General features: G+C 41.0%; 1 protein-coding gene across 1 annotated transcript; it reads left to right on the forward strand.

Annotated features, from left to right (window-relative positions):
- Positions 1–29,628: 29,628 nt before the first annotated feature.
- CRADD (CARD and death domain containing adaptor protein) lies at positions 29,629–221,368 on the forward strand. The gene is made up of 3 exons (XM_082665639.1): positions 29,629–29,748; positions 31,306–31,609; positions 220,605–221,368. The coding sequence occupies exons 2-3, from the start codon at positions 31,312–31,314 to the stop codon at positions 220,904–220,906; spliced, it is 600 nt and encodes a 199-aa protein (XP_082521765.1). The 5' UTR covers positions 29,629–29,748; positions 31,306–31,311; the 3' UTR covers positions 220,907–221,368.
- Positions 221,369–288,358: the final 66,990 nt, after the last annotated feature.

Below are 288,358 nucleotides of genomic sequence, written 5' to 3' on the forward strand. Positions count from 1 at the left end.
TTCACGTAAGGGTATATTACCTCAATTAAGGTAGGGGAGCTCCAGGGTTCATACAGTGCCACAAAAATGTTGTCAAGGACTGCTGCCCCCACCACTGATGTTTTCCACCTTTCCCCCGACATCTTCAGTAAGTCAGCTGTGATGTTCCCCTCCTTTCTACCAATACCTCCAAAAGGCACACATGTCACATGCAGACACATATCCAGAAGAGGAAAGCATGTCCTCCCATTGGTTTCTCTTTCTTGTAAAGGTAAAACTTAAAAAAAAAGTCCCTAACTGACTTCCCCCTGAGCTCACAAGTGACCAAGACTGGCTCATATGCCAACATCCTAGCTGCAAGGGAGCCTAGGAAAGCATGTCTCACACTTCCTGCTGCTCTAAGTGGGAAGGCAGGAGCTGCCTACAGAAGAGGCAAGGTTAGTGATTCAGCCACCAAGAATGCCAGGTATATCTCACTTAATAATTGCTCAAGTGTTTACACCTAACTCCCTCTGCTTAGCTACCTGTGGGCAACTGAATTTGTGATTCCAGTGTTTTTCCCATTTTACAGATGAACTGAAGCTCACAGAGGATACATGATTTACCCAAAGTGATACAACATAAATGCTTAGAAGGATGCCTGCCACAGAGGAAGCATTCAGCAAATGATAGCTACTAATTGTCTTCTGGGAGGTTTGAGGCATAACTAATTTAGAAAGATTTTCAAAAATCAATTTGAGTTCTTTAGAAAGGAGGCCCACATAAGTTCAAAGTGGCATGATGACTTTGCTGTTTAGAGTTTGAAATTCAATTGGGATATTGACTCCTGCCTGGATAATTAACAGTACCAAGCAGTATTTATGGTGTCTCCAGGTGAGCATGTAAGATGACATGTAAGATGCTATACAGGGAGGGACTTCCCAGGTGGTCCAGTGGGTAAGACTGTGCTCCCAACACAGGGGGCCCGGGTTCGATCCCTGGTCAGAGAACTAGATCCCACATGCACGCCACAACTAAGAGTCCACATGCCTCAACTAAGAAGCCTGCATGCTGCAACTAAAAGATCCCACATGCCACAACTAAAGATCCCACGTGCCGTAATTAAGACCCGGAGCAGGGGACTTCCCTGGTGGTGCAGTGGCTAAGACTCTGGGCTCCCCACGCAGGGGGCCCGGGTTCAATCCCTGGTCAGGGAACTAGATCCCACATGCATGCTGCAACTAAGGAGCCCACATGCCGCAGCTAAGGAGCTGGCGAGCTGCAACTAAGGAGCCCACCTGCTGCAACTAAGACCCAGTGCAACCGCATAAAAAAAAAAAAAAGACCCGGAGCAGCCTAAATAAATAAGTAAATATATAGAAAAAGAGCAAACGTCAATTCTCTAAAAAATAAACCAACAAAAAAAGATGCTCTACAGGGATGTGGTCACCAGTGTCTAGGTACTCATCACCAAACAACTCTGGAGGGTGTTGTTTTATAAAAGAACAGTGTGGAGCATGTGAATATTGCAAGCATCAGAGATTGTTGGAGATTCTTGACAGGACTCTCAAGCCATTCTGTCATCAAGGGGAAGGGGAAAGATTTAGTAGAAACTAAGTATGTAAAGTTGTTTTTGATTCCATATGAAAAATAGAACCTGAAACAGGTCCAGCAAGAGGTTTGTTGCCGAAAGGATCTCCTTGGCTTAGCAATCATAATGGCTGATGCTTCTCACAGTTCTTTTCATCTGTACCTTACGAGCTGCCTTTAGAGCAAGCAGGTTGGAGCCCAACCCTTCACTAATCCCCTGAGGTAACCTTTTTAAGAATCTCAAGCGGAAGGTCCCACTTTTTCCCCCACCTCTGATGTTTCTTTCAGATCCCTTCACCAATCACGCTTGCTCTTACTGGCTATTTCCCATGCTAAATCATTCACCGACGATCTGGCCATCTCCTAGGGGAGCCAAATGGTTTTAAGCATTTTCTGTGATTCATGTATGCTTACCAGTTCTCTATTTATTTTTTGTTGATGTCTCACACACACACACATGCAAGATCGGTTGCTAAAAAAAGAGTATCAGTCACAGAAAACCAAATCTCTACTTTCTTAGTGCGTCTTCACTTGTATTTTAGTTTTGGGTTTATACAATTGAAATAAAAGTTTGCTTATTTAATCTTTAACCAAGTCCCAAGTTTAGCCAAGAGTGTCAAATTCAGGATTCAGCCCTATGAAGCTTAAGGATTTCTTGATGAAAAATAATGCCGTATCATTACTATTTGGCCCATGGGTGATCAGTTGCTCTGCTGCCTTCAACTGCACTGGCACCAAACCCTGCATCTGAAATCACTCAGTGATGAGACTAACAGAGCCAGTGGTGCAATCTTATTTTATTATTTTTAAAAAGCCCTTAAAATATAGGGTGTTGAGTATCTAAGAGAGGAACGCCTGATGAAAGTGACAGTAGAAATGAGAGGGATGCAAAATAGACACCACAGTGGATACTTAACCTGGCTCTTCGACCGTTCTGAGGCTTGGCTCGTTCCAGCTTGAGATCATTGCTTAGGTCTTCCTAGGGAGTATTTAAACTAAAGCGAACCTCTTTTTGTTTATCCCACAGCTGCCATTTTGTCTTAACAATATACTCCTTGAAGGCTTCTAAAGGTAATGCTGATCTCTGTTGAATGCAGACATACCATTGCAGGCTAGATAAGTCCTGCCATCCCTAGGCAACCGCTTATCTATGCGTTGCCTCTGTAGATTTGCCTCTTCTGGGCATTTCATGTAAATGGAATCATACAGTATCCAGTTCTACAGCTCTTTGTGTCTGGCTTCTTTCACTTAGAATATTTTCAAGATTCATCCATGTTATAGGATATATCAATACTTCATTCCTTTTTATTGCTGAATAATATTCCATTGTATGAATATACTACATTTTATTTATCCATTCATCAGTTAATGGACATTTGGGTTGTCTCTGCTTTTGGCTATATAAGATATATGAGTTGCAAATATTTTCTCTCCTTCTCTGTGTTGTCTTTCCACTTTCTTGATAGTGTCCTATGAAGCACAATAGTTGTAAATTCTGATGAAGTTCAATTTATTTTTACTTTTGTTGCTGTGCTTTGGTGTCATATCTAAGAAATCATTGCTTAATCCAAGATCATGAAGATTTCCACATACATTTTCTTCTAAAGGTTCTACAGTTTTAGCTCTTACATTTAAGAGGTTTTTGATCCATTTTCAGTTAATTTTTGTAAATGGTATGAGACAGAGGTCTTACTTTGTCCATGTAGATATCTAGTTGTCCCAGTACCATTTGTTGAAAAGATTATTCTTCTTCCATCCAATTGCTTGGGCACCCTTGCTGAAAATCAATTGACTATAAATGTGAGGATTTATTTCTGACTCTCAGTTCTATTCTGTTGATCTGTATGTCTGTCCTTGTGCCAATAGCACACTATCCTGCTTACTGTAGTTTTGTACTAAGTTTTATAGTTGGGAATTGTGAGTTACTCTTCTATTTCAAGATTGTTTTGGCTATTCTGGATCTCTTGAATTTTCATATGAATTTTAGGGTCGGCTTGTCAATTTCTACAAAGAAACCAGCTAGGGTTTTGAGAGGGATTGCATTGAATCTGTGGACCTATTGAAAGAGTACCGCCATCGTAACAATATTGTCTTTCCATCAGCGAACATGGAGTGTCTTTCCATTTGTTTAGGTCTTCTTTAGTTTCTTTCAGTAATATTTTGTAATTTTCAGGGTATATACTTTGCACTTCTTTTCTTAAATTTATTCCTGAGTATTTTATTCCTTTTGATGCTATTGTAAATGGAATTGTTTATTTAATTTCATTTTCACATTGCTTATTGCAAGTGTATAGAAATACAGTTGGTCTTACATACTGATTTTGTATCTTACAATCTTGCCAAACTCGTTTTTTAGCTCTAGCAGTATTTTTTTAGTGGTTTCCTTAGGATTTTCTATATACAAGTTCACGTCATCTGCAAATAGAGACAGTTTTACTTCTTTCCCATCTTAGTGCCTTTTATTTTTTTCTTGCCTAACTGCCTAATTCACTGCAGTACGGTATTGAATACAAGTGGTAAAGGTGAACATCCTTGTCTTGTTCCTAGTCTTAGGGAGAAAGCATTCAGTCTTTCACCATTAAGTATGATGTTACCTGTGGGTTTTTCATATATCCCCTTTATCAGATTGAGAAAGTTTCTTTCTATTCCTAGTTTGTGGAGATTTCTTTTTTTTAATTTATTAAAGGGTGTTGGATTTTGTCAAATACTTTCCTGCACTTTTGCATCTATAATCATAAGGAATATTGGTCTGTAGTTTTCTTTTGTTGTAATCTCCTTTTTAAAATCTCAAATTGCAACTTTATTTTTCAAATACTCAAGAACCTAGAAATCAACTTATTTATTAACTTCTAAGGTACTTGTGTTAGGAAGAGTTCTATATTACCACATTTATTCTGTACCTTCAATACTTCAAATCCAATAAAATGCTGTTTTAGTATTCCTGAAAGCAATTGTATTTGTGTAATGCTCGCACAGGAAAACGAATTGTATGATGGCATTTGAAGAATGAAAAAGCAAAATGACATTGTCACAACCATTTCTGCCTTCACTGTACATGCCTTTTCCTTTCATTAATAGAATCTATAATAATGGCAAGGAGAGATATAGGAAAATTTATCATAGACACAGTAGCTTTTATAGAAATTTGGAATTTAGCAGATGTTTTATGTAAGTCAAAACATCCACCTATATAACAGAAGTATTTGCAGAGTTTTCTGGTTTTAGTTGCAGGGTCATATTGGCCTCATAGAATGAATTGGGAAGTTCTCCCTCTTTTTCTGTTTTTTGGGGAAGAGTTTGTGAAGAATTGGTATTATTTCTTCTTTAAATATCTGTAGAATTCACCAGTGATGCAATCTGTGCCTGAGGTTTTTCTGTGGATAGTTTTAAAATTATTAATTGTTTTAAAACATAGGTTTTATCAGGACTTCCCTGGCGGCACAGTGGTTAAGAATCCACCTGCCAATGCAGGGGACACAGGTTCGATCCCTGGTCTGGGAAGATCCCACATGCTGCGGAGCAACTAAGCCCATGCACCACAACTACTGAGCCTGCACTCTACAGCCCATGAGTCACAACTACTGAGCCCATGTGCCACAACTACTGAAGCCCACGCGCCTAGAGCCCGTGCTCTGCAACAAGAAAAGCCACCGCAATGAGAAGCCCATGCACCACAACAAAGAGTAGCCCCCGCTCATTGCAATTAGAGAAAGCCCGCACAGCAACAAAGACCCAACGCAGCCAAAAATAAATAAGTAAATTAAAAAAAAAATAGGTTTTATTACTATTCAGGTATGGTGAGGCCATTTGATCAGGAGATGATTGCCGTTGAAAAGATAGTTTGTTACTCATAGTTCTCAAGTTCCCACACATATGGGGGCGATAACAGGGTCAGTCAGGAGGCAAAAGGAACAAGGGGAAAACATTGGCATGAACCCTTTTGTTTTTCCCTTGGAAGCCAGTGCAAGCAGGTTTAGGGTTAGCTATTTTGAATAATTTCAGCAGGTTCTGGGGCCTGGACCTGGGGTGATTAGGGCAGATAACATATGAGAGAAGAAAAGAGAGCAAGTATATATTTACAGAGTTTGTTATATTTTCCTTCTTGTTTACCTTTCCAGTCCTCTTCATTTGATCCTGTGGCTTTGGTGTCGTTTCCTTACTCTAATATAGCTTTTCTCCCACCCACTTTGTGCTCTTATTGTTAAATACACTATGTTTCTATATGCTGAATGCCCATCAGTACAATTACATACATATTGTTTTATACAATTGCTTTTCAAATAGGAGAAGAAATATGCATTTATCCTTTCTTATCATTACTGACATAATTATCTCTCCTGGCGCTCTTTGCTTTTTGTGTGTGGAATCAAATTATTCTCTATGGTCACTTGCTTTCAGCTTGAAGAACTCTCTCTAGTGTTTCTTGTAAGATGAGCCTATATATTTTTTATTAAATCTTTGTTGTTTTTCACTTAATAATGTACCATGCCATTTCCCATTAACTCTTCTTCAAAAACACAGCTTATTACACCTACATGATGTTTCATGGCCAACATATATCTATTATCCTAAGGGGTTATTTTCAACTTTTCATTATTACAAATGATGCTATCATAAACATCTTTGTATATGCATCCTTTAGGAAACATTCTTTTTTAAAGTAGGTAATTAATCTGAGAATACAATTATATCTAAAACCATTCAGACTCCCTTCAGAGGTGTTCTCCCTGCCCATCCCCATCTCCTTCTCAAATGTAATGATTCTTATAGTCTTGGTGTGTGTACATTTTCATGTACTTCCCTATGCATTGAGAGAGAGAAGAAAGGAAGGAGGGAAGGAGGGAGGGAGGGAGGGAGAGAGAGAAAAAGAGAGAGAGAGAAAGGGGAAGAGAGAGAAAGAGAGATGCGTTTTGTTTGTTTGCGTCTTGTCCTTTCACTCCGCTTTCACACTTTTGGAAAACAGCTGCTGTTGTTAGCTCTTCTAGGTACCCTTGTGAACACTGGGAATCGTCCTATTGTCAAAATCTTTGCAGCTGGCTCGTGGCTAGTATTTCGTAATCCATTCTGAAAATTTTAATAGCCCTTAGTTTTTCATGTCAGTTGTGTTTCCTGTCTTACAGATAATTGTGAGTCATGGTCAAGGCTTGGTTGGCCCAACTCTTCCCTTTTTCACGTGACTTTAAGACATGCTGGGAATTCAGATTCCTAAGGCTGATAGAAACTGATTCTTTTCTGTTTGGTGTTACAACTTTCCTCAAAGTCATTATTATTTATTCCACTTCTACGCATTGATTTGTCCTTGACATCTGTGTGATTTATCCTTCTGACATGCGTGGCTGTTTTCTAAATTTTCTTCTTTTTTTATTTCTTTGTGAATGATTCTTAAAGAGCTTTGGACTTTTGAGTGGGTACCAGACTTTTCAATTTCACGGACCAATGAGAAAGAAAACAAAAAAGTTGAGGACTGAAATCGTGTTGCCAACATTTTATTTTGCCAAGAGTATATATTTGAAAAATACAACCCACCGCTTTCTACCATTGTCATTTCATAAAAGAACATTTTAACATCGAAGCAAGTAAGGAAGGAATCCTGCAATAAATGACAGTCTTTTAAATGGAATGCATTTAAAAAAAAACGTGCTACATTGTCCTTTTTCTCTTTTTGCCTGGATCCAGTGAAAGTCTCTACAAAGACATGTGAGAACTGCTACCTTCAGAGCCTGATCTATATCCTCTCACATGCTGGCTTGGAACATTTTCTGTTACCTTCATTGTGTCAAAGTTTTTCCTACCTGGCATTTTCCCCTCACGCTCCAGCAGTATTCAAAGACCTCTCCCTCTGGCACAGGCTTCAGTGCCACACTGGAGAGCCTTGATTGTCAATGCTGTGAGGCTAGACGTCAAAGGAGCTGGTGGTAGAGAAAGCCCAGCAGAGGCGGCAGCTGTTAGCTCTGAGGACACAGAGAAGCTGTTTGCTGTCGTTCCAGAGCTATCTCATCATTTGTTGTGCACAAAGGTGGCTTTACAATTCTCAATCCTTGTTCTTCTCCCTCAGGCCAGGAGAACCCAATGTCTTTCATGGTGCCATGACTCAAGATCTTTGCCATTTGTCTTCCTTTCCTTCAGGGCTTTCAATAGTTTTTTTGTGTCATAGACTGTTTCAGTGTCAAATACAAAATGCAGGCCTCCATAGAGCAAGGATCCCTACCCTTTTGGCTTTGATTAGATTTTCTTTCTGAATTCCAAATAACAGCCTCTGCAAAATTGGGAAGAAGTGTCAGGTGTGGCTGGAGTTTCCTCTCCTCATTCTCCATTTCAGTTCCATCCACCTTTCCTCCTGAGAGCTGGTGACTTTGTGCTGTCATTTGCTCTTCCTCCAGAGGACAAGTAATCTGATCAAACCACTCATAGTAAGGAGCTAGAAGCGTAATTTCCCCCCTGCCGGATGTTCTTACACACTGTGAAGCAGAAAGAGAGCTCACCTTTGGAGTCTGAAGGAGTTAATTCCAGCCCTGGCTGTAGTTGTTGCTATGGGACTTGGGCAATTGATATAGTTTCTCTGAGATTGTTTCTTCATCAACAAAATGAGAATGATAATCATATCTGTCTCACAGGCTTGATGTCAAAATTAAACGCAATTGCGAGTAGTCAAAATACTTTATAATCTGAAAAGTGTTTTGATTATTTGTTAGTCTTTTCCTTGGGTTGTAAACAGTAGAAACCTACTTGAGCTAGCTTGAGTAAGGATACTGGGTTTGACCAAGTCTCATATAAGGCAAGATTGAGGGCCTGTGGGAAATCAAGAGGTTCTCTTCCTCTTGGAGATCCTTCTAGTGTTCAACAGTATCTCCTGCTCTCCTTCATAGACGCCCAGTTAAGTTGAATTTCCTAGCCCTCCTTACTTCTAGGTGGAGCTATGTGACCTGTGGGAAGAAGTGATATAGGCCTCTTCTAGGCCTGGTTACAAAATGTCCCATGTGATTTTCTATGTTCCCTCCCTTCAATATTGGGATGGGGTAGAATGATGCCCAGGGGATCTTGAAATCACAAGGCTGTGGAGACATGAGATGAGATGAGAACATCCTGGGTCCCTGAGTCACCGCTTGGAGAGAGCTGCACGGGAGAGCCACCCAACCAAAAACATTAGTGTTGGACTTTGTGTGAACAAGAAATAAACTTGTATTGTGTGCAGTCACTGAGATTTGGGATGGTTTCTTACAGTAGTTAGTCTACCCTAATACACCGTATCTTGAGTCTGCTTCCCCCTATCCCCTGGCATCATTTATTTCCCTTGCTGCACACCAGCCTTCTCTGCCTTCTTATTCATCACAGTGGAAAATGGCCACCAGCAAAAGCAACCAAGTTGACCCCTCTTCTGTTCAAGAGAAAGGCTTGATCGCAACTAAGACACATTTCATATTTCAAATTCCTTTGAGAGAACTGAGTTAAGTCCAGCTGGTTTTGGATGCTATCTGTGAGGTTAAGGAAGAGGGGCAGTTTCCAGAAAGGCAGTGCTGGGGAGCCAGCTCCAAACATACTTACCACAGTGCTCTATACTTGGGATAACATTTTAAAAGAGGAACATGGGAGGAGTGGAGACATACTTTTCTTCTTACATACCCCCCAAAATAATGAGTCTCTAAGGAAGGCTTGGCTTTTCAGTCATCAGGTAATGGTTTACTTCTTGGGGCAGGATAGCCTTTCCCGATTGCCCTCAAACAATATTGGTTTAATGTAACAATATTGCCCATCCAGTGTCATGAGGCACTGGGTTAGGGGCTGCATGTTCTGCACCACACCAGGCATGATGGCCATGCTAATATCTGCAGTAGGTAAGGGGCAGGAATCATTGTCGGGTACATTGGTACTTCAAGTGGGATGCAGCAAAGCCCATAAAGTGACCTTAGGATGGTGTCGTCCGAGATGGCAGACAAGAATAGGAGTTTGATTCCTTCCAAAGCACGGAATAAATATCACGAAACAAAAAAGTAGCTCACAGAAATGTCTGCTTTTCTGTGTAAACAACTCGCCATATCAACGTCACCTCCCACCACCTAAAAGGCAGAAGTCAAGTTTCTGAGGCGGCGCACAAGGCCCTTGGTGAGTGGCTCTTTCCAGCCTGACCTCCCAGTGGGTCCTCACACACTCCGTCCACTAGCCTCTAACCAGACTGAACCGGGAGCATTTCCCTGAGAGGATCATGTGCTCTAAAGCCTCAGTTTTCAGTGTATGCTTTCCCCTCTGCCTGAACTATCCCTTTACCCTAACCTACAAAGAATCCTGCCTGATGTCAGGACTCAGCTCCAGCACACCTTCCAGGACTAGCAACCCATAGTTAGTGTTAAGCCATCTCTCTTTCCTGCTCCACTGTAATAGCTAAATATGCCTTGTTTTTCTTTTTTTTTTTTCTTTTTTTTTTTTTTTTGCGGTACGCGGGCCTCTCACTGCTGTGGTCTCTCCCGCTGCGGAGCACAAGCTCCAGACGCGCAGGCTCAGCGGCCATGGCTCATGGGCGCAGCCGCTCCGCCGCATATGGGATCTTCCCGGAACGGGGCACGAACCCGTGTCCCCTGCATCGGCAGGCGGACTCCCAACAACTGTGCCACCAGAGAAGCCCCCTTGTTTTTCTTAAACGACATTTTTTCTAAGTGCAAAATCAAAAAAGGTTAATGCTACCAACTTTGAAAAGTTCAAATAAGTCCAAAAAACAAAATAAAAATCTCCCATCATCCCACCCTTCAGGGGGAATATATGTGCAGTACACACACACACACACAGAGCACACAACACATGTACATATACATATAATTTCCAAAAATATTTTGCTTTTGTACTTGCTTTTCCCTCTTAACAAATGTATCATGAAGTTCCTATTTATCTACAAAACAATTTTTAATGAATATGTAATAACTTGTGGATATCCCGTAATTTATTTGAGCAAACTTATTGTTGGATGTTTATGATTGTTTCTAATTTTTCATTGTAGTAAATAATTCTGGGATGAATAACCTTGGATGTAAATCTTTGCATATCTCTCTGGTTATTTCTTTAGGATAAAAACCTAGAAAGAGAGTTACTGGGTCAAAGGGTATGCAAAAAAGATCCAAAGGCAAGAAAGCAAAGAAAGTTACTGTCTTGGGTCCCTTTCTCAGAAAGAGGAAAACTTTCCGAGGAACCCTCCTCCCCAGAAGATTACTCTTTTGTCTCAGGGACAGAATTGCATCATGTGTATATGCAGAAACCAGGTACTGGCAAGGGAAGGGAGACTACCTTTGGCTTAGACCACCCAGATGTATCCTATCACACCCAATATCTCAAAAAAATGGCCTTTTGTTATTAAGGAAGAGTTGAGAGTAGCTGTTTTATTTCACATATTGTACAAATATTCCTATCCTTTCAAAAGTGACTGTGTTTTACTTTCTGAACCCTTCAGAGCCCAAGGCTGTGTCTGCCATATAGTCAACCCCAAATAAAGGCTTGTCAGATGAATGAAGCCTACATATACATGTACCTATATACAGTTTGGTGTGTGTTTTGTAATAATAAGTAAGAACAGGTGGGAGAGTGGTTCACCATACAATTGAACTCTAGAGACTGGATAGTTGTGGCATATAGACTCAAGGCAGCCTGGAAACAGAATAAGAGATTTTCCCAGGACATATCAGGCAGTTACATATCCAAAACTCAGCCTACTTTTCTATTAGTTCAATGTATTTTCCATTGGTCAGCTTTTGAATCAGTTTTACAATGACCATTACGATTCCATCCTTATTTAAGCCAAAAGAGCTTTGATGGGCTATGGAGAAAAATATCCATCATCTGGAGAAATAAAGCAACCCAGATATTAATTATAGAATTGTTCACCTTGACAGAGATCCTTATGTGAATGAGTCCTTGTATAATTATTATTAGAATAAATTTGCAGTTAGAAGAAGCCGTCATGGTCTCTTAAGGCTAGAGTTACAGAATTCCGGGGAGCAATAAAAAGAAATATCAGTCTATTTGTTGAAGAATTAATATGGTAAGTCATCAGTTTGAATCCTGAGGTTTATGGCAACTGAGTAAGTGTTTGTGTGTAGGGGGCACTGCTGTAAGCTTCTTTTGACAATGGAAGGCTTGGAAGTTTGTCTTACAAACCCAGGACCTTGGGTGAGAAAAGTGCAAGTTTTTAAATTTCTTGATTAAAAATAAAAAATGAAAATTTTTTTGGATTAGGGACAGAAGTTAAGAACAGCCTTCTAATGGAGCCTTAAATAAATGAACCAGGCTTCCTTTTTTATGTGGTTAATGATGTACATCAGCACAGTCATATATTAGCATCATCCTCCAAGATGATGAATAATTATGCACCCTTTGGTCCATCAATAACTGACTACCTCTGTGTCTCTATTCCTGCCCTACAAATAAGTTCATCTGTACCATTTTCTAGATTCCGCATATGTGCCTTAATATAAGATATTTGTTTTTCTCTTTCTGACTTCTCTCTGCATGACAGACTCTAGGTCCATCCACATCTCTACAAATGAGACTTGTGGACACAGGCAGGGAAGGGGAGGGTGGGATGAACTGGGAGATTAGCAATGACATATATACACTACCATGTGTAAAATAGATAGCTAGTGGGAACCTGCTACATAGCACAGGGAGCTCAGCTCAGCTCTCTGTGATAACCTAGATGGGTGGGATTGGGTAGGTGGGAGGGAGGTCCAAGAGGGAGGGGATACATGCATACATATAGCTGATTCACTTCATTGTACAGCAGAAACGAACACAATATTGTAAAGAAATTATACTCCAATAAAAAAAAATAACCGACTACCTAGTTAACGTTAACATAACCAACCTTCCTGTGAAAACAGTTATTTAGATGTGTAATTATTGATAATGCAATTGAATTGATTTTTACAATAATTTATCTAAATCTAACAGTTTTTATGGTCTGCTTTTTAAAAAAATAAACCATAGGGAATGAATGCATCAAATCGCTCTTTCTTAGCTTTACTGGGATTTTTCAATAATTAAACATTGAAATGACTTTTGTTTGAAGGAGATGTGGACTGTTCAAGGCTGTGTAATTGATTATGAAATTCAATAATTGACTGCAAAATTCTATAATCCTCCATCATCCTGACATGAGAGCAATCAATGACAAGCTGATGAGAATTAACGAGTGAATTACAAAGTGTTAAGTGTTAAAATTCATTGGCACTTAGGTGTGTGAAGAGATTACAGAAATGCGCTGGTAAGAAAAGAGCCATATGATTCTGCCACCACTGTCCTCTCCTTGCCTCACCCAGACAGAGTCTCTGAGCATGGGTAGTCGTCCCCAGAGCCCAAGCCTTGCCTGCTCACTTTTTTTTTTTTTTTTTTTTTTGTGGTACGCGGGCCTCTCACTGTTGTGGCCTCTCCCGTTGCGGAGCACAGGCTCCGGACGCGCAGGCTCAGCGGCCATGGCTCACGGGCCCAGCCGCTCCGCAGCACGTGGGATCTTCCCGGACCGGGGCGCGAACCCGTGTCGCCTGCATCAGCAGGCGGACTCTCAACCACTGCGCCACCAGGGAAGCCCTGCCTGCTCACTTTGATATGATGTTCAGAGGTGGAGGGTTAAGTTTGGACTGATGTTATGGACTGAATGTTTGTGTGTTCCTCCTCCTCCACCCCGTACTCCCAAATTCATATGATGAAGCCCTAACCTTCAATGTCATGGTATTTGGAGAAGGGGTCTTTGGGTTAGGTTAGATCATGAAGGTGGGTCCTCATGATGGGATTAGTGCCCTTATAAGAAGAGAAAGAGACAGCAGAGCGCTCTGTTATGTGAGGACGCAATGAAAAGGTGGCCAGAAAGAGAGCTCTCACTGGGAATCAAATTGGCCAGCACCTTAATCTTGGACTTCTCAGCCTCCAGAACTGTGAGAAATAAATGTCATAGGTTTAAGGCACACAGTCTATGGTATTTTGTTATGGCAGCCTGGGCTAAGACAGACTGAGATCTAGGCTTCTGAGGATTTGATGAACAAACTGGACTTCTCAGGTGTATTGTCCCATGACTATACCTTTCTTTGTATTAATATCTTTCCTCATTTTTATTAGCAACCTTATCATACTTCATCAGCACTTATAGAATATGCAATTTGGCTTCATTACTTTATTGCCTAAGTATTTATTAAACATATACTAATGTAGCCACTCTGGCCTTCAGCTTTGAATAAGATATGAAGGTGACTAAGCATCAGTCATTGCAATTGATAATTTACACCTCAGTTTACACCTGAGTCGTAAAAAAATAACTGACAATAGAGGACTGTGAACTAGGTGCTATGGGAACCCAGGGAGTGCGACTTCCAGTGCATTCCAGGAAGGCTTTCAAGAGGGGTGACTTTTGAATTTTACTAAATAACAAAAATGCGTATGAAAATTAATATTAACACTCTAAATTATGAAACATATTAAACATACAGAAGACACAGAAAATACTATAACTGACATCCGTATATCCACTATTCAAATGAAATACAAGTAAGCTTTGTTTTAGATAGCTCCCCCTTACTCTTTATTTTTAATTTTTAGAAATAAAATGCAATAGTTACAGGTTAAGTTCCATCCTTCATCCCTTTATTTTTTCCTCATCCAGAAGTAATATCTATCCTGAAATTGATGAGTGTCATCATATATATTTTGCAATGCTTACGACATAGGTGAGTGTGTATACATAGAATTGTTATATGTATGTTTTAAATGCACTTCATAGTGTTCTAAAATTTACAATCTTGTTGTTAGCACATGTTTTTGAGATTTAGTCACATGTAGATAGGCTATTCCTCTACTTTTTCTAGGGGTGCTGTGAATCACGAATGAAATAAACCTTCTTATCAATATCTCACGTGCATTTGAAAGAGTATTCTCTAGTTTAGATGCCTGCAAATGGAGCTTTTAAAAACCATTTTAAAGAAATTCTCAGACTACATTTTAATCATTTCAAGAAAGTGTTGTTCTAACCCATGGAACTGCTTCATCACTTGAACACAAACTGCAGTATGAATCTTGCTGGTAACAAAACAACACAATCATTATTTATTCAGGCTTCCTATATGCCAGGCACGGTTATATGTGGTATACATGAATTACTTCTTTCATATATAACTTCACTTGCTCTTTTTTAAAATTTCAACTTTATTTGTATAATAAAAAGCTTTCATTTTAATGAAGTCCAACTTATTTTTTTTTTCATGGATCATGCTTTTTAAAATTATCACTGTAGGGGCTTCCCTGGTGGTGCAGTGGTTGAGAGTCCGCCTGCCGATGCAGGGGACACGGGTTCGTGCCCCGGTCCGGGAAGATCCCACATGCCGCGGAGCGGCTGGGCCCGTGAGCCATGGCCGCTGAGCCTGCGCGTCCGGAGCCTGTGCTCCGCAACGGGAGAGGCCACAACAGTGAGAGGCCCGCGTACCGCAAAAAAAATAAAAATAAATTATCACTGTAGCATAAAATTTCCTACCTTAAGCATTTTAAAGCATTGGTCCCCAACCCCTCTGGCACCAGGGACTGGTTTTGTGGAAGACGATTTTTCCATGGATTGGGGGTAGGGGGTGGGAGGGTTGGGGGTGGAGGATGGTTCAGGCGGTAATGTTAGTGATGGGGAGCGATGGGGAGCGGCAGATGAAGCTTCGCTCGCTCGACCGCCTCTCACCTCCTGCTGTGCCATCCTGTTCCTAACAGGCTGTGGACTGGTACTGGTCTGCGGCCTGAGGGTTGGGGACCCCTGTTTTAAAGTATACAGTGCAGTAGTGTTAATTATAAGCACATTGTTGTGCAACAGATCTCTAGAACGTTTTCACCTTGCAAGACTAAAACTCTGTACCCATTGAACCAATAGCTCCCCATTTCTCCTTCTCCAGCAGCCCTTCGTAACGACAGTCAACTTTCTGTTTCTATGCATTTGACTACTTTCGTACATCAGGTAAGTACAGTATTCTGTTCTGTGGTTGGCTTATGTCACTTCGCACAATGTCTTCAAAGTTTACCTATGTTGTAGTGTGTGACAGGATTTCCATCTTTTTTAAGGCTGAATAATATGGTATTGTATGCAGATATCACATTTTGTTAATCCATCCGTCTGCCATTGACATTTGGGTTGCTTCCACCTCTTGGCTATTTCGACTAATGCTGCAATGAACATGGATGTGGACATATCTCTTTGAGATCCTGTTTTCACTTCTTTTGGATGTATACCCAGAAGTGGCATTGCTGGTCATATGGTAGTTCTATTTTTAATTTTTTGAGGAACCTCCATGCTGTTTTCCGTAGAGGCTGAACTATTTTACATTCCCACCAACAGTGCACAATGATTCCAATTTCTCCACATTCTCACCAGGACTTGTATTTTCTGTGTTTTGGAGAGTTGCCATCCCTTGAATGTGAGGTGGTATCTCATTGTGGTTTTGATTTGCATTTTTCTCATGGTTAGTGACCTTGAGCATCTTTTCATATGCCTGTTGGACATTTGTACACCTTCTATGGAGAAATGTCTGTTCAAGTCCTTTGCCAATTTTTTCTTTTTATTCTGATTTTAATTTTTTAAAAATAATTTTTATACAATTTTAAAGATTATACTCCATTAACACTTATTAATATTTGCTATATACCCCTGTTGTACAATACATCCTTGTAGCCTATCTTACACCCAGTAGTTTGTACCCCCGCCCTTATATTGACCCCCTCCTCTCCCCACTGGTAAACACTAGTTTGTTCTCTATATCTGTGAGTCTGCTTCTTTTTTGTTATATTCACTAGTTTGTTGTATTTTTTAGATTCTATATATGTGATATCATACACTGTTTGTCTTCTCTATCTGATTTATTTCACTTAGCATAATGCCCTCCAAGTCCATCCATGTTGCTGCAAATGGCAAAATGTCATTCTTTATGGCTGAGTAGTATTCCACTGTGTGCGTGCGTGTGTGTGTGTGTGTGTGTGTGTGTGTGTGTGTATACATATACACATATATGTATGTGTATATATTGTATTCCATTGTATATATATATATATATATATATATATATATATATATATATCTCACATCTTCTTTATCCATTCATCTGTTGATGGACACTTCCATATCTTACCAATTGTAAATCATGCTGCTATGAACATTGGGTTGCATGTATCTTTTCGAATTGGACATTTGTATATTTTCTTTGGAGATTTGTCTGTTCAAGTGCTTTGCCCATTAAAAAAAAACCGGGCTATTTGTTTATTTTGTTACTGACTTTCAGGGGTTCTTTGTATATTCTGGATATTGACCATCTATCAGATATATGGTGTGCAGGTATTTTCTCCCATTCCGTAGGTTGCCTTTTCACTCTGTTGATTGTTTCTCGTGCTGCGTAGAGGTCTTTAAATCTGAGGTAGTCTCACTTGTCCATTTTTGCTTTTGTTGCTTGTGCTTTTGGTGTCATATGAGGCAGATCTTGAGATGATTATAACACCGTGACTAGAATTAAAATCAAGCTTTCCAGAAGTTAGCGCTCACAGAAAACCATGTTGGGGAGATGGGATCTGTGCTCCAATTTGAGATGGCAGTTTTATTTCCTTACTGGGGTCTCCCTTTTCTTCCATCCTTACCTTCAGGGCCTGCTACCACCTGTTAATCAAGACTTTCACGGCTTGAGGTTCCATTAAATTGGGTCTTGAGGACAGAAATTTAGTTTAGGGACGAGTTAAGAAACGTGCCTGAACCATGATGAGCCACCTGCAGAACTGGACTTGAACTTAATCTGGCTACATTGCTCCTGCTCTAAACTACCTCATGCACCACCTTCAGTCACTGAAGACCCAAGTAAGAAGAGGGGCCTTGGGATGCTTATCATGGCTAACAGTTATTGAAGGCTTCCTACATATCAGGCACAGCTCCTTAAATCCTCACAACAACCCTATTCAATTATTAGCCCATTTTACAGATGAAGAAACTGAGGCACCAAGGAATTAATTTACTTGCCCAAAACCACATGGTTTTTAAGTGGTGAGGAGGGATTTCAATCTAGGCAGGCTCCAGAGTCTGGTCTCTTAACCACTATCTTCCCCTGGATGAAGGCAGGTGCCTCACCCACATTTCTGAAATGATTCGGAAGCCTTATTTGTCTGGGAGTGAGGGCCACCTGGGTTAAGAGCCACCTCTACAAAGTTATCAGTCAATCCTGGGCTCCTGGGAACACAGAGAACAGGCTGTGTTGAGATTTGAGCTCCAGACAGTCCCTGGCTTTGCTGCAGGAACTGTCCAGGCAACAACCCAGTTGCTTGATGACAATTTCTCTCAGGCATATCGTATGTTCAAGCCAGAAAGCAGGGCTGGCTCCATGATTTACAGGGCTCAGGGCAAAATCAAAATGCAGGTCCCTTTGTTCAAAAAGCCAGAAAAGAAGTGCCAGTAAATTTGTTAAAATATGAAGCCTTTTCCTTCTTTCACAATCTCTCTCAACATGTCATGATATTTTCGGTGTGCTATTTAATGTCTTTCTAAGTAAAGAAAATTTTAAATTATTAGCATAAATCTTACTATTCATCTTTACATCATGCAATGCCAGTTTTAAATGCAAATATCGGAGCATTTAATTCATGTGTGGAATCACAGAAATCACACAACTTATATTTTGTATCTCCTACATGCCTATGTGTTTTGTTCTTATCATAACCGTGGAAATGCTGCACAAAACTAAACTAACTCAATTGTTTTAATTTCACTTCTTAATATGCACACTTTCTATCAACACTCTATGGAAGCTGGCAACTTTCGTAATATTATATTTGCTTTGAGTCTCACTAAGTTTCCACACATCGTGGGTCTGAAATTTTGTGTGAATGGGACAGCAAGGAACTATGAGCATGCATACTGTGCATGTCTTATCTGTTCATATGCACACTCTATTGTGCCATTAGATTTCACTTATAAAACACAAGTTCAAAGGTGAAATATTATGAATTTCAAGACAGTGACATTAGAGCATTAAACTAAGCGTGGGGTCCTTCTGATCAGAGCATGAGGTGGTGTGTGACTATACACGTCTCATGCTCAGGAAGACCACCTTGCTAGAAGGGACTTCAGGGCTTCACTGAAGCTCACCCATTTGCTTCAGTGGGAATACATAGACCGGAGCAAGTTTACTTCCGGCACCTCCTACATCAACCAGAATTAGGTCCATCTTGAGCCTCTAATGGAAACGCATGACATTCCTAATTATCCAACTCTAAAATTCAGAGCTGGAAAGGGCAGCTCTTAGCTCTTTGTCTCTCTTTTTTTAATGAAGCCTGTGTTTTTAAATACAGGAAAACAGAATACTGTAACGAACTTCAATTAATTTCAGAACAAATCATTGTTAATATTTTGTTTTTTCGAAGCCTTTTTTAAAAATTTTTTTTATTTAAAGAACTGGGACATTTTAGGCAAGAATGAGGTACTCTTTATCCTCCACCCCCAATCAAATTCCACACTCTCTTTACAGGCAGCCATTACTGTGAATTTGGTGTATATCCTTCCAAGCCATTTAAAAATATTTTTACTTATATATAGTAACCATAAACAAGACAGATTTTTCTGTATACGTGTTTGGTTATTTCCTTAAGATTTATACAGTGGTATCTTATAATACATATTATTCTGCAACTTGCTTTTATCCTCATGCAACGTTGTATTTTTGAGATCTATTTTAATATATAGTACTAGTTTACTCCTATTAAATGCTATAGTGCATTTTATGAAAGTGCCGCGTTTTAGTTATTTACTACCCTGGTGGATGGTATAGTTGTTTCCAGAAGTTCACCGTTGTAAACAATTCTGCAACGAACATGTTTTTTGCACACGTGAGAGAGTTTCTCTAGGATGGGATGCGCCGTGTGCCAAAGTGCTCTCCAGAGAGGTTGTACTAACGTACTCTCACATTGGCAGTGTATGAGAGTTTGCACTTCACCGCACCCTGGACAGTGCTGAAGAGTGTTAGAGTTTTTTCATTCTTTTCCCCACATTTTATGGACTCTAAAAACCTCAGGACTTGGGCAGAAATAGTTCTAGAGCCCAGGACTCCTCATTCCCAACGCAGGGCTTAGGAATCAGTTTAAATATTCACCGTGTATGCTCTTTTTCCTCTACTTTGAACAACACTTTCAGAGACATTTTAAGTTAATTGACAAAGTTCTGGGCCTGGAGTTTGGCTTTTGCCCTGACACTCCCCCTCACCCCAAGTCTGGTGGTGAGGGGATGCAGCCAGTCTATCCTCCATTTCAAAAGCCTCCTGAAAACACGACTGCTTGTCCTGCTGTGTTTTTCTGAGTGTGTGTGGTGAATGGGGGAGAAGTGTCAGGGGAGAAATTATATATTGTTATTTGAAGAGTCTGGGGCACTTTAAGACAGGGCTGGAGATAAAATTCAAGGAACAGTTGAATTTTAAAAGTTTCATCAGAATAGGCTCAGGCGTTATTAATGCAATTGAGGAGAAAGGTTGTTTGGATAGAGGTGCTGAACAATTCAAATCTGGAAGGTTGATGTGACTTTGCTAGTATGAAAACAGCCTGTGTTTTTACATATCAACATAGTTACTTCTATACAAATCATGTATCACGCTACAGAACTCATTGTTCAAAGACAATATACATGAAAAGAAATCCTCCTTCCTTTACCCTGTTCAGGGGACTTTCTGTTGGCTGAAAGGGCGGAAAGGATAGGTATTCATCCACAAAGTTTTATAGACATGAATTAAAGCTTAAGTCTTCTCCCAGAGGAACACTGGCCTGGAATTAAGCCCTGCATTTATGAATAATGCAGAGAGACACCAGGGAAAAGGGCAGCATGATGGGTGGGTCTCTGTGTAGCCACACTCCACGAAGCTCTCCTTTACTTAACCCAGACCTGGGTTTGTTTACTTACGAGCTAATTAACCTTTAAGCCTTAGTGTTCTCATCTGAAAATGAGGATAATAATAATTCTGACTTCACAGGACTGTTGTGACAATTAAAAGAGATAATGCATTTGAAGTGCCAAGCATATAGGAAGCACCTGATAAATGCCAGCTCTCCTTATTATTAGTTTCTACCCTCTCTGAATTCTTAAAAGGCTTTTGGTGGAGTGCCTCATCATTTAGTTTGCTACAGTTTCTTCTAAGTTAATTGTACCTCTCTTATGCATCATTGATCTTATGAAGGAGATAACTGTGTTAATATCTAAACCTGCACCTTTACAATGTACAAAATGTGTCTAAAGATATTCTTTTACATGTCTTTTGAATCTCCCACTTGCCCAGCCCACAGCTGAACACAGATGAGGCACTCTACAATATGTACTGATGGATTGATAGTTCTTTGTCGGAGAGATAACCCCTCTAGAAGTTACTGCAATGATTGTGAATCAAAGAGCTTCACTTTTTTTTTTCAAAGAGCTTCACTTTGAAGAAAGCACAGTGCATTTTAAAACATACTAAAAGAAAGCTTCTCATCTTGACAATTTTTGTCTGCTAGATTAAATACAAAATGATTTTTAATCCTTTTTTTTTTATGGGAGCACTCTGGTGAGGTTAAAAAGTACCTGTGGCACACTGTCCCTTTTTGAAGAGGAAAACACAATACTGTAAAGGTTCGTGGAGCACATTGCTAAGCAACAGAACCAGGTCTGGACTGCACAGGAGTAAAAATTCTTTGTTCAGTATGATGAAGAATTATGAAATGGAAAATCCTTAATAGAATCTTACCTGCAACAATAACACTCATTATTTTTCAAAGCACTAATCAGCAGTTGATAACTAATTTTCATGGGAGTCTCCAAAAATAACTCACAGTTCTGTTCTCTGAGTAAAAGAGTTCAGCAAGAAGGTTTTGAATATTCATTTTTATGGAAGACATGGATCTGCCATCTGGATTTCAACTCACCATTCCCTGTGTTCTAGGATTAATCCAGGATTATAAAAATGCATCTCAAGTAATTTCAATACTGCTTAATCTTGATGGAAATGTGTTTATCACATAATTTAAAACAGTGGCCTCCAGACAGCATCACCTGGGAACATGTTAGAAATGCAAAATCTTGAGCCCCATCCATCCCGGGTCTACTGGATCAGAGAATCTGGGATCAGGACCCAGCGCTCTGCTTTCCTCCTGGTGATTCTCATGTTGTATAAAGTTTGAGAACTTAGAGAATCAGGATAACTGTGTGAAACACATAAAAGTAGACAGTGAAGAGATAAATTCAGTTTGGCACTAGTGGATCATCTTGAACCACTGATGAACTGTTGGACCATTTTGAACTGGGAATAAAATTATAGTTGTAATTCAGAAAGTAACTGCAGAGGAAAAAAGCACATGTAAGGGAGGAGAGTCTTCAAGGTAGCTTTCAATTACTTCCTGCTGAAATTGGAGCCAACTATAAATGCCTTCCACCAGTTGCATCTGTGACAATCAATGTTTGAAGAGTTTATTTACCAAGAATATATAATAATTTTTCTCTTATTTTTCCCCAGAGACATGAAGGAGAAATGATGTCCATTGCTTATTACATGAGAGATTGGTAACCTGAAATGTTTTAAATAAAATATAAAGTCTAGAAAAAATATGTGCACATCAATATCATAAACTTGGCATAATCCTGAAAGTTTGAAGTCGTGAGTATTAACTCAGGAAAAATGACTGAAAGGGTTATTGCTCAGTTACATATTGAGAACTAAATATGATGTAATTTCATTCTATCAGCTACTAGCCCTGCAGCCACAAGTCACTTTACCTCTCTGTGCCTCCTTTTATACTTGTGTGAAATAAGAGGTCATTTCTTAGTTCCTTTCCATTTCCAGAATTTTGTGATTGTATAAATAATGGACACTCTGTGAAATACCTCACATTTTTTTTCAAAGAGAGATATGCACTAGCTCACTTGACCTTTACGAGAACCAGGTCCTTCTGTACAATAAAAGAAATGTTTAACTTTGTAGACCTGAATATTAGAAAGCATGTAACAATCATTATAAGTTCTGCAGAAGGTTCAGACATTTAATAATTAACTAACTTGGAAAATGCTGTTTTGGATAGCGTCTTGCTGTGCTTGCAGGATGTGTATCCTAGGAAGAATGTTCTTGTGTAGCCAAGACTTGATCTCCATGTGCTCGCCAAGTGAACACTATCTCTGTTACCTTCCAGGAGAGGGATATGAGCTCTAAGTTGAGGCTAAGCTGCCCTGACCTTACTCTCCTGGGTGAATGTTCCCAGGGAACCTGGCCCATCTGAAGGGAGCATAGTATCAGTAGGCAACCTAACCTTGGTTGGGACTTAGGTCTCTGGGATAAGACTGATTTGTATTTGAATTCTGGCTCTGCCACTTGGCTAGTTGTACCTACTTCATAAGGCTGTGCAAGGATTGAACAAAACTAGATGAGATGGTGTGTGTAAAGAATGTCCATAGTTCCTGGCGTATGTAAATGTTCAATAATTATTAGCTTTAAAAGTTAAGGTTAAAACTGTTGAGGGAAACTGGAAAATTTAAATTGGGTCTCAATGAATATATTACTTTACTTAAAAACCTGTGTTGTTTTGCATTCTGCTTATTTTTCATGTTCAAATGCATTTTAGGCTTATTAGCTAATTGATTCATTGACTTCTTATTTAAAGAACTATTTATTGAGCACCTATATGTATCACATTCTCTTGTAGACAGTGGAAGTATGACAGCAAACAAGAGAGCAAAAATCTCTTTTTTAATGGGGAGAGATGAAAATACTCCCCTTCCCAATAAACAAACAAATAAATAAAAAATTAACTGGTAGTGATAAATGCTAAGAAAAAAAATAAAACAAGGTGATGTGCTTGAGTCTGGGAGCAATTTTAGATCAGGTGTTCAGAGAAGGCTTCTCTAAGAAGGTGATATTTAAGATGTCACCTGAATAACAAGATAGAGCAAAGTTCTGGAGTCTGAGCAAGACATGGTAGTGATTTATATGAGGGTAGTGGTGGTTAGAATGGAGAGATGTGATTGGATTAGGAGATGTTACAGTGATAGAATCAGTAGGACTTAATAATGGATTGGATGGGAGGCGTGAGGGAATGAGAGGAATCAAGGATGTCTTTGAATCAAGGATGTCTTTGAATAAAGGTTGTCTCCAGTCTTTGGCTTGATGGGATGGTGGTACCATTTACAGAAGTGGAGCAGGTTGGGGAGAGGTGGGTTGAGGGTAAGAAGAGTTCGGAGCCTAGATTTGGGAAGATTAAATTTGAGTTGCCTATTGAACTCCAAGTGGAGATGTCAAGTAGACAACTGGATACATGAGGACAGGACTAAACATTTGGGAGATTTTTTTGCCTTTGCATAATATTTAATGGAGTGGGTTGGTTGAGAATACTTAGGGAAAAGAGTACTGTTAGGAAAGAGGAGAAATTCTAGGAGCATTCTTAAAATTTCAGATACTTACGACTCATAACAAAATCTTATAGTAATAACATATAGCCCTTGTAAAGTTTGCTACATAAAAATGTACTGAGAGGAATTTTTGACTTTCTTACGTTCTTTAGTATACATAAGTGGGGACCAAAAAGAAGTCTGGTTGTGATACATTGGTCTTATATACATTCATTTGATCCATATTTTTGAGTGCCTACTGCAAGGTACCATATTATGTACTAGTGTAAAATGAAACCAATAGAACAGTCACATTGTTAGTCAAACATATTTACTGAGCATATGCTGTGTACATACTACTAGATGATTTGAGAAGAAACCACAAAAATGGAAAATCAATTCTCTGTCCCTAAGAGAAGACAGTCTAAAACTGCCACTCAAAAGGAGAACAGCGGGCTTCCCTGGTGGCACAGTGGTTGAGAATCTGCCTGCCAATGCAGGGGACACGGGTTCGAGCCCTGGTCTGGGAAGATCCCACATGCCGCGGAGCAACTAGGCCTGTGAACCACAATTGCTGAGCCTGCGTGTCTGGAGCCTGTGCTCCGCAACAAGAGAGGCCGCGATAGTGAGAGGCCTGTGCACCGCGATGAAGAGTGGCCCCCACTTGCCGCAACTAGAGAAAGCCCTCGCACAGAAATGAAGACCCAACACAGCCATAAATAAATAAATAAACTTTAAAAAAAGGAGAACAAACCACTCAAAAGTCATAAGGAGAGGATGTTTCCTTTTCCTTTTGCGTATCTGATGCTCTTAGGCCATTAGGAGAAATCTATGTAGGCCAAATGAACTTGGTGAAGTAGGCCACAGTTCATAATCCATTTTGTCTTTTCCCCTCGCTTCTACTTCTGGTCAATGGAGAGCTTCCCTGGGTGGAGAGAAACTTATTTTAGCCCATGTCATACTTCTAGTTGACTGGTCCTCCAAGCATCCCAGCATTCATATTCTCATTATCTGGGAAGAAGAGACATAAAGAATCCATCAGCACTTGTAATGGCTAATTTCTTTGCCCTATTAACTCAAACACAGTTTCCCTGAAGAACAGTTCTAATTTGTTCAAAATTCTATACTTCCTGTATAGCTAGTGGATGGAGTGGATGGATTGGATGCATGCCCACTTATCAGTGCAGATGGGAAGGAAGGGAAGCACCCTCTTCTGGGCTAATGGTTGTATTTGCTTTATTAAGACCCAGCCTAACCTTTTGGAGGCTTGTTACCAGAAAGAACAGTCTAGCATCAATTATGCTGAAACAAAAATCATTGTATTTAGTAGTCATTGTCTAATTTCTAAGTGGACTTTATTAAATAAATCCAGATAAAAGCTTAGTTCATTCAACTACATGGTGCATTTGCTGATAAATCATCCAGGCAGACTCATGATGATGTAGTTCTTCTTGGAAAGAAATTCTCAGTACAGTAAAGTCCATGTGAAGTTTTTTTTTGTCGTCAGTGTGGCCAACTGGTAATAGAAATACTTAGGGTTTTTTTTGGTGGGAGGCAAAATAATTTCTTTGTGTTTTATGATGTCAAATTCTGTGGTCTCAGCCAAATACTTGGCCATACGCTTAAACAGGTTCAAACATTTTGTTGTTCATTGAGAAACATTTTGACCCTTTTCCCTGATACCAGCATAGCTTGCTTCTGTGTCATTTTGCTTGAACAAGAATGGAAGGTTAGCTACTAAATTGTTCATCACAAAATGTTGAAAATCCCTTTATATATTCTATCTGAAGTGTATGGATTTCTCTTCAATCAGTGATACATGATGTCATCCCAGTAGATATTTAGCAGAAAGAAAATTCAGCTATTAAATTTTACCATTCAGAATACTTAGGTTCGGTTGTTAGCGGGTACTTGGGAGGGTCTAAATGGCATCCATTTACTGGTCTCTTTCAGTCACTGCATTTGGTTATATCACCAGAAAGTCGGTACCTAGACTGTATTATCTTGTGCTTTATGGTGGGTCAATACCGAGAATGTACATTTGAAGAACATTTTGGTATCTTCTACAAAAGAACACAGGAAAATCATAGTTTATTAGTTTATTTGATGTTCCTTATATAAAGAATCATATGATAAATTCCTTCTTGAAACTAGTGTCGACATATTAGTCTTTTTGGATGACTCAGTATGTTTTCTTTCTTTGAGAGATAGGAACTATACAACACAAATGGTTTTCTTTTTTTATTGTGAGTGCCAGGAAACTAAGAACTTATTTTAGCAAGTCCTAATATCTTTAGGTATCCTAATATTTTAAATTCTCAACTGGTTTCTTATCCATCTTTTAAATGTGTGTAGTACAGTTTTATACCTACTGCAATATTTTGGGGGAAGAAAAATAGGAGAGGTCACTTCCTCAAAGAGGCTTTTCTCTGAAGACTCCATTGAAATCAGCTCCCCTCCTCCAGCCCCCTGGACTGGTTTTTCTTATCAAAGCACTCTTCCTTTATTGCATTTACAATAATTTGTAATTATCAATTTTATTTTTTTCCTTATTTATTTTTTTGCGGTACAGGGGCCTCTCACTGTTGTGGCCTCTCCTGTTGCGGAGCACAGGCTCCGGACGCGCAGGCTCCGTGGCCGTGGCTCACGGGCCCAGCCTCTCCGCGGCATGTGGGATCTTTCCGGACCAGGGCACGAACCCGTGTCCCCTGCATCGGCAGGCGGACTCTCAACCACTGCGCCACCAGGGAAGCCCCGGCCATTCTAATAGATGTGATTTCCATCTTTTTTAAGGCTGAATTATATATATACAATATATATATTATGTATTATATATATAAATTTATATTACATTTCTTTATGCTGAATGATATTTATATCTATCTATGTATATATGTATCACATTTTCTTTTTCCATTCATCTGTCATGAATATTTAGGTTGATTCCATATCTTGGCTCTTGTGTGTAATGCTGCAATGAACATGGGAGTGCAGACATCTCTTTGAGACACTGATTTCATTTCCTTTGTATCTATAACCAGAAGTGGAATTGCTGGATCACATGATAGTCCTATTTTTAATTTTTGAGGGCTCTCCATACTGTTTTCCATATGGCTATACCATTAGAAATGTGTGACTTTTTTTTAAACTCAAGAGTTTAAGGGTATTTTATTTAGTCTCCAAACTTATGGGATTTAAGGAAGCTATTCTTTTGTTAAAATTTCCAATTTTACTGTAAAATGATAGAGTACATAGTTTGTAGGCTATTGATTTTTTGAATTTATTGAAGTTTCTTTGTGAATTAATTCATGACCTATTTCTGTAACTGTTTCACATATGCTTGAAAAGAATCTGTTTTTCTCCATGGCATAATTTCCACATCTATGAAACAAGAAGAACCAAAAATATCCAACTCCTTTGATTTTTGTTTTGGAGGTTGCCAAACCAAAGACCAAAATGAAAGAAAATACAACACTTGTTCTTTTTGACTCTTTCTTTGGCAAACTCACAATGGGTATATCTTGACACAAGAAAGCATGTAGGGGACAGAGAAAAAGGAAAATATCTGTCCTTCCTGAAAACAGATTTGTTACCACTGAGTAACAGGTGCTTAATCCTCTGTGGGGGCATAATTCCAGCCTATAGAGAGGAACTAGATGGAGTGAAGGAGCAACCACCTGTGTTAGTGATCCTGATCTGTGTTTGATTCCTTCAGGACCTGCTGGCCTTGGATATTTATAAAAGTGAAGCTGAGCCTTTGGCGTGCTACTCAGACTATCATTATATGCTAGGGTGGGGTGGTGGTCCTCCAACAGGCTGATTGATAGCAGCTGGCTAGCCAATCAGAGAGCCAGCCTAGTCATTTAGGGGGCAGCATGGATGCTTAGCTCAATTTTCCAAAAGGGGAATTTGATGGCCAAGGGCTTCACCTTATGGTTTTAGGTGAGATCCTTAATAGCCAACCTCTCAAGTTCTTCACCGTAAGAACTCCATGTGCCTCAGCTCCTGCACTGTCTCTGCTCATGCCATCTCTCACTCTCTTCTCTTCTGTGAGCTCTCATGGAACCCACTGTTGGCTTACCACCTCCCCCTGTACGTCATCAGCAATGTCTCCTTCTCTTTCCTAGGAGATCTCAAGCCTTTCCAAATACAATGAGTCATTAAGAAGCATTTTTAAAATATGTAGTTTTATATGGGTGTTTTTGGTGTTATTTGTTTCAACTTTGCTATTTGTTTGAAAGTTATCAAAGTTTACAGTTGGAAAAAATCCTTTTTTTTTCCTTCCCCCAAAGTCAGTAACCTCAGCTATTGACACTATCGCAAGAGGTTTGTACTTTATCTGGATGAAGACAGAATATTGCTAACACCTGTCCACCAACAGGAGGAAAATCTTGCCCAGGAAAGGATGGCAGTTCCAGAGTGAAAGAAGACGGTGAGAGTGAAGAGAGTACCTGGAACTCAAGAGTATCAAGAATAGGAGGTGGCACCAGAATGATTTACTAATATTTTGGCTGTCATTAGAATAGTAGACACTTCACCATACAGGGGTGTGTCATGTACTGTGTACTGGAAAGGGCATGAAATCAGAGGGACCTGGTTATAATTCAGGTTTTGCTATATATTAGCTTTGAGATTTTGGCTAAGACACTTGACCACTTTGATTCCATGGTCCTCACATGTGGAACGTGTAAAATGCTAATGATAATAATAATACTTGCCACCCAATGTAAAAATATTGTCACTGGCATAGTAAAATGGCATATTGGTATAGTAACCCTTTAAACTTGTTACAAAAGTTAGAATGTTTTGAGGAGGGAGGTTTAGAAGTGCTTTCCATTGATTTGCTTACAAAGATATTTTCATCTTCCACTAGAAGTGTTGGCTATGAAAAACCTCTATAGAAATAATGATTTTTGAGGTTTTCTTCTGTTACTGTCAACCACTTTTAGCAGGTGTACAACTTTCTGTGTATGTCACCCAATTGACTTAAAAGTGATTTAATGAATGTATTTACTGATTGCCTCATTTCATAAAGGAATCTGAGTAAGGACCCTCAATTTAACATTCTTTTCTCTTTATATATTTGGAGCAGGCATTTATCTTGCCTTCCAACTCCAAACTACATGCCCCAGACACACTTACTGCTAATGTCCCTAATTCCTCATGACAAATCCCTATCTGTGCAGAATAACTGGTTGATTGCTGTAACTGAATCCTGACTGATTGATTTGTACACTTTTTTTGGGCAGGACCCCTGTGATATAGAGGAATGAACTTGCATTTTAGTGGGGGGAAAACAGATGATAAACAAATAATTAAGTAAAAGTTTTAGTAACTGATATGTCCTTCAGGTAAAAATAAAGCTGGAAAAGGGGATGTGGAGCGCAGGAGGTGAATGTTGTGAGTTTAAATACCGTGGTGGTGGGTACTGCAGTTTTAAATACAAGTGGTCATGGAAGGCTTCCCTGATAAGGTGACTTTTGAGACCCGACTATTATGTCAATTGGGTACAAGTCCCTGGTGGAGTTCATGTGTTAAAATGCAATTATCCAATTACTCCTTTCCTTAGATAACTCCCTAAATGATGCTATTTTCCATCTCCAGGTGGTTATATTCTCTACCCACAGCAAACATGGCGGAAAAGGCTTCATCCTGATATCTGGGCCACCAATAAAGATGGCCACAGCACTTCCTGTGTTTGCCCTTAACAAAGATGGCGACAATACTTCCTGTTCGGGGCTTTTGCCTTCAACAAAAATGGTGTTTACGGTACAGGTTCCCTGACACTTTGGAGTCCGGTTGCAGTTTTTTTTTTTTTTTCCTTAGGATACGTGTTTGCAGACGTAAGTAACAGGATCCCAGAACCCCCGTATGCATCTTTTCTCGAAGGCCCCGCGCCGCGGCGTCTGTGGCCTGGGCCCTGCGTGGCTCCCCCGCCCGCTAACTTGCTCGCGGCGTTCCCGAGCCGCTCGGGCTGGGGTGGCGGTGGAGGTGCTCGGGGCCCTGCTCTCTCCTCGGTCTTCTCTGCAGGTCATTCCCAGCACCCGCTTTATAGCGGGTCAGGTGGCCCCTAAAATCTTTCATAGTTCTTCCCGTTCCTAATGCCACAGGGCTTCAGCTGGCGAGGCGGGAAATAAAAAGTTCCACATCGGCGGGGACAGCCCAAAGGGCACATTTTCCTGCTCACCTGCCGCCTCTCGGGGTCGCCCGCTGTGGCTCTACTTTCTGTGGGTGTCATAAAGCCCCATTTGCCGCCCCCCGTCTCCCTTCCCCGCCACTTACATACCCTCTTAGCCGTCCCTCTGCTCACTGGTGCCGTGGTCTTAGAAACAAGCCTTCCATGGCGTGTGGACATTAAAAAAAAATCTTTTAAAGGAAAAAAAAAAGCACAACATTAAACGTCCCGTGCATGTGTGGCTATGACAGTGTTGTGATGGAGATTCGAAATTCTTCCAGAGGAGGGCTGGAGTCTGTGACTATATATAAGATTTACTGTAGACTGGGCATGAATGCCTAGTGTTCTCCTTGAAGGCAACGGTGTATAGGCCTTTTCTCTTAGGGAAAAAGATCCTTAAACTTATTGGTACCTGCCGGTTTATTGCCCCACTTCCACTGATGATCAGGTTCTGCAGATGCCCGCGGTCTTAAGGGCACTTGTGTGCATATTGGCGGTTTCTGCGGTAATGGGGTATCTCTGATGAACGCAATGTTAAAGGAAAAGCACTATTTCTTCTCAAGTATGTTAGAATGAAATGCTCCTCTGTAATCCTCAGGTAAAAGTTGCTTTTTTTTTTTTTTAGAAGATGTTGGGGGTAGGAGTTTATTACTTTATTTATTTTTGCTGTGTTGGGTCTTCGTTTCTGTGCGAGGGCTTTCTCTACTTGTGGCAAGCCGGGGGCCACTCTTCATTGCGGTGCGGGGGCCTCTCACCATCGCGGCCTCTCTTGTTGCGGAGCACAGGCTCCAGACGCGCTGGCTCAGTAGTTGTGGCCCAAGGGCCTAGTTGCTCCGCGGCATGTGGGATCCTCCCAGACCAGGGCTCGAACCCGTGTCCCCTGCATTAGCAGGCAGACTCTCAACCACTGTGCCACCAGGGAAGCCCCCAAAGTTGCTTTTTAAGCAGGGTCTCTAATCCACTTTTCCCCAAATCTCTTTATGGAACAAGGAATGGAGCTAGGACCCCATTGTGTGGAAAGTAAAAGCAGAGAAGATGATTCATGTTCTGAAGCATTTGAAGTTAATTCAGCTTGGCTTAACAGCCGTGTATTAAACACCATGGCCTGGCGTTCTGCTAGGGTTCAAAGATGTCCGTGACCTTAAGGAGCTTGCATTGTAAGACACTATCTTTAGAGGCTCATCAGGCTTCCTGTGATCTGAGCTACCATTTTGTGTCTTCCCAGGGGGAGATGGAGGCTAGAGACAAGCAAGTGCTTCGCTCCCTTCGCCTCGAGCTGGGTGCAGAGGTACTGGTGGAGGGACTGGTCCTCCAGTATCTTTACCAGGAAGGGGTCTTGACGGAAAGCCATGTTCAAGAAATTAAAGCTCAAGCCACAGGCCTCCGGAAAACAATGCTTCTGCTGGATATCCTACCTACCAGGGGTCCTAAAGCATTCGATGCCTTCCTAGATTCCCTGCAAGAATTCCCCTGGGTAAGGGAGAAACTGGAGAAGGCAAGAGAAGAAGCCATGGTTGAGCTGCCTGCAGGTAGGCCTCAAAAAGATCATTCCAGACCACCTCCAAGATTGTTGGAACTGTGCCCTTTGGATTTGAAGTTGGGGTTTTAGGCTGGGTGGGGGTTGGCAGGTCCTGAAAGTGGGAAAGGAGTTTGGTTTGCAGGCATGTGGCACTGGAGGGACTGGTTGAGGAGATGGAGTTAGGAAGTGCAGGGAAGGAGGGAGGAATGGAACACGATTGAGAGGGTGACGAGGGAGCTCAGAGAATACATTTAGAAATGCTTCCAGGGAAAGTTGGCAAGTCACTTGGGAGGCCTGTTCTCATCAGAGAGCCAGGTCATATCTCAGCCCTTGGCATTGGGAGCCATTTGGAAAGTGCAGATGGGAAAGCAGGCTTTAGGCTTCCTGATAACTGATTCGTGGGGTGCCAGAGCGGCCGGCCGGGAAAGGTCAGACTCATGAAGAAGGGGACAGCCTCTAGGAAGGCACGCCTTGCACCTGTTCCCTGGGCTGTCCTGCATGGCCAAAAGGGATTATTTGGAAGGCTGGCTTAGTTTGTTTTTAAAGACTATTGATTTAAAGTCATCCTTTTTAGTTTGGCTTTGTTCAGACACCTGGAGTATTTAATTTTATAAGGACAGTAGTTTTTTTTGGGGGGGAGGTGTCTTATTTTGATTTTAAGGAACGTTGGAAGCTATAGAAAAGAGAAACAGTCCTAGTGCTATCAGCCTGGCTTGTAGCAGGAAGATGTGAGATGAAACACTTATTTCTTCTCAACACCTCCCATGACAGTCTACTTTTTACAGAGATTGAGGAGCAGAGAACTGAACTGGCAAAAAAAAAAAAAAGAAGGAAAAAAGAAAGTTGACTTGTAAATTTTTAACAGAGTTAGGAAATTGACATTCTTAGTTTTTTATAGCAGTGATAGTTAGACCTACCCCAACTCAGGGATCTCCAGAATTTGTTGTTGCTGTTTTTCAAATACCAATATAACTAGTAAAAACACAAATGCCGGTAATAAAGAAACTACTTTTATTATTTTTGCCCCATGGACCTCATATTTTGAATGATTTTCCAGACCACATGATAAGTAATCATGACTAATTCTTCTAATATTTTTATTAATGACATATGTCTGAATATTTGATCAACATGAGATAACTGGGTGACTTAGGAAGGCCTGGGAAAATCCCAGTGGAAAAAGCAAAAATATTTTCATTTCCTTGCATGGCCAAATTACAGGTAAATGTATGTTCCAGGCTTTTTGAAATACTGAAAAAAGCTGGCCTTTGAGGACCGCAGGAATTTTCAGGTTGGATTGTTCTTACAAAATAAAATACTCCAGGTGTGTGAACAAAGCCAAACTGAAGTAGGTAAAATGTTTCTACCACTTGATTGAAAGCAGAATATATAACATAGAAGTGGGGAGATGTTAAAAGAAATATTAGGGTGTCCGATATCTTTTCATGGTATTTGACTTAGAGGTTCCTCTTGGCAACACATAGTTGGAAATAACAAAACAGGCAAAGCTGAAAGCCTGTTACTACTGAAATACTTAATTTAATTTTATAATCTTTGTAGGTGTTGTAAATAGTATGATTGTATGTTGTTCAAAGAGATGTGACCCCGTTTTCATTTCTTCTGATTCATTCAAAGAACAAGAAAAGTTATTTTTACCAAATGGTGAAAGTTACAATGATGTTGAAGAAAAAAAAGAAAAACATATATATTTTTAAGTGAGCAGTATGAAACATTGTGGAGCAGGAAAAAATTCAGTGTATCTGTGCTGAAGTTTGGAAAAATAACGTTAATACGTTAATTCTGTGGAAGTGGTCAAATGGAACGATAGGTTGGCTACTGCACAAATGAAGTCCTCTCAATTGTTTTACTTCTTGTTGAGTAACACTGCTACTGAAAAAAATATCCTGAAGAGAGAATTTGATTTACATAGCGTTCTGTATACTTTCCACAGTGGCAGTTACACAAACTCACTTTTTAAATAGTTTTTGTTAATTACTGAATATTTTAAGTAAGATTACAAAATATAAGTAAGGTGTGAAGAACAATGGTACAGTGAACACCTGTCTCCCCATCACTCAGTTAAAAAATATTACATGGGGCTTCCCTGGTGGCGCAGTGGTTGAGAGTCCGCCTGCCAAAGCAGGGGACACAGGTTTGTGCCCTGGTCTGGGAAGATCCCACATGCCGCGGAGCGGTTGGGCCCGTGAGCCATGGCCGCTGAGCCTGTGCCTCTGGAGCCTGTGCTCCACAACGGGAGAGGCCACAACAGTGAGAGGCCAGCGTACTGCAAAACAAAAAAAAATTACATGGCCTTTGAGGACCCCCGGGTGCTCCTCTCAATCCTAGCTCATCCCCAACCTCCGCTCACCGATAAACCTTGAATTTGGAGTTTATCATTTCCTTCTTCACTTTGTAATTTTCCATCTCATAAAACTCACTTTTAAAATCCACATATGTTATGGAAAATTCACTACACCATAAGTTTCAGCAATATCTATATACGTAAGGCGTGGAGGAAATGGTATATTTTAAAGGAGTTGTTAGTTAACAGCCTTCTTTATTTGAGACCTTAAACTTTGTGTTAAATTAACTTGATGGCTGTATTTTAATTATGAAATTAAATTAGGACTTAATTAATTGGAAACCTATTTTTTTTTAAATCCTGGAAAGAGTATATTAGACTTGAAATGCCTTAGTTTTAATGTAAAAAATGCGAATGGACCCAGAGGCCTATTTTCCAGGACCCCAGTGCTTCTCCAGTGTCGGAGTAATTTTAACAAGGTTTTAAATAGTCCATTTAAATTTTTGTAAAGGCATGTTTGAACTTTGAAGAATTAGAATGTAGGAAAATGTGGTGCTTATGTATGTATGTGTATACAATAACCTCTTCTGACTTTTTACTCATTTCAGTCGCAGTTATTAATTAATTTGTACAGGTTTGGTGGTCTTCTCTTGGGAGGCTTTGTAAACGAATGGGGAGGAATGGCTTTCTCTTTGGCCGAGAGGTCTATCCTGATTGATCTGAATGAACTGATGTTATTTTATAAAAAGTTTTCTTGTTTTGGTCTTTTCAGAGATTCCTGGTTTTCCTCTTGTTTGTTGGTTACCTTTTGTGTTTCACTTGTAAACTTTGAGCTACTTCAGAGGCCTTCTTTGGTGATTGATCCCGGTTAGTTGCTTTTAATTTCTATTCTGGTGTCATTTTTTGTTTATTTATTTTTAATTTTTATTTTATTTTTTAATAGACACCTAGCCATTTTATTTTATTCTATTCTTGGCTGTACCGTGTGGCATGTGGGATCTTAGTTTCCCCACCAGGGATAGAACCCATGCCCCCTGCAGTGGAAGCCCTGAGTCTTAACCACTGGACCGCCACGGAGGTCCCTGGGTGTCATTTTTTAGAGAAGAATCAAGTTGTATCTTGATTCTCTCTATTCTTCTAAACCATGCCCCCAGGAAATTCCAAAACATTAAAAAAAAAAAAGTTAAACTTTTGATTCTCTCAGTGTGCCTAGATGACTGGTATCCCTATCCCTATTAAAAAAAAAAAAAAAGACCAAGATGTTAATGGATAATTGATTTTGTGTTTTTCCTCACCTTATAAAGACACTTATATTTTATTATTTTTTAATCTTTTTTTATAAATTTATTTTATTTATTTATTTTTGACTGCGTTGGGTCTTCGTTGCTGCGCGCGGACTTTCTCTACTTGCAGCGGGCGGACTTTCTCTACTTGCGGTGGCTTCTCTTGTTGCAAAGCACAGGCTCTAGGCGTGCGGGCTTCAGTAGTTGTGGCTCGTGGGCTCTAGAGCGCAGGCTCAGTAGTTGTGGCACAGGGGCTTAGTTGCTCCGCAGCATGTGGGATCTTCCTGGACCAGGGCTCGAACCCATGTCCCCTGCACTGGCAGGCAGATTCTTAACTCCTGCACCACCAGGGAAGCCCAAGACTCTTATATTTTAAAAGAGGAATTCTGGCAATAAAATGACTTAATCCCGCTTGGCACCATGGAAGGCACACTTCATGGTATGTCCCCTACTGGACAAGGTCACGTAGTAGACACTAGATTAGCTGGAAATCCTCCCTGGGCTCCTGGCAGGTCACTTAGGAGATGAGGATAGTGCTGAATCTGGGTAAAGGCAGCATGTGTCTTCCTGCCTGGCTTCCCACTACTCATGGGCCCTGTCTAGGCTGACAAGCTCGCTCTGGTGCCTGAGCTAATCTGGATCTGGAAAGGAGGTTTGTCAGCAGCCCCTGTCTCACCAGCTGGTAGGACTTAGCCTTAGGTCATGGTGGGAGTGACTTCTGGGCCCAAGGACTCCCTGTTCTACCATGTTGGCCCTGGCTGTGGGATTGGGTCTCTGCCATGATTCCCACTTAACAGTCAGCCTGGCAACCCTTCCTTTAACCCCAGTCTTTTTCAGGCTTGGGAGTTTTTTTTTTTTTTCTTTCTTCCTAGGCTAAATTTCTGCTTTATATTCTCTTAGCCACCAGCAAGGATGAAAGATAAATATCTTATAATGCAGCTCAGTAACTCCTATTTTAGCATCAGATGCCTCAACTCTGGCCTGCTGGAGTAGCTGTCCTGGGGCTGACATTTGTTGTAGCCTTGCCTGAGCTTGAGCTGGTCCTCGCCATGGACCCTGTGCCCTGGACTCTGTGGCTGTCCTCACTGGAGCAGGATGTAGGGCTGGCCTGTTTCCCCTCTGCCCAGAGGGTCCAGGGCTCAGCCTGTCCCTTTTGGAGCTGGCCTCTTGTGACCACGTAGAGCTACGTCAGCCGCTGTTTTGAGATATACTCTGGCTGTCAGATGTATACTTGGATACATCTGAAGTTACTGAGCAATAAAGTTACTGAGCAATAAAAAAGCAATGAAGTTTTTACTCTAGGTATTGTAATAGGTTTATTAGAGAGATTTCTAGCCTGGGACTCTTTAATCATACCATGAATTCATACCTACTCTGGGTATGGTAATTTCAGTGTTGTCTTAGTTCATCAGCTTGTGGTCTGTCCAGGCACTTCCACTGTGGCTGAGTAGTGTTCACTCTGTGTCATCCTGTGTCTTAGAGAGGGGATGGTGGGTCAGCATTCAGAGCAAGACCCCTCCTTGTGCTAAGGGCAGATTCTACAGAGAGCCCAGGTTTCTATGTGTCTCCAATATGATTATCATATACTTCCTGAGGACCAACTAGATGCCAGGCACTAGGTGATAAAGATACATGAAGATCTCCAGATCAGCTGAGAAGACTCGTTCATTCATTCAACAGATATTAGTCTTGACCACGTGCCAGATATTGGGTGCTGGGTACATCGTAGTAAACAAAGCGCCTGCCCTTCTGGAGCTCACTATATTCTGTGGTCTGATGGGGACCGACAACGAGCAAGTGAATAAATAATACATCAGGTGGTGAGAGTGCTTTGAAGAACAGTGTGCGTGGTGTTGAGGAAGGGCTTTCCGTAGTATGTGGGGTGGTCAGAGAAAGCTTCTCTGATGAGAGGACGTTGAGTAGAGACCTGAATTCTTCAATAGAGTGGATACCTGGAGGAAGAGCTTTCAGATAGAGGGGACCACGAGTGCAAAGGAACTCAAGTGGAGCCCCAGTGACAGGGTGCCTAGAGCCCAGGCCCTTCTGGGAGAATAATCTTTCTCCCAGAGAGATGCTACGTCATATTGCCGGTTGTAAAGGCCCAGTCTCGACTGTTTGTCCTTGTGGTTCCCAGAATGTGAGATGTGTGCACAGCCATGATCTTGGGTGGCTCTTAAAATGATTTTAGATGATATGTGGACATGGGATTAGATCACAAGGTGAAAGAGCTATTTCCTTTTTCTTTCTGTTTCAATCCTGATAACATCCAAGTGAAAACCTCCATTTGGTACAAGTGTTTCTGTAACATCTCTTGACACTTGCCGATTTTTCTTCGTAACAGACAGCAAAAGCTCCTCATGCTTAAAGCCTTCTGTAGACAACAGTATTTAGTTACAATTTAGTTGTTTTGCTTGTTTTTTCCCCTTGTATCAATTTGATGGTTTTATGACATTATGACATTATGGCAAGTAAAACTGTTTTCTGTTTACTTTAAAATACATTGTATTTAAGTAAAAATGAGTCAACATAAAGAAAAAGACTAAGAAAATAATAATGGTATGACAATATGGCAAAAAGTGTGCAGATGCGTGTCATGTATTTTCTCATTTGAAAAGAGCGACAGGAGTTTGGGGCAGGAAGCATCATCTGGCTGGCACAGTTGGGGCAGGAAGGCTCTGGCTCTAGTTCAAATGGAAGATAACACCATATTCAAGGTACTTTACTGTTTTGCGTATTCAGTGGATGCACAGTGGCTGGGAACTGGTTAAATTTATTAGCAGAATTGCCAGAATGACTTAATTTTAAGTTGTCTAATTTGTAAACGCATTCGCTTGCTGATGTAACAAGTCAGCAAAATGGAGACACATCCCAGTATTCCAGACTTTAAGACTGGGAGGGTGATGGTCGCAGATCATCTCATTTTTCTCTGAGAAAACGGAGTGCTAGAGAGATTAAGACAACTTGCCCATGATCACACAGCTAGTTAATGTAATTTATTGCCAGGACTGGAACCCAGGCCTCCCGACTCTGGATTTAAGACTTTTGCTATGCAGTCTTGGCTCCCTGCTGGGTTTGAAATGGAATTGTATTATGCTGTAGTGTTAATCATTGAAATTAGCCTTTAAAAAAATCGTACTAATGCTTTTTTCTTCATTTTAAGAGGAAAATTTCAAGGGCTTTTAGAGGTATACTGGGATGAGATTTTACTAAAATATTTAATTTTTATCAGTGCCAATTTTAATCATTTAAAAGGAAATTTTGATGGGTCAGTACTGCATTTTGTCAGAAGACTCCACCCCTCACCCCCCCACCCCCTTCTGCAAGGCTGACATACAGAAAGGGCGGAAGACTTTTATCAAGTATTTATGGGACTGATGAAATAATGCATCTGTTGGCAGCAAACTGCAGCTCTTTCTAGGAATAGCAAACCGTGTGACAGGTCTCTCCTCAGCAGGGATGCCTCCATATCCATCTAAAAAATGGATTTAATGTTCTTTCCTTTTAGAAATTCTCACTGTGACATTTTTTTCTCCCTCCTGTGGATGTATGGGTCGCTTGGCTACATCAATCACCCTACTGACCCTCAGGGTTGATTTAGCTCAGTGTTGTTTAACTCTGGCTTTTAAAAAAAGCCTAATGATCCTCAGGCTTCACCCCAGGCCAGTTCATGCCAAAATCTGTGGAGGTGGGGTCTGGGCACAAACACGCATACGCAGGCACAGACACCTTCCTAGGTTAATTTTGAAGTGCAGCCAGGATTGAGAACCTTGAGATCCGACCAGCAGATCGTGCACATGGCTCCTTTCTCACTTATTGCTCCCTGGGTATGGGCCTCCCAAAGCTGTGTGCTTGCTTGAAGAGTTGCTGTTGTTTTCAGGTGGGGGAAGGTGGAAGGGAGCTAGGAATAGGATGTAGAAGGATAGATAGCTTTGTTTTAAATCTGTGCTCACCATTGTTGTTAATTCTTTGAATTCCCTGAACGTTGTTGCTTAAGAAGGTTCTAGCATCGCAGACCCCATGCAGGTGTGACTCTACCACCAACATTAGACTCCATTAGCGCTGCTTGGGGATTCATAGGCTACGTGTTCACAGATCAAAACTGAAGAGAGGGTTTTGAACTATCTGGTGAATTCGGATTTGGGGGAATTCCATTCATTGTCTATTCACATTGTTTAGTAATTACAGACCATCCACAATACTGTGTGCCCTGTAGATCAAGCTATGTCCAAATGGAGACAGAACCTGCTGGAGGAGAGTGAGTTGGGTGCTGCTCTCAGCTACAGAGGGAGCTGAAGATGGCTTGAGGATGGATGAGAGGAGGAGAGACAAATGGCCAGTCGGGAAGACTGGGACTGGCTTAGTCTGTCCATCTGTGGGTTGGTCAGACAATCTGCCCACAGTTTCTGTTTATAATTAAAAATGAATTTTAATCTTTTCTGTGTCTCACCAAGAACCTCAAATAATACCAGTGAAATAATAATCATAGTATTTATCAGCAGCTTAACTTATCATGTGCCAGGCACTGTTCCAGGTCCTTTGCATTTATTAATTCATTTAATCCTGACAGTAACTTAATGAGGTAGAAGGTATTATTACCCTCATTGCACAGAGATGTGAAGTCACTTGCTCAAGGTCATACAATGTAGTTAAGCCAAATGTGCAATCTAGGCACTTTGACTTCAAAGCCTGCTGCTTCATGTCCTGTAAAGACTCTTTCTCAAAATTTGCTTTTCTCTCCTCCCGAATTCTGATAACCTGTGGCTGCTTCAGAGCCTGTTATTTACCAGCCCCCACGTTTTCCTCCCCCCCTACTCCAGGCTCTCCCAGACATGCAGCCGCAGGGTCTTTTTCTTTCCCACCTATTGTCCAAAGACTAATTTCTGGTTGGTCTCTCTCTCCCATCTCTCATTTTATCCTTTTTGGGGGTGGGGTGGGGAGGGGGAGGGTCTAATGTGAAGCCATAGGGGGGTCAAGGGACAGGGCCCTTGGGTTGCTTCCATCCCACTTGCAACCTTGAGAGTAAAAAAACTCAGTCTTCTTGGCTGTGATCAGGAGATGGTGTGTTGGCTCTCCTGGTCCTGGAATCAGGTCCCACTTTTCCAGCTCCTAAATCATGCTATGGAAAGTCATCAGTTCCAATAACCAGCTTTTCTGGTGGCGTGGCCTCAGAGTTTAACTGTACGTTTAGCAAGGTAGTGTTCTCTTTTCATGGGTATAGTTCAAACTTGTAGGCTGCTGTTGTAGCTAGCTGCAGGAATGTTTGCCTTTACTTAATTTTAATAGGCAGCTGTGTTTATACTTGTTCCTCTGTTTGAGCAGTAAGGAGTATATGAATATGATTCTTTGGAGGACTTTTCCTCCAGAGGAAAAAAAGAGTACATTGTACTTTTCCAAACAGTAAATTTTAATTGAGAAGGAAATGTAACTTCTAGAAGTTTGGGGCAGGTTTTAGTCTTAGGCTTTACTTTTGTTAGCATTATAAAAGAAATCTTAACTCCTTGTGAGAAGCGCCAAGTTGACAATTCCTGGAAATGTTCATGTTCTATTTATGCTCAGCACCATAGCAGAGAGGGTGGCGACACTGTTACCAAAATAAAACTGCTGAGATGTAGTAAGTGGCAAACGAGAGCTTATGGTTTTATAACCTAAATATAAGACTTTTAAAGCATCTCTCAGTCCCACCATTTGTCCGTAAGGTATATGGGGGCTGAGTGGTAATGATGCAGTTGTTATGGAGAATTACAGAGCAAGCAGAGCACATCTGTTGGGACTTGCCCTGTTGTTAGAACTGGGGAAGGTGAGAGCCGGAAGGTACCTCAGAGACTTTACAGATGAGGGAACTAAGAGATGCGTATCAGTCAAACATGTATGTGGGCTCTTTGGTTCAACCAGTAGACCTCTTGCTAACATAAGCAAAAGTGGAAATTTCTCTAACGTGCACTGGGTAGTTCACAACTTTGAAGTAGTTGCTAAAATTTCAGGGCTCAGTAAAGGCAGGAGTCAGGCAACCCTGGGGATTTCTGGGCATTGATGACCATCTCCAGCTCAGTTCCTCCACTTTGTCTTCTCTCGACGTTCAGAGTCTGGTTGGCCTAGGCTGAGTCATGAGCCCTTCCCTTAGGACACCAGAGTCACCTGGAGTGGGGAAGGGACAGTTCCAAAAGGAAGAGGTGAAAGCTCATTCGTGCTTTGTGATACTGGGGCTGGACCCTGCAAACATTTCTCCTTTGTCAGGTGGTGCAGTGTTAGTTTTCATCAGTATCATGCCCATTCTTTTTATATTTAACAGGTTCTACATTTGTGGGCCTGGAAAGAACTGGTAGCCCTTTAAGGAAGGAGAATGTTCTACATCTTTTTTCTTTTTCTTTTTTTTTTAAAATAAATTTATTTATTTATTTATTTTTGGCTGCATTGGGTCTTCGTTGCTGTGCACGGGCTTTCTCTAGTTGCGGTGAGCAGGGCCTACTTTTCCTTGCGGTGTGCAGGCTTCTCATTGAGGTGGCTTCTCTTGTTGTGGAGCATGGACCCTAGGCATGCGGGCCTCAGTAGCTGTGGCACGTGGGCTCAGCAGTTGTGGCTCACGAGCTCTAGAGCGCAGGCTCAGTAGTTGTGGCGCATGGGCTCAGTTGCTCCGCGGCACATGGGATCCTCCCGGACCAGGGCTCAAACGCGTGTTCCCTGCATTGGCAGGTGGATTCCCAACCACTGTGCCACCAGGGAAGTCCCTGTTCTACATCTTAATATAGCAAGGCCCAGGTTGAAGGCCAGAGGTAGTAGGAAGAGTAAAGGAGAACAGTTTTTGAAAGAAGATAGGTCTTCTAAAACCTTTTCAAAATCAGACGATATTGGGGGGAAAAATGGATTGAGAATGTTGAAGTAGAGAGGAGGTTAGAAGGAGAATTTGGATTGAGTTCTAGCCTAAGGGCTTTACATATATAAACTCACTTTATCCTCATAGACCTTTGAAGTAGGTACTATTACTGTCAGTAGGTAAATCGCCCAAAGTCACAAGCTCAATAGTAGCAGAGCTGAGATTCGAACGCTGACAGTCTGGTCTTCCAGTCTTATTGATCACTAGGCAATTCCAGTTCTCGGTTCTGATTGGAGTCATGTGCCTTAGATTACCTGACCTGGGCTAGGCACAGCTTCTTTATTTCCTGACCCCTTTTTGCCTTGGGTCTCACCTGTGGCCAACATTTTCATGCTTTTTTTGTTGTTGTTGTTTGTTTTTTATACAGTTTACCAAATGGGAGATTAAAAGATATACCAAAGAGGATAAAAAATGTTTTTTAAGAAATGTGATTAGACAAAGATTTTAAGAGATTGACATGGCAATTTTTGTTTGTTGAGTCTTTAAACTCTTCTCTCCCCTTTCAATTTCTTTTTATTCTCAATTAGTCTCAATTTGATGGTGCCATGGGAAAATGTGCTTTTTTCAGGCCTCTCCTATTTGTTTGAGCCCTTTTATTCCTTCATGTGTCTGTCAGGATCCATTCTAGAGACAAAAACCACTAGTTATTTGAATAAGGAAAATTTAATATAAAGAATTATACACTAGTAAAAAGTTAACAATGGTTAACTACTGACAGAGGTAAAAGAGGTCTCCAAGGAATACAGGAATAGCAAGTGGAAGAAGCTACTTTTTCTAGGGCTGCAAGAGAGTACAGGTTGAAGGCATTACGAGCTTGCACAAGGCCCCTCTCCACTCCCAAGGCTGTGGTTCAGACCTCACTGGAGGTGAGGTGACTGCCACATGAGTATGCAGCCTGCCGGTGGCCAGGGAACTAGCCGGAGGTTCCAGGCTGGAGCTGGTCTGTAGGAGCTGCCCACCAGGTTGAGAAACTTGTTAGAGAATGTGGGTAGAGCAGAGTTGATTCTCAGAAAGCAGACTGCTGAGTGGTAGAGAAATTCCCTGGATAGTGAGCACCTTTTGTTTCCCAAACACCACTGGCAGTAGTACACTTCAGGGGGGATAAAGCATCCCAAACCAGAATGAAAAGCCCCTTCCTCTGCAATGGCCTTGCAGTATCCCTCTAGTGCCCTCTACTGATGAAAACTAACACTGCACCACCTGACAAAGGAGAAATGTTTGCAGGGTCCAGCCCCAGTATCACAAAGCAGGGCAAATAGGGTGAATACATTGTATTAGCAAGAAGTAATACATTGCTAATTGGTGCGCCTCATCTGTAAAAGGATGATAGTACATAAATCCCGAAGTACTTCTTAGACGCTGATTCATTCATTCATTCATTAGGCAACATTTTTTATCTACCATTGCTGGCTGTTCTGCTAAGGCTTTGAGATTATGATTGTCATTGTCTATTTTTCTTTGTTCCTCCCTGCAAAAAGAGTGCAGTCTTCTCTAAGGCAGAGGCTGTGTTTTTTTTTTTTTGTTTTTTTTTTTTGCGGTGTGCGGGCCTCTCACTGTTGTGGCCCCTCCCGTTGCGGAGCACAGGCTCCGGACGCGCAGGCTCAGCAGCCATGGCTCACGGGCCCAGCCGCTCCACAGCATGTGGGATCTTCCCGGACCGGGGCATCGGCAGGCGGACTCTCAACCACTGCGCCACCAGGGAAGCCCAGAGGCTGTTTTTTTTTTTTTTTTTTTTTTTTTTTTTTTTGCGGTACGTGGGCCTCTCACTGTTCTGGCCTCTCCCGTTGCGGAGCACAGGCTCCGGACGCACAGTCTCAGCGGCCATGGCTCACGGGCCCAGCTGCTCCGCGGCATGTGGGATCCTCCCGGACCGGGGCACGAACCCGTGTCCCCTGCATCGGCAGGCGGACTCTCAACCACTGCGCCACCAGGGAAGCCCAGAGGCTGTTTTTTTCTCTGTACTTGCAGAATCTGTCTAGCATAGTGCTAGATACATGTTAATCCTCAGGTTTATTGAATGAATGAAGGAATGACTATAAAAATGAATGTAAAGGCAGAGTAGTACCCTCAAAGAGTTTGTTTATTTTAATTTATTTTAGGTTTTTTTTGGCCGTGCCACACAGCTTGTGGGATCTTAGTTCCCTGACCAGGAATCGAACCTGGGGCCCCAGCAGTGAAAGCGCCAAATCCTAACCACTGGACTGCCAGGGAATTCCCATCAGAGAGTTTAAATTGCAACTGGGGAAAGGTAGAGGCAAGTACTTAAGTACTGATATAATACAGTATTCTGGTTATCTTTTGTTGTGTAACAAGCTACTCCAAAACTTAGTGGCTTAAAATAACAGTCCTGTATTTTACCCATGAATGTGCAGTCTGGCCAGGGCTCAGGTGGGACAGCTCATTTCTGTTTCACCCCGTGCCAATTGCGGTGGTTTACCTGGGGCTGGAGGATCCATTTCCCAGGTGGGTTGCTCACATTTCTGGTAAATGGGTGCTGCTTGTTGGTTTCTCTCCACGTAGGCCTTTCTACAGGTAGCTGGGGTTTCCTCACAGTATGGTGGTTGCGTTTCAAAGGGCAGGGAGTAGAAGCTGCTTGTTTCTTAAGTCCTGGATCCGAATACTGGCATAGTGTTGGCTTTCACTGTGTTCTTTCAGTTAAGCTGTCCCAAAGCCCAGATTCAAAGAGAGGAGATAGAGACCTCACATTTCCTGGGGGGTATGTCAATCATTTTGGGGCCTTACTGTACTTATCAGATATAGTGGTTTAAAATATGTATATTTCTTATCATAAATGGGAAATTAGCTGCCCTGTATGAAAGTGACTTGTAAATTAATAACAAATGTTATTTGATGTTGTTAATGTTTAACAAGAAAGTTTTAAAAAGTGAAAATGGATTTTCTTTCCGAATATAAAAGCAACACGTATTTGTTGTTTAAAAAAAAGCTCTAGAAAGATATCAAGAAAATGGAAATCACCCATAATCTTATTGCCCAGAGATAACCACGGTTTATAATAAATGAGTAGTGAAATGCAATATTTGGGTTTTTACCACAGGAAATTGTGTTTTAGAAGCTCTTTCTTTTCTGAGCGCTAGTCATTTTGAGAAAGTTATTGATACTAACACTGAAATCCATGGGATGCCAAATAAAGAAAAAAATTCAGATTATATGTGTGTGTGTAAAAGTATATACTTTTCTTCAGAGAGTGAAACTTTCTGAATCAACCTGAAGTAGTCTTTTCACATTATTATGAAGGCTCGTTGCTATTTCAATTAGCAGAGGGTGGGTGTGGGAGCCCTGGACTTAAATGACCTTCTCCAGTGACTCTTAGGGAACTACGAGTGGTATTTTTCACTCTGCCATTTAAAGTATTTTTCTGTTTATCTTTCTGTGAGTATTCTATTTCAAAGTATTGCACTAGATTATTATATAACCTGATTTTTTCAAAGTCTCCTGTCTGTATGCTTTTAAATACTACTACATTTCTAAATCTTTCTTCTTCACTGTTTTTCCCAAACTGTTGGGCTATAGGTGATTAAGCCTTTGCCTGTGGCGTGTTAAGATATATTGATGTCCTTCAAATTGACTAGATTGGTAAATATGTTAGTGTTCTGAATTGTAGATTAGATTTTTTCCCCCTTGCTCTTGGAAAGGCATTCCGAATACCTTTTTTTTTTTTTAAAACAAATCAGTATATTTCAAAGAAACTGTTAAAACCTGTGGCAGAATAGACATATCCCACGCCCCTCACTCTTTATTACCAGGGTAATACCATAAACCATTGTAGGAGGGGCTGGATAAGTCAGAGAAAAGAGCAGGTGTGAGAAACACCAGAACTTTGCTTCCTGCATGATTTCAGCAAACACTTATTGAATATCTGCTACGTGCCAGGAGTTAAACAGGTATACAAAAGTTAAGGTATAATCCCTGCCCTCAAGGTGCTCCAGATAAATGAGATGATACGTGTAAAGTACTTTGAACAGAGCCTGGCATATATTACACATTCAGTTAATGTTTGCTGAATGTTAGTAAAATTCCATAGGAGGCATACAACTAGGAAAAAATGTCTAAAAAGTGTCTTAGGGAGACAATAATGAAAATAAGGTTGAGAAGCACTGGATGGGGAAGGACTTGTTACCTGATTGGACCCTGGGCTGAGGGAGACGGAGGATTCTGGGATGACGCCCAGGTTTCTGGTTTGGACACTTATTGAAATTCACCAAGACCGGATACACAGGAGGTATGGTTGATGTACAGATTATGCTCGTTGAATTTAAGCTAGTAGTGACTCACAGGTATTGGGCACTTATTGCGAGCCAGCTCCTTTAGGTGCTGTACATTTGTCAGTAGTGCGAAGTAGACACTATAATATTATTGTTCCCGTTTTAAAGATTAGGAAGCTGAGACCCAGCCCAGGGCCACATAGCATTTCCTTTAGTGAAAATGCTTGGTAAGCTTTTGGAGATGTGGGTCTAGGTTCAGGATGGAGTCCTGCTTCTACCTTTTGTTTGCTGTTTGACCTTGGGGATTATTATTATTTTTTTCTCTGAATATAATTCCTTTGTTTATAAAATAGAGCTGCCTCTTGCTCTTCTCCAAGAGTAGTTGTTCACGTTAAATGAGAGGAGATATGAACACATCTTCTAAAGCGTATGTGTATATGTAGGTAGTATTTTTTTTTTTTTTCCGGCACGCGGGCCTCTCACTCTTGTGGCCTCTCCCGTCGCGGAGCACAGGCTCCGGACGCACAGGCTCAGCGGCCATGGCTCACGGGCCCAGCCGCTCTGCAGCATGTGGGATCTTCCCGGACCGGGGCACGAACCCGTGTTCCCTGCATCGGCAGGCGGACTCTCAACCACTGCGCCACCAGGGAAGCCCTGTAGGTAGTATTTTTAATGTTAGCTGGTACCCCACAGTAAATGCTGTTTTCTCCCTTGCTGTACTTCTTACCTTTCTCCTCTGTGTTCAGGTAGCTCCCAGGGGTGTTGGAAGGACAGAGTGAGAGCCTCCCACCCTCATCCCTCCACCATTTTTGTTGCAACTACGTCCATGTTGTCTGATTCTTCCCCATCATCCATCCCAGAAGATGACTAAGGAAGCTTTTATTTCCATGGGTTTTCATGAACCTCCTCCCATCTAAACACAGTGATTCACTTCTCAAGCTGTAGTCATTTGACTTCTGCCCCTTACAGCTGTTTTCACAGAGGTCATCGGTGACCTTTGGTTAGGTCGATTGACATTTTTCAGGTTGCCACTTGCTGTCTTGGCAGCATCTGATGTTGGGGGCCACTCTCTCATTCTTGATGTTGCCTCCTTCCTTGGTCCTGTTTTTCCTTCTGCCTCTCCATCTACTATTTCTCAACTTCTTCTTAGTCTGCTTGCCTCTTAAATGCTTGTCTTCTCCTGAGTTCTGTCACATCCTTCCTCTCCTCTCACTGGCACCATTCTTCTTGGGCAAAGCCCATCTGTACTCATGGCTCGATGACCACTTCAGTAAGAACTGCTTCTAAATCTCTGTCTCCAGCCCAAATAGATAGCTGCACCCCAGTCCTCGGTACCTTAGCTCAACATGGCCAAAATACGACCCCTCATTTCACACATCAAACTTCCTCCTCCTCAGTGATACTTATTTTTCTCCAATTCAAAAATATATTCCTATATATGGGCTTTTTTTTGAGTTCCCCAACCAGGGATTGAACCTGTGCCCCCTGCAGTGGAAGCATGGAGTCTTAACCACTGGACAGCCAGAGAAGTCCCAAAAGTGGGCTTTTGTTTAATTGTTATTTTATTTTATTTATTTTTAAAGCACTTATTCCAGACATCACTTCTTTCTTGAAGCTTTGCATGACCCCTTCATGGCTAGCTGAGAAACTCCTCTTCTGTGTTTCCAGAGGGCTTGGGGCATATTTCTGTTATGGCACACCCATGCTATGTTAGAGTTTTGTCCTCAAGCATACTCTGAGTTTGGTGAGGGCAAGAACTTAGTTTTACAACCTTATAGACTCAGAACCTAACATGTTGCCAGATACCTAGTGGGACCAATAAACATTAGTTGAATGAGTGATCTGTGGTAGCCTTATTTGCTCCCCTCACTTCCCTCTTAATCTCTAAGTACCATAACTATTTATATTAGTTTGCTAGGGCTGCCATAATAAAATACCCAGGCCATGTGGCTTAAACAACAGAAATTTATTTTCTCACAGTTCTGCAGGCCGGAAGTCCAAGATCAAATTGTCAGCAGGTTTGTTTTCTTCTGAGGCCCCCTTGGCTTGTAGATGACTGGCCTCCTGCTGCCTCTTCACATAGTCATCCCCCGGTGTGTGTATCCCGGTGTCTCTCCGTGTGTCCTCATTTCCTCTCTTATCAGGATACCAGGCAGGTTGGATTAAGGCCACCCTAATGGCCTCATTTTAACTCAGTTACATCTGTAAAGACTCCAAGTACAATCACAGTCTTAGGTATTAGGGGTTAGGGTTTCAACATATGAATTTTGGAGAGGCCGTTCAGCCCATAACACTATTGTTTCTTTTTGAAAAACTTCATCTTAGTTTTCAGCTCATCCTGGATAGGCAGCAGATAATAACTCTTTAGTTCTTGACCCTCTGTGAAAGTGATTCTTTGGCATTTCTTAGTCGTTTCTATTTAGTGTTTGCTGAATACCAGCCATTAGCCATTCATTTTACCAAACTTAAAACAGAGTTTGTTCTGGTCCCTGTGTAGCATAAGTTCTGAACTGTCTGTCTGGGTATTAATCCATTTTATCAGCATTATTAGTAACTGTTGTAATAATGAAATCTCACTTGGGGGGTGGTGTTCCTTAACTTCCTTATTGCTGAAAATTCCAGTTGTGGAGGTACAGGTTAAGTATAGTAGTGGGTACAGCAGTCAGAACCCTTGAAGCCCAGCTCTGCCCAGGGCCAAATCATTTTAAAGATGAGGGGAATTCAAAGACTGAAGATTTGAGGCTTTCAGTATCGGCCCCTTTGAACTGATATTCCTAGGAACACTGTACAAAGTAAAAGCAAAATGCAAATCACCCCCTCCAACATGCACATATCACAGGAGACTTCTAACAACACGGCTCCTTGCCTGCTAAGAGAATAGTTTTGTGCACATAGTAAGTAGCCTTGGTTCTTCAGTTCTGGGCTCCTTCATTAATCTGCAGTTCAGCTTTCTTACAGTTTAATCTATAGCCCATCCCCTGGGCTAGTTACTAGCTGACTTCCGTTTTACCCCTTCATTTCCCACAAGTGCCCTAGAGTCTTGGCCTCCTGCTTCTTTCTTCTTTTCTCCCCTCCCCAAGTACTCCCCCGCCCCCCAGCTGTCACCTCCTTTGCTTGGGTTCCTCTCCCTCAGGCTACAGTCTCGTAATCTCTCACGGGCATCCCTTCTCCTCCTGTTTCATTCGCCTTCTGTTCCTTACTTCTTTCCTTCTCCAACGGACTTCTCCTTTGAGACACAGGCTGAACAGTTTCTAAGTTCATTTTGACTTTTCATTGCTACTTACCTTTGCTGTAAAGCAGGGGTTGGCAAACTATGGCCAAATCCTTGTGAGCCAAATTCAGTCTACTCCTTGTAGCATGGCCTGTGAGCTAAGCGTGGTCCTTCTATTTTTAAAGAATTGAAACAAAAACGAAACAAAAGAAGAAGAAGATTTCATGACCTGTGAAAATTATATGAAATTCAGATTTAGTGTCTATAAATAAAGTTTGCTTGGAAGGCAGCCGCGCTTGTTTGTTTATCTGTTGTCTGTGGCCGCTTTCACGCCGTGCCAGCAGAGCTGAGTAGCTGCAGTAGAGACCCTGTGGCCCGCAAAGGCTAAAAAATATTTACTCTGGGCCTTTACAGATGAAGTCTGCCCATTCTTCGTATAAAGAGTGAGAAGGGCCGGAAAATAGTCTTGCACGACAGGAATCAGCTTTGTTTACCTTTCTTTTCTTGGTGCTCACCAGAGGGCTGGATTAAAGCTAATGCTTAGTTCTAAAATTGTTTTGAGAGTCAAAACCGGAGAGGCCTTTCTTCAGGGCAGACTTTTCCTGTGAAAGTATGTCATTATCTTTGCCCTTTCTTTTGACTAAAATTTTGCCAGAAGAGATTTGTCATACCAGAGCCATTGAACCTTTTCTTTCATTTCTAAAATTGTACATAAGAGAAGAAGAGTTAGGTAAACCAAACAGATAAAACTCCTTTGTACTCTGCACATTCACACAAGGATTAAATTTCAGCTTAACGTGTATACTCACTCATGGTTTAGTCTCAAGATTTTTAAGTATTAGGGTGATGAGATAATTTTAGCATTTAAGTACTAACCACAAAAATAGTTGAGCAAGGTTTGCAGTCATGAGCATTTGCCTTTTGTTCCCATCCATTAGGTATTTTGTGTATTTTTTTTTTTTACAACCCCCCACCTTGTCTTTGTTTTCATGTCTTTTAAAGGAAATTATCACTGACACTCAAACCTCCTGACAAGTAATGCCAAGCAAGGGTAAGAATTTCTTCCCCTTCGTTCCGGAGATAGCCATTGTGCTATTTCTGTCTATTATTCAGGAGTGTGGCTATATTGGGTTTCTCAACCCCTTAAGGCGTTTGTTAACAATACATTTTGAGTGTTCACAGAGTGCTGTGGGCTCCAAAAGGTATCAGAGGATTTCATCAGAAATAGAAGGTAGAACAAGGAGTCTGTAATCGCTACCACAAGAGAGGGGTGACATGTATGTGAAATTCTGAACATTTAACAGGAGGCTACAAAGAAAGACCAATGGATGGAGGTCCACCAGAGCATGCAACACGAAGGCATGGTCTCAGTGGGGTGGGGAGGATAAAGTAGGAAGTGCTTCTAGGGTGACACTGGGTTTTATGGAATGTAGTCATTGCTTACCCGGGAAGAAGCCAGTCCAGACAGAGTAGATGCTGAGTACTTTCTCCTAGACATCTTCTCAGGGTGCCTTGCTGGATCATCAAACCCATCATGTTGCAAATGGAACGAATTTTTCCCGATAAATCCAGCTCCTCCTCCTGCCTTTAGTCTTCTCATTCATGTCATTTTTGTTTTCTGAGTTATATACCTGCCCTCTTTACAAAGTAGGTTCTTGAATGAGTGGGTTCTGTGAGGGGAAGGACAGCACATAGATTGTTTGGTTCAAAGGAAGAATTGATATATTTTTTTAAAAAGAGAGAGAGAGACAGGTGAGAGAGAGAGAAGATGCGTTGGTGGATGCTCTTGTTTTCTAAGGATTGGATTTGGGCTCGATAGGGTAGTGGAGTGAGGCTGGAGTGTGAGGAAACTGGCCTAGGGAGAGAGAAGAACTCTCCCAACTCCCATCTTCCAGGGCTGACTTCAGTAACTGCCCCATATCTTCCTGATTTCCCCAGATTTTAGTTGAGATTAGAGACTTGCGTTGCATTACTCATCGTAACTAAGAAAATCCTTCCTGAGTTGGCTTCACGTTGGTGCAGCTGTTAGGTCCTGATAGTGATAGGCTTTGACGGGGGACTGAAAATCCCACATTCGAGGTGGCATCCAACTGTGGCTCTACCTGACATGACTCTGCAGTTTCCCTTGTGAAAGGGAAATGTTTCCACCTGTTCTTTGACTCCTTTTCATGGTCTTCTTGCCTCCAGGCTTCCCTCCAGGCTTCTTAGAGCATGGTTCACACTGTCCCACTGTTCCTTCCACCCTTCCTGTACACTCTACGAAACAAACAAGCAAGCAAAAATCCCACAGCCCTTTTCAGGCCAGCACACCGTATAGGTGCTGTGGTGGCCTGCGAATGGGAATGCAGCTGTTGGTCTTTGGCATTATTGATGGTTCTCTGCAGGGCCATGAGAGCAGTGGTCCTGGACAAATAGGATAAACTCTCCCACTCCGAGGTCACTGGTTTTTCCGCACTCTGGGCCATTCAGATTTGGTAAGCTCCATTCTGATTCATTCCACAAAGGCTTAAATCATTTACATTGTTTTGTTCAACTCACTCAGGAAAGGAAAGCATAGACATTTTAATTGTTTTACTACAGTGTTTCACACCTGCTACAGACTCCCACAGCCAGACAAATGCAGATCTTGGCTGCAAGGTTGCTGACTGCATGCTGTGTTCTTGAGGGCAGAAGTGAAAACCGCCCAGGACAAAACAGCAGTTTCCCTTTAGAAGGTGAAGGGGAGCAGAACAGGCTGCCCCCAGATGTGCTCCTTTGGCATGTGGATTATTTTGAGCTGAAGAGAATCAAGGCCCAGCAGACTGAAGAAGAACTTTTAGCTCTCCCTTAACTATCTACAAGAATTTAGACAGGGGGCCTGGCCCAGAAAGAGAGCTATTACCAGAGATAACTTTGTATCAGAATGACCTTATCTGTTTGGCAGGGCAAATATCTATTTACCGAACATCTGGTCTTCTTATTGTCCTGAGAATTACTCTCTTCCCCTTTGAAGCCCCAGACTCCTAGCCCATTCTTTAGCTCAGGAATCTATATAAGGCTCAATCTCCCTGCTCACCCTTGGGTCTCATATTTTTATGGGGCTCCAGTACATGTAAAATTAAATTTCTTTTTCTGCTGCTAATCTGTCTTAGGTCAATTTAATTATTAGGCCAGCCAAAGAACCTAGAAAGGAAGAAGGAAAATTTTTTCCTCCCCTGCAAAAGTAAGAAAACAGGTACCATGAAGGAAAGAGGTGCCAATTAGGTATTGCTTTTTTTTTCCATATAAGATCCTTTTAATTTAAAGAACATTTGAAACAACAAGGATTTACTGTATAGCACATGGAACTATATTCAATATATTGTAATAACTTACAATGGAAAAGAATCTGAAGCTGTACACCTGAAACTAACACAGTATTGTAAATCAACTATAGTTTAATTTAAAAAAAGAACTTCTGAGTAATTGAGAATATAATCAAAAGGACTAGAAATCAGGTGATCTAGGCCCAGATGTTTCCTGTTTCCTACTAGTTCTGTGTCCTTAGACAAGATTTAAAAAAGAAAAAGCTTTTTACTTTGAAATAATTTAAGACAAGTGCAGTAAAACAGTTCCCAGGTACCCTACACTCAGTCCCCATTCCCCTCCCACCCCACAATGAAAATATCTTACATAACCATAGTCCATTGCCAAAACCAGGAAACTGACATTGATTTAATACTATTAAATACATTATTGGGATAGTTTTTACGTGTACTCTGCGTGTGTGTGTGCAGCTCTATGAAATTATGTCACATGTGTAGATTCGTGTGTGCTTTTGGTTTTTTGTGTGTGTGTGGTATGCGGGCCTCTCACTGTTGTGGCCCCTCCCGTTGCAGAGCCCAGGCTCCGGACGCGCAGGCTCAGCGGCCATGGCTCACTGGCCCAGCCGCTTCACGGCATGTGGGATCTTCCCGGACCGGGGCATGAACCCATGTCCCCTGCATCGGCAGGTAGACTCTCAACCACTGTGCCACCAGGGAAGCCATGCTTTTGGTTTTTAATGCACTCTTATCTTGAAATTATTTTGAGCCTTTGTGTAAATAATTAATAGTAGCAAAATAGCAAAACTGGAAATTATTAATTTGGAAATCTGAATTTAACACTCTTAATTAAAAGACTTCTGGATTAGGAAGTAGAAGATCAGGTTCTAATTCCATCTCTCCAACTGGAGAAGAAATGAGGGAGCTATACCAAACAGAAATCTTGATTCCTGTGGTTTCAGCCAGGCACGTAGAACTCATCCTTCTTTCATCTTGCGCTGCACCAACCGTCCTTCCCAGTGTCTATCCCATGAGCAGGGCTTCTAAAATATCCCCCACATCTGTCTGCTAGTCTCCTTCCCTTGCCTGGATGACTGCAGTAGCCTCACATGGACTCCCTGTACAATCCATTTTCCATACAGCAGCCACAACCATCTTTTAAAAATACAAACCAGATTATGTTGTTGCTCTGCGTAAATCCTCCTCCAGTGGCTTCCCATTGCCCCGAGAATCCAATCGGAGCTCCTGCCCAGAGCCATGAGGCCACTGTGGTGGGCTGCTCCCATCCCATTGACGTTCTCCTGCCTTATCACTGTGCTACAGCCCCGCAGGCCTCCGTTGTCTGTCCCGTTGGCCACCATAGTCCTCCTTGTGGGCTTTGTTCTAGCTCTTCCCTCGGTCGGTTATGCCCAGCTCCTAGTTTTGCTGTGAACTAGCCCCTTCTGGACACTTATTTAGGTGTCAGTCCAAATTAGACACCTCCCAAGTCACTTTCTATCATATCATCATCCTGCTTTATCTCCTCCATAGCATCTAACATAATCTGAAACTAACCTCTGCACTTGATTGGACTTGTTTTTACTTGACTAGTGAGTTACCCTTCCTTCAACTGTAAGCTCCTTGAGAAGTGAGGTTGCAGTAACTGTTTGGTTCACGCTCCATCCCAGAGCCAAGGACAGTGCCTGCCCCATACATAGAAGGCATCAGTAATTATTTTTTGAGTAGGTGCATTAAAGCACCAGGTAATCACAGAGGTTCTTGAAATTGAAAAAAATTAATTAAGTGAAATAATTTGATGCTTAAGATTATTAATTTTTAGGGCTTCCCTGGTGGCGCAGTGGTTGAGAGTCTGCCTGCTGATGCAGGGGACACGGGTTTGTGCCCCAGTCCGGGAAGATCCCACATGCTGCGGAGTGGCTGGGCCCGTGAGCCATGGCTGCTGAGCCTGTGCGTCCGGAGCCTGTGCTCCGCAACGAGAGAGGCCACAACAGTGAGAGGCCCGTGTACTGCAAAAAAAAAAAAAAAAAAAAAAAGATTATTAATTTTTTCCCATATTTAGGACTCTGAGAACATTGTGATTAAATTCCTGTATACTATGGATTCCCTTTTGTGTGCCCATGTGTTAGTAACAGGTCTTTTGCGGAGGCAGGACCATTTCAAATGGGAAAGAGAAGTCCTCTGTACCCTGGTGATAGGTTCCTGTTTGCCTGAACATGTCAGACAGACCACCTTAGTGCTTTTAAGTGGTAAAGTTGAAATTCCCCCCATTCACTTCCCCCCCATCAGCTGAGCTTTTGCATTAGAGAGACCATTGATCAGGTTTTCATACAGAAGGTGCAAGAAACTTAGTATCATGTGGTTTGGCATTTAGTCAGACTTGCTTTCATTGTTTAGTTTAGGTTGAACACATCCCTTTTCTTTTGAATTTAACATGTAAGAAAAGCTCCCAGAACTGGAAGACATGGAGCTGCTAATGTTCTGACTTAAATGGAAAGAACAGAATTTATGTCCTCTGCTTCATTTTTTAAATTCTTAAATTTTAAGAATTTAAGAAAAGAATTTAAGAAAAATTTAAATTCTTAAATTTTAAGCATTTAAGAAAAATCATTTCTTAAATTCCTGTTTAGCTTCCATTTTATTGATTGTCAGAGCCACATAACCAAAATGTCACTCTATTTACTTTTGATGGTGTTACCAGCCACTTGTGCCATTTAAGCGGTTTTAGAAATGTAATGTAGTATAGGAATATAAATACATATGTTTTTAGACATGTGTTATGCTGAATTAGTGATTTACTGCTGCTGAAGGAATGGTTTTTGTGTGAAAGAAATGGTTAGTCTTTCACTGACTGTTCTTACCAGAGGTTAATACATTTTATCTTCTCTGATTAAATTCTCGAGTTCTCTTTAGAAAAATGCATGTACCCATATAGCTTCCAGTGACATAAATGTTGATCTTTTGGTTCCTTTTGTTATGTTTTTATTGTTGTTACTGCTAATGAATTAATTTCCAAGCAAATATATACTTGTAAATCTGGAAGATGATATTTTTCTCTTAAAAGCATTTTGCCATTTTCACATTGTTATGCCCCTAGCTTATAGGGTATTTTCTTGATAAGACATTTTCTTCTGTGGATTTTTTTAAAATGGTGTAGTCATAGGGAGTGTGATCATATTATGAAAAATGTGAGTGATAGAATATGATTAGATGTACTTCAAAGTCATAGTCTATGTGAAAAATTGATGCTTTAAAGCATTTATGACCAAAATTTGTTCTTTTGGGGTTACCCTCTCCCCCCCTCCTCAGGTGCTCTTAATGTTTCTATATTTTTTTGGTGAACCAAGCATGACTTGAAGAAGGTAGTTGGGGGAGGGAGGAGTTGGAGGGGTATAAAATGAGCAGGCTGCTTTCCCAGGAGCCTCTCACTTGCAGGGTCTGAAATGACTGCTTTTGGGGAGAAGTGATATTCACACTGAGGGAGGTAAAAATGCCTGCCCATTTTGAGGAGCTTTTGCTTTCATAATAGAACTTCATTGTACAAACAAAAGGATGTTTTAAAGGAGAGGACCATTTGCAATTGAGTGTTTTCCATTCAGGTAGCATCTGACAGAGAATAATTTTCAGAGATTTTTAGTATTGCATGCAATCATAGCTTAGCAGTTGGATCTTATTAATTTTTTTTTGGCTGCACGGCACAGCTTTCGTGATCTTAGTTCCCCGGACCAGGAATCGAACCTGGACTCCCTGCAATGGAAGCGTGGAGTCCTAACTGCTGGACCACCAGGGAATTCCCGGTGGAAATGTACACATTTCTTTTCTGTTTTAAGTCCCACCCATGCTTTTTAAGTAGTGTAGTAAACTGTTTTCTTACCTGCAGGGTGACTGAGTGAAACTATGTATAATTTGCCCAATAGTAATTCTGCGATCTGTATAGTCCAATGTATGCTATGGCTTTTGCACTGGATAACTTTCAGATGACTTTTGTTTTGGCCTGCAATCTTATTAGTAAGATTGATTCAGGGTACTCATTCAAAGCCACCTAATTTGTCTTCCTCATGTCCTAAGAATCAAATCTCTGAGCAGAGCAGCCGCTGGATACAGGACAAACCTTGGACTGTGTGTATCTGTCATTTTAAAAAACGATTGGGGGAGAGACACTCTGTAAGTAGTGATGTTCTATGATGATTTTTTTTTTTTAAATAAAAAAACGATTGCTGTCTAACAAACTACCCCAAAACTTGGCAGGTTCAAACAACCATTTTATTTTGAAGGTTAGGGATTCAGGAAGGGCTCAGCTGGGTGGTTTGTCTTTGATCCATGTGCTGTCAGTTGAGGTGGTTGGAGCTGGAGGATCTGCTTCTCAGATGCCTTTTTCACTCATATGTCTGGTTCTGGGGTCGGGATGGCTGATGGTCGATGCTGGCTCTTGGCAGGGGGCTCAGTTGGGAGCTGTTAGTCTGAACACTGCCACATGCTTCTCCATGTGCTTGGGTTACTCACAACATGGCAGCTGGGTTTTTAGAGGGAGCATTCCCAAAAGGTGTGGGTGGAAACTTTAAGGCTCAAGGCTTCTTATCACATAGCCCTGTAAGTCCCAGAATACCACTTTCCCTGCATTTTATTGGTCGAGTAAGTCACTAAGACTGACTCAAAGTGAGACTCAAAGTGAGGGGAATTATCCTCCACCTTTCAGTGGGAGAAGAAGCAAAGAATTTGAAGCCAAGTTTAATGGCTGATGATGGAATCACATCAGGATAGCATTTATTTAATCGCAATTTATGCCTCTCGTAAGGTTCAAGTGGCTTAAAGTACAAATACTAATAAGTAGTTTCATGTACTGGTACCCCCATTCCAAGTGGGGGCACCAATTAAACACCATCTCTGAGGTCCTCCATTCCAGTCATGTAGTGCCCTAAAAGTGGCATGACTGTAATCTCATCTCATAATATCTAGAAAGATGTCAGTCCTCTGAGTCATTGTGCAAACTAGTTTGTCGAAAGAGTTCAAAGGAATCATAGATCTTACAGCTGGAAGGGACTCTAAGGGATTACATCATCATTATCACCTTCCAAAGAGATTTATTGAGCTCTACTGGGTGCCAGGCCCTGGGAATGCAGAGGCGAATATGACAGAATTCTTGCCCTTGAGACATAGTTGAGAAAATAGGACTGATACGTAAGAGATGAATAGAAATTCATAGACTGAGTGGCAAATACAAGTACAGGTGAAATGTGTACAGAAAGAGAAGTGATCAGTAGAGGCTGTTGGGTCTGGGAAAAGATGTAAAGAGAAAGGCTCCTCATCACAATGAAACATAAAACCCATTACCTGCAAGTCCCTACGTGACCTGGGTCCCTGCTTCCTCTCAGCTCCTTTTCTGCCTCTTTTTTCCTCACTCACTGGCCTCCTTCCTTGAATATGCAGACATTTCAGGACCTCTGCATTTGCTTGTTTCTCTATCTGGAATGCTCTTTCCCCAGATATTCTCATGGCTTCTTTTCTCACTGCAATCAGATCTCTGGTCAGATATGCCCTCCTCAAGCCTTCCCTGACTACTTACCCTGTCTACTTTCTACCCTTCATCACCATTTATCTCCATGAAGGCAGGGCCATTGTCTGCCTTGTTCATTATTGTGTCCTCAGCAACAAGAAGAGTGCCCGGCAAATAACTGGTGCCCAGTAAAAAATGGTTGGATGAATAAATGGGTAAGTGAATGTAGAACCTTGAAACAGGGGAAGGATTTAGCAAAGTGAAGAACAGATGATGTTGCTGGCTGCCTGCAAGGTAGAGTGAAAGAGAAATGAAAGTGTACATGGTACATTCATAAATTATCTGTTTCAATACCCTGACATCAGGGGTCATTGTTTTATAACCTTGGGTCCTTCATACTACCTTCTTCCTAGCTCTATGTGATAAGCACTAAATTAGGGTTTACACAGGGAGTGATTCATTCAGACTAGAGTGGCTGGGTCATACATGGCCTCAGTTGTAGGAGAACTTGCCATTCCTGAAAAATACTCTGTACTATACCACTTCTTTGTCTTTACTCCTGTTCATATTTCTATCTGAAATATCCCATGTTTTGTTGTGATGTTGAAATTCCACGTGAGTGATCCATTTCCTCCATTGTACTTAATATTCACATGACTTGATTATAACATAAGGACATTCTGCTTCAACTGGATGTATTTTTGTACATGTATTTCTTTCATTTGAATTCAAACTCTTAGAGGGCAGAGCCTGGGTCTAATTCATCTTTTATTTACCTATACAGTACATAAGAGATTCTTAATAAAAATGTGTTAAATTTAATTAAATATGAGAAATGAGTGTACTTCAGCTTCTAATGTAAAACAAATGTGTATGCCTAGAAATCAGAAGAGGCAATGCTAAATTCCCAAGAAAACAAAGCAATAATAAAGTATCTTCATGCATGGATTTTCCTGGTCTATTGGATCTGTTTAGCTTCCTCATATTGCATTCATGATTTGCAAAGGGTCTGTAAAATCAACAACTTACACATTTTATTTCGGTTATCTCTTGCTGCATAACATACCATCCTAAAATGTAGTGGCTTAAAACAGTAACAGTTTATTATTTCTCACAATTTTGTGGGTTGGCCAGGCTCAGCTGGGTGGTTGTTTTGCTCCATGTGGTATTGGCTACTGTCATCAATATAGCATATGCTTTTGGTTTTGGAGCTTGGCTGGGACTTGAATGTTCAAGGCACCTTTACTCACATGTCTTGTTTTAGCTGTAAACAGGAACAACTTTGCTCTCCTCAATAAGGCCTCATTTCCTCTGGTATCTAGACCAGCCTCCTTAGAGCACGGTGGCTGGATTCCAAGCGTGTCAAAATGGAGGTTGTCACTTCTCTTGAGGCCTAGATCTGGACCTGGCACAGCATCACTTTCACCACATTTTGTTGCTCAAAATGAGTCACAAATTCAGAGGGAGGGGAAGTAAATGTCACCTCTCGATGGAGTGGGGATCATGCACATTCAGGGATGGGAGGAATTATTAATGGCAGTGTTTACAGACTATATACATCAGCATGCTTAGATATTCATTAATATTATCTTTTCAATGAGAATTAGAACATTTTTAGTAGCGTCTCAGGCCTTTGAGTATTATTTGAACCCTTTGGCTTTGAATTTTGAATGGTTTCTAGAGAGAAGTGCTGTGAACATTTTGGGCATAATTCAGTAGCAGCTGAAGACGATCATTGACTATGTTGACCTTGTTTTTTGCTCTCCTTGCCATTTATATTGTGTTGTACATGTTCCCTTCATTTGTGTGGAAGTTGGAATCACAAGCCAAGAGATCTGAAGGGTGGTCCCGAACTCTTCTCTGGTTCTCAGTGTAACTTAGAGCAGGTGACTCCAGCAGCAGGACAGGTAAGCACAGGTCACAAAGCAAAAGGAAACAAGCCAGTTTGCTCTCGGCTGATATTATAATGTGAACAGATGGCAGAGGGAAACTTGAATTACTCAGCTGCTGTTTGGCCTCCATCTTCTCTGCCCTAACTGGTTTCTGTGATTCTGTTCTTCCCACATAGCAACCAGAGATCTTTAAAAAATGTAAATCAAATCATGTCATTCTCCTGCTTAAAACCCCCCAGTGGGTTTCCATTGTACTTGTAATAAAATACAGACTCATCATAAATTGGCTCCTGTTCCCACCTCAGCTTCCCCTCCTATGACTCTTCCCCCCTCTTTATGGTTTAGCCACATTTTGTTTTTTTCTGTTCCTGGAGCCCCCCAGGTTTATCCTGCCAGGTTCATCCCATCTTAGGTCCTTTACACTTGCTGTTGTTCCCTCTCTCTGGAACACTGTTCCTCTAGATCCCTGTGCGGCTGGCTCTAGATGACCTCAGAGAGACCTGTCATGACTCCCAGACTATAGTAGTGCACCAGGCATTCTCCCTCACAATTTCTCTGTTCTGTTCTTTCTAGAACTGAACCCGTTTCTCAATTTTCACGTGTATAAAAGTGGGGTTGATAATAACAGAACATACTTCATAAAGCTGTTAGGAGGATTCAATTAGTTAATATTTAGAAGGCTGCCTGGCACATGATATGCTCTCAAGTGTGAGCTGTATTACTATGTCACTCTTTACTACCTGCTCACTTATTTGCTTGTTTATTATCTTTCACCCAGCACTAGATTGTCAGCTCTTTGCAAGCAGGGACTGGTTTTGCCTGTCTTGTTCATGTCCCATTTGTATTCCCATTCTGCTGGCATATACAGTAGATCTTCAATACGTACCTGTAAAATGTAAGAGACTTCTTAGTTGCTCAAAATGAGTGTAAGATTTTTGATCCAGAAGAATTGTATTCCAGGACACTGAAGAAACTTGGGGATAATTAATTATTGTTTTATCTTTATGGAATTTTGAAGAGTGGAGAAATATCACAATTATGAATGAAGGTAGATGCAATCCTGAGTTTCAATAGTGAGGAATATGGGTTCAAAAACCATAGACTGAGGGTTGGGAGGAATTGGGAGACTGGGATTGACACATATACATTACTGATACTATGTATAAAATAGACAACTGATGGGAACATACTGTATAGCACAGGGAACCCTACCTAATGCACTGTGGTAACCTAAATGGGAGGGAAGCCCAGAAGGGAGGGAGTATCTGTATGTGCATGGCTGATGCATTTTGTTGTGCAGTGGAGGCTAATACAACATTGTAAAGCGACCATACTCCAAGAAAAATTAAAAAACAAAAACAAACAAAACAAAATAAACGGAAACCCCCCCCCCCCATAGACTGAGAGGGAGCCTCATGCTGTTTGTGGGTAGAGTTCTAGAATGGATTATTGAAAGGATGGTTTGTGAATGCTTAGAACAGTGCTGCTTCGTGGGAAAGTGGGGCAACCTTAGAGAAAGAGACCTAGAAAAATAAATTGTGTTCTTTTCAGGTCACCACTTAGTTTGGTGGCAGAATCAAAATGAGAATAAAGACCCCCTGATTCTGTTCCAAGGGTGTTTTCAAACTGGGATCTTAGAGCTCCTCAAATTCCATATACCATAGAGTCTTTTTGCATGTTTTTATTTTGAGGATTAGCTGGAAAAAAAAAAACCACTTTTGAAGACATTTTCTCAGTTGGGGAACATTGACCCCTGGAAGTTAAAGGACATAGTCTCAGAGGTCCATGAGATTTAATTCCGCTCCCCACTCCTTTAAAAGAGATCTGTGCAGTACTCTAGATTAAGAAACTCGGCATTGTGATGTTTTGCCAGTTTATCTGAGTAACCGAACAGTGCATGTTGTCCATGTACAGAAAACAGCACGTTCTTCCATTAGACCTGTGTTGTCCTGTATGGCAGCCTCCCATGTGTGGCTTTTGAACAGTGAAACTGCGGCTGCTTCAAACGGATATGTCCTGCAGTGGAAAGTGCATTCTAGATTTCAAAGACTTAGTACCAAAAAAAAGGGTAAAATATTTCATAATTATTTACTTTATTTTGAGTATCTGTTGAAGTGATCATATTTTTGTCAATTGGGCTACCTAAAAAATATTATTGGGGCTTCCCTGGTGGCACAGTGGTTGAGAGTCCGCCTGCCGATGCAGGGGACACGGGTTCGTGCCCCGGTCCGGGAAGATCCCACATGCCGCGGAGTGGCTGGGCCCGTGAGCCATGGCCGCTGAGCCTGCACATCCGGAGCCTGTGCTCCACAACAGGAGAGGCCACAGCGGTGAGAGGCCCGCGTACCGCAGAAAAAAAAAAAAAAAAAATATTAAGAGTAATTGCACCTCATTTTTCTTTTTAAAAATGTGGCTGCTTAGGTCACTAGAAAATTTAAAATTGTGTGTGTGGCTTGCATTGTTGGATGGTGCTGCAGTAAACCTGTTGCCTCTCCCAGGAGGAGAGGTGAAGGAATTGGTGAACATCACTGTGCAGGTGGGGTGATATGACAGCTACCTTCCACCATTTGGATGGCTCTCATTCATAAAAGAGATTCTCTCTGTTGTGTATTTCTCAGAAGGTGGAAGGAAGACAAATGGTAGAAATGTCAGGGTAATATAAGAAACACCTTTCTAAAACAGTTGTCCAGATATGGTTATGGGCTCTTTCTAGAGGTGGTGAATCCCTCATCATTATGCATAACTCAAGCAGAGGCTAGATAGCTGCTTAATAGGTTATTTGGAGAGAGCTCAGGTGGTTAAAATGAATTCCCCTTCCAATCCTGAGATTCTGATCCTGAAATAAAATCAGGCAGAGGGCTGGTTTTTACAGAAATATAAAATAGATGGGTTCTGTGGACAGGAGAAGAAAACAAAATTTACTTCACTCTTTGTTTCCTTTTCCTTTAAACTTTCATATGAATGTTTTTTAGGAGCTTTGAGGAGCTTTGCGTTCTTGGTTACAGACAACCGTTTGGTTCTCTAAGCCTGGTGCATCTGGTGAGCAGTGTGCATTGGTTAGGAATGTGCTTGCCAACAAGTCAAGCAAACAAACAAAATCCACCAAACTGACAATGGCAAAATAAGTAGAAACTTATTTCAATCATGTAACAGGAAGTCTGGAGGTCAGCTGCTTCTGGCATCGGTTCGTTGGCTCAAAGGCGTCAGGACAAGTGTCTCTGTTCTTCTCTTGGCTTTTGTTTTCCTTCTGGTAGCAAGATGGCTGCAACTACCAACAGTGCATCTGTAAGGCTGGAAGGTAGGGGAAGGAGTAGCTCCTGATGCGTCTGTCCGTTTTATCTGGAAAAGCAATAGTCTTTTCAGAAATTGCCAGCACACTTCCCCCTTTGTTTCAATGGCTAAAAGAGTCATATGGCCACGCCGCTCCCAAATCTGATTCAGGTGCTTTGGGGTCAAGAGGGAAGGACCATCATCCAGTGGCCACTGATGATTTTTGCCTGCGTCGAGTTTTATTCACCATCTCCTTTTTAGAGATGAGAAAACTGAGGACCAGAGACGTTCATGCCTTTGAACTTGTAGGATAGGACTAAGAGTTCTCACTTTGCCCCTTCTACCTCACTAACTTCGTTAGCAAGGACAGCATATTCCCCCCAAATGATAGGGCATGTTGGATATAATTGCCAGTATCTTGGATCTTTTTAATGTAGGTTTAGACATTTTGTCTTTCTACGAAAGAATTTTGAGTAGGTGAATGTAACGTGTACAGTAAGGAGCAGCCTTATAGTTTTTACGTTTGTCTCCCCATTAATTTGTTGAATTTCCCTATCAGTGTTCCCTGTGCTTCTCTTTTTAAACCAGTGGCCCATTATGAGTACGAGTGGAATAATATATGTGTAAGAATAAAACAATTTTAAGCCACCATGATTACTGGCAGTGTTCAGCTGAGTATCTGATTGTCACCAGCTGCTATACATACTCCTTGGATATGCAGTTGCATATTCTCAAACCGTTCTGCTTGGAAGGAAAAAAATATTATTGATGGATTAAAAAAATAAAAATTGAACCAGATTCCACTACCTCCTTTAAAGACTCAAGTCCCCCCCACCGCCTGCCTCCTTTCCTGCCCCATTGCTCCTAGCAAAATCCCTTGTGAACTACTTTGGGAAATGATGGTGGTGGCAGTGGTGCGTTGGTATTTGTGAGAGCAAGAAAATGAGAGGTTGGAAATATATAAGAAAATCAAGTTTTGCTGAAGAGGAGAATTGACCTGTGGAGTATTGTAAGGCAAAATGAGGTTGGTGTGTAATAATGGAAAGAATTTGATATATGAAATAGGGTCCATTGTGGGTTGAGAAGCTGGGGACATTTACTTTGACCATTTAGAGGGCAGAGAATTTGATAGGAAACTAGCTAGTTGTGGAATGCTTCCTCTGTCTATACATTATATATAACTCTCTCTTAATCCTTAAAAACCTCTCTCTATGAGGAAGGTATTTCCCGCATTTTGCAGGGGAGGAAGCTCAGAGAGATGAACTTTTCCAGGGTTTGAAAGCTAATACATCATGGTGTTGTTATTTAAACCCAAGGCTGACTCCAAGACCTGTGACTCTCCTACTGAGTTAGTCTGAATGTTTGCAAAATCTGCAGCTCTGATTGTTTTTGCGGTTAATGTTCTTGAACTGGCAACAAGTAAATAGTTTAGCTATTCGATGACTCTCTCAACTTTTTGGGTTTATTCATTTGAGACCATGTATTATTTATTTGGAGCAATGTATTTTTACATTTAACTACATATTTGACTTTTCTCAGGTCTTACTTTTTGTATTAGTGAACCAAGCTTTACTAGTACTCTTTTTTGGAGGGATACCTCTCTTATCAGGCAAAAATCTTATTCAGATAAACAAATACATGCCATGACAATAAAAAACTACAAGTTATTATTTTTCCCCATTCTTTTCTGCTGTGCATCTTACCAGGTAGAAGTTTAATTTTCATAGCAGGAAAGAACAAGTGAATTGTGGCATTTGAGATTAGACTGATAAGACAGTGAGTGACCTACAGCAGAGTAGTTAACAGAAAGGAACAGAATTGTTGCCGAAGACAGAGGAAGGTCTATTGTAACTGGAAGAGTCATCTTTGGCATTTGGCCATCTCAGTTGCATGATAACGCGAAGAAGCAGGAACCTTGGAATTGCTCTTCTTTATATTCCATTCCTGGATAATTACCAACCATACTCAGATCTTGAAAGATCCTTTTATTTTGTGATTGCATCTTTCAGCAACAACTCTTATTATCCTATTATGCAATTTGTCTCATTTAAGATGCTCAGGTGGGAAAACTTTCAGCCTCAGCATCTGTAAAGATCACTATGATTGAGCATTTTGTGGCACTTTCACTCACTTTGCTGTTGAGCAAGCAGGATTCAAGGCAGGTGAATTCTTTCCAGATGTGCTTTTGAATAACTGGACAGATCCCTGGGGTCTCTTCAGGATAACCCAAGTGACTGTGTATTCTTGCCCCCTTTGTCCACACATACCTTCCTGTGGTCACTCTGCAGAGGGCTCTGTAGTTGTGGGATGATTCCACAGCTCATACTGAATCCAGGAGGACAGGTAGATAGTCCTCCAAGCAGTGGATCCCCAAGCTTTCCTAGGTCTGCTTCTTTGGGTACCAGAACCCATCCCTCTCCAGGAGACACGCAGCAGTTTTGCTTTCATTTGCTTTGGCACCATTTTAGGCATGAAACGGAACCGTTTTCTCCCAGAACATAATGTCCCTGTGTAGAAGTGAGTGATAGCAGTGAGGAGTCTAGAGCCAGGCCTGTTAGTAACTAATGCTGAATGACTCAACCTGACACTGATGGCCATCTCCTGAGGTTACTGAGGAGGGGAGGTATGGGAAGTGTGGTTCCTTTACCCACTGTGCCCAGCCCCCAACTCAGCGATGGGCTGCCAGGAGGGCTGAGCCAGTGGGAGAAGCCAGCACGTGGACAGGGTTTGCTGACGTGTCCTGATGTGGAAGACAGGGCACACCCAGCTCTGTATTAATGGCAGGCATTAGGTCTGAAGGACTGAATGCAGCTTCTAGATGTGCCTCCTCCTTGCCAGGCATGTTCAGGGGAGAAACTGGGACCCACCTTAGGGGTTGGCGTCAGCTCTTTATGAAGCTTTTCCTGACAATACTCTGTATTCCTGGAGGAGGACTTTGTGTTGTTCTCATGGGCTTGCCTCTAACACAGAACTTACGATGCTGTGTTATGCTTGTCTGTTTCCTTTTTTATCTCCCTAGACTGTGAACCCTTGAAGATAGGGATAGTATATCTTATCACTGTTTTAATTCTCAGTGCTTAGGTCATATTATGTGTTCACTAAATGTTTGTTAAATAAATGAAATAGTAACGTTCAGCCCCTTTATTCTGCATGGTACTCCATCCTGTCCAAGGACAGAATTTTATCAGAAATTATATTGATTATCCTCAGTTGGTACTCAGACTAATGAAATACAGTAGCATAGATATGAGTAGAGCTGAAAAATAAAGGTGATTATAAAATACATAGAAATAAACTTAGTAAGAATTGGGCACAATTTATGAGAAAAAGACTTCCAAACTTAGCTGAGGCATATAAAAGAACACTTGAATAAATAAACATATCATGTATATTGGTGAGAAGAGTTATTATAGTAAATGTATCAATATCATTTTTGTCCACATTAGTCTAAAATTTAATGCTATTCCAATAGAACTTGCAATGGGATGATTATTCTGTGGAACTTGATAAGTCCAGAATAATATTGTTTGAGACTAATGAAGAATGAAAAACAGGGGAGAGTTCATCTCATCACATATTAAGACATTGTAAAATATAGTAAATAAAAACAAAATAGCATATAAGATAGAAGGCAGTATAACCTGGATTCCAAAACTTGATGAAGACATTATAAGGAAAAAATATGGACTTCATTAACATAGATGTAAAAATCCTTAACAAAATAATAAGTTGAATCTAGCAAAATGAAAAAAGATAATGCATCATTACCAAATGAAGTTTATCTCAGAAGCTCAAGGTCAGTTTACCGTTTGAAAGCCATGTAATTTATCATGTTAACAGAATAAAAGAGAATTTAGAATTAGTCTAAAAACAGACTTGAGTATACATATGGAAACCTGGTACAAATCTACAATCCCTTATTTGAAACATTTGGGGCCAAACATGTTTCAGAATTTAGGGTTTTTAACAACATCTCATAGTCAAATTTGTGTTTGTTTCCACAGCAAAACTGATTAATAGTGACACTAAATGGAATAAATAAAGGCCAGAAATAGCATCAACATTACCTCAGGTAAGGCTTTGCTACCACATAATTTTGGCACCAAACTTTAGGAAACACAAACAGAAAGTTCTTTGTTTTCAAGAGCTTTATGATTTCAGAATCTCAGGGAAGGAATTATCAGCTTTTTAACATAAAGTTGGCACATTTCAAATCAGAGATGAAAGGACTTCTGAAGGGTGTTGGGATTACATACTAGTCATTTAAGAGAAAAAGAAATAAAGTTAAATCCCTGCTTTATAGCAAAATTAATTTTTTTGGCTATGCCACACAGCTTGTGGGATCTTAGTTCCCCAACCAGGGATTGAACCCAGGTCCTCAGCAGTGAAAGTGCAGAGTCCTAACCACTGGACTGCCAGGGAATTCCCAATGATTTATAGAGATTTTACTGTTAAAAAATTAAAGAATCTATAAAAGTGATAGAATAAACTATATACCCAGTCTTTATTTATAATCTTGTGATAGTGGAGATCTTCGTAAGCATTACACCAATGGTAGAAACTAAAGAATTAAAAAATAAAGAAGAAAAAGAAAAGAGAGATTAAACTATGTAAAAATTAACTTCTGTGCAACAAAGAACTCCATAATAAAGTTAAAAATGAATACCAACACGGGAAAAATGTTGGCATCATATATAATAGCAGCCAAAGAGTTATTACCCATAATTTATAACAAGCTCTTACAGATTAATAAACAAAAGATGAATTCTCCAGCACAAGAAAGGACCAATTATATGAAAAGGCAGTTTGCAAGAGAAGAAATACAAATGGCTGCCAATATTCTACCAGTACTCAGACAACAACTAGGACTACTACAGCTTCTGTAGCTACTGCAGCAGCTACAACCAGCCGCTACCATTTACTGAGTGTTTATTGTGCACCAGGGACTGGGCTAAGGGCTTTACACATAATGCTTAAGAAAATACTGAGACAGGTGTAATTATTTACACTTTGCAATGAGGAGTACACGATATAGTGAGTCGAGGCAGCTTGTCCTAGGTCACACGTTTAGCAGGGCTTTTGTAATTCAGAACTGTTTGCCTCCAAAGCGCTTGCTTTTCAGTAGACACTGACTTACTGCCTCCATATATCAATGTACTTATGAAAAGAAAATCAAATGAAAGCAGCCTGAAGTTACCATTTGTTTTGTCTATCAGATTGGCAATGATTTGAAAAGAATACTCATTGCCAGGGAAGGTCAGGATGTGGAGAAGCCTGGTGGGAGTATCAATTGGCATGATCCTTCTGGAAGGCAGTTAGGCAATATGTATCAAAAGCCACATCCTTTGACATAGTGTTTCTACTTCTAGGAATTTATCTGAAAGGACTAATTTGACAAATACTCGTATGTACAAGGATATTCAATTCAATATTGTTTATAAAACCACAAGGTTGAAGGAAACTTACTTGTCCTTCAATGAAAGATTGGTTAAATCAGTTAGGGGAGAATTGATGATATAAAGCTATATTTATTAAATTTTGAACATTGTCCTATTCAAATTTATTATTGGATGGAAAAATAAACAAAACAAAGCAGGTTGCAAAACAGTCCATGTGGTGCAACCCTATATTTGAGAAACTCAAATTGTTTATATATGCATGTATGCCAAGAAAAAAGTCTGGGACGTGGTGTTGACAGTGGTGTAATTATAAGTGATTTATTTTCTTTATATGTTTCTGCAATGTTTATTGATTTATTTTTTGCTGTTACACATATACTCTGATTTTTAAAAAGTACTTAAAAATACATATAATTTCCCCGTACTGATGGAACATCCCAACTTGAAGATTAAGCACAAAGTTCTGGGGATCTAATCCAGGTCTGTAAATTTACTTTGCTTTTGTTAGGGGGTATTTAGGTACTTTCCATACTTACATTTTACTCTTTGAAAGTTGACACGGGCATGAGTTTACCCATACACATGATCTCCCACATGTTTTTCAAAGAATTGCCAGATTTCTTTTTCACTGATTGTGTTTAAAGTCATAGTTTGCCAGCTCTTTGGTTTACAAAAGCCAGTCGGTGTGAAATTGACGTGAATAAACTTTTTAATAGATATAAGGAAGTCCTATTCATGTTTGCCCAATCAGTAGATCAAGGTCAGATTTCGTTATTGGGCTGACACCTTCTTAATAACAAGTGGAGGTTTTAAAAGTAGGCTTAACAAATGTAGCTGAGGAATCCTGCCCAAGGGAAAGGTTTAGAAAAGTATTTTTTCTGATAGGGAGGCGGCCATGTTGGGAATATCTTAAAAGGCTTGATATAACCTAGAATATACTATGAAACTGTGAAAACTAATATATGGCACGTGAGCAATTTGCACAGTGCTTTTCAACATCTTTCTAGCCACTCAGCATTGTTTAGTGATGAGAATTGTGGACTAAGGAGTGTACATTTTGGTGGTTTTTGAAGATTTGGATATAGGGATTTGAGTTCCACTTGATTGAACTGGCAGTTTAAGAAACAGATTTTTAAATTGCTTACCGAATGAAAAAGGAAAACACTTGTAGTGAAAATGCTGGTTGTAGATAGTTCTAAAGGCCATTTGGGGCAACAGAACGAGATGACAATCACCGAGAAAGTGGTTAGTAATGGGCTCTTAGAGATAGTGTCTTAATGCAGTTGTTATTTTAAATTATCTTTAAAGTGGTTTATTGACCCTGTTTTTCTGTTTTGACATTCTCTTTCAAAGGTATATAAGTTACACCGATACTATTTGAATAGTGCAACTCTTATGTAGCAGTTAAAGAGGGTGCATTTTGGAGTCAGGCGGACCTGTGTTAAAATCCAAACTCTCCTGCATAGTAGTGTTTTGACCTTTGGCAAGTTACCCAGTCTCTCTAGGTCTCTCTCAGTTTCTTCATCTCAAAAATACCAACCTTACAGGGCTGTTGAGAAGATTAAGTGAGATAATTTTTATAAAGAGCTTAATAGCATCTGACACAAGTACATGCTTAGGTTGCTTTAATGATTATGTATAGTTCAATCTTATTTAGAATATTTTTATAATAATATGTAGTATAATGGAAAGAATGTATGTTGTACTGTCTAATGAACCCACATTTGAACCCTGGCTGTGCCCCTTAATAACCCCATAATCTTGGGCAAGCCACTTATGTGCTGAGCCCGAATTTTCTCCTCCATGAAACGGGGTCCTCCATAATGCTTACTTTGTCAGATGTTGTGAGGATTAGAGATGATAGGCCAAGTGTCAAACTCTGTGTTTGGAGCAAAGTAGGTATTCAGTGAATGGTAACTATTGTCATTGCTATGGAAGCTAATAAATATCAAAGAACCTCTTAAGGGCTTTTTATATTTTTCCTCTTTGTTTTTTACCTTTAGTTTCAATTCTTTAAGAAACTGGGTACACATAGCCAGGACTATGCAATATAAGAAAAGCTAAAGAAGTTATATAGAATTGATCATGTACTACATTCGGTAAACCAAAAGAGTAAGAGTCTGAAGTGATGGACTGTATTAATAGAGAAGGATGTGTACATAGTGCCTGGCCTTGGGGCCCTTGTCAGGGACTGGTCTCTCAGGAAGAAGCAGCATGAAGGGCAGTGGTTTCATCTCTCATAGTCGCCCCCTGTCACTTACTACACTGAGGACGTGTATGTCATGGGCTTCGGATCCTGTGCTGGCTGACCAACTGGCCAGTCCTCTAGAACAGCTGCTGGAGGTGCCTGGTGCACTGGCACTGAGGGCAGGCCCGGCTGGCTGGCAAGCACTTGTGATGTTATGCTAATGAGTCCTTCTGTGGAGGCTGTCCTCCCAGGTGGGCTTTGTCCACACACGGTCCATCTTGCTTCATATTTGCATGGTATGGTGCTTGTTGTATCCATTTGTCTGCCTGTCCTCCTGCCCTCCCTCCCTTCCATCCTTCTTTCCATCCATTCATCCTTCCTTCCATCCATCCATCCATCCATCCATCCTCTAAGTGCTAGCTATAGCAGTGAAAAACAGATAAAATCCTTGCCTCAAGGATCTTACATTTTAGAGATTCAAAGCATATTTATTTATTTATTTACTTGTTTATTTATTTTAGGCTGCGTTGGGTCTTCGTTGCTGTGCGTAGGCTTTCTCTAGTTGCAGCGCGCAGGCTTTCTCTAGTTGCAGCGAGCAGGAACGGGGGCTACATTTTGTTGCGGTGTGCGGGCTTCTCATTGCGGGGGCTTCTCATTACAGAGGCTTCTCACTGCAGAGCATGGGCTCTAGGCGCGCAGGCTTCAGTAGTTGTGGCTCACGGGCTCTAGAGCGCAGGCTCAGTAGTTGTGGCGTACGGGCTTAGTTGCTCCGCGGCATGTGGGATCTTCCCGGACCAGGGCTCGAACCCGTGTCCCCTGCATTGGCAGGTAGATTCTTAACCACTGCGCCACCAGGGAAGCCCCTCAAAGCATTTGGAAATGTCAAATGTAGTATCTCATTTGCTTTTTACAATGAATATGTGAGTTTTGAACTTTTTAGTACTTTTATTTGATAGATGAGGAAGTGGAGATATTTAGAGATTAAATGGCCTACCCGGGATAATAGTACTATGAGTAGAACCCCTTAGTTTTCATTCATGGTTTAGCACCCTTTCTCCTATGACGCTATGCTTTCTATTCTAAATATGTTTTCCTTTATCAGAGCACTTTTTCATACTGTTTTCTTCTTGATATATCAGTCACAGGTAGCCAAGGGAATTTGAGTTCAGTGGACAAGCTTTAACCTTTCAGTCTGTTCCTTTTGTTCTTAGGGTGAGATCTGAATCCAAACTGTCGTCTACAATGCCCTGAAGCATCTGGCTATGCCACCTTCCCAGCTTGTCTTGGGACACTTACCCTCTTATAACCTGCCTTCTTTCCTCACCTCAGAAGCATTGTGTTCTTTCCAACTTCAGGCCTTTGCATATTTTGTTCCCTCTGCTTGGAATGCTTCTCTCTGTTCCCCCTCCTGTCCCTCCATGCCCACCTTCATGGAGTTTCACTCAACTCATAGATCTCAGCTTTAATGCCACTTCTGCGGGGAGGCCTTCCTCATCCCCCAGCCAAAGGTCAGGTCCCTGTGCCATACATACTTTCTCACAGCATTCTGTGGTTTTTCTTCGTAACAAGCCTATCACAATCCATGGATTTGTTTGCTGCCTTCCTCCCGTCTTGGAATGGTTAGAAGATAAGCTCTATGAGGGCAGGAGCTCTGGTTATCTTGTTTCCACTACTGTTTCCCCAGCTAGCACTGGGCCTTATATTAGATGCTCCAAAAATATGGAATGGAGAGTGCCTGGAGCAAATTTATGGTTTGTTCAATTTCACATCCCTCTGGAATCTGATTCTAACAATGAAGGCAGTTTATGAAACGGTGTAGGTTACTCATGTTTCATTAACGTTTAAATAAGGAATGGGAAAGCAACTACTAAGGTTTGGAAAGTTAGTAAAGTGGCAGCAAAAAGTGACAAAGGGGAGAAACAAAACTCCATACAGAGCCTGGGGGAAAAGAGAATAAAACAAGTTATTTGTTTTTGTGTCCCTTTCCCACTAAACTTTGAGCAATTTGAAGTCAAGCACCAGAACTTGTTTATGTTTTATATTCTGAAAGGAAGTACAGTGCCTGGCTCATAGTAGCTCTTGAATAAATGTTGAATGAATGAATGAATGAATGATATACTTCTTACCTTTGAAGCTGCCTTCTTGTGTTCTTAATGCTGAAATTAGAAATAGGAATAGTATGATTTATAGAAAGAATACTGGATTTAGAACCAGATAGATACAGGTTTAAAACCACATTGAGAATGGGAATAAGTATGCCTACCAAGTGGGCTTATTGGGAGGGTGGTGTATAAAGTGACTGGCACATGTAAGAGGTCCTCGAGAGATCTTAGCTCCCCTTTTCTGCCTCTCTCCCTTTGATCTAGTCCCAGAAAAACTTTTGAGGATTATGGTACCTAAATTGTTAAAATAAATAAAGAGAACTTCAAAGAAAATCATGCCACTGGAGGTATGACATGAATCAGTACGTGGCACTCACATTTATCAGAGCAAGCATGACGCTAGATGCTTAAACAGCAATGCAGGACGTTGTGTAGGAATTGGAGAATAGTGTTCTTATTATTCTTGTCTGTGGTCAGCCTGTTACTAGAAAAAGAAACCAAAATGATTTCTAAGGTCCTTAGGTTCAAACCTTTCTGTTTTGACCTCCGTCATTTATGTTTTTCCCATCTTTACTTACAAACATCACCTAACCCCAGCTCTTCCTCAGATTCTTTCTTCTAATAGTTTTATTTTGTTCTCCACAGTAAATTCTCTCTTTTATTTCCATCAATGGCATTTCAAATACTTTTGATGGGTGGATGGAAGGTGTGTTAAATTTAGGTAGATCCACCAATTTCCTTGAGTTCCACACTGATTTCTTTTAGGATGTGACTAGGTAGCCCGATTATTCTCCCGTACCCCAGCTCCCATCCCCATCTAATTATGATACAGAGGACAGAGAAGTGTGACCAGTTTTTCTTTTTCCTCTGAGGATAGAGCAAGAACAAATGGTTTCAGACTACAGCAGGACAGAGTTTGGATCAACCAGCAGGATGTATATGAGCCTTGCACTAGGCTCATTATGTTTAAAAGCTAGAAGTCATTTTACAGCCACATCAGGTTAGTTCTCGTTTATAGCACCTGTTTTTTTTCATGCAAAATATGCAAGGCTCTGGAGATACAAAAACAATTAGTTCCTCGAGGAGTTTGAGTCCAGCAGGGGAGACAGATGCATGAACAGACATGGTGCTCTCTGATAGAGGCAGTGCAGGTACGTATACAAGTGACACAGGAGGCAGAGATGGACTCAGATGTGGGACAGGTGAGGAGTGGTGGCATAGGCCGCCTGCTGAAGAGTAGAGCTCACTGTGTGGACGGGGTTGGAGAGGCTGTTCTAACTAGAGGAAAAAGTGCGTGGAGAGACACAGAGACATGTACTAGCATGGCGGGTGCAGGGAACTCCAAGTAATTAGATATTGTTTGATTGTCAAGTACGAAGGCTGTTGTGAAGTCTGGCAATGCCAAGGTAGGTTATAGAATTTCTTTCTTTGAAATCTTAAAAATCAAAATGAAGCACTTATGTCTGCTTAGGATGGTTTGGGTAGTATTTTTGCCAGAGGTAGAGGCATATACTGTATGTGTCAGAGAAAGGTCAATGACTATTTCTGTAAATGTTGAAGTTGTATTAAATAATTTAAGAGAAAGGACTCAAACTTTGCACTTTACTGTATTTGCTATTCTGGGATGTACAGTTTTCAAGTCACTTAACTAAGGCACTCTGTTTTGTGGAACTCTTCTCCCTCTTCATGAAACAAATGCATTCATAAAAAGCAGTAGAAATTCAGTGTCCCCCTTTCTCCATTGGAGGGGTGTTTTCTTTTGGAGCAGAGGTAGTTCCCAGGGAATCAGTGTAAGAATCAGAAAAAAAATGGAGGGTGGCCTCTCCTGGGCCACTCTTGGCTGCCTGGGAGTGAAATGGAACCTCGGATATTGTGTACCTTTAAATCGTCCATGTTGCCTGTTTCACGGCCTCCCCAGGCCAAGGAACTGGCTAGTCAGTTTCTAGTTCTCAGAACTGGAGCAGGACTGCTGTGCTTGCAGTTGCATGCTTTTTATGGAACAGGGAATGTTGTTTAGGGAATTTAGGCAGCTGGAACCTGCCACATTAGCAATTTGGACTAAGGAAAAATTTCAGAGTGAGAAAATACAGCTTATTATATAATTTCACTTGGGTATTTAGGAGGCTGAGAGGGGAGATGAGAGTATTATGAAGGCAAGTAGGAGAGTTTCATAAACAGCTCCCTCCCTCTCTATTCCTTTTTACTGTAAGAGCTGGATTTAAATAGGGTGATCACGTGGCCCATTTTGAAAAGGGCAGTCATGTTCTTCTGCTGTTTCTTAGCTGTTTTGTCAGTTGGAGCAAAACAACAGCGCTGCTCACTTTTTGCAGGGTTAGAGGAAAAAGGAAGGGCTGGCAGAAGAATGGGGTGGGAAGCTAGAGGAGAGAGGAGAGGCCAAGAGTGTCAGACTGTGGGGACGAGGACCTGAAGGAGGCCACTTTGGCCTCAGGGATGGGGCCTGGAACTCTGCCTTTTTGAAGCCTGTTGACGATCTCATCCTAATTTAGCCTTTTGTGGAATCTTCCATGAGATGTGGTTGCCAACTTCAGCCTTCCTAGAGAATAGAGCCTGCTGAATCTGTTATGAAGTCTACCCAGAAGAGTTGGCAAAGCAGGCCCCCTCCTTAGAACCAGGATAACACTGACAGAAGGTGAAAGTCCGCTCCTCCTTTAAGAAAACACAGTCAGTGCCTCACACCTGTTTCACCGCACTGCACAAAAGAAAAAAAAAAACCACCGGCCCTCAGCAAAAACTAAAACTGACGTCACTGTAACCTTTGGTTATTCTTTTTTTGTGCGTAAAGTGTCAACCTCTTGTTTTATCTTGTAAACAATGGAAATCTTATTTCTTTCCAGAAAATTACAAAAGGTAACAGGGACCAGATTCAAACAGAATAAAAATCATAAGTAACCCAGAGAGTCTGGCTTAAAAAAAGAAAAAAAGGAAAAAGAAAGAAAAAAGAACGTGTCCTCTCGGCCTTAAAACTTGTCTTAAAGGGAAATCATTTAGGTTCCTGGTGGCTTCTTTCTTCATCATACTAACTTCTGTTAGCAAAGTGTGATTTTGAAAGGATGCAGGGAGCTTGGGAAAAGAGAGCTTTATATATTTTTTGTTTTTCCCTTTCTTCTCCCAGCAAAATACAAAGGTATCTGACCGTAGAGATGCTTAAACTGAGCTATTCTGATTGACAATGGTCAGGACATGGAAGTGTGGTGCCCCGGGATGGGCAGCTGCCCGGATAAAGGACCTGGCTGGCTGTATTTTCCACCTCTCTCTCCTACACCCAAACGGGGAGATTTGAGCAGTGGTTAATGTAGCCTCTTCTCCTTTTAAAAAAATGCATCCCCTGCTCATTTCCAACACAGATTTGAGGTTGTTACTCGCTTATCTTAACAGAACATGTGTCTTGAAAGTATTATTTAATATAGAATATAATGTTATTTAGATCTTATTAAATTATCCTGTTTTTAGGGTATGCCAATGGACTAAATTTGTCTGAAGTACTGAGATTTAGATTATCTAACTTTTATTGGCATTGGAGGATTTCTGTAAAAAAAAAGCTATTGAGATTAAATATCAATATCATATAAATCTTTCTAGGAAAATATAATCGAAAGCATCAGGGCTCCTACAGTTGGTGGTTTCTGTTATCTTGGTTCACAGAGCTATGACAATGTCATTGAATTTCAAGAATTCAAAAAGATAAAAATAAAACTCATAGTTTTGAGATGGAGAAAGAGAAAGATCCTGGAAGTTGTCTTCGTTTTTAAAATAGTCATTCTCACCTTAAAAGTACAAAAACTATTTTTCATTTATTAAGACAAAACCCTGCCAGCTTATACTCCTGAATTAATGCAAAGACCAGTATTTTATAAATAAACACTACTAATAATTGTGGAGGCTACTGTTGACAACTCTGCTTTTGATTTATCGCAAATATGCCTTCAATTTTCTTCCTCATTACCAACGACCTTCTTAATTATAATAGGACTTTCGTACAATATTTGTATTGTTTATTTTGAAGCATCTAACTTTAAAAGAAGTTTACTGATTTTTATGGCAAAAAATACAAATGTTTTTATTTTAGGATACAGACCATAAACTAAAACGTTACTGGGGGAGTTTGGCCAAAGATACAAAAATATATGGGAGGAAAAGTATACTTGCCTAATACTGTGCACATTTTTACAACAGAGCAAATGACATCTGGATTTAGAGTTTTAACTAGTAGTAACCTCATTTGTTTAGTAATGACTTTTAAAATAGAAAAAGAAAAATCTGCCGAAGCAGACCAGGCACTTACTAGATATTGAACTTGGATGAGCTGAAGTTAGTGAAGCAGGGTAATTAGAATAACTTTATCAACATCTAAATATTTCTCCTTTTCTTTAACATTTCAATTAAGTGTGAAGAAGTCCCAGAAATGAGATACCCATTAGCTACATGAAAGGAATTCTGAGGATTATAAGCTAGCCACACTTTTCTATGGCATGAATACTGCTTTTTTCTTTCTTTCTTTTTTTTTAAAAATAATTTGGAGGGGATTTTAAAATTTGTTAAGCTTCCCTAACGCTGTGGTTTACCACAGGTTTTGCTTTTAATAAGAAAAAAGAAAAACTTTTAAAAGAAGCTATCTGAATCAATTCATTTTTGTTTGTAGTCAGTCATTTTTGTTTGTTACTGTGATTAAAAATAAGTGGACTATATTTCTGTGAAAACCACGTTCTTAATGTCAGTACCTACCTAGAAAATATAGGAGTCATACTTGATCATTCCTAATCATTTTGAAATTCTCTGGTCATTTTTTTTAGGGCCAGCATTGACTAATAATAATTGTGTGGCTCGTTATTTATTCTTGTCAGAGTAGTTTAGTTATTTTTGTATAACTATAGTTTTTTCAAACTAGTTGGAAATGATTCTACTTGTGATTATCAAAGTATGTACATTTGGTAATTTTGTTGTATAAAATACTTAATACCTGTTCAAATCTGTTTGAGTTTCGGTTTTAAAACAGCTCTGTAGTTTGGTGAGTCCTGCAAAGATTCCGGCTTTCTCCGTGGCCTGCCAGCCAAATAATTTTTGCAGCATTTTCCTTTGCTTTCTTATAAACATTTAAAAAATTTCCTTGCTTTTTCGTAAGTTCAACGGTTACGTTAGAAAGCACTGAAGTTGCTATGAAATTGCCCTTTAGTTTTTCATATATTAGGGAGGAATGATAGATTTTTGCATATCCCCTGTAAGTTGTTAAAACAAATACTGAGGGCTGCTATTCTCATGGAGCTGTATACTTGCCCTATTACAGATGAAATGATTACGCCTGACTGTATTGCTTTAAAATGAGTTTTGTTGCTTTCACGCTTAGGCAAAGATATTTAAATTTATTTTTGTTCAGTGTATCATGTAATATACTTCTCCCCCGTCTTGTGCTCCCAAATTTGGGATAAGCATTGAATCCTTTTTGGGCTGCAGGTTGCTGTCTGATTTACTAGAAAGCGTGATGCGTGTAAAATAGTGGCTAATGATTATGGAGTCCCACCTTAAAGGTTATCAAGAGAAAAAGTTAAAATATCAAGGAAGGTGCTACTACAGTCAAAACCTTATTTCCTCTGTAAAACCGTGGTATCTCATAGGAAGCCTTGGATCTTATTCTCAGCTACCAAAAATGTTTAAATATGAAAGTAAAGATGACACGAGACTGTAGTACATTGTTCTTAAGGCCCACTGTTCTCAAGGTGCATGGTTATTAATCTTGGTTTGAATGTATAAATTATATAAGATTAATTTGCAGATAGGGTCGATGGAGGTTAGTACATGGGGTTTTAGAATGAGGAAGCTGATAAGGTATTACTCATCAGCCTTTCTGCTTCCGTTTTTGACGCTTTGGAAATGCTGTTAGTTTTACTTTTCTGTGTTCTTAAAGCTGTGGTCAAAGTAAGTAGGCTCAGAGATAAAACTTACATTATTTTCTCCTTTGTAAAATAAGGGGGCTGGACCGTGCTCTTTTCTAGGCAGTTTCCAGAGATGTGAATCTCTGGATTCTGAACTCTCACTACTCTTTCGGAGCTCTACCTTTCTACTCTGCACGCCCTGCTTTTTGTTATCTTATTTGCAAGTCAATGTTATGGAAAGTCTCTATTGTAATGCAGACAGCCTCAGCTTCAGGTCCCAGCTGATATCAACAACCCAAACCCGCTATTCAAACCACCTCGGAAAGAAAAATCGTTTTAAAAGATGGCAAACTTTGCTTTCATGTTCACCCAAAACGAAGTTCTCGAGCAGCATCTGGCTGTGCAGAGTAATCCAATCTATTTTAACGCAAAGATTTTCCAAGAAGGCAGGAAACAGTCAAGGGGAAGGCTTTCAGGCATCTGCTGTTTCGTTTCCAGATCCCTTGTGTTAATTTAATGTTTCTAGGGAACCAGGCTCTTTCTTTTTTCTCAGAATCCCTTCTCTAGGAACTGGTGAGTGCGGTGGCGCTGTGCGAATAGCAGATAAAGCAGAGAGCTTGGCTGGGGCGCTCCGCGGTCCTTTGCAGCCTGGTCATCCCGCCACCCCGGGGGCGCCCTGGGTGTGATCTGCGGGTGACTCGGCAGTTTCCCTTCGTTCCTTGCATCTTACGCAAAGGCGGCGCCCGGAGTGACAGAGGTATACTTGAAAGACGTGTTTACTTGCATTTGCCCAATTTGGCCTTAGTGAAAGGTAGCTAGGAAGCGACTGGCTCTTCCTCGCTCTACCAAAACCAGGGAAACTCAGCCAATCTCCAGGAAACAAACCAAACCAAACACAAACCTGAGTGAAGTGTGAATCTTGCATTAAACACTTGGATTTGTGTTCGTGAAGAGAATCCCGGGAAAATTGGCGTTCCTTTCAACAGCCTGCTGCCCATCCTCGGTAAATTAGCAATCACAGGTTGCCGGGAAATTTCTTGTCCTTGTGTGATGAGCAGGTTCGGCAGATTTTGTTTTGAAGGGGCAGACTGTGCTAGTGGAGTCAGGTGTTTGTGCGGCGCCAGAATATTAACACCTTGTGTTCCGGGGCCCTTATCTTCCGGGCAGGGACTCTTTCCCATTCTCGTCTCCCACTTCAGAACCAGAAGGATGCATCCAAACGTCGCCTTTGAAAAGGAATTCTGTAGAATCAAAAACAAAAAAAGGCTGTCCTTCAAAATAGTTTCGTTTTTGGATATTCGTATCTGCCTAGAAACTTAGAATGCTAGTAATTCATGTTGCTGTGAGAATTGCCCTGGTACCTAATGTTAAAGTTTAATGTGTTCACATGTAACTTACCTAGTACTCCGATAATGCCAGTATTCGTATAGCAGCCAATCTAACTGTGTTACTAAGTTGTTGGAATCACAGAATTTGAGTTCGAATGGAGTGTAGAGGTCATTTAGGCCAATTTTTAAATGGAATTGTAAGAATCTCTTTTATAACATTTCTGACCACTTTTTGAGGCATTCCATTCTGTGGCTGGAGAGCTGTAATTATTAAAATGTTATTCCTTTTATTAAATTGAATTCTCTCCTTGGTTCTTGTTCTCCTTTAAATAATAAAAGCCTAAACACCTTTTTTTCATATATTTTAGTGAGTGTGGTATATACTTGAAGATCATGATAAGACAAGAGATTAGCTTCATAGTAATGATAACCACATTTTGGGCTCCAAATTCTTGCTTTGTGCCTTATGAATCTTCTTTTGAACTGCTTAGAAACAACGGCAGAACTTCCCATTTCAAGGTAGTACTTGAGATTAAGCAATAAAATGATATATTGGCAACAGTTTTCATTTTAAAAATCCCTTTGATTTGATACTTATATCCTAATTTTCTGTTATGGTCGTTTTTGGTTTACTTTTAGTTTTCTATGGAATGTTCTGTGCTTTAGCCGAAATCATTAAATAAAGATAAATAAGTTTACTAGACTCAGAAATGTGCATCTTTTGGCTCTTTTTTGCTTTACCTCTGTATTAGTTTTCTATTGCTGCTATAACAAATCACCACAAAGTTAGTAGCTTACAACAAAACCCATTTATTATCTCACCTTCCTATGGGTCTGAGCTTTGGGCACAGTATGGCTCTTCTGGGTTCTCTGTTCATGTCCTCACAAGGCCCCATGTCAAGATATCAGCAGGTCTGGACTCTTACCTGTAGGTCCTGGGGGAGAATTCAGTTCCATGTGGTTGTAGGACTGATGTCCCATTTCCTTGCTAGCTGGTCTTCCTCAGCTCCACATTCCTTAACTCATACTCCACCACCCCCCATCTTCAGAGTCAATAATAGTGTGTGGAATCCTTTTGCTTTGAATATCTCTGCCTTCCCCTTCTGTTTCGTTCGTATGCTTTTAAAGGACTCATGCAATTCCATTGGGCCCACCTGGATAAAGTCAAATGATTAGTAACCTTAATTACCCAGCAAATTCTTTTCACAGCAGTACCTGACTTAGTGCTTGATTTATGACTATGGGGATGGGAATCTTGGGGGCACATCTTTAGAATTCTGCTTACCATATCCTTCTAGGTACAGCTTTCCTGGGATGGTTATAGTCATAATCCAACATTTTAAAGAGATTTTAAGCATCTTAATTCTCAAAATTTTGCAAAGTGAAATTAGACCTGAAAAAGTCAGGTAGCATTAAATATTACTTACAAAGAATTTTTAGAGGTTTAATGAAACAATAAATGCTTTTTTAAAAAAAATTCAAACTTCTATGTTGCAAAACCTTTCCCAATCTTCTTGTTTTGGGCATTGTATTAAGATAGCATCAGATAGAAGTCAGTTTGTAGTACCAATACTATATATACTACTACTAATTGCATTTAAGAAAGATTGGTTTTCCTCTGCAGTCTCATTTCAGCCTTGGAGAGTTTTTGATATATTCAAATAGAATTCTACTAGAATCCAATTTTGGCTAAGAAACCGGGTCCCATGACCTAGCTGCCACTTACTCATACCTAAAATGTGCTTGAATATGCAACTTCCTAATTGTAGGGCACATGTAAACCCCCTCCTCACTTTTTGTAGAGCTGCATAGTTCTTACAGCTTGGGGTCAGGGGAGTGCAGGCTTACATTATGCATCCTAATTTACTATTTATGAATCCTGATTACCATTCGTTATTTAAATTCTAATTTTTCCTTTCAGAGGTTTTAACTAGACAACTGTTCAGAAGTACGGATTATACATGGGGAAATTCTAGTGCTTTGGAGCTACTGAAAAGAAAAGACTGATCATCAGATGCAGCAGTAAAACAGAAAGTGTTGGCTCTTGGGGAGTTTTGTGAATACGCTTTAGGACTTTGTCACCTTCTTCCAGCAACTCCAGCAAGTAGGGGGCCTGGTGCAAGAAGTGGCGATCTGCCAGTTTCAGGCTCAGACGTGGTGCTGTGAGACATAACTGATGGTCTGGAGATACAGGGCAGAGGGATAGGCAGCACGTATGCTGAGACTTGAAACTCGTGCCTCCTTAGCCCTCGGGGTGAGGTGATGATCAAATCACAACCACACATCTCGGGTGACTATATATTTGAAACACGCAATTTAGCTAAGGTGCTTCTTTTGCTTTCCCTGATTTATGATTATTTTCATGTAATGAATGATGGTCATGGGCATTCTGATATAGAAGGTTTTAATTAGGGCTCAGGATCTGTGCAATTAATCAAGCAAAATGATTTAGAGTTCTGTTATTACTGAAGTCTTTTCAGCTGGAATTAAGTGGATCCACACCAGTGCATTATTAAGCATACAGTTACTTATTGGTTTATTTATCTGGACTCCACCTTATTATAAAAAGATTTTGAGGAAATTTACACATACATACATACCCACCACCACCACCACATAAAATAAGTAGATGAAGAAATTAGGCAAAAGGAAAATAAAATTAGGAGAAAAATAACAAGGCTGCTTTGGGTAGGTTTAATGCAAAGAAAATATAGTATAAAATTCTATATAGGTGCTAGAACTAGGCTATAAATTTGGCTCTGATTTTTTTTCTAGCAGCCAAAACAAAATGGCAGCAAAGTAATCAGCTATAGGATTCATCACATTCATAAAATGATTATAAGAAGATTGGAATTTTCCTTTGAACTCATCTTGTGTTGAAAGGGACATTTTATGCTTTCCTTCTGCTAGAAAGGTTAGCTTTGAATTGCAATTAAACTTATAAAAACATAATTTTGGCAGAAATAAGAATGAACAGAATGGCAGAATGGGAGCAGTTAGCAGGATTTCTAGTATTCCCTCTCTTTTTCTTGGTTCATGTTCTAATGTTCCAGTGCTCTCCTCAGTGCACAGAGAGGTCCAAGAAGATTAGCCGTTCTTTTTGGAAGCTGAAGACTTCCCTGAAGATTCTGTGAGAATGGGAAGCAGAATCTGATTTTTTTTTTTTTTTTCAGAATGGAAACCTTTTATCATGAAGAATTTTTTCTTTATTGTATACTTTTATATAGTTTCCAACCCATGAATTAGTGGTGTTCCAAAAGTTCATTTTTAAGTTGCTTGTTTGAAATTAAGAATATATTTTCCCAAAGAAATGATGTTGTCTGCGACCTAATTTCAGACTTGCAATGAACCCAGGGTTCAAGGAGGTTAAATCTGAATAAATACAGGTCTTCAATTCTGTATTCAAAACCTTTGAGGCCAGATTTGCTGACTTTGAGTTTTGTTTTGTTTTGTATTTTGAGAAGGATAATATTGTGCGTATACCCGTTATTACGTCGCACTGCAGTGTGGTCTGGAGCAGGATCCTATAATCAAACACATTAATACTTCTGCAGTGAAACTGATGAATATTCACACTCAGTGGGATAAATAAAAACTATAAATAGCCTCATGTCAGTTCAGGTCGGGTTTTGTCTCCAAATGAATTCAGGCCAAATGAGTTCAGGTCAGGTCAGGTTTTGCTGCCAAATGAGTTATGAAAAAACTTCTGGTTTTCAGAGCGTTTTAGATTTCAGATTAGTGTATCTCTATTATACATTTTTTTAATAAAAAAGCCACTGGTATTATAAACTCTAACCACAATGTAATGTTCTTTTATGGAAAAATGTGTTGAATTCCAATTAGGAAAACCAGAAAGCCATCACTATATTGCAGCCGTACAGCAAGAATGAAGTGTTTCCATTAGGCAGGACTCAGAGCAGAAATGCCCTCCTATGTAACCCAGGAGAGGGCACTTGTCAGGCAGCTGCTAGTGAAGGTTCAAGATCAAGGGTAGGGGACTGGTAAGAAGTATGAGAGAAGGGAGGTGGGAGAACAAGGTGGGACTTCCCCTTCTATTATTCATTTCTCCTCCCCCCCCTTTAACTCTTCCTTTCCTGTTAATGCAGGGAGCCCGACAGTGATATGAGGCGTGGCATTTCCCTCCCCTCCACTCCCACCCTTTCCCCAAAACTGCCTATAAAGACACCAAATGGTGTCAGAAATAATAAAGCTTCTAAAGGTAGTTAAACTTATGTGTAGATCTTGCCTCTGCCACCCTCTAGCTGTGTGACCTTAGGTGGTTTGCTCAACTTGTGAAATAAAAAAAAGAAAAAATCCGATCTGCTTCCTAGGGTGGTTGAGAAGACATTAGGTTCTGAAGTCAGTGTGCTGTTATGTGCAAGTGCCTCACACAGAATGGAGCTCAATAAACGGTGGCATCCTTCACCGTTGTGGTCCCCTCACATATCTTCTGGTAATTCTTTCCTTCTCCCCCTGAACATTGGCTGAGAAGCAGGGAGCCAGGACCCAGTGGAGATGCAGTGTATCTGTGAGCAGGAGGGGACAAGCTTCTCAGGTGATGAGTATGGCGGTTGTGATGGAGAAGTGCTCTGCAAAGGCACGAAGGCCCCAAAGTGTAGGCATTTGTATCTGGCTCAACCAAGGCATCCAGTCCCTCTTTAGGGTCTGATCTAGGCTTGGTAAACCCTCAGACTTGGAAGTTTCTGGAAGAAAAAATCATCTGCAGGCTCTTGTGGGAGTTAGGCTGGAACCAGTTATCTTTGGAGTTTACCTGAAAGCTGTTTGCAGCCATGAGGGTTGATATTGCCCCATGGGCCAGGCTCAACAGGAGTAGAAATAAGACTTTCAAGAAGCCACTAGAAATTTCACAGCTATTCTAGGGCTTTGACACAGGCGCTGCTTGGTGGCACTCTAGCTCTTCATATTGATTACATGAATTCTTTCAATGATATTATGTGCTTAGTTAATGCCAGGTACTGTTCTGGGTATATAATGGTTAATGACATAGGCAAGATCCCTGCTGTCATGGAAACAGATGAGGGTACTGTGTTAGCAAAGAGTAAGACGTGAGTGGGTGGGTGGGTGAGTTGGGGTGGTTAGGGAAGGTCTGTTTGAGGAGGTGACATTGAAGCTGAGACCTGAAGGATGGGTTGGAGGTAGCCATGCCAGGAGCATCCTCGATAGAGGGCCAGCAAGTTCAAAGGTCCTAAGATGGGGAGGAGCTGGTGTGTCCTAGGACCTTTCAGAAGCCGGGTTGGAGCTTCATGAGCAAAGGGGCAAGGATCCGGGGTAGAGGGAAAGGCAGGCTGGGCTAGACCTTGCTGAACCTTGTATGCTCTGGACAGCAATATGAATTTCATTCAGAGAACAGGAAACCCCTGAAGGTTTTTAAGCAGGGGAGGAACATGGTTTGCATAAGTTCACTTGGCCTCTCAAGTGCATGTCATGCGATATTAAAAACTAGGCTAGGCTCCTTTGGGAATATTCCAGTGTTTCCCTTGTTTTTAACTCAAATGTGAAAACTTTGAAGTCACTTGTTTCTCTTTAGTTTTTAGGTTTTCTCTTCAAATCCAATTAACTGTCATCATATATTTAGCTTTTTGGTTAAAGAATGCATAAGCGGTCACCTCTGTAATATTGAGCAAGTCTCCTGTTACCTGGTTTTTGTTTCCTACTATGGCTTTTGTGTGTTTATCTTCCAGCATACCCATCCTTTGCTGCCAGCATTGACATGCTTTCTCTTTTAATCCTTTCTGTTTTCCTCCCTTGGTTTTGCAGTTGTGATAGACTTTTTGTGTTTGTCCATTTCTTGCAGGACTGTTGAGGCATTCTCTCTTGGCTATACTGATTTCCTTTAAAGCACTCTATTCAATATAACAAACCTAACACAGCTTCTTGTACGTAGTAGGTACTCAGTAAAGTTTTGTTATGTGAATGAATAAACAGCAAGATCTGCTGGGCTTTTGTGATGAACCTGAAGATGAATAGGTCCTGTTTATGCCCTTAAGCAGGCCACTTCAGGATCTAAAGTCAGTGTTTGTCATAGGACACTAATAAAGGGACGTAAGTACAGTGTGGAAAGGAACTTTGGAGGATGAATTTGACCCTGAACCTCAGATCCAGCCTCTGTTCTGGCTTTTTATTTAGGTGGATTTTTCAGGGAGAGAAGTATAGTTGTTATTATTATGGACAACTGAATCAGGATTTTATGGACATTAAGAAAAATGTTCTGAAATTTGGTAATAAGATGTTAAGACGGAGATACAGCCTTTCAGAGTCATTGTCTAATAAGACCTAAGAGTCATCTGATTCTCTAGAGAATGTAACTTTGTTTTACTTACTATTTGCTATTAATTAGTCCTCAGACTCTATTAAAGTTAGAACTTACAGAAAATTGTTATGATGCAAATGACTTCTTGCAAGTAGAGAAGATAACCCCAAAGGTTATATTTTATTGCCCTATAGAATATTAACTAGTGTTGTATGTAATTTAGCAATCTTGTTCCAGTATTCTTTTTTTTTAATTTACTGTATCAGTTTCTTTACCACCTTGCTATTTTCCTCATTATGAGTTACGTAAGTCTTTGACATATGTATATTGTATACATATACATATGTATATTTGTATATGTATAATATACTCACTGTATATTTGTATGTGAATTATATTCCTAACCTTTTAAAAACTGTATTTTGACATTCATACTCAGTAAAGTCCTTAGACATGAATGTGCAAGTCACTATCCAAATTTCCTCATTTTATGCTACCATGTAATTCCTGAGTGGAAACATCATGGATGTCACAATAAAGGGCCTTATAGTATGAGGTAGAGGTAAAAATTTTACTTACAGAAAACCTGTACTTTTAGAGGGCATCTGTCCCTGTACTATTTACCATGCTCTTTCTTGTATGGTGGCAAAAGTAAATAAGTAAACTTGAGAGACATTCCACAAATACAAATCTTGCTTTTTTTTTTTTGCTTTAAAAAAAAGCATGAACATCATTATAGGAAAAAGTAGATTCTGAAATTTTTTTAAAAAATTATTGTTTTTATTTATTTATTTTTGGCTGTGTTGGGTCTTCATTGCTGCGCGCGGGCTTTCTCTAGTTGCAGCGAGTGGGAGCTACTCTTTGTTGTGGTGTGCGGGCTTCTCATTGTGGTGGCTTCTCTTGTTACAGAGCACGGGCTGTAGGTGTGTGGGCTTCAGTAGTTGTGGCACGTGGGCTCAGTAGTTGTGGCTCATGGGCTCTAGAATGCAGGCTCAGTAGCTGTGGCACACGGGCTTAGTTGCTCTGCGACATGTGGGATCTTCCTGGACCAGGGCTTGAACGTGTGTCCCCTGCATTGGCAGGCGAATTCTTAACCATTGTGCCACCAGGGAAGCCCGATTCTGGAGTACTTACCATAAAGAATCACTAGACCAATAGCGTAGTTAGTCACGAAGTACAGATCACAAAAATCTCACCAATCACGTTTGAAAGTTCAACCCTGGATGGTGTTTATTTCCTCAAAGATACTTCACCTGCAGCAAGGGCAGCCTGTCAACAGCTGATGCCATGTTTATAGCCTTTTGGTCTAAACTGGAAGTTCAGTTAAAGTCACTATTAGCTGAACCTACATTAATATGTATTCTGCCCCATTAGAAACTGTTAAAGAAAGGGAAGATTAATACTGTATTTAAACAGATGACACATTAAGAGAAGAACTAAGGAAATAAAACATTCATTTATTACCTTTTGGTAAATTATTATTTTTCCATCACTGCTTAAAGGAATCCTAGTAGTGACCTCAGTCAGGGTTTTAGTATAATGCTTTACACACTTGACTCAGTCTTTATCTTTGCTCCTCTCAGGATAGCTCTGGAGTTTGAATCTCCTTTTCAGAGCTTCGTTCTCAACTTCAGCAGTTTATTTATACTGTAGTCACTTAAGGGTGTTTATATACCTGCTTTGATAGGGACCGTCCTGTTTTATGCTTCTTTTCTCAACATGATTCTCAGTAGGGCTGCTTTTACTCTCAGAAGTGTCCATGTTTTTCATGATAAATTATATGGCCACACTTCTTTGCCCTGGCTAGATGTGGTTAAAGGCTTTTTAGCCCCAATCTTGTCTGCCTTCTTTTGTCTCTCTGCCCTTTTTTTCCTTCTCTACATGTGGCAGGAGCCAAAAAAACATAAGAGTAACAGCCAGATGAATGTGTTTCTTCAGTCCTTTCTGCTATCATTTCCCCCCTTTTATAAAGAACAGCCTCGTTTATTTATTTGTATGTCATACTAGCTTGTATTTATTGAGCTCTTGCTGTGCTCCTGACACTGCTCTTTACTAGGATTAACTCAGTTCTCACAACAGTCGTATGAAATACATACTATTCTTATCCCCACTTCACAAGACTGGGTAGGTGAATAACTTGTCTTGGGTCACACAGTATGGAGCATACCTTTGAACCTGGTTAGTCTGACTTCAGAGTCCATGCTATTGACTACCAGTATATAAGAATTGTTTATTCAAGTGTATGCAGTTGCTGGTCTTAGTATGAATTGATAGCTAACATCTAATGGTTCATTTCAGCTAGCAACCTAACAATATAAAGTTTTACATTAGTAATCTATTGCTGCATAACAAATCACCCCTAAATCTAGCAGCTTAAAACAGTGAGCATATATTATCTCATACAGTTTCTTTTGGTCAGGGATTTGGGAGTTCCTTAACTGAATAGCTCTGGCTTGGTGTCTCTGATGACATCTCAAGATGTCAGCTGGGACCAGAGTCATTCTTGCATGGCACTGCTGCTTCCAGGATGGTGCACTCCTGTGGTGTAAGTGCTTAGCATTATGCTTTTTGATGGTGATGTAAGCACCTGGCTTTAAGCTTTAGATTGCTGAGGCATCCATTTCAAAGACATCCATCTTGAATAAATATATTGCCAGCTGTATAGCACTGCTGCTCTTAGCAAAACAATGAGATAAGGAACTGGCTGCCTCCACCCATGAAGTTCCCCTTTTATCTGGGTAACCTAGATAACTGACCACCTGAGTGACCCTGCTTCTCCTTTCCCGTGCCCTAATGCTTTACATTTGCCAATAAAGAGTGAACCCGTGAAACCCTAGGCACCCCACCCTCAGACCCTAATAAAGGCAGAGCCCCAGGTCTTTACTTCCTTCTTCTCTCTCTACCCATGACCTCGCTGTGTTACCCTTGGACATGCTGTGTGCCCTCCAGGACTTGTGAGTGATAAATCTTGTTTTTCAAAGTTCCCTCATGAATTGCTGAAGTGCATCTTGAGATCATAATAAGCACCACAAGGGCTGGACCAGCCACAACACTGGCTTCAATCAGGAAGATGTCCGTGGGGCCTCCTCACAAGTCATACAGACCTAGGTGATGCCGTAGGTATTCCTAGCCATAGCATCGCTATTGATAGGCTGAGGCTGACACAGCTCACATGGTGTTGGTTGTTGGCAGGTCTCACTTCCTTCCCATTTGGGCTTCTCCCTCAGCTGCTTGAGTGTCCTCACAGTATGGAGGCCAGCTTCCCCCAGAGCGAATAAGCCTGGAGAACAAGGTGGAAGCCAAAATATCTTTTAAAACTTAGTCTAGGGCCTTCCCTGGTGGCGCAGTGGTTGTGAGTCCACCTGCCAAAGCAGGGGACACGGGTTTGTGCCTCGGTCCGGGAGGATCCCACATGCTGCGGAGCGGCTGGGCCCGTGAGCCATGGCCGCTGAGCCTGCACGTCCGGAGCCTGTGCTCCGCAACGGAAGAGGCCACAATGGTGAGAGGCCCGCGTACCGCAAAAAAAACAAACAAAAAAAACTTAGTCTAGGAAGTCACATTTCCCTGTCATTTTTGTGGTATCCTATTGGTTCCCTGGGTCAGGGAGGGGGGTGGGACAGCTACACAGGGTGAATACTAGGAGGAAAGAATCACTGGGTCATTTTGCAGGCTGGATCTTACAAAAGGGCTGATATATTTTAAAGCAAACAATTTTAAAAATTATTTTTCATATTCTTTTCCATTATGGTTTCTTACAGGGTATTGAATATAGTTCCCTGTGCTATACAATAAGACCTTGTTGTTTATCCATCCTATATATATTAGTTTGCATCTGCTAATCCCAAACCCCTAATCCAACCCTCTCCCACCCCCTCTCCCCCTTGGCAACCACAAGTCTATTCTCCATATCTGTGAGTTTGTTTCTGTTTCATAGATAAGTTCATTTGTGTCATATTTTAGATTCCACATATAAGTGATATGGTATTTGTCTTTCTCTTTCTGACTTCTTCACTTAGTATGATGATCTCTAGTTCCATCCATGTAGCTGCAAATGGCATTTTTCATTCTTTTTTTATGGCTGAGTAGTATTCCATTGTATATATATACACTACATTTTCTTTATCCATTCATCTGTAGGTGAACATTTCGGTTGTTTCCATGTCTTGGCTATTGTAAATAGTGCTGCTATAAACATAGGGGTGCATGTATGGTGCATGTATCTTTTCAAATTATGGTTTTATCTGGATATATGCCCAGGAGTAGGATTGCTGGATCATGTGGCAACTCTATTTTTAGTTTTTCGAGGAATCTCCATACTGTTTTCCATAGTGGCTGCACCAATTTACATACCCACCAACAGTATGGGAGCGTTCGCTTTTCTCCACACCCTCTCCAGCATTTGTTATTTGTAGGCTTTTTAATGCTGGCTATTCTGACCAGTGTGAGGTTGTACTTCATTGTAGTTTTGATTTGCATTCCTCTAATAATTAACAGTGTTGAGCCTACTTTCATGTGCCTATTGGACATCTGTATGTCTTCTTTGGAGAAATGTCTGTTTAGGTCTTCTGCCCATTTTTTGATTTTTTTTTTGTTATTGAGTTGTATGAGCTGTTTTTATTTATTTTTTTGTTAAACTTTATTTTTATTTATTTATTTTTGGCTGTGTTGGGTTTTTGTTGCTGCGTGGGCTTTCTCTAGTTGTGGTGAGTGGGGGCTACTCTTCGTTGCAGTGCTCAGTAGTTGTGGCTTGTGGGCTCTAGAATGCAGCTCGGTAGTTGTGGCACACAGGCTTAGTTGCTCCACGGCATGTGGGATCTTCACACACCAGGGCTGGAACCCGTGTCCCCTGCACTGGCAGGTGGATTCTTAACCACTGCGCCACCAGGGAAGCCCTGAGCTGTTTTTATATTTTGGGAATTAAGCTCTTGTTGGTCTCATTGTTTGCAGATATTTTCTCCCAGTCCATAGGTTTGTCTTTTCGTTTTGTCTGTGGTTTCCTATGTTGTGCAAAAGCTTATAAGTTTGATTAGGTCCCATTTGTTTATTTTTGCTTTTATTTCTATTGCCTTGGCAGACTGACCTAAGAAAACATTGGTACGATTTCTGTCAGAGAACGTTTTGCCTATGTTCTCTTCTAGGAGTTATATGGTGTCGTGTCTTATGTTTAAGTTTTTAAGCCATTTTGAGTTTATTTTTTATTTATTTATTTTTTGCGGTACGAGGGTCTCTCACTGTTGTGGCCTCTCCCGTTGTGGAGCACAGGCTCCGGACGCTCAGGCTCAGCGGCCATGGCTCACGGGCCCAGCCGCTCCGCGGTATGTGAGATCTTCCCGGACCGGGGCACGAACCCATGTCCCCTGCATTGGCAGGCGGACTCTCAACCACTGCGCCACCAGGGAAGCCCTTGAGTTTATTTTTGTGTGTGGTGTAAGGGTGTGTTCTAACTTCATTGATTTACATGCAGCTGTCCAGCTTCCCCAGCACCACTTGCTGAAGAGACTGTCTTTTCTCCATTGTGTATTCTTGCCTCCTTTGTCAAAGATTAATTGACCATAGGTGTATGGGTTTATTTCTGGGCTCTCTATTCTGTTCCATTGATCCATATGTCTGTTTTTGTGCCAGTACCATGCTGTTTTGATTACTGTAGCTTTGTGGTATTGTCTGAAGTCTGGGAGGGTTATGCCTCCTGCTTTGTTCTTTTTCCTCAGGGTTGCTTTGGCAATTTGGGTCTTTTGTGGTTCCATGTAAATTTTAGGATTGTTTGTCCTAGTTCTGTGAAAAATGTCATAGATAATTTTATAGGGATTGCATTAAATCTACAGATTGCTTTGGGTAGTATAGCCATTTTAACAATATTAATTCTTCCAGTCCAAGAGCATGGAATAGCTTTCCATTTCTTTGAATCATCTTCAGTTTCCTTTATTAATGTTTTATAGTTCTTAGCATATAAGTCTTTCACTTCCCTGGTCAGGTTTACTCCTAGGTATTTTTTTTTTTTTAGCACGACTTTAAAAGGAATTTTTTTTTAACTTTCCCTTTCTGATATTTCATTGTTAGTATAAGGTAATGCAACTGATTTCTAAAGCAAACAATTTTTCTTTTTAAGATGTTGGGGGTAGGAGTTTATTAATTAATTAATTAATTTTTGCTGTGTTGGGTCTTCGTTTCTGTGTGAGGGCTTTCTCTAGTTGTGGCAAGCGGGGGCCACTCTTCATCGCGGTGTGTGGGCCTCTCACTATCGTGGCCTCTCTTGTTGCAAAGCACAGGCTCCAGACGCTCAGGCTCAGTAGTTGTGGCTCACGGGCCTAGTTGCTCCGCGGCATGTGGGATCCTCCCAGACCAGGGCTCAAACCCGTGTCCCCTGTATTAGCAGGCATATTCTCAACCACTGTGCCACCAGGGCAGCCCTAAAGCAAACAATTTTTAAGGCTTAACATTTTAAAACCTAAACCGTAGATTCTTTTACCCGCAAATTAACAGTAACTTTTTTTTTTAAGTATACCCATATCTAGTTGTTTTTCTCAGTTTTCTACTGATACTAGAATATTTTTGTATTCGTATAAAAACTGCAGTTACTATTAATCCTCTGGTACAGACTGAACTCAGAAGTTCTGTCCAAAACTGTGTGGTGACAAAGGGGCAGCTCCTGAAAACCTGATAACAATAAACAGAGTGCACATAGGCACCTAACTCTGAAGAAAGTAGTGAGGAAACAGGAAATAAGATAGTTTTTTGCCTTCAGAGGTTTGAGGTGAAGTGGCAGGCAAGTAACTGCCAGCAGTGTACTTGAGGGAGCCTTGAAAGCATGTTTACTTGCCAAGGGTGGGCCATGAATGTTTTCCTGGATACTTGTTCCCTCTGATCTCCAGTGGAGGGTAAAGTAGAGTCTTTGCTGAAGGTTTCCAGGTAGAATTCCAAAGTACAGTTAGCATTAAAGATTGGGGATGGTGACCATCTAGCTTACTTACTCATAATGTGGCGACACTTTGGGTCACTTATAAGGCCTTTCTGTTTAGGACTGCTAAGGATGTCAGCCATGTTAATATTAAAGGCAGGGAATTTAGGTTGTGATAGTGATCACTGAGGAATTTTGGTAGCTCATTTTGTCAAGTACTGAGACCACATCCCCTGTTAAGTCTTCAGGAGAAAGAGACTGGTCAAATTAACACTGTTTAGGCTATGAGAGCCTGAGACCCCTGTGAATTAGTGGGTTAGCAGACATGAGGCACTTGGACACATACTTTTACTAAGGGCTGTAGCTTTTACTTATCTTGGGTAAGATACTCTCCAACCAGTTAGGATGAAGGCTATATCTGATGGTAAAATGGATAAAGCTCCTGAGTGTTACCTTATCCCTCACAAAGGAGTGGTGGGCTTATGAGGCCACATGTCAGAGGAGTCCTGCATCTCCCCTGTGCAGGCTTTTATCTCCTGATTTGGAAGGTCCTTCACCTGTGTCCTAGCTTCATCTTGTACCCTACAGAACAATGCAGGCTTAGGGCAGAGCTGGCGTAAGTTGCTTATTCCAGGGCTTTTCTTGTTCACTGCCACATTCTCAGCATCCAGAACAGGGCCTGATAGGTAAGAGATGCTCAAGAAATATTTTTTGAATGAAGAAGGGCACAATCTTCCCAAGTAGTGGGTGGCCATTATGTACAGGATAAAAGAGGGAGAAGCAATCCAAAGAGGAAATGGGTCCAATGGGAAAAAGCTAATGAGATATGCTATACAGGCATAAAACCATAACCTCTTAGCTTGTTAGGTATCAGGGAATTTCCAAGTAGTGAGGACACATAGCCTCCCTGCCTTCATCTGTAATAGTATGCCTCCTTTCTCCTCCTGGCATACCTGCAGGTGGGAAGCCTTGAGCGCCCTCTTGAGGCTGAACATGCCACTGACAGAAATAATTCAACTTAACCAGAAGATTAATTTCTTTTAAAGTGAGTCATTATATTTGCTCACTTTATTACTATTGTCTTGGAGGAATCCATTTTTCATCTAAGGGATGAATGAATTGTAACCTTTTAAGCACAATCACTTAAAACTATTCCAACCATTTTGTTGGAAACTTTACTGAAGCATTGTATATTTCCCCATCTTCTTAATAAAGTATTTGGAATATCATCTAATGTTTTCCTATTATTTCAGGATCGTTTTGGAAATACCATGCTGTAAATACAGTGATACACTTAGGGTTTACTCCAGATGGGGTTTTTCCATTACACTGAAGACCATATATTGTTGTTTTTTGAATTCTCTTGTTCATTTTTCATAGTTTAGCTACCTCCTTCTCTCTGGTAGGCTGTTAGTGTTCACTTCCTGATGCCACTCATACACCTGCCCCAAGAGCTCCTGGTCCCCAAGAGTATATTCTCTCTGGTTATGTGTAGGAAAATAGATGACTGAGTTTACGAGGTTTGTCTAAAACACAAGGGAACTTTAGTGGGTGGACTTTGTGGTATCTATGAGTCTCCTTTCCAGTTTCTCCCACCTCTGGTTCTTTTCAGGAGTGTTCTGGAAAGTTAGGCTCATCAGACCTGTGGCTTCTGGATAAGTGAGGTGTTGATGACTCTTGTAGTTATTCTGTTCCAAATTTTGAAAGTAGTAGGATATCAGTACTAAAAATATGCTATTTGGGGGGGCCACTTTTCTTAGCCCCATTCTCATCAGAGCTTGAGAAGGAGGAAACAACAATAGGATGTTGTTTATCCAGTCTCTCTGTTTCTGGGTAAGAAGGAGGAAGAAGGGAAGGGAAAACGTGCAAGGTTCTGTCATGTTCTAGTAGATAGTTTTGAAAGATTCCTCTAGGTTTGGAGTGGAAAAATGGATTGTAGAGGATTAAGGAGGGAGCATGGAGGCTGGTCGAGAGGCCATGGAGGTTGTCCATGTGAGGGATGATGATGACTTGGACAGGTGTGGAAGTGGTGCATGTAGTGAAGGATGGCTGGACTCAGAGTATGTAATCGAGGTAGAGCCTGTAGGGTCAGGTGTTGGCCCTGAGCAGATAATATGGTACGCTGCTCTTATTATTAGAGTTTAGTAATGAGTATTCACATCCTACATTTGTTTTTGCTAAGGAATTAAGTGTATCAGTTAATACTCATCGCTACTAATATTACCATGGTTGGATTTTCACCAAAGGTAACATTACCACATACAGTATTGAATGAAAAACAGTGCCTATCTTGTGGGCAAGCGATCCAAACGTTTGAGGTTAGAATCTAGAATCTGGTGCTGAAGATGTATCAGAACATATGTTTAACAATGAACATAAGATTTTTCCTTCTCTCAATTCTTTTATATAATTTATCAAACAAAGATAATTTGGGGGCTTGTATAGAAACTCCACCATTTTTAAGGAAATAAATATAAATCTCCAAATAAATAACTAAATACTCCCCATAGGATAGTAAGAAATATAACTTACAATTTAACTCATTTCTTTTAGTTAAATTTTTTGTTTCTTTATAGTTCATGGCAGCATTGAATGAAATAAGGGTTTTAGATGCAGTGGAAGGCTTTACATATGGCATTACTCAAATTCTTTGATTTATTAGTTTGATTTACATGAAAATGTTATCATTAATTTTACATTTGGTAGATTTTAACCTGATATCACTTCATGTGGATTTATATTCAAAGGCTTTATTAAAATCCTGGGGGTACACATTTTAAGTACAAGTGTCCAATCTTATTATATTATTTTATTATAAGAACGAAAAGTATGGAACCTTGAGGCTAGGAATGTTCACGCTTTACTCTTATGAAATCAAGTTCTCAAATCATTTTGCGGCCCTTATTTGTTGTGCTTTTGCAGTACCTTGTTTCTTCTGAGCTATCCTTACAGGTTGCTAGGAATTCAAGGGCCAAGAAACAGTCTACTAAGAATTTGCAATACCAAAGCACTTAATTTTGTGTGAGTATAGAGTGTTTATTCCTTTTTAAGTTTTGAGGACCAGCAAAATGGAGAAGTGTATTGTGTTATACACATGTTATATTGTAAATAATTTTACTTTTATTACACATGATGTAACCAGAATGGAAAAAAACACAGAAAAAAATAATTGTTGATATAATCTTGCCAGGGGAGGGTGATGGGGAGTATGACACAAGAAGAGAAAAAAAATCTGTTACCAATTACAGTAAAATTATTAGAGTTAAAAAGAGCTGCACAGATGAGTGAGTAATAATCAAACTTTCACGTAGCTTTCCTGAAAATTTGTAATCTTCTTCCATCTTTCTTTGCTTAGGTACGTGATAAAGGAAAAAGAAATCCTCTTGGGATTTTTGGATGAAAAACTAATTCCGTTATTTTGCTCTCTGTAGCTCTTTGTCTTTAATTTTAGTCCCCAGAGAATACCATTTGGTTATTTTGAAATCATTTCTGTTTCCAACTGAGCTTGCCCTTGGCCTGCTGAGAGCCTTTCCCCATCTCATTCTGCCTTTTCCTCCACCCCACTGCTCCCCTTGCTCCCACCTCTTCCTAGAGCCAAGGAAGGAGCTTGTGAACCACCACTTTCTCTTTTATGAACCAACTGAAAAATCCCTTCTGTACAATACATTCCCGGGCAGCTTACCTCAGTCTGATCCCAGAAAAACACGCAACAGGAAACACAGGAAAACACGCAGCTCAACTCAACCCAGATAGACAGAATTAGCCAAAGGAAAATGCCAGAACAACAGAGACTGTTCATTTGATTTCCAGGAATGGAGATTATTGGTAGTCTGCTCTTTTCAAAATAAACTTTGATCCGGAGCTGATCACCTTGTTAGTTACTCCTGTCTGATGCTGAGGAGTGCCAGCTTCCCTTGCTGGGTTTTTAAGGTCAGTCTGTTAATTGTAGACATAACGGGCTAACCCATCCACTAGAGAGTGGAGAATACTAGTCACTTGTCAAATCTGGGCCCCAAGGTAAAAGCAGCATAAGGGTGTGGGGGGTTATTCAGTTGAAGTGGAAAGGAGATGGAAAAGAGGCTAGGGAAAAGCACAGAAATGTGGCCCCAAAGTTACAGCTAGGAGAAGACTGTTATCTTACCAATCTGTGTGTTATTCATCAATTATAAAGGAATCTTCTCTAATATTCATGTTCCCTGTAGGCTGTCCTTTCTTATCTCTTTCTTACAATTTCCCGATTTCCTTCCCTTTTCCCCTCTCCTTTGTTTTCTCTCTTCCTTCTTTCCTCTCTCCTGATCCTCCCTCCTTTTGTTGTTGTTGTTCTTTTTGAGCTTAACCTGGTGCTGTGGCGAAAACAAAGATCATTAAGAACAAATCTAGCTTGGCTGATGGCAAGTCCACATACAAATAACTGTAATACAAGGCACCCCGTGAGAATACTGCTAGAGAGGTAGAAAACAAAATTCCATGGGGATTCTGAGGAAAAGGACTTTATCTGCTTGTGGGGAAATGTGACTTTTTGCACTCATTTGTTCATTCATTCACTACCCCCCGCCCGCCCCGCCCCGTATGCCAGGCATTCTGCCAGGAACTGAGGGGACAGTGTAACAACAGGGGCAATTTGTAGGTACGGTCACTGCCTCCCAGGAGTTTATATGCTGATCGAGAGACTGGAAGCAAGCAAACGAATATCAGATAGTTACAGGTTGTGAAAAGGGTTTTGAAGGAAACAGTTATTCTTTTTTTTAAAAATAACTTTATTAATTTTTGGCTGCGTTGGGTCTTCGTTGCTGCACGCGGGCTTTCTCTAGTTGCGGGGAGCGGGGGCGACTCTTCGTTGTGGTGCGCGGGCTTCTTATTGCGGTGGCTTCTCTTTGGGGAGCAGGGGCTCTAGGCGCGCGGGCTTCAGTAGTTGTGGCGTGCGGGCTCAGTAGTTGTAGCTCGAAGGCTCTAAAGTGCAGGCTCAGTAGTTGTGGCCCACGGGCTTAGTTGCTCTGCAGCATGTGGGATCTTCCCGGACCAGGGCTCGAACCCGTGTCCCCTGCATTGGCAGGTGGATTCTTAACCACTGTGCCACCAGGAAAGTCCCGGAAACAGTTATTCTTTGCAGTGGCAGAGAGTGAAGTGGAAGCTGCCTTCCTTGTGTGGTCTGTGAAGGCTCCTTGAGGAGGGATATTGCAGGAGACATCCAAGGGATGAGAGGAAGCCAGTCCTGGGGAGAGCTAGGAGAAGAGTGGCCTGGTCAAAGGGACAGTAAGTGCCAAGGCCCTGAGGAGAAGAGTGGGTGGCTCTGTAGAACTGACAGGAGGTCGGGATGGCTGGAGGAACAAGGTAGGAGTGGCCAAGACGAGATCCAAAAGGGAGGCGGCCTGGAGCTGTGAGGAGCTGGACTTGTGTTCTAGGTGGAGTGGGAAGTCATTGCTGGGGTTTTATTTTTAAAAGTCCAATCTGTATGATGTATGGAGAATAGATTTTAGGGGGCCAGAGTGGAAGCATGGAAATCACACACACAAAAATCTCTCCTCTAGAAAAACAAAAGGAGTGTTAGGAAGTTCTGGGATTAAGAAGTGTGTTATGAACATGGCAATATTTTATATGGGCTTTTAAGACTGGTTGGAGTTTTGACAAGCAGAGATTTGGAGTGAAGGGAATTTCTAGAGCAAGAGACAGAATGATCCAGGTATGGGGGGTGAGAGGCATGAGGTGATTTAGCAAAAGGCCAACTTACTTTGTATGACTGCAGGGGAGCACGTATGTCAGGGGAGGAAAGTGTACCTTTCTGCCTGATAATATGAGGTCTTGAATGCAAGGCCATAGTTTTAGGAGTTTGGCTAACATAAATAGAAGGTTAATTGTTTATTTTATTTAGGCATGTTTTATTTGCTATGGGAAATCTTCCCAGTTCTTGGTTTTGTATTGTAGAAAAATTAGCCAGATTTGCAGTTCTATTGTCTGTTTTTGGAAAATTAGATGTCTGAGGTGTTAGACATCATATAATCTGCCCTACCCCATGGTCACTGGCATTTAGTATCTCACTGACATGTATGTAGTCACAGCCTGGATATATAATGGGGCTCCTCAGTGGGAGCTTAACATTTAAAGGTTCATGTCTTTGTTGTTTCCTTTGTTCATTCATTCATTCGACAAGCATCCACTGAGCACCAGACCGTCGCAGGTGCTGTTTATCCTGGGTGCACGTGAGAGGCTCCCTACCCTCCGTGTGCTTTGCTGTTTTTGACAACTTTCTTTAGTGATGACTTAGGATACTGTGCACAGTGGCAGGCAGCTTTCATCCAGGTTGAGAAGGTCTCCCTGAGGTAGTGACATTTGAACTGAAGCCTAATTGATGATCAAGGGGAAGATTATTGGTTCAAACAGGTGGGCTTGCATGCCAGGGCTATAAGGTGGGCATGAGCTTGGGGCATGTGAGCAGGACAGAGGCCGCTGTGGATGGGGTCCAGTGGCCAGATGGGACTGGACGGCGGGCCAGCGGTGCTCTAGCCCTGGCTGCACACAGCAGTCCTCTAGCTGGCCTAGGCCACACCCCAGACCACCTACATCACAAGTTCTGGTGGGACCCAGGCATCAGCATTTTTACAAAGCTCCCTCTAATGTGAGCTTGGATTTATTCTTATTGTCCTGGGAAGCTTGTGGAGGGGAATGATATAATCGGATTGTCCTTCTTTCAAAGACCACTTTGTAGTATGTACAGTACCAAGTGTGTAGTGTGTAGTGTGCCAGGTAAGCAGAAGGAGAAAGGTAAAGGGTGTCATCAGGAAGACTAGTCACAGGGTTCTAGCAGTGCTGTAAGCAAGAGGTGATGGTGGCTGAAATGAAGGTGGCAGTGGCGGCGACTATGAGAAGTGGTTACTTCCAGGAAGCGGGGAGTGAGGCTAACAGAGAAATCAAGGATGACTCCTAGTTTTGGGGACAGAACAGAGGGCCATTAGTTGAGTGAGGGGCAACTGAAGGAAAGTCAGGTTTGGTGATGCAGGGAGGGGGCGAGGGATTAGTTGGCCTGGCTTGTCATCTCCTTCCCAGTGTCTCCTGGCAAACTCATACTGCTCCTGTGGGATACAGCTCATCTTGACTTTCTGCAGCTCTTTCAGTTCATTTCTCTATTGTAGTACTATTAGGTTGTATTGCCTGGTATGGACTCTGCCATAGTTTCAGCAAAAATCACTATGTGACCAAATTGGTCTTATGAGCACTAGTTTCATTTTTATGCCAAATAGGAATGGAGAGAAAATTCTCAGTGATTTCCCCAATTTTAATTCGCTGTTTCTCAGTATGCTTTGGGCCCTGATGGATTTCTTGCTAATTTTCAGAAAAATTCTGCCCATGCTTTACTTTTTGGTTTATTTTTGGCTGCGTTGGGTCTTCATTGCTGGGTGCGGGCTTTCTCTAGTTGAGGCAAGCGGGGACTGCTACTCTTTGTTGCGGTACGCAGGCTTCTCATTGCGGTGGCTTCTCTTGTTGCAGAGCACAGGCTCTAGGTGGACGGGCTTCAGTAGCTGTGGTGCACCGGCTTAGTTGCTCTGCAGCATGTGGGGTCTTCCCGGACCAGGGATCGAGCCCGTGTCCCCTGCATTGGCAGGTGGATTCTTAACCACTGCGCCACCAGGGAAGTCCCTCTGCCCATGCTTTAAAATAAAGGAGGGGCAGATGAATACTGTGAATTCAGAAAGCTGCGGTGTCTTGGAGGATGAGCTTGCTTTCCTGCCATCTTCTGTGCTTTGTTTCTTCTCAACATTAAAGGAAATACTACCCCAGGGCAATAAAAACCTGAAACCAAGATCCAGCTCAGCAGAAAGTAAAAGACCTGAAAATAAATTTGAAAAGGTTAAAGATTTGAAATCTTTTTTTAAGCCCAAGAAAGGATTCATTGTCTTAAAGTGATAGTTTGCTTCTTCTGGGTTTCATCATGATATCTTCTGAATAAAGATAACCTGCAGGTGGTGTGATCAGTTGCTATTGCTACTCTCTGAGTTATGTCAGGCAGTGATTAATCAATAAATATTTATTGCCACCATTTCTGGGATGAGGCTGAGAGCAGTAAAGAATCAGGGGGCTTGCTCCTTGCCTTTTAGGATTTGCAGTGTGCTGGAAAAATATGCCCGGCTTTCTTGAACCAGTTCACAACTACATGCGATGGGATTGGGAGCTAAATTATGGAGATGAGAACAGTGGCCACTCAGAGCAAGGGGAGGTCAGCCAGGAAGAGCCATGAGGTCAGTGAAGTCCTTATGGGCCATAGGACTTGGCTCTCAAGTGTTTGGTTGAGTCAAGGTGGAAGTTGAGCTGGACCTTAAATGATATATAGACCTTTATCTAATGCTCTGTGTTAATATTGAACATTTTACTTATTTTGAGTTGCTAACGTGCACAGGTTACAAATGCTGAAGGTCTCCTTTCTACTCCTGTCCCCAGTCCCTCAGTCCCCCTAACCCAGAGGCAGTGCTGTGACTCATTTCTTACAGTCCCTCCTGGATAGAATGTAATACTTTTACACACCTATAGGGTTTATTATTCGAATTGATGAAATATTTTCATTTTTAAAATGTATCCCTTCCTAAGCGCTAAAATGTAGTAAAGAATGTGAAAGCTAAAAAACACCCAAACCAAACCAAAAGAAATCCAACAAACTGCTTTCCTGTTGGGAGGCCACAGCTGTGCCGGTCTGCTTTATTGGTGGTGGGCAGCACCTGATTGAGATTTGCTTTCCCTGAGAAGTTTGCTTCCACACCAATTGGAATATTGGTAACTGAAAGGTAAGCAACCATGAACCCTCCACAGCTTGGAGAACGATAATTATTGTCTTGAATGCGATGCTATGCTAGAACTTCACCACTCTTTTCTCTGATCTCCGTGTCAACTGCACAAGGTGGTCTTTTCCCTCTTTTCAGATGAGGAAGCTGAGACTCAGGCCACAGGGGAAATAGGAGGTGCTGTCAAGATTTGCGCCAACTTCTAAACCCGACCTTTCTCTGCACCTATCAGGCTGCCTCTCTAGATGGGAAGGTCTTGGTGCTGTATTTCTGGTATCACTGCTGCCATGTTTTTCACCTGTGGCTTTAAGTTCTGAGACATTGGTGTGAACTTGTGGTGACCTAAGAGAAAAAAGTGAGCAGACACTTTCTTCCTCTCTATTAAAAAAAAAAAAAAAAATCTGCTAACAGGAAAAGAGCAAATTCACAGCTCAGTTACAGGGGCTGTAAGTCAAGGCATGTATTTTTTTTTTTTTTAATGTGGATAAACTGCCTCTCTCATCTTGAGTTTTTGAACCTGAAATGACGAGAGTCTCCTGAATAACAAATATATACTTCTAATGAGCATTTTGGATTCAAGTTTAGAAATTCTTTTTGTTATTTCTTTTTGTCCAGCCTCTCCTTTGAAAAAGATTGTTTTGAAGGCATAAAATACAACAAAATTGGGTAGACAATCGTCTTCTTGCTTTTTTGCACAGGCCACATTTTTCTTCGTGTGTATATGTGTAACTGTGGTCCCAGGCTGTGCTCCCAATGCCCAGACCCTGTGGCAGAGAGGACTCCATGGCCCTCCTGCAGCATCTCAGCAGTGACACATGGTGAATTACAACTGGAGGCTGGGAAGAGAGCTCCCATCTAGCACGTATTTGACAGGCCATTTTTGTTAGTTTGGGGGAGGCTGAGTAGGTCTGATTAAAGAACATGGACTCTGGGTTGGAATCCTGGATCGTCCACTTTCTAGTCATGGAACCTTGGGCAAGTTATACCCTTAAAAGTGAGGAACAGAATAGAATGTCTACCTCAAAGCTTTGAATGAATTAAATGAGTATAAAGGACCTAGAACAGTGTTTAGCCCAAAGTAAACATACTCTTGGCTATTGTTATTATTTTTCTTAGTCCCACCCTATTTTCCAGTTTCTCTTCCTGCTTTCTTCATGCCTAGAATATGAATGCAGCGTCTGGGGCTTCCATCTGGGCCCTTGAGGGAGAGGCCAAAAGAAGAGCAATTCACTGGCTCTGAAACCATCGGAATGTTCACCAGTGTCTCCTGCCCTTACTTGTGACCTTCTTGTTAAATGAGAGAAATAAACCCTATCTCTTTAGGTTGCTCTGTCATTCCCACAGCCCAGAAGCAGAGAGAAAGTATGACTTGCCCAGGGAATTGTAAGGAGCTCAGCACAGTCAGGGGCCAGCTCACGTTGAGAGATGACGCTGGAGCCATGGGCATGGCTCAGATTGTGAAGAGTTTAGTTGGATTTAGGACTTTTTTCCTGGTGAGGTATTTTAATCAGGGGGTCAGACATGACCAGGTTTTTGGCTTAAGAAAGATCACTCTGGCTGCTCTGTGAACAGTGAAGTGGAAGTGATAAGATTGGGGTCAGGGAGATCTGTTTGAAGGCTACATATAACCCCAGTGAGTGTTGATCGTGGGGATGGAGGCAAGTGAGAGAATTCTGGAAATGTTTAGGTAGAGAATAGGGATTGATGTGGGGAAGAGAGAGGAGGAAGAGGACTCAAGAGTAACTTGGGAGTTTCTTGTTTGTGTAACTGCTTGGATGGTGGCGTTCTTAGCTGACAAAGGCCATGCAGAGGAGGTGGTTCTTAGTCTCTCTTTTCTTGATGGGGTTTAATAAAGTCATCCAGAGTTTCCTATCGTACTTCCTTTCATATCATATTTCTTCATGCTTTTTTTGGCCACCCCCCCATTTTTTCTTTCTTTTTACTTTTTCATGGGAGGAGGGTTTAAGAGTCTCAGTTGCGCAGGAAATTTACCTCCCTGCTAGGAAAGTGTCTGTGGTATCCTTAGAACAGTTTTCTTCCTAATTGCAGAATTCTCTGTGGTATTTAGTTATTATTATTATTTGTCTACAGGGAGTGGAACAGAGATCATTATAGTATGTAAAAAATGTTATCTCTCCTAATAATTTTTTTGATGCAGTTTTATGTGCCAGGACATTATCTTTATGGAATTCAACTTTCTACGAATGTGGTAAAGAGGGTAATGCCTCATTTTAGTGAAAGGCATCCATCCAATTTTGAATTATTTGGGAAAGAAATCTCTATGGAGACATGAACTTAAGGGATCAATACATTTCTCTAATGCAGAAATTCAGAAATTGAGATATGGCTGAATGGGTATTTTAAACCTTGAGCATGGTCATAAATTGGAAATGTAAGATGTAGGCTAGGTCCAATCCAGAAAGCAAAACAGGCTCAATATTTTTGAAATTATTAATGATTAGACTGTGAGCTTGTTATGCTTGAAGATAAACATCATTTTAGCACAAATTGCATGCTGCTCAGGGAGTGAAGGCCGTTTTGAAGTCATTCGGAGAGAGGGTAAGAGGGGATTCCTGGTTTCCTGTTTTGTTTTTAAGGAAGGTTTGTTTAATAATAATCATAAAAATAATGATGCCTTCTATTTGTATAGTGTTTAGTAGTTTACACTGCTCTTTAAAATGCATGATCCATTTAGCCCTGTGTGAAGTGTGCAGGGCAAATATGCTTAACTCCACTTCAGAGACGAGGAAACAGAGATCCAAGGAGTTTACCTCAGGTCATCTGATTCCTGGAGCAGTACTTTTTCCAGTAAACACCAATTTCCCTGTGCCTTACAATGGTCTCCACAGTGCAGCTGTGTGGCAGGGAAGGGGGGGAGCCTCTTTAGGGAGGGTGAGGGAGTGAACGGTCTCCTGGGTGTGCTCTCCCAGGATTATGTTAGCTCCAGTCACATGTGTGAGTGGAAACAAAAAAGATGTTGGACGAAGCATGATCAGCTATTTCTCATTTTTTTTCCAGTTAATTTTAGTTCTTTGTCTCTTATCTTCCTCTAGCATTCTTTAGGAAAAGCATTCATTAGTGCCACAGGTTTTTAAAAAATGTGAAAAATACATTGAGAATGTTTTAATTATCAACTTCTTTTCTGTGAATTAGTAAAAGATTGCTGTGTATGATCTCAGCAGAGTATCTTGGTTCAGATTGAGGAACTCCAACCAGTAATCCTTGGGGGCATAGTTTGAGAACCGCTAACAAACATTTGGAAAGTGATTGAAATGGACGTCCTTAAAAAGGTAGTTTATTGCCTTCTGAGGAACAGTTGTATAGATTTTTCAATTATTCATATTTGAAAGAATAGCATTATACAGGCAACCTTATTATTATTATTTTTTAAAAGGGAATCCCTGTTTTAAGTGAGTGCCAGGCCTGGATGTTTCTTTTTTTTTTTTTAATATTTATTTATTTACTTACTTGGTGCATCAGGTCTTAGTTGTGGCACGTGGGATCTTTTGTTGCGGTGCGTGGGCTTCTCTCTAGTTGTGTCACATGGGCTCTAGAGCGTACAGGCTTAGTTGCCCCTGCAGCACGTGGGATCTTAGTGCCCCGACCAAGGATCGAACCCATGTCCCCTGCATTGGAAGGCAGATTCTTAACCACTGGACCACCAGGGAAGTCCCCAGCCAACCTTATTTTTGAGATAGAGCTGGTAATTATCTTGTGGAAAACTCCAAATGCCTGCCTGTTCCACTTGTCATCCATCTTCTGACAGCTTAAACTAGTTTCTGGTTATTTTTGAGACTTGTACCTCAAGCCTTGCTTAGTGAATCTTAGGGTTCTGTGGTCAAGTTTAGTGGATAGACCATTCCATGTTGCATCTTCTCCTTCCCTCTCCCTCTCTTACAATGTCTGTCACTATACATGATTTAGCCAAAAATGTGTGGTCTTTTAGTGATGGGGAGGTAGTAAGGGAATACTCAAAGTAATTAAAGATACTGCTTTTTTCTGATTAAAACGAAAGCCAGAAGGCTCTCATTTGTCACCTGTAACAGTATACTTTTTTTTTTTCTGCAGTTGCCCATGGGCTGTATCATCTGATTTGAATGGTCAGCTGCCTCTGGCTGCTCTGGGACTTTTTTCTGACTGATGTCTTGCAGTCCCTTTATTGAATTGTCATAGCTTCTAATGCTGCTTTCTAGTATTCATTCTCCCTCTGGTCGAGGTTAAAACTAATTCCAAGGTGCAGCTGGTCCTGGGGAAAGTGGTGTCTCTCACTCTTTCTTTGATATTCCTCCTTCACAGAAGATGGCTAGTTTAAGAGTAAATGGCCCCAACTATCTTTTGCTGGGTGGGAGAGCGTCAAACCTTGTAGAATATAAGCTGTATGAGGGCAATGAACTTGTTCTATCCATCCCTCTCTTCCCAGTGCCCAGAACAGGGCCTGGAACATTGTAAAGAAAGATTGGTGATGAAAGGAATGAAACTTCCCTGTCGGACTCTCTGGAGACAGCTGGCTCAGGGTAGAGATCAGGACTCATGGTTGCAAGTGACAGATATAGAATGGGCTTGGAACAGTTCCATGATTCTTTCCTTCTCACTGGTACCCAACCAGAGACAAAGCCCTTGTCCTTTCTGTCTAGGCCTAGGGAGAAAGCCCATTGCCTGTGCTTCCCAAAATATTAAATCTCACATTCACAAAGAATCTGGTTTCTTCAGGTTTATCTATATGTTCCAAGCTCCAGCCCATATGCAAAAGGTCTCAACAAAAGTATTTATTTATTATTCATATCCTTTCCATTCCAGAGATTCGGTGAAATGTTAAACTGTTGGTTTCTACTCTTCACTTCTCTTAAGCCTTAACAGGAGCCCCTTCTTATATAAGAAGCCCTCCCTGATTAACCCCATCTCCCTTAGACCTGCTCATACCTCACTTTGTGTTTCCTCAGCCTATTGCCAGTAGGTTGTGCTGTGCTGCCTTGCATTTATTTTGTTATTCTGTTTCCCCTGTTTTCAATTTTTTAAAATAATGAATTTACTTTATTTCATAACATACACACAATAGTCTCAATGTAACAATACTCACACTACCACCAACAAAATGATTACTGAGAACAATTTAAGATTAAAAAATTCTTCAATTCTGTTTCCTTCCTTCCTTCCCTCCCTTCCCCCCCCCTTCCCGCCCTCCCTTCCTCCCTCACCTCTTTCTTCCTGAGAACACTTAAGGTCAACTCTCTTAGCAAATCAAATTTCAATTATACAATATAGTATTATCAACTATAGTCACAATGTTATACATTATATCCTCAGACCTCACTCATCTTATAACTGAAAGCTTCTACCCTTTTACCAACCTCTCTCCTTTCCTCCTATCCCCCAGCCCCTAGCAACCACCATTCTACTCCCTGTTTGTATGAGTTTGACTTTTTTTTTCAGATTTTAGATTTTTTTTTTTAGATTCTACATATAAATAATACTAGGCAGTATTTATCTTTCTCTCTCTGACTTATTGCATTTAGCATAATGCTCTTTAGGTTTATTCATGTTGTTGCACATGGCAGGATTTCCTTCTTTTTTAAGGCTGGATAATATTCCATTATATATCTATATATCACATTTTATTTATCCATTCCTCTGTCAGCAAACCCTTAGGTTGTTTCCATACCATCACTATTGTGAATAATGCTGCAATAAGCATGAGAGTACAGATATATCTTTTCGAGATAGTGATTTCATTCCCTTTAGATATATATATGCAGACGTGAGATTACAGAATCACGTAGTATGTACATTTAAAATTTCTTGAGGAACTCCATACTGTTTTCCATAGTGGCTGTACCAGTTTACATTCCCACCAGCAGTGTAGAAGTGTTCTTTTTTCTCTACATCCAGCATGTCTTCTCTCTTCTCTTTTAGATAACAGACATCCTAAGAGATGTGAGGTAATATCTCACGGTGGTTTTGATTTGCATTTTGCTGATGATTAGTGATGTTGAGCACCTTTTCTTATACCTGTTGGCCATTTGTATGTCTCATTCGGAAAATGTCTATTCCAGTCCTTTGCCCATTTTTTAATTGGGTTATTTAGTTTGTTTTGCTATTGAATTGTATGAGTACCTTGTATATTTTGGATATTAATTCCTTATTGGATATATGGTTTGCAAATATTTTCTCCTCTTTGGTAAGTTGCCTTTTCATTTTGTTGATGGTTTCCTTTTCTGTGCAGAAAAGCTTTTTAGTTTGGTGTAGTCCCACTTGTTTATTTTTGCTTTTGTTGCCTTTGCTTTTGGTGTCAAATCCAAAAAAAATACTGCCAATACTGGTGCCAAGGAGCTTACCATCCATGTTTTCTTCTAGGAGTTTCAGGTCTTATGTTGAAGTCTTTAATCCATTTTGAGTTGATTTTTGTGTATGGTATAAGATAGGGGTCCAGTTTCATTGTTTTGCATGTGGTTGTCCAGTTTTCCCAGCATCACTTATTGAAGCGACTGTCCTATCTACATTGTATACTCTTGGCTCCTTTGTCAAAAATTAATTGACCATATATGCATTGGTTTATTTCTGAGCTCTCTATTCTGTTCCATTGATCTGTGTATCTGGTTTTATGCCAAAACCATACTGTTTTGATGACTATAGCTTTGTAATGTAGTTTGAAATCAGAAAGTGTGATGCCTCCAGCTTTGTTCTTTCTCAAGACTGCTTTGGCTATTTGGGGTTCTTTGTGCTTCCATACAAATTTTAGGAATATTTTTTCTATTTCTGTGAAAACTGCCATTGAAATTTTGATAGGGATTTCATTGAGTCTGTAAACTGCTTTGAGTAGTATGGACATTTCAACATTAATTCTTTCATTCCATGAACACATATCTTTCCATTTATTTGTGTCTTCTTCAATTTCTTTTATCAAAGTATTACAGATTTCAGTATATAGATCTTTCACCTCCTTGGTTAAATTTATTCCTATATATTTTGTTCTTTTTGATGCTATTGTAAATGGGGTTGTTTTCTTAGTTTCTCTTCCTGATAGTTTGTTGTTAGTTTATGGAAATGTAACTGATTTTTGTATATTGATTTTTTATCCTGAAACTTTACTGAATTCATTTACTAGTTCTAAAAGTTTTTAGTGGAGTCTTTCAGGTTTTCTGTATATAGTATCATGTCACTTGCAAACAGAGACAATTTTACTTCTCCTTTTCTGACTTGGATGTCTTTTATTTCTTTTTCTTTCCTAAGTGCTCTGGCTTGGGCTTTTAGTACTATGTTGAATAATGTGGTGTGAGTGGGCATCCTTACTTCTTCCTGATCTTAGAGGAAAAGCTTTCATGTTTTCACCACTGAGTATGATGTTAGCTGTAGGCTTGTCATATATAGCCTTTATTATATTTAGGTACGTCCCTTCTATACCCAGTATGTTGAGAGTTTTTATCATGAAAGGATGGTGAATTTTGTTAAATAATTTTTCTGAATCTATTGAGATGACGATACATTTTTTATTCTTCATTTTATAATGTGGTGTATCACATTTATCGATTTGCATATATTGAATCATTTTTGCATCCCAGGAATAAATGCCGCTTGATTATGGCGTTTGATCCTTTTAATGTACTGTTAAATTTAGTTTGCTAATATTTTGTTGAGTTTTTTACATCTATGTTCATTAGGGATATTGGCCTGTAATTATCATTTCTTGTGGTGTTTTTCTCTGGCTTTGGTATCAGGGTAATGCTTGCCTCATAAAATGGGTTTGGAAGTGTTCCCTCCTCTTCTAATTTTTGGAAGAGTTTGAGAAGTATTGGCATTAATTCTTTAAATGTTTGATAGAATTCACTAGTGAAAACATTTGGTCCTGGACTTTTCTTTATTGGGAGGTTTTTGATTACTGATTTAATCTCCTTACTAGTAATTGGTCTGTTCAATTTTTCTGTTTCTTCATGATTCAGTCTTGGTAGGTTGTATGTTTCTAGGAATTTATCCATTTCTTCTAGGTAATCTAATTTGTTAGTGTATAATTGTTCGTAGTAGTTTCTTATGATCCTTAGTGTTTTTATGTTATCAGTTGCAATGTCTCCTCTTTCATTTCTGATTTAATTCTAATTTATTCCATGTTGAGTGCATAAATATCTACAGTTGTTATATCCTCTTGATGAATTGACCCTTTTTTGCGGTACACAGGCCTCTCACCGTTGTGGCCTCTCTGGTTGCAGAGCACAGGCTCCGGACGCACAGGCTCAGTGGCCATGGCTCACAGGCCCAGCCGCTCCGTGGCATGTGATCTTTCCCGACCAGAGCACGAACCCGTGTCCCCTGCATCGGCAGGCAGACTCTCAACCACTGTGGCACCAGGGAAGCCCTCTTGTTACAATTTTTGGCTTAAAGTCTATTTTGTCTGATATAATTATAGCTACCTCTACTTTCTTTTGGTTTCCATTTTTTATGGAATATCTTTCCCCTTCACTTACAGTCTATGTGTATCCTTGAAGCTAAAGTGAGTCTCTTATATGCAGCATATGGTTGAGTCTTTTTTTAAATCCATTCAGCCACTCTGTGTCTTTTGATTGGATAATTTAATCCATTTAAATTTCAAGTAATGATTGATACATATAGACTTACTACTGCCATTTTGTTCATTGTTTTCTGGCTGTTTTATAGTTCTTTTCTTCCTCTTTTCCTTTCTTTCTTTGTGATTTGATGATTTTCTGTAGTGGTGTGCTTAGGTTCCTTTCTCTTTATTTTTTGTGTATTTACTATAGGCTTATTTTGTGTATTTACTATAGGTACCCTGAGACTTACATAAAAATCTTATATTTTTAACATTCTATTTTAAGCTGATAGCAACTTAACTTCAAATGCGTACAAAAGCTCTACATTTTTACATTCCCCTCTGACCACATTTTATGTTTTTCATGTCACACTTTACATCTTTTTATATTGTGTATCTGTTAACAAATTATTGTAGGTATAGTTACTTTTAATACTTTTGTCTTTTAACCTTTATACTAGAGTTAGAAATTATTTATCCACCACCATTACAACATTAGAGTATTCTGAATTTAACTATATGTTTACCTTTACCAGCGAGTTTTATGCTTTCATATGTTTTTCTGTTAATAATTAACATCTTTTTATTTCAACTTGAATAGCTCCCTTTAACATTTCTTGTAGTCTGGTGGTGATGAACTCCTTAAGCTTTTGTTTGTCTGAAAAACTCTTTATTTCTCCTTTAATTCTGAATGACAGCATTGCTGGGTAGAGTATTCTTGGTTGGCAGCTTTTTTCTTTTAGCACTTTGAATGTATTATTCCACTTCCTTCTGGCCTGCAAAGAAGGAAGTGGAATAATTTCATATCCTTTCCATTCCAGAGATTCGGTGAAATGTTAAACTGTTGGTTTCTACTCTTCACTTCTCTTAAGCCTTAACAGGAGCTGAAAAATCTGCTAGTAGTCTTGTGGGAGTTCTCTCGTATGTAACAATTTGCTTTTCTCTTGCTGCTTTTAAGATTTTGACAATTTAATTATAATATGTCTCTGTGTGGGTCTCTTTAGATTAATCCTATTTGGTACTTTTTGGACTTCCCGTATTTGGATATATGTTTCTTCAGGTTAGAGAATTTTTCAGCCATTACTTCTTTGACTTTTTTCTGCCCCTTCTTCTCTCTCTCTCTCTCTCTTGCTCTCGCTCCCTCATCTTTTTCTGGGACCCTTAAATGCAAATATTGGTCTGCTTGATGGTGTCCCATTAGTTCCTTAAGCTCTTGTCATTCTTTTTCATTCTTTTTCTTTTGGCTCCTCTGGATGAATTTTCCACTGCCCTGTCTTCAGGTTCACTGATCCTTTCTTCCACTTGATCTAGTCTGCTGTTGAGCTCCTCTACTGAATTTTTCAGCTCAGTTATTGTATTCCTTAGCTCTATGATTTGTTTGTACTTTTTAATATTTTCTGTCTGTTTGTTGAAATTCTCACTTTGTTCAGACATCGCTCTTCTGACCTCAGTGAACATCTTCATGACCATTATTTTGAACTCCCTATCAGGTAAGTCACTCATTTCTATTTTATTGAGATTGGTTTCTGGAGATTTATCTTGTTCTTTTGTTTGGAACATAGTCCCCTGTTTCTTCATTATCCTTAACTCTGTGTTGGTTTCTGTGCCTTAGGTAAAACCGCCACTTCTTCCATTCTTGACAGACTGGTTTTATGTAGGAGATGAACCTTGTCAATCAGCCTGGCCTGAGCGCCTTGTTGTCTCTCAGAATTTTGTGATTGTCCAACTGCCATCTTTTTTCTTGGTGGCTCCCAGAAGTTGAATGTGTGTCAAGACCCATTTGTGTTCCAAAGGGGTGGATTGCTGTCAGCACCTAGATGCAAGCTGATTAGAAGCTGGACCCTCAGACAGCAGCTGGGAAAGTAAATAGTTAAACACTTTCCAGGGAGAAACTGGGAGATAAGTGTTTTTACCTGCTCCCTCTGTGCTGATCCTGGCTGTATAGCCATGAGGCCGTGGGGGTGGGGGGTGGTTTATGCCTGTCCCTGTTTAAAAACTGCTTCTTTATTTACTATAGTCCTGTGGGACTGTGAATGCAAGCCCTTTTGTCTGTCAAAGCTGTGTGATCTAGGGGCCTGTCCCTCAAGTCAGCCCTGAAAGTGGGGTACTAGATATGTGAAGAAACTCTTTCCAGGGAGATCCTAGCCACGTGGTTTTATTATTCGAACAAACTGGAAGGAGGAGGAGGAAGTGCCTACTGGCTCCTTTAGGCTCCAGGGAGGATTGTAGTCCCTCTTATATGCATGCTAATTAGAAGCCAGATCCTCAGGCAGCAGCCTATAGAGTACGCAGTCAAACCCCTCCCAGTGAAAACTAGGAGATGGGCATTTTTGCCTGTTTTCTCTGTGCTGAGCCCTGGGGGTATAGCAGCAGTGAGTGCTCACATGTGCCTGTTAAGAACTGATTTGCTACAGCCTTATGGGACTCGTGAATGCAAGCCCCGCTGGCTCTCAGACCTAGGCAATCTGGAGGCCCATCTCTCAGATGGCAGCTGAAAAAGCTGGGGCACCTGACATGCGTACAAGTTCTTTCCAGAGAGATGCTGGTAACTTGGTTTTATCCTTGGAGCAGGCCAGAGAGAGAAAGTGGAGGAAGTGCCTACCAGCTAGCTTCCCCAGGCTCTGGTATGGATTACAGCCAGCCCCTAGCTGCATGCTAAGTTAGAAGTCAGACCCTCAGGCAGCAGCGTATTAAGTTGCGCTTAAACCCCTTCTAGGTAGAGACTGGGAGATGGGCATTTTTGCCTGCTCCCTTTGCACTGAGCCTCTGGAGAACAGCCTTGGCGAGTGCTCACATGCCCATTAAGAACTGCTTCTTTGTTTGCTGTAGTCTTGTGGTCTTGTGGACACAGCCCCATCGGCTTCCAGAGCTAGGTGTTTGGGAGCCTGTCCCTTGGTTTGGAGTCTTAAAAGTTGGGGCACTAGATGTGTGGTTTAAACCCTTAGTTCCTCAGGGAGAATCCTGGAGTTGGAAGTTCCTTCCTGATTGAATGGCACTGTGCTTAGGGTGGGGTTTATGGTGAGAGTGCGTCTCAGCCTTTCCTACCCATTTCAATGTGGGTATTTTCTCATTCACATTAACAATGTGTAGGTGTCACTCAGTTTCTGGATTTTTCTTGGAGGGTATTTCTCAGTGTGTAGCTGTACATTCATTGTGTCTGTGGGAGGAGGGAAGTTTAGGATCTTCCTATGTTGCCGTCTTGGTCTCTCCCTTCTGTTTTCATTTTTTAAGGTAACGTGTATTGAGGCTTACTATGTATGAGGCACTGTGCTTAGGGTTTAGATCCTGCATTGTCACATTAATTCTCATAGCAACTGTTTGTGGCAGGTGGTATTATTCCTATTTTACAGAAAAGAAACCTGAGTTTTAGAAAGGAGACATGCCCAAGAATGTACAGCTAGTAAATGACAGAGCTGGAGTTTCAGTTTTGATCTTTTTCATTTAAAAGACTTAATCACATTTCACATTCTCTTAGGGAGGGCAGGGATCACGACATCTATTTCCCCCTATTTCTACCATTCTTCGAGAGTATTTTGTAAAGTGGTCTTATAGCCAGCTTCTTATGACTTGAAAAAATGTGTGAATACAAGTCCTCTGAAGAAATACAAGCAAATTGAAATAAAAATTACCAGAAACCCCTCCAATCAAGATAAAATAGTATTAACATTTTGGAGCATATCATTCTATATTTCTTATGCAGAGAATTAAGTATATATATAAGTGCTCTTAAAGCTAAATGCATTCTGCTAACAAACAAATTTCTCTGTAGTATACCCAAAGCTGTGTGCTTTCTAAGAGCCATTTGTATTTTTTCTTAGCCCTGTTTATGCCCGTTGAACTTATAGCAATTTGTAATGTAATTAAATATTACATAAACCAATGAAATATGAGTATAAAAGTAGAGCTGTTTTCTCCACTAAAATCAGGTTGAATGCTTTAGCAAAATTTGATCGACGAATCTCTAAAATAATTGCTCTGGAAATCAGAGTGGGTGAGACAACTAAACGATTCAAAGAGAAATATTAAAAGTCATGAAGGATTCCATATTCATATTGCTTCACAAGTGTAATTAATGTTTTTTTCATGTTAACAAAACTAAAAATAAGATGATGGATATGATTTATACAGGAAAGATGATGTGGAGTTCTAGTAAAGCAGATTCTCAAGTCCTTACTGTTTAGTGAAAAATAAAGTGTTTTAGGCTGCAGTGTTATCTTTTATGAATCTTCACTTTAACTAGCTTCTGAAATTAAGTCATTAACTTCTAGTCCTAGACACATTAGATTAAGAATGCTTCTACTCTTTACGTCTCAAAAGGAGAATTACATAATTTGCTAAGCTACTTTTTTCACTTAATACATACATCATGCACATATCTCCAAGCTAATAAATACAGATTAAAGTATTTTATGGCAATATAACATATGTTCAGAAAAGTGCATAAATTCTAAGTGTATAGCTCAATGAATGGTCACAAAATGAACACATCCATGTGACCCACACCCAGGTTAAGAAACCACATTTTCAGTGTCCTGGGAGCCCCCCATGGCCTTTTCTTCCCCACCAGTGATAACTGCTATTTTGACTTCTAATGCAGTAGTATCTGTTTTTAAACTTTATGTAAAAGAAATGAATGTAGTTTTTTTTTTTTTTTGATATTCTTAACATTTGTTTGTGAGATTTGTCCATGTGTTCAGCATGCATTATTTGGTTATTCATTGTCATTGCTGAATATGTTTTCATTGAAAGAACATGGCAAAATATTTACTCATTCTGTTGTTGATAGCCATTAGAGTTGTTTATAGTTTGGGGCTATAATGAAGATATTGCTATGAACTTTCTTGTAGTTGAATTTTGGTATACATGAGCAGGCTTTAATTTTTTGTTTGTTTATATGGCTAGGAATGGAATTGGTAGGTCAGAGGATATGTTTCTGTTCAACTTCAGGAAATACTGCTAAAGAGGTTGTACTGATTTATATCCCATCATCAGTGTGTATCAATTTCTGTTGCTCCACAGCTTTGACACCACTTGGTATTGTCAGTTTTATTGATTTTATCCAATCCAGTAGGTTTGTGGTAGTGGGTTTGTGATTTTAATTTGCATTTTCCTGATGACTATAATGAGGTTGAACACTTTTTCATGTATTTATTGGCCATTGGGGTATCTTTGGTTGGGGGCGGGGGTTTGAAGTGCTTCTTTAAGTCTCTTGCCCATTTTTCTATAGAATTGGAAGACTTTTTCTTATTTATACTTCATGTATCCTAGATATAAGTTCCTTTGTTAGTTATACGTATTAACAATATCTTCTCACACTCTGCTTTTGTTACTCTTTTAATAGAGGTTAATGGAAGCTTCTAATTTTAATGTAGTCCAGTTTACAAGCTTTTCCCTTTATTATTAGTGCTTTTTGAATCCTGTTTAAGAAATCCTTGCTTACACCCAATCCCGAGGTTGTGAAGATATCTTCCTGTATTATCTTCCATCAATTTTATTGCTTCACCTTTTATAATTGCTCTGTAGTTCACATGGAATTAATTTATGTATATGGTGAGAAGTTAGGGTTAAGTTTCATTTTATTCCACATTTGTATCTAGTTGATCAAGCAGCATTTATCAAGAAGACCATCCATTCCCCATTGTTTTGCATAAATCAAGTATCTGTATATGCACAGATTCAGTTCTGGACTCTATTCTCTTCTATTTGTGTGTTTCTCTTGTGCTTGTATTGATATATGCTTTGATTACTGTAGCTTAATAAACTGAAGACTCAGTCTTCTTTGTACCAATTTCTGATGATATTCTCTGACCCTTTTCATTTCCAAATAAAGCTTAGAACCAGCTTTTCAGTTTCTACAGACATGCAAGGATTTTGATCAAGATTGCTTTGGCTCTGTGCATCAGTTGCTTTGACAGTCAAATGTATAGAGGAATTGACATCTTTGCAGCAGTGAGCCTTTTAGTTCCTGTGTATGGAATATCTTCTATTTGGTTCTTCTTTAATTTGCCTGATGTTTTACATTTTAATTATTTGGCTTTAACGTAATTCTTTTCAACAGCTATAGAATTTTGTAGATAACATATTAAAATTTATTTAATCAATACCCTTACATTAGTACCTTTCTGTCTCCTTAGAATTAACTCCTGAATGTGGAATCTGGAAAAATGGTACAGATGAACCCGTTTGCAAGGCAGAAATAGAGACACAGATGTAGAGAACAAACATATGGACAGCAAGGGGGGAAAGGTGGGGGTGGAAATGAATTGGGAGATTGGGATTGACATACATACACTAATATGTATAAAATAGATAACTAATGAGGACCTGCTGTATAGCACAGGGGACTCCACTTCACTGTGTAGTAGAAACTAACACAGCATTGGAAAACAACTATACCCCAATTAAAAAAAAAATTAACTCCTGAAACTGGCACTTTGGTGTCAGATAGCATGCGCTCTTACCTTCCCCTGTGAACTGTGTCATTTTAAACTTTTCGCTCACAGTTATAAAGGATTCCACTCTTGCAACCTAGAGAGTTAGTGATTTTTTTTTTAAGTATTTTTCAACTTGATAAGAAAAAATATTCATTGTTCTTTCAATTTGTACTTTTATTACTAGTGAGATTGAGCAAGTTTTCAGTTGGCCATTTGTAGTTTCTTTGTGAATAGCCTATTTATGGCTTTTACTTATTTTCTATCAGTGTTTTTAATTTTTTCTTATTCATTAGTAAGTGCTCTTTATATATCATAGATAAAAATCCTTTGTTATGTATATTTTCAAAATATAAATCTGTACAGTAAATGAATCAGCCAGTATACTTTTGCTATTAGAGTGGGCCTTTGCAACAGAGCAAAAAAGGAAGACCCTGTTTAGTGTGTCTAAATTGTGATTATTCTTCAAATATTTGTGTCCTTTGCCTACTTAGTAATATCACAATAATAATGTGCTTGGTAGCAGAGACTATCAGCAACTAGATAAAATAGAAGAAAGATAATATAATAGAGTGGGAAGATCATTAAAATTAGAGCTGGAAGCCTGGGTTCTAGGGCTGGCCCCGCCATTCTTTATCTCTCTGATCTTGGTTAATCCACATAGTCTCTCTGAGCCTTAATTTCCTCATCTGTATAGTGGGCAAATGTATATCATATATCTCACAGGGTTAAGATGAGATCATGTGTGAAAAAAATATTGCAAACAGTAAAAGTTAAACAATACAAATTATAGTGCTAATAAGTGTGGTATAAGTGTAGCAACCTGAATGTATACTTTATTAAAATTATCATCTTTTGAGGTAACCTAATTAATAAAATATTCAGCCTAACATCATTCTGAGTCTGTGGTTTTGGGGTCTGTATTAATTTGCAGGACTCCTTTAAAAAGAAATGACTTGTTATTAAAAAATTCAAGCTGATGTTCTTTGTGACAATGCAGAGTGTGTTTGTGGTGTATTGGCTTCTAGGGCACTGGGCTCTGTCTACAATATTGACAGCCTTTGTGAGGTCATTAGCCACCTTTCGGGTAAAAGCCATTTTGATCTGCAACGAGGGCATTGCATTAAATGGGCATTGATGTTGGAAATCTATATTTTGGTCCTTTCATTAAAATGCATTCTTCACAAAAGAGGCAATATGAATTTGCATTGCAAAGGATAGCTTATTTCTTTTTAAAACTCTTGAAACCAGGTAATTTGATTATGTCTCTGCCACAGCCTTTTACCTTCCTCTGCAAAGGAACTCTGTCTCCTTTTGACACCTCATATTGGAAGCCAGTCTTCTTCTTCTCAGAATTAATTAACATGCAAATACTTGTCTAGAGACATGGGAACACTGCTTTTTCGATTAGCACTTAAATGTCACTCTTAATGGTGTCAGATTGACTCTTAAGGGCAAATTAAAATGGTATAGTCATCATCTAATTATTTCCTAGGGCATGTTATTGGTATTTCTGATTATTTGGTCTTAGTGGGAGCTTTAATCTTCTACTGTTCACAGGCTGAGTCAGATCCGAGTACCCTCTTATCCGTGGTTTCACTTTCCACGGTTTTAGTTACCTGCGGTAAACTGTGGTCTGAAAATAGTAAATGGAAAATTCCAGAAGTAAACAATTCATACGTTTGAAGTTGTATGCTGTTCTGAGTAGCGTGATAAAATCTTGTGCCGTCCTGCTGTCTCCCACCCAAGATGTGAATCATCCCTTTGTCCAGCGCATCCCACCTGTTAGTCACTTAGTAGGCATCTCAGTTATCAGATACACTGACTCGGTATCACAGTGCTTGCGTTCAGGTAACCCTTATTTTACTTAATAATGGCCCCAAAGCACAAGAGTAGTGATGCCAGCAATTCAGATATGTGAAAGAAAAGCCGTAAAGTGCTTTCTTTAAGTGAAAGTTGAAAATTTTTGACTTAATAAGGAAAGAAAAAAAATTGTATGCTGAGGTTGCTAAGATCTACAGTAGGAATGAGTCTTCTATCTGTGAAATTGTGAGGAAGGAAAAAGAAATTTATGCTATTTTTGCTGTAGCACCTCAAATTGCAAAAGTTATGGCCACAGTGTGTGATAAGTGCTTGGTGATAAGATGGAAAAGGCATTAAATTTGTGGGTGGAAGACATGAACAGAAAATGTCTTCCGATTGATAGCAACGTATCATGCCAGAAAGCATTGAGTCTACATGGTCTTCAGCAAGGGATCCCCTGAATGAGTGACACTAAGCCATTTACTGCAAGTAAAGATGGTTACACAGATTCATGAATAGGTTTGGACTGAAAAATATAAAGATTACTGGAGAGGCTGAGCCTGTCCATGAGAAGCTGCTGCCATATTTCCAGCGGAGTTTAGGAAGTTGATTAAGGATAGAGATCACATTCAGATAACTTTTATTACAGTATGTTGTTATAATTGCTCTATTACTAGTTATTGTTGTTAATCTCTTACTGTGCCTAATTTATAACTCCATCTTAGGTATGTATGTATAGGAAAAAACATAGTATATGCGTTCAGTACTATCTATAGTTTCAGGCATCCACGGGGGGTCTTGGAACATAGGCTCTTCAGATAAGGGGGGACCACTGTCCTTGATTGCCGCAAAGCTGGGTTCTGACCTTTCTTTGATTATGGCTTCTAGAAAGGCCTACTTGCCATACCTTGCATTACTTCTCAGCAACAAGTTTATGCAGTAGCAGCATCTGCAGGAGCGGTTAGCAACAAGTCAAGGTATCCAGGAAGGAGGTGCAGAGGGGCTTGGGTAGTGACCGTGTGGTAAAGAATAAACAAGAGGGACTTTGGAGTTAGAGATTCATAGGTTCAAATCTTGCCTGTGCCACTTTGAAGCTGTGTGACCTTGAATAAATTACTTCTCTGAGACTCAGTTTTCTCATCAGTGAAATATAAATAGTAATAAGTACCACTCAGGCTGTTGGGAGGGTTAAAGGTGGTAATGTATATCAGGTATTACACAGCAGAGTAAGCAATCTACTCTAACAAAGAACCCCCAAATTCCATTGGTTTAATTAATTAATTATTTATTTAACATCTTTATTGGAGTATAATTGTTCTACAATGGTGTGTTAGTTTCTGCTTTATAACAAAGTGAATCAGCCATACATATACATATATCCCCATATCTCCTCCCTCTTGCATCTCCCTCCCGCCCTCCCTATCCCACCCCTCTAGGTGGTAACAAAGCACCGAGCTGATCTCCCTGTGCTATGTGGCTGCTTCCCACTAGCTATCAGTTTTACATTTGGTAGTGTATATATGTCCATGCCACTCTCTCACTTCGTCCCAGCTTACCTTTCCCCCTCCCTGTGTCCTCAAGTCCATTCTCTATGTCTGTGTCTTTATTCCTGTCCTGCCCCTAGGTTCTTCAGAACCTTCTTTTCTTTTTTTAGATTCCATATATATGTGTTAGCATACGTTATTTGTCTTTCTCTTTCTGACTTACTCCACTCTGTATGACAGACTCTAGGTCCATCCACCTCACTACAGGTAACTCAATTTTGTTTCCTTTTATGGCTGAGTAATATTCCATTGTATATATGTGCCACATCTTCTTTATCCATTCAGCTGTCGATGGACACTTAGGTTGCTTCCATGTCCTGGCTATTGTAAATAGAGCTGCGATGAACATTGTGGTACATGACTCTTTTTGAATTATGGTTTTCTCAGGATATATGCCCAGTAGTGGGATTGCTGGGTCGTATGGTAGTTCTGATTTTAGTTTTTTAAGGAACCTCCCTACTGTTCTCCATAGTGGCTGTATCAATTTACATTCCCACCAACAGTGCCAGAGTGTTCCCTTTTCTCCACACCCTCTCCAGCATTTATTGTTTGTAGATTTTTTGATGATGGCCATTCTGACTGGTGTGAGGTGATGCCTCATTTTAGTTTAGATTTTCATTTCTCTAATTAGTGATGTTGAGCATGCTTTCATGTCTTTGTTGGCAATCTGTTATGTCTTCTTTGGAGAAAAGTCTGTTTACATCTTCTGCCCATTTTTGGATTAGGTTGTTTGTTTTTTTGATATTCAGCCGCATGAGCTGCTTGTAAATTTTGGAGGTTAATCCTTTGTCAGTTGTTTCATTTGCAAATATTGTCTCCCATTCTGAGGGTTGTCTTTTCATCTTGTTTATGGTTTCCTTTGCTGTGCAAAAGCTTTTAAGTTTCATTAGGTCCCATTTGTTTATTTTTGTTTTTATTTCCATTTTTCTAGGAGGTGGGTCAAAAAAGATCTTGCTGTGATTTATGTCAAAGAGTGTTCTTCCTATGTTTTCCTCTAAGAGTTTTATAGCGTCTGGCCTTACATTTAGGTCTTTAATCCATTTTGAGTTTATTTTTGTATATGGTGTTAGGGAGTGTTCTAACTTCATTCTTTTACATGTAGCTGTCCAGTTTTCCCAGCAGCACTTATAGAAGAGGCGGTCATTTCTCCATTGTATATTCTTGCCTCCTTTATCAAAAATAAGGTGACCATATGTGCGTGGGTTTATCTCTGGGCTTTCTTTCCTGTTCCATTGATCTATATTTCTGTTTTTGTGCCAGTACCATACTGTCTTGATTACTGTAGCTTTGTAGTATAGTCTGAAGTCCAGGAGCCTGATTCCTCCAACTCTGTTTTTCTTTCTCAAGATTGCTTTGGCTATTCAGGGTCTTTTGTGTTTCCATTCAAATTGTGCAATTTTTTGTTCTAGTTCTGTGAAAAATGCCATTGGTAGTTCCATAGGGATTGCATTGAATCTGTAGATTGCTTTGGGTAGTAGAGTCATTTTCACAATGTTGATTCTTCCAATCCAAGGACGTGCTATGTCTCTCCATCTGTTTTTATCATCTTTAATTTCTTTCATCAGTGTCTTATAGTTTACTGCATACAGGTCTTTTGTCTCCTTAGGTAGGTTTATTCCTAGGTATTTTGTTCTCTTTGTTGCAGTGGTAAATGGGAGTGTTTCCTTAATTTTTCTTTGAGGTTTTTCATCATTAGTGTATAGGAATGCAAGATTTCTGTGCATTAATTTTGTATCCTCCTACTCTACCAAATTCATTGATTAGCTCTAGTAGCTTTCTGGTGGCATCTTTAGGATTTCCTATGCATGTCATCTGCAAACAGTGACAGCTTTACTTCTTCTTTTCCGATTTGGATTCCTTTTATTTCTTTTTCTTCTCTAATTGCCATGGCTAAAGCTTCCCAAACTATGTTGAATAACAGGGATGAAAGTGGGCAACCTTGTCTTGTTACTGATCTTAGAGGAAATGCTTTCAGTTTTTCACCATTGAGAACTATGTTGGCTGTGGGTTTGTCATACATGGCCTTTATTATGTTGAGGTAAGTTCCCTCTATGCCTACTTTCTGGAGGGTTTTTATCATAAATGGGTGTTGAATTTTGTCAGAAGCTTTTTGCATCTATTGAGATGATCATATGGTTTTTCTCCTTCAATTTTCTAATATGGTGTATCACATTGATTTGCATCTGTTGCAGAATCGTTGCACTCCTGGGATAAACCCCACTTGATCATGGTGTATGATCCTTTTAATGTGCTGTTGGATACTGTTTGCTAGTATTTTGTTGAGGATATTTGCATCTACGTTCATCAGTTCTGTTGGCCCGTAGTTTTCTTTCTTTGTGACATCTTTGTCTGGTTTTGGTATCAGGGTGATGGTGGCCTCGTAGAATGAGTTTGGGAGTGTTCCTCCTTCTGCTATATTTTGGAAGAGTTTGAGAAGGATACGTGTTAGCGCTTCTCTAAATGTTCGATAGAATTTGCCTGTGAAGCCATCTGGTCCTGGGCTTTTGTTTGTTGGAAGATTTTTAATCACAGTTTCAATTTCAGTGCTTGTGATTGGTCTGTTTATATTTCTATTTCTTCCTGGTTCATTCTCGGAAGGTTGTGCTTTTCTAAGAGTTTGTCCATTTCTTCAAGGTTGTCCATTCAATTGGCATATAGTTGCTTGTAGTAATCTCTCATGATCCTTTGTATTTCTGCAATGTCAGTTGTTACTTCTCCTTTTTCATTTCTAATTCTGTTGTTTTTAGTCTTCTCCCTTTTTTTCTTGATGAGTCTGGCTAATGGTTTATCAATTTTGTTTATCTTCTCAGAGAACCAGCTTTTAGTTTTATTGATCTTTTCTATCATTTTCTTCATTTCTTTTTCATTTATTTCTGATCTGATCTTTATGATTTCTTCTGTTAACTTTGCGGTTTTTTTGTTCTTCTTTCTCTAATTGCTTTAGGTGTAAGTTCAGGTTGTTTATTTGAGATGTTTCTTGTTTCTTCAGGTAGGATTGGATTGCACTTAACTTCCCTCTTAGAACTGCTTTTGCTGCATCCCATGGTTTTAGGTTGTTGTGTTTTCATTGTCATTTGTTTCTAGGTATGTTTTGATTTCCTTTTTGATTTCTTCAGTGATCTCTTGGTTATTTAGTAGCGTATTGTTTAGCCTCCATGTGTTTGTATGTTTTACATATTGTTTTCCTGTAATTGATATCTAGTCTCACAGTATTGTGGTTGGAAATGATACTTGCTATGATTTCAGTTTTCTTAAATTTACCAAGGCTTGCTTTGTGACCCAAGATGTGATCTATCCTGGAGAATGTTCTGTGAGCACTTGAGAAGAAAGTGTATTCTGGTTTTTTTGGATGGAATGTCCTATAAATATCAATTAAGTCCATCTTGTTTAATGTGTCAATTAAAGCTTGTGTTTCCTTATTTATTTTTATTTTGGATGATCTGTCCATTGGTGAAAGTGGGGTGTTAAAGTCCCTTTCTGTTGTGTTACTGTCAATTTCCCTTTTTATGGTTGTTAGCATTTGTCTTATGTATTGAGGTGCTCCTATGTTGGGTGCATATATATTTACAATTGTTATATCTTCTTCTTGGATCAATCCCTTGATCATTATGTAGTGTCCTTCTTTGTCTCTTGTAATAGTCTTTATAGTCTATTTGTCTGATATGAGAATTGCTACTCCAGGTTTCTTTTGATTTCCATTGGCATGGAATATCTTTTTCCATCCTCTTACTTTCAGTCTGTATGTGTCTCTAAGTCTGAAGTGGGTCTCTTGTAGACAGCATATATACGGGTCTTGTTTTTGTATCCATTCAGCCAGGCTATGTCTTTTGGTTGGAGCATTTGATCCGTTTACGTTTAAGGTAATTATCGATAGGTATGTTCCTATTACCATTTTCTTAATTGTTTGGGGTTTGTTATTGTAGGTCTTTTCCTTCTCTTGTGTTTCCTGCCTAGAGAAGTTCCTTTCGCATTTGTTGTAAAGCTGGTTTGGTGTGCTGAATTCTCTTACCTTTTGCTTGTCCGTAAAGGTTTTAATTTCCCTGTCGAATCTGAATGAGATCCTTGAGGGGTAGAGTAATTTGGTCGTAGGTTTTTCGCTTTCATCACTTTAAATATGTCCTGCCACTCCCTTTTGGCTTGCAGAGTTTCTGCTGAACGATCAGCTGTTAACCTTATGGGGATTCCCTTGTATGTTATTTGTTGCTTTTTCTTGCTGCTTTTAATATTTTTTCTTTGTATTTAATTTTTCATAGTTTGATTAGTATGTGTCTTGGCATGTTTCTCCTTAGATTAATCCTGTATGGGACTCTCTGCACTCGCTGGACTTGATTGACTATTTCCTTTCCCATGTTAGGGAAGTTTTCAACTAGAATCTCTTCAAATATTTTCTCAGACCCTTTCTTTTTCTCTTCTTCTTCTGGGATCCCTATAATTCGAATGTTGGTGCATTTAATGTTTTCCCAGAAGTCTTTGAGACTGTCCTTAATTCTTTTCACTTTTTCTTTATTCTGCTCTGTGGTAGTTATTTCCACTATTTTATCTTCCAGGTCACTTATCCGTTCTTCTGCCTCAGTTATTCTGCTATTGATTCCTTCTAGAGAATTTTTAATTTCATTTATTGTGTTGTTCATCATTGATTGTTCTTTAGGTCTTCTAGGTCCTTGTTAAACGCTTCTTGTATTTTCTCCATTCTAATTCCAAGATTTTGGATCATCTTAACTATCATTACTCTGAATTCTTTTTCAGGTAGACTGCCTATTTCCTCTTCCTTTGTTTGGTCTGGTGGGTTTTTACCTTGTTCCTTCATTTGCTGCATATTTCTCTCTCTTCTCATTTTGTTTAACTTACTGTTTGGTGTCTCCTTTTTGCAGGCTGTAGGTTAGTAGTTCCTGTTGTTTTTGGTGTCTGCCCCCAGTGAGTGAGGTTGGTTCAGTGGCTTGTGTAGGCTTCCTTGTGGAGAGGTCTGGTGCCTGTGTTCTGGGGAGTGGGGCTGGATCTTGTACTTCAAGGGCCACATCTGGTGGTGTGTTTTGGGGTGTCTGTGAACTTAGTATGATTTTAGGCAACCTGTCTGCTATTGGTGGGATTGTGTTCCTGTCTTGCTATTTGTTTGGCATGGGACGTCCAGCACTGGAGTTTGCTGGCCGTTGGGTGGAGTTGGGTCTTAGTGTTGAGACCGAGATCTCTGGGAGACCTCTCGCCGATTGATATTACATGGGGCCAGGAATTTCTCTGGTGGTCCAGTGTCTTGAACTCGGCTCCTCCACCTCAGATGCTCAGGCCTGACACTAGGCCAGAGCACCAAGATTCCTGTCAGCCACATGGCTCAGAAGAAAAGGGAGAAAAAAAGAAATAAATAAATAAATAAAAAATGTTTTACAAGTTATTAAAATAAAAAAAAATAATAAAAACAGAAGTAAGCAATCAAACCAGTAAACAAATCCACTAATGATAGCAAGCACTAAACACTAAACTAAGGTAAACATAAGAATCAGAAACAAATCAGTCACAAACAGCAAACCCCAAGTCTACAGTTGCTCCCAAAGTCCACCGCCACAATTTTGGGACGATTTGTTGTCTATTCAGGTATTCCACAGATTCAGGGTACATCGAGTTGATTGTGGGGATTTAATCCTGTGCTTCTGAGGCTGCTGGGAGGGATTTCCCTTTCTCTTCTTTTTTCTCACAGCTCCTGGGATTCGGCTTTGATTTTAGCCCCACTTCTGCGTTTAGGTCGCCCTCAGGCATCTGTTCCCCGCCCAGACAGGATGGGGTTAAAGCAGCGGCTTATTAGGGTGCTGTTGCTCATTGTGGCCGGAGGGAGGGAGGGGTACGGTGGTTATAATTGGAATGCAGGGCGAGCCCGCAGCGGCAGAGGGCTGCACAACATTGCAGGAGCCTGGGGCTTACCGTGTGTTCTCCAGGGAAGTTGTCCCCGGATCATGGGACCCTGGCAGTGGTGGGCTGCACCGGCTCCCAGGGTGGGAGGTGTGGGCTGTGGATAGTGAGGTACGCGCTGACAGCCATGGCTCACACCCATCTCTGAAGCTTGTTTAGGCGGTGTTCTGAATCCCCTCTCCTCGCGCATCCCGAAACAATGGTCTCTTGCCTCTTAGGCAGATGCAAACTTTTTCCCAGACTCCCTCCTGGCTAGCTGTGCCGCACTAGCCCCCTTCAGGCTGTGTTCACGCAGCCAACCCCCGTCCTCTCCCTGAGATCTGACCTCCGAAGCCCAAGCCTCAGCTCTCAGCCCCCACCTGCCCCAGCGGGTGAGCAGACAAGCCTCTCGGGCTGGTGAGTGCTGGTCAGCACCGATCCTCTGTGTGGGAATGTCTCCCCTTTGCCCTTTGCACCCATGTGGCTAAGCTCTCCTCCATGGCTCTGAAGCTTCCCCTCCACTACCCCATCTCCACCAGTGAAGGGGCTTCCTAGAGTGTGGAAACTTTTCATCCTTCACAGCTCCCTCCCACTGGTGCAGGTCCTGTCCTTACTCTTTTGTCTACGCTTTTTCTTTTTTCTTATGCCCTACCCCAGTACGTGGGGAGTTTCTTGCCTTTTGGGAAGTCTAAGGTTTCTGCCAGCGTTCAGTAGGTGTTCTGTATGAGTTGTTCCACGTGTAGATGTATTTCTGATGTATTTGTGGGGAGGACGATGATCTCCGCGTCTTACTCCTCTGCCATCTTGAAGGTCTCCACGTTGGTTTAATTTAGGTTATTTCCTTCTGGAGGAGGGAGGGCTCTGCTCCATACAGACATTCAGTGAGCCAGACTTCTTTTATCCAGTGGTCGTGCCATTCCCTAAGGCCATGGAGCCCTTCAGTGGATTATCTGTCTCTGGTAGTAGGCAGGGGAGGGAAGAGTGTGAGCATATGGATTGCACAGGAGACTTTATGGGCCAGGCTGGAGGTGGTGCACAGCACTGCCAGTCGTCTCCCACTGGCTAGAATGCAATTCCATAGATCCACCTACTTTCAAGTGAGCCTGGGAAATGTGTGTCTTAGGAGGAAGATAAAATAGGTTTGTTTGGTGAACAATTAGTCCTCCACTACAAGCACCCAGGAATATTTGTTGAGTAAATGAAAGAAAGAATAAATGGATTCTCTGTTCATTTTCCTCTCCGTGGACTTTTAGAGTGTTAGAGCTGATAGGGGGCCTTAGAAGTGATTACGTTTTACCCTTTCTTTTTATAGATGGGGAGCCTGAGGGCCTGGGGAACTTAGTGACCTATACAGGATCTTCCAGATATTAGTAGCAGGACTAGAGACCCTGAATCTGTTTTCCCAAAAGCTGCTGTTTATTCTGTGTTTAATTATTTGAAACATCATTCTTTGTTTTCTGCCATAGGGTTGCCCTTGCACTTTGGCATGTGAAGATGAGGAGTTTTAAGATATGTTAGTCTGGTCATTGTAGGTAGACTTCAATTTTGTTTGGAAAGAGGAATTTGGTATTTTAGGGTGGTGGAGAGATAACCCTCAGAGGCTGGAGACTCCACAGCTTTTTAGTATTTTGCACTAAGTGTGAGATTAATCTTCATTCACCCACTCTCATGTTTAAGCAACCTTTCTTTAGCCCCCTTCTATATGCAATGAATTATACAAGGTGATGTGGGTGCAGCGGTGATGAAGACAGAAACATTCACAGCTGAAGGAAGGTCTCAAGTATTTAAACAATAAATACTACATAAAATGAGAGTGCAGTGGAAGCAGTAAGGTAGAAGTGACCAGCTGCTGGGGTCGCAGGGAGAGGGAGTATGGGAAGCTTCATGGAGGAAGCAGGTCTTTGAACTGGATCTTAAAGAATCCAGTTTATTGGGAATTCGATCTGCTTTAAAACGTACACACTTGTGTATGTATTTATATAATTGGTATAGGTAATCTTGCCTGGTTGTGACTGTGCATTGAGAAAAATGGGGTAAGAAGACCAAACAGACAAAAAAACCAAAGCCGTGATCAAGTTTCCTGTGTTAAATTAGCATTTAGCACTCACATTTACCATTCATCTATCATTTTGTCGAGTTATTAGCAGTAAATAATTACAGAAAATAACCCTTGAATACAGGTCAATCATTATCAGCAAATATTTTACTGTGAGCCAGCAAGTTCTTGACACTGTCATTTTAGGTCCAATGGGCTTTGTGTAATTTTTGGTTAGGTACAGACCCTTAAAAGAATTTGTAGAGGCAGGGATAAGATGCAAGAGATACCAGAAAACTGTGAATCAGTATGAAGGGGAAGGGAACACAGGCACTACATATGACACATGGAAATGTACATAGGTTTAGATTAGGGGGCTTGATTTTCAGAAAAGCTTCTCTGAGAGGTACTATTTGGAACCTAGATTCGTAGAGTTCTTGGAAATGCTTGGGAGTTGGCATCTCAGGTATGGCTATTAAGTCATGTTGGAAGAGCATGGGCTATTTCATAGTCTGGCAAGGAGAATTCTCAGCAAGGAAAGATTGAATGAAAGTTTCACAGAAAGCGGCAGAGGCTGGCTGAGCGCTCAGGCTTGTCTGACGTCTGTCCTTCTCCCACAGCTCCATCCTGCCTCTCTGAGAATGCAGGGAGGAGTCAGAATCCTATGATGCTGTCCAATTTACAGCTTAGAATCAGGGTTGCCCAGGATCAGCTAGGAAGCAGAAGGTGTTTGTTTTCAGCACCCTGGCTCCTCTGTGGTGTGTCTCTCTTCTCTTTGGCATATATTTTCTCACATCCTCTTATAACCTATTCACAGTGGAGTGTCAGGAAGACTCATACTATTTTAAAATATACATTTTAAACTCTAAAGGCATTCTTATACAGTAACAATTCAAGTTGTACAAAAAGGATATAAAATGCAAAGTAACTCTCCCTCTTTTCCGAAACCTTTAATCCTCATTTTTAAAAAAGTATCTTTTGGGGACTTCCCTGAAGGTCCAGTGGTTAAGACTCCGTGCTTCCAATGCAGGGGGCGTGGGTTCCATCCCTGGTTGGGGATCTAAGATCCCACATGCTGTGGGGCGTGGCCAAAAAAAAAAAAAACACAACTTAAAAAAAGTATCTTTCTAGACATTTTATTTGGACATACTAGCACACACAGATACATCATTTTTTATTTAAGTGGACTCATTTAATATATGCATTTTCTGTAACCTTTCTATAATTAGCATGTGAATTAAAAGCTAATTAATAGCTTTTCCTACTACTACATAGTTCTGTCTTATTTTTTAAATCAGCAGAATAGTCTCTGTACTACTTCTACATGATTCTTATTGAATAATATTTAAGTTTATTTTCTTAATCCTTTGCTATTTACTACACACTCTGCTGCAGAGAGCATCCTTGTAGCCATCTGCAGAATTGTGGAGGAGTTATTTGTAGGGTATTTGCAGTGGAGTTCCTAGGTCAGAAAAGTTAGATAGATATTGCTGAACTGTCCTCCAGAAAGGCTGTACTTATTTTCATTCTGTCCACAGTGTATGCAAATTCTTTTTTTCTGAGTATTTTTCTTTTTAAAGAGGATCCTGGACTTAGGGCCAGAGAAGAAGGCAAAGAGGAGAGAGCCTGCTAAAAATAAGTGGTGGCCAAGAAAAATGAAAACATATGTTCACACAAAAACTTGGACATAGCAGCACTGTTCGTAACAGCCAAAAAGTGGAAACAACCCAAATGTCCATCAGCTGTTGAATGGATTAACAAAATGTGGTATATACGTACAGTGGAATACTATTCAGCAATAAAAGGAGTGAAGGAGTAATACATGCTATAACATGAATGAGCCTTGAAAGCATTATGCTACGTGAAAGAAACCAGTCACAAACACCACACATATTTATATCAAATGTCCAGGATAGGCAAATCCACAGAGATAGAAAGTGTAATAGTGGTTTTGCTTAGGCCTGGGGAGGTAGGTGGGAGGGGGATTTGGGAAGTGTCTGCTAAGAGGTATAGGGTTTCTTTTGAGGGGGTCGAAAATATTCTAAAATTAGACTGTGGTGATGGTTACACAAGTCTGTGAGTATGCTAAAAACCATTGAATTGTACACTTTAAATGAGTGAATTTTATGGTGTGTGAATTATATATCAATTAAGCTGTTGGAAAAAAAAAAAAGAGTGGTGGCAGAACGCATGGAATGGAATGGAAAGGATGAAGATGTGGCCATTAGCATGGGCCTGTGGGACAGACAGGAAGACACTGTTATAGCCATGTGGCAGGGAATTTGGATGCGGAAGACATTCCTCTGAGTAACACCGAGCTGAGCGTTCAGGTGGCTGATGGTAGCCAGCTGGAGAGGTGGATGGTGGGTTTTCTTCCCCCCCAGCAGAATGGGGACAAGAGGCAGTTATCACATGCCCTGGGCAGGGTGAGAATGGGGGTTAGGACACTGAATTACTAACTTGTTGTCCTTGTTCAGTCCTTCGAATACACAGAAGATACTGTTCTCCTGGAAGGCAGTAATAGTTTCCTTTGCTGACCTAGAAATGCCTGCTGTGCTCCAGCGTTTGGAAAAGGAAGGTCAGGGAGAGGAAGCTGAGCTCAGCTGCTGAGTCAAGGAGAAGGGGAGGAAGACCTAGGGTCACAAAGGACAATAAGGCCCTCGTTTGTGAATAAGAGCAAGTAGTCAGTTTTAAATCAGCAATTAAGCTTTTTCTACACAGTGGAAGTGACTGTTCTTTTGGAATGTGTTTGCTAGTAAATATCATGCTAAGAATGTTTAAAAGGAAGTTATGATTTTAAGTGGCCTATGAGTTGCACTGATTGATAAAATTTCACTCGAGGGAAAGAGGGTTAATTTTGCAGTAAACACTGAAAAGTAAAGGAAAATTAACACACCTTTCTGTGAAAGCCCAGTTTTCTTTGTAATTGTGGCTTTTTGAACATGCTCTTTACTTCTCATTCACTACTGTGACTCTGTAGCACAGATTAGATCGAACTGTAACGTCCGAAACCTTCTTAATTACTTGTAGGTCCGAAGTTTTTGGCTTCGAAAAGAGCTGAAGTAGGTCTCCATGGTTCTGTTTTGAAGGTTAATCGTCTTTAGGTGGCTACGACTGGTTTACCAGCAGTTTACTTTAGAAGCCCAGGACAGCACATGTGTGGATCGGTGTAGATCCTAATGGCAAAATTCTTCTGTGTCAGGTAGAAGTCTTTCGCTTTGTCACTGTATTTGATTCACTACCCTGACTGTGCTTTGTTCTCCAGAAAATTCATAGAAGTATATATGATGGATAGTAGACTGTTAGTCTTGGTGCTTGATTAGGATGTAAACAGGCATCTCATCCACTTTTAAACCTTCCCAAGAGGTAACTTTTCCTCTGATTTTATTTGACTTTCTAAAGAACCTTTAGCATTGAGAGAAAATTTGGTCGATGATTCAGAGTGTAAGGGAGGGGGAGGGAGCGATTCTGGCACATGTGCACAAGTTGAATAACAGCTGGTGGATATTTTTATATTTACTGCTCTTCTTAGTCCAAGGCCTGTAGTTAACTAGGGGGTAACTAAGCTCAGCTACACTTATCAGACTTAGAGGTTTTAGTTTGAATATGTCACTATTTAGGCCTTTGGGAAAACTTAAGTGTGTTTAGCTGATGGTAGAAATGCAAACCTCCTCTCATGGAATTCCCTCTCATTCAATAAACGAAGAAGAAACTTTTAACAGGTCAAACTGAGATAATTAAAATTGCTCTTTATTTCTGGCTATTAACCAAATCCTAACCACTGCACATAGCTACACAGGGTTTTTGTTTGGTTTTGGCTTGTTTTACTTTTTGGTTCGTTTCTCTTAAATGTATTTTAAGGGTAATCAGTTATGGCCTGTATTAGAATTCCTTCTTGTGTTCTTGAATTAGCATTCTGGAAGTAGCAATGAATTCACAGGAGGACTCAAGAATGTAAGAGATCATATGTCGATTATATCTCAATTTTAAAAATTAATTAAAAAACCCAACTAGAACAAATACAAGAGCAAGGTGTTTCTACCACTTACTGAGTTGGAGGTAGAAACTTTCATCCTTTGCCAACCCACTTGGAAATCGTGAGTGTGAGCTGTCATGACAACTTCAAAGCACAGCTTGTTCTCTTGGTGGCAGAGCCAAAACATTTAAATTATGCGTGAACAACTATTATAGGTTAGCGTAGACAAGTGAGTGAGAGTCTTACTTTGCTGGTTGATGATACTGCACATATTTAGATTGAGCTAAATATCAAAATTGCCACAAGCCAAGATATACTCATTGATGAGGAGTTTCTTTAACCTTCTCAGTGTCTGATAGATGTTTCATGGAAAGCAAAACCCCTTCTGTCATTTTCTTTTTTTAAACCACAGATTGAGGAAGCAATGAGATAGAAATACTACTCTGAACTTGGTTCTAACCAGCGAGAAAAACTGTTTCTTGAAGTAGAATTGACTAAAATCTTGGGAGGGAAGTAACCATGATAGTATTGTTTTGTAACTGCAAAAGAAAGGAAAGTGAGGTGTAACCATATAGTAATGTTGACTTTAGGAAAATATACATTTAGAGAAAGGATAGGTATTTTTCAATGTCCAGAGACTTGAAAAGTGAAAACAGTACAAAAAGAAAGGGGGAAAGAAAGAGAAAGAAAGAAAGAAAAAAAATTCTGACAGCAAAAGTTACAATTTGGGGGGATGAGGAAGAAAAAAGGATAGAACCATTTCAAGAACAAGGACTTTTTGATGGGCTTGGATATTAAGAGAACATGTACGGAAGATTGAAAGGCAAGCACATGCTCAAGGACAAATGCAGAAAAGTGGTATAAAACCAGTAAGAAAATATCTGCAAAGCTCAAGTCCAGACTGAACTGAGGCTGGAGAGAATGCTGAAGACAACAGAAAAGGGCTCTTTAAAGCTATGTTCCAAACAAGAAGAACAAGTAAAGGCTAAGCTCATTGCTTGGGGCAGATGGAATAATGTTAACATGATGAAAAGCAGACCTACTCAACTACTTGGTTCCTCTCTTCCTCTGTCAAAGAGAGTGATCTTCACACTGGAATGTGTAACATAAACATGGTTAAGAATAAATTGAAGCACGCAGGATCAGTGATGATAATAATAGTTGCAATTATAATTTGTTGAGTTTCTACTCAGGACTGAGTATTAAGGTTTTTTGTTTTTTTCCAAGGGCTTATGGCAGCTTTGCATGGTAGGTATTATTGTCATCAACCCCATTTTACAGGTGAGAACACCGAGGCTCAGGAAGATTTAGTAACAAGCCTGAAGTTACATAGCCAGTAAGAGATGGGCTAAAATTCAGATTCAGGCCTGACTCTTTGCCTGGACACCCTGATTCCCATGCCTTTCAGCCCCTAGCTGTGTTAAATAGGATTGTGTCTTTCAGCTTAAGTTATGTTCTAAGACACATAAACAAACAAAAATCCAGTAGATGTTATTGAAAAGCCACAGTGGGTAATCGCAGGGGAAACAAGGAAAATGGAATATCAAAGCGATGAAAAACAAAGACTGTCTTAATTTCTTTTTTAAAGGTTCACCTTAGACTATCTAGAGCAAAGAGCTGGCTGTTGATCGTCAGCACACTTGAGATTCTGTTCTGCAAGTGAACAGTTGTAAATGGAAGTAAGCATCCTTAGGAGGCAGCAGAGGTTCACAAAGCATCCCAAGTGAGACTCTTCCCTCCTGGCCTCCCTTCCTTCCTAATTATTTAACTGGTAACCCTATCATTTGACAGAGTCCCGTATGGCTTATAAACAAGTTGAATTAATCTAGGCTCAGTTGAGTAGATTCATATTTGTTTGAACTACTTTATACAGATTATTGACTTTAGACAAACAGGCTTTAGTGAAATTAAAATACCGTATTTATGGCATTTCCCCTGTCTATCCATATAGCAGCTCTGTAAAAAAAAGGAAATGAAGTTTTTTTTGGCCTGAATTGTTCTTGCTAAACCCCTGTGGTTTCTGGTATTTACTGCCTTCTAAGTGCTTATGAATTATCTATGTCAGCGTTCCTCAAGCTGTTTTCTCAAGAACTCTATAGATGTTGGAAAAGTTAATAGGTGTCATCTCACGAAAGCACAGTTTGGGAAATGCTGATCTGTGTAATAATTTGTTCTTAAACTTTGCCAGGGATAGACATCAGGTTCATTGATCTGTGATTTAGGGAATCAAACTCTTTAATCATTTTTAAAATCTGGGCTGGGTTGTCTGCCTTCTCTTTGATTGCTCGGAGTATTCCACATCTTTATACCTGTCAGTTCATTCAGCTCCTAGAATATAATTTACCTTGGCTTGGTGACTTGAAGTCCTTTAAAGGAATTAGGCATATTCTTACTTTTGGGGGGCTTTAACCCTTATTTATGCTTTACCTTTTGAGGTTTGAGGAGGAATTAGATCTGGCATGCAGAGTGTCTGATGGCTTAAAGTAGGAACAGTAATTGAAGTTACAAATAAAGAGATTTCACATGAATATAATGAAGTGCTTTCTAATAATTTGGAGGGGCCAGGCAGAGATTACATTATATCTGGTAGAGATATAAAGAGGAGATTCATACATTTAATGGGATGTTAGAGAAGCTAACCTTCTCACACTAAGATTTCATGATTACAGACATGTTCGTTTCATATACAGTCAAAAATAGGATAGCCCTTGGATACTGTCAAAATCTTAGAAATCAAAGACTATTTTGTTATGGTACCATTATTATCCAAGAAAAGTATGTGCAGTCTCAAGCTCTGAAGAGAAACTGCTGCCTTGGTTATTCAGAGGGGATGGGTGGCTGGGCAGTGGACCTATTTTAGGGACCCTTCAGTTTATTACTGTGAAATGATTGGTTATCACCACTGCCTGCTCTTCCAATAGCACTGTTCTAAGTGGTTTTGTTTTTATTGATTGTTAAAGAAGAGAAATCAAATTCTGGTTAGGACCCTATTTGAATATAACGTGACTGTGTTGAGATTAAAACTTTGCAGAAGTTTGAAATGAAATGGAATTAATTAATGGCATCGCCCTGTAGGTAGGTTGGAAGCAACACTTGTGAGATTTTTGCCAGGACAGAGAGTTGCAGTCAGTATTCATTTTTTCAAAACAAGTAGTGGTTCTTTGAAAATAGCTCATTTCCCCCCTCAGTAATGAATAAATTACCTCAAATAATGGGATTAACAGGATTGTATTTTGTTGTTGAAACAAAACATTGCCAGGAGTTATAGCTGGTATTCAGGACCAGTCTTTGGGTGAATTCCATGGCAACATCAGCATTTGAAGAATATAACAGAGAATAGGTTTATAATATTCAGTGCACACTTGGTGCTTAACAATACGAAATGAACAAGGGACTGATAAAATACAACTGTTGTTGAATAAATTTGCAAGATGAGTAATGTTGGAGTAACCATCACTGATCTTGCCTGATTATGACAATTGTGGGACATGGATTATGATGGTGTAGACAGTTATAACGTGTCTTATGGGATTTTGAAACTTTTACCGCCCTGTTCCAAAGCACTTCAGATTAGTGACCATACTGTGTTGTAAAAATGTATTCATGTGTCTCTTTCCTAGTAGATTATAAGCTCCTTGAGGGCAATTGTGCAGTGCGTCCTAGCCATGTTGCACTGTACTTGATCCCGACTGCTGCACGTAGCCACTACGCTGATGATCACAAAGCTCCAGGGGGCCATTACATCATGATGGTCCACACCCTCACATCTCCTCAGTTGTGCAGGCGTCTAGCCAAGCTCTGTGGCTGTAACCAATGCTTGCTGAATAAACAAAGGGAGGAACGAATGAACTGGCAAACTGTTTTTGCTATGTACTGGCAGACCCTTCTGGAATAGGACTGACCAGTACAGACATCGGTATCCTACTGTGCATGTGGCAAACAGGCTCTCTTTAGTGGCGCTTGTGACATTGCTGCAGTCGTGCCTCCCTTTCCTGCCAGTTTTGCAGCCCTTCCTGCCAATCTCCCCATCCTAAGATGCAGCAGCTGGTGTAGTTTCCCTCCCTCCCTCCCTCCCTCCCTCCCTCCCTCCCTTCCTCCCTTCCTCCCTTCCTTCCTCCCCCTCCTTCCCTTCCTTCTTTCCTTTCCTTCCTTGTATTTTTGGAATACCTCACACATGCCAAGCACTGTGCTAATGCTTTTGCATATATTCTGTATTTAATCATATGTAATGCTTTCAGTTTGAAAAATATTTTATTGGTCTAGAAGCAAAGACCCAGAGGTACCCAGCTCATGGTCACACAGAAATAAACAGAAAGTGCCAGGGTTCAATCCAAGTGTCTCTGGTTCCTGATTCCATGTTCCTTCTGTTACACCATGTAGCCTCCCTGGATTGAGCCTCACTGTTGCTCTTTTATTTCTCTCTGTCATTCCTGTCCTCCCTCACATGCTGTTTCCTCAACCAAAACACAGACTGGGGTGAGTCCTTGAAATAACACTTTTCAAAGGATACTGAAATTATGCTCATTTTATATGATGTCACCAAATGTTCAGCGCTGTTTAGCCCTTTGGTTAGAACTAGGCCATTTCTCACTTCGCTTATCATGACTTAGTCTTTATATTTCCTGTTTCTTCTCAGACAAGTCTGAACGCTGTGGAAGAATTCATCTTTCTGCCAGGCCAACTGTGCCGTTCTCCTCCAGTATATCCTACAGTAACTCTCCATCTTTTCTTGCAGAGGGGCAGCATTGAGGGCTGGTTGAGGTCATGGTCTCTGGAGTCAGAATGCCAGGGTGAGAACCCTGACTTTTGCTCCATGCTAGCTGTGTTACATGGGATAAGTTACCTCTGTACCTCAGTCTCCTCTCCTGAAAAATGGAGATGAGAATGATACTGCCATCACAGGACTGTTGATTTAATCTACTTAGAGCCCTTAAAGCCAAAAGCCCATAATAAGATCTTCAATAGGGGCTTCCCTGGTGGTACAGTGGTTGAGAATCTGCCTGCCAATGCAGGGGACACAGGTTCGAGCCCTGGTCTGGGAAGATGCCACATGCCGCGGAGCAACTAGGCCCGTGAGCCACAACTACTGAGCCTGCGCGTCAGGAGCCTGTGCCCCGCAACAAGAGAGGCCGCGACAGTGAAAGGCCCACGCACCGCAATGAAGAGTGGCCCCCACACCACGATGAAGAGTGGCCCCCACACCACGATGAAGAGTGGCCCCCGCACCACAATGAAGAGTGGCCCCGCTTGCCGCAACTAGAAAAAGCCCTCACACGAAACAAAGACCCAACACAGCCAAATATAAATAAATAAATAAATAAAAAATCCTTCCCTAAAAAAGAAAAGACCTTCAATAAATGTCAAGTATTATTTTGAATAAAGGCCAAGAGCCTCACTCATGGTTTAAGACTCATCCATGAACTGCTTGGGTTTCCTTGATCTTTTGCTTCCCATTCATTCTTCCTTCTCCTCTGACCTGCCATCTTCTGCCTGTTCCTCCAGTCTGTGTCTGCAAATCATCTGCCCACCCCCGAACCTGGACCTCATCTTCTGCCTCCATCTCACTCCCTGTGGGCTGTCCATGTGTGTCAGCTGGTCCCCCTTACAGAGCATCTAGAGCCTTCCAAAATCCCTTGTCTTTCATGAAATCTTTCTTACTAAGCGGGAGAGAGATGAGTAACTCCCCCGCTTGTACGTTTTCTGAACATACACCTTCACCTCACCAAAACACAGTGGTATTGATGTACGTTTGTGAAAAGAAATAATTTGATTTCACTGTTTGCTCTGTACCTAAATGTGTGTTTGGAAGATCAACATTCATTTAGAAAAGGACACTCGTTTCTGTTTGTGCCTGTTCTGAGTCCACAGCTCATGGGGAATAGAGGCTCTGACTTCAGACGTCCCAGTCCAGTGTCACCTGGCCATCTGTGGATAGTAAATTCTTGATTCAGAGAAAAGGCAATTTGAATTTAATTATCCACAAAAAAACCTAACCCCTAACATGCATTTTGAAAATGCATGTTTAATGCTTTACTCAGATCTAATAGTTGAAAGATCATCTAAAGCCTTCTCATCTTGCGTTAAGGGTTTAAAATTTCTCTGAAGTCTTAATAAATATTGACTAAAAATATTTTCCCTAGAGTAGACATAGAAAACATCCATGCTTCTTCCCACCCATCCAGCACCCCGCTCCCTCCTGAAAACTTTCCTATTTACCCCTGCATATTGTCGGCCCTACCTTGTACTTCAGGCCCTGTATTGGAGGAATGACTTTCACAATCACATGGTAGGAACTGTTCTGGATCCTTAAGGAAAAAACTGCCACTGAATAGTGCATAGTCTTCTACTTTGGAGAGATGACAAAAATTACAGTGGTTTTGCCTGTCATTTAAAAAATAAACAGACTCTGAACCTGTCTGGATTTATTGGCTTTACAGAACCAGACTGAGAGTACACCATGCACCAAATTGTGGCAGAACAAATCCTTCTATAGGACATTGATGGTGGGTTGGGCTTTTCTTCTCTTTCTTTGTGTGTCTCATTGCTGGCAATGATTTCTGAAGCATCAAGCATTTTCACCTTTGTGTAAAATTAATCAGAGGCAGACTCTTAGTGGGCTGGAGCTATTTTTCCTCTCTCTGTTGGACCAAATCCTTGTCATGGCTGCCTTATGGTGTCCTAGATAGAGGTAGGTATTCCTGAAGAGCAGCATATAGTCTGTAAAGAATGCGTTTTGGATGCCGACTGGTCAGGTTGTTTTATGTGAACCTTCAAAAATGAAACAGTGAAAGAATATAAGCATTTAGGGGCAAAAGGTGGGTCCTTATTTTTATCTTTAAGATGGAATGTGGGAGTAGGATATTTGTTAATGGAGAAGATGGGGATATTGCTTGAGCAGATGCCCTTCTTTTTGCTACATCTTAACATTTAAATTTACTTTAGTTTCCAAACTGCTCTCTTATACATAATTGAATGTTAACTTCCAGCAATCCTGTGAAGTTGTAGGAAAGATATTATCTCCAACATGCGAAGAATCATTTCTAAAGAAACCAGATTTGATCAAGTTGGCTCAGGTCTCGTGACTGAACCCAGATGGCAGTCTTCCAGTTCCCTGTGCAGTGCTTTCCCCACTAGATCAGGGAATCTCACACTTGACAATTCAGAAGGTCTGGGCTTGGGCTTAGAAATTAACACACCCCAGGAGACTGATTATGATGCAGATGTGTATTGGACCACACTTGAAAAAAACCTGCTCTACACTATATTGTATTTTGGGTTTCAGCTTCTTTTTAATTGTGATGTACTAAAAATATCACTTTTAAGGTGGAACTTTCCAGTCTTCTCTTAAGAGAAGACTGAAAAGTTCATTTAAATGTTGTAAAAATCGAAAATGATACAAGCACAAGTTTATTTATTATAACATTGCTGGTAATAGCTGAAGACAGGAACCTTTCAGATATCCATTAATAGAGGAATGATCGAATAACCAAATGGTACAATCATAAAGAGGAATAATATGAATCTAAGAAGGAATGAGGAAGACTTCTACTTTTTGCCATGAAGTTATCTTCAGGATCTGTATTAAGTGATAAAAATAAAGCAGAAAAAAAAGTGTTTACATAGTATGCTACTTGCAGGAAGGAAAATATATTTAATGTATATGTGTGTGGATACTTTAGGGTAAATTCTTAATAGAGAATTACAGCTAATAAATACAGAAGGATGCTGGAAATAGAAAACCACTATTTCACAACATCTAATGAATAATGGAGTGTGACAACAATCATTAACGGATGCTAAAATCACGAGGTGAAATTGGAGCTTTCTAATGGAGAATCAGCCTGACAACACTTGAACTCACCGAGCAATCTCAACATCACTTCAAGTGGAACAGCTAAACACTTATACTCCTCCTGATGTGCTCTGATAGAAAAGAAACAACACCACGTGTGAATTATTCTTGCCCACACCCCCTCCATACAAATTTGAACCAGAATCTCAAGCTTCCATATCTAAGTACCAGTTTACAGGAAATATAGGAGACAGAGGAACATGTTAAACACCACCAGGACAGTACACATCAGTCAAGTCGTAAATGTGGGATATTCTACAAAACAAATGACCCAATGTCTTCTGCAAATAAATGTTACGAGGGCGGGGGCGGGGGGGGGGGGAAGGAGGGGGAACTGTTTGTTATAAGTGAAAAAGACTTAAGAGACCTAGAAACAAATTCAGTGTATGAACCTTGTTTGGAATTTGATTTGAACAAACGAACTATAAAAATGCCTTTCTTTTTTAAACAACAGGAGAGAATGAGATTTTCTGTTTACTGCATGTTATTAAGAAATGATTGATAATTTTATTGATTCTGATAGTGGTATTGTGATTATTTTTTTAAAGCCCTTACCTATTAGAAACATTTGCTCTTGAATTGATGTGATGCCTGAGATTTTCTTTTAAAATACTCCATCAAAAGGAAAAAAAAATGTGCTTAGGCAAATAGAAGAAATCGGAATGGTAGAATGTAATCACTGTTGAATCTGGGTGATGTGTTCATGGGGGTTGTTTATAGTTTTCTCTCTACTTTGTTGTATATGGGAAATTTACATAGTAAAAAAGATTAAGTTGTGCTATTTTAGAGGCAGAATCCTGGCAAAAGGCCTGAATTGTAGCCTCTATTTGTATAACTCAGGGAGAGTCATGGCTACTCACTCCTTTTCCTCCTCCTTCCCTTCCTTTTTACATTTCTTCAGTTCCTCTGTTTCTTCAAAAATTATTTACTGAACCACATTTTGCAACAGGCACTATTCTGGTGCTACCAGCCTTACAAGATATAGAGACTCTTACTATGCTTACTTTACAGATGAGGAAACTGAAGCTGAGAGGGGTTAAGTGTCTTGCCCATAAGCCCACATCTGCCTGTCACCAAAATCTGAGCTCTTATGCATTTTGTGCTGCTTCCCAGGAATAGTCCTTTCATTTTATAGTTTTTTAATTTCAATTTTGTTTATGGATAAATTTTTCACAATGAGTAAATGAGGATAGATCAAGTGGAGTAGCATCTATATATTACTTGCGTGTGAGAAAGATGTAAGATATCTTTCTTATCGTGATAATTACAAAGACCTAATCAAAGGCAAAGTGGCGATGAAAGAGAAATCCATAGCAACTTTCTTAATATTCATAAAAAAGGAAAACTCTGTGAATTGTAACTTTAAGCCACAAAATAAGGTTTATTTATGCTTGTTCTTCAGTGTCATGTATTTGATCGTCTTCTTACTAGAAACGAAGGCCAGAAAAAAAAAGGCTGATTAATTTCTTTTGCGTTTGTACAATACTTTTAGGACTGATGAAATAAAGAAATCCTTTCAAACTAACAAAGCAAACAAATAAAATCTTGAGCTTCCCACGGGCCACTGTTTGCTTTACTGTCTTGCAAAATTATTTTGGCATTTGTAAAACGCTGTTGTGCCCGTGGACATGTGCAGTCATGACACTGTCATCTGTCATGTGTGATGCTCTAGTTGTAAGATATAGCAGTCATCAGTCAGGGAACAAGAGCGAGAGCTTCCCTGAGTTCCTGCTGCCGGGCGTCTGTGAATCATACCCTCTGCTTTACAAGATTTAGTGTGACTTTCCAAAACACCGGCTGTGTGCTGCTTCCACGTAATGATTTATGCCCTCGAGCTGTCTGACCAGAATCTTAGAAAATTAGACTGATGGGTCTGACATTGTTGTTTCCTTCAAGAATCAAGGCACTAAATTCAGTCAAGCTGAATGAAAAAATTTTACCCATATCCAGGGCATGCTGGTGAGGTCATCAAAAATGGATGAATAGTAAATACTGTCAGTATTTATTGAGTGTACTGGATGCCAGGAGCTCTGCTAAGCCCTTTAAATACATAATTGCGTTTAACCCTCTCAGTAATCCCATTTTAAAGCAGAAGTGGCTGAGGCACAGAGAGGTTATGTGACTTGCCCAAGGTTACACAGTTAGTAAGTGGCAGAGCTGTTAGTAAGTGGCAGTCTCAGAGCACCAGCAGAAAGATGTGAACACCCAGTAATCCACACTGCCATGACTTGTCCCTCTGAATTTTCAGGGCACCTTAAAAACCTTTGTTGTGTGACAGAGCTCCATTTTACAGTGTTACAGATGTCTGGAGCCAAGCAGAAAGAGATGAAGAGACTGATAAAAGTACACGTGGCAAATCTTTGGTATTTGGTATTAGATACACAGAGTTGGTATTAGAACACAGAGTCCCAGAATGACTACTGTCTAGCGGGAAAGCCAGCTGGCCTGGCTACCGTGCAAGATGGTTAAAGGACATAAGCATGGATATTCATTCAAGACTGTCAGAAATTAGTTCAGAAGTGAAATGAAAACCAAGGGCAAAGATACAATCTTGGTATAAATTTTAAAACCTGTCCTGATTAATGAAAGGGATGTCTATTTCTTATCAACTTATTAGAAAAGCATGGAACCTGCTTGCTTTAAAATTCTAAAACCTCTTCAGGCCCAACTCAGTATTCATTATTAATGTGGTGTACTTTTCTCAAAAGAATAATATTTTCACAAATGCTATTCCTGGCTTCAGTCACATATAGAAACATTGGAATGAGCACAACATGGTGTTTTGCTTTTTTTTTTTTCATAGGAACTGTATTTGATAATGCATATGCTACAAACACCTCTAAAAATAATTTGCAATTGGCAGGCTGTTTCTTTAGTGTCTTCTCCTAGTCTTGGAGAGGACGATTTAAAATTTAAATTTGATAAACTTGGTACCATGGGGAGTAAGGAGGAGAAATTTTGCCAGCTTATAGGATCAGAATATGCGTTAGTATTTATGTAATAATGGAGAGTGACTCAACGTGATTTTTCCCTGGCTAACATCAGAAATAAAAATAAAAATGTTGTCGCCTCCAGAGGGTGGTAGGCTCGAGTCAGCCACTGGTATGCATGACCTATGAGTCACCCACTGGTACCTTCCTCATCTTCCCAATCCTTGACCTGTGGGTTAGAAGTCAAGGATGCTTTTTTGGGGCATCCTTCATAGCTTCTTTTACCCTTTGGTATTTTTTTTTGAATTTTATTTTATTTTATTTTTATACAGCAGATTCTTATTAGTTATCTATTTTATACATATTATCATATATATGTCAATCCCAATCCCCCAATTCATCCCACCACCAGCCTCCCCCCCCGACCCCAGGCTTTCCCCCCTTGGTGTCCATATGTTTGTTCTCTACATCTGTGTCTCTATTTCTGTCTTGCAAACCGGTTCACCTGTACCATTTTTCTAGATTCCACGTATATGCGTTAATACACGATACTTGTTTCTCTCTTTCTGACTTACTTCACTCTGTATGACAGTCTCTAGATCCATCCACGTCTCTACAGATGACCCAATTTCGTTCCTCTTTATGGCTGAGTAATATTCCGTTGTATATATGTACCACATCTTCTTTATCCATTCATCTGTCGATGGGCATTTAGGTTGCTTCCATGACCTGGCTATTGTAAGTAGTGCTGCACTGAACATTGGGGTGCATGTGTCTTTTTGAATTATGGTTTTCTCTGGGTATATGCCCAGTAGTGGGATTGCTGGATCATATGGTAATTCTATTTTTAGTTTTTTAAGGAACCTCCATACTGTTCTCCATAGTTGCTGTATCAATTTACATTCCCACCAACAGTGCAAGAGGATACCCTTTTCTCCACACCCTCTCCAGCATTTATTGTTTGTAGATTTTCTGATGATGCCCATTCTAAGCGGTGTGAGGTGATACCTCATTGTAGTTTTGATTTGCATTTCTCTAATGATTAGTGATGTTGAGCAGCTTTTCATGTGCCTCTTGGCCATCTGTATGTCTTCTCTGGAGAAGGTCTTCTGCCCATTTTTTGCTTGGGTTGTTCGTTTTTTTAATATTGAGCTGCATGAGCTGTTTATATAATTTGAAGTTTAATCCTTTGTCCGTTGATTCATATGCAAATATTTTCTCCCATTCTGTGGGTTGTCTTTTCATCTTTTTTATAGTTTCCTTTGCTGGGTAAAAGCTTTTAAGTTTCATTAGGTCCCATTTGTTTATTTTTGATTTTATTTCCATCACTCTAGGAGGTGGGTCAAAAAAGATATTGCTGTGATTTATGTCAAAGAGTGTTCTTCCTATGTTTTCCTCTAAGAGTTTTATAGTGTCCGGCCTTACATTTAGGTCTCTAATCCATTTTGAATTTATTTTTGCGTATGTTGTTAGGGAGTGTTCTAATTTCATTCTTTTACATGTAGCTGTCCAGTTTTCCCAGCACCACTTACTGAAGAGACTGTCTTTTCTCCATTGTATATCCTTGCCTCCTTTGTCATAGATTAGTTGACCATAGGTGCGTGGGTTCATCTCTGGGCTTTCAATTTTGTTCCATTGATCTATATTTCTGTTCTGTGCCAGTACCATATTGTCTTGATCACTGTAGCTTTGTAGTATAGTCTGAAGTCAGGGAGCCTGATTCCTCCAGCTCCATTTTTTTCCCTCAAGATTGCTTTGGCTATTCGGGGTCTTTTGTGTCTCCATACAAATTTTAAGATTTTTTGTTCTAGTTCCATAAAAAATGCCACTGGTAGTTTGATAGGGATGGCATTGAATCTGTAGATTGCTTTGGGTAGTATAGTCATTTTCACAATATTGATTCTTCCAATCCAAGAACATGGTATATCACTCCCATCTGTTTGTGTCATCTTTGATTTCTTTCATCAGTGTCTTATAGTTTTCTGAGTATAGGTCTTTTACCTCCTTAGGTAAGTTTATTCTTAGGTATTTTATTCTTTTTGTTGCAATGGTGAATGGGAGTGTTTCCTTAATTTCTCTTTCAGATTTTTCATCATTAGTGTATAGGAATGCAAGAGATTTCTGTGCATTAATTTTGTATCCTGTAACTTTACCACATTAATTGATTAGCTCTAGTAGTTTTCTGGTAGCATCTTTAGGATTCTCTATGTACAGTATCATGTCATCTGCAAACTGCCAGTTTTACTTTTTCTTTTCCAATTTATATTTCTTTTTTTTCTCTGATTGCCATGGCTAAAACTTCCCAAACTATGTTGAATAATAGTGGTGAGAGTGGACATCCTTGTGTTGTTCCTGATCTTAGAGGAAATACTTTCAGTTTTTCACCACTGAGAATGATGTTTGCTGTGGGTTTGTCATATATGACCTTTATTATGTTGAGGTAGGTTCCCTCTATGCCCACTTTCTGGAGAGTTTTTATCATAAATCGGTGTTGAATTTTGTCAAAAGCTTTCTCTGCATCTATTGAGATGATCATATGGTTTTTCTCCTTCAATTTGTTAATATGGTGTATCACACTGATTGATTTGCGTGTACTGAAGAATTCTTGCATCCCTGGGATAAATTCCACTTGATCATGGTGTATCATCCTTTTATGTGTTGTTGGATTCTGTTTGCTAGTGTTTTTTTTTTTTTGCGGTACGCGGGCCTCTCACTGTTGTGGCCTCTCCCGTTGCGGAGCACAGGCTCTAGACGCGCTGGCTCAGTGGCCATGGCTCACGGGCCTAGCCGCTCCGCGGCATGTGGGATCTTCCCAGACCAGGGCATGAACCCGTGTCCCCTGCATTGGCAGGTGGACTCTCAACCACTGTGCCACCAGGGAAGCCCTGTTTGCTAGTATTTTGTTGAGGATTTTTGCATCTGTATTCATCAGTGATATTGATCCGTAATTTTCTTTGTTTGTAGTATCTTTGTCTGGTTTTGGTATCAGGGTGATGGTGGCCTCATAGAATGAGTTTGGGAGTGTTCCTTCCTCTGCAATTCTTTGGAAGAGTTTGAGAAGGGTGGGTGTTAGCTCTTCTCTAAATGTTTGATAGAATTCACCTGTGAAGCCATCTGGTCCTGGACTTTTGTTTGTTGGAAGATTTTTTTTTTTTTTTTTTTTTGGCGGTACGCGGGCCTCTCACTGTTGTGGCCTCTCCTGTTGCAGAGTACAGGATCCGGACGCACAGGCTCAGCGGCCATGGCTCACGGGCCCAGCTGCTCCGCAGCATGTGGGATCTTCCTGGACCAGGGCACGAACCCGTGTCCCCTGCATCGCCAGGCAGACTCTCAACTACTGCACCACCAGGGAAGCCCTGTTGGAAGATTTTTAATCGCAGTTTCAATTTCATTGCTTGTGATTGGTCTGCTTATATTTTCTGTTTCTTCCGGGTTCAGTCTTGGAAGGTTATGCCTTTCTAAGAATTTGTTCATTTCTTTCAGGTTGTCCATTTTATTGGCATAGAATTGCTCATAGTAGTCTCTTAGGATGCTTTGTATTTCTGCAGCGTCTGTTGTAACTTCTCCTTTTTCATTTCTAATTTTATTGGTTTGAGTCCTCTCCCTCTTTTTCTTGATGAGTCTGGCTAATGGTTTATCAATTTTGTTTATCTTCTCAAAGAGCCAGCTTTCAGTTTTATTGATCTTTGCTATTGTTTTCTTTGTTTCTATTTCATTTATTTCTGCTCTGATCTTTATGATTTCTCTCCTTCTGCTAACTTGGGGTTTTGTTTGTTCTTCTTCTTCTAATTCCTTTAGGTGTAAGGTTTATTTGAGATTTTAATTGTTTCTTGAGGTAGGCTTGTATAGCTATAAACTTCCCTCTTAGAACTGCTTTTGCTGCATCCCATAGGTTTTGGATTGTCGTGTTTTCATTGTCATTTGTCTCTAGGTATTTTTTGATTTCCTCTTTGATTTCTTCAGTGATCTCTTGGTTAATTAGTAACGTGTTGTTTAGCCTCCATGTGTTTGTGTTTTTCACGTTTTTTTCCCCGTAATTCATTTGTAATCTCATAGTGTTGTGGTCAGAAGAGATGCTTGATATGATTTCAATTTTCTTAAATTTACTGAGGCATGATTTGTGACCTAAGATGTGATCTTTCCTGGAGAATGTTCTGTGCGCACTTGAAAAGAAAGTGTAATCTGCTGTTTTTGGATGGAATGTCCTATAAATATCAATTAAATCTATCTGGTCTATTGTGTCATTTAAAGCTTCTCTTTCCTTATTTATTTTCATTTTGGATGATCTGTCCATTGGTGTTAGTGAGGTGTTAAAAGTCCCCCACTACTATTGGGTTACTGTCGATTTCCTCTTTTACAGCTGTTAGCAGTTGCCTTATGTATTGAGGTGCTCCTATGTTGGGTGCATATATATTTATAATTGTTATATCTTCTTCTTGGATTGATCCCTTGATCATTGTGTAGTGTCCTTCCTTGTCTCTTGTAACATTCTTTATTTTAAAGTCTATTTTATGAGTATTGCTACTCCAGGTTTCTTTTGATTTCCATTTGCATGGAATATCTCTTTCCATCCCCTCACTTTCAGTCTGTATGTGTCCCTAGGACTGAAGTGGGTCTCTTGTAGACAGCATATATATGGGTCTTGTTTTTGTATCCATTCAGCAAGCCTGTGTCTTTTGATTGGAGCGTTTAATCCATTCATGTTTAAGGTAATTATTGATATGTATATTCCTGTGACCATTTTCTTAATTGTTTTGGGTTTGTTTTTGTAGGTCGTTTTCTTCTCCTGTGTTTCCCACTTAGAGAAGTTCCTTTAGCATTTGCTGTAGAGCTGGTTTGGTGGTGCTGAATTCTCTTAGGTTTTGCTTGTCTGTAAAGCTTTTGATTACTCCATCGAATCTGAATGAGGTCCTTGCCGGGTGTAGTAATCTTGGTTGTAGGTTCTTCCCTTTCATCACTTTAAGTATATCATGCCACTCCCTTCTGGCTTATAGAGTTTCTGCTGAGAAAGCAGCTGTTAACCTTATGGGAGTTCCCTTGTATGTTATTTGTCATTTTTCCCTTGCTGCTTTCAATAATTTTTCTTTGTCTTTAACTTCTGCCATTAGATTACTGTGTGTCTTGGTGTGTTTCTCCTTGGGTTTATCCTGTATGGGTATCTCTGCACTTCCTGGACTTGGGTGGCTATTTCCTTTCCCATGTTAGAGAAGTTTTTGACTGTAATCTCTCCAAACATTTTCTCGGGTCCTTTCTCTCTCTCTTCTCCTTCTGGGACCCCTATAATATGTTGTTGTGTTTAATGTTGTCCCAAAGGTCTCTTTGGCTGTCTTCATTTCTTTTAATTCTTTTTTCTTTATTCTGTTCCGCAGCAGTGAATTCCACCATTCTGTCTTCCAGGTCACTTATCCGTTCTTCTGCCTCAATTATTCTGCTATTGATTCCTTCTAGTGTAGTTTTCATTTCAGTTATTGTATTGTTCACCTGTGTTTGTTTGTTCTTTTTCTTTCAATCTCTTTGTTAAGCATTTCTTGCATCTTCTTGATCTTTGCCTCCATTCTCTTTCCAAGGTCCTGGATCATCTTCACTATCGTTATTCTGAATTCTTTTTCTGGAAGGTTGCCTATCTCCACTTCATTTGGTTGTTTTTCTTCGGCTTTATCTTGTTCCTTCATCTGGTACATAGCCCTCTGCCTTTTCATCTTGTCTGTCTTTCTGTGAATGTGGTTTTTGTTCCCCAGGCTGCAGGATTGTAGTTCTTCTTGCTTCTGCTGTCTGCCCTCTGCTGGATGAGGCTATCTAAGAGGCTTGTGCAAGTTTCCTGATGGGAGGGACTGGTGGTAGATAGAGTTGGCTGTTACTCTGGTGGGCAGAGCTCAGTAAAACTTTAATCTGCTTGCCTGCTGATGGGTGCGGCTGCGTTCTCTCCCTGTTGGTTGTTTGGCCTGAGGCAACCCAACACTGGAGCCTACGTGGGCTCTTCAGTGGGCCTAATGGCGGACTCTGGGAGGGCTCACGCCAAGGAGTGCTTCCCAGAACCTCTGCTGCCAGTTTCATTGTCCTCATGGTGAGCCACAGCCATCCCCCACTTATGCAGGAGACCTTCCAACACTAGCAGGTAGGTCTGGTTCAGTCTGCCCTGGGGTCACTGCTCCTTCCCCTGGGTCCTGATGCGCACACTACTTTGTGTGTGCCCTCCAAAAGTGGAGTCTCTGTTTCCCCCAGTCCTGTCGAAGTCCTGCAGTCAAATCCCACTAGCCTTCAAAGTCTGATTCTCTAGGAATTCCTCCTCCCGTTGCCAGACCTCCAGGTTGGGAAGCCTGACGTGGGGCTCAGAACCTTCACTCCAGTGGGTGGACTTCTGTGGTATAAGTGTTCTCCAGCCTGTGAGTCACCCACCCAGGAGTTATGGGATTTGATGTTACTGTGATTGTGCCCCTCCTACCGTTTCATTGTGGCTTCTCCTTTGTCGTTGGATGTGGGGTATCTTTCTTGGTGAGTTCCAGTGTCTTCCTGTCAACGATTGTTCAGCGGCTAGCTGTGATTCTGGTGCTCTTGCAACAGGGGGTGAGAGCACGTCCTTCTGCTCTGCCGTCTTGGTTCCTGAGTAGGCACATTCTAAATGTTAATTGTGTTACCTTTGCTATGGTGGTAGATATTCTATATATATATATTTTTTCATTTTTATCTTGATGGCCAGTTGCTCAAAATTTAGAAAAGAGTGGTAAATACCAGTGCTTTTCGATAGATTCTGAAATTTCTTTAACTTACATTTAAATTATGTAAAAATAAAGATTTCACTTCGAAGAGACAACCATTCGGAGGGATAAGTTATCCATTTGCCAGTGGATAAAGGAGACACTTTAATCAAAGAGAACATTCGTTACTCTTGAAAACCGCCTTTGATGATGAGGAGACATAAGACCGCATTTCCTCCTTAGGAAAAAATCTGGTGGATAAAGGCCCTCTTGTTCCATAGTTTGATTATTCTTAAGGGAAATGTATTTTGAAAAGCATTTGCTACATGCCCTACTATGTGCCGGGCTCTGCCAGGGGAATAATATAAAGATTACTGAGACATAGTGGAATTATTATGTACAAGACCATCCCGGCTTTTCAGATCACAGTTTGTGCAGAATTGTGTATGAGTTCTCCTTGAAAGGATACAGAGATTGTCCCATAATGCTGCTCTTGCTTAAGATGTCTTTGAAATCTCTCTTTAGAATTTGCCTTTGGAGCCATTTTGCTGAAGATTTTTTACACTGGTGGTATTTATTTTTTATTTTTTTGAACTTTATTTTATTTATTTTTTATACAGCAGGTTCTTACTAGTATCTATTTTTTTTTTTTTTTTGCGGTACGCGGGTCTCTCACTGTTGTGGCCTCTCCCGTTGCAGAGCACAGGCTCCGGACGCGCCATGGCTCATGGGCCCAGCCGCTCCGCGGCACGTGGGATCTTCCCAGACCGGGACACGAACCCGCGTCCCCTGCATTGGCAGGCGGACTCCCAACCACTGCGTCACCAGGGAAGCCCTAGTTACCTATTTTTTACATATTAGTGTCTATATGTCAATCCCAGTCTCTCAATTCATCCCAGTGCCACCACCCCGCCCACCACTTTCCCACCTTGGTGTCCATACATTTGTTCTCTACATCTGTGTCTCTATTTCTGGTATTTATTCTTGGAAGGTGGATTTGATTCGGGGGACTGGCCAAGAACTGTTCATCACTATGTCTGCCACATAGGTGACAATCAAACTGCCTAGAATAATGTTTGGTTAAAAATAAGCCAGGACCGTGAGGACTGCAGAGCATTGGCTAATTCACGCCCTTTCTAAAGGCTTTTGTTGTTAGGTGCTATGTGAGAATGCAAGCCAACTGTTGTCCATTTTTCAGATTTCTCCAGAGAAACTGAAATTCCCCATTTTGGGTGAAATCTCCCAATTTAAAATATGACAGTTGCTTACCTTTTTTTTTTAAACTCTTATGGAAACAAAACCCTAATCTCTGTTCCAAAGTTTACTTATCTTATTTAAGATAAGGACTAAAACCAAGGATGACAGTTTAAGGTATAGTTGCACATTGCACAATGCATGTTTCCTCAAAAAAGAGCATGTAGATCACATATAATTAAATCAAGTTCTAAGTGCATCGGAGATACTTGTGATCTAAAGGAGGCCCATGATGAATCCTTTTGTCTTGTAAGGAATTATTCCCAGTTTTGTTTTGATAAATTATTATTGAAGGGATAGAACAAGACTGTAGAAAGAGTAAAGAGCAAAGGCAGTGGCGTCATACAAACATGTATCATATACTACGTTTGCGACACAAATTTTGTGGACAAAACCTTAGATCATTTTTGTGCAAATTAAATCAGATAATGTATTTAATACAGTTTTGGTGAAAATTAAGTGATATATTTAAGCAAAAAAAAAAAAAAAAAAGCCAGGACCATAAGTAATATGACAGGTTTTCTTGTCTGTCATGTAAACTGATTTTAGAGATGAAGGCGGCTCCAAAAGAGGCATTCTGTAAGTTTTTCGCTCAAAACCAGTATCATTGGAATATGTTTGTAGCTTCCCAACAGAGTGTGGCTTTGAGAGGAGTGGTGCTCATCTGTGCATATGTTATAATATGTGTCCTTAAAGAGCCTTGTACTTACCTCTTAGTAAACCCAGTTGTTTATTTTTTCCTTTCTAATGTATGGCCTTCTACCAATTTCAGAGATATATTTCTTCCGAGAAAATGAAACAAGTTAGATCTACTCTAAGGAGACTTTAATGGGGAAAAAGTACACGTTTATACCAAGTTCTTTAAAGTTACCTAAACTGCAAACAATTGCCTCATTGTTGACTATGATTATTTTACCATGATTTAGGGGCAAATAAATTGCCCATCCATTGTTGAACATTAGAATTAAAGAGTTCTGTGATGTGGCCTGTTGACCTCATTCAAGCATTCCACAAATACATACATCTTTTGAGGCCAACTGTATGCCAGGCATTATCAGGCACTTGTGATGATGATACAAACATGCTTCACCTCAAGGAAGCCTGATATGCAAGAATACAAACCTATGCAACAGGTAACTTGAGTGTATTTAATAGTAATATTGTCAATTATCTCTTTCCTTAAAGGATAATTTGGAGTTCTATGAAGTGGCAAGTCTCTCTAGTGCATTTGAAATATGGTTCATCCTATGACCACTGGAATGTGTATACACTCTTGGGGAAACACGTCTCTGTCATAGCACCTGGTTGCCATGTGTGTGGTCCCTGAGGTCCAAGGATCAATCTCAGAGGACGTCTTTACCAAATGCTAAATAAGTCTTCGTTAGATTGATGTTCTTGGCTCTAGAGGGAGGCGCTGAGGTTGTTGTCACATTTCATCGCCTCTTAAGGATGCTATCTGGGGAAGTAGGAACAGCAGTGCCACTGGAATCAGAAGGCACACTTTCTAGTCCCAGCTCTGCTCTCTCCTTAGTTGTCACTTGACCTAAGCCTCGATTTTCTCACCTTCTAAGGGAGGCCTATAACATGGTTTTATTCACAGCCTTGTGGTGGGGAATGTGAGAGATGGGGTACGTGAAAGCATTCTGGGGACTGTGGATGTGAGTCCTTGAGATCTTCATTGTCCTGATAGTGAAGCCTTGGCTGCACTGAGATGGGAGGAGCTGTCTTGCCCTTGGAGTCCTGTAGCACTTTGTTTCGTGGCTCTTTGCCCTTAGCACTCTTCCTCCTATGGGTTATCTGTATATCTTACCTTCTGAGGTCAAGCTTTACAAGGTCAGAGATTGTAGCGCTGTTCCCCTTACCCCCAAGCATTCTGTCTTCCCACTTCCTGTGTTACTAACAAAATCTCTTTATTTCCCTGAGTTGCCAGAGTTTTTCTCTGGGAGGCTAGGTCCATGTTTTTCTCCAGGCAGAGGCTGATAAGTGCCTGATGCAGTCATTTACTTTCAGAATGCGGTTAGTTTAACTCCAGAGTGTTACCTCGGAAGCTGAAGCTTCCAGGGAAAGGTGGTCACCCCATCTTTCCTGAGCAGGCTGTGCGTGCCGCCTTGATACACCACGCTCTGTGATAGCATGAAGGAACCAGAAGACAAAGCGTTGAACTTCCAGTAGTTTATAATTTTAGAGGTAGAACATAGGGTAGTTGATTGGTTTAGAAGATACAGGGAATGACTAAGGAACACATGCAAAAAATAATGTTAAATTTAGATTTTCATTTTTGATTAACATTTTTTTAAAATTGTATAGCTTTAAAAATTGAAAGCAGAGGGCTTCCCTGCTGGCGCAGTGGTTGGGAGTCCGCCTGCCGATGCAGGGGACACGGGTTCGTGCCCCGGTCTGGGAAAATCCCACATGCTGCGGAGCGGCTGGGCCCGTGAGCCATGGCCGCTGAGCCTGCGCATCCGGAGCCTGTGCTCCGCAATGGGAGAGACCACAACAGTGAAAGACCCGTGTACCGCAAAAAAAAAAAAAAAAAAAATTGAAAGCAGACCAGTGGTTGCCCTGGATTGGGCGGGGGAACAGGGTGGGAGGGAATGATGACAAAGGGGCAGACAGAGACTTTGGGGGATAACGGATATGTGTATTATCTTGGTTGTGGTAATTGTTTCACAGATATATACCTATATCAAATTGTAACAAAATGCATACCAAAATATATGCAGTTTATTGTATGTCAAGTATACTTCAGTAAGGTTGGTAAAAATTGTACAGTTTCATTATTCTGAAAGGAGGGAAATTTTGGAAAAGAGATTTTGCTGTAGAGAATAGCATTCTAGCAAAAACCAAACACAGTCCAAGTTATTATGTTTTGTTTCATTTTTTTCTTCCTTCACAAATTCTCTATTTTGGGCTAATTGGTGATTTCACAACATGTAAAAGTAGTCTGAACTCTTTAGAAGTTCTTTTAAATTTGTAATCTAGGTAGTAGACATGGTTTTAGAAAATAGTGTGCATGTTTCTTCTGTAAATTGCACACAAGCCTCCTCCACCCCTCAGGGGAGCTTGTCCCTTAATGGAATTTTGCAGGAACTCCTAAACAGTGTGGCCAGGGCCCAGGGTCTCAGAGTCGAGGATGTTGTCAGCTCTCTTATTCAAGGTCACAAAGTTATAGCCCATTTCAAAAATACTTGTGGAATTCAGCTCAGGAAGAGCTTTGCTTCTCTGGATGGAAACAGTATGTATTCTCCTTTCTGATAACTGTAACAGATGCTACTCCTTTCTTCTTTCTGGCCCTCAAGAAACTCAGAGGTAAACTTACTTGAAGCTTAGTTCTAACAGCCATAGTCTGCATACTTGTGTTCATATTTCCACCGGTCTTGAGTTTCTATTTTATTTATATCTCCCTGTCTTAAGACTGTATATTTTTGAATATTGATACCTTTATATGTTCTTGACAGAAATCCCCTAAAATCTTTTTGTAATTGGTCAGAGAATGAAATCTATGATTTAATCTGTTGATTTTTCTTTGGGCAAGGGATACTTGGGCTAGAAAAACCAGAGATTATAGTAAATTTGAAAAACCAATATGTTTCTTTAGGTTTAAACATGATCAGTCCTCAAATTTGCCCCTGACCTTAGGAATTAACTCTCTTGGTCCCAAGTTTTAACTAGGTGTGAATTTCTTATGAACAATAATCATATTTAAACCCTCCCCCCAAAAAAGAAAAGAAAAAAGCCACTGAATTAACAGTGATTATTGATTATCAGTGTCTCCTCCAAAAGTAAAATGTTTCTCTCTCTCTCTCCCTCTCTCTCTCTCCCTCCCTCTCTCCCTCCCTCTCTCTCCCTCTCCCTGTCTCTCTCTCCCTCTCTCTCTCTCTCTCTCTCTCTCTCTCTCTCTCTCTCTCTCTCTCTCTCTCGTCATGCAGATGGCTACCTCCAGCCCCCTCAGCCCCTTTTCTTCCTTCCCTTCACTACCACAGGAGCTGTTGAAGAAAAAAAGAAGTTAGATTAAATAAAATCCTACATTGTTTCAAAATAGAAGAAACCATGAAAATCATGCTAATAAGTTTTTCTTGTCAAGGTCCCCTTCCAGAAAAGGCTCTAGGTGGCCCCGACTGCTTGAATTTTTTCACTTAACTTTGTTACTCTGCCTAAATTTCTAGTAATTAGGTATTTTGGTAAGAATTTTCTTTCAAAAACAGAGATACTTCTGAGACTCTAAAGGTGTTAATAGTCGTATACAAGTAATTGTAGATTTTTAAAAAGCATTTTGCTCCTCACACATAGCTGGGGGCAGAAGATCCTAGAGAAAGCATTCATTTCTGAAGAAGAGTATACTTTGGGGGAGAACTGGCCTGGTAAGCATTACAGTAAAGGACTCTGGACAGAATAAGGGTACTTGGGGTCTTAGAAAGAATGGAGTTAGAAAGTAGGGCAGGCTTGCAGAAAGGTGAGAGGATGCTGAAGACCCTCCTCAACATATTTTAGAATGTTCTCTAAGGCTGGCCCAGTATTCACGAAAGGATTCATACCTTTTCTCTGCTTTCTGCACCGGAGTTCCAAGATCGAGAATTCAGGCTAATATTCTTAGTGAATACTTGGGTTATATTATGGGTTAATTAGATTTGTGTATAAAGCTAGCCACCATTTATTCTCTTATATCTACCACTTAGGTTGATTTCAAGTTAAACTTTAGTGATTTTCAAAGTGTCCTTTTTTAGATCCCTGGTATCACAAACTGTAATAATGGTAGCAATTGTTGTTGTAAGAGGGTGTAGTAGTAATATTTTCTATGGAAAAATTTAGAACTTAATAGGTGCCAGGTATTGTTCCAGTTATGGATATTCAGTCATTTAAAGATATTTATTATCCCCATTTTACAGATGATGAAACTGAGGAGGATAAGTAACTTAGTTTTCCAAGGTCACACGGCTACTAAGTAGCAAAGCCTTGATTTGAACCTAGACTCTCTAGATCCAGTTAGGGCTGATAACTGTTCTGCTGTCTCAACAGGATCGAGGTTTTCCACAGCTAAAATAAAATTATAAAGTCCCCCTTAATCCGCAGAAAAAGTTAACAGTATATAGAATTTTCTAGGCTTTAAGCTTTATGTCTCAAATCTTTGTATCCTGAACCACAGTTAACCAATGAATGAACAAGTGGCAAATTCGTATTAATAATACAAATACACATCACTGTATACTGAGGGTTTAGCCACACAACCCACAATAAACTATGTTGTTGCTGATGAAGCTAAGTAATTTGTAGTCAAAAAGCAAAAATAGGAGAATTGCAAACATAAGTAACTCAAGACACGCACGGGTTATGAGGCATCCTTCCCCCCAATTTACAGAAATTCCCACCATCTGTAAATGTTCTGCAACAGTTCCAGACATTGTTTGGCAGTCAGACTGCTTAGCATAATTTTGAATAAGAGTCATTCGCAAACTCTAGTAACGTACTGATTTTAGTAAACCTAATCATCTTACTAAATAAGTTATGCGACTTATTCATGCACAAAAACAAAACAAAGACCGTGAACTTGGACTGTCTCTTTCTCCATCCATGAGAGCTGATGGAGGAACTTGGGTTTGTCACAGTTTGCTGCTCATCTGGAAGCCCCCTCATGGCTCATCTGTGGACTGTGGGCCATAGTTTGAGAATCTCTGCTTTAAAGGAAAAATAACTTTTATACCTTTTATTGAAGATACTCTGTTAATGTCACGGAGCTTGAATTTTCTCAGTGATAGCATTGTTTAATAGGGCTTCCTGTTTTCCTTCTTTATAACAAATAATATTTCTCACTTAAAGCAAAATAAGAATAATCTTTCGTTGAAATAATGTCTGGAATTTGCTTCAAAATAACCCAAAGGGTGGGGAACTGGGAATGAGTTGGGAATGGGGGGGGAATAGATAAGAGGTGTGGTAAGGAGGAGATAGCTGTGAAAGCTGGGTGACACAGGGAATTCATCCACTGTTCTACTTTTCTGCATCTTAGGACATAAAAGTCAACAACAACAAAACCCTCCTTGACTCCCATCCTACCTGCTTCATTTCTCTGCTCTCTTTCATAGCAGAGCTTCTAGGAAGAACTGTCTATATAAGCCATTTCTCTTTCCTCATCCTCCACTCTGTTCAACCACTTCGTTTAGCTTCCATCCCATCAGTCCACTGCAGGTACCTCTGTCAAGGGCACCACTGATCTCCATCTTGCCATATATACGGTTAATTCTTTTTTTTTTTTTTGCGGTACGTGGGTCTCTCACTGTTGTAGCCTCTCCCGTTGCGGAGCACAGGCTCCGGACGTGCAGGCTCAGCGGCCATGGCTCACGGGCCCAGCCACTCCGCGGCATGTGGGATCCTCCCGGACTGGGGCACGAACCCGTGTCCCCTGCATTGGCAGGCGGACTCTCAACCACTGCGCCACCAAAGAAGCCCGATTCTTTTTTTCTCATGTTAGTTGACTTTCAGCAACATTTGCTTTAATAGGTCACTTTTTCCTTCTTGGAATATTTTCTTTTCTTGGCTGACGTCAACTCAGACTTGTTTTTTCTGCACCTCACTGGTTGTTCCTCCACCTCCTGGCCTCTGGCTGTTGGAAAGCCTCTTGGGACTTCTCTTTACTCTTTCTCTGGGTAATCTTAGTGGGTCCTATTGCTTTACGAACCTTCTGTTTACTAACTTACATCTTTAACCCTGACTTCCAGACTTGAAGTCTGAGAGGCATCTCCAATTTAATGTATCCAAATCAGAACTCTTAATCTTACTCCTCCTTTCTCCATCATACCTGTGCCTCCCCGTCATCCCCAGCTCAGTAAATAACCCCACTATATACCCAATTGCTTGATCCCCAAACCTCCGTGTCATCCTTGATTGCTCTTTCCCCTTCATCTCCCACATCCAGTCTATCAGGATCACATACTGAAATACTCCCGCATTTACCCAGATCCATCTTCTCTCCTCTCCGCTCCCACCCAGTCCAAACCTCTGATCGCTCACTGGACTTCCACATCGCCTCCTAACCTGCCTGTCTGCTTCTATGCTTGCCCCTGCAGTCTACCTGAGATAGCAGCCGGAGGGGTCTTTTTAAACAGAAATGTCACTCCCCTGCTTAAAATCCTGCATCACCTTCTTGTCGAACTTAGAAGAAATTCCAAACTCCTTTATGCTGTGGCTCCTGCCTACGCCTGTCCCTTATCTCTTATCGCTCTCCCATGGCTCACTACTTAAGTCAGATCAGATATTTCTGATCTTCACATATCCCAAGCGGGTATCTTACCTCAGGTCTTTGCAGTTCTCTCCTCTCTCGCTGGTATACAGGCCACTATATAAGGCTGGCTTCCTCTCGTTATTTAGGCCTCAGCTCAAGCCCCCTCTCCCGGGAGGTTTTCCCTGACCACCCTATCTAAGGCACCCTAACCCCAGGTCACACTCTAGCCCATACCTAAAACAGTATCTGGAATATATGGGGACTGATACTTATTGCATGAATGAGCAAACAAATGACTTTAGTTTCTGATTCTCCATCAAAGAACTTGGCTCCCAAGAGCTTATTTAAGCAGCCTTATCCTTACTTCTTCCCCCATCCTCATCCCCAGCTCATCTGGATGCTGTACTTGCGTACTGGGTAAACCTTGTTCAACATTCCTTTTTATCTTCCTTTTATAAATTTATTTATTTTATTTAGTTATTTTTGGCTGCGTTGGGTCTTCGTTGCTGCGTGCGGGCTTTCTCTAGTTGCGGCGAGCGGGGGCTACCCTTCACTGTGGTGTGCGGGCTTCTCATTGTGGTGGCCTCTCTTGTTGCAGAGCACAGGCTCTAGGCACACGAGCTGCAGTAGTTGTGGCACGTGGGCTCAGTAGTAATGGCCTGCGGGCTCTAGAGCGCAGGCTCAGTAGCTGTGGCTCACGGGCTTAGTTGCTCCGCAGCATGTGGGATCTTCCCGGACCAGGGCTCAAACCTGTGTCCCCCGCATTGGCAGGCGACTTCTTAACCACTGCGCCACCAAGGGAAGACCCTTGTACAACATGCTTAAGTACGTTAAAGAGATACTGTACTTTAGGATCTTTGTAATTTCAGATTCTATCTGGGGTGCCACCTGGAGAGGTCTTGTCCCGTTTCCCAGTTTCTCAAAGACTGTTTCATGGTTGCTTGCATCTCCTCTTCTCCAGCAGTATTTGAACTTCACACCCTTCATCAGCAGAGCTAGGACCTTTCCTTCCTCAGAACAAAGAGCAACAGATATCTGTCAGTTCCATTTACTCTTTGATCTAAGACACACTTGTTTCTTATCTTTCTCTGCCTGTTTTTTCGTTGTCAATTTGCTCCTTCCTTTCCCTTCCCCTCTGTTTGTCTCTTCCTATAGAAAACAACTCATAAATTTCTAGTTTAGTGAGATCAGGTGCTAGAAAGACCATTTCCCAGGCTTGTCTATATGCTTACATCCTAATTTTAATATAATCGAGCAGCCTTCTGTAAAATAGCTAGAGCAAGGGTAAAGTTATGAATCTGACTGTCAGGTCTGACCCAGGGATTTGAGCAAATTCTTTTCTTCTCTGAAGAGGGCATAAGGAAACTCCTGACCAAAGTGAAATCCTTTCTTATGTCTCAGAGTAGATCAATACTTGAAGAGTCTTCTGGACTGGGGATCAGTTGGAATCACCAACTTTTGTTTACTTATCTAATGAGTATAGTAATAGCTATCTGTGTCTACTTGATGGAGTGGTTGGGAGGTTAAAGATTTTTCTTTCCTGAAGACTTTTAGGCTCTTTCTCAAAGAATTATATCTTAAGGAAAAACTTTAGATAAAGCTTAGCCATTGGGTTTTTTTTTTCCTGCCACAGCTAACAATTTTGTACTTGACATTCTTTGCATGGTATACATGGAAGACTGTTCTTTTGTCAAGATCATTCTTTATGAATTACCATATAAAGATCATCTGAATAATACTTATTCCTTATAAATGTTAAGTATTTACTATTAGATCATTGAAAACATTTTTATGGGGCTAGAACTTTCCTTGTCAAGGTTATAATTTTTCTTAAGAGTTTTTACTTGAAGCCTCTGTTTCCTAAGGCCCTAGGGTTAATGGGTCTCTTTGACATTAATACTTTTAATTTTGCTGGTTTATATCTCCTTCTGCCTCTATTAGAGCTCCAGCCCTTTGCAAATCTCTCTTCCGCCCTTGAGCTTAGCCCTGAGGGCATGTGACATGTCCTGGCACCACCTCTGCTACTTGTACTGGCCCCTGTTGCATCCCTTGGCACAGCTGCTGCTTCCACTGGGATCAGCCCCTCCTCTCAAATATAAATTTTAGCTAGGGAAGCTAGGCAAAATGGAAATGCTATCATCTGAACATCTGGAATTTGCTTTATGAAGGAAATAACCTTGGAGAAAACACCTTGATGAGTGTTTGAGAAAGAATATGAGGCCCCAAAGGCCTGCATGTTGGCAGAGCTACTCTGTGAGAGTCCAGGGGAAGCATTTATTGCTTGTTGAGAGAGGGAGGGGGATAACATGCAAGAACAAAAGAGAGGGGAGGGAGGAGGAGGGACAGAGCATCAGCTAAAGGCAGGAGGTTGTGGGGAGGACCATGCTGCCACTGTTCCTTGTGGTCCCCAACTTGTCTGTGAGGTCTCCTCCGCCTGCGCATGCCTGGCATGGAGTGGATTTCAGAGGTGAAGTTGGAGATGCAGAGATTCACATCACAGTTGATGCAGTACAGTGTGGAGACAACACTCATACGATCAGGAGCCCAGAAAGTAAAGGAGGCCCTGAGAACATAACTTCACCAAACGTTGAGAAGGGCTTTGGGATCTCAGAGGGCATAGAGTTCACGGAGGCTTGAGCCAGTTTCTTGAAGGTCAGTGAGGGCCCCAGCTAACATCTGGGCTACATCTAGGTAGTACCTGGTATACTTTTGGCCAAGGAATTTTACCACTACTGCAATAGGTATCTCAACTACTAATATTGTATTTTATGTGTGTTTGGTGTGTTTGTATATCTGTAATTCTATTAAAAATTTCTTTATTGCACAAATAACATTAGAACAATTCACAACTATGTACCAAGAACAATATCAAATCAAAAGACAAAGGGGGGCTTCCCTGGTGGCACAGTGGTTGAGAGTCTGCCTGCCGATGCAGGGGACACGGGTTCGTGCCCTGGTCCAGGAGGATCCCACATGCCACGGAGCGGCTGGGCCCGTGAGCCGCTGAGCCTGCGCATCCGGAGCCTGTGCTCCGCAACGGGAGAGGCCACAACAGTGAGAGGCCCGCGTACCGCAAAAAAAAAAAAAAAAAGACAAAGGGACACATTCAGCCAAATGTGTCTCAAATGTCTGGCAGAAGGTCTTCAGGGCAGAGCTGTGTGAATAGAGAGCCCAAGGGGATGCAGTTCCTGTCTTTCAGCAGCTCTCGGATTTGAGTCCACAATCCCAGCACCGTGTGAATCAGCTTTTTTTGTTTTTCCATTCTAGGAACATCTTTCAGGCTTTGCGTAATTTATTACGGGAACCAGTAAAGTTCTGTGCAAGACCAGAAACAGTCTTTTCCCACACCATGTAAGCCTCAGTCGAAGTGTCACCTCCCTCACCACTCTGCTGAAGCATCCCTGAGACTCCTCCTGGTCAACTCAGTTGCTTTCTCTTCCCTGGTCGGGTAGCACTTTGTATATTTCTCAGTTTCTCTACTTCGCACATTATTTGTAATTGGCTACATGTATTTGTCTTTGTTTCCCAGGAGGTCGTACCTATCTTGAAGACAGGAAACTGTATCTTGTCTGTATTTTGTGTCTCCCGGGAAATATTTGCTGAATGAATGTTTTTGGGGACATGAGTAAGGATATAGTAGAAGCAAAAGTGTTTTCATTTTCTTCCTCCTGGAATGAAGGATAAGTGAAGAGGTGTAGTAAGAAATAAGATTGATGGAGTAAAAGACTATGTCAGTCACTGTTCTAAGCATTTTATATATAATAACTCATTCATTCCTTATAACAACCCTATGAGATAGCGATTATCATCCTCCAATTTTTTTTTTTCTTGCGGTACGCGGGCCTCTCACTGTTGTGGCCTCTCCCGTTGCGGAGCACAGGCTCCGGACGCGCAGGCTCCGGACGCGCAGACTCAGCGGCCATGGCTCACGGGCCCAGCCGCTCCGCGGCATGTGGGATCTTCCCGGACCGGGGCACGAACCCGTGTCCCCTGCATCGGCAGGCGGACTCTCAACCACTGAGCCACCAGGGAAGCCCATCCTCCATTTTATAGGGGAAGAAACTGAGACACAGGTCAAGTGACTTGCTCAAAGTCACACAGCTAATAGGTGGCAGTTGGGATCTGAACTCTACAGACCGGACTCTTTTTTAATTATTTTTATTTCTAGCTGCATTGGGTCTTTGTTGCTGTGCATGGGCTTTCTCTACTTGTGGCCAGCGGGGGCTACTCTTCGTTGCGGTGCACGGGCTTCTCATTGAGGTGTCTTGTCTTTGTTGCAGAGCACGGGCTCTAGGCATGTGGACTCAGTAGGTGTGGCTCGCAGGCTGTAGAGCGCAGGCTTAGTAGTTGTGGCACACGGGCTTAGTTGCTCTGCAGCATGTGGGATCTTCCTGGATCAGGGCTTGAACCCGTGTCCCCTGCATTGGCAGGCGGATTCTTAACCACTGTGCCACTAAGGAAGCCCCACAGACTGGGCTCTTAACCATTATTCTTTCTCTCTAAGGTTGGAAGAGACTGCGAGAGCTCGGGTCCTCAACAGGTATTACTGGCCAGGTCAGAGCTGTTGCTATTACGGCAATATCACTAAAGAGCTAAACTGAACCACGTGGCTGATTCCTTTTGCAAGCCTTTCCCCTACTTAACGCTGAGATAGTGAGGACAGGTGAGTCCTAGGAAAGCAGGCCGAGGAATTTCTCTCTGTGGCCCTGGGAATGCCAGCAGCCCACCCAAGGTCTTGTAATCTGGCTCTGTAGCCCTCTTCCAGCTTGCAAAAGAGAAAGGGACTCCAGGAACAGAATTCTGAGAGCATAGGTGGGGACAGGGCGAGGGATGGAGAAGGGGCGTGTATTCCCACCTGTCTGCGTTTTGGTTTCCTTATCTTACAATGAATGGCTTGAACTAGATTATTCTTTCTCAACTTGGGGTCTAAGGACCCAGGGGATCCAGAAGTTCTGTGAGAGCTAGGTATTTTTATTTAAACGTTAACTAAGAAATTAGTATAACCTTTTTTGGGATCTTCTTCTAAGGGACTCCTGCCTCTTGATTTCAGTTTCTAAAGTTGCCTTTGTGATGGTGACTGTGTTGGGTGTGTATCAGTCACTAAAGCAGCCACGTTCAGGCTTTTTGAAATACATTTTACATTGTAACCCAGCACACACATCCATGTGAATATAAATGCAACAAAACATTTCCTAAAGTATTATTTACCCTTTTACAAAGGAAGTACCTGTTGTTCCCCTCCCTTCCCCAACTAGTCACGACCCACAGACTTCAGTTAGAAAGACTATGGCATTCAACAGTGAGCATGTCTGGGCTGCTCTTTTCTTTTGCAGTGGAAACTTCCCACTGAAAGACATATTATAGAATAAATCTTCAGTTTCTTAACTGATTTCAGAGATTTCAGTAACTTAAGAAACGGAGTCATTGACTTGAGGTTGTGAGAAGAAAACGAAGGTATAAAATAATGACTTTTGTTCTGGATTACTGAGGAAATACACAAGCAATTTAATCTGTTTATGTCTGTGAATCAGAATTACAGTTGATTCTTGAACAACATGGATTTGAACCATGCAGGTCCACTGATTCGTGGATTTTTTTCCATAAATATGTACTGCAGTACTACACGGTCTGTGGTTGGTTGAATCTGCAGATGCAGAACCACTGATGGAGAATGGGGTATGGAGGGCCGAGGGCTAACTGTAAAGTTATATGCAGATTTTCAACGGCTTGGGAATTGGCGCCCTTAACCCCCATCTTGTTCAAGGGTCAACTGTACTCACCCCCAAAAAGCTAAATCAGAATCTCTTTGCTGTAAGAAAAGCAAAGTTTTGTAGCAGAGGTCAGGAAACAGTTACATCAAAGCATCCTGGGCCACAGCACCCAGTGCTGTATTCATTTGCTTTGTGAGTAGATACAGTGCATGGGTCCCATCTCTGAATACACCAGCTTACAGCATTCATGAGTGGTAACAAGTGGATAGGTTTTTTTTTTTCATTACACTTAAATTTTTTATGTTATTTATTTTGGAATACACTATTAAGGTGGATTTGTCTTTTACGTTTTTGCACATTCTGGATTTGGGTAATTTTATTCTTGTGGTGGTGGTTAATACGTTCTTCCGTTCCCTATATTTCCTATAAACTAGTAGTTGGATCTAGAGGCTTGATTAAATTTAGGCTAAATAGTTCAGGCAACGATACTTCATTGGTGGTGCTGTATGCTCTCAAATATATCACATCAGGAGGTACATAAAGCTAGGCAGTCCCATTTGTAACGTAGGGAGGAGGCCCACCTCTTCAACCTGTTCACCCACCTAGTGCCGTTTGTGAGCAAGAGAAGAAATATCTACTGTATTTGCACCTACCTTAACAAATACACTTTCTCTCTTAGTCATTTCACATCCACCTTTTGGCATTAAGCATCTAAAACCATCCAAAAATCTGTAAGTGCCTTGCAAGTGCCTTGCCTTACCAATAAGCTGTTAGCAAGTCTTAACTCAGGAGATGTCTCCCCTGGCATTCTGAGAAGCAGAAGTCTCAAATTACTTCCAGCTGAAATGGAAAATAAACACAACAAAATAGAAACTCATCTGTGGTCGGCAGAATAATGATCCTACCACCCCCAAAGTTGTACATGTCTTAACCTCCAGGACCTGGTGATATGTTACCTTATCTGGCAAAAGAGACTCTTCAGAGGTGACTGAGGGTACTCATTTTGAGATGAAGGGATTATCCTGGATTATCTTGATGCACCCATTCTAATCACATGAAAAAAAAGTAGAAAAGGAAGGCAGAGGAGTGGGTCAGAGAGATGTGATGTGAGGATTTGACCCACGGTTGTAGTCTTTGAAAATGGAAGAAGGGGCCATGAGCCAAAGAATGCAGGCAGTCTCTAGAAGCTGGAGAAGGCAAGGGAACAGAATCCCTCCTGGTGCTTCCAAAAAGGAACACAGCCTTGCTGATGCCTTGATTTTTAGCTCAGTGAGATCCATGTCAGACTTCTGCCTTACATAACTGTGAGATTAAATTGCTAGGTTTGTAGTCATTTGCTATGGCAACAATAGAAGATTAGTATACCATCCCACAAAAACCCACAAAACACTTAAATTTTTTTCTATCTATCTACCTATCTATCTATCTATCTCTGTACAGTACTCACATTTAAAGGTCCTTAGTGCCTAGTATCGATTCCTGGAAACTTGGGTACTTACTTAATGCGTTTTGACAAGATGGATGTCAATGGGCATGTTCCTCAGTAGCTGAAATACATCCAGGCTGTTAAAATGATGCCAGACATTCAGGGGCAAATGGTAGCCAGTATAACAATACTGGAAATAGACAAAATAGAGTTCAAGGTGAAAGTATCAAATATAAGAAAGCTATTGTTCATGTTGATAAAATTTACAGTTGGTAAAATTTGCAGTGTGCAAAGAAGTGCTAAGAGATACACTGTGAACCTGATAACATTGCATCAAAATGTAAAAAGGTAGTAAAGGCATACAAACATAAGGAGAAATTGTTAGATTTCCACTTTGCTAGGTAAATCACTTTGAGAATTGAGAGCTTAATTTTATAACAAGATGGCAAAGAAAATTACAACTAATTCCCAAAGCAGAAATCATATAGGCCACGTGTCTAATTACAACACAAAATCGATTAATTAAAATAAAATGTAAAAATTACTAAAGAAGGGCTAAAGTGTTTTTTAAAACATTTTAAATAATTACAAAGTAAAGAGAAAATAAAACCTGAAATTATAGTAGAAAAATAAGAGAACTACATATTAAACACTGAGGGTATTCAGCCATTGAAGTTAGTATGGAGAGAAAAAAACATACAGCCTTAAATACATTTAGGACAAATGGAAAGTAAATGAACTTAGCATTCAATTCAGGAGGCTAGGAAAAGCAAAGCAAAAAAAAAAAAAAAAAGACTCAAGAAAATAAATCCTAAAATAGTAGAAGGAAGATAATTAACAAAAACCATAGGCAGAAACTAATAGAACGAGTACAAAAATTAGTAAACTTTGTGTATAAAACCAAAAGCTAGTCCTTCAAAAAGACAGATTAGATGGGCAAACCTTTGACAGGTTTTATCATGTAAAAGAAGCAAGAACAACAGTACGGAATTTTAGGAATGAAACATGAGATATGAGAGATACAGCTTTTTTTTTTTACCTTTTAATATTCTTTTAAGTATAGCTTTATGCAAAGAATTTGAAAACCTGGGTGAAATGGATATTTCTAGGAAAATATCAGTTTCCAAAACTGACTAGAGAAGGAGAAGAAAATTTGAATAGACCAAACTTTATTATACTATTTAAAAGTTTCAGTAGGATAGGGCTTCCCTGGTGGCACAGTTGTTGACATTCTGCCTGCCGATGCAGGGGACGCGGGTTCGCGCCCTGGTCTGGGAAGATCCCACATGCCACGGAGCAACTGGGCCCGTGAGCCACAATTACTGAGCCTGCGCATCTGGAGGCTGTGCTCCGCAACAAGAGAGGCCGCAATGGTGAGGGGCCCGCGCACTGCGATGAAGAGTGGCCCCCGCTTGCCACAACTAGAGAAAGCCCTCGCACAGAAACGAAGACCCAACACAGCCATAAATTTAAAAAAAAAAAAGTTTCAGTAGGATCAAAGATAAAAACAAAGCCATAAAAGCGCTAAGAAGATAATGTAAAGGAATTTAATTATAGTTTTGGTACAGGAAAGGCCTTTATAAGCCTGTCTCAAAACCAAAAAGCCATAAAGGAATGAACTAATAAATTTAATTATGTAAATATCTAAAACTTCTGTTCAGCGAAACAGCTATAAGCAAAGTAAAAATAAACAAGTTAAGAAATATTTCTAACACAAATGACAAAGGGCTAATATCCTTAACATAGTTGCTAATATAACAATATCTGAAGAATTTACAATTTTAAATAAGGGTAATAGCAGCATAGATGGTAAGATATAGTTGGATCCATGTATTTTTGGAGTAGTTCCAACAGGTTTTTCTGATTGATTAGAAATGTGGGGCAATGAGGAAGCAAAGATGTCCTAGTCTGAGAAAATGAGTGGAGGGTAGTACCATTTACTGATACAAAGAAGGCTAGGCAGGGGGATTTGTGTTAAGAAGTGGATTTGGGTGTAGAGTAGGGAGAGAGAAATAAAGCTGATTTGGTCATGTTAAATTTAAGATTCCTATTTGATATTTCAGTGGGAATGTGAAATGCACAGTTAAATACAGATCTGAAACTCAGGTAAGAGATCTTGGCTGGAGACTTACATTTACACGTCCTTAGCAAATGAGTGAGTAATGTGTGAAGCCATGGGCGTGGATGATGATGATAAAATAATAATAATAGCAACAACAACAATAATAGGTAACATTTGTTGAGTACTTAATAAGAGTCAAGGCTTTGGGGAAGTTGACCTCAGATGCAGTTGGAGGTGTCACGGCACTGGGAAAACTGGCAATTTGACGTCTTGATCCTGCTGGTCTTGCTCTTGGGAAGAGGAGGGAGATGCTGGGGCTCATGTGACCTCATGGCAGCCTGTCTCTCCCATAAGTATTGAGGCATTCAGGAAGAGAGGGTTCAGTACTTGATGGGACTCTAGCCTGATCACTCTTCCAAGTCAAAAATTTTAAAAATAGTATTTCTTTGATTATTTCCTGTCCTCCATTCTTGCTTTCCTCTTCTAACTTCTTTTAGATTGATATTAGAATTTCTGAATCTATTCTCCCTGTCTCTCAATTTTTCTTTCATACCATCCATCTTTGTCATTTTGAGCCATGTTCTTCCAGAGAGGAAGGAGGATCCTTTGTCAGTCTTCCAGTTCTCAATTTCTTTCTTTTTTTTCTTTTTCTTTCTTTCTTTTCTTTTTTGCTTCAACTGTGTCTATTCTGCTGTTGGTTTTATTTCAATAATCGTATTTTCTCATTCTCAAGATTTCTAATCAGTTTGTATTTTTTATGAAACTGATATCTTCTTGAGTCTCTTTGGTAGCATTTTATACTTGTTTTAACTTAGAGACACAAAGTATACTAAATATATTAAATGTTTCCGTTTTTTTGTTTGTTTCCAAGGCTATTTAGCGATAAAATTGAAAGCTGCGGAGACTGCATTATGGTGACCAGATATAAAGGCAGGTGGCAGGAATGCTATCTATTATAAAGACTTTATAATAGTTTGTAGAACTCAGGAAAAAATGATAAAAGATATATCTCTCTATTTTCTAGACTGGATTAAATGTAGTGAAATTCCATTTTCTTAGCTCTGGCACCAAGAATAAAATTGAAGTTCAAATTATACCAAAGAGTCTTGGCAAACACAGAAAACCATGAGATTAAGTCACTGTATAACATGTAGATGACCTGGAAAATGTTTTTGCCCTTGGGAGAGTAGGTATTTAAACTAACTGATAGTGGTCAAACTTGTTTTTCCCATTCTAGTTTGATATATTCCAAGAAGTCAGTGATTAAATCATATAGTTTGTCCCCACCGATTTTAGTAACTTTAATGTTTAAAATTGTAGAAATTTTAACGCTTCTCTAAAATATTTGTATTGGAGTCATGAAAGTTGGATTTTGCAACTTCAGTGTTCACTATAAAACCTTTCAGCATAAATTTGATACTTCCCATCAAGCATGACTACTAGCCATGGATTAGAACAATAAAAAATTATTGAATGAGGCTCTTTCACTTGTGAGTATGGAAGAAATATAATTTCTGAGACTTGTCTTCTACCTTGGGAGAAGATAGAATACAAGTGGAATTGGTTGGGTCTTAGATAACCCATCCAAAGCAGCCCAGAGCCCAAAGAGCCACAGGATTAGACACAGCCATATTTTTTTAGAGGACATAGGGGATCAAGGTGGGGAATCCAAGGTCATTCAAAAGCACAAAGAGCAGAAATCCAGAGTCTGGACTTGGTAAAAACTGTAATGGAGTAGGCAGATCTGGAGCCAAGGAAAGAGAGGGCTGGGGGTGCTCTGAAAACCAGAGTGACTCTTTCTTTTAGTGACCTTCGAGCACAGATGTGTAAGCTGGTCATCCTGGATTACCAGTACAGGCATGCTGTGTAAAAAAATGAGGAATTAAGACATATATCTACACATAAGCTGTTTATTCCTATCCTATATAAATAGGACACTCTCCCTAGATGGTTTCAATTTTATTAACAGGATAGGACTGAGAACCTAGTGTTTTTGTCTTTCAAGAAAATGAATACGAAGTAAGGAAATATATATTTACTACCTAAAATGTTTTCTGAATTTGATACAATGCTGTGTGTAATCTTTAGAGCGGAGCATATCATCTCTTCAGTATCTAGGTTCTAAACAGGCTATGGCCCCATAATTTGGAAACAGAATTTAAAAAAAAACTTTTAAGAGCTCATTGTCGCCCATGGCTCTTTTCCAAATTCCATCCTGGAACTGGGTTGGTTCACAAAACTCAGAAAGTTATTTTATTTATAAATTCATTAAAGTTTCCATTTTTATCCATCATTCACTCATTTCTGTTACAAGTTCGTGAGAGGAGTGGAAAATACAGGAAATAGCTGATTTAGATAAATTATTAAAGAAGCTTTGTCATGAAGGGATGGAAGAAGTTATCCTGATTGGCCCGTATAAGTATTTAGTTCCTTTGGAGAGGTAACATCATGCCATTGTTACAGATTTGTTTGATTTTACTATGTCCTGAAATTATGCGTCTCCCCTTTACTCCAACACTGCTCCTACTCAGTTTCCTAGGAGGCCAGTGAGACTAGGTGTTGGTGTGTGACAGTATTTTGGACCGCTCTGCATTGTATCTTATCAGCATAGCTCTTTGCTAATACATTTCCAGTCCCTGGTCACCTGTGAGTAAACCAATGTTATTGAACAGCCGAACACCATGAATACTTGAATGCTTCTCCTGGTTTGCTCTAAAGAACCTCCACATCAGACTGACCATGTTCCTAGGAGGGTCTGGGAAGCTAGACTGTACTCGCTCATCTCAAGCCCAAAATCTTTGGGAAACCTTCTTTTTTTAAAAAAAAATTTTAATTTTTTGGCTGCGTTGGGTCTTCGTTGCTGTGCGCAGCCTTTCTCTAATTGCAGCGATTGGGGGCTACTCTTCGTTGTGGTGTGTGGGCTTCTCCATAACATTCTTGTTGCGGAGCACGGGCTCCAGGCGTGCGGGCTTCAGTAGTTGTGGCAGGCGGGCTCAGGATTTGTGGCTCGCAGGCTCTAGAGCGCAGGCTCAGTAGTTGTGGTTCACGAGCTCAGTTGCTCTGTGGCATGTGGGATCTTCCTGGACCAGGTATCAAACCTGTGCCCCCCGCATTGGCAGGCGGACTCTTAACCACTGCACCACCAGGGAAGTCCTGTGAAACCTTCTTTTTATCTTAAACATGTTTTAACTTCCATTCTGTACTATATGCATTTTAATTTTTAAAAAATTTTAAATTAAAAAAAATTGAAATATAGTTGATTTACAATGTTGTGTTAGTTCAGGTGTAAAGCAAAGTGATTCAGTTTTATATATATACAAAACTTTTTCGGATTCTTTTCCATTATAGGTTTTTATAAGATGTTGAATATAGTTTCCCGTGCTATACAGTAGGTCCTTGTTTATTTTATAGATAGTAGTGTATATCTGTTGATTCCAAACCCCTAATTTATCACCCCCCACTCCCTTTCCCCTTTGGTAACCATAAGTTTGTTTTCTATGTCTGTGAGTCTGTTTCTGTTTTGTAAATAATTTCACTTGTATCATTTTTTTAGATTCCACATACAAGTGATAGCATATGATATTTGTCTGACTTACCTCACTTAGTATGATAATCTCTAGGTCCATCCATGTTGCCGCAAATGGCAATATTGCAATATTTCATTCTCTTTTTATGGCTGAATAATGCTCCATTGTATATATGTACCACATCTTCTTTATCCATTCATCTGTTGATGGACACTTAGGTTGCTTCTGTGTCTTGGCTGTTGTAAATAGTGTCTTGGCTGTTGTAAATGCTACTATGAACATTGGGGTGCGTGTATCTTTTTGAATTAGAGTTTTCGTGTTTTCTGGGGGTATGCCCAGGGGTGGGATTACTGGATCATATGGTAGCTCTGTTTTTAGTTTCTTAAGGAACCTCCATACTGTTCTCCATAGTGGCTGCACCAATTTACATTCCCACCAACAGTGTAGGAGGGTTCCCTTTTTCTCCACGCCCTCTCCGGCATTTGTTATTTGTAGACTTTTGATGAAGGCTGCATTTTTTTAACTATAAAAAATGCTTATCACTGAATAGTGTCAGCCCTCCAGGAAAATGCACTATGTTTATCCTGTTGCCTTGCATACTGCTTGTGCCCCAGGGAGTGATTCTGCTTCAGTTTGAGGAACATGGATATACTGGAAAGCATACTGGGTCAAGGATGGAGATATTTTGAGTTCTTAGCCCCATCTTTGCCATAAATTAGCTGCGTGACCTTGGGAAAATCATTTAAAGCAACCTGTCTTCATTTTCCTTTATCTTAATTCAGGGGAGGTGAGCAATAAGACTGGATAATCACAAAGTCCCTTCCTTCTGTCATTCTGAAATGACATAGAATCTGGAATGCCAGACCCATTACTCTGTAGGGTCTGAGTGGTTGCGTTTTAAACTGTGAGGTCCAGTTTGTACAACTGGCTGCCCTTACCTCTTTACTATTCATAATCGCAGTAAATATTTTTCATTATTGAATGAATAAAGAAGGAGTGGGCATCTTGGCATAGCTGGTTTACACATTCCTTTTCCCCTTTTCTATCTTGAGGGAAATATGAATTAAATCCATATCCCTCCCTTGGCAAATAAAGACATGGACATAAGGTTTCCATGAATTTAGCCTGCTTTCATATTCAGCAGTCTCATCTCTTCCCCTCAACTTGTGTCCTTTCTGAACGAAATCTAGTCACTTCTACAAGTAGCAGCCAAAGAAATATTCTCTTATAACCTCTACTAACAGCCAAAAAGTTATCTACCTTTTTAATAAATTTTTAAAGAGATGACAATTACAATTAGCAAAGGGTGATGCTTCTAGGCTCATCCAAATTGCTATGTAAAGCACACTCCCTCAATTAACCAGATTGTATTATCCATGAGAACAAGCATCACTGTTCTTCTTAGGCTTCTTAAGCTATTTCTCCAGGCTGTACCTAATTGTGCTCTCTTGAAGCAGGACATTCTGTGCCACGTTTGCAGGCTGGATGACTGACGTAGCTAGAATTGCTGAAAGGAGGAGAGGGGAAGAGAAAGAATTGATACACTTTAAGAATAGGGAATTTCACTAGGCTCTTTGCAGTATACAGTATGGCCGATACGTGTATTATTATGTGGAAAATATTATTCTCTACCTTCTAGTTGGTGGGATGGTCTCCATACCATGCTTCAAGGTCCTACTAAGTAAGTGACTAAGTAAGTGACTAAGTAAGCCCAACAGTGAACACAGGCTGGCCTTGGCCTCTGCTCTCCCCAGCCGTCCCTGCCTGTCACTCCTCCCTGACACCTACAACTGTATGTTGTGATGATCAGTTAACTGAAGTGCAGGTGTATCTGGATTTCTGCCCTGCTTGAAAATTAGGAGTATCTCAGATCATACCTCAAGAGTGCAATGCAAAACTCCCCTGTCTTGAGTTAAAGATATAAAAGCATTTTTAAGTCACTAAATCTCTTAGTTAGCTTACAGGTATGAGTCTGTGATTGTCATCTTCGTTGTTTCTGGCAAAAAAACTTACAAGGGGCAGCCAGTGACTTTTCCCCTCAGCCTCCCATCCTAACCAGTTGCTGGTGTTCTAGATCTTTGAAAGAAGCCCTGAATTCAGAAACCTGATGCTGAGGCTTTTGGTTACAATACTGATATACTGACAGTGTTTTTATGGGGTGTTAATGCAGAGTTTAATGTCTTTGCCTTCAGCTAGAGTTGTATTGTATTGAGATATTGAGGCAGGGCTCCTGTAATACCTGCCCTCTGCCTATTCACAGGGCTTGTAGCCTCTTCCTGGAGCTGTGGCCGAGGAGGGGGAGAGGATGACTCTGGTGTAGGGGAGGGGAAAAGTTACAAGGCTTGTGCAATAGCATATTTCCCTGGTGTCTGGCTTTAGACTCAGGACAGGGACATTAACACATAGAGTAGAGATTGGCTACATACACTTAACACCATTGAAGGACCCTGACCTGGCTGATGTTTGGTTTGCTTGGAGATGCAGCATTGTAGCAAGACCACCACCTTTAAAGCCAGATCAACCCAAACTGGAGTCCCGGCCTTAGTCATTACTCTTCTGTGTGACTTTGGGCAAATTATTTAACCTCTTGGAATCTCAGTTTTCTCATCTAACAGGTATAAATACATATATTGAAGGGTAGTTAAAAGATTAAGCAGTAGGAAGCAAAATAGAACAGCCACTTTGGGAGACAGTTTGGCAGTATCTTAAAAAGCTAAACATAATCTTACCACATGATCCAGAAGCCCTGCTCCTAGGTATTTGCCTAAATAGTTGAAAACTTATGTCCACACAGAAACCTGCACACAAATGCATAGAGTAGCTTTATTCATATTTGCCAGAATTGGAAGCAACCCAGATGCCCTTTGATAATTGAAAGGATAAACTGTGGTACATCCATGTGATGGAGTATTATTCAGTAATAAAACAAAATGAACTATCAAATCATGAAAAGACATGGAGAAAGCTTGAATGCATATTGCTAAGTGGAGGAAGCCAGTCTGAAAAGGATATACACTGTATAATTCCAACTATGTGACATACTGGAAAAGGCAAAACTTTAGAGACCATTAAAAGATCAGTGGTTGCCAGGGGTTTGGGCTGAGGGGCTGAGGGGCTGAGGGATGAATACACGAAGCACAGGGGATTTTCAGAACTGTGAAACTATTCTGTCTGATGTAATGGTGGACACATGGCATATATGTTTATCAGAATCCTTGGAATGTACAGTACAAAGCCTGAACCCTAGTGTAAACTATGGACTTAAAGTTTTTTTAAAAAAAGGCACAAGGCAATGTATGTAAACTAACAACCTACTAATTAGTACATACTAGATGCTAAAGATTTTATTATTTTTATTCTTACTCTAAGTTCCAGTAATGTCATTTAGACGTAGTTTCTGTTTGTGTTAGACGTATCAGTTTCAATTAAAAGTGATATTATTATTATTTAAAAATCTAGCTGTTTACCAAATGAGAATTAGCTGTCCTTTATAACCATTTCCTCCTCTGCTGTCTGTCCTATGCAAACTTAATAACTTGTTGCCAAATCCAAGGAAAGCAACCTCTGGCTCAGGCATGAGTTTTATTTCAGTCCATGATTTACAGTTGGTGTAAAATTTGGGTCTGGAGTTGGTTAGTTATAATGCAATTGCAATACGAGGCATCTTGAGCTGATTTTTGCCATATCCTGTATTGTTATGTAAAATGCTAACTTTCATCAGGAATTGTTTCAATACAATATCCTTACTTGTCCTAGATGCAGTTTCTCCCCTTTTGTGTAAGTTTTTTTGTATGGTTCAAATTAGTGTGGGAAGAATAGGCAGGAAATATAAATTTAAGTGACACATGTTAAATCATAAAAGAATTACATCACAAAGCATTAAAATGGTGCACAGAGAACTTTGCCAACATCTGATAGAGCAGCGGGGATTGTATAATTAAATAAGAACTAACACCTATTCTATAACTGGAAATCGAGTGTGTTGGAATCCCTTTCCTTTTTTCACTAGATGCTAGGAGTCCAACCATGCAAAAATGTCCAAATTGGCCAAATCCCACAGAACTTGAATCCAGCGCGACCCTGCAGAAGTTGTCAAGCACATGCAGTAAATAGTCTTTGGGCTTTTACAAAGCACTGAAAATTAAATGGGACTTTTATGTCCTTATCCTCTACCTCTTGCTTGGCAGCTTTTCTTGGCTCATTTCAGAGACGTGGAATTACAAGCAATTAGGGGAAGTTGGGAGAGATCCTTCTCTCTTTCCTTTCCTTTTCTTTTTCCTTCATGTATCTGTGCCTAAATACCTCCTCTCACATTCACGTTATCCACTCCTGTTAGAGAAATCTGAAAGACCAGTTTCATAGATTTCTTTTGTTCCATCCCCGTAACTGTTTTAGGTTGAGGTCTCTGGCTCATGTACTGGGGCCTGTATGACAGATTATCTCAAAACCAAGGGGACCTCAGTGGTACAAATGCCAGCAACAAGGGGCACTTGCTGGCATGGTGTGGGCTTGGCCTGGGTTCTGTGGATATTGGCGAACCACTGGCCTGAAGAAGGGCATGGAGCTGAGCCAGGGAAGGGGGCAGAATGAGCTTCAAGCTCCCCAAGAAAGGGAAGAATATATGTTTGGAAAAAAAAAGATGATTCTGGGGAATCTGAGAGCAGGTTGGAGTCCAGGGCAAGCCAGAACCACCTATTACCCCACCTGCTGAGGGTGTCACAGAGAAGAAGTTGACCCAGAGAATATTGCCGGCAGACCAAATGGTCAAATTGAGGGGCATAGACAGGTAGGGGCAAGCAAGGGCAGTAGTCAAGCTGGCTGTCAGAGCCTGCTGCTCATGCAGGGTTTCTCCACTGCCTGCCGATTCCCTGCTGGGGCAATGCCAGCCACAAAGTACAGACCATACTTCAGTGCTGGCTGTAGACGTATTGTTTTCCCATAGCTACCGTCATTCAAACAGGATCTGGTTTCCTGGCGTGAGCAGATTTCCCCACTGAGCACATACTCTCTGCTGTGAGGAAGGCCAGGAGATCCTCTGAGGACCTGGATGGCATCCCCATTCCGAAATAAGCAGTTGAGGGGTCGAGGGAGAAGGAGAGGAGCTGACTTCACCTTCTGTTTTTATATGAAGTTTTGAATGAAATGGGCAGAATGCACCCTCCCCCCAAAGTGAACGAGATTCAAGTGGGGTTACCCAGTAGGACTGCAGTTTGACTGCGGTTTAACTTGTTTGAAGGATCTAAATATTTACTCTTATCATAAATCCTAGAATCACACGTAAGCAGCAATGACGGAGGCTCTGAAAGTAAACACTGCCGCTGGAGATGTTATACAAGTGTTGCAACTAGTGCAGCTTCTGCTGTGACATCCTAGAAACTTTTGAATATGTAGAGGAAATGAGCCTGAAACAAGGACCTGGCAGCCGGGAGCCCTGGCCTCTCCAGCTCAGCCCGCCTCTGACTCTCTGAGCCTCCAGGCCTCTTTTGTCCAGTGAGAATGCAGGCAAAGCATCTCAGAAGACAAGTCTTTTTTATAACTTGAAACGTGGCAGAACCAACAGTGATCAGCCACATAAATTGTGAAACCTAAGTTCACGACTCCCTTCGTTCTATCATAGTGTATATACACACAACTTTCTTGAAAATAGACCATCAAAACTTAACATTACTGTATCTGATCTCTGTGCCCCTACCTTTTATTCAAATTATGCTAGTAATTAAAAAGTTTGGCCTATCAGAGATTCTCTACAGAGGTTGGCCTCACCCCCTTGGGTGCTTTTAGAATCCTGTGGGAGTGTTTTTAGATGTCACAGTGGTTAGGGGTGGGGTGCTAGTGACATTTGATGGGCAGGGGCAGAGCTGCTATATAATACTCTGGAGAGTTCTGCAAAGAGAAGAATTGTCCCACAACCTGCATGGTTTTCATATGTTCTGTCAGATATTCAAAGAATCCAACTTTGTTTTACAAATAAATGTATACACTGAATTTTCCAGGAATAGGTATAAAAAGAGGTAAGACTGTACTCTCTTTTGCTCAGAACTTTACGGAGGTATTCATCATTTCAGAAAAATCAGATCACCAATAGCAAACACTAAAGATGTTTGAGTCACCAAAACAACACACCTGTAAAGTCTGCATTGTAGCTGTCACATTCATGGTGATTCTATAGGTGTGTGAATCTGAGGCTTCATTGTACTTTAGAGCAGTCATACAGAGTATTTATATATTGAAATACATATTATTTTATAGAAGTTATTTTCTTTTCATTTCTCCTGTGTATTACAATTTGCACATTAATTTAAAAATATGTGTATAGGTAGGTTATATTATTTTGTACTGGATTAGTAAATACAGTACTATCAAATGTTATAAAAATGCATTGTAATTGATTGGATTGAAAACCACTGGGCCATAGGATCCTGAGGTCCCTTTTAGCTTTAAAATTCTGTTAACCTATTAGATTATTTGGTCTGATGCCTTCATTTTTACAGGTGAGTAAACTGAAGCCCACTAAGTCTTTCATGCATTGCTTTCAACAGATATCTATTGACTACCTCCTAGAGGTGTGGGTACAGAGCTGGGTGCTATGGACAAAAACGTGATCCCTGTCTTTGAGGGGCCTTCAGCTTGGCAGCCAAGATGAGATATATGCCAAGAAATAAAAAATAGAAAATCCCAGAGCTGGTTAGTAGCTCAGCTGCATCTAGAACCCACCATTGCTTTGAAGACTGGTTCATTTTCTGTGCCTCGTGCTCCAGGGGCCTGAGGTGGGAGCCTGGCATTCTGAGGCCAGGAATGTTTCTGGCTGTAATCATTGGAGAGGGGTGGGCTGGGAGGAGTATACCACCAGCCAAAAGAACATGATTTTAGTTTACTTTCTACTTTTTTTCCCCCGGAGTAACAAAAGCCTAGGAGTGGCTAGTTAGCGTCCCACCGGTATCACTGCTCACTCATGTGAAGGGTAAGGACTGACCATGAGGATGGCAGTGGTGAGAGGGAAAAGAGTACAGAAAGCTGGTTCCACAGCCGTGTCATCTAATGGAAATATCAAAATAATGCAAGCCACAATGTGAACCACATATGTAATTTACATTTTCTAGTAGTTACATTTTAAAAAGTAGAAAGAACATGTGAAATTAGTCTGAATGATTTGTTTAACCCAATATATCTAAAGTACTATTATCATTTCAACATGAAAGGAATAGCAAACAATTATTAATGAGGTATTTTACATTTTTTTTCCACACTAAGTCTTCACATCTGGTGTGAACTTCACACAGCACACTTCAATTTGTATGAGGCTCATTTTAAGTACTCAACAGTCACAAGTGGCTAGCGGGGACCATATTGGACAGTACAACTCTAGTGAAATGGCTTTCAGCCCTTTTTCTGCCTGCACCCAGTTCCCCTATCTAGGCACTCCCATCGGAACTTCTCTCATTACATGCAGTGACTCCTAATCTAGAGGACGCCCCCATCCCTGTAAAATGACAATGGATGGAGAATGGGGGTAGAGGAGGTGGCTTACCATTACCCACCCACTCTCTGAACAAGAGTGGAAGGCTTTGAAAATACAGGAGGTTCCCACTGAGTGCCACTTGCACAGTTTAGTGTTCTGGAGTGACAGCTCCAGAAGGGAGGACTGATCTGGAATGAGAGATCTGAATTTGGAGAAGTGGTTAAGTGGCCAAGAGGTGGCCAGCAATTCGAGGGCTCAGTACTATAGAATGTTACAATAGAATTCCACAAATTTACTATTTTTTTAAGTAATTCCTTTTTCTTCTCATTCTATTTTCATCTTTTCATTTAACTCCTTCATGGAAAGCACATACAAAGGGTATTGGGCCAGATGATTTCCCAAGGACATTCCCTGTCCATGTTACTGTCTCCTAGTTTGGAAGGCAGTCCATCAGAACCTTGGACCTGGTCCTTCAAGGGACTGCAGCTTCTGGCCAGGTCTCCCTGACAGTGGCTCTGAGGTATTTGAAATGTGTTTTCAAAATGCCTGGGAGCCAAAGCAATCTACAGATTCAGTGCAATCCCTATCAAACTACCAATGGCGTTTTTCACAGAACTAGAACAAAAAATTTCACAATTTGTATGGAAACACAAAAGACCCCGAATAGCCAAAGCAGTATTGAGAAAGAAAAACAGAGCTGGAGGAATCAGACTCCCTGACTTCAGACTGTACTACAAAGCTACAGTAATCAAGACAGCTTGGTATTGGCATAAAAACCGAAATATAGATCAATGGAACAGGACAGAAAGCCCAGAGATAAACCCACGCACATATGGTCACCTTATTTTTGATAAAGGAGGCAAGAATACACAATGGAGAAAAGACAGCCTCTTCAATAAGTGGTGCTGCGAAAACTGGACAGCTACATGTAAAAGAATGAAATTAGAACACTCCCTAACACCATACACAAAAATAAGCTCAAAATGGATTAAAGTCCTAAATATAAGGCCAGAAATTATCAAACTCTTAGAGGAAAACATAGGCAGAACACTCTATGACATAAATCACAGCAAGATCCTTTTTGAACCACCTCTTAGAGAAATGGAAAGAAAAATAAACAAATGGGACCTAATGAAACTTAAAAGCTTTTGCACAACAAAGGAAACCATAAACAAGACAAAAAGACAGCCCTCAGAATGGGAGACAATATTTGCAAATGAAACAACTGACAGAGGATTAATCTCCAAAATTTACAAGCAGCTTATGCAGCTCAATATCAGAAAAACAAACAACCCAATCCAAAAATGGGCAGAAGACCTAAATAGACATTTCTCCAGAGAAGATATACAGATTGCCAACAAACACATGAAAGGATGCTCAACATCACTAATCATTAGATAAATGCAAATCAAAACTACAATGAGGTATCACTCACACCTGTCAGGATGGCCATCATCAAAAAATCTAGAAACAATAAATGCTGGAGAGGGTGTGGAGAAAAGGGAACACTCTTGCACTGTTGGTGGGAATGTAAATTGATACAGCCACTATGGAGAACAGTATGGAGGTTCCTTAAAAAATTACAAATAGAACTACCATATGACCCAGCAATCCCACTACTGGGCATATACGCTGAGAAAACCATAATTCAAAAAGAGTCATGTACCACAATGTTCATTGCAGCTCTATTTACAATAGCCAGGACATTGAAGCAACCTAAGTGTCCATCGACAGACGAATGGATAAGGAAGATGTGGCACATATATACAATGGAATATTACTCAGCCATAAAAAGAAATGAAATTGAGTTATTTGTAGTGAGGTGAATGGACCTAGAATCTGTCATACAGAGTGAAGTAAGTCAGAAAGAGAAAAACAAATACTGTATGCTAACACATATATATGGAATCCAAAAAAAAAAAAAGGTTCTGAAGAACCTAGGGGCAGGACAAGAATAAAGGCGCAGACGTAGAGAATGGACTTGAGGACATGGGGAGGGGGAAGGGTAAGCTGGGACGAAGTGAGAGAGTGGCATGGACATATATACACTACCAAATGTAAAATAGATAGCTAGTGGGAAGCAGCCGCATAGCACAGGGAGATCAGCTCGGTGCTTTGTGACCACCTAGAGGGGTGGGATAGGGAGGGTGGGAGGGAGACGCAAGAGGGAGGGGATATGGGGATATATGTATATGTATGGCTGATTCACTTTGTTATAAAGCAGAAACTAACACACCATTGTACAGCAATTATACTCCAATAAAGATGTTAAAAAAAAAAAGCCTGGGAGCCATGTCCAGGGGTGTGTGTGTGGTGGGGGGAGGGGGAGGGCAGAGAATGTGGAGCCTGGCTGGGCAGAGTGCTTTTCACCCTGCTGACTCAGTAGGATGACCGTTTGAAGTAGATCCGAGAGTTATCCTCATTTTCTACAAGAGGAAACAGAGGCAGAAGAGGTTAAGTAACTTGCTCCAGGTCCCAGTAGGTATCATCATTCCATTCTTGATGGTTGGCTGGCAGAATTTTCTTTCTTGGCAGCAAACTGCCTACCCCTTCTTATCCGTCTTTCTTTTCCATGGCATCCTCTCCTCCATACCTCCCTCACCCCTTCACCACAGACGTGTTTCAGGTAAGGAGCAGCTCATCATAAAACAAGTTGGGGGCTTGGCTTGTCGTCCACTGTCTGTGGCCCTCAGACTGGTGTTCCACTTGGTGGCTCAGATTCCTTATTCAGGAGGCTCAGTCTGGGGACATGTGACATTCAACTTACATCAGGTCTGTTCAGCCAGTCAGGGGTCCAGCTTGCCTGTCGTCTCCTGGGATCCAGACCAGGGAGCTGCTGCTGCCGCCTTAGCCTTTCATAGGAAGAAAAGCTGCTTCCCAAGACCAGAAGGGGGCTTTGTGGCCACTCAGCAGACCTCGCAGGTGGGCACTGCCTTGCCAGGAGGCCCCCATCCAGGTCTGTTCCTCAGCTTTGCCGACCAAGGGATTCTCGGACCAGAGCGGAGCAACCTGGGAAAGGGGATGGAGAAACTGATTCATGAGAACCAATCTTAGAGACTGGTGTACAAATCACAAGACCCATTCGTTAATGTGTTGAAAACATGTTTTCCTAAGAGGACACAAATATTCATGTTTGCAGGTTAGTACGTTTTTCACCCTACAGGAAACCTTGTGTGAGGGGCCAGACTTTTATCAGAAGGTTGTGTTAACACACCTGGAATCAGAACTAGGAGAGTTAGATTATTATTGAAAAATTAAGTATTTGTAGTTGAAGAGGACATGATACAAAAGGGCACCTAATGAAAAAGGTCAGCCTCCCTCCTAGGCTTCCTCCAACCCTCTCTCCTTAGCCCCTTCCCCAGAGGCAACCCTTATTGATAATGAACTTCTTCCACAAGTTGGATTGTCTGGGGCCTCCATTTCCTGAGCAGAGATGTACCTGCTGCACAGGCCAGGTGACTTATGTCTTCTGACTGGGATGCCCTCCTGGACCAGTTTTTGCTTGACAGATTAGAGGGTGGGAGGTGGGGAGATACTGAGCAGTGAGATGACAGAGGCCAGTTGCGAGGAGAGGCATGCAGGGATCTACTGAGTTAAAAGGATCTGCATTCTCTAGAGGGCAAGATACAAAGGAGGAGTGTAGGGCGAGCCAGGAGCTACCCAGTGACAGTAGAAAAGTGTGTTCCCAGGTGCCTGGCAGGGAGCAGATGGTGAGTATTCCCTGACCCTTCCTAGGCCCTGGGGAACAGAATGGGAAGGAAAACCAGAGAGTGAGAGATAAGGGGGGCTCTGCCCCACTGTCTTGAAGGGGCAGCACCCGCCCCAGAACAATACCCCAAAGAGACAGAGCAGGATCAAAAACACTGGGCTTCCCTGGTGGCGCAGTGGTTGAGAGTCCGCCTGCCGATGCAGGGGACACGGGTTCATGCCCCAGTCGGGGAGGATCCCACATGCCGCGGAGCGGCTGGGCCCGTGAGCCATGGCCGCTGAGCCTGCGCGTCCGGAGCCTGTGCTCCGCAACAGGAGAGGCCACAGCAGTGAGAGGCCTGCGTACCGCAAAAAACAAAAAACAAAACACTATGAAAGGTGGCCCGGCCCCAGAGTAGCCATGCCATACAAGGTCAGTCGTATCATGTGATGCAGCCAAGTAAGGTGCCTTCCAGCTTCAGTGCTGTGACCTGGAGACAGCGCTGGAGAAGGTCTGCGGCAAGATGGAACAGTATGCCAGTTCATTATGTTGGCATTTCTAGCCACAGAATAAGGCTTGACCCTTAATTAGGGTTGTGACAGATAGAAGTGTATTCCCAGCGGACTCCTGTTACTCACGCGAGCAGGCCTGTTACCCCTGCCTGGTTTGTCCCTGTCCGTGTATGAGGGCCTGCTTTGTGTGTGCGCTCCTGGCAGCTTTGTAAAGGATTCAGAAGGAATAAACACAGGGCCTGCTTCCTGCCCTTTATCCAGAAAAGAAGACTCATTCATACATACGGTCCAAGCCAGCAAACTTTGGTGGTTCAAGAGCAGAAAATAGCTAATCAGGGGGTGGGGTGTCTAGAAACCAGTTCATAGGAGGAAAATACAGCTAATGAGAGATCTAGAATCCAGTTCAAGTGAGGAACCAGGGGTAGCTACTGTGGAAGAGGGAGACTAAAGCCATGAACATCATCATCTCAGATGTTTGAAGAGATGGTGAATATAGTGTGTGGTGGTTCAAAGCCAGATTGCCTGAATTCAGATTCTGGTTAAGGCACTTACAACCTTTGTGACCTTGGACAAGTAACTTCACCTCTCTGTGCCTCAGTTTCCTCATTTAAGAAAGTGAGGATAATATGATACTGGGTTGGCCCAAAAGTTCGTTTGGGTTTTTCCTGTAACATCTTACGGAAAAACCCAAACAAACTTTTTGGCCAACCCAATACCTGTCTCATAGGGCTGTTGTGAGAATTGAGCAGGTTAATACATGGTGAGCACTTGTAACAGTGCCTGACAAACCGAGCTCTATATAAGTATTTGCTACTATACATAAGAAGGTAGGGAGCAGATAGTGGGTTGTACCAGATAACCGAAGTAGAATCAGGGATGGAAAATCTACCTTAATATATAGATTAACTTATTATTAGAGTTACCCAGTAAGGGACTTGGAAAAATAATGAGTGAAGACAATGCTAGAGTTTGAATGGATTTATTCTCCAACCCAGAGCCATGTGAGTTCTGCATATCTAGTCATCTTGACGTTTCCACTTGGATATCTTCCAGCCATCTCACCTTTAACATGTTTAAAACTCACCTGTGGATCCTGCTTCCACATGCTCCTCCCTCAGCCTTCTCCATTTCAGTGCCAGAAGTGGCACTACCAGCACCCAGTCACCCAAGATAGAAACTTGACAGTCAATCATCTTTGACGGCTCCCTCTACTTTGTCCCCAGATTTAATCAATCACCCAAAGATGTCCATTCTATCTCTTCAATATGATTGGAGTCCATCTACTTTTCTCCATAGCCACTGCCTCTATTCTAGTCCAAAGAATCATCATCTCTCCCTTGCGGTAACTTTCTAACTGGCCGTCTTGTCTTACCTGTGCCCCAAGGCCAGAAAGCCTACAGGGCACCTTGGTGCAGAAAAGTACACTGCCCATATGAGGAGATGCAGCCCTGGGCCAGGCCTTTGTGAGCAGACTGCAGCCAGATTTCACCCCTCACTTGTCTACTTAGCTGGCACCCTTGTGCTTTAACACCTGCTCAACCATGTGCAGTGGCCCTTCCTTCCAGTTGAGTCTTCCAACAGCAGTTGGAGTGATTTTATTAAAATGTAAATTGGATCATGCCACGCTTCTCTCCAGTATCACCCCATCCCCAGTCATTCATGGCTTTCTGTTGCCCTTGAGCTCTGAATCAGATCTGAGATTCATCCTGTCATCTGCAGTGAAATATTAATATCCATCGTATTAATAGCCATTAATCAGGTAGGAGATCTTGCTGCAACAACTAGCTCTGGGGTGGATTGTGGAACATTAGCCCTTAAAGAGAATGGAGAGACACTCCGCCTAGTGCAGAGGCCATAGACTGAACACCTAGGGGCTGTAGCCTGCCTGCAGACACATTTTGTTTGGCTCACACAACATAAAACAATTTTTAAAAATTAGGTGACACTATTTCAAATTGAGATTTCACTTGAAGTATAGATTCTTGGCTTCTCCTGAAAGATTAGAAGATGCGGAGATGATGGACCCTCCTCCTCCCTGGGTGACAGTCGGCTGGTGTTGAGCGGCAGCTGTTCCCCCCAGCTGGGGCATGCGCACTCTGGTTCTCCCCAGCTCCCACGGCTCCATAGTTTATACTTTATTTCATGCATGTTATCTGTCAGGCCCTGGTAGACATCTGCTCCATAGTTTATACTTTATTTCATGCATGCTATCTGTGAGGCCCTGGTAGACATCTGCCTTGGCAGCCTCTAAGTGCGCACAACCCCTTTGCTTTATGCGGGGGGAAGCTGAGGCTAGACAGGTGACACGTCGGTCTCCAGATCTTGTACTGGATCATGAACCATCTCATGGCTTCTGCTCTCTCTACTGAATCACAGCTGCCTCTCAGTTACTGACAGAAGGGAAACACACCGTACAACTTGGTTAATTATTCTTCCTGCTGTGATTGCTAGACGACACACCCTTTAGTTATCTTGCTTATATCTGTGACCACATGAAAATTAGAACATTTGGTCTAGAGGATTGAAATGGCGTTCTGTGAATATCGCCAACTCGGCATGAGAGTCTAGCCCAAATAAGAGAAAAGGAGAAATGGGGAGGATTGGAAATGACAGGAAAAATAAAATCTGGACATCTTTTGAGAAGGGCACAGTCTCTTCCTTGTGGTATTACAGAAAGGGGGGAGCCAGCTGGGTTGTCACCTTTTCAGGGATGAAGAAATCGAGTTGCAGATGGCAATGAGTCAGAGGCGGGGAAAAGACTGGAGAGCAAATCTTGGCCTCAGTGCCCCATACTACACTGTCACACCCTGAGAATGATCATGGATGGATCGATCACTGCACAAAAGGGAAATTTGCAATTTACCTTGGCAAGCAATGACTTTGGTCAATCAAGAGGAATGGGAATGAAGCACAGCCCCAGAGCCTTGAGTCAGATGGAAATTGTCTTCCTGTGTTCACTAGAGAAGGCGACCAAATCGTGCCGTAGGGAAGTTAGCTGCCAGGTCCTCCTGGATGCTGCATCCTCTTTGTACCACAGTGAGTCAATGCCATGAAGCCGAGAGACTGCTCCAAGTCATGAACGACTCGAGACTCCATCCTCATGGCAACTCTGGGCTCCTTCCTCTTAAGCTGTAGAAAGGCAGGCTGTTTATGAGGAGAGAAAGGAGTTACAAGATGGGTTCCCAAAGGCAAGGCATGGGAAGGAGTTGGTGTTACATGAATTCCCCTTGGGGTCTGTGTCTCTATTGTATTATTCTCTTTTTTGTTTCGCTTTGGAGTCTAAAAATGTTTAATGATACCTAGTATCATTAAATAGTACTTTTAAAAATCTGTATTCAAATGTATCTAAGAACTTCTGCATATATTAACACTCTCGTGATTAAGCCAATGTAATTAGAATATTTTATCAGTAAGAAAATTTTCCTTTAGACATTCTCTCTTTCAAATCTCTGACTCATTGCTCAACAATGGAAATCAGATTTATGATTTCATAGATTGTCTCTCCTTACAACAGCAGACTAATGAACACGGTGATATATGCAAATGAAATGTACTCATTGAAGAATAGGCTCACATGGTTGATTTCATTTCTAGAATCCCCTGGGCTTTTATCTGTTTTCCCCCCTTAAAGAATATACTAAAAGAGTGAGTAAAGGATCAATAACTGTCATCATCCCCCTCTACTCCCTCCCCTTAGACAAAAGTAATGTTCAAAATTCAGACTAAAATTACTTTTACTAATGGCGTATCTCATAATTGGTTGGATCAACAGGCATATTCAATAGAAAGCTTTTTTCCATTTCTTTTAAGAGTTTTCTGCCACCAAGTTCTTTCAGCTAAAGAATATTCGTTTGTTATAATACCTCTTCAGTTCAGGCATTTACTTTGTTCATCTGAAGTGTGAATCCATTGCTATTCTCGTCTTTGACTTTGTCTTTTTAAAAACGAGGTCTTTTTCCTTGCCTGTGGTTCACACAGAAGTGGAGACATGATTGTGTTGAAAGTGCAGGGAGAGTCTAGAAGTAGGTAATGGAGGTGGGTGTGGAGTGGGGAATTGTTCAGAGGGGAAAGAAGTAGGGTTGTTGGAATGGAGTGGTGCAAAGAGACTGAGCTGTAAGGGAGTCCCAGCATAAAAACCCAGCTGCTCAAGTCTGGGAAATTATCAACAGCAGAGAGTCCGTAGTCACAGCAGCTTGGGTGCAACTGCTCTCTGCAGTAAAGTGCTGAGTTGTGGAGAACAGTGACTCATGCTGACAAAATAATGAAATCGATGGCTTTTCCCCAGTGAATGGAAATTTGCTTTTTCCCATGTTCCAAAACACTGGCTCCAGTTTGGTGCATGTTGTGTTTTCATTTGTAATATTATGCATTGATGGTTCCTGAAAACTCTCCTGGAGTCTGTGAGTTTTGATTCAGGCTCTATGGCGGCCTTGTCCCCACCTCTAGCCGCTGTTATGACACACCCGGCTCTCATTTTCAGTGTCTCGGCATACTTTCCAAGGCTTCCAGTAATTGATTGTGCAAAACACAAAACCAAAAGCAGATGGGACATATGTAGATAAGCTGTTTTGTTTTCCATCCCTGTAATTTCCTAGGTTTGATAGCACTTCAATTTTCTAACCATAAAAGCTACTTCTGTGCTCTTTGGAACACACACACACACACAATGCTGCCAGTAAGTAGTCTAGAAGAATATTACATGTGTCTTTCTGTTGTTTTTGTTGTTGTTTTTTCTTTCTTTCTTTCTTTTTTAAAGAAGTACCTTGCTGCTAGAGAAGGAAATTAAAAAAAAAACTACTTTGAGTGTGTTTGTTAGAGTTCAGTTTACTTAATGGAACTATTGTGTTAACACAGAAGAATATTTTAGAATGACATATCATAGCTGAAGCTAAAACCTAGGCTTCTGCTGAGCAGTATTCATTTACCAAAATTTTAGATGCTTGTTCTGGGGTCTGCATCTCCTGTACTGGGGGAGAATGGCTCTTCTGTCCCCAGAATGTGACTGGGCAGCAGGAGGTAAAAGCTGCCACTAGACAAAGCAGAGCATGTTGTGGGGAGAGAGCATGTTAAAGTAGGTGTCCCTTTGGACCCATCCATCTTTTTGTCAATTAAATGCTCACGTTTTCTTTTCAGTGAGATAGACATTAGAGGCGTGGATTTACAAGGGCTTTAAGTCCATCATGAACATAAGTTTTTGTTGTTGGTATTATTTATTAAAGTGCACCTACCCCCAAATTTCAGTCTGTAAAGTGAATAAATTCTTCTCTTCAGGCAACCTCCTTACACATTGGCTCCAGTCTCAACCATTTAGTAGGTATCTCTGAGTATCTGCACAGTTTGGGAACTACATTAAACCAGCACAGAATTGTTGCCCAGTAATCCTCTCTCTCTCCTAAGGGATTTGTTGACACTCATCTAATCAGACAGAGAAAAGAGAGTGTAGAGAAACTCACAGGAAGAGCACAGACTCTGGGGCCAGACAGACCTGAGTTTGAAACCAGACTGTCACTTCTTCGGCTGAGTGATTTGAGCCAAGTCATTCATCTTATCCTAATAGTAATGCCTTCTTTACAAAAAGGATATGATGATGATACCTATCTCATGGTGATGGCTTTAAGAGCAAAAGTGTTTCCTTTGTCTTCCCTTCTTGTTTCAGAACGACGCAGGATGGAACACACTTAAATGAGAACTCTCTGAAACCAAACAGGGCTGTGTTTGAGACTATTTAGAAGCATGGAGCAGGGCATTTGTCATATTAGTAATACAGTGAGAAGGAAATGACTTATCTTGCTTGTCTTCTCTGTTATCCATCCAGTAGCTGGGCAGGGAAACGTAGGGGCTGGTTAAGGAACAGCGGCAGGAGGCCAAGAAAGCCCCTTCCGTGTGCCCTTTCTCAGCCCCTCCCTGGTGGTCAGAGGGCCACCGCACCAAGGAGGGGCCAACAGGATGTCCCATGCACGACCTTTCAGGCCCTTCACTGCACAGACCCCACCCACGCAGGAGGGCCGGCATGGGAGCCATCCCACATGTCCCCTCTCTCCCTCCTCCTCATATCTGCCTGATGGAATTGTTTTTCCCATGAGTAAAAGTACAGTTCCTTTTAAATGAACAGAAAGTGAGGCGAGTACATCCCGAGAATCCGACAAGTATTTACAGAGCACTGTGCTTTTATTCATTTTCTGTTCGGCCTGCAGAGTGCATAAATGGAAGGGCTCAACCGTCTTCAGGAAAATGTGAAAGCCAGGAACTTACTAACAGGCTTGACACCTGTCTCCGTGAGGAACTTCTGAAGCCAGAGATAGTCTTTGTAACCGAAGTCCATCTGTTGCACAGATTTTTTAATTCAGATATTCTTCCTTCTCGAGCCAAGGCTGAGAAAGCAGCCAGTTTTGCGGAAAGATCTCTTTAATAAGAAACGAATAAAACTATCAGTGCTAAATAAAATAGACCACTGTGAAACTTGGGTTAAGTCCCACAGGGAAGAGTATGTGAGATTAACTGCATTATATAACAAGACTTCCTTTAATAGCTGGCATGGTTCTTTTTGTTGTTCCAAAAGGGAGAGGCAGCCAAGGCCGGGACCAGAGCACATGATATTATTTTAAAGTACTGCAGCCTCTGGAATTTTTCCTCAGAGAGATGTCAGGAATCAGAGTTGTACTATGATTTTTGGTTACTTCAAATGTTTAACACTTTTTACATTTTCAAAGCTACATCCTCTGCTTCTAGCAGCCTAGGGTGTGTTTCTGTTGCTTTTGAGAGATCATTTTCAAATAGGAAGTTTTTAAATTATGCAAAAGGAGGTTTTAGCCTCCAGGGTGTTTGAGTGATTTTAAATGGATAAAAGGGATGAGGCCGTAAAGGCAGGGCCCCGTAGCCTTTTTTCTCAGCTGCTTGTGATGACCCAAAAGAGAGTGGGCAGCCGGAGAGAAAAGGATTTTCAAAGTGACAGCACATTGACTCAGCAAACATTATTGGGCCAGATCTTCCTCAGACCTCAGAGGGCTCACCTTCAAGTACAGTTGACAATCAAGCACTTAGGTTGCGCCACACGAAGCTGCCATGTTTTAGATCAGAAATGGTGGAATGTTGGTAGTGTCATACTGGCTCAACTTAATAGTTAAATGAAAACCATACACAGTAATAAAGATTGCACTGGGGCCAGCATATGGTGCTATGGGAAGGTCTAGGAAAGAGGACCTAACACAGTGACATGGGGTCAGGGGACAAGAACGGGACAGCACAACTGAGTGTTGTTTTTTTTTGTTTTATTTTGTTATTTGTTTTGTTTTTTTGAGAAACAAAACACTTTATTGAGGTATCATTGGCATGCAGTAAACTGCACATATTCTTGGTGTACACGTTTTGACATATCTACACCATGAAATCTTCACTACAATCAAATAATGAACATACCTATCACCCTCAAAGCTTCCTCATACCCCTTTGTAATTCCTTCCTTCTGGCACCCCTACCCTGGCAAACACTGATGTCCTTATACATTCATTTCACTGCCTAGAATTTTATACAAATGGAGTTATATAGTGCTCTTTTTTGTCTGGCTTCTCTCACTCTGCATAGTTATTTTTAGACTCATTCATGTTGAAGTGGGCATCAATATTTCATTTTTTTTAAATTACAGAACAGTATTTCAATGTACAGATATACCACAGTTTGTTTTTCCATTCACCTGTTGATGGACACCTATGTTGTTGGCCATTACAAATAAAGCGGCTCTGACCATTCGTGTACCAGTCTCTGTATAGACATAGGCTTTCTTTTCCCCTTGGTATTCACATACAAGTGGAATGGCTGGAATGTATGGGAGGTGTATGTTTAACTTCTTAAGGGACTGCCAAACCGTTTTCCAAAGTCCCATTTTACTTTCCGACCAGCACTGTATGAGCATTCCAGTTCCTCCACATCCGCACCAACATTGTATGATTGGTCTTCTTAATTTTTACCACTTAATAGGTGTATAGTGGTATCTCATTCTGGTTTTAATTTGCACTTCTCTAATGACAAATGATGTTGGGCATTTTTTCAGGTGTTCATTTGCCATCCGTATATCTTGTTAACTGAAATATATGTTCAAGTCTTTGCCCATTTCTAAACTGAGTTGCTTTCTTGTTAAGCTTAGAGAATTCTCTGTATATACTATATACAAGTCCTTTATAAGATATGAAACTGCAGAAATGTGTCTGGGGGCGGGGGGCTCCAAGGAGCTCTGGTTCTTTATGCCTCAGTGCAGAAAGAATTCAGTGAGAGGCAAAGTGATAGATAAGAAGTGATTTATTAGAACAGGATGCTTGTGAGCTTTACAAGTGGGTGGGTAAGAGGGTGCTGCCCCAAGAACCTAGTGGGCTACAGTTTTATAATCAAAGGACAAGTGGGGAGGGGGAGAAGACCACCTTCTTCCTCATTCTTGAGTAGACGTCAAGCTTCCACCATCAGTTCCTCCTCCACGTCAGGCGGGGGAGTTTTCTTGTCCCTTCGTGGTCAAGCCAGGACTGTCATGGTGCAATGGAAATGAGCAAAAAGGCAGTAACATATACTAAAATATGGTAAATCATCTCAGGTTTCAGTATGATGTCACCTTTTCCTTATACTTTTGTTTTTACTGTGTGCAGAGGAGTATGTTCTAGGAATCATTAACTTAATGACCTCACTGGGCAGGATGTGGGTCTCATTCCACCATTGTGTTATTGTTTTGGGGCATGTCTCATGCTTCTGTTGCACAGTTTTATTGCTAAGCAAGCCTGCTTGGTTTCGTGGTTAAGCAAACCTGCATTCTTGAGTGATCAGTAACTTACAGGGATCTCCCATACTTTTTTCTTTACTTACGATCCGTTGGTGGGATTAACTATTTAGTCACCTATTTTGTCCCTTTACTCTGTCCCTGTCAGTATGATTTGCATGTATTTTCTTCCAGTCTGTAGTTTGTCTTTTCATCCTCTTAACAGTGTCTTTCAAAGAGCAGAAGTTTTGCATTTTGACAACATCCACTTTATTAATTTGTTCTTATGTGGATCATGCTTTGGGTGTTGTTTCTAAGAAAACCTTACCTAAGCCAAGGTTGCGAATGTTTTGTGTGTTTTTTTGCCTATGTTTTCTTCTGGAAGTTATACAGTTCTAGGTTTTTCATTTGGGTCTGTGATCAATTTTGAGTTAATTTTTGTGTATGGTATGAGGTGTGGATTGAACTTCTCTTTATTGTTGTGCATGTAGATAGCCAATTGTGGCTGCATCATTTGTTGGGAAGACTGTCCTTTCTCCAGTGAATTGCCTTTGTACCTTTGTTGAAAATCAGTTGTCCATAAAGGTATAGATCCATTTCTGGACTTCAGTCTGTTCCATTGATTAATTTGTCTATCATTTTACTAATAGCACACTCTCTTCATTTCTTTAGTTTTAGAATAAGTCTTGTAATCAACACAGTGCTAAACAAAATTAGAGTTGCATACATTAGTAAAACATAACTCAGCATCCTTAGTTTGGTGTAAGTGTGACACATTTTCTTGCTTCCCTATGTAGTATAATTTCTCCAACTTTGTTCTTTCTCAAAATTATTTTGGCCCTCACATCTCCTTATAAGTTTTAGACTCAGTTTGTCAATTTCTGTTTTTAAAATATGCTGGGATTTTGATTGAGAATAATTTTGATTGAGAGTTTTAGGGCTTTCATCAGGATGTGCCCATGGGAGGAAGGCATTCAAACACCACTTTTATATCTGAACAACTGGAATTTTGAGACCAGTACAGCATTTAAAAAGTTTTCTGCAGCCTTTCTTCCAAGTTTATTGAAAACCCACCTGTGCAAAATGGTGTTATTCAATGCCAACGGATACAAGGAAAAATAAAATGTTCTGATTTTGGTCCTTATTTCCTATGATTCTGCCTTTTTTTTCATCTCTTCCCAGAGAGAGAGAAAGAGAATAAAGACAGTTCTCTCGAGCAGCCTTTCACCCCTGCGAAAAGATCACAGATACACAGATACGTCTGTGCTTTCTTGAGTGGGAGGGGTCCTTTTTGCTATGCTCCCTTTCTTCCCCCAGATGGCTGGAGGCTCATTCACTCCACATGCTTTTCTCCCATTGCTTAGTACAAGAGTCACGAATCACACACCTTTAGGACCTGGGAGAGGTCCTGGACATGGGAAAGCAGCCTGGCACCTGGCCTTTCATGTGTGCCGTGGAGAGAGTGGAGATTCGGAGGTGACCAGCCTGAGGATGACTCTGGTGAACTGACAAGCAAAGCCACAAATCTAGCATTTTGTGAAATCTCCGTATTTTCAAATGCTGTCTCTGTAGTTTTTTGCACTGCACAGGCCAAATGAAACACATATGTGGGCCAAATTCAGTCCATTGGCTCCCAGTGTGCAGCCTCTGATGGATGGGCTCTTTTATTTGCTTTCAGGGTCAGCTCTTTCATCAGCTCCCTAAAGGATTTATTTCAACAATTGCTTAATGAGTACTTATGATGCTCCAGGAAGTGCTCGGTGCCCAAGAAATCGATCAGGGGTGAGAAGCCCTTCTCACCCCTGAGCTTGAGGGACTCCTGCTCCGACGTGAAGCTCAGGTGTGGCACAGAGAGGCATTCCAGCACTACCTCCTATTTTCTCCTAAATCTGCCCCTTTCCCATATCCTCACTGTCACTCATGTCCGGCTTTAAAGAAGGACATGGTTGATTGTGCTTGGAGGAGTCCTGGAAGGCTTCTCAGAGGAGATGACATGTGAGCCCATTATTGAATGGGAGAGTAGTAATAAGCCAGCAGAATGTACACTAGAACAATGTTGCTACATGTTAGTGGAACGCAAAGTCAATTTAGTGGTTGCTGATCAGGATTAGAGTAAAATAAAATAGGATAACATATAGTAAAGGTAAGGATTTGTTGTTAAACTTTTCTTTCAGTTTCACACACACATACATGCACATGCTTCTAATACATCTATGTTTGTAAAAGAAATTGGTTAAAAAACAGAAAAACATAGTCTGGAAAATTTTTCATTTTGGGGGGAATGTTAAAAAGGAGATTAAAAGAATATTTATTAACTATGATCTTGTATTATTTCTGAGATCCCTTCATAAATGTGCCCCCAAATTGTTAACTTCAGCTGCTCATTTGCAGCTGTAAGCAGGCACTGAATCCCCGCTGGGATAGGCATCTGTAGGTCACTGTCTTCAGAGCTCCGTGGCCAATTAATTGTGAGAGTGAGCAAGTAACTTTAATTCCTTTCATTTTATATTTTCATTGGTGAAATTAATGAGTTGGTTTAGACAGATAGCTGTAAAGCCCTAAGTTCCATGGAGGTGCTTTAGACAGACTGCAGACGGTTTACATAAATAGCTAAATTTGCCCAGTGCTGAATGATTAGCACTAAAAGGTAGCCGGTACATAATAGACCTCGATTAATATTTGCTAAATGAATGTATCTGTCCTCAGAGTGCCCTTGAATTTTATTGATATTAGGCATATTCAAATTAGTTGGTAAAAATTGTTACTGAAGTCACACTTTAGGTACAAAATTTGAAATAATGCAAATCCTAGAAAATTTAAATTTTGCCAAGAATCACAAAATCCCAAAGCCAAGTGGAATTCTCTGCAGTGCTTAAGCTCTTGCTACAAGACAGTGCTCCTGTGCTTTGCCAGGTTAGTCTCCCATTATGTGAGTTCTTCTGAATGCATCCCCTGTATAAAATGCAACTGCCCCATATGTTTTTAAACTAAAGTCTTAAAAGTTATTTCTTGGCAGCTGTGAGGTACCAGATATGTGCTAGGTCCTTGCTATGAACAAGACAGACACAGTTTCCACCTCGCTAGAGCTCATAGTTCACCGTGGTAGATGCCAAATGCTTGCTTTCATACTGAGGTCATATGCGCTTACACGTTAATGTCTTTGGGCAGACCTTCATTCAGGCTTTGCCTGCTTCTCTGTCCCAATAATATGCAATCAGGTCATTGATTTGGAAGGGGTCAGTCTGACTATCGCGAATCTGTGAGACTGTCATCTCCCTCTTCCTGATTCCAAAGTTACGTACAGTATTTGGAACTAACATTGTGTCAGTTTTTCTTTTTTTTTTTTTTTTTGCTAGGGTCACATTGCATTTGCAGTCAATTTGCATTTGCAGTCAATTAAAACCTTTTCTCCTAAACTGCATTTGAGGCAGATTGCAAACAGTCTGTATCTTTATGATTGATTTTTTAAGTTTGGTAGGATGTCACATTTATCCCCAAACAAATTAAATCTCGTTAGTGTCATTCCATCAATCTATCCAAATTATTTTGACTCCTGATTATGTCAGTCCCCACATTCATTGTCCCTTCCAGTTGTGGGAAGGGGAAGGCAGTAAATTAAAAAGTCTGACTTCTCTCTCTCTCCCTAGGTTGCTGATAAGAGGACTGAGAGTTTCATTTTTAAGATTATTGTTGTATCATAGCTTTGAAAGATTTTGCTTGGCAAAGTTACGTGACCTTCATCCTTTTTTATTTCTTTGGTCTTATCGCAAAGCCACTCAACCCAGCTGAACTCCCTTCAAAGGCATGTACTTTTGATGCCTGAAGTCAAGTTCTGTAAGCACTCCTTGATTATCTTGTCCTTCTCCTAAGCAGGTTTAGGACCAAGAAGGAAAACTTAAATCTATCAGAGTTGTTATTTTATGATTTCAGTATGCAATTGAAGCTTCTTAAACTAACTCTCTTTACTGCCCAGGGACCAGCAGCAAAGACAGAATCAAGGGACCATGGGGGCAGCTTGTTTTCTTCAGTTTGAGTATCAGTTTAAATATTTATGTATTTGATCTCTTGAAGACTAAAATAAATTTACTAATATTTTTAAACAATTTTGAAAACTTGGGAGAACAATTATCTGTGGGAAATAACGTGATTAATGTGATTAAGGAGTTCATTTTCCCTATTTAGAAAGGAAAAAAAACCCTCAAAACTTTATATCCTTTTAATGCAACTTCATATAAAGGAATCTTTAATGCCGTTAGACTGTGAAAAAAGTGTCATTAATGTTGAGAATTAACATTAGCCATCTGTGCACTCTGAGGAACTGACAAGGCACTTTGGAATTTTGTCTGTCAACAACTACACTGTTTTTAATTTGGAAAGGTAGTGTTTTAAGTACATGTTTCAATAAACCAAGTAATTTTTGCCATCTGCCAATGAATCTGTGACTTAGAAACAGGGCCACATTATGAACTTTCATGGATTGGAGGCACTGCTGCCTTTGTGGGCCTTTTCCTCCATAAAAAAAATATGAAAAAGTACAGTTTAGGACTGGGTTGTTATATAGATGACTATATTAATATTATATATTCAAATATTTTCTTTGACCTAAAGTTTATTTTTTCTTCTGACTTTTACAAGAAATTAAAACATTTTCACGGGCCCTCAAAAGTACTATGGGCTCTCAGCGCTATCCCCACTGTGCGTAATGGGTAAGTCTGCTCTGACTAGAAGATATATTTCCTCTTCAATTTATTAATTGTACTTTTGCATTTAATGTCCATATTTTTAAAATGGGGAAAACCAACTCTGTTTCTATAGTACACCTCTATTAAACTCAATAAGCAACCGCATATTTGGTAAGAATGACCTGTATCAGCAAGATATAAAAGACTTAAAAATTGGTAAAATAGAAATGTATGTCCTTTTACATACCTTATTCAAACCAGCTGCCTGGCCTGAAGCTATGAGCATTTACCCATTTTGTATTCAAACAGTGTATAACAATCATGAAATACCACATTTTCTCCTGCCCCCTCCCTTTCCTAGTGCAATGTAAAAATCTCCTTTTTTTAGCATCTGGTGATTTTAAGGCTTGATAATTGAAAGCCAGGCGTTATTTTGGCTAATTCATATTCTAATAATGACTCTATTGTGTTTATAAAAATGATACATTCTCATTATTAAAAATCCAAGGAATGCAGAAAAGTAAAAAGAAAAAGATAAAAAATCCTAACACTCAGAAATAAGCCTCATGGGGCTTCCCTGGTGGCGCAGTGGTTGAGAGTCCGCCTGCCGATGCAGGGGACGCGGGTTCGTGCCCCGGTCCGGGAAGATCCCACATGCCGCAGAGTGGCTGGGCCCGTGAGCCATGGCCGCTGAGCCTGCGCGTCCGGAGCCTGTGCTCCGCAACGGGAGAGGCCACAACAGTGTGAGGCCCGCGTACTGCAAAAACAAACAAAAAAATAAATAAGCCTCATTAAGTGAACATCCTGCTGGACATTTGGACATCTCTCTAAGCATGTTTGTAGATGAGAAGCTGGATGGATGGATGGTAGGTAGATAGGTAGATGGGTGGATAGATAGATACATAGATAGAAATGCTTTCATAAAAGTGGAATTGTGCTAATTTTTAAATTTTAAAACTAAATACATTTTAAATTTTATTTGAAGTTAACTGGATAAAAAGAAACTAAGTGAAAATTAAGAAATTACTGAAATTTAAATAAACATTTTTTTTCACAGTAAGAGATGTTATTTTTTTTCTTAGGTTCAGAAAAGAGGTGATGAACTTGATGCTTTTGGTTCTGGCTTTTCTTTTTCTCCAGGTATATTTCTTGGTAGACGTTATTGGTGTTCACCCAGTTCTCTCCCTGTTCTGGGGTATAGGAGAATTGTACTTCTTCACTCCTTTCAAGTTAGGTGTGACTTGCTTTAGCCACAAAATGCGAGCGGAAGTGACTAGCATCACGTACAGATGGATGTATTTAATTGCCAGATCTCCAGTCTCTCACCCTTTCTTTTCCTGTCTTGGTGGGCGTGAATGCTTATCTTATGTGATATGTGAATGTGGAGGAGCATAACGTCAGTGTGGCATGGAATGCAGCACCAGCTCACAGAGGCACTGCCCTGAAGAGTCACGTGGGCCTGCGGTGGAAGGTGTGTGAGAACTTAACCCGTTCTGTTAAGTCATGAGATTCAGGGCTTATTTCCTACCGTAGATAACAACCTGTCTTGACTGCCGCCATCTCCACTTCAGACAGTATAGATTTCCCTGCCATGATAAATGGGCTCATAGGCACTCTCACTCTCTTTGCTTTCTTCCTTCTAGATTTTGGTTAGTTGCATTGTTATTTTCACACAGGGTAATTTAGTGTTTACATTCTATTCTATAATCTAGCCTTGCTTTTGATTAGTTATATTACTGTTTTCATATAATCAAGATATGTAACATTATGTTCTGTTCAGGTGTTTAAAATTAGTTTTATATTTAAATAAATTCAATATCCAGTACTGATCTTTTTACTGTGGCTTTCCAATCACTGTTATTAAGAAGCAGGTCAGGGGCTTAGAGGACCCTGACTGCCTGGTGGGGGAACATACCACCCCAGAAAAGAGGGATGCTTTATCATTTGCATTGCTTAGATTGTTGGTACATGGTGATATGAAAAGCAGAGTGATTTTTAGTGGTTTTATTTCTACTTTTAAATTCTCTATAAACAATGCATTCTTTATTGCCTGCATCTGAAGCAAACCATTTCCATCTACCCACCCTTGGTATGCCACTGCTGATATGTTTACTTTATACATTGCACTGACTAGATTGTCAAGGCTTTTAAAGGAAGGTTCGGAAGAAACAGTGAATTCTTGAGTTGTTTTTATGTTCAACAATATCTGCTGATTACCTTTTTTATATGAAAATCATCTTGGCTAAGAATAATATTCAGAGACTACTCTTTATTCCCCTTAAAATTTTGGTGGAATTGCCTTATCTTTTGCACTTAAAGCACTGTTGAAAAATTTGACTGACTTTCTTCTTGTAGGCAATTTGCTTTTTCTGCTTGAAGAAATATATTTTGGAACAGGAAATTCAATTATTTAACCAGTATATGTCTCATAGTTGATTATGCTATATCAGATTTTTCCTAAAACAGAGTATGTTCTTTCAATTTAGACATTAGATTCCATCATATGTTCGTTTTAGGGATATTTTCTTGTATTAGATTTTTGAATACTTTGGGCTGGATTTTCTGCCTCAGGAATATCCATTAACCTTTTTTTTCTAAATTCATTTGTTTTATTTATTTTTGGCTGCGTTGGGTCTTTGTTGCTGCATGCGGGCTTTCTCTAGTTGTGGCGAGCGGGGGCTACTCTTTGTTGCGGTGCACGGGCTTCTCATTGCGGTGGCTTCTCTTGTTGTGGAGCATGGGCTCTCGGCACGCAGGCTTCAGTAGTTGTGGTGCACGGGCTCAGTAGTTGTGGCTTACAGGCTCTAGAGCACAGGCTCAGTAGTTGTGGCACATGTGCTTAGTTGCTCTGCGGCATGTGGTATCTTCCCAGACCAGGGCTTGAAGCCGTGTGCCCTGCATTGGCAGGCAGATTCTTAACCACTGCACCACCAGGGAAGGCCCCCATTAACCTTTCAATGGACTGTGTTTTGCTCTCCTCCATATCTATCATTTTTCTCTAATTGCTTTAAATTCTGCCCTCATCTCAAGCCTTTCCTGAATATATATAATTTGGGGTCACGTTAACGCTATTCCTTGGTATTTCTAATTTATGTATTAGTTTCATGGTGATGCTATTTGGTCGTCCATTTATCATTTTAGTATGACAAGCTTCTTTTAAAATCTCATTTTTTTATTTTTATTGTCTCATTGTTAAGCTCTTGTTTTACTGTATTCATGTTTCTATTATGCTTTTAAATTATTCTGTGACAAATTACTTTCTCTTATTCCTTGAGGACTGTGAATTTTTTGTCAGTTTTTTCCCCATATAATGTTCCCTTTTTAAATCATTTACGGGACTTCCCTGGTGGCGTAGTGGTTAAGAATCCACCTGCGAATGCAGGGGACATGGGTTCGAGCCCTCGTCTGGGAAGTTCCCACATGCTGCAGAGCAACTAAGCCCATGCACCACAACTGCTGAGCCTATGCTGTAGAGCACGTGAGCCACAACTACTGAGCCCGTGTGCCACAACTACTGAAGCCCATGCGCCTAGAGCCCACGCACTGCAACGAAGAGTACCCCTGCTCACCACAACTAGAGAAAGCCCGTGCACAGCAACGAAGATCCAACACAGGCAAAAATAAATTAATTAATAAACTAATTAATTAAAAAATAAATAGAATAAAATAAAATAAATCACTTGTTACAATAGTATGTTAGTTGCTGTTCCATTTCATTCCATCTTGCCCATGTTGGGGCAGCCATGCTCAGCCTTTGGTGCTCTAACAGAATGGAGTGGATTCTCCTTGGCACCCCTGTGATCCCCCTATTTGTTGCCCCTTGAGGACTGGATATTTCCTATTCTGTCCACTTTCTTTAGCTTAAGGGCACATGTCAGCAGAAGAGTTGGGCAGAGCAGGGAGCTCATCTGAGTTGTTTGTGTGGTCCACACTGTAATACCTGTGCTCTGCAGTCTCTCCTGGGACCCTGTGAAATGTCTCATCACTTCTTCCAGGAACAGTCAGTCCTCGTTCTTCTTTCTTTTTTTTTTTCTTTACATCTTTACTGGAGTATAATTGCTTTACAATGGTGTGCTAGTATCTGCTTTATAACAAAGTGAATCAATTACACACATATATATGTTCCCATATCTCTTCCCTCTTGCATCTCCCTCCCTCCCACCCTCCCTATCCCACCCCTCTAGGTGGTCACAAAGCACCGAGCTGATCTCCCTGTGCTATGCAGCTGCTTCCCACTAGCTATCTATTTTACGTTTGGTAGTGTATATATGTCCATGCCACTCTCTCGCTTTGTCACAGCTTACCCTTCCCCCTCCCCATATCCTCAAGTCCATTCTCTAGTAGGTCTGTGTCTTTAGTCCTGTCTTACCCCTAGGTTCTTCATGACATTTTTTTTTCTTAAATTCTGTATATATGTGTTAGCATACAGTATTTGTCTTTCTCTTTCTGACTTACTTTACTCTGTATGACAGACTCTAGGTCCATCCACCTCATTACAAACAGCTCAATTTCGTTTCTTTTTATGGCTGAGTAATATTCCATTGTATATATGTGCCACATCTTCTTTATCCATTCATCCGATGACGGACACTCAGGTTGTTTCCGTCTCCTGGCTATTGTAAATAGAGCTGCAATGAACATTTTGGTACATGACTCTTTTTGAATTATGGTTTTCTCAGCGTATATGCCCAGTAGTGGGATTGCTGGGTCATACGGTAGTTAGTTCTATTTGTAGTTTTTTAAGGAATCTCCGTACTGTTCTCCATAGTGGCTGTATCAATTTACATTCCCACCAACAGTGTAAGAGGGTTCCCTTTTCTCCACACCCTCTCCAGCATTTATTGTTTGTAGATTTTTTGATGATGGCCATTCTGACTGGTGTGAGATGATATCTCATTGTAGTTTTGATTTGCATTTCTCTAATGATTAGTGATGTTGAGCATTCTTTCATGTGTTTGTTGGCACTCTGTATATCTTCTTTGGAGAAATGTCTGTTTAGGTCTTCTGCCCATTTTTGGATTGGGTTGTTTGTTTTTTTGTTATTAAGCTGCATGAGCTGCTTATAAATTTTGGAGATGAATCCTTTGTCAGTTGCTTCATTTGCAAATATTTTCTCCCATTCTGAGGGTTGTCTTTTGGTCTTCTTTATGGTTTCCTTTGCTGCGCAAAAGCTTTTAAGTTTCATTAGGTCCCATTTGTTTACTTTTGTTTTTATTTCCATTTCTCTAGGAGGTGGGTCAAAAAGGACCTTGCTGTGATTTATGTCATACAGTGTCCTGCCTATGTTTTCCTCTAAGAGTTTGATAGTTTCTGGTCTTACATTTAGGTCTTTAATCCATTTTGAGCTTATTTTTGTGTATGGTGTTAGGGAGTGATCAAATCTCATACTTTTACATGTAGCTGTCCAGTTTTCCCAGCACCACTTATTGAAGAGGCTGTCCTTTCTCCACTGTACATTCCTGCCTCCTTTGTCAAAGATAAGGTGACCATATGTGCGTGGGTTTATCTCTGGGCTTTCTATCCTCTTCCATTGATCTATCTTTCTGTTTTTGTGCCAGTGCCATACTGTTTTGATTACTGTAGCTTTGTAGTATAGTCTGAAGTGAGGAAGCCTGATTCCTCCAGCTCCGTTTTTCGTTATCAAGATTGCTTTGGCTATTCGGGGTCTTTTGTGTTTCCATACAAATTGTGAAATTTTTTGTTCTAGTTCTGTGAAAAATGCCAGTGGTAGTTTGATAGGGATTGCATTGAATCTGTAGATTGCTTTGGGTAGTAGAGTCATTTTCACAATGTTGATTCTTCCAATCCAAGAACATGGTATATCTCTCCATCTATTTGTATCATCTTTAATTTCTTTCATTAGTGTCTTATAATTTTCTGCATACAGGTCTTTTGTCTCCTTAGGTAGGTTTATTCCTAGATATTTTATTCTTTTTGTTGCAATGGTAAATGGGAGTGTTTTCTTGATTTCACTTTCAGATTTTTCATCCTTAGTGTATAGGAATGCCAGAGATTTCTATGCATTGATTTTGTATCCTGCTACTTTACCAAATTCACTGATTAGCTCTAGTAGTTTTCTGGTAGCATCTTTAGGATTCTCTATGTATAGTATCATGTCATCTGCAAAGAGTGACAGCTTTACTTCTTCTTTTCTGATTTGGATTCCTTTTATTTCCTTTCCTTCTCTGATTGCTGTGGCTAAAACTTCCAAAACTATGTTGAATAAGAGTGGTGAGAGTGGGCAACCTTGTCTTGTTCCTGATTTTAGTGGAAATGCTTTGAGTTTTTCACCATTGAGGACGATGTTGGGTGTGGGTTTGTCATATATGGCCTTTATTATGTTGAGGAAAGTTCCCTCTATGCCTACTTTCTGCAGGGTTTTTATCATAAATGGGTGTTGAATTTTGTCAAAAGCTTTCTCTGCATCTATTGAGATGATCATATGGTTTTTCTCCTTCAATTTGCTAATATGGTGTATCACGTTGATTGATTTGCGTATATTGAAGAATCCTTGCATTCCTGGAATAAACCCCACTTGATCATGGTGTATGATCCGTTTAATGTGCTGTTGGATTCTGTTTGCTAGTATTTTGTTGAGGATTTTTGCATCTATGTTCATCAGTGATATTGGCCTGTAGTTTTCTTTCTTTGTGACATCCTTGTCTGGTTTTGGTATCAGGGTGATGGTGGCCTCGTAGAATGAGTTGGGGAGTGTTCCTCCCTCTGCTATATTTTGGAAGAGTTTGAGAAGGATAGGTGATAGCTCTTCTCTAAATGTGTGATAGAATTCGCCTGTGAAGCCATCTGGTCCTGGGCTTTTGCTTGTTGGAAGATTTTTAATCACAGTTTCAATTTCAGTGCTTGTGATTGGTCTGTTCATATTTTCTGTTTCTTCCTGATTCAGTCTTGGCAGGTTGTGCCTTTCTAAGAATTTGTCCATTTCTTCCAGGTTGTCCATTTTATTGGCATAGAGTTGCTTGTAGTAATCTCTCATGATCTTTTGTATTTCTGCAGTGTCAGTTGTTACTTCTCCTTTTTCATTTCTAATTCTATTGATTTGAGTCTTCTCCCTTTTTTTCTTGATGAGTCTGGCTAATGGTTTATCAATTTTGTTTATCCTTTCAAAGAACCAGCTTTTAGTTTTATTGATCTTTGCTATCGTTTCCTTCATTTCTTTTTCATTTATTTCTGATCTGATTTTTATGATTTCTTTCCTTCTGCCAACTTTGGGGTTTTTATGTTCTTCTTTCTCTAATTGCTTTAGGTGCAATGTTAGGTTGTTTATTCGAGATGTTTCCTGTTTCTTAAGGTAGAATTGTATTGCTATAAACTTCCCTCTGAGAACTGCTTTTGCTGCAGCCCATAGATTTTGAGTCGTCGTGTCTCCATTGTCATTTGTTTCTAGGTATTTTTTGATATCCTCTTTGATTTCTTCAGTGATCACTTCGTTATTAAGTAGTGTATTGTTTAGCCTCCATGTGTTTGTATTTTTTACAGATCTGTTCCTGTAATTGATATCTAGTCTTATAGCGTTGTGGTCGGAAAAGATACTTGATACAATTTCAATTTTCTTAAATTTACCAAGGCTTGATTTGTGACCCAAGATATGATCTATCCTGGAGAATGTTCCATGAGCACTTGAGAAAAATGTGTATTGTTGTTTTTGGATGGAATGTCCTATAAATATCAATTAAGTCCATCTTGTTTAATTTATCATTTAAAGCTTGCGTTTCCTTATTTAGTTTCATTTTGTATGATCTGTCCATTGGTGAAAGTGGTGTGTTAAAGTCCCCTACTATGAATGTGTTACTGTCGATTTCCCCTTTTATGGCTGTTAGTATTTGCCTTATGTATTGAGGTGCTCCTATGTTGGGTGCATAAATATTTACAATTGTTGTATCTTCTTCTTGGATCGATCCCTTGATCATTATGTAGTGCTCTTCTTTGTCTCTTCTAAAAGTCTTTATTTTAAAGTCTATTTTGTCTGATATGAGAATTGCTACTCCAGCTTTCTTTTGATTTCCATTTGCATGGAATATCTTTTTCCATCCCCTCACCTTCAGTCTGTATGTGTCTCTAGGTCTGAAGTGGGTCTCTTGTAGACAGCATATATATGGGTCTTGTTTTTGTATCCATTCAGCCAGTCTGTGCCTTTTGGTGGGAGCATTTAATCCATTTACATCTAAGGTAATTTTCAATATGTATGTTCCTATTCCCATTTTCTTAACTGTTTTAGGTTTGTTATTTTAGGTCTTTTCCTTCTCTTGTGTTTCTTGCCTAGAGAAGATCCTTTAGTATTTGTTGTAAAGCTGGTTTGGTGGTGCTGAACTCTCTCAGCTTTTGCTTGTCTGTAAAGAGTTTAATTTCTCCATCAAATCTGAATGAGATCCTTGCTGGGTAGAGTAATCTTGGTTGTAGGTTTTTCTCCTTCATCACTTTAAATATGTTCTGCCAATCCCTTCTGGCTTGCAGAGTTTCTCTTAACCTTATGGGGATTCCCTTGTGTGTTATTTGTTGTTTTTCCCTTGCTGCTTTTAATATGTTTTCTTTGTGTTTAATTTTTGACAGTTTGATTAATATGTGTCTTGGTGTGTTTCTCCTTGGATTTATCCTGTATGGGACTCTCTGTGCTTCCTGGACTTGATTAACTATTTCCTTTCCCATATTAGGGAAGTTTTCAACTATAATCTCTTCAAATATTTTCTCAGTCTCTTTATTTTTCTCTTCTTCTTCTGGAATCCCTATAATTCAAATGTTGGTGCATTTAATGTTGTCCCAGAGGTCTCTGTGACTGTCCTCAGTTCTTTTCATTCTTTTTTCTTTATTCTGCTCTGCAGTAGTTATTTCCACTATTTTATCTTCCAGGTCACTTATCCGTTCTTCTGCCTCAGTTATTCTGCTATTGATCCCTTCTAGAGTATTTTTTATTTCATTTATTTTGTTGTTCATCGTTGCTTGTTTCATCTTTAGTTCTTCTAGGTGCTTGTTAAATGTTTCTTGCATTTTGTCTATTTCCAAGATTTTGGATCATCTTTACTATCATTATTCTGAATTCTTTTTCAGGTAGACTGCCTATTTCCTCTTCCTTTGTTAGGTCTGGTGGGTTTTTATCTTGCTCCTTCATCGGCTGTGTGTTTTTCTGTCTTTTCATTTTGCTTATCTTACTGTGTTTGGGGTCTCCTTTTTGCAGGCTGCAGTTTGTAGTTCCCGTTGTTTTTGGTGTCTGTCCCCAGTGGCTAAGGTTGGTTCAGTGGGTTGTGTAGGCTTCCTGGTGGAGGGGACTAGTGCCTGTGTTCTGGTGGATGAGGCTGGATCTTGTCTTTCTGGTGGGCAGGTCCACATCTGGTGGTGTGTTTTGGGGTGTCTGTGGACGTATTATGATTTTAGGCAGCCTCTCTGCTAATGGGTGGGGTTGTGTTCCTGTCTTGCTAGTTTTGGCATAGGGTGTCCAGCACTCTAGCTTGCTGGTCGTTGAGTGAAGCTGGGTGTTGGTGTTGAGATGGAGATCTCTGGGAGATTTTCACCGTTTGATATTATGTGGAGCTGGGAGGTCTCTTGTGGACCAGTGTCCTGAAGTTGGCTCTCCCACCTCAGAGGCACAGCACTGACTCCTGGCTGCAGCAGCAAGAGCCTTTCGTCCACACGGCTCAGAATAAAAGGGAGAAAAAGCAGAAAGAAAGAAAGAGAAAGAAAGAAAGAGAGAAAGAGAGGAAGGGAGGAAGGAAGGAAGACTCACAAAAAGAGGAAAAGGGGAAAAAAATAATAAATCTTGCTCTCAAAGTCCATCTCCTCAATTTGGGATGATTCGTTGTCTATTCATGTATTCCACAGATGCAGGGTACATCAAGTTGATTGTGGAGCTTTAATCCGCTGCTTCTGAGGCTGCTGGGAGAGATTTCCCTTTCTCTTCTTTGTTCTCACAGCTCCCGGGGCTCAGCTTTGGATTTGACCCTGCCTCTGTGTGTAGGTCACTGGAGGGCGTCTGTTCTTCGCTCAGACAGGACAGGGTTAAAGGAGCCGCTGATTCGGGGGCTCTGGCGCACTCAGGCCAGGGGGAGGGAGGGGCATGGAGTGCGGGGCGGGCCTGCGGCAGAGGCCGGCAGGACGTTGCACCAGCCTGAGGTGCGCCATGTGTTCTCCCGTGGAAGCTGTCCCTGGATCCCGGGACCCTGGCAATGGCGGGCTGAACAGGCTCCCTGGAGGTGTGGATAGTGACCTGTGCTCGCACACAGGCTTCTTGGTGGCGGCAGCAGCGGCCTTAGCGTCTCATGCCCGTCTCTGGAGTCCGCACTGTTAGCCGCGGCTCACGCCCATCTCTGGAGCTCCTTTAAGCAGCGCTCTTAATCCCCTCTCCTCGCGTACCAGGAAACAAAGAGGGAAGAAAAAGTCTCTTACCTCTTCGGCAGGTCCAGACTTTTCCCCGGACTCCCTCCCGGCTAGCTGTGGCGCACTAACCCCCTGCAGGTTGTGTTCACACCGCCAACCCCAGTCCTCTCCCTGCGCTCCGACTGAAGCCCGAGACTCAGCTCGCAGCCCAGCCCGCCCCGGCGGGGAGCAGACAAGCCTCTTGGGCTGGTGAGTGCTGGTTGGCACCGATCCTCTGTGCGGGAATCTCCCCACTTTGCCCTCCGCACCCCTGTTGCTGTGCTCTCCTCCATGGCTCCGAAGCTCCACCCTCCGCCACCCGCAGTCTCCGCCCGCGAAGGGGCTTCCTAGTGTGTGGAAACCTTTCCTCCTAAACAGCTCCCTCCCACTGGTGCAGGTCCTGTCCCTATCCTTTTGTCTCTGTTTCTTCTTTTTTTTTTTTCCCTACCCAGGTACGTGGGGACTTTCTTGCCTTTTGGGAGGTCTGAGGTCTTCTGCCAGCGTTCAGTAGGTGTTCTGTAGGAGTTGTTCCACGTGTAGATGTATTTCTGGTGTATCTGTGGGGAGGAAGGTGATGTCCGCGTCTTACTCTTCCGCCATCTTCCCAGTTCTCCTTTGCACTCTTGATCCCTCTTACTCTGCTCTCTACTTTTTCTCTCTAAAAACACTAGGCAGTTTACTTATTGATTATGTTTATTCTCTTTAATCTCTTTTCTCCTAGACTGCAAGCTCACAGGCACAGGAATCTTAACTTTACTCACTGGTATATCCTCAAATCCGTTCTTATTTCTGATCTCTGCATCCTTCCCTGTGGCAATTACCATCCCCAATCTACTGAAGTCAGAGGAGAAGTGATAGGAAAGCCCACTTAATTCATTGTTCCTCTCCAGATTTGGGTATATCAGTCTCTCTTTTAGAGCTGAGTTTTATTGAATGATTGATACAGCTTCAGGGGGGTATTGGACTGTGGTTCTGCCATCTTTTGGGGGGGGGGTTGGGCTGCATTTTTAGTACCTTTTGTTTATTTCCTTAGGTACTGGGAGGTTGGAATCAGAGTATTTACCCAGAAACCATCTTGGGGTCTGTCAGTGGTTCTAACTCTCTTAAAATTAACCATCTATGTAGAGGGAGGAGTTCATTGTGGCCCAGTTCAGTACAGCGAGTGGGAACCTGCCTACCCTGAACCTTGACAACATCTTACATTTATAGAGTTGCCCACCCCGCTTTAAAATTTTCTGTATACTCCCAGATGATACAGTCTAATTTCTTTGGTTTTTAAGTGCTAAGTAACTAAAAGTAGGAGCACTTGGTAACACTGTAGCCATAGAGAGCACAGCTAAATGAGTATGTTGTAATTGTAATGGATCATTCCTTTTAATTTGTTCATTTATCCAACAATATTCATTTATGTAATGAGAACCTACTATGTGCTAGGTACTATTCCTGGTGCCCAGGATACATCATTGAGCATCACTGAACAAAATTGACAAAATTCCCCTGCCTGTGAGGAGCTTACATTCTAGCTGGGATGGGATGAGTGTGTGGAGTGGGGCCAGTCAGCAACAACAAATACAATGCATCTATAAAATATATGATATGTTTGAACGTGATACGTGGATAAGGGGGATCACAGAGTGGAATGGGAGTTGTCACTGAGAATAGGGCAGTCGGGCTGGGTTTCATTGAGAAGTCACACTTGATGGAGGAAGTCAGAGGAAGAATGTTCCAGGGAGAAGGACCAGCTAGCGCAAGGCCCTAAGGTTCCAGGCAGACTGGTGTGTTCAGGGGGCAGGATGAATGGTAAATTGATGGAGTTGGGTCAGGTCTGCACCAGTGTGTGAGAAAAATGAGTGGCTCGGCAAGTTGTAACATGAACTTTTAAAGCTTTAAATCCTGTTTTGAAAAAATTTACTCTACCAATGTTCAATTAACTTTTTTGCAATGGAAGGATAAGCTTCCATGAGTGATATTTAGGAAGCAAGAACAAGCAAAAAAGCATCACTAAAACCCCAAAGGTCTTGGTTCTCTCTTAGAAGACATGTAGGGAAAAGTGATGCAACAATATGTGAATAATTATTGATTAGTGAGAAGTCAAAAAGCATGAGAGGGCTTCCCTGGTGGCGCAGTGGTTGAGAGTCCGGCTGCCGATGCAGGGGACATGGGTTCGTGCCCCGGTCTGGGAAGATCCCACATGCCGCGGAGCGGCTGGGCCCGTGAGCCATGGCCACTGAGCCTGCGCATCGGGAGCCTGTGCTCCACAACGGGAGAGGCCAGAACAGTGAGAGGCCCGTGTACCACAAAAAAAAAAAAAAAAAAAGCATGAGATATGCAGAAAATAAAATTGCTTTTTTAAAGGATAGTATAACGATAGATGTCATATCTAAATTAGGCCTTGAAAGTCATCTGGTTTTACCTTTTCCAAATGAGAAAACAATCCAAGAGAAGCTAAATGACTTATCACCAGTTTTATGGCAAGTTGGCGGCAGATTCAAATTTAGATAGTAGCCAGGCCTGCCAATTCTTAGCCCAGAGCTCTGTCCGCCCTGCCTCCCTCCTTTTAACTCAGTGAGAACGCAATTATTGCTAATAGTTTTGTTGTTGACCTTCCATGGACTTGATGGCAAATCAAGTTTTCTATGACAGTAAGTATGATTTACTTGCATTTTGCAACAGGGGCTTCATCTAGCTGAAAATCGATTTTAGAAAGACCAGTTTATTTCTCCACCTCTCTGTGAGGACCAGATTGTTCTCTGTGATTATATACCAGAACAAGGGGTTCTAATTAGTTTTCTTTTCAAGGTGCTTTTCTTTCATTTCCAGGCAGCCAGTCAGACCTTGGGCCAAAGGGATTTCTCTGCAAAACCATTGCACTCAGGGATGCAGGTTAACATGTGGGCCCTGGGAGGTGGCCTGTCATGTTAGTTTTCTCAGCCTGGCGGCGTCCCCCTATTTCCTCCCCTTCCATAACTAATTATTCTGTCCGATACATAGTCTTATTTATGTGTGTTTTTGTAAATGGTGTTGTTTTAGACATATATTTTAAAATTCGCATTGTTATAGATATCATTCTTCTTTTAACATTTTCACCTTAGTCCATTCTTTCTATTCCCTGTATGCTCCTTCATATTTATTTATCTGCTCCCCTAGTATTGAGCTCTTGTATTGCTTCCAGCTCTTTTCTTCCCAGTGTTACTTGGTATAAACAACCTCATACATGACCCCTCATGGGGTCTGATCTGAATGAGAATTCTTCTGGGATATATAAACCCCAAAACAGGATTGCTGGGTTATAAGGTGTATATGTTTGCTAACACAAGTGATTTAGCTATGTACAAACAGCCTTCTGCATGTCCCTTATCGATCTTTTTCAGAATTTTTCTTGGGTACATGCACCTAGGAACAATAAAACTGTATTCAGTTTTATTCACGCTGCCCACTTGCTTGTAGAATGGCTGCTCAGTCTTCATTCCCACCAGCAGTGAATAAAGTTTCCTACATGGCCACATCCCAGCCAAAACTTGGTATTGTCTAGATTTCTGTGCACATAAAGTAATTTATCATTGTTGTTTCAATTGTTGTTTCTTAAATTTCTGCATTTGAGCATCTCTTTATATGCTTGCTTTTGCATTTCCTCTAATTTGAATTGCCTGGTCATTCCTTTGTCCTTTTTCCTTTGGAGATTCTTACCTTTTTCCTGTTGGTTTCAGGAGTACCTTATAAATGCAGAAATTTTTCCCTCCTTGGCTTTAGACATTAACAAATATCTTTTCCCATTCTCTGTCAACTTGAATCATAGTCTCCTTTGACGTAAAAAATTCATCTTTGGGGGAGTCATTTAAAAAGTCACTTCTGGGGTGGGGGAGGGATAAATTAGGAAGTTGGGATTAACATATACACACTAGTATATATAAAATAGATAACCAACAAGGACCTACTGTATAGCACAGAGGACTGTACTCAATATTTTGTAATAACCTATAAGGGAAAAGAATCTGAAAAAGTATATATGTTACACACATATATAAAACTGAATCACTGTGCTGTATACCTGAAACTAACATGACATTGTGAATCAACTATACTTCAATTTTAAAAAATTAAGTAAACTTTTTTCTTAAACTCGAAAAAAAAAGGTCCCTTCCCACCACAGGTCATAAAGATAATCCAGTGTTATCTTCCATTAAGTTTATAGTTTTGCCTTTTATGTTTGGGCCTTTATCCACATGGAATCTGTCACTGTTTATGGTGTGATGTAAAAGTCCAGTTTCTTTTTAAATATTTATAATTAGCTAGCTTTCCCCAATTTGGAGAAAGCCTTTCCCTACCCCATTATGAAATTTTAATTGTCATTACAAGAATTATCATCTTTATGTAATAATAATGTCTTCCCATCCAGCACATGAATGATCATTTATTCAGATCTTGCTTTATGTCTTTTTTTTTTTTTTTTTTTTGCTTTATGTCTTTTAATGAAGGCTTAAAATTTTCCTCATGGAGGTCTTATGTGATCTTTGTTAATTTAATTTCTAGATCCTTTATAGTTTTCATTGCTTATTTTATTTTATTTTATTTTATCTTGTATTTGATTATTGCCAGAATGTAGAAATGCTGTTTTGTTGATTTTTGTTTTGAGTTGATCTTGTATCTGGCAATTTTGTTCAACTCTCTTGTTTGTTCTAATGGATTGTTTATTGATCCTGGCCTTTTTCTACATATTAAATCATACTCTGAAAATGCTTCCCTTCAAATGTTAATACAAAATTTCTTTTTCTTTTTTTACAGCATTGGTCAGGACTTCCACTACTGTATTCAATAGTAATGGTGCTAGTGGGCATAACTTGTCTTGTTCCCATTCTTAAAGGGGATACATTTTAAAGTTCTTCATTAAGTCAAATGCTTATTGAAGGCTTTTATAATTTTATCAAGTTTTAAAAGTTGCCCATATTCCTAGTTTTTAAAGAAGAAAATTTTAATGGTAAATAGGTATCGAATTTCATCAACTCCTTTTTTTTTCATGTATTAATATACTGCCTTTTCTCTTTAGGCTAGTGATGTGTTGAATTAATTGATAATTTTTATGATGTTGAAATTATTGTAATCGTTGGATAAATTCTACTTGTTCACAATGTATTATTTTAAATACATTTTTAAAAACTCAAATAGTTAATATTTAGGATTTTTACATCTAAAATTATAACTGAAATGAGCCTGTGATTTTTCTTTTCTGTATTCTCCTTGTTGTTTGGAATATAAGGTACAGGAGCTTAATAAAATGGGCTAGTTTTTGTTCCTTTTCTATTTTCTGGAACAACTTACGTCAGTTAGGAAATGAAAAGTTCTATGAATGTTTGATAGAACTAACCTATAAGACCATTGGGGCCCAGGGCTCTTCAGCAGGGGAGGGCTTTGCTTACCACTTCGGTGTGTTTAATACATTGGTTTATTGAAGTTTTCTATTTTGTCCTGCACCAGCTTTGGCATTTTATATACTCCCAGTAATATATCACTTCATCTACATTTTAAAAATTTATTAGTTCACTTGTGAGTGTTTACAGATTATTGCTCAGCACATTTTCGCTCCTCCCACCCTGTGAGATTTAATTACCTGTCCTGTTGGTCTTGGGCTTGGCCACATGTCTTGCTTTGGTCCATGGAACGTTAGTAGACTTGACCTGAGCAGAGGCCTTACATGTCCTCGGGGAAGAGGTTAGCCTTTTCTCCTGAAAAGTGGCTGCACCAGAAGGGGACAGTCTCTTAGCTCAACTTTTTTTTTCTGGTCCAACAAACCTGAAGCACACGGCACTTCCGTCAGTGAGTTAGGGAGAGTGGTGTATCTCACCACCTCTCCAAAGGAATGTGTATGGTTTTGCAAAGTGCTCCCCCATGTCCACCGAGTCTCTTTATAAAGCACTCATATGTGCTTACCAAATCTGCAGTTATATTTCAAAACAGCTGAAGTTTAAAACGGAGTTCTACAGTTAAAATGCTTGCTGTTACTCTAGACATCTGACCATGGCTTTATCTGACTTTCCTAGCAGCTGTTTACATGTCTGCTGTGCCGCTCCTTTACTCCATGGCCTTCAGTCTTTGAACTGTACTTTTGAACTTTGTATAGGTCCTCTTCTCGGGTCACCATTAAGGTGGCCACATGTCGTAGGATGCAGGGTACAAAGCAGAGGTCAACCAGACAGGTCACTGAGCCTGTGAACTTTCCTTCACTCGGAGAACCTAAAGGTTGGAAAGGAAGGGCACAGAAGTCGAAGACTTAGTCTCTGCACATAAGGAGCTTGGGAGACAGCAATGTCATATAAGGAACAGAAAAGTTATGTGTGAGTCTTTTAGATTTGAGCCCAGAGCAGCTACTGATAAGTATGAGTGTGGGAGGAAGAGTTGGTTAGAGAGGAGGGGTCAATATGCTGTTTTCATCCATGTCATGACCACAGAGACGGAGGGTAGAGGGGTGGGTGGCTAAGTGGGGAGATGGGAGGTGGAGACTGGGGGTGTTGATCCCTTCAAATGGCTTTTTGGCTTCATCATGGTAGATGGGTTTATCAGAGAATGTTGTTTCTTTTGAAACAGGTGAGTTTTAACTTCACTGAGAATGGAATTAAAGGATTGCATGAAAGAGATAGGATCTGTATAAGGGAGAGCATTTTGTCAGTATAAAAGGAGTAACCCCCTGCTTAGGGTTTTTTATAAAATAGCCATTCTTCTGTCCCAGTATCTGGTGGTTCTTAACCAGGGGTAGTACTGCTTTGCCCCAGGGTATGTGGACATGTGTGCTAAGGCTGGCGTAGGGGATGTTACTAGCACTTAGTAGGTGCAGGCCAGGCAGGGATGCTCCAGACCTTGCTGTGCAGTGGAGACAGCACTGCACAGTGGATTGTCCTGCCTGAGATGCCAATAGCGCACTTGTTGAGAAACACCGGACTTCCCAAGCTTCAGTCATTTCTGTTCTACTTGTACAATTCTTGCCTTATCTTTTAACACCTGTACCACTAATTGAATGCTTTTATTTAAGTTTACTTTTTATTTTAAAACTTACTTTTCTCTTTTGTTTACTTTTTGGTCATTCTATATCTGCTTTTTTATTTACTTATCTTAATCCTTGCAGTCATGGGTTTGAAATGCTATTTATACTTTTCTAATCGTGTTAAAATAGATCCATGACTACTCTAATACAGAATGTTCCCCTCTGTACCCCTGGCATCACTTTGCCCACCACCAGTGGTGTGCACATCAAGCTTTGAGGAACAGTGGCCAGGCGGTCACAGTGGATTGATTTATAGCTCGACCTGATTTGATGTAGTATGTCCTTGGGAGTTGACACTACCGCCTCAGGACTCTGATTTTTAATTAACCTCATGTTCCGCAGAATTCATGAGCTGGAAGGCTCATGAGGATACTTTTCCAGATAGAGGTCAGACGACACAAACAGCTATTATTGTCTCTGTGTGTGTAAGATCTCCTTGGAAGGGCTTGATTTGTTCTTGGCTGGGTCGCGCTTATGTGCCAATTATCTTTGCTCAAGCCTGTGTCCGTAGATTGCTGGCCACCTCCCAGTTATATGGCAGTATTCACAAGGGATATGTGACCCTGAGAGTGTAGAGGAAGGAGAGCAAATACTGTCCTCACTTCCACATCATTGGCTCAAAGCATATGTTGCATTAATAGTTGGCCAGGAGTCAGAATGATGACAGAGTGTAGCAGAATCACAGATGCTCCCGCCCCAGCACCCAATGAACTGACCCAAAAAGCAGTTCACAACAAAAACATTCGCCAGCAACAACCCAACAGACAAGAAAACCAATCACAGCTTTGTGCTGTGCACTTTGACCAGTGGCAGGTAATGAAGGAAACCGTCCATCCTGACCCCTCAGGAGCAATGCCGGGAAAGGGAGGTGAGGGGACAGCATCCTGAGGATTCCCACTAACACAGATCAGTATGGGAAGAAGCTGCCTGAGAAGGTGAGTGGGTGGCCTCGGTGAATGTCAGGCAACAGCCTCAGCAGAGGCAGGAAGGCAACTCGGAGCAAGCCATCTCCCCAGTTACGGGAAAGAGATCACAGGAGTGAGTGCACCCTGGCAGAGCGGGCTCTGTTGTAAGACATTTAACTGGCTTCCAAAAGAGAGGGCAGTGCATAGGACCCCCGGCAAGGGCTGGCCTTGTGAGTCCTACTTCTCCTTCACGCCAGAGCACTGCATAGAAAGCCAAGCTAACTTCGGAGTGTAGCTCAGAGGGAGAAAGGCAACGGGACCCCTATGGAGTGAGCAGAGTGTCAAGGATGCATCAGCTTACTGTACAAGACCAAACAGAAGTTCTGGACAGAGATACTCATGTTAAGTATCAGCAAGATGAAACTAAATGTCATGAAAACTCTGCGAAAATGCTACAGCAGAGGAATGAAATATAGGAACACGGCTTGCAGAAAATAAACATGCAACCAATCTGGTCTGGGAGAAAACCCAGAGTCCAAAGAAACTCAACCTCACAACTATTTCATGCTGTAGAAGATCTCAGTATCAATCCAGTAGAAATAAAAACTCAATGTTATGATTAAACAACAAGATTCTTTTTTTATTTTTAATTATAAAATATAACATAAAACTTGCTGTCTTTTTCCATTTTTAAGAGTACATTCATGTTGTTGTGCAACTAACCTCCAGAACTCTTTTAATCTTGCAAAACTGAAACTCTGTCCCTATTAAACAGCAACTCCTCATTACACCTCCCCAAGCCCCTGGCAACCATCAATCTTTCCGTCCCACTGAATTTGACTGTTCTAAGTACCTCATATGTATGGAATCATGGAGTATTTGTCCCTTTCGTGACTGGTTTATTTCACTGAGGATAATGTCCTTAAGAATCATCCATTATGTAGCATGAGTCAGAATTTTTTTCCTTGTTTGGGTTGAATAATATTCTAATGTATAACATACCACATTTTGTTTATCCATTCATACCTCAATAGACACTTGAGTTGCTTCTACTTTTGGCTGTTGTGAGCAATGCTGCTATGAACATGGATGTACAAATATCTCTTCAAGTAACTGCTTTCAGTTCTTTTGGGTAATATAATCCAGAAGTAGAATTGCTGGATCATAATTCAATTTTTAATTATTAGAAGAACTGCCATACTGTTTTCCGTAGCAGCTGCACCATTTTACATTCCCACCAACAGTGCATAAGGATTGCAATTTCTCCACATTCTTACCAATACTTATTTTGTTTTGTTTTGTTTTTTGAGTAGCCATCCTCATGGGTGGCAGTAGAAAGGGATTTTTAAAAGATAGATTGAAGAGCCAAGAAAAATTAAGAACAAAAATATGATATAAGATTTGAACCAGGAGGAAAAAAATACAGAATAGCCTTAACTGTCAGTCAAATGAATGGCATGGGGGAAAGGCATGAGATAATCACAGGAAAGGAGTTAAAACAGTAAGAGAGAAAATGATAGCCATGGAGGATAGGCAGAGCCCTCCAGTATAAGGAATAGAAATAAAGAATGCAAAGATATAACACAGGGAGATTTTTCTGAAAGGGAGGAAGAACTAAATCTTTGGTGAGAAGGCCATGCCACATACATGGAAAGGCTGATGAAGAGTGACCAAGATAAACCCTGGTCTAAAGCTTCAGTACTGTAAACTCCAGAGAGAAAAAGCAAATAATACAAAAAGGGGGATGTTCAAGTCAGTATCAGAATTCTCCATACCAGCATTCTCTACCATAAAATATGAGCAAGTTCTACACATGTAAGAGGAATAAAAATATTTAAATAATATAAAATTATATTCATAATTCAGAATATAATAATATGACATTATTTTTATAAATATTGTTATTGTTCAGCAGTGAAGGCAGTAAGCAGACAGTCTTGATCTGAAAGAACTCAAGAAGTGTAGTAACCATGAACCTTTCTTGAAGAAAACCACCCCATGAAGAGATTCACCCAAATGACTCAAATCAAAATAACAAACTCAAAAGCCATGGTTAAAAAACAGTAACAACAACAAAAAACACTGGTGAACATTCAGACCATTAAAAATATAGTTTTAAGACTAAACAGCTGGGAGAAGATTATTGTTACAGAAGCATGTAAATGTTATGCATCCAACAGAAGAAAAATGATATAAGCAAAAAAATCTAGACGTATGAGGAAAAAGAGAGGAAATATAAAGTGTTCATTATAAAGCATCAGTGTGAAGACATGTAGTTTACCTCTTAAATTTTCATTAATTTTTTTCTCAGCATTAAATATTTTGTGTGTATGTGTTTTTTGTTTGTTTTGTTTTTTTAAGCATTTAATTGCAGGTCAGAAAGCCATTTAGGTTCACTTTGGCTGCTTTTTCTTCTGTTATATTCAAGCAAAATTAAGTTACTCTTATTAGAAAAAAAACTTGTCGTATTCTCCTTCTCACAGTATACACACTTAAAGAGATGTCCCGAATGATGTTCACAAACTGTCAGTAAGATGGTAGGGTAGTGGATAATTTGTTGTCTTCTTTGTACTTTTTTGTGTTGTTTGAATTTTTTAAGATGAGCCCATATTTTTATAAAAGCTGTAAAAATGTCAGTGTTAATATAAAATAGTTTGGTCAGTAGTATCATTATTCTAATTTGCTTCTTAGTCATTTAAAAAAAAGCAGTCTTGACAGACACCAGAGAGAGTCCTTGACAATATTTTTGCAACTCATGCCGAAGGTATTGGCAACTGCCTAGAGACCAAAGGCACATGCTGTGGAAAACATCAGCTATTCTAACAGGATGCTTTTTGCCTTCTCATTGAATTCATAAATCAAAACAGTGAGCTGGAGAGTGTGAAGTGGGATTGACCTGAATTTCTGTGATGCTGGTGACAGAAAGTGTAGTATAATGTGCTATTGTACTGAAGTCTGAGGTTCCAGTCCTGGCCTAACCCATCACCAGCATCATCATTTTGGGTGTTTGGAGTCCATCTCAACCTCTGCTCTTTGCTACAGTGACTGTCTCTTCCTTGAACCTGCCATGTCCCCCTGCCTCGGGGTCTTTTCATGCGCAGTTCTCACTGCACAGGGCACACCTCCTTTCCTTTCCCTTCACTGGGTTCCTTCTTACTCATGCTCGGGACTTAGCTTTAACCTCCTTCCTCTGGAAGGCCTTCTGTGTAACCAGTGGCACTTCTCAGCACATCTGTAGTCACTCGCTCAGTGTCAGACTTCCTCAGCAGACTGGCCTCGGGGAGATAGGGCTCCAGTTTAGGAAGTGCAAGGTCAGGTTCTCTCATTGCCCCTACACAGCACGTACTTCCTCTCCTTCTCTGGGCTCAGCCAGGATGGTTACTCTCTTCCTGTGACTTGTGCTGGGACAGTGAACTCTGCTCACCTCTCTTTCTGCTCCCTCGTGGCCTCTAGGTTTTCTTTTTCTCAGGGGGCCTCTTAGCACCTGCTTCTGTTAGAAGCTGTCACTTTTTTTGGTGGTGTCCAAGTTTGTTAGGAAAGAGTGGCTGTTCTGTTCAGCCCCTTACCCTGTAGCACTAGCCATTCCTGTAGGAGAGAGTGTCACTCCTCCACCCACAGGCCAGTGCCAGAGGGAGGTGGACCCTGCAGGCATCCTTAGATTCTCCCAGAAGCCTCGGCTTGACCTCTCTAGTAAAAGAGATGGCGGTGAAAAAAGCATGTTACAAAGCAGTACCTGCAATGTAATCCTAAATGTATGTTTTATGTATAAAAGACTGAAAAGAAATAGATCAGTGACCCAAGATGTGATCTACCCTGGAGAATTTTCTGTGTGCACTTGAGAAGAAAGTGTATTCTGCTGTTTTTGGATGGAATGTCCTATAAACATCAATTAAATCCATCTGGTCTAATGTGTCATTTAAAGCTTGTGTTTCCTTATTTATTTTCTGTTTGGATGGTCTGTCCATCGGTGTAAGTGGGGTGTTAAAGTTGCCTACTATTACTGTGTTACTGTCAATTACCCCTTTTATGGCTGCAAACAGATGGAGAGTTATACCATGTTCTTGGATTGGAAGAACCAATATTGTGAAAATGACTATACTACACAAAACAATATACAGATTCAATGCAATCCCTATCAAATTACCAATGGTGTTTTTCACAGAACTAGAACAAAAAATTTTACAATTTGTATGGAAACACAAAAGACCCCAAACAGCCAAAGCAATCTTGAGAAAGAAAAATGGAGCTGGAGGAATCAGGCTCTCTGACTTCAGACTATATTACAAAGCTACAGTAATCAAGACAGTATGGTACTGGCACAGAAACAGAATACAGATCAATGGAACAGGATAGAAAGCCCAGAGATAAACCCATGCACATATGGTCACCTTATCTTTGAAAAAGGAGGCAAGAATATACAATGGAGAAAAGACAGCCTCTTGAATAGTGGAGATGGGAAAACTGGAAAGCTACCTGTATAAGAATGAAATTAGAACACTCCCTAACACCATACACAAAAATAAACTGAAAATGGATCAAAGACCTAAATTAAGGCCAGACACTATAAAACTCTTAGAGGAAAACATAGGCAGAATACTCTATGACATAAATCATAGCAAGATCCTTTTTGACCCACCTCCTAGAGTAATGGAAATAAAATAAAAAATAAACAAATGGGACCTAATGAAACTTCAAAGCTTTTGCACAGCAAAGGAAACCATAAACAAGACCAAAAGACAACCCTCAGAATGGCAGAAAATATTTGCAAACAAAGCAACTGACAAAGGATTAATCTCCAAAATATACAAGCACCTCATGCAGCACAATATCAAAAAAACAAAAACCCAATCCAAAAATGGGCAGAAGACCTTAACAGACATTTCTCCAAAGCAGACTTACAAATTGCCAACAAACACATGAAAAGATGCTCAACATCACTAATCATTAGAGAAATGCACATCAAAACCACAATGAGGTATCACCTCACACCAGTCAGAATGGTCATCATCAAAAAATCTACAAATAATAAATGCTGGAGAGGGCGTGGAGAAAAGGGAACCCTTCTGCACTGTTGGTGGGAATGTAAATTGATATAGCCACTATGGAGAACAGTATGGAGGTTCCTTAAAAAACTAAAAATAGAACTACCATATGACCCAGCAATCCCACTACTGGGCATATACCCTGTGAAACCTGTAATTCAAAAAGAGTCATGTACCACAATGTTCATTGCAGCTCTATTTACAGTAGCCAGGACATGGAAGCAACCTAAGTGTCCATTGACAGATGAATGTTTAAAGAAGATGTGGCACATATATACAATGGAATACTATTCAACCATAAAAAGAAACAAAACTGAGTTATTTGTAGTGAGGTGTATGGACCTAGAGTCTGTTACACAGAGTAAAGTAAGATAGAAAGAGAAAAACCAATACTGTATGCTAACACACATGTATGGAATCTAAAAAAATGATACTGATGAACCTAGTGGCAGGACAGGAATACAGATGCAGATGTAGAGAACAGACTTGAGGACACAGGGCGGGAATGGGACGAAGTGAGAGTGGCAATGACATATATACACTACCAAATGTAAAATAGGTTGCTAGTGGGAAGCAGCCGCATAGCACAGGGAGATCAGCTCGGTGCTGTGTGACCACCTAGAGGGGTGAGATAGGGAGGGTGGGAGGGAGACACAAGAGGGAGGAGATATGGGGATATATGTATACATATAGCTGATTCACTTTGTTATACAGCAGAAAATAACACACCATTGTGAATCAACTATATTCCAATAAAGATATTAAAAAAAGGAAATAAATCAAATTATTATGAATGGGTTTCTCTGATGGAATTTCAAGTTATTTTTATTTTCTTGTTTTCAAATTTTCTGTCGTAAACATTTCCAAAGATGCTGGGTGGTACTTCTTAAGCCCCTATATGTGCCTCTGTACTGAGTAGCCGCCATGAAGACTAGGAGGAGTTGGCCCCTGCCATTTGGAAGTGTGTGTCATTCTGCCACGTTTTTAATTTCTGCCCCTGTCTGATGTGTTTGCTCGCTCTCTTCACCCTCGTGTCTTTCTCCTCCCCAGATGACCAGCTGGCTGGAATCCCCCCCCACATCCTCCACAGCTCCCCTTCCGACCAGCAGATCAACCAGCTGGCCCAGAGGCTGGGCCCCGAGTGGGAGCCCGTGGTGCTGTCTCTGGGGCTGTCCCAGACTGACATCTACCGCTGTAAGGCCAACCATCCCCACAATGTTCAGTCCCAGATGGTGGAGGCCTTGGTTCGCTGGAGGCAGCGCTTCGGGAAGCAGGCCACCTTCCAGAGCCTGCTCAGGGGTCTCCAGGCCGTGGACGTGGACCCCTCGGTGCTCCAGCACATGTTGGGATGATGGCGCCCCGTCAGCACCTGGGGAGTCCATCCCCTAGTCTCGTGTGCCGAATCCTGACTCTCACCCAGTGCAGGTAGATTTGGGGGGACTGGTTGGTTGGTTTTAGTGATTTCTTAGATGAAAGGAGATAATGGGATTTCCACTTGACATTACTTGAAAGGTGGGATGACTCAGTTGATCTCCCACGGTGATTTGACAATTCATTGTTTCTCATTGCTCGGAGATTACATTATTTGAATTGTGCAGGTTTTAATTGTGTGGTTGCCATTTAATAGACTGGTAGATCCTAGTGGCTCCAAAAAATACAGGTTATGAAGCAGAAACTAACACACCATTGTAAAGCAATTCTGCTCCAATAAAGATGTAAAAAAAAAAAAATACAGGTGTTCCGTATATAAAACATCCACTTTTATGTTGCCTGGGAACTGAACTGTGGACTTAGCTATCAATCATGATGTTAATAATAAAAATTGAATGACTGTATATAATGTGGCCCTCTCATGAGAAAGTATTGCTTGTGTTTTTTTTCTTTCATTCTTGTGTTGCATAGATTAAGGGTGTAAAACTACGGTAGTCCTTTCTTTGGAACAGAATAGTAACAGCGAAATGGTTACTTTCTCTAGTCAAGATAAATCGCTCAGGCAGGGTGTCTGCATTAAATTTAAGACACTGAAGCTCCCTGCAAAAACCAGTTCAAGTACCAGCATGCATACCTGAGCCCTTTATCTTTAAAAGATTTGCTTAAGAAAATCCCGCGCCCTTTATTTAAAGGACTGGGGGTTGGGGGGCAGTGTGGTCTTTCCGTTGAAGCCTTGATGATTGAAGTGTTGTGCTCCTAAGGACTGTGATTTAGTTTTCTGACTTTTTACTAATAACACATGGTATTTGTCAAATGCTTTACTGTTTTCAGGGCTTTTCACACATGTGATCTCATATGGACCTCACAAAAAGCCTATGAAGTAGTTAGGTAAGAGAGGTGAGCCCCGTCCTGTATCAAGATGAAGCGATTTGCCTGGGCCGGATGAGTGAGCGTGTGTCTTTGCAGCACTGGTCCTGTGTGCCCTTTCCAGCTGCTCCATCCTGCTCCATCCTCTCTCTCACATGCTCTGGAAGAAGCTTGCTGCCCTCCTCCTGCTAGCAGCATCTCCTCAGACAAGTTACTACACTTCTCTAAGCCTCAGTTTCCTCATTTGTTGAGTGAGGCAATGATTGTCCCCACCTCCAAGATTTTTGTGATGATTAAAGGAATAACATCTGCCACAGGCTCATCTAGTGCCTGGCCCATCACCAGCTCTTGGGAAATGGTAGCTGTTAATTCGCTGCTGTGGCTGAACACGGATGCAGTTCCCAGACCAAGTTGAACAGTGGCTAAAGCTGAGGGTACTGTAGGAGGAAGTGCTATTACCACGTTTCTTGCTAAGCTTTAAAATGTGATATGGCTTTATTAATGCTACAGTGGGTCCAATCAGGAGAGACACAGGTGAACATTCCCAATCTGTGATCCATCCTTCTGAATAATTAGAGAATCTATTTTCTAATACTAACTTAACTCAGAATTTTTCAAAGGGAAAAAAATTCTGAGGGCAAGCATATACAGTGCTGAGGTTGGACAGAAAGTGGTGCTCAAAATGGTGACAGTCGTGAGTTACTTACATCCTTTCAGATGTCTAGTAACCATATTCCCTTTCCTAAAAAGAATCGGTTATTTTACGGTTCAACAAACAGTTCAGAAGGACGGTCCACTGGCCTTATCAGCTCTAATTTTCCATTTTGTAGTCCAGCCATTAATTCATTATCTTGTGAAATCCTCACACTTTTGGCCCCATCACTGCACCCCGTGACAGACTGTTCTTCCACGGCATCTTCAATAACTGCTTGTCATTTTGAACCTTGGACTTATTAGGTCGCTATTCGTCCCCCTGGGTTTGCTAACAGAGAGGAGCTTTTGTTTTCACCACATGTATGGATGAGCGAGTATAACTGGGCTCGGCTGCATCTGACTAGATGGCATTTTAGGAGTGGGTCTGATGACTACCCAGGGCATTCCTGCCATTTGTAGGGCATCTGTTATGCACAGGTACCTTTGTGCTCTGTCAGCAGTGAAGGACAATTTGTGAAGAACTTGCCATGATGGGCTGATGGGGTTATTAGGGAGCTCTGACTTGTTGCCCTCAATGAGCAGGGCATCTCCACCATCAACTAGCAGCTGCAGCTCTTTGGGCCTGCTCATGCCCTTGCAGAAGATTTGCAGAATGCAGGAACCGAACATCAAATCACTGCCTAATTTCTACCTCTTACTGAGAAGAGTGATACTACATGGCATCTGCCTACCTCCCAAGAGAATCCAATAGGTGATTGCCTGCAAGGAGTCCATGTGTTTTTGCACGGAAGAAGGTTCTACAATCCCAGAGACTGCCTACTCCCAATAAAATTCTTAATGAGTACAATGAGGTGGTAGAACATTTGTAGGTGCTGACAAAAAAAAATGATTAAAAAGTCTAACTCCACTTTCGTTTGGGTGTGTGTGTGTGTGTGTGTGTGTGTGTGTGTGTGTGCGCGTGTGTGCGCACACATGCACGTGCGTGAGTATGCCCCGTAACTTTTTAAAAACTGTAACTTCTATGAAATTTTCTCAGTACAAAAATAGTACATCTTTTTTATAGCAGTGAAAAAATACCAATGAGCAAGAAAAAAAAAAAAGAATTTCTCCCACTCCCATCTTCCGAAGATAACTACTTTTACAGCCCAGTTTTGGTCTATGTCCTCCAGTTCCTTTCCCGTGCCTGCATATTCTCTCTGTAATAAAAACAGGATTGTATCGTACATGCTGTTTTACAGTTGGCTTCTTTTATTTAACATATAACTGTCTTTCCATGTCATTAAATATTTTTCTATACCTTTCAACATCCTCTGTGATTTTCAACATCCTCTGTGTTCGGAGCACACTTTAAAATCCTATAATTTTTAGCAGCATATTTGAAGAAATTAAAAGAGACTAGCTATTAAGTATAACAATGTCTTTTTGCTGTCAAAACATCCAGCATAATCCCACTGTTTGCTTTGTCCCCCTTTAGAGCCCTGTTGTTACTTGAGTAGAGCTATTGACTGTCCCCACTGTGCATTCTTACATACTCAAAAAGCAAAGTTGAACACATTCCCATAAATGTTTGGGGCTTTATTCTAAGTTTTTAATCTCTTTCTTACAGCAAGATGCCTTCTCCACTGTGGCATGTGATCCACTCAGCTCCGTGTTCTCTTCCTACAAGTATGTGTTCTGGGGGACAGTAATATTGTGCGTCGATCCGAATTTGGTGGGACGCCATATTTGATCTGTGTGCAGCCGCTGGTCTACACCATCATTTTTAGTAGTGGCATACTTTCCAGTATATGCACGTACCATGACTTGCAGATCACTTTCCTCTTGTGTTAAGTGGATCTTTAAATGGTTTTTCCTTTGTCACTATTACAAACAGTAATGCAAGGAAAGTCCTTGTTAAATATTTACATTCCACCAGAGGTTACAAAGGCAACTGAGGCAGTAGAATGGGTCTGTCTTCATCCCTTTCTCTGAGGAATTCCTCAGAAGTGGTAGTTTTAGGAAGAGACTTCCCTCATTCAGTTATTCAGCAGGCACTTATCAGGAAGCTCCCGTGAGCCAGTTACTCTGCTAAGTGGCGAGGCAAAAAGATGACCGATACACCACAGTCCCGGTCCTCCAGAAACTCACTGTTCGGCCAGTGAGACCGACATGGATCTCTAATCACAATATGAGATAATGAGGTCCATGCCTGGGTAGTGAGTCTGTGGGAACACAGGGGAGAAAGGATTCACTCTGCCTTGCTTCAGAGGTGAGAGGCGTGGAGAATACTCATATAAGGCTCATCTCTTGGGCAAGTTACTCTACCTTTCTGTGCCAGTTTCTTCATATGTAATGTGGGCAATAACAGTACTGTGCTTACAATCAGGCTCCCACAAAATTAAAGCTTAGAACAGTGCATGGCACAGCAAAAATGTTTTGCTAAATCATTGAGTTGAATTATTTCAGCTATCAGAGTTTGTCTAATATTCTCCACCCTACCGGGTCCCTGAGAAGCATGAGGGTCAAAATCACCCTTTCCTGCTGTGATTTGCATATGAAAATAGGAAGTACATGGTCCTTCAGTACTTTTATCAAGACTTTAAAGACAAGGAATGTGAACTGGTAGGCACAATTCAGAGCATATTCAGAATTGGGATGGGATTCTGATCTAACACCTGGCTATCATTAAATGAATCTCTACAATCAGCAAGCTAGCAATTTGTGTGCGCCACCAGAGGTGCAAAGATAAATAAGACATAGTCCCTGCCCTGTAGGATCTCAGCCTGTTGAGGAGACAAACACAACAGCCAGCAATTACGATCACTGGCCAGTATCACAGAGGAGGGAGCAACAGAATTGGCTACTGAGGAGGTGACACTTCAATTGAGATTTGTAAGTGCTGCCCAAGTTAGTATGTCGGTCCCTTAAAGGGAAGTTAATGCATATGGATACCAGAATTCCACTTAATTTATTTTACATCCAGTGTGACAAATGGCACTTTTCGCCACAGGTGTACGAGATGCCTCCAAGTTACTGTCTCAAAGCAATCTAGAAGCTAAGAGAATTTCATTGATAGACTAAGTGGCCAATGTTATCCCGTTCTGTACATCAAGACAACAAGGACGTGGAGAAGCGTGTGTTTATTTAACCACAGGGGAATTGGGTCAGGCTTCAGGTTTTAGATATCAGGCATATGTGGGGGTTCTTTGTGCCATCTCTAGCCCTTAGTTCTTCCTCGAAAAGTCCCACAGATTAAAATTAGATGTTGCTGGCATACAAGGAACGTTTTTAATGTAATAACCTCCTGTTTACTTCTTTGAGCTGTAGACAGCTTAGAATAGGGATGTCTATCTTGTTGGCATTTGCTGTTTTATAGGAAAATTAAAGTCTCATAAAGACACAGTTCATTGAGCCAATTAAGCTTGTCTGTTAAAATTATGCAGAATATGTGGCAATAACTCTAAAAGCTATTATTGATTCAAAACATAGACCATGAAATCCAGGTTTCAGTACTGAAAAAGAAAAAAGTAGACCCAACATCTTGGTAATACTCATATGTTTCCATTTCAGTTTTACATTCTGTCTCTAGCCAGTGCTATTTTGGGTGTCGGATTACACTGTTGATGGAGAATATTTGTGGAAAATATCTGCTCTGCCAAGATGTTTGTATCCCCATTGCCGCCAGAATTCATGTGTTGAAATCTTAACCCCCAAAGGTGAGGGAATTAGGAGATGAGGCCTTTGGGAGGGATGAGGTCATAAGATGGCGCCCTCATGGAAGTGGCCCCACAGAGCCCCTTGCAGCCCGTGAGGACACAGTGAGAAGGCTCCAGCTATGAACCAGGAGAGGACCTTCGCCAGAACGCGACCATGTTGGCTTCTTGATCTTGCGTTTCCCAGCCTCCAGAACTATGAGCTGTAAGTTCTTGTTGTTTATAAGCTACCCAGTCTGTAGTGTTTTGTGATAGCAGCCCTAACAGACAATATCAAATGGGTTGGATTAGGTCCTATAACCTCCCTCTTGTCAGCTTCTAGGAGATGAATTGACTTAATCAGACTTAGCTGATACCAAGGTCCTTGGCATGACTTAATGGCTCATTGTGGATTCTGGGAGAAGACCGAGTGCCTACAAATGAAGTAAGTAAGCCTACTCATAGACTGGTGGTGGACTTGGTGCTCCTGGCCGTGTCAAAGCCAAGGATGAGGGGGCTCTGCCTAGGGAATATTTCTTTGAAGGACCAGAATGTCTGTAATAGGTAGTGGTTCTTATCCATTCAGGGGGCAGGGATCCTTTTAAGAATGTGAGAAGACCGTGGAGTCATTCTTTAGAAAAGTGCACACGCATGCACGTGCGCACAAACACCCACACCCCATTTGGCATATAATTTTTAGGGGATTCCCAGTACACCTGAATCCAAGTTACTCACCCCAAGAACCCTAAGCCTATAGGTTATAAAGGGGCACCAGACCTCACTAGCATCTAAGCCTGACTGATCATTTTTTGGCTTTGTAGGGTATTGGGAGGGCTTGTGTCCAACAGAATGGAGCTAAGTGTTTCTGTGGGGTTGCACAAGAATGTAAACTCTGTTATGAAGGACTAACCAAGGTATTGGAATAAAGTTGAAGCCATTTATCTAAACCGTGATCTTTATACAGCTGACCACAGATCTTCTGCCCTATAGGAGGGCAGGCTGGTGGACCTCTTGGACCCACCTCTTGGAAAGGTAAGAGCTTGCAGACATGTAATGTATGACAACCTCTAGCTTCTAGGAGCATCCTGCCTCCATCCCGTTTCTTTAGAACCAGGGATCCTAGACAGGGCAAGACTGAGACTTCTGTGCCCAGCACACTGGAGTTAATTAATTTCAGGATAAAATTATATAGAGCCACATCTACTTTATATCCTAGGAAATTATTTCCAACATTATCTTTTTGTCCAGCCACCTGCTTGAATCAAGTTTCTGTCAGCCTCTGGAAGTAGTAATTATTCCCTGCTCTGAAACTGAGCTCCATGCTGGCTTTCTGCTAAGGGAGTGGACCCTTTGGTTGTCTGTGGTCTATTGTCAAGAATTATTTTGTCACTTACTATTGTCAGCTGTTGATTTTCCAACGGATACTATCTTTGAGGCTAAAAATAAATCCTCGCAACACAAGTCCCCTCTTTATGAAGTGTGAAAGACAATCTGCACCAGTCAATTATGGATATAATTTTGCAATAGGGAGAACATTTGTTAATGAGGAATGTCTCAAAGAGAAGGAAGGAGGCCTGGGTTTTGTAGAGGCAAGTGAACAAGGGAGTCATCCACAAACCCTGTGGGACTCCTGAGAAAGGATGGAGGCGGGTCTTATCTGAGAATGTGGGAAGGCTGGGTTGTCCTTTGTGGTGGTTAGCTGTTTCTTGGGACACAAAGGGGGGGCATTTCTTAACCATCACTGCTTTCAGGGAGCACAGGAGCATCCCAGATACACTTCATCGTTGTCAAAAGCCATGTCTTCTTCAACTTTTAAGAGCCTAAAGCAAATTTGAAAGAAAAAAATGTTTTTGTAAGGTTTGGGTATGAGATAAAATCAGAATTCTGGCATCTCGATTGCCTGTTCTACAAAAGACACTTAAGCTACTCCTCCTTTAATTTGGGTAAAGAAAACTGAAAACCTGCATGACTAAAGCTTAACAAAAGGAGGGGAATCAAAGCTGTTATGGTTTTCTTAGGGACCTAGAGAACCCATGGAATGATTTTCAACTTGGGCCAATCATGGAAACTCTTTCTGTAACTTACAGAAGTTCATTCAACGTCTGTTTTTCTGAGCACATGTTATGTGCTAGGCATGGCTATAGATACTAGGGGTACAGCAGTCAATGCAACAGTCCAGAATTTCTCCACTTGTAGAGCTCCCTGCTATGGAGAAAAAGGATGCAACAAAGGGACAGGGAGAGCCAGGGGGATGGAGTAGAAGGCGACATGAGTAAAAACCTGGAGGTGAGGGAGAGAGCCACGCTGAGGCCCGAGAGAACATTCTGAGTGACGGGAAGAATGAAATGTGAAGGCTTGAGATAAGAGCTTTCCAGACATTTTCAAAGAATAGCAAGGGGGTCAGGGTGGCTAAAGTGTGGTGGGCAAGCAGGCAGGTAGTAGGGGCTGAGGTCGGAGAGCTGGGAGGATCAGAGGGGGAGCGTCTGACAGGCTACTGGCTTTTGCTCAGGGTGAGATGGGAAGCTACTGCATGGTTTTCAGCAGAGGCAATGACATCATCTAACTTACAGTCCCAAAGCATCACTCTAGCTGACATTTTTAGAGAGCTGAAGCAGGGAAATAGTGAAGAGGCTGTTGCACTAATCCTGATGAGAAGATGGAGACTTGGGTCAAGATGGGCATGTGAAGTGCAGTGGATGCGTGGTACCCTGCTCAGGTCCCCTTCAGAAATGAAAGATTTATTCCTCCTGCAGCAGGGAGGTCTCCAGCTGATCGCCTTTGGCTGTCAGCCCTCTTTAAGAATTGCCCGCTCTGAGGAGAGCCATCTTGCACAATGGCCTTGCCCCTTCCTGGGCAGCCTGCATTCAGTGACTGTAGGTGAAGCGGTATAAAGGCCTGGCTGCCCACCTCAGTTCAGAGCAGCTCCCAAGGGCCATCCCAGCTCAGGGCTCCTTGTGGAGTCAGCTCAGGCCTTCTTTGTGACAGTATCTCAGCCCCACTTCCCCCTCTCTCTAAGCCTGTTTCCTTCCCTTTAACAGGTGTCGATCCCAGGAGCACTCTCTAATCACCTTCCTGCCCACCCAGCTCCATCTCAGAATCAGCTTCCAGGCGCACGCATCCTGTGACGTGGAGGTGGTGAGCAGTGGTCAGGTTCTGATTACATTGTGAAGGTAGAACCAAATGGATTTGTTGATGGGTTGGATAGGGTGTTAAAATGACAAAAACTGGTGGTGAAACATCAAGATTGTATTTTTAACAAATGGAAAGATGGAATCGTTATGAACTGATATGAGAAAGGCCATGAGAAAGGCAGGCATTTTTTTGAGGGGGGTGGTGGAAGTTAGGAAATATATTAGAAATAAAAATAAATTCTTAATATTCATACAGGTAAAAAGTCAACTTCCATTTCCAGGAGCAGACTCTTAACTTTGAATACTCCCAATGTTATTCAGTTTTAGATATAATCTGTTGTAGCCAACATTTCATTTCACTGGAGGAACGTCAGAGTAATTAAACGTAGACAGTGTGAACACATATGTTCAGTCATTACTCGGGGGTTGCTAATTCATAGAGACACAAATAGCGATAGTTGGTTTTACAAGGGAACAAAGCCAGCCGTTGGCACATCCACCGGGGTATATATCAAGAAGTGTTTTTTCTGCGAGACCCGTAGTATCCACAGTATAGTAACAGGCTCCCATGAGAAGCTGAAAAGAAGCAAAGCTGCTTACAGACTGCATATATCACACAACCAGACAGTGATCCCAAGGCAACCTAGAAGGGATCACCGTGACATGACACCACCCCCTTTTATAGATACAGTTCTGAGAAAAGTCACAGTAGAGAGAAAATTCACTGTGGGGAACAGTAGTTAGTACATGAATCTTGAGCTGAGGCTTGACAGAAGTGTGAAGTCAGTGGAGAGGCTGGGAATGGGGTTTCTAGAGGAGGAAGGAATGTGCGAGAAGTGAGGATGGATAAGACGGATACTAGGAACAGTAGTGATGCGTATGCCTCCCAACAAAATTACATCGATTGGGTAAAGTGGGGCAAGTCAGCTGACTTTTAAAACCAGGCAAGGAGTTTGGATTTTGCATTTTAAATTACCAAGGGAACAGAAGAAATCTTCTCAGAAGCTTTGAGGTGCCAGTGTGCATTGTGAATCTCCAAAGTGGAAACGTGCAGTATTTACCAAACTTAACATTGGAAGCTTTTTTTCGGTGACCACCTATTAACAACTTTGGAAACATGTGTTCCACAGACATACTGAGGCAGAGGACACAAAACCTTGGAGTGTGCTGGGGAAAGTAGGGCTCAAAGGTACCACAAATAACCAAGATTTTTAAAGGGCACGAATGGTATCTGGGGTGGTGTACAAAGAGCATCAATTTATTCTCGTCCTCACCATTCATCCTCACCGTTAGCAGCACGTTATGGGTCACTTGGAAAGAGACTCGTGGCTTTCTGGGACCTTCTTTCCCTCTTTGGTGATTGACAAATCTGTTGCATTTTTCATCGTATGATTCTTGTATCCTTGCAGAATACCTTTCTGGCTTGGTGTCACACTGCATTTAGTTCAAGCAATAGGTTGCGCTGCCTGTTCGTCAGCAGGTAGCGGGCGCTCTCTCTGGTCATTGTCAGGTGCCAGGTGGCACCTGTCAGACAAGCAGGAAGAAACTGGTCTTGCTCCTAACAGCAGCCCCAAACCAGGGAGGCTCTGTCTGCAGCGCCAGGCCTTTTCTGTCTGTCCCCACTCTTGCCACGACTTTTTATGTCTTTGCCGTCTTCTCATTTGGGTTCTCATTTGCTTACTCTGGTCCCCACCCCCCACCACTAAGCCACTTGGTAATTGAACTTGACTTTCATTCTATTTTAAAAAATCTGAAAATAGCTTGTTTTCCCAGTAAGGCCTCCGGCAAGACCTTAACTTTAGTTTAGCAATAGTTCCCAACCAGGAGTGTTACCACATCCCCCCAGCCTTCTACCATGTGGCATTTGGAAATGTTTGGAGGCATTCTTCGTGGGGAGTTATCACCCACCATGCATTATTGGAGGGGGGTGCTATTACCATGGAGAGAGCAGTGGCCAAAGATATTAGGCATCAGCTGGCAGTGTGGGCACTAGCCCTACACAGTGAAGAGCTGCCTCACCCCAAATGCCCTTAATGACCCCAGTGAGAATCACTGTGTGCTTCCCAGACTCCAGTCATTTGCGTACCACTTTGACAATTTTTCATTTGTAATGCACCACCTGTGCCAATATTTTTTTTAGTTAACTGAAAATTTTTTTTTCTTTAAGCAATAGTGTGTTTGAAGTAATAGGTCAGTGCTATTTTTAAAATGTGATTTAAAGTACATGTAAAAATAAATACCTAACCCCTCATACAAAATAATCTTCATTAGTGATACACATATGAAGTTTGGGAACGCTAGGCAGTGCTTATGGCTGCATACCTTTCTGGGGTTTTGGTGAGGGCATTAGCCTTACACACATTTCTCTTCTGAAATATGAAGGTCTAAGCAAGTGTTTGATGGACTCCTTAGCCCGGGCCTTGTAAGGGCAAAGGCCACGTGTTTAATGTCCCATAAAGGTCATTTATACAAAGATGTCTATTCCACTGGCATCCTTGACCCAAGTCAGCTGTCTCTTTGCTGGTTGCAAAGTCAAAGGATAAAAATGAGGCTTGCTTGGCATTCACCTCCTTGGACTGTAGGCTCCGTGAAGACAGACCTGGGTCTTGTGTCCCCACCTTTCCTAAAGCAGAGTCTGACACACGCTTTGTGATTAATGCAATTCTCAGTAAATGAATCAGATCATGAACAGATGAGTGTATGCTTATCCCTCCTCCAGACGTACAATGGAGGACTGTAAATGCTACTGTCACTGAGTCCAAAAAGTCTTGCGTATAAGTTTCTTGGGCAAGTTCTGTAAATTCTCTGTGCTTCAGTTTCATTACCTCTGAAATCAGGTTGTAATAATACCAACCTTACAGCACTGTTATGAGGAATCAATGAGATAATGTTTGCAAAGTGCTTCAGTCAGTGTCAGGCATAGAATAAATGTTATAGAAATATTTGATGACGAATGGATGGTGTCTGTCTTATATTCAGGTTTTCAATATTTGTTGAAAGAGTGAATCAACAGATACTGGGCCACAGTGTTCCTACACTCCAGGTCCAGATCCTCAGCTGTTCCCAGGGGCAGCAGCAGATGCTGAAACAGAACTTCCCTAGCCCTAGCCAGGGGGTCCGGCTACAGTTCTCAGCACAGGAAGAGCTCTTCCAGAACAGGTAACCTAGGGCGATAAGCCCCACCCCCTCCTCAGTCACAGGCCGCACAGAGATTCGTCCTGGTGTTTGTTTGAGGCAATGCTAGAACGTGTCCAATTAACTCAATTCCTGGTCGCCTCAGCTGACTCATTGTGCAGGAACACTGCATTCACAGACAGTGAGCATAGAGGTGGGGGAGGGAGGACAAAGGAGGCAAGGCAGCGCTGGTGGAGCATCTATTAGGAGCCAGGCTCAGGGAAGGTGATTTCAAGTGCACTGTGTCATTCCGTCCTCTGACAACCTTAGGAGTCGGGATTTTAGCCTTATTTCCCTCATTTTACAAGTCAGAAAACTGATGCTCAAGGAAGTTAACTAACCCAGCCAAGGTCATACATAGCAGTGTCAAAATTTGAACTCAGGCCCATGTGAGTGGTTTTATAACCCCAGTATATAGTCCAGGTACTGCCAAGGACCCCAGCATGGCTGTCAGCTTCATACTGAAATGTTTCCAGCCCACCTGCTGGGTTTTTGGTGTCAGTAGCTCTCTTCCCTCATTATTGCAGACAGCAAGTGGGTGATGTTCATAAAATAGATGATCTTTAATAGCTCCCGCCTGCTGCCAGCCATGGAGTCATGTGAAATAGCACAGCAGAGTTGAGGTTGCTCTTATTACCCCGTGGGATTTCGTCAAAAGCCAAAATAATCCTGGCTGAGACAGTGTGTGGGCAGGGCACGGCAAGAGCTTTTGAATAGGGTGTTTGTCTCATTGGCTGAAGGAAAAGTGCTCTATTCATGACCTTCTCCTGATAGGTCTTTTGCATGAGAAAGTGTAGGAAAAGCCAGATTCTCAGAGAGAAGAGGCCTGTCCCCTTTCTCGGAGCAGGGAGATCCCACATCCCATCCCTAGCAAAACGATTTTAGATGAACAGTTGAAATGTTTTTCTCCCACAATTGTGGGGCTGTACTAAGAAGTTGTCTTAGTATCTGAGTGTTCTGGGGAGGATTCTGGCTCTTTTTAGCCAAATGAAATCTGAGCTTCTTCTTGACGTCACTCAAAATCCTCGTTGCTCTCTATCTCTACCCCAAAGCCTTCCTTCTGTCCCCATGGACTCCAAGCCTATTTTCAAAGTGAAACGTCATTAGCCTACTCTACCCTCTGAGGAGTAATCCTCCTGCCTTTTGCAGATGACTGTGACTGTGTCCTGCCTACCAAACAGCTCATCTTGTCAAATCATCCACACGATTGGGACATGACCTATCATCTGAGTTTATTAATTCCAGCAAAGATGATGTGAGGTGGTTTTGGTCAACCTGAAGTTTGGGCTTCCACGTAAAAACCTGAGGCGTTCCCTTTCCAGCCCCATGTCTAGGAACTAAACAGGTCTCCAACCATGGTGGCCGCCCTTGTAGGGCAGGGCTGGCCTTGGCAGGAATGGGGCCAGTATTCAGGATTCACAGTGACTGTTTCAGGCACAAACCCATGCGTATGTGTCTAACTGCTGGAATCTCCAGAGACAGTTGGCACCTGTGAGAACCTCTTCCCTCTCCTGTCCAGGCTGTTGGCGTCCTGTATCAAGTCACCATGGTTTCCTCTTCTTTTCAGTTCAGGAAATTTCTCTGGGCTCTGTATCTCACTTGCCAGCTCCAACTTTTCTGCTCTTACCTGGATCTTTCGTTCACTCATTTAACAATTTTTTGGTAGCACCTCCTAGTGCTGAGTGCAGATGAGTGACATCAAAACAAAACAAGCATAGATACTATCCTCATGGACCTTACAATCAGCTTGAAAAGTTACAAGCTGTGACAAGTGATAAGAAGGAAGAGATCAGTGAGCTATGGGGTCATACTGAAGGGAAGCCTCAAATGTTCCTGTGAGGACAATCTGGTTCCCCACTCTCTCCCTCAGTGCTTGAGGCCTGGTCCTGGGTTTCCTTCATTTTGTTAACCTTCCATTAGGGTGACTCAGTTGCACTATTTATTGGGCCTTTGGGTCCTTCTCTCCAAGATGGCACCTCTCATAAAGCCCCTTGGTTCTGTGAACTACAGCCAAAGATGACAGGGTGAAGGCTATCAATAATGATCTCTTCTAGGAATGCTAGTCGATGGCTGTGGAAATGGGGAGAGGAAGGTCGGCATGCTGCACGACGGCTTGTAACCTGGAAGCATTACCTTAAGTTCAATGTCCCGATTCTGTGGCACTGGCATTGAGGTGCCATTTCTTATGCCCTGGCCCTTCACCCTAGCTGGGCAGCATATACTGTCCTGAGCCCTGCATCCCAGGACCACAGTATTTCAGAGGAGGTGTCATATAATATGACTTCATTTGCCTACAGGACTTAGTTTAGGAGTGTTGTTCCATTTGTTAACTAATTCAGAAAACATTTGAGCCAATGATTGTTTTCCAGGCTTAGGCATCATCTACTGCCTTCTCACTGTAGAGTCACTATGGAGTCATCTCATCTTCCTTTCGTGATTTCATTTCTTCCATTTTCTTTTTTTCCCTCTTTCTAAGACTATATTGGGTTTAGATATCAGACTTTCTGGCTTCCTCCTTAAATATTAACTTTTCTCTCCTATTTTCTGTCATTTTGTTGTTTTTTGGAAATTTTATCAAATTTTTCATCCAACCTTTTTATTGGATTTTTAAATTTATGCCATATTTTTTCATTTCTAAGATGTTTTTGTTTTATGGATACTCCCTTTAAAATAACATCCTTTTGCTTCATGTTTGCAAATATTCTCTTAGCTCTCTGACAGTTTTCACCTTCTTTTACCTTCAAATTACTTTAATCTCTACATTTGTAATCTCTGTTATGTTTGAGTCTTTCTTAATGTCTGGTGATCCTTGGCTGTCATTTATATTTTAAGTTGGGGCACTAAAAAGCTTAATACTAGCTCTCTTTTGTGGGTGGGGCTTGAAGACCACCAGGTCACAAGCAGGGTGATGAGGCTGGGGAGTTTAATTGATAACCCAAATGTCAGTATCTTTAGGTCTTTTCTTTCGGCTTGTAAGATGCTTTTCAGTGAAGAATCTTCTTTGTTTTTGTTTTTTCAATTTGAATTTTATTTTATTTTTTATACAGCAGGTTCTTCTTACTTAACTATTTTATACATATTAGTGTACATATGTCAATCCCAATCTCCCAATTCATCCCACCACCACCCCCTGCTTTCCCCTCTTGGTGTCCATACATTTGTTCTCTACATCTGTGTCTCTATTTCTGCCTTGCAAACCGGTTCTGTACCACTTTTCTATATTCCACATATATGTGTTAGCATACGATATTTGTTTTTCTCTTTCTGACTTACTTCACTCTGTATAACAGACTCTAGGTCCATCCACGTCTCTACAAATGACCCAATTTCGTTCCTTTTTATGGCTAAGTAATATTCCGTTGTATATATATACCACATCTTCTTTATCCATTCATCTGTCGATGGGCATTTAGGTTACTTCCATGACCTGCCTATTCTAAATAGTGCTGCAGTGAACACTGGGGTGCATGTGTCTTTTTGAATTATGGTTTTCTCTGGGTATATGCCCAGTAGTGGGATAGCTGGGTCATATGGTAATTCTATTTTTAATTTTTGAAGGAACCTGCATACTGTCCTCCATAGTGGCTGTATCGATTTACATTCCCACCAACAGTGCAAGAGGGTTCCCTTTTCTCCACACCCTCTCCAGCATTTGTTGTTTGTAGATTTTCTGATGATGCCCATTCTAAGCGGTGTGAGGTGATACCTCATTGTAGTTTTGATTTACATTTCTCTAATAATTAGTGATGTTGAGCAGCTTTTCATGTGCTTCTTGGCCATCTGTATGTCTTTGGAGAAATGTCTATTTAGGTCTTCTACCCAGTTTTTGTTGGGTTGTTTGTTTTTTTAATATTGAGCTGCATGAGCTGTTTATATATTTTGGAGATTAATCATTTGTCCGTTGCTTCATTTGCAAATAGTTTCTCCCATTCTGAGGGTTGTCTTTTTCTCTTGTTTATAGTTTCCTTTGCTATGCAAAAGCTTTGAAGTGTCATTAGGTCCCATTTGTTTATTTTTGTTTTTATTTGCATTTCTCTAGGAGGTGGATCAAAAAAGATCTTGCTGTGGTTTATGTCAAAGAGTGTTCTTCCTATGTTTTCCTCTAAGAGTTTTATAGTGTCTGGTCTCACATTTAGGTCTTTAATCCATTTTGAGTTTATTTTTGTGTATGGTGTTAGGGAGTGTTCTAATTTCATTCTTTTACATGTAGCTGTCCAATTTTCCGAGCATCAATTATTGTAGAGACTGTCTTTTCTCCATTGTATATACTTGCCTCCTTTGTCATAGATTAGTTGACCATTGGTGTCTGGGTTTATCTTTGGGCTTTCTATCCTGTTCCATTGATCTGTATTTCTGTTTTTGTGCCAGTACCATATTGTCTTGATCACTGTAACTTTGTAGTATAGTCTGAAGTCAGGGAGCCTGATTCCTCCAGCTCTGTTTTTTTCCCTCAAGATTGCTTTGACTATTCAGGGTCTTTTGTGTCTCCATACAAATTTTAAGACTTTTTGTTCTAGTTCTGTAAAAAATGCCATTGGTAATTTGATAGGGATTGCATTGAATCTGTAGATTGCTTTGGGTAGTATAGTCATTTTCACAATATTGATTCTTCCAATCCAAGAACATGGTATATCTCTCCATCTGTTTGTGTCATCTTTGATTTCTTTCATCAGTGTCTTATAGTTTTCTGAGTACAGGTCTTTTACCTCCTTAGGTAGATTTATTCCTTGGTATTTTGTTCTTTTTGTTGCAATGGTGAATGGGAGTGTTTCCTTAATTTCTCTTTCTGATCTTTCATTGTTAGTGTATAGGAATGTAAGAGATTTCTGTGCATTAATTTTGTATCCTGCAACTTTACCAAATTCATTGATTAACTCTAGTAGTTTTCTGGTGGCATCTTTAGGATTTCCTATGTATGGTATCATGTCATCTGCAAACAGTGACAGTTTTACCTTTTTTTTCCAATTTGTATTCCTTTTATTTCTTTTTCTTCTCTGATTGCCGTGGCTAGGACTTCCAAAACTATGTTGAATAATAGTGCTGACAGTGGACATCCTTGTCTTGTTCCTGATCTTAGAGGAAATGCTTTCAGTTTTTCACCATTGAGAATGATGTTTGTTGTTGGTTTGTAGTATATGGCCTTTATTATGTTGAGGTAGGTTCCCTCTATACCCACTTCCTAGAGAGTTTTTATCATAAATGGGTGTTGAATTTTGTTGAAAGCTTTTTCTGCATCTATTGAGTTGATCTTATGGTTTTTATTCTTCAGTTTGTTAATATGGTGTATCACATTGATTGATTTGCATATATTGAAGAATCCTTGCATCCCTGGGATAAATCCCACTTGTATGATCCTTTTAATGTGCTGTTGGATTCTGTTTGCTAGTATTTTGTTGAGTATTTTTGCATCTATATTCATCAGTGATATTGTTCTATAGTTTTTTTTTTTGTAGTATCTTTGTCTGGTTCTTGTATCAGGGTGATGGTGGTCTCATAGAACGAGTTTGGGAGTGTTCCTTCCTCTACAATTTTTTGGAAGAGTTTGAGAAAGATCGGTGTTAGGTCTTCTCTAAATGTTTGGTAGGATTCACCTGTGAAGCCATCTGGTCCTGGACTTTTGTTTGTTGAAAGATTTTTCTCACAGTTTCAATTTCATTACTTGTGATAAGTCTTTTCATATTTTCTATTTCTTCCTGGTTCAGTCTTGGAAGGTTATACCTTTCTAAGAATTTGTCCATTTCTTCCAGGTTGTCCATTTTATTGGCATAGATTTGCCTGTAGTAGTCTCTTACGGTGTATTTCTGTGGTGTCTGTTGTAACTTCTCCTTTTTCATTTCTAATTTTATTGATTTGAGTCCTCTCCCTCTTTTTCTTGATGAGTCTGGCTAAATGTTTATCAATTTTGTTTATCTTCTCAAAGAACCAGCTTTCAGTTTTATTGGTCTTTGCTATTGTTTTCTTTGTTTCTATTTCATTTATTTCTGTTCTGATCTTTATGATTTCTTTCCTTCTACTAACTTTGGGTTTTGTTTGTTCTTCCTCCTCTAGTTCCTTTAGGTGTAAAGTTAGATTGTTTATTTGAGGTTTTTCTTGTTCTTGAGGTAGGATTGTATTGGTATAATCTTCCCTCTTAGAACTGCTTTTGCTGCATCCCATTGGTTTTGGATCATCTTGTTTTCATTGTCATTTGTCTCTAGGTATTGTTTGATTTCCTCTTTGATTTCTTCAGTAATCTCTTGGTTATTTAGTAATGTATTGTTTATCCTCCATGTGTTTGTGTTTTTTACGGTTTTTTTCCCTGTAATTGATTTCTAATCTCATAGTGTTGTGGTTGGAAAAGATGCTTGATATGATTTCAATTTTCTTAAATTCACCGAGGCTTGATTTGTGACCCAAGATGTGATCTATCCTGGAGAATGTTCCATGTGCACTTGGGAATAAAGTGTATGGAATGTCCTATAAATATCAGTTAAATCTATCTGGTCTGTTGTGTCATTTAAAGCTTGTGTTTCCTTATTAATTTTCTGTCTTTATGATCTGTCCATTGGTGTAAGTGAGGTGTTAAAGTCCCTCACTATTATTGTGTTACTGTCCATTTCCTCTTTTATAGCTGTTAGCAGTTGCCTTATGTATTGAGGTCCTCCTATGCTGTGTGCATATATATTTACAATTGTTATATCTTCTTCTTGGATTGATCCCTTGATCATTATGTAGTGTCCTTCCTTGTCTCTTGTAACGTTCTTTATTTTAAAGTGTATTTTATCTGATATGAGTATTGCTATTCCAGGTTCTTTTGATTTCCATTTGCATGGAATATCTTCTTCCATCCCCTCACTTTCAGTCTGTATGTGTCCCTAGATCGGAAGTGGGTCTCTTGTAGACAGCATATATATGGGTCTTGTTTTTGTATCCATTTCGCAAGCCTGTGTCTTTTGGTTGGAGTATTTAATCCATTCACATTTAAGGTAATTATTGGTATGTATGTTCCTATGACCATTTTGTTAATTGTTTTAGGTTTGTTTTTGTAGGTCATTTTCTTCTCTTGCGTTTCCCACTTAAAGAAGTTCCTTTAGCATTTGTTGTAGAGCTGGTTTGGTGGTGCTGAATTCTTTTAGCTTTTGCTTGTCTGTAAAGCTTTTGATTTCTCCATCAAATCTGAATGAGATCCTTGCTGGGTAGAGTAATCTTGGTTGTAGGTTCTTCCCTTTCATCACTTTAAATATATCATGCCACTTCTTTCTGGCTTATAGAGTTTCTGCTGAGAAATTAGCTGTTAACCCTATGGGAGTTCCCTTGTATGTTATTTGTCATTTTTACCTTGTTGTTTTTAATAATTTGTCTTTGTCTTTAGTTTTTATCAGTTTGATTACTGTGTGTCTCAACATGTTTCTTCTTGGTTTTATCCTGTATGGGACTCTCTGAGCTTCCTAGACTTGGGCAGCTGTTTCCTTTCTTATGTTAGGGAAGTTTTCGACTATAATCTCTTCCAATATTTTCTCAGATCCTTTCTCCCTCGCTTCTCCTTCTGTGACCACTATAATGTGAATGTTGTTGCGTTTAATGTTGTCCCAGAGGTCTCTTAGGCTGTCTTCATTTCTTTTCATTCTTTTTTCTTTATTCTGTTCTGCAGCAGGGAATTCCACCATTCTGTCTTCCAGGTCACTTATCCGTTCTTCTGCCTCAGTTATTCTGCTATTGATTCCTTCTAGTGTAGTTTTCATTTCAGTTATTGTATTGTTCATCTATGTTTGTTTGTTCTTTAATTCTTCTAGGTCTTTGTTAAACATTTCTTGCATCTTCTTGATCTTTCCCTCCATTCTTTTTCCGAGTTCCTGGATCATCTTCACTATCATTATTCTGAATTCTTTTTCTGGAATGTTGCCTATCTCCACTTCATTTAGTTGTTTTTCTGGGATTTTATCTTGTTCCTTCATCTGGTACATAGTCCTCTGCCTTTTCATTTTGTCTGTCTTTCTGTGCATGTGGTTTTCATTCCACAAGCTGCAGGATTGTAGCTTTTCTTGCTTCTACTGTCTTTCCTCTTGAGAAGAATCTTCTAATAATCCTGCATTGTATTCTGAAAACCATGTTATGGAAGAGGGCCAGGAGCTTTAGGAGGAGGGTTTCAATATTTAGTATTTAATCCTTCTGCTTTCAAAATGGTTACTGCCCTCAGCTATACCATGTGTCCTCCTCTCAGAGACCTTCTGTTTTTACTTTGTCCAGAATCCCCATTTTCTGCTGAGGTAGAAGAATTTGTCACCTGGTTGCACAAAGTAAGAAAGAGGATTTGGGAGGGAGGTCTAGCTGCCCCTTAGACTTCTGTCCTTTCCTTTTTCCCTGAATCATAAACCCCTGATGCTTCTAACACTTGAGTCTTTGGGGTTCTGTATGTATTGGAAAATGGGCTGTGACTTAGCTTGCTCACTTAGGACATAGCTTTCTTGGGTCTGCTAGATCACTTGTCTTTCCTTCTTCTGTTTTCTCATTTGCAACATTTTGTGGCTATCATTTTGTCCCCAGTTCTCTTTTCCCTCTTAGATTTATGTCTTTGCAAAAAAAATCCCTTCATGTCAGTTAGTGGGGATCCAGAGAAAGTACAGGAAAATATGTATGTTTGGTTTCTTATATTTAAAGTGCTTTATACTCTTCCTTCACATATATTTTACTGAGAAAATGTTCCAAGATGTTACTTGCTCTCTTAGTGGTTACTTTTTAAAAGGAAGGAAGGTAAGGAAGCTACAGCAATAATTTTGGAGACATTTTAGAGCATTTCTTACTGAGACAGTACTTTTGAACCAATTATTGCACATATGTTGTTGAGATTGCACTGACCTTAATTCACAAAGACAAAAATGTCGATTTTAGATTGAGGGAGTGAGGTAAATTGTGAAGATAAGTGAGGGGATGTGAAGGGAATGAGGTAAACTGAATACTCATGGTGGAGCAACACTAAAGAATAAAGCCCTGGGCCAGGTTGAGCTGGAGATTATGTTTTACCAGTAAAGTCAGGAAGCATGCCTGGAAGGAGAATCCAAATGGTTTTTGATGGGGAGCCCAGAGACAGACATCAATGGTCTAGTTCAAAGGGCAAGGCAGAGACACAGTGTTGGAAACTTGAAAGGGACAATAGCTCAGAATCAAGACTGAGGACAGCAAAAGAGGGCTGGACAATCCCCCTCTTATGAAATGCCATTAGGGTGGTTTCTGTGTATGGGAAAGATTTAAAAGAATACTATCCAGTGTTGTTAAAGTTATGAAGAAGTAGGCATTCTCATATACTCTTGGAGTGTATATATGTGTATAGCCTTTATGGAGAGTACTTGGTAATTATATTGAATATATTAAAATTTAAAATGTGAATTTACTGTTACTCAGTGATTCCATCCCTAGGATAGTGATTCTATAGAAAAATTAACATACAAGGATGGATGTTCATTATATCATTGCCTGGAATAAGAAAAACTGAAACAACCAAAAAAACATTAATAGAAGATTGTTTAAATTCATGATGCTGCATACCCAGATATAACTAGCCTTCATAAGGTGCTGCATTCAAAAGAAGGTAATTTAGTATATTTCAATGAACATTGAAAGAGGTCTAATTCGTAACCCACAACTCCATTTAACAGTTTATCTCTGTTATACAGCCTTATCGTCGAATACTTGGAGCACCCATATGTCAAAGGAAATCAGATCAATTAATATATACCGACACAGAACAATATCTAAAATATGCTGTTCAATTTTTTAAATGTTATAAAATAAAATATGTATCATGACCTTATTTATGTTTAAAAATATATAAAGCCTTCCAGCTTCAAGTAATGGCAAGTAGTTTGTATCAGACTAAACATCCTACTGATAATAATTATAAACTCTGCTTATATATCTACTTCAAGGCACTAGAGAAGGACCAAAATCAGGCACAAACAGGAGGAGAGATAACTCACATTTAACTGGCTTTTCCCCTGCAGACATTCACTAGTCTGCAGAGCACAGACTTATTGGACTAAATAGTTAGAGGCCAGACTACAAGGCTGCCAGAGCAACTGGAAGTTGAAGGGAGCAGGGAAATCCCAGAAGGGTAGGAGTGATGGTTGGGAGGAGCCCTCAGATCTATGTACAAAACCTTCTCAAAAGCTTGGCTGACTCTTCAACTGCAAAGGCACAGGGCAAGTCTCCAAGGAGCAGAGCAGAAAACAACAGCTGGATGGCTGAAAGAACTGAGCAGAGACTTCAGCAGTTGCCTGGTACTGGGGAGACAGAGTTTGAAGTTAAAATCTACCAAATTAGAGGGGCTTGGTAAATATGTCTTGCATTTCTATGATATGCTGGAAGCATCATGCCTTAGATATAAGGACCATATCTCAGGACTGTGAGCTAAGGACTATGAGCCTAAGACTAAGAATAAAATTAAAATATAACTAGCCTAACAAATGGATAAACAAGCCTGAAGAAGAGTAATGTTATCCACAAGCAATTTAGCTGCCTTCTGGAGCAAAACCCCAGTACTCATCAGAGGAAGATAACAGAATTTAGATTGTCCGCAGTATGTCATTTACAGTGTCCAGTGTACAGTAACAATTACCAGACACACAAAGAAGCAGAAAAATGTGACCCATAATAAAGACACCAAAAAACAAAAACCAAATAAAAGGAGACCCACGGACAAAGCAGATGTTGAAATTAGCATGTAAAGACTTCAGGGCTTCCCTGGTGGCACAGTGGTTGAGAGTCCGCCTGCTGATGCAGGGGACACGGGTTCGTGCCCCAGTCCGGGAAGATCCCACATGCCGCGGAGTGGCTGGGCCTGTGAGCCATGGCCGCTGGGCCTGCGCGTCGGGAGCCTGTGCTCCTCAACGGGAGAGGCCACAACAGTGAGAGGCCCGTGTACCGCAAAAAAAAAAAAAAAAAAAGACTTTAAAATTACTATTATAAATATGTTAAATAATTTATACAAAAGTGGATATAATATGTGAAAACATGGGGATTTGGGGAAAGTTATGAAAATGCTGAAAAACAAAAAGAAATATATGGAAATCGCAGAACTGAAAAATACAATATCTCAAATAAAGAATAGAATACCTGAAAAAACATTGGGTGTAATTAACATCAGTTTGGAGATGGCAGAAGGAAAGATCAGGGAATCTGAAGAAAAGTCAACAAATATCACCAAATTGAAAAGAGAAAAAAAAAAAAACTTGAAAAGAAATGAACAGAGCCTCACTTAACTATCGGAAAATAAGCAATCTAACATACGTGTTATTCAGAAGGAGAGGAGAGAACTAAGGGGCAAAAAGTATTTAAGGAACTTTTGGCTGAAGTTTTCCAAATTTGCTTAATAATATCAGTCCATAAGTCTAAGAAACCCAGTAAACCCCAGAGGAAAATACGTAAAAGAAATTCATATCAAGGCACATCATTGTGTTAAATGGCTGAAAAGGAAGGATAAAGAAAAATATCTCAAAAACAGCCAAATAAAAGACACAACATATACATAAGAATAAAGAGAGAATGACTGAAGATTGTTCATCAGAAATAACAAATAGGGAGTTGTTGAGGCAGGACTCCTCAGACCCTCTTCTCAGCAAAACAGTAAGTCACAGGAGCTCTATTCCAGGGAGTCATGGTGGGGAGGGCCAGGTCTCACTTCCCCCATTATGTCCTAGAATTCCTACTAAACAGGGTTTTTTTCATCTGAATCTTCTATATTTCTTTTCTCTCAAAATTTTTTTCTTTGATTTTTTTGCTATATGTTTAGGGAAAAATACTTTGATTTGGTCTTGCAAATCACTACTTCTCTTTTCAGTTGTATCTATTCTGTAATTCATCTCCAACACTGAGTTTTAGAATTTGTTCATCATTATTTTTAATTTTTAAGTTGTCTTTCTTTTTCTCTGATTGCTGCTTTTTCTGTGGCAGCTGACTCTTGTTTAATGGATGTGATATCCATTGTATCTCAGGTACTAAATAAAATATTTTCAAAGCTTCTTACATTTGCTCATTTCTCAGGTGTCAGTTTGTTGCCAAAAACCTTGGCTCCCTGTTCACCAATGCTGCATAGAAATATGGAGACAGAGATCTGGAGGAAAAGAAATAGAGAGGCTTTTTTATTCCTCTGCCAGGCAAAGGGAAGACACAGCAGGCTAGCGCCTCAAGAACTGTGCCCCTGTCTCCTGAGGAATTACAGGGGTCTTACAGGTGGAACTTGCAGTCCAGGGTAAGTGATAAGGATCAAAGTGGTGAAGGTCTTGCATTCTTCTTCTTGCAGTATTTTAAAAGTCACTGCTGGCGTCAGGCAGCCTGGTAATTGGGCCTGGCAGCCCCGTAATTGAGTCCTTTTGTCTGTGGGTTATCGGCCTATGACCTTCTTTCTGAAATGCAAACAGCTACAAGGGGTGATTTGCTACAAGAAAGTGTAGGGAGAGTAAATACCAGGTGCAGGATGTAAATTACACAGAATTAGGGGGTAATAGGTGCAGAACGTAATTTACATGAAGTTAGGGGGGTGACAGGTTAACTTTGTGAAGGACAAATCTAATTACAGACACTACAGATTAGGAACAGTTAAAATACATCTAAGATTGATTAACTCTTTCAGGCCAGTTTATGTTTCTTCTCTAGCCTGTTGACTGTTCCCTTTATTTTCCCTGTTATCAGGAGAGGAAAAAAACCTCAATTATATTTTTGTTGCAACAAGTTCTTTACTGGTTCAGCTTTTAGTCTTTGAGTTTGGTTCAAAAGTCTGATGGTTCTGGATTGCTCATTTTCAGATTCTCTGGGGGCTTCTCCTCCCATTGCCAGACCCCCAGGCTGGAGAGCCTGATGCAGGGCTCAGACTTTCACTTCTGTGGGAGAACTTCTGTGGTATAATTATTTTCCAGTTTGTGGGTCGCCCACCCAGCGTGCATGGTATTTGATTTTATCACTATTGCGCCCCTCCTATTGTCTTGCCGTAACTTCTTCTTTGTCTTCGGATATAGGGTATCTTTGTGGTAGATTCCAGCATCTTTTTGTTGATGGTTGTTCAGTTAGTTGTGATTTTGGTGTTTCAATAAGAAGAGGTGAGGTCACATCCTTCTACTCCACCATCTTGTCTCCCCCTGTGGGTTGTTCATTTCCATATGTACATTTATCAGTATTTGTAGCTATATCATTTCCTGAGCAATTGTTACTGTCTTCTTCCAACACCCCTTACCAGGCATGCCCCTGGAATGTGATGACTGACTGACAGATGTGTTGTGCCCCAAGGTTTATGGGCAGGGGGATGGGCCAGCAGGGTGGAGGCATTCCTCAAATAAGCAAGTAGGGAAAGTTCCCCCTTGGAGCACCTCAGAGGATTTCACACCTGTTCCAAGTTGCCTTTCCTTACATAACAATTCAGTAATGTCTGGGCCATGCCCTACTGTTCTGTCTGGCCCCATCCATATTCTAGGAGGCCCCCATGGCTGGTTCTTTACTAAGAGCCTGAGGGCAAACACCATAACTAGCTCCTCAGTGTGCAACTTGGGGGACAGTGGCCTGGCAGTGCTTCAACTCCTTGGTCGATATCCCATAATACACTTCTCTCCTGCTGACCCTGAGTTTGTTTTTCTCTTAGGAAAACCAGTGTATTCATATTTAATAGTCACTATTGAACATCCACTTTGTGCCAGGAGCTATACAAGGAAGAGAGGATACAATAATGAATAAGACAAATGATGACTTGTTCTGATGAAGTTTACAGCGAGAGAATTATTCATCCAGCAGCCCCCTCCTTCGGCTGTGTTTCTCATCTCTCTGGTATTTCTGCCAGTCTGCTACTACTCAGAACTTCTTTAGTTTCTATTCAACTGGCATTTTCTAGGACTCAGTCTTACCTAGGACTAAGACTTTGTCTTATGTTATGTATCTCATTTCCCTAGTGTTTGGGAGGAAGGAGAAGTAGCCATCTTGGCTCAGTCCATGATCTTGAACTAACCAGCTTTTTTTTTTTCTTCAAGTAGAAGAGAGATGGCAGTTGGAGTTCAGATGTACTCTCTGACCCAGGAGCAAAATAGGTAGTTGCCACACCCCGAAGGAAGGCTTTGAATACACTTTTTCTTACACTGGCTCTGGCTGTGGGACTGGTGTCTCTTTGGAGATCAGGGGGAAAAATTACAGAATTCTAGACCAATTCTAATGTTAGGGAACAAGCCTAGGATGAGGCTATGCAGCTCCCTGTTTTGCTTTCCGATTCTGCTTCTTCTAACGTTCTTCATGATCATCTTAACAACTGTGAGTTTAAGAATATGAGTGAGAAAGTGCCAGTTTGGGAGCATAAGAACAGAATATTTGACCCCCTCATGGTCCACCATATATTCCTGACACACACACCCCATCACCACCCAAGGAACACTTCTGAAGAAGAAACTTTTGCTGACACTATTCAAAATATTGCTTTACTCCCTGATGTTTGGAGACCAACCAGACAGCTGGAGTCTTCGGGTCTTCTTTGGGACCCAAAAATCTCTTTATGCCTTTCAATTGCTCCTGTAGCTTTGACAGAAAACCTTATTTTCAACTAGAGATAATATTTATTCTAGTTGACCTTTGTTGATAAGTCCCCTTTCCCCTACTGGTTTTGGGAGATTTATTTTTGTTAGAATCAAACTGAGTGATAGGCTGCCTTCTCAGAAATAAAGACAAACACCTCACTAGGAGACTTGTTTAGCTACCCTTAGGCAAACACCAAATTGAATATTTAGCAATTCCTTTTTTTGAAGCTGGAAGGAGGGGGAGATGGTCCAAGGAAGCCAACTCCCAGTTCCAAGAAAGTAGAGACAGTATATGTGTACTTTTCTTCAGATGATTATCATTTTTAACCAACAGCTGCATGGTCAACCTCTGATACCTCTGTGACCACATCAAGGTGACAAAGTCAACCAAACCTCCGTTGACTGTCTGCCCCAAAGCAACAGATTTTGTCTTCTGGTGATGATTTGATGAAGCATCCTTGCAGGGAGGAAGTGAAAAGGGATGCAGACAACGCTTTTTTGGCAGCAACAATATTTCTGTGGCTGGTTTCTTTTAACACAAAGGAGATCATGGCTGATAGATATGTCAGAGCTTCTTAGAGACATGTCCTATTTTATGTGTGTTTTGCAGTGCTCAAAAAAAAAAAAAGTGAATTGGTCTTTTGTAGCTTCCAAGAAAATGTCCCTCTTCTTTTTTGTTTGTTGCACATCTAAATCCCAGAATCATCTAGGAAAAGGGAGGGGATGAAGATTTTCAAAAGATTTGGCTTCCTCACTACCAGCGTCTTATTCCATCCTACATACCGAGACACTGGCATGTGCAGAAGAGAAGGTACTGTTTGTCTTACTGTATCTCAGTTTGGACATTTGATTTAAGTAGAGAAGCCTTGTGTCATAGCCAGTATGTACTGCATAAAGTTGCCCCTGAGACTAATCATCAGAAACTGGATAAATAGAACTGTGTGTTCAGATAAAATGGCTCCTTGGGAGATTATCCCAGAGTAATATGAGAACTCTGTACCCTATACCAAAGAAGTGGGTGATTTAAAAATATATGCGTATATAGTATTTGTATATATGTATATACCTATGTGTATATATACACATATATGTATGTATGTACACACACACAGTCACTTAAGTTTGTGTACAGAAGGTTGACTGCTTTGTTTTTGTATACACACACACACACACACACACCCATACCTAAATTTGTATAGAGAGGTAGATATAGCATGAGTATAATGTCTAGTTATACTTCTTCCTTCTGGTAACTCTTCATTTTTCTTCTTAATCATCTTTAAAATAAATTTGGCCTCTTTCTGAGTTTTTGAACCTTTCAGTACCTACATATAAATCAACTGATCAACTTCTGAAGACTGCTTTTGAGGGAAGGAGAAGGCAGGTACAGAAAGATGGGAACAAATTTCATGGGGCCTTTGGCTCAATTCTGAGAATGCAAATTTAGGGGACAAAGAAAATGTCAGCCTGGGCTTCGTGGTTTGCCCTCCATTTTTCTGTTTCATAGAGGTCCTCTCAGTCTTTGGAATTAATATCCACCAATCTCAGGGGACTGTATAATTGAGTAAAAACAGTTACCCCCAAAGTGGCAACAGTAAGAGACTTAGAATTAATACATCTTTGGGGCCAAAATATTCAGCTTGAGTATAATTTGATAAACCCTGGGTATAATTTAAGTAGGCATATGGACACAGAAGGGAAAAAATAAAGTTCTCCAATTATGAAGAAGGGATTCACCCTATGGTACACACTAGAACTAAAATTATGAGGGTGAATTTGGAGACAAAATAGAAACCTCTACTTAAGTTCCAGAGATTTCTTTAGACTTGTCCCTTATTTCTACACACAGACTTATTCAGTGATCTTAAATGTCTAAGAAATCTAGTATAGATTTCTATATTTGGCTTCTACTGAAAGAAAATTTTCAAACCTTATACTTTTGACATTTAAAATGTGAACATTATTTAGCCTTAATGAAGAAGGAAGTTCTGCCATTTGCAACAATATGGATGTACCTTGAAGACATTACACTAAGTGAGATAAGCCAGCCACAGAAGGACAAATGCTGAATTATTTACTTACATAAGGAATCTAAAGTCAAACTTAGAGAAACAGAGAATACAATAGTGGTGTCAGAGGCTGGGAGGAGGGGGATATGGGAAGATGTTGTTCACTGGGTATAACGTTTCGGTTATGCTAGATGAATGCATTCTAGAGATCTGTTACACAACCTAGTGCATATACTTAGCAAGACTCTATCGTGCACTTCAAAATTTGTTAAGTGCACACTTAGATGGGTAGATCTTGTGTTAAGTGTTCTTACCTAGAAAAAACAAACAAGCAAAAACAACAAGAAAAGCCCCAAAGGGACACAAGGAAACCTTGGGAGGTGTTGTGCTGGAAGTGTCTGTTACCTTGATTGTCATGAAGGTATCACAGGTGTGTGCATATGTCCAAACTTATCAAAGTGTACACATTAAATATATGCAGTTCTTTGTGTATCAATTCTGTCTCTAATAAAGCTGTTAAAAATTGATACTTGAACAAAAGGAAAAAAATTAGTTACCTTTGAGGTATGATTATCAATATAAAACTAAATTTCCTTCCATTTGTTTATTCAACAAGCATTTATTGAGAGACTGCTCTGTGCCAGGCACTGCACTAGGCACTGAGGATTCAAAGACTAGTAAGAAATAGTCCGTTCCTGGCCTCATGGAGCAAGGGGAAGTCAGACAAGGCCTCATATCAGGATGATGAAGTATAATGAGTGCTGCTGGGCACTGGGGCAGTGCAGGGGCGGGGTGGGGGTGGGGCAGAAAGAGAAGAGTATGGGTTTGCTCTAGAAGGAATCACAGAGGCCTCTCCACAGGGCTTCTCAAAACATGGCAGCTGGCTTTCCCCGGAGTAAAGGATCCAAGAGACCAAGACAGAAGCCACAGAGTCTCTTACAACTAGTTCAGAAGTTACATACCATCACTCATGCCTTATTCTCTTGGTCACACCCATCAACCCTGTACAGTGTGGGAGGGGACTGCCAAAGGGTATGAACACCAGGAATTTGGGGGCTCACGGGGGACTGTCTGGGAGACTAGCTACGTCAGTTCCTAGAAAGAGTCAAAGAAGACAGTACTGCTTTTTATTAACTGAGCCACCATCCAGTAATCCCCATTAAGGTTTTGATTAAAAGTGAATAAAAGCACATGCCTTAGGCCTTGAGGTCTAAAGAGAACCTCTTACTTCTTCCTGAATCTAAATCTTGGGATCTTAGTACCCTCTAGAAGGATGCATGGAGGAAAGATGACAAAATGACAGAGAAAATAAGGTGACTAATAACTTACCTTCTTAGGCGCTTACATAGAGGAGGTGGAGAGTCAGAGAGAAGGCTGAGTCCTATTGCCCACCCAACTGTATATAATAGAAAAGAAAGAGAACCACTCCTGGGGTGGCAACCCTGCCCCCAATTACAGTTGTCCCTTTGTATCCACAAGGGATTGGTTCCAGGACTCTGCAGATACCAAAATGCATGGATGCTCAGGTCCCTTATGTAAAATGGTGTGTGTTTGCATATAACCTCCTATATACTTTAAATCATCTCTACTTATAATACCAAATACAACGTAAATGCTGTGTAAATAATTGCTGGCGAGTGGCAAAGTCAAGTTTTGCTTTTTGCAACTTTATAAAATTTATCTCCAAATATTTTTGGTCCACGGTTGGTTGAATCTGCAGACATGGAACCCATGGATACAGAGGGCTGACTGTACAAGGTTCTGTTTCTGGTCCCAGACACTGACCAGTCAGATTAGCAACTCCTTTTCCCTTGGGTTGGTGGCAGGGAGGCTAGGAAAAAGCAAGCTGGCAGGGAGGAAGGAGTAGAAAATTCCTTTTGCCTGTACTGAAGGTATTGTCATCCCTGTTTTTCATATGAGAAAACTGAGATGTGGAAAGGTTAATTGAAGTTTAGTGAGGCCTAATTCTAAGAAACCATGAATGAAAATCTCAACTTTTAAATTCAGCCATAGTGGTCACATCAGGTCAAAGGTACCATCATTGCTGCTGAACTTGTGATGTACTCCAAAAATTTTTTTTGGTGTTTCTTCTAGGTTATACATTAAAATAACTGAAGACACACATTCAAGAAATAGAAACACAAGAGGGAACTTTGAATCATTTATTCCTGCCTATTCTTTGCAGAGGTAAGGAGACTGACATCTCAAGAGTTAATGGTTGGGAATGGAGGCCAGGTCTTTTATACCCCAGTCTCGTGTTTTCCCTCTGTGGCACTGTGATGGGGTTCCTGAATATATGCTCCCCCTGACGTTTGTTGGAATCTTCCTCTTCCCCAACTGCATGAGAGGCAGGAGAATGTGGTAGAAAGAGCACTGGTCTTAGAAGCCCCAGGTTAAGTCCCAGCTCCATCTTGTGTAAACTTGTGTGATCTGGGCACACTCTCCTCAGCTTCTTCTTCTAAACCATTGGTATAAAAATATTTGCCAACCTCTCAGGATAGTTGTAAGGATGAAAGGAGATACCAGCTGTGAAAAATCTCTGTAGACTCCAGGTACTGGGCGAAGGTAAAGAATCACTTTCGGGAAATCTAAATGTATGCAGTTCCCAACTGCCAAGCTAAGATGGCCACGCCCCCAGCTTCTTATATTTTGCTTCCTCTAGAATTTTTTGACTCTCAACTTTTGCACATTGCACCCCTTCCTCTTTGTCTGATTTTATTTCCCCTGATGGTGGTCCAGCTGAATTCTGGGCCCAGCGTCCAGAGAGGTCAGTGACTCAATTCTGGACCCAGCGTCCAGATGAGGTCATCCCTCATGTGGGATGGTTTTCCCCCTCCCCAAGGCCACGAGAATGAGCAGAGAGTGTGAGTACTGCTTTGCAGGGAAGAAAGCAAACAACCCTATCATTTAATGGGAGTCTTAAAAGTCTTAAAAGTTTTAGCTGCTTTAGTGAGTATGGACATTGAGACTGGATGGCAACTGCTCCTACTAACAGTGGAGATTCATTATCCCAGAAAATCATTTCAATCTGTGGAGATTCCACAGAGACCATTGTATGATCATGGGTATAATTAATAGCAGAACTGTTTGGGAAGGGCATCAACATTTATGCAGTGCCTCCCACACCCAAGGCAGAGAGTGAGGTGTGAGGTTGGTGTCGTTCTTGCTTTGCAGAGGAGAAAGATGCAGTTCAGAGAGGTTAGGTAGTTGGTCCAAGGTCCCAAGCTTGTAAATGGTAGAGTTAAGACTTGAATCCAGGTCTTTGCACTTTCTGTAGCGCAGACACCAGGGAGAGTCTGATGCATTTTGAATCATTTACCTGTGTTTGAAAATGAGAGAAACTGTGTGGGGAGATACAATAATTAAAATAGTTTAACCAGTTGCCCATAGTTTGGAAACTTTGGAGAAAGAGAGGTTAAAATGTAGATTGAACATGGAAAATAAAAACCCCACGCTTCTCCTACCTCTGGACACCAGACATGGATACACTTTTAATAACAGCTGTTTTTCAGACACTGCCATCAGGAGGAGATTTGAAAACCAGGGTCACTGATGAGTGGAGGCTACAGAAGGTCACAACAAAACACAGAGGGCCTCAAACAAGGATTTAAAGGTGTGTCAGTCTGGCAAGAAGAAATTAAGTGAAACTCAGAAAGTTCTCAAATACATAGAAGGAGACTTTGTTTCACAACTTCTATAAACAAACCCCAAAACACGTGGACTTCTAGGAAACAGAGAAGTTATCAAATTGCCAAGGTGTTAATGGTCAGTTCTTGGTGTTGTTAGAGCACAGTCTGACTTGCACACCTGACTGAAATGTTGTCCTTAACAAGCATACGCTTTCTCGCTAGCGATTCTTAATATTTCTGCTACAAGGCAACTCATACATTTGGTAGTCTGATCACTCTGGTCAGAAAAATAAAACTTACTGAGCACATCCTAGGTGCCTGGCTATGACCTAGGTACGGAGGATACAAATGAAAACAGAATATATGCTTTCATGGAGTTTTTAGCCTGATGGGGAAAGCAGTTAAGTCAACAAGGAATTATAACCTGTGCATTATGGTAAGAGCTCGATGAAGGTAGGACAGGGTGCTTGTGGAAATGCAACAGAAGGGGAGCTACCTCAGTCTTAGAAGGTCATTGAAAGCTTCCTAGAAAAAGTGCCATCTAAGCTGAGACCCCAAGGATGAGTAGGAGTTGATGGGAGTGGATTAGTCAGGGTTCTCCTGAGAAGGAGCACCCACAGGAGGTATACAGAGATGTATATAAGAGGGGAGTTATTATAGGAATTGGCTAACACAGTTATGGAGGCCTAGAAGTCCCACAGTCTGTGCTCTGCAAGGTGGAGAACCAGGAAAGCCAGTGGTGTACTTCAGTCTGAGTCCAAAAGCCTGAGACCCAGGGGAGCCAGTGGTGGAAGTCCCAGTCTGAAGATAGATGTCCCCGCTCAAGCAGACAGCAAATTCACCCTTCCTCTATCTTTTTCTTCTATTCAGACCTTCAACCGATTGGAAGGTACCCACCTGCATTGGTGAGGGAGATCTTTACTCAGTCTACTGAGTCAAATGATAATCTCTTCCAGAAACGCTGTCACAGACACAGCCGGAAATAATGTTTTACCACTTACTCCTTAGCCCAGTTAAGCTGGCACATAAAATTAACCATCACGGGGTATATATCCTCAGCAGATGGAAGAACATGTGCAAAGGGGTAGAAGTGAGAAAATAGAATGTGTTTGGGGAACTGAAAGAAATGCAGTTTGGCTGGAGTATTGAGAGTAGAGATGGCTGGAGAGATGGGCAGGGGGCTAACCTTGCCATGCAGGTTAAAGAGTTAGGATTTTCCTAAGAAAAACTGCAAACCATCAAAGGGATTTAAGCATGAGGCTAACATGATCATGCTTGTGTTCTAGAAAGATCTGTATGTGTGTGTTTCAGAAAGACCTAAATGGTGATTTGGAGCATGAGACTCAGGATGGGGGACAGACCAGAAGCAGGATAACCAATAGGTGATAATTGTAGTCATCCAGGCCAGAGACGGGCATGGTCTAGTCCACGTCACACCATTGGAGGTGGAGAGACTGGAGAGATCCAAGAGCTTCTTGAGGAGTGAACTGAATCCACAGAAACTTGACACTGATTAAACATGAGAAGTGAAACAGGGAAGCAGTCGAGGATGGCTCCCAGGTTTCCGGGAGGTATGAATGGGATTGCCAGCTCCTGAACTAGAACACTGCTGAAGGAGCAGGTTTCAGAGAGGTGTGGGTGAGTTCCATTTTGGAAATTGCTGGGGGAGTGTGCAGGACATCCAAGTGGAGCTATTCAACACAGAGTAGGAACCATGTGTTGGAATCTCAGGACAGAAATCTGAATGAGTTTTGGATTTGGAAGTCATTGGTAAGTGGACGGCCCTTGAATCCAAGGCTGAAATCACATTGGCAAGGCTAGCTCCAGCATCCTGTCTTCAAAGAGGATCTGGAAGCTCCCACTTTTTCTTGATTTTCTTGATCAGACCATGTACATGTAATTAAAACACAATATCCATTCTTATGTCACTTTATGCTTTTGAAAGTAGTCGCCGTGTGTCCCTAGGACTGTTGGGTGAAGTACACAGAGAGAAACAACGCACATTTTATATATGTCCAAGGTCATAAAGCGCCACACACTGAGAGAGCTCAGCTCTGGTTCTGCCAGGGCTCTTTTCACTACCCTGTATAGTCGTTGAAGCCACCTGTCCTGACACTGCATAAAGAATACCCTCGGGCTTCCCTGGTGGCGCAGTGGTTGAGAGTCCGCCTGCCGATGCAGGGGACACGGCTTCGTGCCCCAGTCTGGGAAGATCCCACATGCCGCGGAGCTGCTGGGCCCTTGAGCCATGGCCTTTGAGCCTGTGCTCCGCAACGGGAGAGGCCACAACAATGAGAGGCCCGCATGCCGCAAAAAAAAAAAAAAAAGAATACCCTCAATTCACAGACAGCCATGACAGGACTGAAATTCATGATGACCCATAAAAGACCTAAGAGAAGCAAGGGGACAGCCTCTCTACCAGGCTCAGTGGATTTTAGCTTCTGCTGCCCTCACCCCATCACCCTTGTCCACCCTGTGTTGACCTCAGCACAGTTTTAGACTGCCCCTGTCTGCCCACAGCAGGTCTGTGAGGAAGGTCCATGGCTCCATGGCTCCTAAGTCGCTGGATACTTGGCCATTCACCATTTGTAAGAAGTGGCCCAACGAGCACCCAAATGCTCAAAGGCAGAACCAGAGTGATGCGATAAGATGGAGAGAGATCTGGTAGGTTGGGAATGGGAGAAGGAGGACGTTTTCCTGATGATCCAGGAAATCATAGTATGTGGAGAAGAGATAAAAAGACAGTTTGGGTTTGCGGCTTTGTTTTGGTTTTGTTTCTGAGCAGCGGAATTCTCTTTCCTCAAAGAATTCTTGAACCGGACTCCAATATATCAAATGGTTTAAAAAAAAAAGGAACTGTTACGATAAAAGCGGGAGCCCTGGGACCTGAGCCAGCCTCCTGGTGGGGGTGGGGGCATCCCACCCCCTTAATACTCACACAGGGCCTTTTAGGCTTCTTGGAACACTTTTGAAAAACGGTAGTTTAGTCCATGCCCCCAGGATGGTGGAAGATACAGAAGAATGAAAGATCGAGCTTTAGAGTCAAACTCCCCTGGTTTGAATCTGGTCGGGCTGCTTATTAGGTGTGTGATTTGGGACAAGTTATTTAAGAGTTCTGAGCCTCAGGTGCATTATCTGTAAAATGCGTGTGGTAAGTACAGAATTGCTGTGACAGTTAAAAGAGAAAAAATATCTAAAGTACTGAGCACTGAGCTCAGCATTTAATATATTCTCAATAATGGAAATTATTATTATTGTTGTTATCAGTTGCCAAACATTTGGATTTTTACAGATTTTTCAAGCTGGAAATTTGGCTTTTTTTAAAAAATTAATTTATTTTTTATTTATTTTTGTCTGTGTTGGGTCTTCGCTGCTGTGAGCGGGCTTTCTCTAGTTGCGGCGCATGGGCTTCTCATTGTGGTGGCTTCTCTTGTTGCGGAGCACAGGATCTAGGTGCTTGGGCTTCAGTAGTTGTGGTACACGGGCTTAGTTGCTCCGCAGCCTGTGGAATCTTCCCGGACCAGGACTTGAACCCGTGTCCCCTGCATTGGCAGGAGGATTCTTAACCACTGCACCACAAGGGAAGCCCGAAATTTGGCTTTTTAAAGATAGGCTAGAAATTTGGACTTTTTGGTGAGGCTCTCCCAATTTTTAAGTAATTAATTGAAAAAAAAAAAAAGCAACAACAACAAAACTGAGCTAAATAAGATGACCTCCAGCAGTCCACTGGAGACCTCTGGAGTAAATAGTTAATGCATGATTATACATGGTATGTACCATATATGATTAAACATGTGTATAGATCCATGTATGGCAGAGGCTGAATTGTCCTGGAGGGGAAGGGACGGGAGGCTGAGCGGCTTGGAGGGAGGAAGAGGCCTGAAGCTGTGGCTGGGTCCATGGTGTGGGGTTGTGGCTTGCTTTAGTCAGTACAGGTTGGACCCTGCCATCCTGCTGTGGGATAGATTCATGTTTCTGGGATGAGGGAACATTTTCTTTCCTGACCTGCCATGGTGATACCAGGATTCACAAAGGAAAGGCTGATCCTCGCACTTCCCAGTTGCATTCAACTCAGGAGCTTTTGCGTGGACCCCTCTTTATTTGAAATATTGATATTTTGTTTATCATGTACTTTTTTGCATCAATTTTGATTTTTTAAAAATATTGCATTTAAAATTTTATTTTTAATGGAAACTTCTATTAAGTAGGAAGATATAATATCTTTATTTTATTTTTTATTTTTTGAGACCAGGGATAGTATTTTATTCTTCTTTTTTATACATCCATACTACTTAGCATAGAGCTATACTCTTTTTTTTCCCCAGTGCTATACAGTAGGTCCTTGTTGGTTATCTATTTTAAATACAGCAGTGTGCACAAGGACATAATATCTTTAGTCTTTAATCCATTTTGAGTTTATTTTCTTATATGGTGTGAGAAAGTGGTCCAGTTTTATTCCTTTGCATGTAGCTGTCTAGTTTTTCCAGCATCATATATTGAAGATGCTGTCTTCAACATTTTTTTGCCTCCTTTGTCACATATTAATTGACCATATTAGCATTGGTTTATCTCTGGAATGTCAATTCTGTTTCACTGATATATGTGTCCTTTTGGTGCCAGTACCATACTGTTTTGATTACTTTAGCCTTGAAGTGTAGTTTGAAATCATGAGCATATAACCTCCAGCTTTGTTCTTCTTTCTCAAGATTGCTTTGGCTATTCACGGTCTTTAGTGATTCCATACAAATTTTAGGATTATTAGTTTTAGTTCTGTGAAAAATGCCATTGGTAGTTTGATAGGGATTGCATTAAATCTGTAGATTGCCTTTGGTGGTATGCAATATTAGTTCTTCCAATCCGTGAGCAAGGTATCTTTCCATTTGTCTGTGTCATCTTCAGTTTCTTTCATCAATGTCTTATACTTTTCAGAGTACAGGCTTTCACCTCCTTAGTTAGACTTCCTCCTATGTATCTTATTCTTTTTGACGCACTGTAAATCAGATTGTTTTCTTAATTTCTCTTTCTGATAGTTCATTATTAATGTATAGAAATGCAACAGATTTCTGTATATTAATTTCGTATCCTGCAACTTTACTGAATTCACTTATTAGTTCTAATAGTTTTTTGATGGAGTCTTTAGTTTTCTCAATAAAGTATCATGTCATCTGCAAACAGTGACAGTTTTACTTAACTTAGATGCCTTTTATTTCTTTTTTTCTCTGATTTTGGTGGCTTGAACTTCTGATACTAGTTTGAATAAAAGTGGTGAGAGTTGGCATCTTTATCTTGTTCCTGACCTTAGAGGAAATGCTTTCAGTTTTTCACCACTGAGTATGATGTTGGCCATGGATTTGTCATATATGGTCTTTATTCTGTTAAGGTATGTTCCCTCTATATACATTTTGTGTAGAGTGTTTGTCAAAAAGCTTTTTCTGCATCTATTGAGGTGATCATATGACTTTTATCTTTCATTTTGTTAATGTGATATATCATATTAATTGATTTGCAGACATTGAGCCATCCTTGCATCCCTGGGATAAATCCCACTTGATCATGTGGTATGATCCTTTTAAAGGAATTCTGTTTGCTAATATTCTGTTGAGAATTTTTGCCTTCATATTCATCAGTGATATTGGCCTGTAAATTTCTCTTTTTTTGTGGTGTCTTAGTCTGGTTTTGGATTCAGGGTGATGCTGGCCTTGCAGAATAAGTTTGGAAGCATTCCTTCCTCTTCAATTTTTTGGAATAGTTTGAGACGGATAGGTATTAACTAATCTTTAAGTGTTTGGTAGAATTTGCTTGTGAAGCCATCTCATGCTGGACTTTTGTTGGGTGTTTTTCTTTATTACTAGTTAGATTTCATTACTGGTAATTGGTCTGGTCAGCTGTTTTATTTCTTTCTGATTCAGTCTTGGAGAATTGTATGCTTCTAGGAATTTATGCATTTCTTCTTGATTGTCTAATTTGTTGGCATATAATTGTTCATAGTAATTTCTTATGATCCTCTGTATTTCTGTGATATCTGTTGTAACTTCTTTCTCAGTTCTGATTTTATTGATTGGGCCCTCTCTCTCTCTCTCTCTCTCTCTCTCTCTTTTGATAAGTCTGGCTGAGGTTTATCAATTTTGTTTATCTTTTCAAAGAACCACCTGTTAGTTTCAGTGATATTTTTTAATTATTTTTTTTAGTCTCTATTTCATTTTTTTCTGCTCTCATCTTTATTATTTCTTTCCTTCACCTGACTTAGTTTTTTTTTTTTTTCTTTTTCTAGTTCCTTTAGATGTAAGGTTAGGTTGTTTATTTGAGATTTTTTGTTTGTTTGTTTCCTGAGGTAGGCCTGTATCAATATAAACTTCTCTCTTATAACTGTTTTTGCTGCGTCCCATAGATTTTACAATGAGTTTCCATTTTCATTGTCTCAAGGTATTTTTTTATTTCCTCTGAGTTCTTCAGTGAGCCATTGGTTTTTTAGTATAGTTTAGACTCCATGTGTTTATGTTTTTTCCAGTTTTTATCTGGTAGTTAATTTCTAGTCTCATACCATTGTGGTCAGAAAAGATGATATGATTTCAGCCTTCTTAAATTTATGGAGCCTTGTTTTGTGGCCTAGCATGTGACCTATCCTTGAGAGTGTTCCATGTGCACTTGATAAGAATGTGTATTCTGCTGCTTTTGGATGGAATGTTCCATATATATATTAAGTCCATCTGATCTAACATGTCATTTAAGGCCAATGTTTCCTTGTCTGGAAGATCTGTCCATTGATGTAAGTGGAGTGTTAAAGTCCCCTACTATAATTGTGTTACTGTTAATTTCTCCCTTTTTAATATTTGCTTTATGTATTTAGGTGTTCTTATGTTGGGTGCATATATATTTATAAGTGTTATATCTTCCTGTTGGATTGATCCCTTTATCTGTAGTGCCCTTCTTTGTCTCTTTTTAGAGTCTCTGTTTAAAAATCTGTTTTATCTGATGTAAGTATTGTTACCCTGGCTTTCTTTTCATTTCCATTTTCGTGGAATGTATTTTTCTATTCCCTCACCCTGTGTATGTCTTTAGATCTGAAGTGAGTCTCTTGTAAGCAGCATATATATGGATCTTGGGTTTTTTTTTTTTTTAAACCATTCAGCTACTCTATGTCTTTTAATTGGAGCATTTAGTCCATTTACATTTAAAGTAATTATTGATAGGTTGATACTTATTGCCATTTTGTTTTCTGATTGCTTTTTTAGTTCTTCTTTGTTTCTTTCTTCTCTTGCTCTCTTCCTTTGTGGTTTGATGACTGTCTTTAGTGTTATGTTTTGACTCCTTTCTCTTTACTTTTTGTGTATCTATTACAGGTTTTTGGTTTGTGGTTACTAAGAGGTAGGGGGGTGTGTGTGTGTGTGTGTGTGTGTGTGTGTGTGTGTGTGTGTGTGTGTGTGTATTTTTTTTTTAAGTTGACAATCTCTTAAGCTTGTACACATTATAACAGCCATATAATTTTAACTTTTAACCCCCACCACATTTTATTTTTTTGACATTTTACATGTTTTAATTTTGTGTCTTTCTTCACTTATTGTAGATATAGATGATTTTACTACATTTTTTCCTTTAACCTTCCTACTAGCTTTATAAGTGATTGATCTACTACCTTTTCTATTGTTTGCTTTTACCAGTGAGATATTTCCTTTCATAATTGTCTTATTTCTAAGACGATTGTGGCCTTTTCTTTTCTGCTTAGTGAACTCCATTTAACATTTCTTATAAGGCTGGTTTAGTGGTGGTGAACTCTTTTAGCTTTTGCTTGTCTGTAAAACTTTTTATTACTCCTTTAATTCTGCGTAGACCCCATCTTTATTTGAAATATTGATATTTTGTTCATCATGGATTATTTTGCATTAATTTTGATTTTTTAAAGTGTTTCATTAAAATATTACTTATCTCAATTTCTGAGTTTTTGGATGTCCCCTTAACCTTTGTGTCCAAGGTGAACACCTCACTTTCTCACCCTAGTCCCTGCCCTAGATCCCAGCCCCAAGTCATGATTTAGTGGATTGTCCATGTAACAGGCTGTCTGTTGGAGGCAGGTACTCAGCCCTCATAGCTGCTTGAGGGAAGACAATCACCCCACAGAGCAGGTGGATGCTGGGGAATGCAGACCAATTTTGATTGTAGCCAAAGCAAACAGTCTCTAAGAAACAAATCTACTGAAGGATCAAGACATTCCAAAGGCAAACAGGAACAGTTTCCAGAAGATTTATTCTTTTGGATTCCTGGCACTTCTTATGTCTCCAGTTCCTTAGGAAGGAAATGCACAGACTGACTTGTAGGGGATCAACTGTGACTGTCAGCCCCCCACGCTTACAAACATTTTCCCCCTTTGTTCCATGAAAGGTACAGAGATTTGATTCAGAGGAGCTCAGATGTTAGTGGAGAAAACTGTTTTCCCTTCAGCATCTCTCATCCAAGGCTTCCACAGAATCCCAGCACTGGGTCTGGAACTGCCTGTGGGGCCTGGCCTTGGGCTTCCAGGCAGGGCAAGATCTCAGGTAGCGGTGTCTGTCTGGGAAGCTGCAGGCCTTCTAGCTGCATCTCAGTCAGTGTGGCTTGACCTTCACTCCCCTGGACAGGCAGAGCCGCTAGGCGCATGGTCCCCCTGTGTGGCAGTGTGGCTGCTGGGCAGACTCCGGCAGTGTGCCCACTCTACACAGACCCTTCATGTGGATGTGCTTCATCCACCCCCAGAAATCCCGCCTGTCTTGAACTGAAGAGCAAAGCCTGGAAGTTTGACCAAATCAGTAGGAGTTCTAGATGAGCTCAACTGTTTCAGACATAGAAAACAAGAAACTAGTATATTGAACTTCTCCATACCTTCCACCCAACTTAAGAAATGAAGTATTACTGTTACCATCGAAGCGCCCTTAAACAACTTAAATGTCTACCCTTGAGAGAATGGATATGTAAACGGAGGTATGTTCTAAAATATCCTACAGGTAAAACAAAAGAATCAGAGGTATGTGTGTCGTCACAGGTAAATCTTAAATATGTTGTTGAGCTTGATTCTTTCCATGGGTGTTTCCTAGGAAACTTGAACTGACTCGCCTATGAGAGCTCTCAGCTTAGGACAGCAAGCAATCTACTGATCAGTCACTTATAAAGCTAGTAGGAAGGTTAAAGAAAAAAGGTAGTAAAATCGTCTGTATCTACTGAGTGTGCCCACTTTCTTCTCTTCCTCTCCTTCCTCCTTCCTTTCCTCTCTCTTTGCCCCCCTCTATTCTATTCTCTTACCTCCTCCAATCTTGGCTTATATTCTTCCTTCCTCTCCTGTTTCTCTCCTTCTTACCCTTTCTTTACTCTTCACGGGAGAAGTCTGGGGTGTGGGTGTAATCACGCAGGGAGGTGTGTGTGTGTGTGTGTGTGTGTGTGTGTGTGTGTGTGTGTGTGTGTGTGTGTGTGTGCGCGTGTGCGTGTGTGTGTGTGTGTGTGGTGAAAGGGGTTAACACCTAGTTTGTACCAGACCATACTGGGTGCTGTGCACACATTATTTCACATGGTCAATCCATTATTGTCCCCATTTTAAGAATGAGAAAACTGAGCCTCAGAGAGGCTGGAAAATGGGCCGAAGTTCTGCACATTGTAAATAGCTGAGCAGAGACTTGAATTCAGGTCAGAATCTGGAATCAGGGCTCCTCCCACTTCCCAGCACACAGCCTACCCTACCCCTCCACCCTTTTCTTCTCTTCTGCCTTTTCTCTCCTTCCCTCCCCAAGTATGTCCCATATTACTTTCTACTACAATTACCAGTATTATTATTATACTTTCTGTTATCCATTTCAAGGATGCCTTAGGTTACTTTGTTTATCTTCTCAAAGATAAACAGTTTATCAAATACTCTCGTGAACAAGACCTCATTTGGTCCTAACAACCCCTGTGAGGCAGGTGAGGCCAATATTAAGCCCACTCTACAAATGAGAACCAGAGCTCAGAGAGGCTGGGAATATGCTGAAAGCCACACAGCCATAGGCTGATCTTCCGTCTCTGACTCTGAATCCTGGCTGCTTTGGTTACCCTGCTTCACCAAGACCTATGAGTCCATTCAAAGTCAAGTGCTGGTCACTGGGAACACACAATACTTGTGAAACCAGATCCTGTCTTTAAATTTTGATATTTTGTTCATCATGAATTTTTGACATTAATTTTGATTTTTTAATATTGCATTACAATGTTATTTATATTATTTATTTGATGGCTGGGTTTATTTGGTATCTTTAAATTTTGCACCAGAGGTGATGCCTCACCCTCCTCACCCTAGTCCCAACCCTACCTGTCTTTACCTAGCACAGTAACCCCTCCCTTATCCATGCTTTTGCTTTTCATGGTTTCAGTTACCCACAGACAACCTCAGTCTGAACATGTTAAATGCAAAATCCCAGAAATAAACAACTCATAAGCTTTAAATTGCATGCCATTTTGAGTCACGTGGTGAAATCTCGCGTCTTCCAGCTCCATCCTGCCTGGGACGAGAATCATCCCTTTGTCCAGCGCATCCCACCTGTTAGTCACTTAGTAAGTGTCTTGGTTATCAGATCAATTGTCATAGTATCACAGTGCTTGTGTTCAAGTAACTTTTCTTCTACTTAATAATGGCCCCAAAGCACAAGGGTAGTGATGCTGGCAATTGGGTTATTCTCTTCCTGTGCCTAATTTAAAAACAAAACTTTCTTACAGCTATTTACGTGTAGGAAAAAGCATATTATCTATAGTATATAAATATAGTATTATCCGAGGTTTCAGGCATCCTCCGGGGGGTCTTGAAATGTATCCCTCCCGGGTAAAGGGGAACCACTGTGCCAGAATTACACTGTGTTTACTTCTAACAAGGTAAGCATGTGGTAAGAGTTGGTTTTACAACAGTGCTGCTTGGCTGCCTTTTCTGACACTTCCTCATTAGTTTGGTTCAGAGTCTCACTTCCCAGGTCCCCTCTGGGAATCCTGTCTGATCAGAATAATTCTGTAGAAGAAGGTGAGTTCTTGGGTCGGTACAGGATCAGTGATGCCTCAGAAAGAGGAGACTTGATTTCTTCCACGGGGCCCCTGCTGTTAGCTGATGCTCAGCGGTTTGAGTTAGCACAATGAAGTCTTTTTCTGGGAAGGGACTATTTGGGAATAAACTTCCATGGATACCTCCTCACACACCCCTCCAACCCTGTCCCTTGGCTGTTAGCCTTTAGGGAAATAGAAGGAGCAGCTTGATCGGGGTTTTCCTAGAAAAGCCCTTTGATGGGCCCATTATGGAAAAGAAGCTGTTTTTGTTTTCTTTGATTAATTACAGTATCTTGTTTCCCAAAGCACATGTGGCCTTGGATCTTCCAATGGACAACAGCCACAAAGGAAGGGCCATGGCTGCCTGGAGCTTGACAAGGACCCCAAGACTAGGGCCGGTGCAGGGGGCGGGGGTGGCATACGTAGCCCTGTTGTCAAGGACTTGGCTCTTCACTTTTTACCATTGACGTAGTTCAGGTTGTCCATTTCCTTTGTGTTTTCCTGCCAGTGTGAATAAGAGAAATATTAGTGTTTAAAGATTTCTTTACAGTTCCTTGAAAGCTGGCTGGGTGAAGTCAGCCAGAGAATTATATAACAGCAAAGCTCACTTAAAGCAACAGTGTCTTTCTATAGGGCTGTGGGGTTTCATTTATTGATTTTGTTATAAATTATAAAGAAAAAGGTACTAATTTTATGAAGAAAATAGAAGGACCCTCCCATTCTTACTTTCTGTTCTTTCACTGGAGGGGTGCAATTTCTAGGGTGTTGGTTAAAAAAAAGAAAAGATACAAAACCTCTTTCAAGGAAGATAAGAAAAAATCATGTTCATTAACCTCAGGCAGTCATAGCATACTTAACCTTGTTTGAATTCAGAAGAAAAAATAATAATAAAGAGAAAAGCTTTCTAAAGTATTTGTTTCTTTTTTAAGAGTCTTGGGAATTTTATAAATGTTCAGCTATTTTTTCCTTTCAAAGGGAGCCAGACCCTTTGAGGTAGGGAAGGATTCAAGCATCAGGTAATCTACTACTATGATGTTCTCTGTGGTGCTTTAATACCTATCAAAGTGCCTACCATGCATTATCTCAACTGATCTCCCCATTCCCTTGGTTTGCCCTTCTGTTTCTTTCCATTTTAGAGATAAGAAAACTGAGGCCCAAGGTTTCTCTGACTTGCCTGGCATCACACAGCTCAAATGGAGACCAAATTCTGCGATTCTGTCTGTCTCTTTCTGGCATCACCCTGAAAAGGCCCCCTTCTCCTTTCCTGTATACCAGTGGATCTCAACCAACGGCAACTTTACCTCTCAGGGGACATTTGGAAATGTCTGGAGGTATTTTTGGTTGACACAACTGGCAGAGGAGGGCACAGGTACAGGTGCTACTGGCATCCAGTAGGCGGAAGCCAAGGATGCTGCTATACATCCGACGGTGCACAGACTACTCCCACAAAGAAGTATCTGGCCCTAAAGGTTAATAGTGCAGAGGCAGAAAAGCCAAGGTCGGGAGTGCACCCCACATCAGACGGAAGTTCCAACCTCTGGGAGTTGCCAGGGCTCCTCTGCCCAGCGACAGGCTTGGCCTCTCTCCCGAGGCTGCCACAAGAGCTGAAGCCACTGTCTAGAATGCCCTTTGGCAGCGGGCAAGTGTCCCCTGTGGAGTTTCCTGCGGGACAGGCAGTGCATCAGCTGGAGCTGCTGTGTGTTATAATTTATAGTCGCAGGACGCCTGTCTTCATTTAGCAGCAAGCTCGCTGGCAGCTGCCCTGCCAGGGAGGAAGTGAGTCCCGCAGAGGCCCGCAGCACCCCCCACAGCTGACAGCCCGTGGTATTTGGGGACGGCTGTTGCTCGGAGGCACCTGGGAATAGGCCAGAGTGGAGATGGCGCTGAGCACGTGGTCTCCCCTTCCGACCCATCCGTCAGCAGCGGCCCCTGCCAGAAGATGGCCTATTGAACATTTCCAGGAATAGCACTGCCAAGCCTGTCAACTGCTTTCTTGGAAATACACTCAATAAGGATGGCGGGCCTCCAGCAGGGAGAGCAGAAAGCCCGGCCTGGACCACGCCACTCAGAAACGGCAGGGCCTGGCTGCAGGCCCTGGCAGTGCCTTGGGGAAGAGGAGCTGTAGCTTCTGGAGTCGTTTAAAAACGTTCTCAGCGTGGAGGGGAGATGACCACACCTTTCAGAAGGTCGGGCCCTGCTGACCTCATGCAACCCCGTGACCTTTAAATGCCTGCTGTGTTTGTTCAGCCACCAGTGGACTGGAAGGCTATCCGGCTTGGAGGCCAGGTATTAACTAGGTATTAACTGTCAGCAGTGATTGACCTCAGTGTCATCTGGGGAGCCTTGGCCATCACTCCTTCTGTTGTAAGCTTCACTCTCAAATAGCGCCAAAGGAACATAAGAAAGGGCGAGTATTCCCCACTCCACCCCACCAACCCCACGCACACTGTGACTGTGGGGATATAGCAAATAAGAGGCAAAGATGTGATAACGAGAGAAAAATCTTATAAGCCACCCTTCCCCTCACCCCCTGCAGAAGTAACCTTCCCCCTCACAGAGGCCTGACATTCCTGTTGAAATTTGACCACTTGGAACTCTTTGCTCTCTGAGCTACGGCCTTCTCCAGCCTCTGGGGGTGTTGCCCAGGGGTTGCCAGGCTTGGGGATGCCCTAAGAAGGCCAGCTGCCTTCAAAGAAAACTCCTTAAAGATGTAGGCATTATAAAAAAGCAAGAAATCAAAAACCGCTATGTGGAGGGTTCAGGGAATATTGGTTCCTCACCGTTTAAAAATAATAGTGTTATGAAGTTTACCACAGAGCAAGTATGGGACATCTATTTCACTTCTAAAAGCCACTGATTCACAGGACAAACATTATTCGAGACCCATACTGACCTACAATTAGTTGGTGGTAGGGCTGCCAAATACACTATCAGATGCCCAAGTAAATTTAAAGTTCAGAAAAACAACAAATAATCTTTTTGGTATAAGTTTATCTACAAGTCCAATTTACGTGGGCGCTGTGTTTTTATTTGTTAAATCTGGTCACTTCTATTTGGGGGGATAAATTGTCCTAGTTGTTAATAACAGGGAACAGCAATACAGATTCAACACATATGAAAGATCATAGCTGTTAGAGGAGGAAAGCAGGGAAGGAGGAGGGTAGCAAGGAAGGGGAGAGGAAGATCAAGAAGAAAGGGAGATAGGCATAGTGAAGGAGAAAGAAACTAAGTGAAAGAGAAACAGGAAGTACTGAGGAAGGATGAAAACAGGAACATCTCAGAAAGACCTAAAATGCTGAGACAGTTCACAGGATGCTGTTTCCCTGGCAAATGCCGTTTCCTTAGCTAAACACTGTTCCTGTATCTTTTGCTGCTCTTTGTTCTATCTGGTAAAACCCACAGTGACCACTAGGGAGTAATGAGTCCTCAAGCTATGATGGCAGCATCTAGGCCAATATTACCCTGGAGGCAGGTTGAAACCAAACCTAAGACTATATCCAACCCTAAGACCTGTTCACCCATCCACTCACCCCTACTCACCCGCACCCACATTGCTGTCATCAGAGGTTGTGGATTTTCAAGGAATTGGCATCTGAACAATATAACGGAGCTGGTTGTCATGATTCTATGGAACTTTTTTGTTGTTGACGATGATTTGGAAAATCAGTAGCTTCTTTTGCCTCGGGGTGAAAGTGGCGATGAGCAGGGCGTGCATGCAGACAGCAGAGATTTCCTGAGTTGTTAATCCCCTTGTTCTCTGACCTGCAGATAGGAGGCCAGGTTGGCCTGACCCAAAGAGAGAAGCCTTAATAGGCTTCTAGGGGGATGAGAGAGGCATGCCTCCTAGGGAAAAGCTGTCATGGTGGTGGTGGTGGGATGGAGGGGACCCTGCTTTGGAGCCCCCCCATCCCACATGTATCCTGGGGAATGGAAATGGGGCTGCCCTCGGTTACCTGGGCTGCGCTATTAGATGTGTGATACCAGAGCAAGGGAATAGGTCTCCCCATAAACCCCAGTGAGGAGCAGAAGAAACTGACCAGTGGCCCACCGTATTGTGACTCTCTTCCAGACAGCTGCTCAGACTGTGGCCACACGGGATGTTGTCATTACAACAGTAGCTGACACTCGGCAAGCATCTCCTCTGGGCCAGGCATGTGGGAGGTGCTTTATAAACACTGTCCCAGCTGGCCTTCAACAACTGCCTGATGTTGTAGGGATACTATTATCTTTCATATTACTATTTCCCTAATTTAAGAGGTAGAGAAATCACGACTGCAAAAAGTTAAGTTGCTGTTTCAAAGTCAACTGATTAGTGAGTGTTCGGGCTGAGATTTGCCTCCAGTCCGCCTAACTCCCAGCTCAGGATTCATCCCCGTCCCTCCCGTCAGACTGCAGAGGTCAAATCCCAGCTCCATTACTTACTAGCTGCATGACCTTGGGTAAGTTATTTAATGTCTCTGTGCAACTGCTTCGTCATCTATAAAACGGGAGTAAAAATAGTATCCAGCCCATGGAGTTGCTGTGAAAATTTAATGAGTTTGTGTCAAGCACTGAGAACCCAGTACTTTACTTCCCTTACTTCATCCAATCCTCTAACAATTCTCAAAGTAGTTAATATTATTATCCTTCTTTACATGTGAGGAAACTGAGGCCCAGAGGGCTAATTAGCTTGGTCAAGGTCAGTAAGTGGGACAGCTGAGATTCAAACCCAGACAGACTGATCCATAGTCCATACTTATAGATTCTGCCTCTGTACACTTTTATGTGTTCATTTCATAGTTTCTGCCTTTTAGAACTGGGACGTTGTCAGGTGGCATTTTTGTATACTTACACCTGTGGACAAGGTCCAAGATCGTCCTTAAAGCTACCAAATACACATCCTTCGTAGTAGAATTGCTCAGAAGATTCAACTTTTCTGAATTTTCTCTCTATCTCTGCTTGTTGATAATGACTGTAGTCGTCAGGCTAGGCTAGGCTACAGTGCAGTAACAAATAAACCCTGAAATCTCAATGCTGTTATCACAACAAAGGTTTATTTCTCCCTCACAGAAAGCCTAAGGAACTTTCCTCTCTGCATGGACCTTGTGGCTCCACACAGACATGCAAGGTCACAGCCAAATGAGACGGAAGAAGTGGAGGAGAGACTCCCATTAACATCCATGGTCTGGTCGTGCCTCTTCTACTCACAGTCCTTTGTGCAGGACGGTAACATGGCCTCAACCCCTGCAAGCAAGGAGGGGAGGGGAGCACATGGATTTTCCCTTCCCAGAGCTGTGGTGGTCTCTACCTCCATGAATAAACCCAGCTCCTAGCCTCAAGTTAAGAACAACTGCTAGCAACTTTATTAACCAGGTTGTGAGAACCCCTTTCTTATTAATTATAGTCATGTATTTACTTGAATTGAAACCTCTTCATTTGTTCACTCAATAAATATTTATTGAGTGTTCCCTCTCTACCAGTATTTTTAGGCCCCCAGGAATATATCAGTAAATGAAACAGAATAAAGCCACTACTTTTGTAGAACTAGCATTCCAGTGGGGAATGGGAGAGGATAGACACTTAACCCAAAAATTAAGAAAGTGGTATAATATATTAGGTGTTGGTATGTGCAAGGGAGAAAGATAAAACACGGAAGAGGGGATCAAGGTGTGAGTGTGTGTATGTGTGCATTGAGGGGATGATTTTAAATAGGGGGGCTAGGGAAGGCCTTCCTGAGAAGGTAACATTTGAGCAGACATCCAAAGAATGCAAAGGGCTCTGGGGTGAAAGCATTCTAAGAAGAGGAAGTAACTGGCGCAAAGGCCCTGAGGCAGGGGACTGCCTGACGTGTCAGAGGACAGCCGTGTGGCTGAGACGGACGGAGGGCAGTAGAAGACGAGATCAGGAAGGGGATGGGGGTGGGATGTACTGACCCTTGAGGACCTTGTGCTTTTACTCCTGCTTAAAAACCTCCATTTTCTCCTCCTTGTCCTAAGAACCTGGTCCTGGCTCCTCCCCCACCTCCCAACACACCCACTGTTCTTCTCTCAGTCCCCCTGCAGCAGTGCCTCTCAGACTTGAGGGGCGTCAGGACCACCTGGGGGGAGTGTAAAATCAGATTTTCCATAGTGGGGCCTGAGAATCTGCCATTCTGCTGCTGGTACAGGGACCACCCTTTAGGAAGCACAGCCCTAGTGTGACAAGCTCTCTCTTGCTTTTGGGCTTTTCTACTTATTTCCTCAGGAAAGCTTGCCTGGATTCCTGGACAGCACCAACTGTGTAATTTGTGAGGTCCAAGGCAACATGAAAATACAGACCTCTTGTTCAAAAAGCAGGGAAAAAAGTTTCAGTTACAGGTAAAATATAAAGCTTTTCCTTTTAAAATATTATATTATTTATAATAATTTTATTTATAAAATGTGATAAGTGTAGTGATACATGAGTAACAATACAAATGTTTTTTTTTTTTAGATGTTGGGGGTAGGAGTTTATTAATTAATTTTTTTATTTATTTTTGCTGTGTTGGGTCTTCGTTTCTGTGCGAGGGCTTTCTCTAGTTGTGGCGAGCGGGGGCCACTCTTCATAGCGGTGCGCGGGCCTCTCACTATCGTGGCCTCTCTTGTTGCGGAGCACAGGCTCCAGACGCGCAGGCTCAGCGGCCATGGCTCACGGGCCCAGCCGCTCCACGGCACGTGGGATCTTCCCGGACCGGGGCACGAACCCGTGTCCCCTGCATCGGCAGGCGGACTCCCAACCACTGTGCCACCAGGGAAGCCCACAAATGGTTTTTTAATGGTAAAACATATTTTTGATGTCATAATTTTATATAATACAATGAATAATACTGATAATATGATACCGAGATTCTTCTGGTTTGCTTTCCTACATATTCATTCATTAGGTCATAAAAATGTGTACTTTTAATAACTTAATTTTCAATTTATATAATTGAAAGCAACGTCATTTGCTGTTGGCAAATGTAAAATTACAAATATTTTTTGATAACTTTAATTTTGACAATTAAAATCTACTAATGCAGTTGTTACCAGAGCAGATAAGAGAGTTTTATAGGCTATGACAACATTGGGGTACACATTTGGTAAATTATTTTGAAATATAAGTTTCAGTACATCTAGAGGTGATGATTCCCGTGGAACTATTTTCTACAGAGTTAACGCTTTATACAAATCAGTTTCATGTAATTCTGAATTTAATATGCAAATTTATATTATAAATAATTAAATTAGTGCTATTTACATATAGCATTTATATTACCTAATCAGTTAATTATATGATTTTTATACACAAATTTAATGTTAGTTAGTATTTTCTGACAGTTCCTGCAACTTGTGAAAATCTATAAGAAACCAAAGTGGCTTCATGATTTTTATATAATTCAAAATGCCTGATATGCATTCTATCACTGTATCTTCAAATATAAGAAAATTCATTTACATATTGTCTTCCTTGTTAATTGTTTATCTGAAACTTTGTGTGAAGGCAGTGTTCTATTCTATTGAATGGAACAATCTTTACATTTAATTTCTATTTCTGAGCCCATGTATGTTTGGTTTGCAATGCTGTAACAGTTTTCAACACCAGAAATTCTAAATTCTTTGAAGAATTTTAATAAGGCCCTGACATGCTTTATTGCAATGTCAATGTGTACACCCTTAATTTGTAATAATTTACTGACAAGCTTTACCACCTGAGTGCCTGAGTGTCCTGGTGCTCATATTAGAGAGTTAATATTTGTGCAGATGCCACAGGGACAGGCTCTGGGGAGAAACGGGTTAGCCAATCTCCCACCATGCGTCCCAGCACTGCCCCTGGAACCACTCCACTCTCCCACGGCTGCCACTGCTGCCACCACCACTGCATCTGCTATTGCTGCTGCCGCCATCAACCAATCTGGGTCCAGGTCCCAGGCAGGGCTGCCCTCGTTGCTCCAAGGGGCTCTGGACAGCCCCAGGTGTGCACATGCTCACCAGAAGGCCAGGCCGGGTGCTTGGTGCTGCCCGCTGCCACGCCTGTGTGCTCCAGCCCCCACGTGTGTGCACTAATGCCTGGCACAGCAGCTCTGCTCACACACGTGCTCCATTGTCCTTTCTGACTTCACAAGTTCAAATATAGCATAATAAGAATTTCAAGACTCTGACAACAGAGCATTAAACCAAGCATGCTGTCCCTTCTGAGTGGCCCTGCTTGCACACCCACAAAGTTGGTCCTGCTCCTGGGCTCAGTGTCTTACCCTAGTTTTGCCCATAGAGCATCTTATATTATTCTCTAACAGTGTGTCATCCTAAATTATTTAATGTCTGTTTTCCCTGCTAGACAGGATCAGCAAACTATGACCCATTGGCTGAATCCTGCCTGCTGCTTGTTTTTGTAATGAAGTTTTATTGGAACATAAAAACTCATTTATTTCGGTGTTGTCTGTGGCTGCTTTCATATTACAAGGAAGAGTTGAGTAATGCAACAAGGAATGTTTGGCCCAGGAAGCTTAAAACATTTGCTGTCGGTTCTTCATAGAATTCTGCACTAGACTGTAAGATCCCTGAAGGCAGGAATCAGGTCTGTCTAGAACAGTGCCAGGCATATAGAAAATGCTCAGTCAATACTTGTTGAAAAACAAAAGAATTAAAAAATGAATACATAGAGAGCCTAGTATTTTTTGAAGTAATTTATCTTAAAGAAAACCATGTACATTTTGTTTGATTTCATTTTTTGTTTTCGTATAAAAATTGTGTCTAAAGTTACTTACCACACTGTGAAATTGACTCTCCAGGGAAATGTAAGGTGTTTGTCTTGTAGTTGGCATACCCTCCTGACATGTTGCTCTACTCCTTAGTCTAAAGAAGCACAGGCATTGAAAATCCATCATTCCTCATTAAATAATATTTATTGAGCAAGGCGTGGGGCTAAGCGTTACGACAGGAGTGATAATAATTTGCACTTGTATCTTACCCAAGAGAATTTTACAGGCTATCGACCAAAGGAGAAAAGACTTGCAAATAATATATTATATACACAAGCAACTATGATAAATAGTGTTCAGTGCAGAAGGAAACTTCTGGATCAAGTGCTATCATCTTTCAGAGTCAGGACACGTTCCTTTTGACTGTGAAATCAGAAGAAGCTTCTCACCAGGCATTCTTTTGGTCTCAGATCCAATCCCTGTTCTTTTTCTGCTTTGCTCTGCACCACAAGCAGCTAACTCCCGCAAACTTTATTTCCCTGGCTCCCCTGCCAACTGATTCCAGCTGAGTCCCTTCGGTGGGTGGCCACAGAGAAAGACCAGACAACTGGAGGAAGGGGGAGGAACCAGGCTATTTCTCCTCACTCTCTGAGCCTCAGTTTTCTCACCTATACAATGAAAAAACCAATAGAGTATTTTCACAGGGTTTCTATGAGAAATAAGATAAGGCATGCAAAATGCTTAGCATGATACCTTATATATAAAATAAACATTCAAGGAGTAGATCTATTATGGCTTTTAGCCTTGCTTAGGTAAGTGGAAAGAGTGCAGTGATCAATAAGTGATGTCTGCCAAGAGTGAAGGGTTGGGGGGTAGTGCTATGTGAGAGGAATATTTACCCAACCCTGATATCTTGGAGCTGTATTGTGGAGATAGAATTGAGAGGACCTGGCAAATGGATTGACAGACTGGTAAGGTATTGGGAGAAATCGAAAAACTGGGATAGTGATACCAAAAGTAGACATAGGCAATGAATAAGAAAGAGTAGGTTTGGGAGAGAGGATTATGAATTCATTTTTAGATAAGATGTTGTTGGGCTTTTTCTAATTACCAAAAAACAAAAACCCCAAAACAAAAAAACAAAAAAATGGTACACTTAAGAACACCACAAGAGATGGGAGATTTTGATAGAAATACACGTGTGCAGTGAGTTAGCAGAGAAAACCATCTCAGCAGCTACACGCTCAGACCTAATGGACAACTGGAAAACTATGCGGGAGACCACAGCAATTCCAGTTACTATAGTCTTCTCTTAAGAGGAGAAACCATTGTTCTTTGCTTACTGAGTCTTCCCTGCTCAGGACTCTCTCTGCTTCTGGTTCTGTCTCTAGATTTCCTCTTCCTGCCTTTGTGCTGTGGTTATATTCTTTGCGTCCAGCATTCAAGATGATCAGACTGCATAGTTACCATTTAGTGTGGGGCTTCCCAACTAGGATGCATTCTCAGCTCAGACCACCTCACGGTTTCCTTAGGTCTGGCCCATATTGGACATCTTTGGCTTGGAGTGGCAGCTGTGGCCAGCATAGCAGTCACCTGACAAGGTGTGTCAAAGTCCACCCTCTCAGGAGCTGTGTAACTAGCTGTGAAACCAGTAGGTTTTATGGTGTATACATGGTGAGTGAGCTGGAGATGTCATTGAGATCTCCATGGAGCTGAAAGTAAGATTGGGTCATGTTGAGAGAGCACTGAGGAGACTTAATTACCTCTAATGTTATATATCCCATGCAAATTCAATCATACAAGATCAAAATCTGTCCAAGGTTCAGGGCAAAGAAGTCAGAAATTAAAAAGATGGTTCTTCCAATGGAATCCAGAAAGTTAGACAATTTGCAGAGGAAGGGATTTTCTTACTGTCGTTTATAGGGACTTCACCAATTTTTTTTTTTTTTTTTTTTTTTTGGCCATGCCGCATGGCATGTGGGACCTTAGTTCCCTGACCAGGAATCGAACCCGCACCCTCAGCAGTGAAAGCATGGAGTCTTAACCACTGGACCACCAGGGAATACGTGGGACTTCATGCATTTCTTAGAGGAACAACCTAGAAATTGGCTTGGAAGGGTGGGTGTGGTGAGGTTAGGGTTTTCTTACTGCTTTGAGAATAAAATAGTCTACAGTTTAGGAAAACAAACAAAACAACCCAACCCTCTGTGATTCTTCCCAGAACTCTTCAAATCCAAGACATCCATCACATTGAAACTTGAGGGGCCCAGAGCTTGCAACACACATATTCCAAGGATAAGTTGATATGAGCTCACACATATGTATTTCTTTAAAAACAAAGAGAGGAAGGAAAAAAAGAAAGAGAAGAAAAAAATTTAAAAAGCAGTCTTTTGAAAATCTATTATTGATGGAGACAGATGGGGCTGTAAGGGGGCAGGTGGATGCTTGCTCTTAAAATCCCAGGTGAGGACAAACAGGCCAATTCTTTAGGCAGCAATACCTGATAGATGGTATATGCACTTTTTTTTTTTTTAATCCTTCAGAGAGAAGTGCCCCAGCATGCAAAGTCTTGTGTTAGAATAATTTAAATTAAAAATAATGAATTCCACAGACACTATTGAAGAAGCGGAAAATTTTAAATGACGGAAAATAGCCATATCCTATCCTCTAACCATACCCCCTTATTATATAAGTACTTTTATCATTTTATTCATATTCATATTTAATTTTTATGTAATGGTCATTGGACCCCCTTGGGCTCACCATGCAGAACTTCTGGGTCTGAGTGCTGACTCCAGCACTTGGCCTCTCTATGACATGGCAAGTTACTTAAACTCTCTGGGCCTCGGCTTTCTCATCTGAGCACTGGGATAGTAATAGTACCAACTTGAGGATTAAATGAGACAGCTTCTATAGAGTGCCTAGTTCAGTGCCTGGCACACAGTCAGTTATAACCGTTATGCTCACCCATCATTAAAATAAGGCAGGGGCTTCCCTGGTGGTGCAGTGGTTGAGAGTCCGCCTGCCGATGCAGGGGACGTGGGTTCGTGCCCCAGTCCGGGAAGACCCCACATGCCGCAGAGCGGCTGGGCCCGTGAGCCATGGCTGCTGAGCCTGTGCGTCCGGAGCCCGTGCTCCACAACGGGAGAGGCCACAACAGTGAGAGGCCCGCGTACCGCAAAAAAGAAAAATAAATAAGGCAGCTGTAAAATTTCAGGTTGGCTGGGACAGGAGAACTTAGCAGTTGAAGTCTGCTAGCCTCCCCATCTTTTCCCTGTCCTGCAATGATGTATTCTTGGGTCTCCTTCCTCTTGCTGTCCAAGACCCCACCCAATCCAAGATGAAAGAAGTAACACACGTTGTTAACTGTGCACTCAACATATGCTGGAAAGACACGTACTAGGATTTGGGAAAACGAAACAGTGATGCTAGCTGATCTCGTAGAAAGGTGGCCATGCTCCAGTGCCGTGCCAAGCTCTTATTGGCATCTTCTGAACCAGCAACCTATGGGGTGGCCACCGTGATTTTCATACAGTTGAGGAATTCGTTTCTCAGGAAGGTTACTGTTATGGGCTGAAGGGTTTCCCCCTCAAATTCATATGTTGAAGCCCTAACCCCCAGTTCCTCAGAATGTGACTGTATTTGGAGATAGGGCCTTTAGAGAGGTGATTAAGTTAAAATGAGGCTATTGGGATGGGCCCTAATCCAGTCTGACTGGTGTCCTTATAAGAAGGGGAAATTTGAATACCAGGGATGCAGGCACACAGAGGAAAGGCCATGTGAGGACACAGCAAGAAGGCAGCCACCTGCCAGCAAGGAGAGAGGCCTCAGAGGAAACCAAACCTGCCAACACCTTAGTGCTGGACTTCCAGCCTCCAGAACTGTGAGAAAATTAATATCCATTGTCTAAGCCACCCAGCCTGCTATATTTTGCAGCCCTAGCAGACTACTGTAGTTACATAACTTTTAAAATCTTATGGAATATTCGTCCTTTAAAAAGGATATTCTGACATAGGCTGCAGCACAGATGAACCTTGAAGACATTATGCTAACTGGAATAAACCAGTGACAAAAGGGCAACTACTGTATGATTCCACTCAGATGAGGTACCTAGAGTAACTAAACTCACAGAAACAGAAAATAAAATGGTGGCTGCCACGGTCTGGGGGAGAGAAGAATGGGGAGTTATTGTTTAATGGGGACAGAGTCTCAGTTTTGCAAGATGAAAAACGTTCTGTAGATGGATGGTGGTGATTGTTCCACAACAGTGTCAATGTACTTAATGCCACTAAACTGTACACTTAAAAATGATTACAATGGTCCATTTCATGACATGTATATTTTACGCAATAAAAATTTAATTAAAAACAAAAACTTGGGGGGGCTCCCATTCTTCATGAAGTTCGGTCTCACTGAAATCTTGGCTAACTGCTTTTGGAAGGATGAGAAAAGGAAGGTTGAGGAGAAGGAGGGAGTGGGGAGAGGAGAGGCGGCACTGAGGATGGGATGAGGAAGGCCTGTTGGCCTCTGCTGCTCTGTCGGAACACTGGCCTGCAGATCCAGACGAAAACTATCCTGGCCTCACCTGCCTCTGAGCACTGGATCCATAACGTGTGCATGTGATCCCTGCCTTTTCAATTGCGACGATGGAGGAGAACATGATTTCCAAATGTGAGGCTAAATTCCCTGTGATTTTTTTTCTTTTAATGCCTTTTACCTCCTCCTGTTTCCCCACATCTCCTGGCCCTGCTGTTTATCACACACAGAAAGAAAACGTCCTCAGTGGTGGTCAGAGCACTTTGCTAATTCTTCCACAGCAGCAAAAATCCGATCAGCCTCTCCTCACAGCCACCTCAGATTCGCTGACCCTTTCTCTGGGTTCCCTGCCAGACCTACAACCTGAGGGGTTAGGCCCTCAGTGTCTGCCTGCTCTTTTGGTTTGAACTGACCCATGTGGCCCTGCCCAGGGAACCCCCAGGCACTCCACGCTTGGACCCTAAGAAAGGCACTTGCCCAGGTGCTGCCTCTGTCTGCACTCTGCCTCCACCTCCCCAGGTGGCCCCTGAAGGGGTGCCATGTCCTTCCTCCGGGACCTGCGAGTCGTAAGTTTCTCTGCATCAGCTTCTCCTATGATCTGTTGTTGAACCGCATCTCACCATCCAGCACCCTGTGCTCCAACCTAACAAATGTTCATTTAACAAAGTCACAGCACAGAGACAAACCCAAACTGAGGGACATTCTACAACATAACTGGCCTTGAAATCTTCAAAAGTGTCGGGTTGCAAAAGACAAGACTTAGAAACTATTCCAGACTAAAGGCATAGTCTGAAAAGAGACAGACAACGACTGTCGCTTGGTTCTGGACTGAGTCGTTTTGCTGTAAAGGACGTGATCGGGACAATTGGCAGAACTCAGGTGAGGACTAGACCATGGTGGTGTATCGGTGTGCATTTCCTGATTTTGAAGCTTGGACTGTGGTTATACAGGATGATGTCCTTGATTGTTGCGATTGCACATGGAAGTATTCAGGAGTGATGGGCCATCAGTTAGGCAACTTAACTTCCAAATGGCTTAGAAAAAAAATAATTCTTTGTGCTGTCCTCCAAGTTTTCTATTAGTGTAATTTTGGTTCAAAAAAATAGAAGAGAAAGAAGCAGTACCTTGTTTGTTTAGGAGGTAGCCATGCTCAGCGTTTTTCCAGGTGATTTCAGGTACCAGCCTGTGATGGTTCCTGAACTTGAGTCACCTTTGTGAGTTTTCCTGGTGAGTGGAGATGCCGGCAAGATTTGGGAGGCTCTTGAATGCTGGCCGGTGACAGCATGCCTTCCATATTTGATGTCTCTTGGTCGTCCTTTCCTTTCTCATAGTTTTCTTGTTATACTTCCTTGTCCTCTTCAACTTTTATCTTCCTTTAAATGAATAAAAATATGACTTCACAGAATAAACGATAAGGTGTTAATTTGTTGTTTAGAAATCTGAGAAATGAATGCTCTGATACTGAATTTTTATTTTAAATTTTCCCTTTTTTCCCAACCTAAAAAGGAAACATTTTTTAAAAGATTCACTGACACAGGTAGGCTAAAATCAGCTTTAAGGTATTTCTTCTAGTAAAAAATAAATAAATCAGTCACATAAAGGCTAGTAAACTTGATTTTTAAAAATATTTAAAAATATAGGGATCTGGATGGAAACGGGGGGAAGGAGAGCCATCAGATGAACGAATCTGTCCATAATCTTGCTATTCAGGTAGAAGGCCTCATGATGATTTGATGTGTGAGTTTCCAGTTATGTGTGTGTGTGTTTAGAAACTTATTTTTTTCATGGAAATTACACTATACATGCTGTTTATGATCTCACCTACTTAATAATACTCTTCTACAAATCATTTTTAAAGGTTAGCTAGTAAGATCCCACTGGGTATGAATCTTAATGTAGTTTACTAACCCCAGCTGAGGTTGGATTTGACATTAGACGTGGACTCCCTCCATGCCTCAGATTTTTGGTTCACATTGTACTTCAATGTGGAAGAAAAAAACGGAAGACTTGCCAGGTTCTTTCTGGGAGGACTTGTATTGCTTCCCACTTTCCCATGAACAGAATTGGGCTGTGAGAGGGAAATTTCGAGGAGTGATTGAGATCACACTCCTGAACGGATGAGCTGGGTTCGAAACCTGATTCTCTCATCACCAGCTGTGTGAGGTTGGGCATGTTACCTAAAACCTTTGTGCCTCAGTTTCGTCATCTGTAAGACAGGATGAAATGAATAGTGTCCATCTCACAGGGTTATTGGAGGATTAATAAGCTCTAAGTAGCTAGTACATGGTAAGTGCTTACTGGTGTTGGCCATTGTTAATACTCTGAACAAATGTAAGAAGCAACTTTTGAGGTCTGCAGAACGCTAGAAAGACACCAAGTGGGGCAAGCTCCTCCCTAGGAAAGGAAATAGTCTTCTGTGTTAGTGGCGAGCAGTAATTATGATGGAAAAAAACATTTTCCGAAGTCTGGAGCTGACGTGTACTCCTTGTGACATTTTAATCTCTGAGTAATAGATTCCATTGCCTGCAGAGCTGTGATTTTTTTCAGTTTATTGCTTTTTTCCTCTTCTCTCTCAAACCTGATTCCTCCTCCTCTCGGCTCCAGCCTGTCTCCAGCGACTGTGAACTGTTTCTGGACAGTTCCCATTCTGGAGCCAGGTTCTTTACTCAACTCAGACAAGGGAGCCTAAAGCCCCAGCAAGACACACTGCCTTCCTTGAGGAAGGTAGAGAAGGCCTACTGTGTGCTCCATCCGTCACATCCCCTTTCATGCTCCCAACAGCCCTGCAATGCTGATACTGCGATGATCTCCACTTAAGGTGTAGCCGAGGGGCCGTGCTTGGGCTTTGGAGTCAGCGAGCCCAGGTCTGGTTTTGTGACTCACACGTTCACTGTGAACACGGGGCAAGCTACTTAACTCCTCTGAGGCTTGGTTTCCTAATCTCTAAAATGAAAGAGACAATAATAATGCCAGCCTTAGAGGGTTCTTGGGAAAATTGAATTAAATCGTATGTGTAAAGTATATGGTATAGCCCCTAGAGCATGGGGCATGCTCAGTAAATGCTAATTACCGTTGTTGTTATTGTTTAGAGTTGAAAAAACTGAGTCAGGGTAGTTATGATTTTTATTATATTTTGCAGGTGAGAAAAACCCCTCTATACTCATCTCTGAGTTTAGTCCTTTTCCCACTGTACACAGTGACTTGCCTCTCCATGGCCAGGACTACCATTGTCCTGTCTTATTGCTAATAGAAATTTTAGATGGGTGTAAAGACTACATTTCCCAGCACTCCTTGTGGCTGGATGCGGCCATATGACTGTTTGGCTAGTAGAATGTGCCTGGAAGTGATATCTGAAGCTTCCTGGTTAGGTGTTTACAGGAAAGGGATTTGCTTTCCTTTGCATCTTCTTCTCTTGAATTGACTACACGGACTTTTACATAAGAAGAATATAATCCTCTATGTGTTTAAACCATTGTATTTGGGGTCTTTTTGTTACAGCAGCCAAAGTGACATAGAGAAGGAGCAGTAGTGTCAACAGTAGTAGCGTCGACAGCCAAGAGTCAGAAGATCTGGGTTTCCTGGCCCTGCCCCTCATGTGTCGCATGACCAAAGTATTCGTTTTGCTCCCTCATCTCACAACATTTGCTTTGCAAGCAACTGTACTAGACATTAGCAATACAGAGACAAATAAGAAACAGCCCCAGAAATGATCTAATCTACCTGTGGTCTTAGTGATGTTATCCATGTCAATTCCTGAGGAGATTATACTCCCTTATAGAGGATAAGGATTCAGTTTTAGATGCAGGCCAGGGCTGAAGTAATTTCTGCTGGTTCCAGAACTTTTGCGGGTCCCAAATGGGCTCCAAATCTGTTAACATAGTTAGAAAAATCGTTGGTGTCTAGACACTTACTAGTTGCAAATCTTTGGAAAGATATTGAACTTCAGCTCCAATGGTTCAGTGTCAAATAGAAATAATGGCACTTGGAAGATTAAAACACGTGTGAAGCACTTAGCACTATAATCTGACATTTGAGAGACAGTCAGTAAATGATGATGAAGGTGTTAGGCTCGATTCTCTGCCACATGTAAAGTGGGCTGTAGAATGAGCTGGCTAAGAAGACCCTCTGAAGGATGAGCATCACCTTTACCTCATAGGGGCTATGAGGCTCAAGCGAGGCTGTGTTGGTTGAAACCCTTTTTGAGAGGGTGATGTGGTAGTGGAGTGGTCTTAACATTCAAATCTGCAGCATGCCACCCTACTTACCTCCGTCCCTCAAATTGCTTTCCTTGTCTTTGCCAAGATCCCGTCTGACAACTGCTGCTCCATTTCCATGCTTTATTGTCAATTCTGAGAGTTTATGTTACTGGCTGTTGAGCATCTAGTCTCTGTGTCCATTGGGATCTATCCATATAAAACCACAATTAATCAGAAATCATGAAAAGAAAAAAATTTAACCTAATCATTAGATTATATGGACTCTACATTTGAATATTCATAACAAGTTACATATATATATATATATAAAATCTTGTGTTGAGAGCATCTGGAACTCAAAAATTATATATATAGATAGATCATATATATATCATCTATATATATATATATATTCCTTAATTCCACAGAGTAATGATTATTATCCTAATTTTATAGGTAAGTATACTATCGTTCAGAACAGTCCTAATTTTATAGGTAAGTATACTGTTGTTCAGAACAGTCATGTAACTTTCCCAGGTACCTAGTGGCAGGTCTCTAATGAAGCTAATAAAGTTTAAGTTCAGTCCTCTCACTTATACAAGCCTCTTCCAAGTCTCTGTATTGATTTTTTTTTATTTATTTATTTTATTTTTGGCTGCATGGGGTCTTTGTTGCTGTGCACTGGCTTTCTCTAGTTGCGGAGAGCGAGGGCTACTCTTCATTGCGGTGCACAGGCTTCTCATTGCGGTGGATTCTCGTTGCGGAGCTCGGGCTCTAGGCACGCAGGCTTCAGTAGTTGTGGCACACAGGCTCAGTACTTGTGGCACACGAGCTTAGTTGCTTTGGGGCATGTGGGATCTTGCCGGACCAGGGCTCAAACCCGTGTCCCCTGCATTGGCAGGTGGATTCTTAACCACTGTGCCACCAGTGAAGTCCCTCTGTACTGATTTTGAATCTATGCATTTCATATTCTTTTTCTTAAATGCTCCCCAGCTTGTATATGCTTCAGGCCCTACAAAATCTAGATTCTTCCCTGTAGGGTCACACAGCTGCTAAAAAATGGAGCTAGAATTTGAGCGGTAATCATTTGAGATTTCAATTGAGTTTAAATTTGCTATAATAGTTCTTTGTAATTTATTAAAATAGTGCTATTGGCACATATAGTTGTGCCAGTGGACCAATATTGATCCATAAGGTTGGGATTAGAATCTCACCATGATATGCCCAAATGATATGCTGGATAAATTTTATAAGTCCATTTGTTGATGTCAGTACTTCCTGTCCAAGGTACTACACTGTGAAAAGGACCGTACCTTGGTTTTACAGAGCATATTCCCTCTGACTTGCTAAGTGATTGCATGCATTTTTCTTATGGGCCAGAATTATCACTTCCATTTTATAATTGCTAATTGAGCCAAGAAGTAAACATCTTAACAGGAGAACCAGAATAGAGGATGAGGGGACTGTCATGAGCACATATGAGACACCTCTGGGAATTACCAGATTTGACTCAGTGACACGTTGAAGGTGCTGGGCAGCTTGCCTTTAAAATGTCAGTAATTCTCTACCTGACTCCAGTATGTCTGCAGCCTGAAAAGTTCTAACTGATCTCATTTCTTCCCTCACATCTTCCAGCCTCGGACTCCTTCATTCCTCTCCTCTGAACACCCACCATCTTTCAGAACTAGGACTGAGCACGGCAGAGGAATGTGGAAAAAGGAGCTGGTTACTCTCGCCCAAGAGTACAGGAATGTGAAGGTGGGGAAAAGACGCATGTAGCCACCTTTTGCCTCCTATTATGACTTGGGTCATTGTTGAGGCTTCAGTCACCTTCAGAGTTTACTTGGTAGAGAAAGACAAACATACCTTGAAGCTTCTGATTTCCTCTAATTCAGCCCAGAAGAAGTGCTGTCTCCATACCTTCAGTATCAAGGTCTATCCTTGTCTTATCAGAACAGTAAAAATTGATTCACATTCAAAACAAATCTCATGGTCTTAAAGATATGGAGATGTTGTTTTCTTTATCCCTTGAGAGTAGAGATAAGACTGATTCTGATTTTCTAGGAGGGTAGGGTGAAGGTTGGGTGAGGAGATGGGCAGAGAACAAGCCAAAGCATCTGAATCCTGTGCCAACTTCTCTGAACTTGGCAAGGGCATGGTAAGAAAGTGCAAAGACACGCTCGAGGTGATCCACAGGTGGGGTCCCTGTGAGGGCATTCAGAGGAGGCAGTGGCCTCTGCCTAGTCCAGGAGTCCGGGGCGATCCACCAATGGAGGGAGTCTTGCTTCCTCCCTTGGAGTCCGAGACAGGGATGTTAGGTAATGTGCCAGTTTCCAGAACAGCTTCCAGAGCTTATTTCTGTCTATTTAAGATGGATTTGAAATTCTGAGCCATCTCCATTATAGACAGGCCAAAAATCTTTATTTTTCCCACCTCTTTAACATTAAAAACTGTATCAATTAATAAATACAGGGGCTTCCCTGGCGCAGTGGTTGAGAGTCCGCCTGCCGATGCAGGGGACACGGGTTCGTGCCCCGGTCCGGGAAGATCCCACATGCCGCGGAGCAGCTGGGCCCGTGAGCCATGGCCGCTGAGCCTGCACGTCCGGAGCCTGTGCTCTGCAACGGGAGAGCCCACAACAGTGAGAGGCCCGCGTACCGCAAAAAAAAAAAAAAAAAAAAATTAATAAATACACACCGGGAAAAAACTAAGAAGTTAAGATGAGTTTATGACAAAAAGAAATAGTCTCCTTTTCTACTTCTCCCTAGCCTGGTCCCTTTTTTTCCCAGAAACCATTTCTCTTTCTAAATTTCAAAGTTCTAGATTTTCTGATGGTTGCCTCCACATTGATAAATAATTTGCTATAGTACTGCCCTTTCATGATGTACCAGCTTTACACTTTTTACACTGACTTCCTGTTAAGATATGAGAGTTTTGCTTACTTAATCCCTCCTCTAATCCCTCACCCTTCACATACTTACGTCACTATTTTCAGTTCCCAGGTTTTGAAATTTAAAACACTGTAATTAAATTTCTATTTATCTTATTACATCTTATCAGTTGAAACCAGCTCTTCTAAAGAGTCAGGCTTTAGAGAAGCAAGGAATAAGAATTGTTCTGGGAATCCAAAAGGAGCAGGAATTAATGCACTGTCTTTAGGGTACTCCCCTATGTGAATCAGTGGGGATTCTTAATTTACCAGGAAGAGAAAGTCTGATTGGCTTACATTGGGCCACACACTCACCCACTGGCTAGAGAGTGTAGGTCATGTGGATGAACAGTCTCACTGAGCCTGTATGTTGTGGAGGAGAAATGACCCAAGGGGAAATTGAGGTGCTAGTACTAGCAGAGGGGGTTAAGGATGCTGGGTACTATACTCCTCGATTTGTAAGGCATCCTATATTACATAGTCACCCCTTCCTTCCTTTCACCTCTCTCTTTCCTTCTTACATCTCTCATTTGAATTTGTAGTTTTACACTAACAAGATTCATAATACTCCTAGTCTTTTCTGTGTGTGCTTTGTCTTGCTGATTTTAAAAATTAGAAATCATTAGAGTCTTTACAGTATTATCTTTCTGGAGAGCAGAGTAGTGTGCTATGATTACATTTATCTTCTTACAGTTTTTAATTTTTCCTGGAATTTCTAATTGCCTTAATTTTTGTATTCTCTGCCTTTATCATCTGCTTATGCTCCTAAAATGTCGCCAGCATACTGTGTAGTTTATGGAGGTTCTTTTCTCCCTGGAGCCTTCCTCCTGGAACTCTCCATTTACCTACCTCCTCTAATGTAGCCTGATGGCCTTCTGGGACTGATAATTAGCTGTTGTTTTCCTCCCCTTCGGTTCTCCTTTAAATCGGGCACACCATCCCCTGGATCTTATGACTTACTGTTTCTTTTTTTTTTTTTTTTTGCGGTACGTGGGCCTCTCACTGTTGTGTCCTCTCCCATTGTGGAGTACAGGCTCTGGACGCGCAGGCTCAGCAGCCATGGCTCACGGGCCCAGCTGCTCCACGGCATGTGGCATCTTCCTGGACCGGGGCATGAACCCGTGTCCCCTGCATCGGCAGGCGGACTCTCAACCACTGCGCTACCAGGGAAGCCCAACTTCCTCTTTCTTGATTTACTTCCTCGTTTGACTGGAACACATCTTCTCAAGTAACTCTCAACTGCAGAATGGATAGGAGATAAACTTTCTGAGCCCTGCATATATAAAGATAGCCTGCCATCATTATTTAATGACATTTTATCTGGGATAGAACTCAAGTCAAAGACCATTTTTCTTCAGTTTTAAAGATATTGTTCCATTTTCTTTCAGCACCCAGTGCTGCTATGCCCATCGGTTTCTTTCTTTTTCCTTTGTAGATGACCCTTTTCTCTCTCTGAAGCTTTTAGGGTCTTTATTTCTGGTGTTCTGAAATTTCACAGAGATGTATCTAGGAAGGGTCTTTTTAAATTCTTACCTTTCAGTATAGAAACTCTTGTCCTCCATCTTGGGAAATTAATTTGTATTATTTCTTTCTCTCCTATTTCTCTGTTCTCTCTCTGGAACTCCTATTGGTCACATGTTGGATTTTCTGCATTGATCCTCCATGGTGCTGATTTTTTTCTCTCAGATTTTAGGGAATTCATACCAAGCGAAGGAGACAGTGGTGTCATGGAGCGTAGCACATATAGAGTTGGATGACTCACTCAACATACCTTCTAGTTCACCTTCCTCTGCTACAGAGTCTGGACAACTAAAACGTACGTTTCCCAGAACCCCTTGTGGCTAGATGTCGGGTACGTAGCCTACATTCTTCTAATTGGATATGCTAGTACAAGCGGAGGTGGAAGTGATCAACGTGAGATTGCAGCAGTGCACGGGTGATGGGATCTTCTGATGAGGAAAGTGGTAGAGGTGTCTAGTTATTCTGAGGCGGTAGTAGCCATGCTTACATCCTCAGGTCTACACTGGCTGATCAGTGCTAAGCAGCAGCTGTTGCCGTGTTTCTCTCAAGCAGCTGGCGTGGTCGGGCTCTTTCCTGGCTGTTATGTTTAGGTAGGTAGCATTCACACCTGGATCTCCATCCCTCCCCCAAATTCTGGGAGCCACCCAATATCCTTTAACTAGTCACTTTCTGCTTGAACTCCTCAGAATGGGTTTTGTTGTTTGCATATAGAAAACTTTACATGGAGACCTGCTCTAGATTGTATGGTAACAGAGGCAAAGAGGTCTTCTCCTTCCTGAAATGAAAGAAATGATTTCATAGAATGAATGGCAACTGAGCAGAGACTATTAGGGTGAGTAGAAGTTAGCTGAATGGGCAATGGTAGAAAGAGATTTCAGATAGAAGCGCAAAAGTGAGTGAGCTCATATACATTCATTCATTGTTTATTTAATATTCATGAATACGTACTATGTTCTAGACACTGTGCTAGTTTCTTTGCATACAGCAGTGAGTAAGATAACCATGATTCCTGCCTACGGGATGTTTACATATTTCCAAATTGTGCGTGTAGATTATGTTACCTTGAAAAAATTTAGATATGGAGGTCACAATAAAGGAATTGTGTGTCCCTGTTCCCATTAAGTACTTGCATCTTGGGAGGTAAAGAAGAATGTACTTTCTTACCTGCATTCCTATAAGTAGTGGTGAGATAATTGTCAGAATACTGGGCATATTTGGTTTTATCTGGGTGATTGTCCTTTTCCGAAGAAGGATGGTCTTGTCTGTCTTCCTTAATCAATGTCTTTAAGTGTTGTGTGTTGGTGCTGCAGAAAATCAGGGCTAGAGGAAGAAGACAGGCATTGAAGAGAGGGATAAAAATATGCCAGTGCCAAGGCCCACTTTTCCAAGTCAGGTTTCATAGTGAAAACTAGAATCTTCTCACTATGAAAACTCTAGATGCCCACTCTCATTTCAGTCTCTTGGCTTTGTTTCTTGGACTCCAAATGGCCAAGACCAGTGATGGCATGACAAGCCCCAAGGGACAACACGTGATGACTGGGGCTAATGCTCCTAGATCCAAGGAAATTTTTAAAAAAATTTTTAACATCTTTATTGGAGTATAATTGCTTTACAATGGTGTGTTAGTTTCTGCTTTACAACAAAATGAATCAGTAATATATATACGTATGTTCCCATATCTCTTCCCTCTTGCATCTCCCTCCCTCTCACCCTCCCTATCCCACCCCTCCAGGCGGTCACAAAGCACCAATCCAAGGAAATTTGCAGTCAGCCACCTCTGTGTGCTGATGATCCCCTTTCATACCTTGGCTTCATGCCTTGGCTGGGTTTTTTTTTTTTATTATTATTTCTGGCCGCGTTGGGTCTTCGTTGCTGCGCGCGGGCTTTCTCTAGTTATGGCGAGCGGGGGCTACTCTTCGTTGCGGTGTGCGGGCTTCTCATTGTGGTGGCTTCTCTTGCTGTGGAGCGTGGGCTCTAGGCGTGCGGGCTTCAGTAGTTGCAGCATGCAGCCTCAGTAGTTGTGGCTCGTGGGGCTCTAGAGCGCAGGCTCAGTAGTTGTGGCACACGGGCTTAGTTACTCTGCGGCATGTGGGATCTTCCCAGACCAGGGATCAAACCTGTATCACCTGCATTGGCAGGCGGATTCTTAACCACTGCGCCACCAGGCAAGTCCCTTGGCTGGGTTTCTAATTCATTAATGACTAGAAAGATTATGTCCCTTCCTGATTCACAATGAGTTATTGTCTATAATACCATCCCTACTTTTCTTTGGCTTTCTCCCTTCTGGAAATTGGCAGTTATATGTTCATTAATTAAATCATGAGAACTGGTGGGGATCCAATGGCATTGGCAATCCACGAGGCAAATTCCAGATTCCAATAGTTAGTTGCAGAATCAAATTTTCAAAGATTTCATTGCTAGGACATTTTGTGAAGCCAGTTTACCAAACAATAATAGTTAACATTTATAGAATGCTTTTTGAGTGCCAATAGCTGTGATAAGCATTTGTATTCATTTTCACCTTTAATCCTCACAACATCACCATGGCAGAAGTATTCTCACTGTTGCCGTTTTAAGATGATGAGGTTGGGGGTGGTTAAGTTTAAACTGAGTCAGTTAATAAGTGGCAGGGCCAAGATTAGGACCCAGGGCAGTGAAATCTGAGGCCTGAGCTCTGATCCACTCACCTCTGTTGTCTCCTGTGGAGATCTGGTGTTTTTCTTCTGATAATTTATCTCTATTGGACATCCTTCCTCACCCCTGAAATAGAGTTTGAACAAAATTAAGATTTACTTAAGCCAAAGGTTTGATCAAATAAGAATTGACCTTAGTCAG

Source organism: Grampus griseus (genome assembly GCF_964374135.1).
Source record: "Grampus griseus genome assembly, chromosome: 11".
NCBI classification, from domain to species: Eukaryota; Metazoa; Chordata; class Mammalia; order Artiodactyla; family Delphinidae; genus Grampus; species Grampus griseus.

Bases quoted from the DNA above. Each gene is read 5' to 3' on its own strand.
- CRADD (XM_082665639.1), top strand. From the start codon at position 31,312: ATGGAGGCTAGAGACAAGCAAGTGCTTCGCTCCCTTCGCCTCGAGCTG. The intron at 31,610-220,604 runs GTAGGCCTCAAA...TCTCCTCCCCAG, and splicing joins CATGGTTGAGCTGCCTGCAG to ATGACCAGCTGGCTGGAATC.